Genomic DNA, 222981 nt, shown 5'->3' on the forward strand with positions numbered 1-222981 from the left:
GCCATCAGCGAAGCCCAACTGCAGTCATACTACATCACTAACTCTGTTAGGTGCCCTCACACGTCTTCACCTTCAATATGAGAGGAGTGCAAGGAAAGCAACTCCATGTGCATATCCTATAACCAAGCAAATTAATGGCATTGTATTTATTATAAAAAGGATCATGGTAATAAACTCCACAGTTGTAAAGATTTCATCCTCAATTATATATTACATAATTTCATAGAATTTCCATATAAAATACAGTAATTATAGAGCTACACTTAGAAACTAGTAAAGTCAAATATATTTTAAACATTTTTTATTAACATGTTTGACCCAGAGAAGTCTACTGTAATGTATCTGAAAAATTTATTAAGTACCCCAGATCTTTCTGCCAATAACATAAACATAACTGAAACATTACTAATCAAAGTAATATTTCTCTGAGATATAATCTTAGAGACAGATGTTTAAGGAGAATTTTCAATCTGTTGTCACATATGTCTTCATAAGAAAATGAATTAGCATTAGTTTTTGCAATAATATAAATAAGACTCCAGCAATTCTTGCAAGAAGTTCTTGCAGCAAACACATTGCCACTTAAATAGTACATTTCATTAGCACATTATATTCTTGAAAAAAAAGTATGTCAGTAATATATTTAAGTAACATATTTTAGAAGTTATCTGTTGCTTGACATTTCTCAGATTAAATGTACATTTTTTAAATATTTTTTTTTGGTTACACGAGTCTTCGTTGCTGTAGGCTTTCTCTAGTTGCAGCGAGCAGGGGCGACTCTTCTTTGTGGCGTGCGCGCTTCTCATTGGGGCGGCTCCTCTCATTTCAGAGCACAGGCTTCAGGCACGTGAGCTTCGGTAGTTGCGGTACACTGCCTCAGTAGTTGTGACATGTGTGTTGAGTTGCCCCGTGGCATGTAGAATCTTCCCAGACCAGCGATCAAACCCATGTCGCCTGCATTGGCAGGTGGATTCTTAACCACTGTACCATCAGGGAAGTAAAGATTAAATATATGTTCAACTTTTAATGTGAATAAATGTTCAGTTCAGTTCAGTTCAGTCGCTCAGTCATGTCCGACTCTTTGCAACCCCATGAATCGCAGCACGCCAGGCTTCCCTGTCCATCACCAACTCCCGGAGCTTACTCAAACTCATGTCCATCGAGTTAGTGATGCCATCCAGCCATCTCATCCTCTGTTGTCCCCTTCTCCTTCTGTCCCCAATCCCTCCCAGCATCAGAGTCTTTTCCAGTGAGTTAACTCTTCACATGAGGTGGCCAAGGTATTGGAGTTTCAGCTTCAGCATCAGTCCTTCCAGTGAACACCCAGGACTGATCTCCTTTAGGATGGACTGGTTGGATCTCCTTGCAGTCCAAGGGACTCTCAAGAGTCTTCTTCAACACCACAGTTCAAAAGCATCAATTCTTCAGCACTCAGCTTTATTCACAGTCCAACTCTCACATCCATACATGACCACTGAAAAAACCATAGCCTTGACTAGATGGACCTTTGTTGGCAAAGTAATGTCCCTGCTTTTTAATATGCTATCTAGGTTGGTCCTAACTTTCCTTCCAAGGAGTAAGCGTCTTTTAATTTCATGGCTGCAGTCACCATCTGCAGTGATTTTGGAGCCCCAGAAAATAAAGTCTGACACTGTTTCCACTGTCTCCCCACCTATTTCCCATGAGGTGTTGGGACCAGATGCCATGATCTTAGTTTTCTGAATGTTGAGCTTTAAGCCAACTTTTTCACTCTCCTCTTTCACTTTCATCAAGAGGCTTTTTAGTTCCTCTTCACTTTCTGCCATAAGGGTGGTGTCATCTGCATATCTGAGGTTATTGATATTTCTCCCTGCAATCTTAATTCCAGCTTGTGCTTCATCCAGCCCAGCGTTTCTCATGATGTACTCTGCATATAGGTTAAATAAGCAGGGTGACAATATGCAGCCTTGACATACTCCTTTTCCTATTTGGAACCAGTCTGTTGGTCCATGTCCAGTTCTAACTGTTGCTTCCTGACCTGCATACAGGTTTCTCAAGAGGTGGGTCAGGTGGTCTGGTATTCCCATCTCTTTCAGAATTTTCCACAGTTTATTGTGATCCACACAGTCAACAGCTTTGGCATAGTCAATAAAGCAGAAATAGATGTTCTTCTGGAACTCTTTTGCTTTTTCAATGATCCAGCATGGAATAAATGTTGGCAATAACCAAAACAAAACCATTTGCTTAACCAATGGATAATGACATTATCTATACAGCCAGTTTGCTTGGATTCAAATTCTGGTTCTCAAACTCAGTAGCTGTGTTACCTTAAATTTACCTAACCTGTCCCCCCGTTTTTATATTTATGGAGTTAATAACATTAGATGTTTATAGGATTATAATGCAGATTAAACAAGTCGATTATTGACAGTCCCTTAGAAAGGATGTGTGTGTGTATGTTAGTCACTCAGTTTTGTCCAGGTCTTTGCAACCCCATGGACTGTAGCCCACCAGGCTCCTCTGTCCGTGGAATTCTACAGGCAAGAATACTGGAGTGAGTAGCCATTCCTTTCTCCAGGGGATCTTCCTGACTCAAGGATTGACCCAGGTCTCCTCATTGCAGGCAGATTCTTCACTGTCTGAGCCACCAGGAAAACCCTCTTGGTAAGAATGCTATTAATATTTTTGTGAGGTAGCTTAGCAGAATGGCTAGAGCCAGACTAACAGTTGCTAATCCCAGCTCTACAATTTACTGCTGCCTGCATAACATTGGACAAGTTATTTAACCTTTTTGTACCTGAGTTTCCTCATCTATAAAATGGGAATTATGCTAATATTGCCTCATAGAATTACTGTGGGTTGATATATGTAAAGTTCTCTGGTGAAGACACAGTAGACTCAATATGAACATTTCCTTTTACCATCAGCCCTTGCCCTGAAAGCCAGAGAGGCTTGAAAGCCCTATCAACTTGGTGAATTTTTATGCAGTCCATCCTCCCTGGGCTCACTGAAGGCCCCTGTGTGGTAGCCAGGTCAAACACCAGGATTTCTTCTGTTCAGGGTTCCCTGCTCCCTTCCAGGCAACTAGAGGTTGATAGATAATAAAAATTATTCATCTTTTGGATTAAAACAAGGAGAGAAGTATATAATCAGCTGAGGGTTCTAAGGTATTTGACTTGGCTCTGGTTTTCCTACCCTGGAACTGCTTTTTATCTACTTGTTTTTTTGGTATCTAAATATAAGTCAAATTATTTATCATTAGGCTTCTCTGCCTCAGTTTAATTACTTGTAAAATAAGAGGATTGTACTCAAAAATCTCTCGTGTCCCTTCCAGGTATAAAATTCTAAAATTCTAGCATTCCATCCACACATGGAGTCTTAGTTGCTATTTGAATCAAGCCCATAGCTCAAATACCTCTCACTGTTGGTAGCAGCTGCCTAAACACTTGATCTCTACGAATCCTATAATTTCTTATTATTATGGAGAAAAATTACCAAAGTTAATTGGAATGTTTATCATGATATGTATTTCCATGACTAAATTGCTATAAAACTCATAAACTACTTTGAAATAACAGAATTTTATAGGTTTGAAAGTTTCTAAAGTCCTTCCAAGCATAAATTTTAAGTTTAACTGAGGATATGTATATATATATATATATATGTATATACATATCCTCAGTTATATTCTCATTTCAAACACACATATATGTTCTTCACACTGTTAATACATTTACAAGTGCTAGATGTCATCATTTTAAAAAAGCAATCTTGTCTTAACTTGTTTTAACAGAAGAACTTTATAACAGTTTATGAAGATAGAAACCTCTAATTATTTAAGAAGCATATAAAGTCCTTGATTCTAAACTGACATCAAAGCATTTCTGTGTGATAAGATGTCCAAGTAAGATTTCATGTATATGATGTCATGCCAGTTGCTAGGAGGATAAGCAGCTTTACTTTGATGGTTTTGAGTTTCCACATTTGCTTTTAGCTCCCCTGGTAGAGGCATCCCTCACCCCCAGATAAATGTCTCTGATGTTTTTAGATAGCAAGGCTTTTTTCCCACTGCCTTTTCAGCTTTATCAGATAGCAGAATGACTCATCTGTTGGCAAAATTTGTTCATCTGTTATTGTCTATTAGCATGTAATATAGGAGCTAATTCTATAGTATTCTTTAAAATATGGCTTGGGTTTATCTTTGCAGTAAAGTATAGTGATCCATTTACCAACGTATGTTTGAAAGATAATTTTTGGTGCAAAGTACTGCCAAATCACTTTGTCATTATCAGGCCTGGTAAAAGGTTTACATTAATTAGCACATCTCACAAATGGTACAGTATTTGTGTTGATATTTTTATGTTTCTTGATCATATATTCAGTGTTTCACTAGTCACCTCAATTGATCTGCAGGATTACCTTTTCCTCAAATTTTATTGAAACATAATTGACATACAGCACTATAAGTTTAAGGTGTACAGCCAAATGATTTGACTTACGTATATCATGAAATGATTATCTCAATAAATTAAGTGAACATTCATCATGTTATATAGATGCAAAATTAAACAAATAGAAAAGCTTTATTCCTTGTAATGAGAACTCTTAGGATTTACACTCTTAACAACTTTCATGTAAATACACAACAGGGTTAATTATGTTGTACATTACATTCCTAGTATTATTTATCTTGTAACTGAATGTCTGTACCTTTTGACAGCCTTCCAATTCTGCCTCCCCCTACCCCTCCAACCTCTGGTAAACACAAATAGGATCTTTTTTCCTATGAGTTTGTTTGCTTGTTTGTTTTAGAATTATAACTGACCTACAACACTATGTTAGATACTGGTATACAACTTAGTGATTTGATGTTTCTATACATCTCAAAATTAACAACATGATAAGTCTAGTTACCATCTATCACCAAGCAAAAATGTTATTTAATTATTCACTATATTCCCCACACCGTACATTGCATACCTCTGTGTGTTTAGTCACTCGGTTGTGTCCGACTCTTTGTGACCCCGTGGAATATAGCCCACCAGGCTCCTCTGTCCATGGGATTTTCTAGGCAAGGATACTGGAATGGGTTGCCATTTCCTTCTCCAGGGGATCTTCCTGACCCAGGGATTGAACCCAGATCTCCTGCGTTGCATGCAGACTCTTTACCATCTGAGTCACCAGGGAGGCCTGTACATTTTATTTATTTTATATATGAAAGTTTGTACCTCTCAATCTCTCTCACCTATTTTTCTTCCCTCCACTGCCCTCTTCTCTGGCAACTACCTGTTTGTTCTCTGTATCGAGGAGTTTGTTGCTATTTGGTTATGTTTGTTCATCCATTTTGTTTTTTAGATTCCACATATAAGTGAAATCATACAGTATTTTTCCTTCTCTGTCTGACTTATTTCACTTGGCATAATACCCACCCTACAGGTCCATCCATGTTGTTATAAATGGCTAGGCTTCTTTTTATAGTGTATTATGGTCAAACCTATGGTTTTTCCAGTAGTCAAGTATAAATGTGAGAGTTGGACCATACAGAAGACTGAGTGCTGAAGAACTGATGTTTGTGAACTATAGAGCTGGAGAAGACTCTTGAGAGTCCCTCGGACAGGAAGGAGATCAAACCTGTCAATCCTAAAGGAAATTAACCCTGAATATTCATTGGAGGGACTAATGCTGAAGCTGAAGCTCCAATACTTTGGCCCCCTGTTGTGAAAAGCCGACTCTGGAAAAAACCCTGATGCTGGGAAAGATTGAGGGCAGAAGGAAAAGGGGTTGACAGAGGATGAGATGGCTGGGTGGCATCACCGACTCAATGGACATAAGTCTGAGCAAACTCCAGGAGATAGAGAAGGACAGGGAAGCCTGGCATGCTGCAGTCCATGAGGTCACAAATAGTTTGAAATGATCGAGCGACTGACCAACAACAGTCCATTTTGTGTGTGTGTGTGTATATGTGTGTTTGTGTGTGTGTAGATAGATAGATAGATAGATATCTTACATATTATTTATCCATTCATTTGTTGTGGACACTTAGTTTTCTTCCACATCTTGACTAATGTAAATAATGCTGCTATAAATATTGGGATGATGTATCTTTTTGAATTAGTTTTTTTGTTTTGTTTTGTTTTTTCTGGGTAAATAGCCAGATATGGAATTGCTGGATCATATAGTAATTCTATTTTTAATCTTTTGAGGAATATCTTTACTATTTTTCATAATGGCTACACTAATTTATATTTCCACCAACTGTGCACAAGTATGTCCTTTTTTCTACATCCTTGCAAACACTTATTTGTTGTCTTTTTGATAATAGTCATTCTGATAGGTGTGCAGTGATATTTGTAGTTTTGATTTGCATTTCCCTGATGAATGATATTGAGTATCTTTTCATGTGTTTGTTGACTGTCTATATGTCTTCTTTGGAAAAAAGGTCTATTCGTGTCCTCTGTTTTTTAGTTGGGTTGGCTTTTTGATGTTGAGTTGTATTTTTTCTTTGTATATTTTGGACATTAACCCTTTATCAAATGTATCATTTGCAAATATCTTCTCCCATGCAGTAGGTGGCATTTCTGTTTTGTTAATAGTTTTCTTTGCTGTGCAAAAGGCTTTTTAGTTTGATGTAGTCCCATTTGTTTATTTTGCTTTTGTTCCCTTGTCTGAGAAGGTATATCCAAAAAATATTTTTGCTAAGACCAATATCAAAGATTTTACTCCCTATGTTTCCCTCTAGAAATCTTAAGACTTCAGGTCTTACCTTTAAGTCTCTAATTCATTTGGAGTGAACTCTTGTGTGTGGTGTGAAAAAGCAATCCAGACTGATTCTTTTGCATGTAGCTTTTCCCAGCACTATTTACTAAAGAGGGTGTCTTTTCTCCATTGTACATACTTGCTCCTTTGTTGTAGATTAATTGTCCATATGCTGCTGCTACTGCTAAGTCGCTTCAGTCGTGTCCAACTCTGTGAGACCCCATAGACAGCAGCCCACCAGGTTCTTCTGTTCCTGGGATTCTCCAGGCAAGAATACTGGAGTGGGTTGCCATTTCCTTCTCCAATGCATGAAAGTGAAGTGAAAGTTAAGTCGCTCAGTTGTGGCCGACTCTTCGAGACCCCATGGACTGTAGCCTAGCAGGCTCCTTCGTCCATGGGATTTTCCAGGCAAGAGTACTGGAGTGGGTTGCCATTTCCTTCTCCAAATTGTCCATATAAATGTGGGTTAATTTCTGAGCTCTAATGAGCTTGTTTTTTTGTTTGTTTGTTTTTGTGCCAATACCATACTGTTTTGATTACTTTGGCTTTGTAGTATATTTTGAAATCCAGGAGCATAATATCTCCAGCTTTTTCTTTCTCAAGATTGTTTTGCCTATTCAGGGTCTTTTGTGTTTCTGTACAAATTTTAGAATTATTTGTTCTAGTTCTACAAAATATGCCAAAAATATTTTGATAGAGATTGCACTGAATCTGTAGATTGCTCTGAGTAGTATAGTAATATTTTAGCAATATTAATTCTTCCAGTCCATGAACACAGTATATCTTCCTATCTGTTTGTGTCATCTTCAGTTTGACACAGTTGATGTGTCAACCTTCATCAGCTTCTTACAGTTTTCTGAGTGCAGGTCTTTTACCTCTTGAGATAGATTTAATCCTAAGTATTTTATTCTTTTCCATGTAGTTATAAATTAAATGATTTTCTTAATTTCTCTTTCTGATAGTTTATTGTTAGTGCATAGAAACACAACACATTTCTATATATTGACTTTGTACCCTGAAACTTTACCAGATTCCTTGGGCTTCCCTGGTGGCTCAGAGGTTAAAGTGTCTGCCTGCAATGCAGGAGACCCGGTTTTGATTCCTGGGTTGGGAAGATCCCCTGGAGAAGGAAATAGCAACCCACTCCAGTACTCTTGCCTGGAGAATCCCATGGACAGAGGAGCCTGGTAGGCTACAGTCCACGGGGTCGCAAAAAGTCGGACACAACTGAGCGACTTCACTTTCACTTTTGAGGAGCTCCAGCAGTTTTTGATGGCATCACTAGAATTTTCCATGTATAGTATCATTTCAAACAGTGACAGTCTTACTTCTTCCTTTCCAATTTAGATTCCTTTTATTTTTCTTATCTGACTGTCATGGCTAGAACTTCCAAAACTATGTTGCATAAAAGTAGTGAGAGTATACCAGCTATTTGCAGACATCATTTCAGTGTAATTACATCTAACAGGTAGAATTGGGGGGGGGGGGCAAGTAGTGAGAGTAGGCATCCTTGTTTTATTCCTGGTCTTAGAGGAAATGCTTTCAGCTTTCACCATTAAGTATGATGTCAGCTGGGGGTTTGTCTTAAATGATCTTTATTATGTTGAAGTATGTTCCCACTTTGTTGAGAGTTTTTATCATAAATGGACATTGAATTTTGTCAAATGCTTCCTCCACATGTATTGAGATGATCATATAATTTTTATTGCTCAATTTGTTAATATTCTATATCATGTGATTGATTGGCAGATATTGATCCATCCTTGCAACCCTTGGATAAATCTCACTTGATTTTAATATATGGTTCTTTTGCTGTATATTGAAAACAGTTTGTTAAGACTTTGCTGAGAATTTTTACATTTATGTTCATCAGTCTTATTGGCCTGTATTTTTTCTTTTTTGTGTGTTATCTTTGTCTGATTTTGGTATCAGGGTGATTTTGTCCACATAGAATGAGTTTGGAAGCATTTCTTCCACTGAAAATTTTGAAATACTTTGAGAAAGATAAGTGTTAACTGTTTTCAACTGCTTTTAACATTTTACATCTTTTTGGCTTGTGTATCTCTTAACTACTTATAGTAGATGATTTTTACTAATTTTGTCTTTTTACCTTCCTTCTAGTTTTATGTATGGTTGATTTACTGCCTATACTGTGTATTTGCCTTTACCAGTGAGGTTTTTTCCTTTCCTGATTTTCATATTTCTAGTGTGGACTTTTATTTTCCACTTAGAGAAGTTCCTTTGACATTTCTCATAAAGCCAGATTTGTGGTGCCAAACTGTTTTAGCTTTTGCTTGTTTGTAAAACTTCTCATCTCTGTTTCAAATCTGAATCATAACCTTGCTGGGTAGAGTGTTTTTGGTTGTAGATTTTTACCTTTCATCACTTTAAATATATTATGCCACTCCCTTCTGGCCTGCAGATTTTTTGCTGGAAAAAATCCCATACTTTATGGGGATTTCCTTGTACATAACTTGTTGCTTTTCCCTTGTTTGCATCCATGTGCAATCATGTCCGACACTTTGTGACCACATGGACTGTATCCCGCCAGACTCCACTCTGCATGGAATTTTCCAGGCATATACTGGAATAGGCAGACTATTCCTACTTCAGGAGATCTTCTTGACCTAAGGATGGAACCCAAGTCTCTTTCATTTATTGACAGGTGGATTCTTTACTGCTGCACCACCTAGGAAGTACCTGCTTTTCCCTTGCAAATTTTAATTCTCTCTTTATTTTCATTTTTGCCATTTTAATTGCAACATGTCTTGGTATGGTCCTCTTTAGCTGTATCCTCTTTGGGACTCTCTGTGTTTCCTGGACCTGAATGTCTAATACCTTTCCTAGGTTAGAGGAATTTTCAGCGGTTATGTTCTCAAATATGTTCTCTGTTTCTTTCTCCCTCTCTTCTCTTTCTGGGACCCCTATCATATGAATGTTATGCTTGATGTTGTCTGAAAGGTTTCTTAAACTGTCCTCATTTTTTAAATTCTTTTTCCTGTTCATCTTGAGTGGCTTCCACTGTTCTATCTTCCAGGTCACTGATCCATTCCTCTGTTTCATTTTAATCTACTGCTGACAACTCTTAGTGTATCTTTAGTTCAGTTATTATATTCTTCAGCTCTGTTTGGTCCTTTTTTGTCTTATCTGTTAGAAACTTTTAATTTCTCAGTGTCTTTATCCATTCTTCTCCTGAGTTCTTTGAGCATCTTTATGATCATTACCTTGAACTCTTTTGTGGGTAGACACCTTACTTCCACTTCCCTTAGTTATTCTGGAGTTTTATCTTGTTCCTTCATTTGAACGTCTTCCTTTGTCGCCTCGTTTTGCCTAATTTTATTCTTATATTTTTGGCAGGTTGGTTATATTTCCCAGTCTTGGAGAAGTGGTCATATGTAAGAGATGTCTTATGGTGCCCAGAAGTCTACTCCCCATTGGTAACCAGATCTGATGGCTGCCCTCTATGTGGACTGCATGTACCTTCTGTTGTGAGCTGACTACTGTGGGCATGCTTGTAGGCATAGCCAGTCCCCAGGGCAACTGGGGACTCAGGAAGTCCTAAGGCAGCTGGCCTGCTGGTGAGTATGGCTGTGTCCCTCCCCAACTAGCTGCTTGGCTTGCAGGTGTTCCAAAACTAGTCCTGACTAGCTGGGGCCAGGTTCCAGCACTAATAAGCTAGAGAGGAAATTCCAAAATGGCTCTTCCCACCACCAGTGTCCTGATGGTAGGATGTGTGTGTATGGTCAGTTGTGTCTGGCTCTTTGCAGTCCGCTGGACTATAATCTGCCAGAGTCCTCTGTCTGTGGAATTTTCCAGGCAGGAATACTGGAGTGGGTAACTATTCCTTCTCTAGGGCATCTTCCTGACCTAGGGATTGAACCCACATCTCCTGAGTGTCCTGCTCCGGCAGATGGTTTCTTTACCACTGCACCACCTGGGAAGCCCAGTGTTAGGATGAGTTTCTCTCCATGGCTGCTGCCAGCATCTGTGTCCCCAGGGTGAGTCCCAGTTATCTCCTTACTCTCTCTGGTACTCTCCGGTATCAATATCAATATCTACAGTATCAACAAGTTTATCTGACCAAGGTTCCTTTCAAACTACTGCCTCTGCTCTACATCTCAGATCATGTGAATTTGTGCGCACCCTTTAAGAGTGGAGTCTTTATTTCCCACAACCCTCTATCTCTCTTGAATGTAAGTCCTGCTGGCTTTCAAGGTTCTAGGGGCTTGTCTTCATGGTGCAGAGCCCCAGGCTAGGGAGATTGATGTAGGGCTCTGACCTCTTTCTCCTTGGGGAGAACCCCTGAAATTGTAATTATCCTCCAATTTGTGGGTTGTATACCTGGGGGTATGAATTTGATGGTACTGTATCTCTACTCCTCCCATTCATCTCGCTTTTGTTCCTTCTTTATATGTTTAGTTGTAGAAGACTTTTTCTGATAGTCTTCTGATTTTTATGAGCCATAGTTGCTCTGGAAATAGATGTAATTTGGGTGTGCTGTGGGAAGACCTGAGATCAGGACTCTGCCGTCTTGGCCGCTGTCTCCCCTCCAGGATTATTAACTACCCTTTTCATTATTAAATATGTGTTTTTTTCCTAAAAAAATTGTATTTCAGTTTTATACAATAAAATTCACTCTATTTTGAGTTTTGACTAATACATAGAGTCACATAACTCCCCTAGTAGGCAAAATGTGGAACAGTTTCATTGCCCAAAAACTTTCCTTCATTCAGTCCCTGTATAGTCAAACTTATCTTCATCCTCTAACTCCTGGCAATTACTGATCTGTTCTCCACCTTTTCTAGCCTTTTCTAGCATGTTATAGAGATGGAATCATACAGACAGATGTATGTAGCTTTTTCAGTCCAGCTTCTTTCACTTAGAATAATGAGTTTGAGATTCATCAGTGCTGTTCCTTGTGTCAATAGTTTTTGCTCTTTGTTTTTGCTGAGTAGAATTCCCGGGTTGTTTACCCATTCTCCAGTATAAGGACATTGAGTTATTTCCAAGTCTGGTGATTATGAATAAGCCTGCTATAAACATTTGCATACAAGGTTTAATGTGAGTATAAACTTTTATTTCTCTTGGGTAAATACTTAAGGCTAGGATTGCTGGGTCACATGGCATTTTATGTTCAAATTTATAAGAAACTGCCAAACATCTTCTCAAAGTTCTGTACCACTTTATATCCTCACCAGCTGTGTATGAGAGTTCTAGGTGCTCCAAATATACATCAGCGCATGGTATTATCAGTCTTTTTTTTTTTTTTAACTACAGCCATTCTTTTGAGTATACAGCAGCATCTCATTGTTTTCAATTTGTATTTCCTTTATGATGAACAATGTTGAACACTTTTTCCATGGACTTATTAGGCATTTGCACTTCTTTGGTGAAGTGTCTATTCAAAACTTTTGCTCATTTTTTAAATGTAGTTGTTTCTTATTATTAAGTTTTTCAAATTTTTAGTTAAATATATATAATATTTAACTTTTTAAGCCATTCATAATTACATAATTTACTGGTATAAAATATAATCACAATGTTGTATAACCATCACCATTATCTATATCCAGAAGTTTTTCATTGTCCCTGTTAGGTAGGAAGTTAGGCATGACCAAGGAATTGTGGTCTAGCTGAAAGGGATGCAAGCTGATCTCTAAAAGCCCAAGACATACCCAGGAGAGCTCACAGATATGCTAACAAACTAACTGCAAGTGAAGTCGCTCAGTCGTGTCCAACTCTTTGTGACCCCATGTAGCCTACCAGGCTCCTCCATCTGTGGGATTTTCCAGGCAAGAATACTAGAGTGGGTTGCCATTTCCTTCTGCAGGAGATCTTCCCAACCCAGGGACTGAACCTGGATCTCCCATATTGTAGGCAGATTCTTTACCCTCTGAGCCACCAGGGTAACCACAATGTCTTCTCTAACTATAGCACACACATTCTAAGCACACAGTGGATACAAACTAACCACAGGGGTTTCATCAAGTATCTTAGGCAGCTAGGAGCCAATTCAGTTCAATTCAGTCCCTCAGTCCTTTCCTGATTCTGTGACCCCATGGACTGCAGCACGCCAGGCCTCCCTGTCCATCACCAACTCCCAGAGTTTACCCAAACTCATGTCCATTGAGTCAGTGATGCCATCGAACCATCTCATCCTCTGTCGTCCCCTTCTCCTGCCCTCAATCTTTCCTGGCATCAGGGTCTTTTCCAGTGAGTCAGCTCTTCACATCAGGTGGCCAAAGTATTGAAGTTTCAGCTTCAACATCAGTCCTTCCAATGAACAACCAGAACTGATCTCCTTTAGGATGGACTGGTTGGATCTCCTTGCAGTCCAAGGGACTCTCAAGAGTCTTCTCCAACACCACAGTTCAAAAGCATTAATTCTTCTGTGCTCAGCTTTCTTCACAGTCCAACTCTCACATCCATACATGACTACTGGAAAAACCATAGGCTTGACTAGACAGACCTCTGTTGGCGAAGTAATGTCTCTGCTTTTTAATGTGCTGTCTAGGTTGGTCCTAACTTTCCTTCCAAGGAGTAAGCGTCTTTTAATTTCATGGCTGCAATCACCATCTGCAGTGATTTTGGAGCCCCCAAAAATAAAGTCAGCCACTGTTTCCGCATCTATTTGCCATGAAGTGATGGGACCTAACACCATGATCTTAGTTTTCTGAATGTTGAGCTTTAAGCCAATTTTTTCAGTCTCCTTTCTTCAGTCTCACTTTCATTAAGAGTTTCTTTAGTTCTTCTTCACTTTCTGCCATAAAGGTGGTGTCATCTGCATATCTGAGGTTATTGACATTTCTCCCAGCAATCTTGATTCCAGCTTGTGCTTCACCCAGCCCAGCGTTTCTCATGATGTACTCTGCATATAAGTTAAATAAGCAGGGTGACAATATACAGCCTGGACGTACTCCTTTTCCTATTTGGAACCAGTCTGTTGTTCCATGTCCAGTTCTAACTGTTGCTTCCTGACCTGCATACATTAAATGTTCATAAATATTCCACACATATGTAGATCTGATTATAACAGACTGAATCATGGGAAGACATACACACAGAGCCTGTTATATAACTTGCAATTGTCAGTTGGCCTTGAGCATATGCCCATGTGCATCCCCTTTCTTGACTGGTGGTGGGTACAAGCCCTATTGTGCACAGGGCACAACCAAAAAATGGAGATGGAAAGTGTAAAAGGGTGAAAGCCAAGAGGGATTGGGAGGAGGACAACTTCTTTGGGGTCAGCCTGCTCCCATGTCTTGGGAATGCCTGTCTAAGAAAAGATCTATCTGCTTGAACTGAACTGAACTGTAACTTTTATTGTTTTAAATAAAAGTTTAAATAAAACTTGTATTGTTTTAAACCTTGTCGTCTGTCATTCCAAATTTTTGTAGTGTTGAGACAAGAACCAAGGAAGAGAAACAAACCAACCTGACATCCCCAACAAAAGCTGTGTATCCATTAAACATTAACACCCCTGTTCTCCTTCCTCCCCCTAGTCCCTAGTAATTTTTATTCTTTTTGTCTCTGTTAATTTTCTTATTCTAAGGGCTTCATATAAATGAACGTTTGTCCTTCCATGTCTGGCTTATTTTTCTAAGCATAGTGTTTTAAAGTCCATCCATGTTGTACCATATATCAAAATTTCATTCCTTTTTATAACTGAATAATATTCTGTTGTATGTAATTATTGTCTTTAAGTGGAAGCTAATCTAAACTTAATGTATGACAAATTGCAATGGGATATAAAAAGTGCTTACCCAGTGTTGCAAGTTACTTGACAGAAAGGCAAGTGCTATTACTTTTGATAATTTTTTTACAGTGAAATAACACTTTAACTTTCAGTGTTTGTAATGTTTTAAACTACAATGTGCTAAGGTACAATTTTTTTCATTTCCTTTAACATTTATAACAGACACATTTTAATATTTTGACAAATTTTTTCCAGGGTCACAGAACAATAATAATTTTCTCCATTAATTATTAAGGTTATTTTATTGACACTATGACCCATGCAAGGCAAAGACTGCCTATAAGTGAGACTAGTACCTACTTCAGGAAAAATTAATTTTGATAGAGTGGAGTAGTTGAGCTATTTTGGAAATAATCTCCATAAAGAAGTGCTAAGTATATTATTTCTTCTCCCCACTTATTCTTTTTTTAAAAGTTTTAATACTGTAAACCTTTCATTGCATAGACTGTTGTTTTTGGGGGGTTTTTTTTGGTGAAAATTTGTCCTTGGTGGCAAAAATCTTATTCTATGTGTAAAGTATGGGTATACATACAATATATAAACAGATATGTATTTTTTAGATTTCCCAGGGGGCACAGTGGTAAAGAATCCACCTGCCAATGCAGGAGACACAAAAGTGCGGGTTTGATCCCTGGGTCGGGAAAATCCCCTGGAAAAGGACATGGCAACCCGCTCCAGTGTTCTTGCCTGAAAAATTCTATGGACAGAGGAGCCTGACTGACACAGTCCATGAGGTCACAGAGTCAGACACAACTGAGCACGCATGTACATTGCGTTTAAAGAGTTCTTCTTATGTTCTGTTTAGAAGTTCTTTGTCAGATAAGTAAATTGCAAAAATTTTCTTCCAGTCTGTTGCTTGTCTTTCATTTTCTTTGAGCTTTTTCAGAGGAAAAAAATTTTTAATTTTGTTGAAATCCAATATATAAATTTTTTAAGGACTATGATTTGAATGTTATACCTAAAAACTGTTTGTCTAACCCAGTGTCACAAAGATTTCCTCCTATGCATTCCTCTAACGGTTTAAATTTTTACTTTTGGACTATGATCCATTTTAAGCAAAATTTTATATAAAGTGTGAGGTATGAATCAAATTTATATTTTACATGTGGATTCAACTTTTCTAGCACAATTGGTAGAAAAAATTAACCTTTCTCCATTGAATTGCCTTTGTAGCACTTTCAAAAATTAATTGACCATATTTTTGAGGATTTAATTCTGTACTCTTTATATTCCATTGATCTATATGTCTATCCTTTGGCCAAAACCATGCTATCTTGATTACTATAGATTTTATAGTAAATCTTGAAATCAGGTAGTGTGAGTCCTCCAATGTCTTTTTCAAAATTGTTTTGGCTATCCTGGCTCCTTTGCCTTTATATAAAAATTCTGGAATCAATTTGCTCATATCTACAAGAAATCTGCTGAGATTTTTATTGGGATGAGAGTGAGTCTACAGATTAATTGGCAAGCCCTAACATCTTAACATGTGTGGTTACTTTGGGATGCAACTATCTGATTCTAAATTTCTGCAACAAATCTTTCATGTCTTTTAAATAAAATCTGACTTTGTCTTATCTTAGCTAATACAGATATTTAAAATGAAGCTTTTTCTGTAGCAATTGTTTCCAGGTGATTTTATGTTGTAATAGATTACTCTCAGCTATTAAGCTCTAGTGACAGAAAGCTACGGTCACTTTTTATTTATTGTTTTAGTTATCCTATTATTATTAAAATGGTGATTTTTTTTCTTTGATTTTTGTGACCATTAAAATTTTTACATCAGGTAAAGTCTTATAGATTTATTGTGGTAAAATATACATAACATAAAATTTACCATTTTAATCATTTTTAAGTTCAGTAACATTAGGTACATTCACAATCTTGTGCAACCATCACTACCATCCACCTCCAGAACTTTATCATTTTCCTAGACTGAAACTCTGTACCATTAAATAATAACTCCCCATTCCCCCCGCCTCCCACCCAGCCTCTGGCAACCACCGTTCCACTTTCTGTCTCTGCATTTGACTACTCTAGGTACCTCATGTAAGTGGAATCACACTCTCTAACTGCCCTTTTGTGACTGGCTTATTTTACCTAGTGTAATGTTTTCAAGGCTCATCCATGTTGTAACATATGTCAGAATGTCCTTCCTTTTTTCCCCCTTAAATTAATCAGTGTGTTTATTTTTGGCTGTGCTGGGGCTTCCTTTCTTCTCGCCGGCTTTTCTCTACTGGGGACTGGCAGAAGCCGCCCTTTGTTGTGGTGCGCAGGCTTCTCACCGTGCTGGCTTCTCTTCTTGCGGAGCATGGGCTCTAGAGCTGGGCTTCAGCAGTTGAGGCTCATGGGCTTAGTAGCCCCATGGAATCTTCCTGGACCGGGGATTGCCTCCATGACCCCTTCCTTAGCACGCAGATTCTTAATCACCAGACCACCAGGGAAGTCCTTCTTAAGACTGAAATATATATATTACTGGCTTCCCAGGTGGCTCAGTGGTAAAGAATCTGCTTGCCAATGCAGGAGACATGGGTTTGATCCCTGGGTTGGAAAGAGCCCCTGGAGGAGAGAATGGCAACCCACTCTAGCATTCTTGCCTGGAAAATCCCAAGGATAGAGGAATGTGGTGGGCTACAGTCCATAGGGTCGCAGAGTCAGACAACTGAGCACACACACACGCACACATATATATTACATTTTAAAGTTCCATTCATCTGTTGACAGACACTCAGATTACTTCCTCCTTTTGGCCATTGTGGATAACTCGGCTGTGAACCTGAATGTACAAATATCTGTTCAAATCGCTACTTTCAGTTATTTGGGAATATCCCCAGAAGTGAAATTGTTGAATCATGGTAATTCTATGTTTAATTTTTTGAGGAACCCCCACACCATTGAGCTAAAGTCTTAAAAGAATGATATACTTAATTAGAGGAGAGCATGGAAACCCATTCCAGGCAAGTCTTGCCTGGAGAATCCCCATGGACAGAGGAGCCTGGTGGGCTACGGGCCATGGGGTTGCAAAGAGTTGGACATGACTGACTAAGCATAGCACATACTTAATTAACATTGTTTTTCATATATTATTGCTGAATTTATGAGGAATATTTAGAAAATAAAATGGATTTCAGATGCAATGGACAATAGCATGGCTAGTATGGACAGTCAGGAAAGACCTTCTGAAAAGAAAGACACTTCAACAAAGAATTTCTAATGTCTCCCTGTACTTACATAACAACTGGATCAGCAGTACGTTCACAGAATTATTTGTTTTCTAAAATCCTAATATCAGAGGTATACACAAAATACAGATTTTTAAATTTTATTTGTTTGCAAAAAGAAAATCTGACAATCCAAGTTAGTTAGCTATGGAAACAGCTTTTGTACCAGGTGTTTTGAAAATTAATTTCTATAATAAGCTATTTTATGGCTTCATCCAGAATTTCCCATAATGATGTTTTTAAAATACTATGAGAAGCAAATAAAAGATACAAAAGTTACAAAGAACTAAATGTTTTATTTGTTAAGTTGTGTTTATTGTTTTTTTAACTAGGTATTGTCTTAGATGCTAGGAATTTGAAAAACAAGATCCTTATTCATTTAGAATATACTGCAGATGTTGAAAAAATACACACACATAAATGAACTAACCATAATCATGTCTTAGCATCAATCATTCCTCTGTTATTACCACATATGGAAGTGATGCTGAGGATCCACTTTGTAGAGAAGCAGCTTTAGGGATGTGAGTACTACTTGCACATTGAAGAGAGTTTCTAATTTCTTTAAATGCAAACAATAGCTTTCAAGTCAGACTGGGCCCAAACTATATGGTGAGATCGTTGGAAGTGACACAGCTTTCTACCTCCATCTGACTTACCAAGAGAACACTTTAGGAACCCCGTCACTCTCATCCAGCCGAATATTCCCTGAGGAGCTCACAACACAGACCATGCCCTGTTCTAATGAGAACGTGAGCAAAGACCGCTGACTTGAAAGGGTATAGACTTTGGCCTCATCAAGTCTGACACCATTAGAGGACTTAGCCTGGGGCAGTTCTGAACCTCAAAGCTTATTAATCCTAGAGTGTTTCTTATCTTGTCATTTTTTATCTGTCTCACAATTGCAAGCTACAGTCTCCCTCCTCCACCAATATTTACACCCTGTCTTTTAAAGTATTGCTCTCCTGCTACTGCTTATTACTTTCTTTGCAAATAAATCACTCTCCCTCTGGAGGTTGCCCACTCATCCAGGCCCTTTGACCATGTCTTTTGAAGTGCTCCCCCCACCAACCAACCAAACAAATCCTTTTCTAAAGATTTTTCTTTTTAAAATGCTTTCCTTTTTGAACTGACTGCTAGAACACTTGAAGTCAATTTTGTGAATGGACCCCACTTACATCTCCATCATATGATCTTATTTTTATTTCTCCTTTGCTTTTTAAAAACTTTGCTAAGGTTTTAACATCTTTGTAAAACCTCATTTAGTACCTTTTAGAACATGAGACGGAGAAGGTAGTGGCACCCCACTCCAGTACTCTTGCCTGGAGAATCCCATGGACGGAGGAGCCTGGTGGGCTGCAGTCCATGGGGTCACTAAGAGTTGGACACGACTGAGCGACTTCACTTTCATTTTTCACTTTCATGCATTGGAGAAGGAAATGGCAACCCACTCCAGTGTTCTTGCCTGGAGAATCCCAGGGACGGGGGAGCCTGGTGGGCTGCCGTCTATGGGGTCGCACAGAGTCAGACATGACTGAAGTGACTTAGCAGCAGTAGCAGCAGAACATGAGACAGTAATACATGAATACTCTGGCATTCACATATTCAAAATTCTGTTACCTCTCATTCCTTATTAACAGAATACCAATTTTACTTGGAATATCAATGTGCCTCCAGATCAAACAATTTTGATTTTTTCAGTCTTCTTATAAAGCTAGGAGTGGTCATTTTACATAATTTTAGCTAATAAGATGTTTATTTCAAGTAACAATTTTACTTCAGAATTTCCAGAAAAACTATTGTTTTGCTATTAAAAGAGAGTGACTTAGGCTGGCACAACTTTTGCCTTTCTTCTTTTCGTCCTTCTGTAACTAGAACATGATGTCTGGCATTACAGAAGACATCTTAGTACCATAAGTTCAAAAGCCACATTCGAAGAATGATATCTCAAGAAGGAAATATGATTCTTTCCTGATGACCTCATAAAACCACCTTACCAAGCCTGGAAAGCTTTTTCTTAGACTTGTTATTTCATAAGATCAAGAAATTCCTTATTTGACTAAAGTAGCTCAAGATTCTATTACATAACTACCAAATCCAAACCTAGCTCTATAGACCCTCTCTATTTCTGTTTCCTCCAGAGGATGTTGCTTCTCCCAACCTCTGCCTTCACTTTCGTTGTTGTTGTTCAGTTGCTAAGTCATGTCTGACTCTTTGTGATCCCGTGGGCTGTAGCCTGCCAGGCTCCACAGTCCTTCACTATCTCCTGGGAGTTTGTTCCAACTCACGTCCACTGAGTCGGTGATGCTATCTAACCATCTCATCCTCTGCTGCCCTCTTGCCTTCAATCTTTCCCAGCATCAGGGTCTTTTCCAATGAGTCAGCTCTTCACATCAGGTGGTCAAAGTATTGGAGCTTCAGCATCAGTCCTTCCAATGAATATTCAGGGTTGAATTCCTTTAGGATTGACTGACTCTCAAGAGTTTTTCCAGCACCACAGTTCAAATGCATCAATTCTTCAGCACTCAGCCTTATTTATGGTCTAGCTCTGACATCCATATGTGACTACTGGAAAAATCATAGCTTTGACTGTATGGACCTTTGTCAGCAAAGTAATGTCTCTGCTTTTTAATATGCTATCTAGTTTTGTCATAGCTTTCCTTCCAAGGAGCAAGTGCCTTTTAATTTCATGGCTGCAGTCACCATCCACGGTAATTTTGGAGCCCAAGAAAATAAAGTCTGTCACTGCTTCCACTTTTTCCCCTTCTATTTGCCATGAAGTGGTGGGACCAGATGCCATGATCTTAATTTTTTGACTGTTGAGTTTTAACCAAGCTTTTTCACTCTCTTCTTTCATCTTCATCAAGAGGCTCTTTAGTTCTATTTCATGTTCTGCCATTAGAGTGGTACCATCTACTTTCATGAGTTGCCTTCTTATCATACCATTTTCACTAGAACTCCATTGAGAAGAGGCTATCCATCCTTTCATACCCCACAAAGCAAAGGCCTTTTGAAAAAGGTCATCTTTTTCTGCCTCTCTCTTTCCCAATTTTAACCATTATTTTTCCACTCTAATGTAAAAACACTTCCTTCCTCCAGGGACACACCACTGATTTCACCCTTTAACACGCCACATTGCTATCATTATCCTACCTCCCAGAGACTCCCCCTCAGTCACACTCTCCAACCAGAATTACATAACCATTGTAGACAGTTTCAGTGCAAACATACCTCATTTTGTTGCACTTTGCTTTGTTTGCACTTTGCAGATACTGTATTTTTCACAACTTGAAAGTTTGTGGCAACCCAAGTCTATCAGCCCCATTTTTCCAATAGCGTTTCCTCACTTTGTGTCTCTGTGACACATTTTGGTAATTCTCACAATATTTCTGACTTTGTCATTATTGTTATATTTGTTATGATGATCTGTGATCAATGAGCTTTCATTTTACTATTGTAGTTGTTCTGAAGTACCACAAACTATGCCCACATAAAGACAGTAAACATAATTGATAAATATACTGATTAGCCATTCCCTCATTTCTCACCCTTTCCTTGGGCTTCCCTATTCCCTTAGAAACAGCAATATTTAAATAAGACCAATTAATAACCCTACAATGGCCTCTAAGTATTTGAGTGAAAGGAAGTTTTTTATTTCTCACTTTATATCAAAAAGTAGAAATAATTAAGCTTAGTGTAGTAAGCATGTGGATAGCCAAGATAGACTGAAGCCTAGGCTTCTTGCACCAAATATACACATTAGTGCTACTTCAGTGAATATAGAAATGATAAAAAAAAAAAGCAACACAGCCTTATTACTAACATGGAGAAAGTTTTGGTGGCCTTGGTAAAGGGTCAAACCAGATGACATTCACATAAGCCAAAGTCTAATCCAGACAAAGGCCCTGACTCTCTTCAATTCTTTGAAGTCTGAGACAGGTGAGGAAGCTGTGGAAGAAAAATCTTAAGCTAAAAGAGGTTGATTCATGAAGTTTAAGCAAAGGAGTTGTCCATAACATAAAAGTACAGATGAAGAGCAAGTGCTAATATAGAAACTGTTGCTTCTGCAGTTGTCAAGATCTAGCTAAGATAATTAAAGAAGGTGGCTACATGACACAACAGATTTTTCAATATAAATGAAACAACTTTTTATTGGAAGAAGATGCCATCTAGGACTTTCATGACTAGAGAGAAGAAATCAACACCTGGCTTCATAGCTTCAAAGGACAGGCTGACTCTCTCATTAGGGGCTAATGCAGCTGGTGACTTCAAGTTGAAACCAGTGCTCATCTACTATTCTGAAAATCCTAGGCTTTTAAGCATTCTAAATCTACTCTGCCTATGCTATATAAATGGAACAATAAATGTTGGATGCCTGCACTTCTGTTTAAAACATGTTTACTAAATGTTTTAAATCCATTGTTGAGACCTACCGCTCAGGAAAAAATGTTCCTTTCAAAACAGTACTGTTTGTTAACAATACACCTGGTCACCCAAGAGCTCTGATAGAAATGTGCAATAAGGTTAATGTTGTTTTCATGCCTGTTAACACAAAATCCATTCTGCAACCCACAGATTAAGGAGTAATTTAGACTTTCAAGAAATACATTTCATAAGACTATAGCTGCCATGGATAGCAATTTATCTGTTGAATCTAGACAAAGTTAATTGAAAACTTCTGGAAAGAATTCACCATTCTAGATGCCATTCAGAACATTCATGACTCATGGGAAGAGGTCCAAATATGAACATTAACAGGAGTTTGGAAGAAGATTCTTCCAACCCTAATGGATGGTTTGGAGGGGTTCAAGATGTCAGTGGAGGAAGTAACTGCAGTTATGTGAAAATAACAAGAGAACAGGAATTAGAAGTGAGGCCTGAAGATATGACTGAATTGCAGCAATCTCATGGTAAAAGTTTAGTGGATGAAGAGTTGCTTCTTATGGATAAGCAAAGAAAGTGGTTTTTTGAGATAAAATCTACTCCTGGTGAAGATGCTGTGAAAACTGTTGACGTGAAAACAAAATACTTAGAAGATTACATAAACTTGGTTGATAAAGCAGCAGCTGAGCTTGAGAGGACTGACTCTAATTTTAAAAGAAGCAGAGAAGGAAATGGCAACCTACTCCAGTATTCTTGCCTGGAAAACCCCATGGACGGAGGAACCCGGTAGGCTACAGTCCATGGGGTCGCAAAGAGTCGGACACGAATGAGCAACTTCACTTTCTTTCTATCTTTCTTTCTTTCTACTGTAGGTAAAATGCTATCAAACAGTGTTACATATACAGAGGAATTGTTCATGAAAGGAAGAGTCAATTGATGCAGCAAACTTCATTGTTGTTTTAAGAAGTTGCACAGTCCCTCCAAGCTTGAACAACGACCACCATCCTGATCAGTCAGCAGCCATCAAAATTAATGCAAGATCCTTTACCAGCAAAAAGATTAGGAATCACTGAAGGCTCAGATGATGGTTAGCATTTTTCAGTTGTGAAGTATTAATAGACTACATTATAGGGTAAGCATAACTTTTATATGCATTGGAAAACCAAAAGATTTGTGAGACTCACTTTATTGTGATATTTACTTTATTACAGTGATCTGGAACTAAACCTGTATTATCTCTGAAGTATGCCTGTATCACTACTCAACATCCTGATCTTGAAGTTTCTTGACTTCTTTCAACCATTCCAACAGTCCATTCCCAAGGCCACAGTCAGACTATGTTATCTCCTTGAGCTCCTCTATGTGTTGTTTTGTATAGAGTTATCTCTAAGAATTTTAATATATACTTAATTTTTTAAAAGATAGTCTGTTTTTTAATTAGCAAATTAATCCATTTTCCAAGTTCACAGTTACTACAAGTTTGGACAAATTTTACCATCTTTTTTTTTTTTTTTTAAATTTTACCATCTTATATTTATCATGTAAATGTTCTCTTGTTTCATTTTATCCTTATTTTGCTTTTTTTTTTTTGAGAAAGATCTTTATTTGCTTTACACAGCGGTAAAAAATTATGTACTATACATTGGGTATGTGCGGCGGCTGCACAGCGCCAGAGCGGCAATAAGGAGATTCCCCATGTCCAAGGTCAGAGAAGCCCCAGCAAGATGGTAGGTGCTGGAGCGACTGTGAGGAGATACCCCACATCCAAGGGCAAAGGAAAAAAAAAAAAGTCCCAGCAAGACGGGAGGAGGGGCGAATTTGCGTTTAGAATCAAACCCCATTCCCACCAGAGACGCTCAGAGGGCTCAAACAAACCTTGTGTGCACCAGGACTCAGAGCCCCCACGGAGACTGAGACAGAACTGTGTTTGAGTGTCTCCTGAGGAGGTCTGGGTCAGCAGTGGACTGCCGCAGGGGCAGGGGCCCTGGGTGCAGCAGACCTGGGTGTGGCATAAGCCCTCTTGGAGGCGGTCGCCATTAACCCCACCATAGAGCCGCCAGAATGTACACAGGACTAGGAAATAGAATCCTGGAGGGCACAAAAGAATCTTGTGTGCACCAGGACCCGGGAGAAAGGAGCAGTGACCCCACAAGAGACTGACCCAGACTTTCCTGTGAGTGTCCAGGAGGCTCTAGTGGAGGCGTGGGTCGGTGGTGGCCTGCTGCAGGGTCGGGGGCGCTGAGTGTAGCAGAACATGCTTGGGACCTTTTGAAGGAGGTTGCCATTATCTTCATTACCTCCACTGTAGTATGGCCCCAGGTAAATAACCAGGAGGGAACACAGCTCCACCCATCAACAAAAAATTGGATTAAAGATTTACTGAGCATGGCCCTGCCCATCAGAACAAGACTCAGTTTCTCCCTCAGTCAGTTTCTCCCATCAGGAAGCGTCCATAAGCCTCTTATCCTTCTCCATCAGTGGGCAGACAGACTGAAAACCACAATCACAGAAAACTAACCAATCTGATCAAATCACATGGACCACATGTCTTGTCTAACTCAATGAAACTATGAGCCATGCCATGTAGGGCCACCCAAGACAGATGGATCATGGTGGAGAGTTCTGACAAAATGTGGTCCACTGGAGAAGGGAATGGCAAACCACTTCAGTATTCTTGCCTTGAGAACCCCATGAACAGTATGAAAAGGCAAAAAGATATGACACTGAAAGATGAACTCCCCAGGTCGGTAGGTACCCAATATGCTACTGGAGATCAGTGGAGAAATAACTCCAGAAAGAATGAAGAGATGAAGCGAAAGCAAAAACACTACCAGGTTGTGGGTGTGACCAGTGATAGAAGCAAAGTCCGATGCTGTAAAGAGCATAGGAACCTGGAATGTTAGGTCTGTGAATCAAGACAAATTGGAAGTGGTCAAACAGGAGATGGCAAGAGTGAACATCGACATTTTAGGAATCAGTGAGCTAAAGTGGACTGGAATGGGTGAATTTAACTCAGATGACCAATATATCTTCTACTGTGGGCAAGAATCCCTTAGAAGAAATGGAGTAGCCATCATAGTCAACAAAAGAGTCCAAAATGCAGTACTTGGATGCAATCTCAAAAATGACAGAATGATCTCTGTTCATTTCCAAGGCAAACCATGCAATATCACAGTAATCCAAGTCTATGCCCCAACTAGTAATGCTGAAGAAGCTGAAGTTGAACAGTTCTATGAAGGCCTACAAGACCTTCTAGAACTAACACCCAAAAAAGATGTCCTTTTCAATATAGGGGACTGGAATGCATAAGTAGGAAGTCAAGAAACACCTGGAGTAACAGGCAAATTTGGCCTTGGAGTACAAAATGAACCAGGGCACAGGCTAATAGAGTTTTGCCAAGAGAATTCAATGGTCATAGCAAACACCCACTTCCAACAACACAAGAGAAGACTCTACACATGGACATCACCGGATGGTCAGTACTGAAATCAGATTGATTATATTCTTTGCAGATGAAGATGGAGAAGCTCTATACAGTCAGCAAAAACAAGACTGGGAACTGACTGTGGCTCAGATCATGAAATCCTTATTGCCAAATTCAGATTTAAATTGAAGAAAGTAGGGAAAGCCACTACACCATTCATGTATGACCTAAATCAAATCCCTCACAATTATACAGTGGAAGTGACAAATAGATTCAAGGGATTAGATCTGATAGATTGCCTGAAGAACTATGGACAGAGGTTCATGACATTGTATAGGAGACAGGGATCAAGACCATCCCCAAGAAAAAGAAATGCAAAAAAGCAAAATGGCTGTCTGAGGAGGCCTTACAAATAGTGAAAAGAAGAGAAGCGAAAGGCAAAATAGAAAAGCAAAGATATACCCATCTGAATGGAGAGTTCCAAAGAATAGCAAGGAGAGATAAGAAAGCCTTCCTCAGTGATCAGTGCAACGCAATAGAGGAAAACACATGCTAGTAAAGTAATGCTCAAAATTTTCGAAGACAGGTTTCAATAGTATGTGAACCGTGAATTTCCAGATGTTCAAGCTGGATTTAGAAAAGGCAGAGGAACCAGAGATCAAATTGCCAACATCCGCTGGATCATCGAAAAAGCAAGAGAGTTCCAGAAAAACATCTATTTCTGCTTTACTGACTATGCCAAAGCCTTCAACTGTGTGGATCACAACAAACTGTGGGAAATTCTTCACAAGATGGGAGTACAAGAGCACCTTACCTGCCTCCTGAGAAATCTGTATGCAGGTCAGGAAGCAACAGTTAGAACTGCACATGGAACAACAGATTGGTTCCAAATAGGGAAAGGAGTATGTCAAGGCTGTATATTGTCTCCCTGCTTATTTAACTTATATGCAGAGTACATCATGAGAAATGCTGAGCTGGGTAAAACACAAGCTAGAATCAAGATTGCTGGGAGAAGTATCAATAACCTCAGATATGCAGATGACACCACCTTTATGGCAGAAAGTGAAGAAGAACTAAAGAGCCTCTTGATGAAAGTGAAAGAGGAAAGTGAAAAAGTTGGCTTAAAACTCAACATTCAGAAAACTAAGATCATGGCGTCAGGTCCAATCACTTCATGGGAAATAGATGGGGAAACAGTGGAAACAGTGACAGACTTTATTTTGGGGGGCTCCAATATCCCTACAGATGGTGACTGCAGCCATGAAATTAAAAGACACTTGCTCCTTGGAAGGAAAGTTATGACCAACCTAGACAGCACATCAAAGAGCAGAGACATCACTTTGCCAACAAAGGTCCATCTGGACAAAGCTATGGTTTTCCCAGTAGTCATGAATGGATGTGAGAGTTGGACTATAAAGAAAGCTGAGTGCTGAAGAACTGATTCTTTTGAACTGTGGTGTTGGAGAAGACTCTTGAGAGTCCCTTGGACTGCAAGGAGATCCAACCAGTCCATCCTAAAGGAAATAAGTCTTGAGTATTCATTAGAACGACTGATGCTGAAGCTGAAACTCCAGTACTTTGGCCACCTGATGCAAAGAACTGACTCATTTGAAAAGACTCTGTTGCTAGGAAAGACTGAAGGTGGGAAGAGAAAGGGACGACAGAGGATGAGATGGTTGGATGGCATCACCCGATGGACATGAGTTTGAGTAAGCTCTGGGAGTTGGTGATGGACAGGGAGGCCTGGCGTGCTGCAGTTCATGGGGTCTCAAAGAGTTGGACACGACTGAGAGACTGAACTGACTGTGCAGACGTAGTCACTATGTCACGTCCAACTCTTTTGTGACCCCCCTGGACTGTGGTCCACCACGCTCCTCTGTTCATTGGATTTCCCAGGCAAGAATCCTAGAGTGGATTGCCTTTACCTTTTCCCCTATTTTGCTTCTTATTAGAGCAATTAGATTTCATTAATTTTATTTTTATTTTAACTGTTTAGGAGTTATACACTCTATTTTGGTAGTACCAAAAGGTATTGTTTCACAGTTGTATCGAGGTATATAATTTATATGCTATACAATAAAATGAAAGTGTTAGTTGTTCAGTTGTGTCCAACTCTTTGGAACCCAATGGACTATAGCCCGCCAGGCTTCTCTGTCCATGGAATTCTCCAGTCAAGAATACTAGTATGGGTAGCCATTTCATTCTCCAGGGGATCTTCCCAACCCAGAAATCGAACCCAGGTCTCCTCCAGTGCAGGCAGATACTTTACTGCCTGAGCCACCAGGGAAGCCCAATAAACTCTTTGTAAGCAGATGATTTTTCAATGATTTTTTACAAATTTATGCAACTGTGCAGCCATCAATATAATTCAGTTTTAGAACTTTTTCATCATCCTATAAAATTTCATTATGTCCTTTTGCAGTCAATCCCCTCTCTCAATCAGCTTCAGGCACACATTGGTTTTCTAGCTCCATAATGTCATATAAATGCAATCATACAGTATGTAATCTTTGTGTCTGACTTCCTTCACTTTGCATAATAATTTTAGGTTCATACGTGTTGTTGCATGTATCAGTTGCTAATTCCTGTCAATTGCTGAGTAACTGGAACTCTCAAAAGTTTTCTCCAACACCACAATTCAAAAGCATCAATTCTTCAGCGCTCAGCTTTCTTTATAGTCCAACTCTCACATCCATACATGACTACTGGAAAAACCATAGGCTTGACTAGATGGACTTTTATTGGCAAAGTAATGTCTCTCTGCTTTTTAATATGTTGTATAGGTTGGTTATAACTTTCTTTCGGACTGCAAGGAGATTCAACCAGTCCATCCTAAAGGAGATCAGTCCTGGGTGTTCATTGGAAGGACTGATGTTGAAGCTGAAATTCGAATACTTTAGCCACCTGATGCAAAGAACTGACTCATTTGAAAAGACCCTGATGCTGGGAAAGATTGAAGGCAGGGGGAGAAGGGGATGACAGAGGATGAGATGGTTGGATGGCATCACTGACTCAATGGACATGAGTCTGAGAAAACTCTGAGCATTGGTGATGGACAGGGAGGCTTGGTGTGCTGCAGCCTATGGGGCCACAAAGAGTCGGACACGACTGAGCAACTGAATTGAACTGAACAATATTCTTTGTATGGATATACCATTTTTTATTTATCTGTTCATCAATGAGTTGATGAATGTTTGTATTGTTTCCAGTTTTTGGCCTTTATCAATAATGTTGCTATTAATACTCACATACAAGTCGTCATATAGACATTTGTTTTCAGTTCTCTTGGGTAAATATCTAGGAGTAGAATGCTAGGCTATATGAGAACTCTGTGTTTCCGCTATTCGCTGCTTGGCATAAACGGAGAAGGGGAAGGGCCTAAGCCTCTGGCTACTTGTGCTCTAACCAGTGTTTCTGACACTTTCCCTGGGCTCTTCCTTGCTCCCTTTGTACAGTGCTTCTGAACCTTCAGCTTCCACAAAACCCTTCCCATATTTTTAACCATCCTCTTTTTCCCTTTGTTTTGAGTTTTAGTTCTTTGCTCAGACTGAGTCCAGCTGCTTTTTGCCTTGAGGGATGCCTCATAATTGTTGGCCCAACAGGAACACCTTTACTTGCTTTTCAACACTGTCATAAATTTATCTATAGTGTGATTGGTTGTGAAATTGGAAGTTCTGACCAAAACCAAAAGCTAGTAGATAATCAGGTCTCAAAGTGAAGTGATAGACAGGTTTTCAAAGCAGGAGATTGGAAAGCAGTTAGAAAACTGACCTACAGTGAAGATAAAACAGGTTAGGAAAGTGGAGGAGGAAGAAAATGTGTGGAGACCTGCTGCCATTACGGTAATTCACTCCTGTCCTAGAACCTCCATTTCCTCCTTACCCCTCCCCAGCCCAGAGTAGACATCAAGGAGCTTGATATCTGTTCCCTGGAGTTTGGGGAGCACATTGGTCTGATGTCTGCCATTGGGCTGAGAAGTCAGGGAAGAGACACACAGAGACGTTTCTGCCTTGAGAAGGAACTGCATTCCTTTCTGACTCAAGCCAAAGGTGCGTGACCATCAGGAATGACGTGTGGAGCTCTTGGGAGGAATATCCGCCAGGAGTCACTTTAAAACTGTTCCAGTGCTTCTGCCAAAGGAAAAGGAGACCGCAAGGGGGGTCTGTGCTAGTGGGCTGAGACTCTAGAGGAGAAGGAGCAGGGTCACTAAGGGACGTGAATTCATTACAGCGCTTGCAACTGGGTGAACACAGCAAAGAACCTACAGAACACTGTGAGACAGTCCACTTGAACACCTGCAAGGCCTAGAGAGAAGATCATTTACAACAGTATTAGTCAAATGGGAACTTTCTATGTTCCTTTCTTTTCCTCTCTCTTTGTGGCCCAACCCTCAAGGGACCTTAAGTTATGAGTAGCATGCTGAGGGAGGACACATAAGAGAGAAAAAAGTCATGACATCTCCTCTTCCAGGGGTCAGGAGGCCTGCCTGAACTTGGTCCTAACTGCAAGAGAAGATAATTTCATTCCAAATCAATTTTAGAATTGTGATTCCTGCAAAGAATTGACCATACTAATTTTCAAATTCAAATTATGTTTTGTGCTTAAAGTGAACATAAGAGTCTATTTCCAAAGAGAGATTAAGAAAGCCATGGGGGCCTTCTGGAGATTTCAACGTGGCAGCAGAGCTACTTCCCTCACTTATTAAGTTTTAAAGGGATGATATTCAACCACATAGTTAGCTCATCGATTATAACCTTTCATTGGGTTTACTCAACAATATGGTTACAATTTTTATGTCTGTGTAATGGACTTAGAGTGGTGGGGGAAGTTGAAGTGCTTTCATAGTCCAATGTTTTTTTTAACCTCTGAAGTTTTGTATTCTTTTACGATTGTTTTCCAAATATAACTATCTATTTTCCCAGTATTCTTATTGTTTCTTCATATTAGTTCTAGGCAATAGTCAATTAAACCTTGTGTTTCCCAGCTTGGACTCGACTTCCTTTCCAGCCAAGATGTTCTAGTGCATTATTTCAACTTGCCATCCCACTTCTACTACTTCATCTTTTTTTCTTTATATGGTCATGCTGTATGGTATGCAGGATCTTAGTTCCCCAACCAGGGGTCAAACCCATGCCTCCTGCAGTGAAAGCGTGGAGTCCTGACCTCTGGACCGCCAGGGAATTCCCATCGTCCACCTCATCTTTGCACTGATCCTGCTATCTGACTTTTCTGGTTCCATACACAGGCTGCTGAGCAATACTGCAGAAATCATTTAAACCCACATTCAGCCAATTCCTATTCTCCCAACTCAGCTGGGTTCCTAGTACTACTTTGCAAAATATTTATGTATTTCTCTGGGCCAGTTTCCTTTTCCACCCATTTTTGTAGTTTTTATAATTCTTTGTCATTCATTTCAAGCTCTGTGCTCTGAATAAATTCATATTTTATATAAAATACCAAAGCAGTGTTTATGGTCAAGTTCTCGTTTTCTCAACTCCACCTAAAAATTTAATTATATTTCCGTCTTTCTCTAGTCCCTCTAGTGTCAGGTGGAGATTACCTTCCTACTGACTTCATTTATTTTGTTTCCTTGTGTTCTGGGTCAGTGCACATGAACAGTCAGGGGATCTTGTTAAAATGATTCAGCAGGTCTGGGATGAGACCAGAAACTGTGGGATTCTAACTGGTGGCTCAGAGATAAAGAATCAGTCTACCAGTGCAGGAGATATGGGTTTGGTTCCCTGGGTCAGAAAGATCCCTTAGAGAAGGGAGTGGCAACCCACTCCATTATTCTTGCCTGGGAATTTCCATGGACAGAGGAGCTTGGCGGGCTACAGTCCATGGGGTTGCAAAGAGTCAGACATGACTGAGCAACCATACAACCACCACCACCTTCCAGGTGATGCTGATGCTGCTGGTCCACAGACCACACCTGGACCACCACACTTTAATTCACTTTTCAGACCTTTAGATTTTGGTTCCCCCTTTCACTGCTTACTAGAGAAAACTCCTAGTTGTCAAATCCAAAAATTATTTCTCAGCACCCACCTAACTTGATCTTTTACTCAGCTTCCATAACACTATTCTCTCCTAATTCTCTTACTATTCCTTGAACCAAATCCTTCTCAATATCTTTCCTAAATACTCTTCATTGATGCATATATTTTTATGTTTTAATTTTTTATCCTTTGGCTGCACTGCTTGGCATGTGGAATCTTAGTTTCCTGACCAGGGATTGAGCCCACACCGTCTGCATTGGAAGTGTGGAGTCTTAACCACTGGACCACGAGGAAAGCCCCTATGCATATTTTAAATGTAGATGTTTCAAGTTCCTGTGCTTTATTTTCTTTTCACTTTGTATACTGTGCTCTCATTTTCACCTCCAGCTTTCTTCATCACATATTCATGATAGTGTTAGGGTTCTCCAGCGAAACAGAACCAGTAGGAGCCATGTATGTGAGATTTACTATGGGAATTGGCTCATGTGACCATAGAGGCTGAGATAAGCCACAGCGTGCCATCTGCAAGCTAGCAACTAGCAAAGCCAATGGTATAACTCAGACTGAGTTGGAAGGACTGAGAACCAAGAGAGACAATGGTGTAACTCCCCGCCTGAGAACCTGGAGGTCACTGGTGCAAATGCCAGAGCCCAGCGGCCCGAGAAACAGGAGTTCTGACACCTGAGGGCAGAATGAGGTGGATATTACAGCTCCGGAAGAGAAAGAGAGAATTTGCTTTCTCTCTCTGCCTTTTTGTGGGATTCACAGGTGACGTTAGCAGTAAAGAACCTGTTTGCCAATGCATGGTTTCAATCCCTGGGTGGGGAAGGTCTCCTGGAAGAGCGCATGGCAACCCTCTCCAGTATTCTTGCTTGTAGAATCCCATGGACAGAGGAAACTGGTGGGCTACAGTCCATGGCGTTGCAAAGAGTCAGACACGACTGAAGCGACTTAGCACATACTGCCTGGCACTTGATGGATTGGAAGATGCCTGTCCACCCTGAGCTTTACTCCATCTACTGATTCAAATGCTAATCTCACCCAAAAACATCTTCATAGACACACCCAGAAATAATGTTTCACCAGCAATCTGAGCTCAGTCAAGTTGAACATGTAAAATTAACCATCAGTGATAATGCCAAAGAATTTTCTTTAGAACGCCAGAACAGTATTTCTGACTTCTGATCGTCCCACAAACATCACAGTCATGAACTCATCCTTTCCCCCAGATACGCTTATCCTCTTGTTTCTCATATCCTCCGCAGTGTCATGACCATCTACCTGATGGCCCATATTGGAAATCTGGGCTCATCTTGGAAACTTGGCTCTCTGTCACCTTTCACATCCACATCTAAGTCTTGTTGCTTTTATCATCTTCTGTGTTCTAGCCATTCATCTACTGGGTCTAGCATCTTTGACTCCTCTAACTTCTTCTCCACATTTTAAACCCCATGAGGATAGATAGGGAGTGTAGCTTGCTCACCTCCATGATGTTACCACAGTCCAGGGAGTATTGCTCTTGCTAAATATTCCTTGTCTGGTTGATTAAAACTAAAATTTAAATCTGACTGTGCTATTCTAATATTTATAAGTCTCTAATGACTTATAATTACTTATCTAAATTCCTTAATATCATATAAAAGATATTCCCCTATTCAGATGTATAGATTTGTTTACACATTTAATAGGTACATTCAGATGCCTGTTTTAAGGTTTTTTAATCTACTTTTGCATTTTTTTCCTGTCACTTCCCTCATTCAGCTGTCCACTTCTGTTACATCTTATGCTATTATTATGCTTGCTGTTAACTGTCTTATCTTCCTTTCCGATCGGTTGCTTCTATGCAGCCATAGGCAGGGAAAATAGAGACTGTCTGAAAATCCAAAGGGTTGTCTTTTTGTGAAGTTCATGAGCACTTGTGAACAAAAATTATAATTTCTCATTTGGCTTATCACAGCTTTCCCCCTATTTCCTACTTCTTGGTTGTATTACAGAGACAAGAGATTGTTGACTGAATGTCTTTTAGATAAGTAAGGCATAGTAATATATAGCAATTTAAAAAATTATATGTCAGTTCTGCATGTGTTTTCCATGTGGGGGAACCATTCTATTAGCAAATCAATAATCCAGTACTTAAATCTGAACTATAAGTGGCTCATTCACTCCATTTTCTTGCACTTTATGCTCAGTTCTTTTTTACCATCCTACTTTTCTCTCATAGCAATCTCAAGCATAAAATGGTAGGTGTAGGGCAATGTACATGACCATAAAAGAGAATTCTAGAAAAATCTTAATGCTTTTCATCTCCTATTTCATAATTTTTGGTGGAGAGATCATGAGAAATCACTCTATCCACTCTACCCTCCTGTCCCCATATAAGGTAGCTTAATTGAAAATTATTATTTAAATTAACATATTACTGATGCTTTTAAAAACTAAATCCACTGGACAACCCTATCCGCAGGTGAGCTGATTAGTTCTGCCAAAACAGGGTGAATATTTAGTCATCAGGAAATGCATGAAATGACAACACTCTCACAAGCTGTCCATTAGACCAGGTATATGTGAAGATGCAGATAAATGAGAGGAGCAAATAAACAAATATGGGTATTCCTTTGGCAGTTCTCAATTAGAATTAGCTATAAGAGCCTGGAGTGAAGGAATGCAAGAGAAGAAGCTTTCATTTGAGCTGAGGTTTGTTTATCCTACTTCTCTGAAGTCAGTGCCAATAATCCCAATGATCCCAAGAATGGCAATAAGTGTTTTTCCACATTTAGAACAAGCCAATTGGCAGACCCTTTGCAAATGTGCCACTTCTTTAGTAACATGATACAGACAGGGCTCTTCTGATTTCATTCTGGTGGATCAGGTGCCTTGCATTGTTTGTTATAAGCAGAGAGATTCACACTCACTCTCGTGTTTTCTGGCTCCGGCTGTTACAGTTCATCTTTGATGGATTCCACAAAGACAATTTTCTTTGTGTGTGTGGCTCCTTTGATTTGATTCTTTTAGCCCAGCAGTCTAAATCTTAAGTATCTTTTCGATCTTTGCTCTTTCTTTTAAAGAAATCTTATTTGTTTATTTTTGGCTGTGCTGAGTCTTTGTTGCTGCTCGGGCTTTTCTCTAGTTGTGGCGAGCGGGGGGCTACTCTCCAGTTGCGGTGCACATATTTCTCATTGCAATGGCTTCTCCTGTTATAGAGCACAGGCTCTGAAGCGTGTGGGCTCAGTAGTTGTGGCTCCTGAGTTCTAGAGACAGGCTCAATAGCTGTGGCACATGGACTTGGTTTCTCTGAGGCGTGTGGGATCTTCCCAGACCAGGGATCGAACCCGTGTCTCTTGCATTAGCAGGCAGATTTTTTTTTACCACTGAGCCAGGGATGCCCTGGATCTCTCCTCTTTCTGTCTCTACTAGTTTTCATTGTTTTGTTTGGGCAGCTTGCTTTCTGTCCTTGGCCAATATCCAATTCTGCTTTTCCTTTATTTCGCTATGAATCATTGACCTGCTTTTGCCCTCCTCTGTATCTGGTTTCAACCTCTGGCTACTTTGGTTTTTCTCTAACAGTCTGCAGAGACTTTGGTCTATCTTGCCACACAAGACATGAAGAGCTACCCTGTGCATGTGTGCTAAGTTACTTCAATCCTGTCTGACTCTTTATGACCCCATGGACTGTAGCCTGCCAGGCTCCTCTGTCCATGGGATTCTCCAGACAAGAATACTGGAGTGGGCTGCCCTGCTGTCCTCCTAGGGGTTCTTCCTGACCCTGGAATCGAACCCCCATCTCTTACATCTCCTCCATTGGCAGGCAGGTTCTTTACCTAGAGCCACTTGGGATGCCCTGGAGAGCTGCATTAGAACAGTGTAAAAGTTGTTATCAGCTGCTATGACCTCCCATCTTCTAAAATGATTTTATTTGTAGGCTTTTTAGTTAAAGCTGGTGTACAATCTTGTTTTATGACCTGTAAGTAAGAATCTTATGACGAGGATGGATAGAAAGTAATGTTTCTTCTCTCAATTCCCCTCCTTTTGTTTATAACAGGAATGCTGAGCCTCCTTAGGAGAAAGTGTTTCACTTGCCTTTAGAAATAACTTGGAGCTATTATGCCCACAAAGGAATGCAGATTAATAGCCCCATTAATTAATAGAAATCTAGGGAAGAAAGATCTCAGTGTTTTTCCCTTGAGTAATTAATGACACCATATGTGAATCTAAGTGATTTTTGTAATTTTTAGATCAGGTCTCAGTTATGAGCTGAAACTGCTCATACCGGCACTAAAGAGGGTTATACTCCCACAAGTTGCCATTTCTTATATTTTAACTCCTTACTACCAGCATGCAGAATAAAGGAGCTTCCAACTCCAAAGGGATGATTTTATTTCCGAAGTAATGTGTTTCTTTTGAGGATAAAATCAAAAGAGAACAAGCTGGTTCCTTTTTAAAGGTGTGGTACTAGTTCTTACCTCTTACTGCTATCCCAATCTTGGTAGGGCATTTGATAAATGGCCTCTAACCATAGCCAATGCAGCATTCCTTAAACCAAACCAATCAAACCACAGGAACTCCTCTTTGTAGACTGAGTCAGAGAACAAGACTAGAGCAATGAGCACCACCTTTGCCTATGAGCACTACCTATCTTCAGGATTGTAATGCTAGTTGGCAATAACATATGTAATGTACATGGTGCATAGTAGATCCACAAATTGTAGCTCTTTTGCTTCATTTTGCTATTATAATTATTTAAGACAATACACTATGATAGAGACAGAAACACACAAAACTGAATGAAAATGTAAAATTATGCAGTGCTTAATACAACTGTTGCATCTCCCAGAGCTATACTTAGGGCTTAAAATCTGTAGTGTAGCTTTATTTTCAGTCTTTGTAATTAGTGGCTACAGGTGGTCAAATGTAGTTTTGGGGTATAGAGTTAAGAAACTTAAAATGAGTACAGAATCTGACAGCTACGTTCCATCTAGATTTAAGTCACATTTGGAGTTTGGCTGGGATGTTAGCCAAAAGAGATTTGCTATAGTTTCATGAGATAAAATTATGGCGTGAATCATCATCTCTCCAGCTTATTCAAGTAAAGATATTTTTTTTCATAGGATATTTTAAAGACACAGTTCATAATCTAATGTATATGTGTTTCTACAATTTGATTCTTTAATTTCAAATGGTATGGTGAAAGGCATACATTTTCTAAAGGATTTATGTATGGATTTAACAGATGAGAACTAAATGAAGAAATGCGAGGACATTTTTTAAAAGGAGCTAGAGGTTCTGTTTAAAAAGAATCGACATTTTCCAGGCTAAATTATTGTTATAGAACTTAGAACTTTTATAAAAATACAGATATCTTTCTAAGCAAGAATTTTAAAGACCAATTATCATCGTTTTGATAGTATAAGAGAAATGCGGAATGTTGGAAGAACCCACACGGAGATCACCATTATCTAACACTGCCGCCATAAAACATTTAAGCCCAACCTTAGGATTCTCGACATTTGCTATGGAGATGAAAATGTGGGTTTTAAAAGACTAGCTCAGTAAGATGTATTTTCTCATTTATGCTGGAATTTTTGGTTGGCTAAGCTTTCACAAGTCAATTTAATCTTTATCCTTTAACTTCATCATAACCTTTAGGTATTAGCATCCAGCATTCTATTGAAGTTAACTGTAGTTGTCCTTAACAATCATTTTTTTAAAAAAGGTATTTGAAAATTATGTAATTTAAGTAAGATGTGTTATTCAGGCTGATTCTGCATAAACTTAAGTGTCACCTGGTGTTACAGCCATAAAATGTGCAAATTACTTAATTTCTCTGTGGCTTGGTTTCTTCCTCTGTAAAATGGGCATTTCTCCTTCCATTCTTAGGAGGATTAAATTAGAAAATCCATTTCAAGAGCTTAAAATAGTTCTTGGCACATAGTAAGCATTCAACATAGGATATATGTTATCAGTAGCAGCAGCTGCATAAGGAAAATGATGGCTTAATATATTGTAATATGAAAATAAATAAAGGATATATTGTTTTAGAATTTATCTGCCTAAAATTTGGACAAAATGTTTTATGTTTCCTAATCAATGAAAAACTTCTTAAAAATACCTAATGCACAATTAATATTTATGAACATTCAGTAATATATAATTACCACTCCTTAAGCAAAAGAAACAAAATAAAATGTTATACATAATACATAAAATAGGACTTGTTATCATCATACACTTTATGGTTTAAAAAAATTTTCCTGAATTTAGATGTTCCCTAGAAAAATCTTCCATTGTAGATTATCACTACGTTAAAATCCCTTTATAACCTAGCTTGTTAGTACCTAGATTTGTGTGCTGTGTCAAATCATTTCCACTAAAAGTATACCTTGTCCTAAAACAAAATCTCATTAATTTATTATTTAAAGTGGTGGGTCAAATAATGTTTTCCTGAAAAAGAAATATTATAATATTAGGCTAAAAAAGACATTAATTTTCCTCACCAACACTGTGATTTCTGTATATTTGTGTTTAGTAAGGCAAGTAATTCCCAACATACCATGACAGTGTAATTGGTGTAATTGTTTCCCCAAATTTGTACAAGTTCTGACTCATTAATTACTAAGCTTATAGAATAACTTCATAAAATTTCGTCTTAAAAAATAAAACCTTTTCAATATTCTGCATTCCAGTTGTATTGTTATAGCTCCATTTTCCATCACCTCTTTATAGTCTTTGTGGTTGAAAATGGATGTCCAGAGAAAGAAGAATGAGAGGGGCAGGAAAAGGAATAGAAAAACAGAGTTTCCAAAACTCTTAAGATTAATAAGAAAAAGGTGGAGAAGGAATGGCATGAAATGAGAGGTGAAAGAGAAGCACTGAGGCTAGTCTACTATCTATCCTGATCTGTGCCCAGGTCTAACTGTAAACTCAGAAATTGTATTTTGGAGCTACAGTTATTGGACAACTTTCCAAGACAACTCATTTGAGTGAATATCAGCAGACAAATTGATGCTGTCTGCTGGGGTTTCAGCTAGAACTTCTGACCAGTGCTGACACATTCTCCATGAGGCTTATTTTTCCAGCATGACAGCTGGGCTCCCAAAGGGGGCATCATGAATGCTAAGGGTCACGAGACTAAGCATTTCAGGTGGTGGCTGCAGAACTTCTTGTGATCTAATCTTGGAAGTCCCAGGACATCACTTCTAAAGCATCTATTGACCAAGCAAATCATTAAAGTCAGCTCAGATTCAGACAGAGGAATTTCACTTCACATCTCAATAGAAAGTATAACAAAGAATTTGTGGCTATCCTTAAACAACTGCCAATTTGAAAAATAATTCTAGAAATGAAAATCTTTATGAACAAAATTAAGAATGTAGTATATAGGTTTTACAGAAGTTTTTACAAAGTTTAAGAAATAATTAGTAATATGAATGATAAAACTGGAAGAGAATATTCAGGATAAAAAACTTCAGAGATAATAATTATTTAAATTGTAATTTTGACTGCACTGCATGACATATGGGATCTTTGTTCCCTGACCAAGAATGGAACCCATATCTCCTGCAGCGGAAGCTTGGAGGCTTAGCTACTGAAATACCAGGAAAGTCCCCTGAAAATATATTTTTGAAACACAATGTAAGCCAGAAGATCATGAAACACACTTTTCAATAAGCTGAAAGAAAATAACTGCCAACCTAAAATTCTGTACCGAGTGAAAATATACTTCAGGAATGTTTTATACTAATAAAAGCTAAGATAATCCATCACCAGCACAGTTGTATTAAAGGAAATACTAGTGAGAGTTTGTTGGCAAAAAAATGGGAATGGTCCTAGGTAGAAGTTCCCAGATACTAGAAGGAATGAAGAATACAAAAATAGTAAAGTTATGGGTAAATTTGAATAAGCAAAGACTATCAGATAATTGAACTAGGATTTGTGGGGTTCAAAAATATATATAGAAAACTGAAATATGATAATGCTAGCATATAAACCAATAGAGACATTAAGTAGAATAAATGTACACTGGGGAAAAAGTAAACTAATTATTACTAGAGTTTGACAAATCATGAACACATTTTTGAATCCAGACATAAATCCTTGTATTTATTATAAGTTAATTTGCAACGAAAATGCCAAGGCAATTCAGTGAGGGGAAGGATGATTTTTTTCTTCAACAAATAGCACAGGAATAATTAGATATCTATAAAATGATGAATTTAGACTCTTGCCTCATATCATACACAAAAATAAACTCAAAATGGATCACAGATATAAATGTAACAGCTAGAACTATGAAAATCCTGAAAGAACACACAGGAGTAAATCTTCATGGTTGTTGGTTAAGCAAAGGTTTCTTAGAAATAACATGAAAAACACAAGCACAATGAAAGAAAAACATTGATAGACTTCATTAAAATTAAAGACTTTTGTCTTTCAGAAAACATAATAAGAAAGTGAAAAGACAAGTGCTAGGGACTTGCCTGGTGGTCCAATGGCTAAGACTTGGAGCTCCCAGGACAGAGGGTCCAGATTCCATCCCTGATCAGGGATGTCACATGCCACAACTAAGATTCTGCATGCCTCAAATAAAGATCGTGTGTGCCACAACTAAGGATTCCACATACTGCAACAAAGATCAAAGACCCGAGGGCTTCGACTAAGACCTGGCACAGCCAAATAAATAAATAAATATTTTAAAAAGGCAAGTCACAGAATGTAAACCATTGTAAATCATTTATCTGATAAGGGATTTGTGTCATGATACATGTAGAGCTCTTACAACCAATGATAAGACAAATATTGGGGAAAATTTTTGAATAGAGACTTCAGCTAAAAGAATAAGTGAATGACCAATAAGACATGAAAATATGCCCAATATCATTAGTTATTAAGAAAATGCAAATTAAAATTATAATGAGATGACACTTTGCACCCACAAAAATGACTGTAATAAAAGCAACAATAACAATTGTTGGTAAGGATATAGAGAAACTGGAACCTTCATGTGTTGTTCACAGGAATGTAAGATGATAGTCACTCTGGAAAATATTTTGACTGTCTCTTAAAATGTTAAACATAAATTTACCACATAACCCAAGCAATTCTTCTGTTAATTATTTACCTCCTCAAAATGAAAATGTAAACCTACACAACTTGTATACAAATGATCATACAGGCATTATTCATAATTGCCAAAAATGTGGAAATAATTCAAATGTCCATCAACTGGTGAATGGGTGAACAAAATTTAGTGCAGACATAAAGTAGACTACTGTTTGTCAATAAAAAAGAAATGAAGTAATAATACATACCACAATATGAATGAACCTCCAGAAGTCAGACACAAAGACAATATTTTGTATGCTTTAATTTATAAGAAATTTCTAGAAAAGGCAAAATTATAGAGCTAGATCAGTGCTTGCCTAGAATTAAAATTGGCTAATTGCTAATTGGCCACAAGTTTCCTTTGCGGGGGAGAAGAAATGTCCTAAAATTAAACTGTGGTGATGATTTCACAATTCCATAAAATTACTAAAAAATAATTTGATTGTACACTTGAAACAAATGAATCTTATGTAATTTACCTCAATAAAACTGTTAACTGTTATGTAAAATGACATGTTAAAAAATAAATAAAATAACAGGTGGACAAATAACAAGCACATTGTGAGATGGTAGATTTAAACTCAGATGTATAAGTAATAACATTAAAATATCATTGGGCTGTGTGCCCTGCTTTGATTTATTGCCTCAGCTCCAAATTCACCCTTGTTTCCTAGTTTAGGAACATGGTTCTGGGCCTCTTAAATATTTTTCCTTTGCTAGATAGCACTGATGCTTTGTCAGTAGAAGGTGCTCCAAAGACATTACAGAAAGAAAGGGTTTTTACTTCCTGGTTCCACTGCACTCATTCTTCAGCCTCCTGCAGCATCCACAGCTTTCCGGCACCCAGCTTCTGCAGGGCACACGGCTTTCATGGCACTTGAGTCTTCAGCAGAACAGAGTTCCTGCATGCGTGGTGAGAAGCCCCCAGTAGCCAGCACATTTCCATTTCTCTGGTGGCGTTGTGAGATGCTTCTCCATGAACAGCTTTCCCCAGCCTCCTGGAGTTTGTATTTCTACTAAGTTCCAGTCGGCAAACTTCCAAAAAGTTTCACCCATGTGGCACCAAAGAGTTCTCTGCCATCCTGAGGCCTAGCTGTGATCTATCAGCCCTGACATGGGGATGGAAGTGGGGGAAGGAGTACTTTTACTTGGACACTAGGTCTCAGCCTTAGAGTAGCAGCTCTTTCTTATATCTGCTGTATTTATTAGAATGCTCTGTTTTTAATTAATACTAGTTAATCCATTATCCAACTCTCTGATATAGTTAATAACTCTTTATATTACATTTTCCCTTCAAATTATCATGTGGTTTCTCTCTTCTGAGTGGATCTAGACAGATATATGGACTAAATTCTCTAATTAAAAGACAAAATTTTGAAATTAAAAAACACCAAAATACATTTTATTAAAATTTAGGAATACACACAAAAGGTTGAAAGTAAATATTGAACAAATGTTTATACTTAATGCAGTTGCATAACATGGGTTTCCCTGGTGGCTCAGTGGTAAAAAGAAAATCTGCCTGCAATGAAGGAGAACTGGGTTTATCCCTGTGTTGGGAAGATCCCTTGGAGGAGGGCATGGCAACCCACTCCAGTACCCCTGCCTGGAGAATCCCACGGTCAGAGGAGCCTGGCGGGCTGCAGTCCACAGGTTCACACAGAGGCAGAGGCCCCTGCAGCAACTAAGCAGCAGCAGCTAATGCATAACATAGAAATAAAAATTTAGCATAGAGAAAAAAGATTGAAAATAAAAATATGGCAAAAAACATATACTGCAAAATAACTGGCCAAAGGGAAAGTGACATAGCTATTAAGGCAAAATATCCAAAATATAAATCTCCATCCTAAAGGAGATCAGTCCTGGGAGTTCATTGGAAGGACTGATGTTGAATCTGAGACTCCAATACTTTGGCCACCTGATGCGAAGAGCTGACTCATTTGAAAAGACCCTGATGCTGGGAAAGATTGAGGGCAGAAGGAGAAGGGGATGACAGAGGATGAGATGGTTGGATGGCATCATCGACTCAGTGGACATGGGTTTGGGTGAACTCTGAGAATTTGTGATGGACAGAGAGGCCTGGCGTGCTGCGGTTCATGGGGTTGCGAAGAGTCAGTCATGACTGAGCGACTGAACTGAACTGAACTGAACTGAATAAACATGTGAAAAGATGCTCAACATCACTCATTATTTGTTGTTATCCAGTCGCTTGGTCCAGTCCAACTCTTTGAGACCCCATGGACCACAGCATGCCAGGCTTCCCTGTCCATCACCGTCTCCCAGAGCTTGCTCAAATTCATGTCCACTGAGTCGGTGATCCCATCTAACTATCTCATCCTCTGTCATCCCCTTTTCCTCCTGCCTTCGATCTTTCCCAACATCAGGGTCTTTTCAAATGAGTCAGATTTTTGCATCAGGTGTACAAAGTATTGAAGTTTCAGCCTAAGCATCAGTCCTTTCAATGAATATTCAGGACTGATTTCCTTTAGGATGGACTGTATATGTGTGTGTGTGTGTGTATTGCTTAGTTGCTTCAGTCATGTCTGACTCTTTATGACTCTATGGACTGCAGCTTAGCAGGCTCCTCTGTCCATGGGATTCTCTAGGCAAGAGTACTGGAATGGGTTGCCATATCCTCCTCCAGGGGATCTTCCCAACCCAGGATCGAACCTGGGTCTCCTACATTGCAGGCAAACTCTTTATCACTGAGCCACCAGAGAAGCCCATATATATATGCCTAATTTATCCCTCCCCTGCTTCCCCTTTCATAATCATAAGTTTATCTTCTATATATATGTGTGTGTGTTCTTTTTCAGATTCTTTTCCCTTATAGATTATTACAAAATATTGAGTAAAGTTGCCTGTGAGATACAGTTCTGTTGGTTATCTATTTTATATAGTGTGCATATGTTCATCCCAACTTCCTAATTTATCCCTCTCTCTGCCTTCCCCTTTCATAATCAAAAGTTTATCTTCTATATCTGTCATTACTTCTTTTGAAATTACACAAAGACACATCAGCTGCAATCTCCTAAAACATATTTTGCTCTGTGGAATAATTTGCTCTTGTTGGGACTAATCTGTTCGGTCTGTTTCATCACTGAGAGAGCCATGGCTTGCACTACTGTGTGACCTCATTTCTCTGCTTTGTTCCCAGAGATGCTTCCTGCCTAGGTTTGAACTATTTCTTTGCAATGGGCTTGGATCCCAAACCTCAGCTTCTGTCTGTGAAGTTAATATTTTGCTTCTGATTTTATCTTTTCTCCATATATGAGCTTTGTTTCTTTTTGGCTGGGCTGAGTCTTCATTGATGCCCCAGGTTTTCTCTATTTGCAGCAAGTGGGGGCTTCTCTCTAGTTCTAGTGCATGGGCTTCTCACTGTGGTGGCTTCTCTTGTGGAGCACAGTCTCCGGCGGCACGGGATTCAGTGGTCGTAGCACACAGTCAGTAGTTGCAGCTCTTGGGCTCTAGAGTGCAGGCTCAGTTGATGTGGCATGTGAGTTCAGTTGTCCTTGGCACGTGGGATCTTCTCAGCCCAGGAATCAAGCCTGAGTCCCCTGCGTTGGCAGATGGATTCTTAACCACTGGACCACCAGAGAAGTCACTCTGCATGTATGAACTCTGAATGCAGACTTTTTCATAAAACTCTGGTCTGAATGCAGAATTGTGACCATGCTCTTTCAGGTATACCCTGACCACATTTCTGCCTATGTACCTTGAATTATTAGGTTGGTACAAAAGTAATTGCAGTTTTGGAAACTGTATTTTCAATCATTATAACAGCTCAAACACATCTTTATTAATCAAAACAGGAACCATTACAATCAACACATTTTTGTTTTGTTTTGTTTCGTTTTACAATCAACACATTTTTGGTGATCAGAAATGTTTATTTCTGTAGCATAAAAATCTGTGCTTTGGGATTCGACAAACTCTTGGAAAGCACAAACTCTTGGAGAGCACGAACTCTTGGAAAGCATTTTCTGCATCCTGCTGTTGCAGAAGCGTTTTCACTGCAAAAAGTTGTCGAGATACTTGAAGAAGTGGTAGTCAGTTGGCCAGAGGTCAGGTGGATATAGTGAATGAGGCAAAACTTCCTAGCCCTATTCATTCAACTTTTGAAGCGTTGGTTGTGTGAAGTGTGGTCGGGCATTGTCCTGAGAAAGAAACAGGCCCTTTCTTTGACCAATGCCTTCTGCGGGCATTGCAGTTTTCAGTGCATCTCATCAATTTCCTGATCATACTTCTCAGATGCAATGGTTTCTCTGGGATTCAGAAAGCTGGAGTGGATTAGACTGGCAGCAGACCACCAAACAGCGACCATGACCTTTTTTTGGTGCAAGTTTGGCTTTAGAAAGTGCTTTGGAGCTTCTTGGTCCAACCACTGAGCTGGTCCATCACTGAATTGTCATTTAAAGTCCACTTTCGTCAAATGTCACAATCTGATTGAGAAATTTTTTTTTTAATAATTTTTTTGGTGAATTTCTTGGGGTTTTCTACATGTAGGATTATATTGTCTACAAACAAGCTAATTTTATTTTTTTCTTTCCAATCTGGAGACTTTTCTTATTAAATCACACTGGCTTGAATATCTAGTACAACACTGGAGAGGTGAGAGCAGAGATCTCTGCCTTATTCCCAATATTGCAAGGAAAGCCTTCAGCATTACTCCATTAAGTATATGCTGGTTATAAGGTTTTTGTAGATGGCCTTTATCAGGTTGAGAAAGTTACTTTCCATTCCAAATTCTACGTTTGCAGAGAGATTTTATCATAGATGGATCTTGGATATTGTTAAATATTTTTTCTGAATGTGTTAAGATAACCTTATTTTTTTTGCCCTTTTAAAATGTTGTATTATATGAATTGATTTTTGCATGTTAAACTAACTTTACAGACTAGAATATTTGGTCATTGTGCATAATCTTTTTTATATTTTATTGGACTTGGTTTGCCATCCAATAAAAGGATTTATGAAGGATTGCTAGTATTTCTTCATTAAACTTTTGGAAGAATTTACCAGTGAAGCAATCTGAGCATTGAATTTTCTTTGTAGGAAGATTTTTAAGCACTACTTCAGTTTCTTTTTACAGGATCTCCCAAAGATATTCATCTCCTAATCCCATGTAAATATATTATTTTACATGGCCAAAGAAACTTTGCAAATGTGATTAAGTTAAGGACTTTGAGATGGAGAGAAATAGCTTCGATTGTTCAGTTGAACTCAATGTGATGATAAGGGTTTTTAAAAGTGAAAGAGAAATGGAGAAGACTCAGAATGATGTGATGTGCAAAGCACACCTGACGTTGCTTGCTTTGAAGGTTGCTTGCTTTGAAGATAGAGGAAGGTGTCCATGAGCCAGGGAATATAGGTGTCCTCTAGGAACTGGAAAATTCAAAGAAACAGACTGTCCCCTAGAACCTCCAGAAGGGAATGTAGTCCTGTTGCTACTTGGATTTTAGCTCAGTGAGGTTTATAACCTTTCCTCGGGGAGTTGAATGGCTACCCACTCCAATATTCTTGCCTGGACAATCCCAGGGACAGAGGAGCCTAGCGGGCTCCAGTCAATAGGGTCTCGAAGAGTTGGACACGGTTGAGCAACTAACACCAGGAGTTGAACTTCTAACCTGTAAAAATCTGTGGGTTTTTAAGTCACTGAATTTGAGGTGATTTATTACAGCAGCAATAGAAAATGAAAATATCTAGACTATTCATATTTTCTATTTCTTTTTGAGTTAGTTTTGTTAACTTGTGTCTTTCAAGGAGTTTGTCTATTTCAACTAATTTGTCTAATTAGTTGACACAAAGTTGTTCACGGTATTTCATAACAATCTATCTAGTCTCTTTAACGTAGGTAGAGAAATCCTTTCTTTTGTTCATGATTTTAGTAATTTGTACTTTCTCTCTCATATCCTCTTTCTCTCCTCTAGAAACTGGAAAAACTTTCTCTCTCTCTCTCTCCTTTCTTTCTCTCTCCCTCCCCATATCCTTCCCTCCCTCCTTCCTTCCCTCTCTCCATGTCTCTCTATTTTTACCTCTGTCTTTATCTTTATCTCTCTCTGCCTCTGCCTTGGTCTGTATGTCTAAAGGCTCCTCAGTGTTGTTGACCAATTCAAAGAACCAATGTATGTTCCACTGATTTTTTTCCTACTCATTTTCCATTTTCCTTTTCATTGACTGACTCTGATCTTTATTATTGCTTTTCTCTACTTGCTTTGGGTTTAGTTTGCTCTTATTTTTCTGGTTTCTTTCTTTCAGTTCAGTTCAGTTGCTCAGTCGTGTCTGACTCTTTGAGACCCCATGAACTGCAGCACGCCAGGCATCCCTGTCCATCACCAACTCCCAGAGTCCACTCAAACCCAGTTCCATTCAGTCGGTGATGCCATCCAACCATCTCATCCTCTGGCATCCCCTATTCCTCCTGCCCTCAATCTTTCCCAGCATCAGGGTCTTTTCCAATGAGTCAGCTCTTCACATCAGGGGGCCAAAGTATTGGAGTTTCAACTTCAACATCAGTCCTTCAAGTGAACACCTAGGACTGATCTCCTTTAGGATGGACTGGTTGGATCTCCTTGCAGTCCAACGGACTCTCAAGAGTCTTCTCCAACACCACAGTGCAAAGGCATCAATTCTTCCGCACTCAGCTTTCTTTTTTTTTTTTCTCAGCTTTCTTTATAGTCCAATTCTCACATCCATACATGACCCATGGCAAAACCCATAGCCTTGACTAGACGGACCTTTGTTGGCAAAGTAATGTCTTTGCCTTTTAATATGCTGTCTAGGTTGGTCATAACTTTCCTTCCAAGGAGTAAGCGTCTTTTAATTTCATGGCTACAATCACCATCTGCAGTGATTTGGGAGCCCCCCAAATAAAGTCTGACACTGTTTCCACTGTTTCCCCATCTATTTGCCATGGAGTGATGGGACCAGATGCCATGATCTTAGTTTTCTGAATGTTGAGCTTTAAGCCAACTTTTTCACTCTCCTCTTTCACTTTCATCAAGAGGCTTTTTAGTTCCTCTTCACTTTCTGCCATAAGGGTGGTGTCATCTGCATATCTGAGGTTACTGATATTTCTCCCAGCAATCTTGATTCCAGCTTGTGCTTCATCCAGCCCAGCGTTTCTCATGATGTACTCTGCATATAAGTTAAACAAGCAGGGTGATAATATACAGCCTTGACATACTCCTTTTCCTGTTTGGAACCAGTCTGTTGTTCCTTGTCCAGTTCTAACTGTTGCTTCCTGACCTGCATACAGATTTCTCAAGAGGCAGGTCAGGTGGTCTGGTATTCCCATCTCTTTCAGAATTTTCCACAGTTTATTGTGGTCCACACAGTCAAAGGCTTTGGCATAGACAATAAAGCAGAAATAGATGTTTCTCTCGAACTCTCTTGCTTTCTTGATGATCCAGTGGATGTTGGCAATTTGATCTCTGGTTCCTCTGCCTTTTCTAAAACCAGCTTGTACATCTGGAAGTTCATGGTTCATGTATTCCTGAAGCCTGGCTTGGAGAATTTTGAGCATTACTTTACTAGCATGTGAGATGAGTGCAATTGTGCAGTAGTTTGAGGATTCTTTGGCATTGCCTTTCTTTGGATTGGAATGAAAACTGACCTTTTCCAGTCCTGTGGCCACTGCTGCGTTTTCCAGATTTGCTGGCATATTGAGTGCAGCACTTTCACAGCATCATCTTCCAGGACTTGAAATAGCTCAACTGGAATTCCATCACCTCCACTATCTTTGTTTGTAGTGATGCTTCCTAAGGCCCACTTGACTTCACATTCCAGGATATCTGGCTCTACGTGAGTGATCACACCAACATGATTATCTGGGTCATGAAGATCTTTTTTGTACAGTACTTCTGTGTATTCTTGCCACCTCTTCTTAGTATCTTCTGCTTCTGTTAGGTCCCTACCATTTCTGTCCATTATTGAGCCCATCTTTGCATGAAATGTTCCTTTGGTATCTCTAATTATCTTGAAGAGATCTCTAGTCTTTCTCATTCTACTGTTTTCCTCTATTTCTTTGCACTGATCACTGAGGAAGGCTTTCTTATCTCTCCTTGCTATTCTTTGGAACTCTGCATTCAAATGGGTATATCTTTCCTTTTCTCCTTTGCTTTTCGCTTCCCTTCTTTTCAAAGCTATTTGTAAGGCCTCCTCAGACAGCCATTTTGCTTTTTTGCATTTCTTTTTCTTGGGGGTGATCTTGATTCCTGTCTCCTGTACAATGTCATGAACCTCCGTCCATAGTTCATCAGGCACTCTGTCTATCAGATCTAGTCCCTTAAATCTATTTCTCACTTCCAGTGTATAGTCATGAGAGATTTGATTTAGGTCATGCCTGAATGGTGTAGTGGTTTTCTCCACTTTCTTCAATTTCAGTCTGAATTTGGCAATAAGGAAGGAGTTCTTTAGATTCACATATTAGTGAACTCAGAAACAGTGATGGATTTTATTTTCTTGGGCTCCAAAATCACTGAATGGTTACTGCAGCTATGAAATTAAAAGATGCTTGCTCCTTGGAAGGAAAGCTATAACAAACCTAGACAGCATATTAAAAAGCAAAGACATCACTTTGCTGACAAAGTTTGTACAGTCAAAGCTAATGTTTTTCTCGTAGTCATGCTTACAGATGTGAGTTAGACCATAAAGAAGGTTGGTTGTCAAAGAACTGATATTTTCAAATTGTGTTGCTGGAGAAGAGTCCCTTGAACAGCAAGAAGATCAAACCTGTCAATCCTAAAGGAAATAAACCCTGAATATTCATTGGAAGGACTCATGTGGAAGCTGAAGTCCCAGTACTTTGGCCACCTGATACAAAGAGCCAACTCATTGGAAAAGACCCTGATGCTGGGAAAGATTGAGGGAAAGAGGAGAAGAATGTGGTGACAGAGGATGAGATGGTTGGATAGTATCACCATCCTCAGTGGGCTCAATGGACATGAGTTTGAGCAAACTCCAGGAGATAGTGAAGCACAGAGAAGTCTGGCATACTGCAGTCTATTGGGTCACAAAGAGTTGGACATGACTTAGTGACTGAACAACAAAAACAGTAAGTGAAATAATATAGTATTTGTTTTCTATGTGACTTATTTCACCTAGCATAACACCATAGATGGACCCTGTAAGTTCATCTATGTTATTGTAAATGACAAGATTGGCTGAGTAATCTTCCATTATTCCATTATGGGTATGTATATAAAACATCTTTAATATTCCATTGTGGGCATACATAATGTTATACACACACACAATACCTTCTTTGTCCATTTATCTATTATGGATATTCAGGTTGCTTTTGTACCCTGGTTATTGTAAATAATGCTGTAATGAATGTAGGGGTGCATATTTCTTTTTAAATAAATGTTTTCATTTTTTTTCAGATAAATACCCAGAAGTAGAATTGCTGGATCAGAAATCAACTCTGAATATTCACTGGAAGGACTGATGCTGAAACTGAAGCTCCAGCACTTTGGCCTCCTGATGCAAAGAGCCGACTCATTAGAAAAGACCCTGATGTTGGGAAACATTTAAGGCAGGAGGAGAAGGGGATGACAGAGGACAAGATGGCTGGATGGCATCACCGAATCAATGGACATGAGTTTGAGCAAGCTCCGAGAAATGATGAAGGACAGGGAAGCCTGGTATACTGCAGTCCGTGGGGTGGCAAAGAGTTGGACACGACTGAGTGACTCCACAACAACAACAACAATGGTAGTTCTACTTTAACTTTTGGAAGAATCTTCATACTGTTTTCAATGGTGGTGGCATCAGTTTGCACTCCCACCAACAGTGCACAAGAGTCCCCTTTTTTCTAGATTGTTGCCAGCACTTGGGTTTTGTTGTCTTTTTAATAATTGCCATTCTGACAGGTGTAAGGTGGTCTTATTGTGACTTTGACTTGCATTTCCCTAATGCTCAGTGATGCTGAACATCTTTTCATTTGTCTCTTGGCCATCTGTATGTCTCCTTTGGAAAACTGTTCAGATATTCTGACCATTTTTTAATTAGATTTTTAAAAATAATAAATTGTATGAGCTCTTTATATATTTTGGATATTAACCCCTTATTGGATGTATCATTGACAAATATCTTCTTCATTGAGTAGGTTGCCTTTACCTTTTATTGATTACTTCATTAATATCTGCTGTGCAGAAGTGTTTTAATGTAGTCCCATTTTTTATTTTTATTTATTTATTTATTTATTTTTGTAGTCCCATTTTTTAAAATTTTGTTTTTGTTTCCCTTGTCTGAGGAGACATATCTGAAGAAATATTGCTAAGTCTCATATCAAAGAGCATACTGCCTGTGTTTCCTTCTAGGAGTTTTATGGTTTCAGATCTGCATTTAAGTCTTTAATCCATTTTTATTTTTATATGTGATATAAGAAAGGGATTGTGTTTCTTTTGCATGTAGTTCTCCAGTGTTCCCAACACTATTTTTTGAAAAGACTGTCTTTTCTCCATTGTATATCCTTGGATGCTTGGTTGCAAATTAACTCACCACATAAGCATGGTTTTATTTCTGGTTTTATTCCATTTATCTATGTATATGTTTCTGTGCCAGTACCATACACTTTTTTTTTTCTTTTTTGCCACACAGCTTCTGGGACTTTAGTTCCCCAACCAGGGATTGAACCCAGCATACACTTTTGACTACTGTAGCTTTGTGGTATAGTTTGAAGTCAGGGAGCATGATGCTTCAGTTCTGTTCTTTCTTCAGATTGTTCTATTTGGGTCTTTTGGGTCCCACACAAATTTTAGTTATTTTTTCCAGTTCTGTGAAAAATGCCTTGGATATTTTGATTGGGAGAGATGCTCTAGGAAGTATGGAGATTTTAACAATATTAGTTCTTCCAATCTGTGAGCATGGCATACCTTTACATTTATTTGTGTTTTCTTCAATTTCTTTCTTCAGTGGTGTTTAGTTTTCAGAGTACAGGACTTTTACCTTCTTGGTTATTTTACTCCTATGGATTTTTTCTTTTTGATGCATTTGTAAATAGGATAGCTTTCTAAATTTCTCTTATAGTTCATTATTAGTATATAGAAATGCAACCAATTTCTATATATTAATTTTGTATCCTGAAACTTTACTGGTATACTATCATGTCATCTGTATATCATGTCATCTGTCATCATATCATGTTTTCTATATACACTATCAGTGAGTTTTACTTCTTCCTTTCCAATTTTCATTTCTTTCTTTCTCTTATTGCCGTGGATAGGAATTCTAATATTATATTGAATAAAAGTGGTGATAATGGGCACTTCTGTCTTGTTCTTTATCTTAGACGTAAGGCTTTCAGCTTTTTACCTTTGAGTTATATTAGTTGTGGATTTGTCTCATGTAGCCTTTATTATGTTGAAATATGTTCTCCTTAAACCACATTTTTTTGAGAGTTCTTATCATAACTAGATACCAGATATTGTCAAGTGCTTTTTCTACATCTATTGACATGATCATATGATTTTTATCCTTCTGTTTTGTTAGATGTGGTGTTCTGATTTGTGGCTATTGAGTTATCCTGGAATAATTCCCACCAAAGTATGCCATATCCTTATAAAAGATTATGTGTTTCACATAAAGCCATGCATTTGGTGCTGGAGAGGGTGTGGAGAATCCTCCTACACTGTTGGTGGGAATGTCAATTGGTGTAGCCTCTATGAGTAACAGTATGGTGGCTCCTTAAAAAACTAAATTAGAATTGCCATGTGATCCAAGAATCCTACATCTGGGAACATATATGGACAAAACTATAATTCAAAAAGACAAATGCAGCTGCTGTCTTCACAGCAGCACTATTTACAATAGTCAAGACATGAAAACAACCTGAATACCTATTGACAGAAGAATGGATAGAGAAGATGTGGAATATTACTCAGCTATAAAAAAGAATGAAATAATGCCATTTGCAGCTATGTAGTTGGACCTAGAAATTATCATGCTAAGTGAAGTCAGAAAGATATCACTTATGTATGGATATAAAATATGACACAAAATTATCTATGAAACAGAAACAAACTCACAGACATAGAGAACAGATCTGTGGTTGCCATGAGGGAGTAAGGGAGGGTTGGATTGGGAATTTGTAACTAGCACGTAATATGTAGGCTGGATAAACAACAAGATCCTATTGCATAGCATAGGGAACTGTATCCAATATCTAGTAAAAAACCATAATGGAAAAAAATACAATCTGAGAAAATGAGAAAAAAAGAAAAAAGCCATGCATTTGGAAAGATGTGGTGATAAAAGATGCAATACTCCCAGGAAGGAATCTGCTTAAGATGGCATTCTATGAAAGGTGTTGTATTTCTGATCTGCTTATTCTAAGTACCAGATCTTTTTGATTAATTTATTTTTGGCTGTGTTGGGTCTTTGTCACTGTGTGGGCTTTTCTCTAGTTTTGGCAAGTGGGGCCTCTTCTCTAGTTGTGGTGTGCAGGCTTCTCATTGTGGTGGGTGGCTTCTCTTGCCGTGGGTCTTGGGGTCTCGGCAAGCAGGCGTGGCAGTTGTGGCGTGGGCTCAGTAGTTGCGGCACACTGGCTCAGGAGTTGTGGTTCCTGAGCCCAGTAGTTGCTATTTCTGGGCTCAGGAGTTGCGGCATGTGCACTCAGGAGCTGTGGTTCCAGGGTTCATTAGTTGTGGCTCCTGGGGTCAGCAGTTGCAGTTCCCGGGCTCAGTAGTTGCGGCACGTGGGCTCAGGAGTTGTGGTTCCTGGGCTCTGGAGCACATGCTCAAGTGTCGTGGTCCAGGGCACAGAGGCTTGGTTGCTCAGCGGCATGCGGGAAATCCTGGATCAGGGATTGAACCTGTGTCTCCCACATTGGTGGGCAGATTCTTTACCACTGAGCCCTCTAGGTACCAGATCTTATAAAAATTATTAATCGGTTCTATCTGTAACAGTACCTGAGGATTCTTAAAATTTGGATTTTACAAAAGCAATTTTGTAATAATAATATATAATAATAAATAAATAATAAATAATAATAATAATGATGACTAAACCCATCTGGTGGACTTGGGTTTAGTCTGTGACTGCAATTGCTTATGGGCTTCCCAGGAGGCGCTAGTGATCTGCCTGCCAATGCAGGAGACCCAAGAGACGTGAGTCCAATCCCTGGATGGGGAAGATCCCCTGGTATAGGATATGGCACCACCCTCCCGTATTCTTGCCCAGAAAATTCCATGGGCAGAGGAGCCTGGAGGGCTACAGTCCATGGGGCTGCAAAGAGTCAGACACAACTGAACACGTGCGTGCTCACACAACACACACAGTTGCTTCCATTGTTACCATAAGTGACAGGCCTTGTCAAACTGCTTTCCAAAGAGCTTTACCCTCCTATATGTTTTGCAAATACTCTGAAAAATGCTTACTATGGGAAATGGCTTCTTTTGTTTGGGGCTGCATCTCTGTTTCCTTTGGGCATCCTGCTCAGCTGCCTCAGTATTCTGTTTTGATGAAAAGGAGAGCTTAAGAGTCTTGACGAGATAAGTAACTAACACATTGATTCCAAACTTAAACTACTACATTGCATATGAACACACACTTAGTGTATGTGAGTTGGGTGGGACTAATCTACTCATCTTCAGAAGTGGGGCCTGTGACACAGGCCTTCCCCCTCAGGGCTTTTCTTGGGACTTTTGCTGGAACCATCCGTGGAGAGGAGTTTTCATCATTAGGATTCCTAGCTTTAGAGATCCTGGTGGTCATTTCTGCTATCTCATAAAGAAAGGTTATTGGAAAACAAAGGTAGTATGGAGGAAAGCAGTAGTTGAGAGACAAGGAGAAGATTTCTAATTACATTTTAACCCCTTCACCTGTTTCTGAAGCTGAACTGTCCCAGTTATGTGATCCAGTGACTCTTCATCCCACCTTTTATAATCACGTTTTGCTCCTCTATAAATAATTGCATCTAAATTACTGATCTAGCTGTGTTATATTCTGTGTAAAACTTTCAAGTACTTCTCCAGCAAGGGTTTTACTATTACATGTTAATGCCTAAATACTTCATGATCATTGTTGTGTACCACATATTACACCTATGGAATATGAAACAAAGAAATGAATTAACATTTAATACTTATAAATATGGGCTTCCCACGTGACGCTAAAGAACCTGCCTACCAATGCAGGAGGTATAAGAGATACCAGTTCGATCCCTGGGTTGGAAAGTTCCCTTGGAGGAAGGCATGGCAACCCACTCCAGCATTCTTACCTGGAGAATCCCATGGACAGAGGAGCCTGATGGGTTATAGTCCATGGGGTTGCAGAGTTGGACACAACTGAAGCATGCATTCATGTATGCACTCATAAATCTGTCCTATTATATGTGGCCATCTTTATGATAGGGACTTCCCTGGTGGCTCAGAGGGTAAAGCGTCTGCCTTCAATGCAGGAGACCTCGGTTAGATCCCTGGGTGGGGAAGATCCCCTGGAGAAGGAAATGGCAACCCACTCCAGTATTCTTGCCTGGAAAACCCCATGGATGGAGAAGCCTGGTGGGTTACAGTTCATGGAGTCACAAAGAGTCGGACATGACTGAGTGACTTTATGATAATCTGAAAATTGTAAACAGCAGTTCCAAAACAGTCACCTAGTCAAAAAAAAAAAAAAAACCCAAAAAACAAAAAAAAACTTCAAATAACAAATGAGTAAATAAGTGATTGCAGATAGAAAGAAAACATATCTGGTAAGACAGGCATTCTCTGATTGAATGCTTTCTCATTAGAAATAACCAGTCTATTACAGGGCTCAGTCCTTTTCTCTGAAACCCAGGAGTCAGAAAGTTTTAAAGCCAGAATTCCTCAGCTCCTGTAAGCTCCATTTTTTTTGCTCATCATTTGGATTCTGCTGTGTTTGACGCTTTCCTCAAACATTTGTTGATGCTTATGTGTCTGTTCATATTTGCATGTGAAGCACTTAAAAGCTAATCAGAAGCACGTACCAGTAACACTACCACCACCTTGTATCAGCTTGAGGGACTTTGTTGAAGGTTTCTTTTTTTTTTAGAGCCCAAATTTCCAGTGTCTGTCTTTTTATCCCAGGAAGGAAGAACTCCCTTCCCTGCCCCGCAACCTCCAGCTTCAGCTCCCTGGGGAGTGTTCTGGACATTGACAGGTGAAGGAGACTACAGGTATCATGGTTCAGCATGACTGGGGAGTGGCAGGGAGGGTCTTGGTGGCCTAACTGTTCTTTACACAAAAACTTTAAGTTATGCTTGTCCATTTGTTTGTGGGATAAAATATACATAAAATTTACCATTTTAAATAGTTTTAAGTATACAATTCAGTGGCATTAAGTACATTCACAATGTTGTGAAACCATCACCTGTATCGATACCTAAAACTTTTTCATCATCCCCAACAAAAATTCTGTACCCATTACTCAGCAACACTCACTTCCCCCTTCCTCTCAGTCCCTGGTAACCTAGATTCTACTATCTCTATGAATCTACCTATTTCAGGTACTTCATATAGGCAGAATCATATAATATTTTTCCGTTGGTGTTGTTTGTATCTTTTTATTTTTCAAATTAACTCAGGTTAAGTAAGTGGTCCAAGGCCAAATGCTCCAAGCGGGAACAAGGCCACAGAAATCTAGGTCTGTCTGTCAAGAGATTATAGTCCTTACTGTGCCATTACTACCTTGTCTATACGTATCCATACACAGGAGGTATTTTGTACTTGCCATTAAATCCAGAATGTTTTTTCATCCCATTAGGAATTCTCTGAAACATTTTAATGCTTTCTGATAATCATTTTGTATATATGTTTTGAATTTTAAATAATACATACCTTTGTACATAAATATTTGTATTTCTGACTAGAACCCTAGGATAAAATGTGATGTTGTTTTTGGTTCAAACAGTAGAACTTTAATAGTTGATACTTGTTAAATTACCCTTTAGAAATTAGCCAGTATATAAATATTCTTATGACATCTTCATCACCACTAATTTTTTTTTAGTTAGGTAAAAACTAATGTTGTACTGTTGGTAATAGATGTTTTGATAAAATACTTTCATTTACTATTTAAATTTTCTATATATTGTTTCTGTCACTAGTCTAGCATTCAGTCGTTTTGTCTGGTTTCCTCACTAAGATCTAGAACATGTTTTGCTGGAGAGGCGTTAACACCTGCCTTTATAGTTTTCAAAGTGGAAATGTTTTTATTGCTTTTAGTAACTAAAAACTAATCAATAGATATTCTTTTTAAAAGCACTCAATAGTAGAGAAATATGGCTTCCCTGATGGCTCAGTTGGTGAAGAGTCTGCCTGCTATGTGGGAGACCTGGATTTGATCCCCGGGTTGAGAAGATGAAAATGGCAACCCACTCCAGGATTCTTACCTGGAGAACTCCATGGACGGAGTAGCCTGGTGGGCTACAGTCCATGGGGTCACAAAGAGTCGAACACGATTGAGTGACTAACTGCAATAGTAGAGAAATAGAGAAAATAGAAAATTAAAGGCTTCATTCATAATGCCATTCCCATATAACTACCTGCAAAGGGTATGGGAAGATTTAGTCATAAATACAAAGAAAGATAAAACATGAAAAAAATAAGACAGCTATTGACTCTAGGAAAAATGTAATCATAGTATATTCATTAGCTCTGAAGTGAACAGTATTTCAAGAAGATCGTAAGACAAAAGCAGTAAGATATGGATTTAACCAAAAATTTTAACAGTCATATTGTGAAAGTGGAGGAGGGCAGAGGGGAGTATAGATTGAAAAGTCCTCCTACATTCCTTTATGGATTAAGTGGCAGAAATATATATATTTTATTTAGCAAGATGTATGTACACGTGAAAAGAAATAAAGAAGCTGGCTGGCTGCTTCTGGGGAATGGAACTTGATGCCAAAGACAGGACAAATTACTGCTGTTTGGCTACAAGCTTCTGAGAGCTACTTTATATTTTATGGGTGACTGCAATGTATCCAGATAGGGATAAAGCTAAAAGAACTAAGATAACAGAATACCTACATTTAAAAATAAAGGTCTCTTGAGAAAACTTTATTAACATGAGTAACAATAAATCACTCCAAACTTTCCACAGTCTTTATGAAGTTTTTGTTTTAAAGATGAAATTTATTTCAAAAGTTCTTATATAAACCAATCATGAATAAACTTTTACAATGAACTTCTCAAATCTTTTTACTATCTACCTTTCTGGCTCAGCTGGTAAAGAATACGCCTGCAATGCGGGAGACCTGGGTTCGATCCCTGGGTTTGGAAGATCCCTTGGAGAAGGGAAAAGCTACCCACTCCAGTATTTCTGGCCTGGAGAATTCCATGAACTGTGTAGTCCACGGGGTCACAAAGAGTCGGACACGACTGAGCGACTTTCACTTTCTTCTTGGGATAGCATTGTTATGATAGTATTACATTTTCTTTTTTATTCAAATGAACTATTTTAAAGATTAATGATTATTAGCAAATCTTGATGCAAGATAAACATGATACTATAAAATTACCACTTCCTATCAACTATCTAAAGTAAAAAAGTATTTGGTACTAAGTGTTCTTATGTTCAAATTCTAAAAGTAATTTTTAATCCCAAGGGAACTTGGTACTCCAAGACTTAAAAAAAACTTTTTAATGATATTTACATAATATATATATTTTTAATCACTAAGTTCCTCCTCATCACTGAAGTATGTGCTTTTCTTTATCCTTGGGCGTCTTGAATCATCTGATGTTGAAGGACCTCCTGAACTGGGTTTCCATTTTTTCTGTTCTTCTTCAATTTTGGCTTGCTGTAAAGGTTATTTGGAAAACAAACAAAACAAAAATCAGGAATCTGCTTAATATTTAATAATATTAAAATAATATTATTTCTCCTACCCCCAAGTTTTCTCCCAGTCTTACCATGTTACTCAGAATTAATCTGGGCAATTTCTATTAACAGGCATATGAAATGAAGCTTACTTGCCATTGCTGTTGGATGTGGGTACATCACATAAAATACTGAACTAATTAACTAAAAGGAAAAATGAATTGATGTATGCATTTATAATTTATAAACTACATTAAAACAAAATAGTTATATAAAATCATGAAGTTATACATTTTCTTCAAAAAATATTTCATATACTTGTATTAGAACCTTTAATGATCAAAAATGATTTTGGTTTTGTTTTAAAATGAAGCTTCTTTTAAAACAATATCTTTGATTTAATAAAATCTTTTCTGTTGGGGGCTAAACTCATTTTAATCAAATAGTTCTATTCAGTTCTATACTGAAAACAGATTATGATATTAAAAGTGTTGTGGGGCCCTTAAAATCTATAAAGAACCAATAGGAACTTTTCCATCACACTATTCTAAAGATCTTAAAGAAAGAGCCTATCTCCTAAGGTTTAGGGGCAAAGGGGAAAGACAGAGGATGTCATGAGGAGATGATTAATAAAGCAAGCAAGGAATATAAAACTATTAACTCAAAGGAGCTATGGCAGGTGCCTTTGAAAAAGAACTACTGAATACCTGGAAAGCTATAGCCTGACTGAGGCTGTCAAGAGCAGGATCTTCCCCTTCATCTTCACTTTCTTCTACTTCTTCACTAAATTATTAAAAAAATCAAAATGCAGTCAATAGTAAAAAGACAGAAGTGAATACACTTAATGTATTTGGTGAGAGTGGATATACATACATTTCTTCTTCTGGCTCAGGAGTTTTCTTTTTTTTCTTTTTCTCTTTCTTCTTTGGAGGTTCACGTTCTCCAAGCATATTTTTAGGACAGGCATAACTTAAGTGTCCACTTTCCTTTTGTTTCCCGTTAAGAAGGAAAGGAAGAAATAGTGCATTTATGTTAGTAACACAAAATAAGAAAAGATATACATTATGTATTATTAACAGAAACTTGGTGGTTCCTTAGGATTAAAATATTTTAGAACTTAAGAAAGAAATTGTTGCACAGGGAATATACACAAAAAAATTAAAACCCATTACTTTAATGTTTAAATGGAAGAGATTATGATATTGTAACTCCCAATAAAGAAGTATTTAAATCTTTTTCCTAAGAGTAAAAGAAGTGTTCTTCCCTCAAACATTTTTAAATGTCAAGATTCAGGATATAAAAATTCAAAATTTAAATGGACCATCTACCTTAAATGTAAAAATTTTAAGTTAGTATGATAAAATGGGGACAAAACTACTCCTAACTTCAATGATGTTAACAATCTCTTTTAAAAACAAATGGAAAATTTAAAGTCTTCCTCACTTTTCCTCTCAACTAATTTCATTTTGTTTAGTTCATACCTAGACTACACTAGCATTGCCCACTTATGGTAGCCATTTGTTATAATTCTCTTGTGGTTATTGAGATTTATTTGAACTGATACACACTGGATTGTGAATCAGCTGTTTGAATTGATACACACTGGATTGTGAAGACAGCAGGAAAAAATAATATAAAATATTATACTTTTAAAAATATTAATTACATAATTCAAATGATAATATTTTGAATAAAATATATTTAACTTTTACCCTGTTTATTGTTTTTTTAATGTGGCTATTAGAACATTTAAAATTACATTTGTAGCTTGCATATATTTGTATTTGACAGTGCTGAACTAGCTATAACATTAAAATGAGACATAACATTGTCTGAGTTGTAAAAGAAGACAATGAATCTGTATATTAGCTTACCAAAATAACTTTAAGAAGATTTATGTGAGAATGAGGGTGTGGGGAGAGACTGAGCCAGGATTAAAACAGCAGAAGAGCAAATTAATCATGCTTTTCAAGTACATTTTATAAAGCATCAAACCAACTGTGTACTTTTTATACCTGGGGACATGGCTAAACCCAAAAGGTGTTATTATTAAGGCACTGCATTGTCAAACTACTATAGAAATGCAAAAACTTATGGGTCACTAAAATCTTTCAGACAATAATGTAAGTAATTAGCCTTAACACTTTTTAATCTAACAACTTCCAAAGATTTAGAAACTGGAGAAAATACCACTCTAGATTACCCAACTCAGATGGTCTTTACATCATACTATATTTCAACTGAATTTACTTATATGAGTCTACATTCCCAAAGTGAAACTTTTATAACTCGATTTTAGCCATCCAGAAGTTCTGGAGAACACAAATAAAACATCGATGTGAAAAACACCTTCAAGTAAATAATGGAAAATTATATTGCTTTAGGTATACTCACCCCACATTCATAACACTTAGATTTATCAAAGTAGTTTCGTCTTCGGATGAACTCAGCTGCTCTTCCATTGTCAATAGCAATGCTTGCTTTTATCACTCTACCAAATAACTGGACCAGAGAAAAATGTAAATGCAGAAGGATGTTATCTCATTGAAACCTAAAACTACAGTTACTGGATTTCATTTCCTGAAGTTTTCAATTCTATTTTATTTTTTTATATTATTTTAGCAAATGCCCAGGTGGGCATGGCAAATTCTTTCCTGTAGAATAGATTTTTATTCCTTATATTCTACCAGTGTTTTGGGAACCCAGTACAGGACCTACTGATATTCATCAGACTCTATCATCCACTGCATCCCCACATTTTTAGCCTGGTTTGAACACAGACTTTTGATTAAAAACCTTCCTGGGAATGAATGGCTTACCTGTTTGTTGTTTATTGCCCTGGTACAGTTTTGTGCAGAGTCTTTATCCAAAAATAAAATAAATGCAACCCCTTTACTCCTCCTGGTATCTTTATCTTTCATTATAGTAACCCTTAAAGCATAAACAAATAGCCAGTTAAAAATGAGGCAGCAATAGATAAAACATACGAATAAATTCTTGAAATGAGAAACTGTGATACTAACACAAGTGAACACAGCTATGATTAGGAGTATCTGATAAATCAAACATTAATCGGAAGTTGCGAATGAAGTAAAGAGATTACAGAGACAATGGAATCTTGAAGCTTAAGCATAATTCCTCTTCTCTACTGACTCCCTCACTCTGCAGGAAAAAAACAAAACTGAGGTATTCTTTTCTGCACAAAAAGTAAAGTGATTTACTCAAAAATTTTTTCTGGTTTTAGAATAAAACTATATTCTTAATATTATTTAAAAGAATCTCCAGTTCTGTGCTTCTCAGCCATTCTACCCAAAGTATCTAAATGGTATGGATAGTGACAAGAGCTCAGAGCCTGCTCTTTCTCCTCGTCCTTCATCCATCCCTAGTCCTGTTGGCCCCTGCTCATCATATATCATTAAATACAGTTTAAGCAACAATATTCAACAGGGCCCTTTGGAGAAATGGCTGATTTGAAGGCTGGGAGAGGCTATGTACAAGATGAACTTGGAACATCTTGTTACGCCAGAAAGGAAGCACTTGAAAATAAAAGTGATGATGGGTCAAGGCACAAGAACAGAGAAGCCAGCTGAAGGGAGAGTCCCCTGGCCAAATCTAGGACAATCTGAGTACCAAAATAATTAAATACAGTAAGGAATTACACACCACCTAAGGAAGGGATTTTTAAGTCCACGCTGATAATAAATAAATAAACGGGGAGAAAGGAGGGCTCCCGCGTATAGCACAGTGCCAGGGGATGACTGATGACTGCACGGAGGGCCAGCGCTAGAAGAGCACCACCTGAAACGATCACAGTGAAGACCGGGTCAGGCAAGAACCATCAACAAATGCTAGGTCTCAAATGAAATTTTTATATGAAACAAGATGTTTGCATTGTCTGAAGTGTCTCCCATTGATTGCTTATTAGTTGCAAAACGGAAAAATAATTATACAGCGGAGAAGTTCGTTAAACCTTGACTGAGTGATCAAAATTAGTATCACTGATGAGGTAGATGGATGCTGTTATGAATCCAGAGTGACACCTTCAGAGTACATCATCTATAGAGTATACCTGCCAAGACTACATAACCCCCATATAATCATGAGGCAACATCAAGAAAACACATGGGTTAGAGCTGTATTATTTATAAATGTTTCAGACTAAAGGAGGCTAAAAAGATATGACAGTAAAAATCAACACCTAACTCTAGACTGGATTCTGCACTATAGGTGAAAAATTCTATGTGGGATATTATTAGGTCAATTGACAAAACTGGAACATGGACAATTGATTCAACAAAAGTACTGCATCAGGATAAATTTATGAGTTTGGTTAACTGTACTGCGGCTATATAATATATAACCCTAATGTATTTTTAGGAAATACACAATGAAGTACTATATCTAGGAGTAAAGGGTGATGATGTTTATAACACCCTAAAATGACTCACAAAAACAAACTGTGTTTGTGTGTATGTATACACATATACACATAAACACACACGCATATAGGCATATATACATGTGTGTTTGGTTGTGTCTGACGCTTTGTGACCCCATGGACTGTAGCATGCCAGGCTCCTCTCTCCATGGAATTTTCCAGGCAAGAATACTGGAGTGGGTTGTCATTTCCTATTTCAGGGGATCTTTCTGACCCAGGGATCAAACCCGAGTTCCTTGCATCTCCTGCACGGGTAGGTGGGTTCTTTACCACTGCTCCAACCTGGGAAGCCATACATATACACACACACATATATACACATATACACACACACATATATATATACATATACACACACATATGTATACATACACACACACACATATATATACATACACACACACACATATATATATACATGTACACACACCCATATACATACCCATACATGAACACACATTGGGGAGAGAATACAAATGATAAAATAAATGGGGTAAAATGTTAACAATAAGTGAATCTGGGTAAGGGATATTTTGGTGTTTTTTGTACTATTTTTGTAACTTATAAATTTGAGATTATTTCCAAATAGCAAAAAAGAGACAATATTTAAGACAAAGCTTAATAATTTTCTAAAAACTAAATTAACAGGAAAACAGACAAGAGGATATGAATGAATAAACAAACAGAAATTTTATTTAATATTACATTTCACATATTAAATTTTATTTTATTTAGGTTTGGGTTTTTAGGTACCTATAGTCTCTGGAATGAAATTGGTAAAAAGATACCTCTATATTAAGAAAAGCGATGTCTTATTTCATTAAAAAAATAACTTACAATAACTTAGGGAAAAATGGGCAACTAAAATGGTTTACTTTCTCAAAGGCAGCATGTGTTTATTCATTGGGTTTAGAAGGAAAGAAGTCAAGTATTCGACGAAGCTCAAGTTTAGACTAATTTTCTGCAAAGACACACCAGTTATTGAACATAACAAACTTTTTAACCCATTTTTTAAAAAAGTGTGAAGTAAGACGTTGCTTTAACTTTTAAAAAATTCATAATGTTTCTGGAGGTCAGTTAAAGTCATAAACTAATTTTTTGAAAGTACTATTTTGGAAGCGTTAGCTTTCTAAATCATCCTCTATTAATAATCTCTCTCCTCCATCCTCTCTTCTATTCCTACTGCTCTTTTTCTTGTCCATAGTGGCATTACTGTTTCCATTGTCTATTCTTACTGGTTCCCTTGATGTTAATTCCTGCTCCTATGCTAGTGGAAGAGTATTCTACTTAAGGAATAAATAAAATCACTTATTCCCGCGCTTAAATGTTTTTGCTTCTTCAAACTGCCTATTCTTTGGTCCAGCAACCAATAACCTTTATGACTACAGCTCCCACCTCCCTCATCTTTCACCGCTCCTCACCTGCCCACTGTAAGGCTGAGCCACAGGAAGGCACTCAGTGTTTACGGAGCATAGCCTGAACTTCCCCCTAAACTGGTGCCTCTGTTCACGTGGCTTCTACCCTCTTTAAATTCTCAATCGTTGCCCCTAAAATTTTACTAATTTGTCAGGGTTCAGAATGTATCAGTTCTTAAAATTCTTTAATTGCCTGTCTCTGCTGAAATCTGTAAACACTGCCTCACCTTCCCTATTAAAAGAGTTTTTTCTTTTGCAGTAATGACAAGTCTTTATGTTTGGATACATGTGATGGAATTTTCACTTTATTAATTTGCCAGCTACCTCTTTAAGCTTTATCTATAAAATGCTCCTTTCAGCTCACCTATTTTGATTGAGAAACTAGCTTCTCAAAAGCATGTATCCATTTGTTTGTTCATAAGGCCACCCAGTCCTTCCATTAGCCTCAAGCACAAGTAGTAAGCACTGGCAGCAGGACAAGGTTTTTACCCTCAGGAAAAAACTGACAGTCTAGAGGTGGAGAGAGACCTATAAACCAACTAAAATACATTATTTTGACAGAATTACCTTCTATGATAACAGAAAAGTAATTATATCAAGGAATTGAAAGGACAAACCTAGGATTTATTCCCATGTCCCTGGCATGGGAGAAAAGGTAGATGGTGGCACCATTTCCTGATATAAGGTAGAGGATGTACTCATTTAAGCACATACAGTGAAGTAGACACTATTCTGGGAAACCTGGGTGCCATCTGTAACACCTCCTTCTCATTCACCCAACCATTATATACAAAATAAGTATATCACTAAGCATCACCCATTCTTCTGCCTAATGATCTCTCAAGTCTGACCAGTTTCTACCTCTGCACCTGTGTCCTTTTAGTCTAGATTTCTTCCCAGGGCTACTGTTATATCTTTTGACTGGTTTCCCTGCATCTGCTCATGTTCCCCTCCAATCCAGTCTCCACACTGAAGTTGGATGGAACAAGCTTCTAAAACTTCAAATCACGTCACTCCTCCAATTAAAATTATTTAAGAGACTCTTGGGGTTCTTCAAGGAACCTGCTTCTGGACCCAGCTTATGCTTTCTCCCTCTTGCTCGCTCATCTCAAGTCACACTGGCTGTTTCACGATCTCAGTTTATTTTTTCTTGCCAGAGGGTCTTTGAGGGCCTTTGCACAAGCATTCCCTCTACCTGAAATGTTCTTCTCATTCTTTTTACCTACTTATACTCAGCCTCTAGGTTTCAACTCAAAGGATACTGTTTGTAAAACTACTCTGATTCTCTAGACTAGATCATGTCTTCCCTGCTTATAGGTGCTTATAACTCTGTGTCTAGGACTTCCCTGGTGGCTCAGATGGTAAAGCATCTGTCTACAATGCAGGAGACCCGGGTTCGATCCCTGAGTTGGGAAGATCCCCTGGAGAAGGAAATGGCAACCCATTCCAGTATTCATGCCTGGAAAATCCCATGGACCGAGGAGCCTGGTGGGCTACAGTCCATGGGGTCGCAAAAAGTCGTACACGACTGCATGACTTCACTAACTCTGTGTCTAACTTCATAGCATTCTCATGGCTAACAATTATGTATTGACATGGAAATTTATTCAGTGATTCTGACAGGGAAAAATCAAGAAAAGGTAATGGGAAGGTAAAGGAACAGGCTGGAATCAAGCCTTGTCTTCACTGCTAACTGGCAATATGATTTTAGGTTTACAGGCTTCAGTTTTGTCAATTGTAATATCAGGATAATAGCAGTGTTTACCTTAAAAGATAGTTGTGAGACTTTAATGAGATAATTTATGTAAAGATATTAGAACAATAAGGCTTCCCAGGTGGCACAGTGGTAAAAAATTCACCTGCCAATGCAGGAGATGTAGGAGACGTAGGTTCAATCCCTGGGTTGGCAAGATCCCTTGGAATGGGAAATGGCAACCCACTCCATTATACTTGCCTGGAAAATTCCATGGACAGAAGAGTCTGGCGGGTTAGTCCATGGGGTCGCAATAAGAGTCAGACATGACTGAGTGCACGCGCATGCGTGCGCACACACACACACGCATGCACACACAGACACACACAATTAGAACAATGCCTAGCATGTGCTCATTGTTTCATATCATTATTATTAGTGTTCTGATTGATAATGATCACTGTTTGAAATTCTGAAGACCTCAAAACTGACCTAGTAATATTTCTGATGCTTTTTTTTTTTAACGGGGAAGTAATTTTAAAAGATGTTAACTTCAGGATGCAGATGAACTTCAACTGTTTAACATACATTTATCAAAAACTAAACAAAAACAAGCAGTCAAGATAAATATGCTCTAAATTCATGGCATTTTAAATATGACTTTAAATTTATGCTAAAACATATATTAGTTATAAGATAGATTAACACTATCTTGTTTTTACTTTATACTCTCATTAACCCTGCCTAGTTCAAGAGTCAGTGGTGTTTGTTTTTACATTGTTTGACAAATAATAATCCACTTATAGTATACTTGCTAACATACCTTCTACTACCTGATATTTATATTTAATCTGAGCTTTTATGTCTTATATTGGATAACAGAATCAGTTTTAGTTCTTAATAATATGGTATAAAATTACATTAATAATAATAACATAAATAATAATAACTAATAACTAAATAATAACATAAAGGACTACCATGAAATCATTAACTACAGGCATGTATCTATATAGTACATGGAAAGCTATTTACAATATGTCAAGTTAAAAAAAGGAAACAAAGTTGCATGCATAGAATTGAGTCTTTTAAAATTTGTCTATAGATATTTATATATATTAAAAAATTAAATACACATAAAATGTTAACAGTAGTATTTTTATTCTTTTTTATATCAAATATCTGTTTTATAAAAATATAGTAAATCTACTTTCATTAAGAAAATAATGGAGAAGAAAATTAAGATAGACTTAAATGAAGTTTTAGAATCTTATATACTTACTTTACAACTTTGCCATACTTGGAAAATATCTGAAACAAAAGACCACATAATGATTTGCAATTTGATTTAAAATCATAAAAAACACATTAAGTTTTCAGGCTGTATATACTGACCACATCCTTTATTGTAGTTTACGAAAACCTTTAGCCTCTAGTAAGTAAGGCAGGCCGTAGAAGATATATTTTTTAGTACTCGAATAATACTCTTTTTGTCTATTGGCATCACAGGTATTTAGTTACCTTAATTCTTAAATTTCTGACCAAACAGTATAAGGGAAAAAAAACCAACACTCTTCCTGTGTGGTAGGTTGAAGGCACACACCGCACAGCTACAGTTCCTACGGTGTATCCCTGACAACTGTCAGCCCCTCCACAGCTCCAGAGAAACCCTGGGCTTTCATGACCAATGTTGTAGAATAGCACTGTTCCCAACTTACCCCGCCACCCCATCAAGCAATCACTATGTCAGAAGACAGATCCTTCCTTAGACTGCTTATAAAATAAAAAGTTTCTATATTGAAAAAATTGATTCCCATCAGCCTACTTCTTCTGCCCACCCTAATATATTGGTGGCACTTTACCGTTGGCCCTTCCTTCCCTTTTACATCTATCTCTTCACTCTAGGCAATCTCATCTATTTCTACTGCTTCAGCCAGTACCCATATACTGATAGCTCCTGTTTATTATATAACACTTTGTAGAAGAGTCTTTTACGATACATTAATATCTGTAAGAAATAACAATAATAAATGTTTGAGTTCTATAATTAACTTGTGTAACCCTGGGCCTTCCCGAGCGGCTCAGGTGAAGAAGCTGCTTGCAATACAGGAGACCCAGGTTTGATCTCTGGGTCTGGAAGATCCCCTGAAGAAAGGAATGGCTGGCTACCTATTCTAGTATTCTTGCCTGCCTGGAGAATTCCATGGACAAAGGAACCCGGTGGGCTATAGTCCATGGGTTGCAAAGAGTTGGACAAGACTGAGTGACTAAAACTTTCACTTCAACCCTGGAACACAGTATAACTAGATTGCAGTGTTAGTAATACTGGAGATCAATAAAGAGTTTTCTTTTCTTTTTTTTGGTTTGCTTTTCATTTCTTTCTTTAAAAAACTACTTTATTAAAGGATAGCTGATTTACAATGTTGTGTTAAGTTTCTGGTGTGCATACACACACACACACATTCTTCTCCATTTAGGTCTATTACAGGATATTGAATATAGTTTCCTGTGCTGTACAGTTAAGACCTTGTTGTTTATCCATTCTATACATAGTGGTTTGTATCTGCTAGTCTCAAATTACCAATCAATCCCTTCTTCCCTTTGGCAACCATCAAGTTTGTTCTCTATGTCTGTGAGTCTGCTTTTGTTTTGTAGGTTAAGTTCATTTGTGTCATATTTAGATTCTAAATGTAAGTGAAATTTTATGGTATTTGTCTTTCTCTTCCTGATTTACTTCACTTAGTAGCATCTCTAGGGTCATCCATGTTGCTGCAAATGGCACTGTTTTATTCTTTTCATGGTTGAGTAGTATTCCACACACACACACACCTCACATCTTCATCTATTTATCTGTTGATAGACATGTAGATTGTTTCCATGTCTTGGCTATAGGTAATAGTACTGCTATGAACATAGAGGTGCATGTATTTTTTCAAACTATAGTCTTGTCTGGATATATACCCAGGACTGGGATTGTGGGATCCCTATGGTAACTCTTATTTTCAGTTTTTTGAAAGTGAAAGTGAAGTTGCTCAGTCACATCCAACTCTTTGAGACCCCGTGGACTGTAGCCCGCCAGGCTCCTCCGTCCATGGGATTCTCCAGGCAAGAATACTGGAGTCGGTTGCCATTTTCTTCTCCAAGAGTTCTTCTTGACCCAGGGATCGAACCCAGGTCTCCCGCATTGCAGGCAGACGCTTTAACCTCTGAGCCAGCAGGGAAGCCCAATAATATACTATAGTCAACTGCCCCAGGCACCGCTGGGATATGTCCATATTGTTTTCCATAGAAGCTACACCAATTTACATTCCCACCAATGATGTAGGAGGGTTCCTTTTGTTCTACACTCTCTCTAGCATTTACTGTTTGTAGACTTTTTCAGTTCAGTTCAGTCGCTCAGTTGTGTCCGACTATTTGTGACCCCATGAATTGCAGCACACCAGGCCTCCCTGTCCATCACCAACTCCCGGAGTTTACTCAAACTCATGTCCATCGAGTTGGTGATGTCATCCAGCCATCTCATCCTCTGTCGACCCCGTCTCCTCCTGCCCCCAATCCCTCCCAGCAGCAGGGTCTTTTCCAGTGAGTCAACTCTTTGCATGAGGTGGCCAAAGTATTGGAGTTTCAGCTTCAGCATCAGTCCTTCCAATGAACACCCAGGACTGATCTCCTTTGGGATGGACTGGTTGGATCTCCTTGCAGTCCAAGGGACTCTCAAGAGTCTTCTCCAACACCACAGTAGACTTTTTAATGATGGTCATTCTGACTGGTGTGAGGTGGTGTTTCATGTAGTTATTTTCATTTCTCTAATAATCATCAATGTTTAGATCTTTTCATTCATGTGCCTATTGGCCACCTGTATGAAGGACCGTTTTCTATATAATATTTTCTAATGGCATCTCACTTCACTCAGAGTCCTTATCATTATTCATTATCTTACCATTATGCAAGTCCTATAAGGTACTGTAAGTCCTATAAGTCCTGAATGTGCTTGCCTCTGACTGCCCTCTTCTCTCCACTTTATTTACTGTCTGACTGAAATTCTTGTCCTCCTGAGACATCTGCACAGCTGCCTCTTATTTCCTTCATGTCTTAATCAAAAGTCACCTTCCTAAAGTAAAATTTCACCCCTAAACTAACATTTAGTAACCCTTTCCTGCTTTATTTTTCCCCTTAGCACCTAACACCTTAGCATTAATTTAGTTATCTATTTTTGACAAATATCATTTGAATTTTTTATATTTCAAATTGTTTCTCTATCTTGCTGTACTTTGAGTGCCAGAAGAGATTTTCATCTTTTTGTTCACTCATGTGTTCCTAGTACCTGGAACAATGTTCTGTGGCACACAGTAAGTATTCAATAAAGAGAGAGATGTCTCTATTTGATACAAGGAAGGAAACTAAAGTTTGTTTTCTCTGTTCTTCCAGACTCAAGCTGTCTTAATTAACTAATCAAGTACTATGTATCAAATCTTTCACTTTCATCAAGAGGCTCTTTAGTTCTTCACTTTCTGCCATAAGGGTGGTGTCATCTGCATATCTGACGTTACTGATATTTCTCCCAGCAATCTTGATTCCAGCTTGTGCTTCATCTAGCCTAGTGTTTCTCATGATGTACTCTGCACATAAGTTAAACAAGCAGGGTGACAATATACAGCCTTGACGTATTCCTTTTCCTATTTGGAATCAGTCTGTTGTCCCATGTCCAGTTCTAACTGTTGCTTCCTGATCTGCATACGGATTTCTCAAGAGGCAGGTCAGGTGGTCTGGCATTCCCATCTCTTTCAGAATTTTCCACACTTTATTGTGATCCACACAGTCAAAACGCTTTGCCATAGTCAATAAAGCAGAAATAGGCGTGTTTCTGGAATTCTCTTGCTTTTTCGATGATCCAGCGGATGTTGGCAATTTGATCTCTGGCTCCTCTGCCTTTTCTAAAACCAGCTTGAACATCTGGAAGTTCACGGTTCACTTATTACTGAAGCCTGGCTTGGAGAATTTTGAGCATTACTTTACTAGTTTATGAGATGAGTGCAATTGTGCAGTAGTTTGAGCATTCTTTGGCATTGCCTTTCTTTGGGACTGGAATGAAAACTGACCTTTTCCAGTCCTGTGGCCACTGCTGAGTTTTCCAGATTTGTTGGCATATTGAGTGAAGCTCTTACACAGCATCATCTTTTAGGATTTTAAAGAGCTCAACTGGAATTCCATCACGTCCACTAGCTTAGTCCATAGTGATGCTTCTTAAGGTCCACTTGACTTCGGACTCCAGGATGTCTGGCTCTAGCTGAGTGATCACACCATCGTGATTATCTGGGTCATGAAGATCTTTTTTGTACAGCTCTTCTGTGTATTCTTGCCACCTCTTCTTAATATCTTCTGCTTCTGTTAGGTCCATACCATTTCTGTCCTTTACTGAGCCCAACTTTGCATTAAATGTTCCCTTGGTATCTCTAATTTTCTTGAAGAGATCTTTAGTCTTTCCCATTCTATTGTTTTCCTCTATTTCTTGATGAAAGTGAAGAGGAGAGTGAAAAAGTTGGCTTAAAGTTCAACATTCAGAAAACTAAGATCATGGCATCCAGTCCAGTCCCATCACTTCAAGGCAAATAGATGAGGAAACAGTGGAAACAGTGGCAGACTTAAGATAGCATATTAAAAAACAGAGACACTACTTTGTCAACAAAGGTCCGTCTAGTCAAGGTTATGGTTTTCCCAGTAGTCATGTATGGATGTAAGAGTTGGACTATAAAGAAAGCTGAGCACTGAAGAATTGATGCTTTTGAACTGTGGTGTTGGAGAAGACTCTTGAGAGTCCCTTGGACTGCAAGGAGATCCAACCAGTCCATCCTAAAGTAGATCAGTTCTGAATATTCATTGGAAGGACTAATGCTGAAGCTCCATTACTTTGGCCACCTGATTCAAAGAACTGACTCATTTGAAAAGACTCTGATGCTAGGAAAGACTGAAGGTGGGAGAAGGGGACGACAGAGAATGAGATGGTTGGATGGCTACACTGACTGAACGGACATGAGTTTGAGTAAACTCCAGGTGTTGGTGATGAATAGGGAGGCCTGGTGTGCTGCAGTCCATGGGGTCGCAAAGAGTCAGACACAACTGAGCAACTGAACTGAACTGATGTATCACCTATGCAGCATCTCTCTACTGTAGTTAACATCTACCCTAAGTAGCAGAGAAAAGAGGGCACACTTGGAAGATAGGACTCATGTCATCCCTGGAAATCCCTCTCAACCATCAATCTGCAGAATAGACAAAGCAGGAAATTTTGTTCTCTGTAAGGTAAGGAGGATAAAGAATATGTTGGAAAAGATTTCTTTTTCTCTTTTCATCACCCTATTGTGAATTGAAAACAAACTTTATTAAACTGTTAAGTTCTTGCCACATATTAAATTAAGATATACTTTCAGAATTGGAGGGTTAGGAAAAGGATCTGTTTTGCTTCCATCAGCTCTTTCTTCCAAAACCTCCACCCTACTACCAGCTTCAAAAGTCAAGTAAGCAAGCAGGAAAAATCAGCTTCATTATGCTAGTAGTGTCTTTTGTGCTTTTTAAAAACAAAACCAAAAAAAGAAAACAACAAACTTGTTATTCTCTATAAAGCACTGGAGATTTTCTTTGGAAATAACAAGTGTCTAATTTTTTTCACTTATGTTTGCAATAGAGGTCTTTGGTATTAATCATTAAAAGTGCATTTTAATGTATTTAGTAAGAATACTGTCTAAGAGAACTGCTTGCTTAAGCCATATTTGTATCTCTAATACAGAATTCAGTAGATAATAGTACTAATATAGCAACTTACCCGATATAAGTCATTGTTGGTCAGGGAAAAGGGCAGATTGGATACATACACTGTGCTTTTACTTGGGGCCAATCCGCCACTCATTTCTAAAAAACAAAGAAACAAATTAACCCAGAAGCAATCTAAAACAGGTATTCTCCCTTCCAAATAAAGCCAACAGTATAGGCAAACGACAAATTTACACAATTTTTCTTACTTCTTAGTAATAGTCAGTGAGCTTATGGTGAACGATGTCAGATTCATGATCTCCAAAGATTTAGCTTCGGGATCAGGGACAAGGGTTGATCACTTAGAGCCTTTGTGTCACAGAAGTTTTATTACAGTGGAAAAAGTACAGAGAAAGCTTCTGACATAGACATCAGATGGGGGAAGAAGAATGCTCCCCTTGCTAGTTTTATTAAAGCCTCATATACTTTTACCAGACCCACTTCCACAACCTATGTCTTAAGATGACAAGATTAGTCAGAAGGTTCTTGTTAAGGAGAAACATGTCCTCGAGCAAGATACATTGTTGTTACATAATCATTAGTACAGAGTTTAAGGAAAAGCATACAAATGAATTGTTTTGTTGTGTAAGCATTAGCTTTGGGCTTAAAACAAGTTAAAGACCGTTGTCATAAAAACTCAGAGTTTAAGGAAAAAAAGTTTTATATGACTAAGACAAAGCAATGTAGAAAAAAGACTTTGTCCTTTTCTCCTCTTCAAGAGCCCTGAGACTCCTTAACCTACCTAAGAATTGGCTCAGGAACAATGACTCTGGCTGGGTGAATTAAGGAATTGCTTTGCTCCAGACACCACTTAAAACATTCTTTACACTAACCCTTTCAGTGATGGCATATGGTGTGAATGAAGAGGTGAGTTTCAAACAAATGAGATAAAAACTCTGAGGCTCTTCTTAATCTCTCATCAGGCTAAGAGCAAGACAGTGCTTTCAGATACACCTAATACCTTGCCCACCCATGTGAGAAAAAGCCTGGGAGGGCAGGAAGAACCTTAGCCACTGATTTTCACTGATTTGGCTGGGTGCCTTTTTGATTGTCTTAATATTTTTCTCTGGAGCAGTGCTAAGAAGAAATTTTACCCTCACATTATGATGTAATTAAAGTTCTCTCAAATCACTAATTTCGCATTTTATCGCTAAATTATGAAATGATACATTTTATCATTTGAATAATTTTCAGTGTCCTGAAGGGTACTGGCCTGTACATGTATTTTTAAGTTTACAAGTAATACCTGTAACTCATTTTCATATCGTATATTGCAAAGTCAGCAAGTCACCTGTGAGAATTATACCAGATTCAACCAAGTTTATATTTTCGATTTAAAAAGCGTGTGTGGTGTGTACTAAAGATCACAAATTGCAAAATAATGATTCTAAGGCATCCTTATTCGCGATGTGATAGGAAAATCGCTTGATGATTGGAATGTTCTGGGGGACAACTTCAGGAACCTAGCACGATAGGTCGCTTTTTCAAAGCTTCCAACTGAAACCTTTCACACGTTAGCCGTTCTGCTGAGAACGGTGAGGGCAGGTAAAGGTCCTGAGATAAAAAGGGTGGCAGAAGAAAGGGGCAAACGTTTCCGGAACCTTGTTCTGGAAAGCAGCCCGCAAGGAGCAAGGCCGCAACGGGAGAGGCGTTTACCTTCAAGTGGGGCGGGCCCGGGGGATAGGGCCAGAAGAGCGCGAGCCCTCAGCTCACTTGGGGCTCAACCCCGACCGTTCGTCGCTCCTTGCAGCTGCCTCGGCATCACGGGTCCCGGGAAGGGTCAGGCGCAAGAGACGAGAAAGTAGATACCGTGCCTCCTCCCGGCTTTCCTTTGACCCAAACCCCGGAGGTGGGCTCAGGGGCGGGCGCTTTTGCTGACGTCTTAGTGTGCGCCGGAAGTGCCTTCCCAGGAGCGCGGCGACGAGCGGACGACTACATTTACGGGATCTCCAGGCGGCCCAGAGTCGGTGAGCGCTTTTTACCTTTACGAGAGGTGGATGGGGACGGGCACGCGGGCTCCTGCACCCGGGAACGGGGAGCGAGCGGGCGGGCGGGCGTTTCCGCGGTGGGACCTGGAGTCTCCCGCTGAATTTGAACTGTGCAGGGATTCTGCTCCTGCGGTTGAGGGGGAGAGACGCAGCGGAGTTTGGCATAAAGGAAAGTGTTGAGTCTGTGGTATAATAGGTTCGCTTCTTTTTAGCACCATAATAGGCAAAAAGAGGGCTGAACTAGGTGGCATCGGTGACCCGAGGTCAGTAAGTCGATAAATTTACAGAATGTGTTCGACGTGCCCAGTTCGGTCATAGGCACTTCGGGAGTTACAAAAAAGTGTAAAGCGGCCTTTTTCTGGAGGATCCCTCAGTCTCGTTGGGGAGGCAAGGTCAACTTGGGGACACTCGAATTCACACAGAGACTCATCCTGGGTATTGGTATGGACAACTGTAAAACTTCCTGGCACCTTTTTTCTCCCTATAAATCTGTAATGGGCAAACACTTTTTTTCTCTAAGTGGCAGTAAACCAGGCCCATCATTCCTACAGAAACACCAGAAAATAATGCAGGGTAGTTTATACTTAACTTCTACCCACCAGCACACGCTTCTACCCACAACCACTCCCTGGGAGCTTGCGTGCCAGCAGCCTGGAACTCAGAGCCTCTCGTGGAGCCTGGACGATCAATCCAGACCGAAGCTGATGTCTTCTAGAGAGACGGAAGTGCAATCCAGCCAGGGCGCAGCAGAATTTTGAGAGGCCGGAAGGCCTCCGCGTCCGCCAGCGGACCGCTGGGACTAATTCTTTTGGCAAACTTGTGACCAGCCAAAACTGCCATGCTTCACATTCCTGTTATCCTTGGTTACCGCCCTAGGTGTAAGCCCTTTGGTCTTCTATTCTACACCCTCATACCCCTGCTGCGCTATGCTCGCTCCCTCTCCCTTTATTTAGGCTATCACTGCTTCTCCCTCCTTTTCTTCCCACATTTCACCCCTCAACACAGGAACTGTGCTCTCTGAAAACTTTCTTGTCTGCTTCAAGCATATTCAACCTCTTTATGGAAATTTTCTTACATCTCCTGACACTAATACTTGTTTTTTCCCTCCAGTCCTGTCAGTTGAGCCCTTTCTCTGACCCCTGCATTTATGGGTGGATCATGGCTCCTGCTTCCCTGGCTTAGGCGGTAAAAAATCTTGCCTGCAATGTGGGAGAACCGGGTTTGATCCCTGGGTTGGGAAGATACACTGGAGAAGGAAATGGCAATTCACTCCAGTATTCTTGCCTGGAAAATCCCATGGACAGAGGAGCCTGGAGGGCTGCAGTCCATGGGGTCACAAACAGTCGGACACGACTGAGCAATTAACACTTTCTTTCATGGCTCTAGACATATTCAACTTACTTCAATTTCTAATGCTTTTTTCTTCTGTCAATGTCTTTGCAAAGTTCTTTTTTCTCTGGGACATTTGATTTTCCTTATCCCACGCCTACCCCTTTCTGGTTGATTCCTACATCTGCTAAAAATCTCAGTTTTAGTCAGTTTCTCTGCATGGTATTCCTCATCTCCTATAGACAGAGTTAAGTACCCTTGCCATGAGCGAAGTGCTCTCTACTTGGCTTTTAGTAGCATTTATCAGATGTATCCTGATTGCTTATCTCTTTGTCTTTGCTACTAAGGTAGGCTTTTGAGGAGGAACTGTGTTTGTCTTGTTTACTTCCATAACTCCAGTGCCTAATAGGCAGTCAAAAATTTCTTGAGTCATTGCAGTTGCTGCAGATACAGTCTCAGAATTCAGGTAGTTGATGTCATCTTCTGATTTTAAAATGTAAAAAATCTTTCAAAAGGCATCAGCTGCTACTCGGCTACAGCTGCTTTGGCTATGTGACTGTGTGCTCCCATGGTGCCAGAACATCCAGTTCTTTTCAAGGAAAGTTGGAGAGACGTTTTCTTAAGACGCTATCTCCTACTTTGTAAATGTGGTCAATGGGGTAATGTTTTATTAAGAAAAAAGAAACCTGGGCCAAACAAGTCACATGTGGCTTCTTAGTCATTGGTTTGGAATCTGTTTTAAGTGTTGTACGGTTCAGAAGTGGGCTTTCTGGAGAATAATAGATTTTGAACTGGGCCTTGATGGATATTTGGAAATTGAGTGGGAGAACGAAAAGAAGTATTCCAGTTGGAGAAGTAAGTGTTCTGACTCTAGGGTAGTGTTCATTACTTTGTGACACGGTGAGGAGGAAGGCGTGGAGAGAACAGGAGGCTAGGTGAAATAACAGAAGGGGGCATGAAGGGTAGAGACGTTTGGATTTGTTACAGTTAATTAATAGACTATTAGGCTTCTTGTTCAGGGACACTTCAGCTATGAATTTTAGCATGGTTAATTGAGTGTCTGTCATAAGTGTGGAATGGAGGGTAAAAGACAGGAAGGAGGCTGACCAGTTAAGACTGTAACATTTATCCATATGTGAAATGAGGTTTAGATTTGACAATATTATACTCAAGTCAAACATCTGATAATTTTGCCTATTAATTTCCGTTACTTGTTCACTTACAAGGAACAGTCAAGAAGCTACTACTTAGTATTTAATACTTAAAGAAGTTTTCTTAAAACAGTGAAAGTCAAGTGACATGTGGCACTAGTAGAGAATGCAGCACTTTAACAGTACTGAGTTATCGCGTTCATTATGACGCAAGCAGCGATCTTCTTTCCTCTAGCTTCTTCGCCTTCAATCCATCCTGCGTAGTTTCAGGTTAATCTTCTGGAATGACATTTTCCTCTCACTTTGTTTCTAGGTTTAAAAGCCTACAGGGAGCTCCTCGTCTAGTTTCTGGCTTTGTTGTGCCTTTTAATGCCTTTGGATTTGTTCTCTCTGCTCTTGCCTGTTTGCTCTGTGAAGCAGTGTGGTATGGTGGGAAAGGCTTTGCTTTTAAAGTCATACAGGCCTGAGTCTGATTCGAGGCTCCCTAAGCCTCTGAGATTTGAGCTTTTCAGAGCCTCTGTGTTTTTTTCTGGAATGGGAGGGATAATATCTACTTCAGGGGAGGAAATGAAAGCTTGTTAAGTACCTATGCAGGCTCATTTTTCTGCTCCTTTGCAAAGCGAATCTTCTGCCCTCATCATTTGTATCTTTCTTAGGCACATATCCATTCTGTTTTCTCGGATTCTGCCACTTACTGTTGTTCATCCACGTTTAAGTGATCTTATATTTGATTATATTTGAATTTTCTTGGCTCTTTATAATGGCCATTGCCTGTATTTATCTGTCTCTGAGCACTGAACAGTGATTAATTTCTGTGGATTCTTTATTTTGACCATTTTAGTTGACATCCAGTGTTTTTATTTTCCTCATACAGTTTATATTCTAAAATTTATTTTTGTTCTAGATGTCTGGAATTTTAAACATTTTCAAGTAGAAATAGTATTATGTAATTTTTAGGCTCAGGTTGACACTTAAAAACTTATTTTAATTTAGAATATCAGGAATATGTTTACCTTGCTTTAACGTCAATGGATCAGATCCTAAGGTGAAACAAGTTTAAGATTTAAAAAAAAGTCCCAGCCAATTATATACGGATTTTAGAGAATAAGATATAAGTATTTTTTGAAGCTCTCTAGATGATCCTCTTATGAAGACAGGGTTGAGAATCACTACTTTAGGTGCTGGAGCTAAAGGATTCTCATTGGTACCATTTGCTCAAAATGAGGTGGCATTAGTGTCATGAGATGTGTGATAAGACTCATAATCTAATAGTGCTCATTGGAAGTTTCCTGAATAACCAAAAGGTAAAAGCCAATAATTAGGTTCTCCAGAATAGCTCATGTAGTGGTTATATGAATAATATGTTTATTTGGCCTATATTTAATAAGTACCTCTTGCCTGGAAAATCCCATGGATAGAGGACCCTGGTAGGCTACAGTCAATGGGGTTGCAAAGAGTCGGACACGACTGAGCGACTTCACTTTCTCTTTATTCTGCTAAACAACAGAAGTAAGAGAGGTACACAGTCATTGCCTTTGCTGTGGTGTTTAGTTTGGGAGGGAGGAGAGGAAGGAAAGTAAATTGAATATTAGGTTATATAGTACTAATATAGCAGGGTGCTTTAGGAGGCCTGAAGAAGAAACTCTTCACTCTTTCTGGAGAATATAAGAAAATCTTACACTTTGGCTGAATCTTGAAGAAAGAGAGAAGAGAAAGAGAGTGAAGGCAGATAAGTTGAGGAAAGATATTCTAGGCAGGAGAAAGGCTTGCCATGATAGGGTGATGAGAAATAGTGCCATACTTGCAGAACAAAATGTAGTTTGATATGTCTGGAGGTTCAGGAGACTGCCTGGGAATTGGTAGGAGGTGAAGCTGGAGAGATAGGAGAAAAGTCAAAAATAAGCCATTTTCAAGTTTAGGTGGAGACTTCATTCTTAAGAAATGGGGAGTCACTGAGAGATTTTTAAACTAGTTGTCTTATGGGAACACTTTTGCTATAGTTGCTGGATGTAGGAGGTGACATCAGAAGCAAGGAGACCAGTGTTTTACTGTTGGGGGGTCCAATGACCAGACTAAAAGGAAATGAACAAAGATACCGATAGCTGGGATAGGGAAGGACACGTGCCTTATATATTGAGGTGATAGAAATAATTGGCTTTAGTTAACTGAGATATGATAAGTTTTGGTTCTTGTGTGACTCAGGTTTCTGATTTGGGCCTTTGTTTATCCGATATGGTGTCACTGACCAAAATGGGGAAGACAGGAGATGAAGCAGGTTTCTGAGTAGTGTGAAGGCATCCTGAATTGGAGGTGCTGTGAGATATCCTCTTGAAAGGAAGTGGAGATGTGGGAATCATTTATCTAAAGAGGGCATGTTACCAGCATTAACAGATATTTTCCATGGATACTGAACACGTACATTGTATGGATTGTTCTAGGTGCTTAATAAATTAACAATATAGTTCTTATAGCTCACATTCCTAGTAGTAAGGGACCAGTAATATGCATCAGAGTTATCTAGTATCTTAGATGATTAGTGCTATGAAAAAAAATAGCAAAAATAGGGGGATCTGGTAGAAAAGTGACATTAAGATGACTTTGGAAGTGACATTGAGGGTTAACCATGCAAATACCTGGAGAAAAGCATTCTGGGTGGGGAATCGCCAGTGCAAAGGCCTGAAATGTGACCTAATTGTTCACCGTGGTTTGCTATCAAATCAGTTATTGAATGAATATAAAGAGTGAATGCATTTGGGAAGGAGGGGAAAGCTATTTATCCTGAGTGTATTTAATACTGGAAGTTAACTAGAGCGGTCTTTCTCTAATGCCTTACCTGTGGAATCAAAGCATAAATAGTTTGACAGGAGGATATTAGCTCAGCATTCTTTATGGTCCAGCTCTCATATCCATACATGGCTACTGGAAAAACCATAGCTTTACCTGTACGGACCTTTGTCAATGAATTGATGTCTTTGCTTTTTAATACACTGTCTAGGTTTGTCATAGGTTTCCTTCCAAGGAGCAAACGTCTTCTAATTTCATGGCTGCAGTCACCATCTGCAGTGATCTTCAAATCCAGGAAAATAAATCTGCCACTGTTTCCATTGTTTGCCCATCTATTTGCCATGAAGTGATGGGAATGGATGCCATAATCTTCATTTTTTGAATGTTGAGTTTTAAGCCAACTTTTTCACTCTTCTCTTTCATTTTCATCAAGAGGCTCATTAGTTCCTCTTTGCTTTCTACCATCAGAGTGGTATCATCTACATATCTGAGGTTGTTAATTCTCCTGGCAATGTTGATTCCAGCTTGTGACTCATCCAGCCTGGCATTTTGCATGATGTACTTTGCATGAATTATGTTAAATAAGCTGGGTGACAGTACACAATCTTGGAATACTCTTTTCCCAGTTTTGAACCAATCAGTTATTCCATGTAAGGCTCTACTGTTGCTTCTGACCCACTTGTAGGTTTCTCAGGAGACAGGTAAGATGGTCAGGTATTCCCGTCTCTTTAAGAATTTTCCACAATTTGTGGAAAATTGTGGTCCACACAGTCAGAGGCTTTAGTATAGTCAGTGAAGCAAAGGTAGATGTTTTTCTGGAATTCTCTTGCTTTTCCTATGATTCAGTGGATATAGGCAATTTGATCTCTGGTCCCTCTGCCTTTTCTAAACCCACCTTGTACATCTGGAAGTTCTTGGTACACATACTGTTAAAGCCTAGCTTGAAGGACTTCGACCATCACCATACTGGCATGGAAAATGAGAGCAGTCGTGCAGTAGTTTGAACACTTCGGGCTTGCCCTACTTTGAGATTGGAACGAAAACTGACCTTTTCCAGTCCTGTGGTCACTGCTGAGTTTTCCAAATTTGCTGACATATTGAGTGCAGCACTTTAACAGCATTATCATTTAGGATTTTAAATTGCTCTGCTGGGATTCCATCATCTCCACTAGCTTTGTTCATGGTAGTACTTCCTAGGGGCCCCTTGACTTCACACTCCAGGATGTCTGGCTCTAGGTCAGTGAGCACACCATCATGGTTATATGTTTCATTAAGATCTTTTTTGCATAGTTCTTCTGTGTATTCTTGCCACCTCTTAAGCTCTTCTGCCTCTGTTTAGATCCTTACCATTTCTGTTGTGTATCGTGCCCATCCTTACATGAAACAGTCCCTTGATATCTCCAATTTTCTTGAAGAGATCTCTAGTCTTTGCCATTCTCCTGTTTTCCTCTGTTTTTTTGCATTGTTCATTGAAGAAGTCCTCATCTCTCCTTAGTATTCTCTGGAACTATCAATTCAGTTGGGTATATCTTTCCCTTTCTCCCTGCTTTCGCTTCTTTTCTTTCCTCAGCTATTTTGTAAAGCCTCCTCAGACAACCACGTTGCCTTCTTGCATTTCTTTTTCTTTGGGATGGTTTTGGTCACCGCCTCCTATACAGTGTTACGAACCTCTGTCCACGATTCTTCAGGCACTCTGTCTAGCTGATCTAATCCCTTGAATATATTCGTCACTTCCACTGTGTAATCATAAGGGATTTGATTTAGGTCATACCTGAATGGCCTTGTGGTTTTCCCTACTTTTTTCAATTTAAGCCTGAATTTTTGCAGTAAGGAGCTGATGATCAGAGCCACAGTCAGCTCCAGATCTTGTTTTTGCTGACTATATAGAGCTTCTCCATCTTCAGCTGCAAAGAATCTAATCAGTGTGATTTTGATATTGACCATTAGTGACACCCACGTGTAAAGTTGTCTCATGTTGTTGGAAAAGGGTGCTTGCTTGATCAGTGTGTCCTCTTGGAAAATTCTGGTAGCCTTTGCCCTGCTCTGTTTTGTATACAAGGTCAAATTTGCCTGTTACTCCAGGGATCTCTTGACTTCCTACTTTTGCATTCCATCCCCTATAATGAAAAGAACTAACATCTTTTTTTGGTGTTAGTTCTAGAAGGTCCTGTAGGTCTTCATAGAACTGTTCGACTTCAGCTTCTTCAGCATTACTATTTGGGGCATAAGCTTTGATTACTGTGATGTTGAATGGTTTGCCTTGGAAATGAACTGAACTCATTTGGTCATTTTTGAAATTGTACCGAAGTACTGCATTCCTGACTCTCTTGTGGACCATGAGGGCTACTCCATTTCTTCTAAAGGGATTCTTGCCCACAGTAGTAGATATAATGGTCATCTGAATTAAATTCACCCATTCCTGTCCATTTTAGTTCACTGATTCCACAGGATGTTGATGTTCACACTTGCCATTTCCTTGCTACCTCCTTCTTGACCACATCCAATTCACTTTGGCTCATGGACCCAACATTCCAAGTTCCCATGCAGTATTCTTCTTTACAGCATTGGACATTATTTTCACCACCAAACACATCCCAACTGAGCGTTGTTTCCACCTTGGCCCAGCAGCTTCGTTCTTTCTGGAGCTGTTGGTAATTGCCCTCTGCTCGTCTCTGTGTTGGACACCTTCCTTTCTGGGGGGACTCTTGTTCGGTGTCATATCTTTTTGCCTTTTTGTGCTGTTCATATGGTTCTTGCAACAAGATTACTGGAGTGATTTGCCATTCCCTCCTCCAGTGGGCCATGTTTTATCAGAACTCTTCACTTGACCCGTCCATCTTGGGTGGCCCTGCATGGCGTGGCTCATATCTTTGTTGAGTTACAGAAGCCCCTTCCCCATGACAAGGCTGTGATCCATGAAAGGGAGTATCGGTTATTAGCAAACTTCTGAAGCCTATATTCCCCACACTGAATTCTAATTCTTTTCTCTGCCTGATTGTGATGTAGAGGGTCCTTCCATTTTTCTGTTGTATTCTTCAGTTTTCATGGGGTGTTGGGTTAGAGGACTTTACTAGAGTACTTCTGATACTCCTCTGATGGGTGGAGGTTGGTGAAGTGACGACAGGTAAGTAAACATCATCACTTCAGTTTGCTGGGAGTCTGAGTGCCTTCCTTTAAATTTAGCTGATGAGCTTCAATTCCAGAATGGGTCAACAGGCTAAATCTGGGTAATGTCATAAACATGTGCCTCTGTTTTGAAGATTGCTGTGCTCATCACTTATTCTTAAATGCTTCAAAAATTACACGCAAACTCTTTGAATTCAAGGTGATAAGAGCATTCTTCCCTCATTGCCCTACACGACCTTCATCATATCCTCCTCCTCTGATACCTTTTCCCTTTCCTGTTTTTTTTTTCTTTCTTTTTTTTTTCCTTTCCTGTTTTTTAAAATCCAGCTTAAAGTCCATCTTCTTTACAGCCCATTGTTTTTTCCTTTCTTTTGCAGGTAATCATCAAACTATGGCTGCTGTTTTGTTTTACTAACAGTACATTGTTGCATACGGAGTTGTCTGTTTATATTTCTGTGTTTCCCGCTTACATAGGTTTCTTAAGAGTGAGAGGGGTGTTTGCTACTAGTGGAAGCTAATTATTTGGCTACACCAAAGCGCTGTTTAATTTCACCACTGTTTTGTGCTCTACTATTTTATATACTTATTCTGAAAATACGTAGTAATTTAGATAATAAAGATTATATTTTGTTATTGCTGTTTTATGAAAGCAATAGGTATGGGAAGAGAATGTTTAAAAGCTAAATACCTGCATATTCACTAAAAATATTAATATTTTCGTGTATTCACTAGTAAGAAATAAGTTAAAAAAGTGAAATAATTGATTATAAGAGAATGCTTTATAGGCTAATGTTTGTATTTATTCACAGTGATAGAGACAATTAAATATGTATTTTTATTTGTAAAGGAAACTAATTTCCTTTTATAAAATTATTCCTATAATTACAGTAATTGAAATTTTAAATTAAGATCTTTAAAAAATTGTCAACTTTTTAAAGTAAAGAGAATTTATTTACCAGTTTTACTTGAAACTGTTTTATAGCTCCTAATAAGGTGAATATTGAGGCGACATTAGGTATGAAGTCAAATATGCAGCACTGTCATAGATTTCACTGTAGGAGTTGAAGTTTGGTGATAGTAGTGTAACATCCAGCTGTTTGGGGATGCTGTTTGTTTCTAGTAGAAATTAAGTTCAGAATACAGTTTGATGCCTTACAGGAGATATAGTCAGCAAATTCAGTTGAGAGTTTGATGCTGGATAAATTCATGTTAAATTTTTTTACAAAATTGTAATAAAATGAACACAAAAATTTCCTTTTTAGTCATTAGAGCATAGGATTCAGTGGTATCAGGTACATCACATTGTTGCACAACCATCACCACCACCCAGTGCTTTTCATCTCCCCAAACTGAAATAGCATGCCTATTAAACAGTAACTATCTATCTAATAAATTTGCTTTTATTTAAGTTTGTTTCCTGTCTCTGGATTTTAACTCCGTGATTCATTTCTTTACACTCAGCTCTTCCACAAAGGAATTTAATTGGTCTCTTGTCTCTTGATGATGTATATTCTAGATAGTACTATTTTGACTTTCTGTATGATTGTGTTTCTTAATTTTTGCTTTGTTCTAGCTGCTTTATTTCCAGTTGCTGGGCTTCATCAAAGTTAATTACTTTCACTTTGTTTGCTGCTTTTTTTCTTTAGCTTCTGTAACTTGTGGATTGATTAATTAAAGTAGCAATACTGTGAGGTAATTGCAATAAAATTTTTGTTTTTCGTCTTCCAAACTGCCAGGCAATAAAAGGGAACTAGATCAAGAGATCAAGAGTGACCTATAAATTTAAGACTATAAATACAGTCTTATTTCTTCACTTAGCTAGTGAGGCACTTCTCAAAATTTCTGTACAGAAATTAGGTGAGCCTAATCTTTCTAGTAGACCCACTCCTCTGTCCTTTGAATTTCATGCAAAGTGGTAGCTAGAGCTAGAGCCTTGAGTAGAGTTAGTTACTGTTTTTAAAAGTTAAGAATATTTGAGATATTTGCAAATTTCATCATAAGTCATACATGCCTTTTTCCTTCTTTTTTCATTTTTATGTAAGGTTGCTCAATGTACTTTGTATATTTTGAGGGAAAGTCATTAAAAGTTTTCCTTCAAACTTACACCTAATAAACTGAGTGTTCTTTGATGAGCTGATGATTATTGGTTTGATACTGGGATTACTTTTGAACATGGGACCATTTATTACCAATATAAAAATGTAGGGTTTTCCAGACTAAAAGGATGTCAGATTTTCTTTCAATATGTGAGATGCTTTAAAGCTAGTGTTCTGGGGGAAAATGGCCTTCAGCATCTAGTGCAGTCCTTTCAGAGAAAGGATAAGAGAGATACCCTGTCCACCCCTCAGTTGGCGAAATTAGGACTAGAAATCTTCTTGACAACAAAATTTTGTTGTTCTTATGAAACTTGAGTGGCCTCTGGTTTTCAAAATAATATATTCTATTTTCAAAGGTGTGTTTGAAGGGAGTTTTGCTTATTAAGGCACATAATTTTTTATTTTGAGAGCTTGTACAAATGAATAAAAGTTTAATTATATTTCTCTATTGGTATGTACAGACGCAAATCCTTACCGTATTCCCCCTCACCTACAGGAGATTGTTGACAACTTTAAATTTGATTCCCGAAAGGACTCAAGTAAGTAGAATAGTAATTATTCATACATTTTTGTTGGTGTGGGAAGCCAGTAGATTTCGGTAATTTAGTATTGCATCTTGTTAAGAAACTATATAGTATTTCTTTAGAGCTCTTGTAGTTTTTCTTTCTCATTAATTACAAAATCTTACTTTTCCTTATGTTCTCCTTTAGTTCATTAATTTATAGTTAGAATTTTTGCCATCACTTGACATATTTTATTTACTGAGTGATTTTCAGGACCTTTAAAAACAATGATCTGTTTTTATAATATTAAAGTGTGTAAAACCTGCAGTGAAAACATTTGCCCTCCTATACTTCAGCCGTCTCGTTTCCCCAGAGGCAGGCACGGTTATGTTCTCTTGCTTAGACTCCCAGGAGCAGTCTGTGCACAAGCACGTGTGTATTCACATCCTGCTTTTTCACTTCCAAGGTGTCTGCATACTCTACATGTTAGTCTCCCCTTTGCTCTTTTTTACTTAACAGTGTATCTTGACAGTCTTTCTATGTTGTTATATATGATATTACTTTTCCTTGACATGGTTTGCATAGAATTACTTTATATGAATGTATAATATTTCATTTAATCTGTACCCTCCTGAGGGACATTTTAGGTGGCTTTCAGTCTTTGCCATGCACACGGACAAGTATATGTAGATGGGAATTGCCAAGTCAAAGCGTATGTGTATTTAACATTTTTAATAGATGCTGTCAAATTGTTTCCAGTCTGTTCCAAATTATATTTCATTAATGCATGAATGTTGCTTTCCTTACCCTGGGCTTCCCTGGTTGCTCAATTGGTAAGGAATCTGCCTGCAATGCAAGAGACCCTGGTTTGATTCCTGGGTCCAAAAGATCTGCTGGAGAAGGGGATGGCTACCCCCTCCAGTATTCTTGGGTTTTCCCGGTGGCTCAGCTGGTAAAGAATCCACCTGCAATGCAAGAGACCTGGGTTTGATGCCCGGGAGAAGGGAATGGCTACCCATTCCAGTATTCGGACCTGGAGAATTCCATGGACCGTATAGAACTTGGCGTCACAAAGAGTTGGACACCACTGAGTGACTTTCACTTTCACTTTTCTTACTTTCATCAAAACAGTTTGATTTTGCAGAGCTTTGGGTACACCATTATAGTTTTAGTTTTCATCTTTATTTTGAAGAAAGGTGAGCATCTTTTCAAAAGATTAAGCAATTGCATTCCTTTTTTTTTTGTGAACTGTCATATATCTGTTTTTCTTTAGGGTAGCTGGGTTTTTTTTTTTTTCCCCTGTGATTTGATTTCAGTTTGTTGCTGTTACTGTTTCTGTGTACTATTATCTTAAGTAGGATAAAACCTAGCTCATTGTTTAGATTGAAACTTTTTTACTGAAACCTGGATTCAGTAAAGGTAGGAGAGAAGAAGTAATGTTGACAGTTCCTTTTGAGCTTCCATCAATTCTTCCACCTGAAAGACTGTTTACTTTGAAATAACATTGTTAATAATTATATTGTTAATGATTATTGAGTTGGAATTCAGGTTAATTTATGCATAATAGTAAAAGCTAATTTATAACTTAAGATTTCCCCTGGCACTTTGGTTAGTTAATTTTATTTGGTCTATTTGTATTAGAACACATTATATATATATTTTTTTTTTTTTTTACAGAGAGAATTAAGGTTGATTGTACTATGGTAGTGTTAAAAAATATTGCCCTCATCTTCCAGACTTTATTTTTCCCTTAGCTTAAACTAACCTAAAATATTACAGTCCTGTGCTGCCAAAACGGGATGTCCATTCTTTTTTCTCCTCCTTAGTATTTCATCATAAAGAACCACCAAAAATCTCTTGATGTATGTCTTTGAAATATTTTTCTTCTTCACGGATCTGTGGACTGTGCATGTGGACTTGTTGCCTTGTTTTCTGTGTACTAAAAGACCCGAACTTGGTACCTGTCCCATTTTGCTTCTTGCTCAAGATCATCTGTCTACTCATCAGGATGGTTCACAGATCTATACTGATCCATGAGTACTTTACCCTCTTCCAGTTCTATCCTGTTAAATATTTGTCATCTACTCTGGGGCTACCTGCCTGTTTTTGTAGATAGAATGTTTTGGGAGCGTGGCCACACCCATACATTGATATATGTTGCCTGTGACTGCTTTCATGTTATAAAATAGCAGAATTGAGCAGCTGTAGCAGAGACCTGTGACCTGCAGTGCCAGAAGTATTTGTCTGGTCCTTTACAAAGACATTTGCCAGCTACTCAACCGTGGCGTCAGCGTTTTATGTAAATAACTTACATCTTGTTCACAGATGCTTTTTCATCAGGACTCTGTATCACGCTGCATTAGCTCTCTACCCAGAATGTGTCAGCTCTCTGTCAAAGTAGGAGTCTCTCTTTGCCTCCCACATGTGAAGAATGCTGGCAGAACTTTTAATTTCAAATTTTACAAAGGTGCCTTGGCATTAAAATGAGATTATAGAATTGAAAAAAAAAATCAAGAGCGGTTTCTTTCAGGGTTTGTTGAGTATGTTTTCACAGGATTGTTTACTTAGTGTTTTTTCCAGGTGAAACCACTTCTTTGGATGTACAGAGACAGTAAGCTTTTAAGGATGTATCAAAGATGAAGCTGCTGTTGTACACATCATTCAGCTTTGCTGATAAGTCTCTGATACTACTCATTAAAATGAATCTTTTCTAATTTTCACTCTATGAGAATGGAAAACTGGTGGTAGTATGAATCTTCCCATAGTTAATGGGAATATGGTCTTTGAAGCTTTTCATAGCCTTGGAAATTGAAGAAAGGTGGGACTTTTTATTACATTTTTTTTAAAGAAAATTTCAAAATTATTTTTGAAGAATTGTTTTAATTATTCTTTTTTCCTTTTGATCACTTAAATTTATTCCTCCTTAAATGTCTCTAGAAAATATTTGTATCAGAATGTAATAACTTACCGTTTCCTTTTCTTACTTACTTCCTAGTAACCTAAAACCCATTATTCTCTGGTTTCTTTTTTTATTCTTTAGTGGCTTACAGAGGAGATGAAATGTGGTCTGAGGGACGATATGACTATGAAAGACTTCCAAGAGAAAGAGTACCTCCTCGAAGTCACCCCAGTGTAAGTTGTTCTTACATTAGAATAATTCAAAACCTGGTGTCCAAGTGAATTTTCTGTCAAAACTAGTTTTAATAGGGATAGATCAAGCTTTTAAAAGTCAAAAGTTTGAAAATAAAAGATAACATTTTGTTTATGTAGAAAATCTATAGTTTATATTTCTTATTTAAATTTCTAAAAGGGAGGGTTTGTATTGAATGTAATTTGTGAAGAAAATTCAAGGTTTGATAAAACTCAGACCATCTGTTAACAAAGAAGTATTTAAGCAAGGGGCAGCTCGGGCAGGTAGGCAGTTTCTGGTATGCTGTTCTGCTGCTTTTCTCTTTGTTTCTCTGGGAGTTAGTAATTTGAGCCAGTCCTTTTCTTTGCTCAAGGAGCTTGCTGTTTTGCTTTTTATTCCCAGCACTGTGTTTATAACCTGGCACATAGTAGGCACTGATGTTTATTGAATGGGTGTATGTTCTCTCTCTCTGTCTCTCAAAATCCTCTGTAGAGATCCAAGGGAGGATCTGGAGAAGGTCAAGAAGCTGTCAAACTTTTACTTAGGGCGATTGGGCTCATGGTGATGGTATATGAGTATATTATGGATTCATTGTACAGCATCAGAAGGCACAAATATTTGTTTATATGTTAGTTGTTTTTTACTTCTGTAAGTAAATCCTCTAACCCTCTTAGATGGGTGATAATCACCTTCATGATTGTCATTTCTGCTAGGTTACAGCTTACGTTGGGGTTGGTCTCAAGTGATTTAAGGTGGAAAAAACGAAGAGGCCTACCATATTTCAGAAGGGGCAGATTTAATTATTACCAAATGTCATTTTTTCCAGGTTGATTTATAGACTTGATGTTTCTAATAAATATCTCAATTTAAAAATATTTTCAGCTTGATAGGATTATTTTTTAGTTTACCTAGAACAAACAAGTGATAAAGAAAATGTAGGACTAATGCAGCAATGAGAAAAGGTACGGATTATTTTTTTTAAAACAATTTTTTTTAGGTCCCTTACTCTTGTATGGCTATATCCTATTAGAAATTTGGGATACTTAAAAGGATTTTCTGTGTGGTTATGCCATTAACAGAATATATATCATTGGGTTTGTTTTACTTTGTTTTTTTTCTTTTCTAGTTAGGTTTTTTTTAATGTAACACATTTGTTGTTGTTGTTTAGCCACTGAGTCATGTGCGACTCTTTGTGACCCTATGGACTATAGCCCACCAGGCTTCTTAGTCTGTGGGATTTGCCAGGCAGAAATACTGGAGTCTCTACTGCTGAGCCACTATGAAAGTTTCTGTAACACATTTGCATGGCTTCAGATTATAAAATAAGGTATATTTAGAGAGAAGATGACTTCCTTTAAATGATAATTTATTGTGATTATCTATTTAGCTAGTGCCTGCTTACTGTAAGTGAGGTATAAACTTCCTAATCTTCAAAACAATTTTGAGTGTTGAATAGTATAACATTTATAGAGCTTAGTAGAGCCTTAAAATGTAGACAGAAATTTATATGTGGCAATACAGTTTCAGATAACAATGGGAAATACTCATGATAAAATCATGGAGAAAGTTACAACATAAAACCTTTATGACACTATTCTGCACTGTGTGTACATGCTACGAATATGATAATGTAGAACATACTGCAGTGGGAGTTGGCTTAAAGAGCTGTTAAAATTGAAAGCCAGGAGACCTGCCCAGAGACTATTGCTAAGCAAAGAAGCTGGTTTAAATAAGATGGGGAGGAGTGAATTTTAAGATAGGAATCAGTTTATCAGTGTCATAACTCAAATATGTCAGCAAATCTGGAAGACCCAGCAGTGGCCACAGGACTGGAAAAGGTCAATCTTCATTTCAGTTCCCAAGAAGGGCAGTACTAAAGAATGTTCAAACCATCAGACAGCTGCACTCATCTCCCATGCTAGTAAGTTCATCATTAATATCTTGCATGCTAGGCTTCAGTGTTACACAAACCACGAACTTCCAGACGTCCAAGTTGTGTTTAGAAAAGTCAGAGGTAAGTGAAAGTGAAAGTCGCTCAGTCGTGTCCTGCTCTTTGCGACCCCATGGACTATACAGTCCATGGAGTTCTCCAGGCCAAAATACTGGAGTGGGTAGCTTTTCCCTTCTCCAGAGGATCTTCCCAACCCAGGGATCTAAACCAGGTTTCTCGCATTGCAAGCGGATTCCTTCCCAGCTGAGCCACAAAGGAAAAGGCAGAGGAACCAGAGATCGAATTGCCAACTTATTTGCTGGATCATGGAGAAAGCAAGGGAATTCAAGAAAAACATCTGCCTCTGCTTCATTGACTACACTAAAGCCTTTGACTTGTGGATCATAACAAATTGTAGAAAGCTCTTAAGGAGATGGAAATACCGGATGATCTTAGCTGTCTGCTGAGAAACCTGCACCCGAGTTAAGAAGCGACATTTAGCTGCCTGGTATGGAACAACTGAGGTTTAGGGTTTAGAAAGGAGCACAGCAGGGCTGTCTGTTGTCACCATGTTTGTTTAACCTGTATGCCGAAAAACAAACAAACAAACAAAAAACCTGTATGCCCAGCGCATCAGGAGAAATGTCGGGCTGGATGAGTCACAAGCTGAAATCAAGATAGGCAGGAGAAATATCAACAACCTCAGATGTGCAGATGATACCCCTCTACCGGCAGAAAGCAAAGAGGAACTAAAGAACCTCCTGGTGAAGGTAAAGGAGGGGAGTGAGAAAGTTGGCTTAAAACTAAATTTAAAAAAAACTAAGATCATGGCATCCAGACCCATTGCTTCATGGCAAATAGAAGGGGAAAAGGTGGAAGCAGTGACAGATTTCCTCTTCCTGGGCTCTAAAATCACTGCGGATGGTGACTGCAGCCATGAAATCAGACGACAATTGCTTCTTGGCAGGAAAGCTATGACAAACCTAGACAGTATGTTGAAAAGCAGAGCCATCATTTTGCCGACAAAGGTTCATATAGTCAAGTCTATAGCCTTCCCAGTGGTCTTGTACGGTTGTGAGAGCTGGATCATAAAGAAGGCAGAACACCAAAAAATTGATGCCTTTGAACTGTGGTGCTGGAGAAGATTCCTAAAAGTCCTTTGGACATCATGGAGATCAAAGCAGTCAATTTTAAAGGAAATCAACCCTGAATACTCATTGGAAGGACTGATGCTGAAGCTCCAGTATTTTGGTCACCTGATGTGAACAGATGACTCTTTGGAAAAGTCCCTGTTGCTGGGAAAGATTGAGGGCAAAAGGAGAAGAGGACATCAGAGGATGAGATGGCTGGATGGACATGAACTTGGGCGAACTCTGGGAGATGGTGTGGGACAGGGAGGCCTGGCGTGCTGCGGCTTTGGGGTTGCAGGGAGTCAGACATGGTGACTGAACAACAACAAAAGACCAATGGGTAGAACCCTCTAATCTCATTGTCTGTGTGAGAATGAATTTGAGAAAGTTCATATCTCAAGGCCTTTATTTTTATCTGAAGTAAGAGGTGGCAAGATCATCTGTTGAAAGCAGAGGAGGTAGAGGGAGACTTGAGGCCAGGTTATAGGGATCTCCTGACCAGAGATGTTTAAAAACACTGTTGCTGAAGGTCTATAAGCTTAAATTTTGTAGGGGCACCAATTTGGGAGTAGCGAAAGCAAGTTGTATTGATTTAAGATTGCAAGATGAGTGATGGACCCAGGGAGGTAAGAATTATTGAGGTAATGTGTTATGTGGAATGGACTGATTAGGAAAGGGAATAAGGCTGTGAGACAGACAGTGAATTGAAAGCAGTGAGAGGTTGAAGGACAGGAAAGTCTCTGTGAGGTTGAAGACGAGGTATGGCGGAAAGATAAGTAGTCAATATCTTGGAATGTAGAGTTTCCAAAATGGAGCAGTTCTGGGTACTGAAATTCAGTGTATGTGGTAGGAATGAGGGTGGGTGAAGGTTATTGGAGTTGAGATTAACAGAACTTTGAGGTTGGATTTTGGATCAGTGATATAAATTAGGGCTCTCAGTCCTCACTGTACATTAGATTCACCTAGAGGACTCTTAAATACCAGTGAATGGGTCCTCCCTAGCTAATGAAGTCATGATCTTTGTGGCTAGAATCTGGATGTCAGTGTTGTTTAAAAGTTCATCAGGTAATTCCTATTTGCAGAGTTAAAGTCAGATTGTGACTGAGCACTGAAGTCACTGATGATGACAGTTGAGTTCAAGATGTCAGGTGAGGGAAAGGGAAAGTGAAAGTCGCTCAGGCGTGTCCAACTCTTTGTGACCCCATGGACTATACAGTCCATGGAATTCTCCAGGCCAGAATACTGGAGCGGGTAGCCTTTGCCTTCTCCAGGGGATCTTCCCAACCCAGGGATCGAACCCTGATCTCCCACATTGCAGGCAGATTCTTTACCAGCTGAGCCACAAGGGAAGCCCAAGAATACTGAAGTGGGTAGTCTATCCCTTCTCCAACGGATCTTCCCGACCCAGGAATCAAACTGGGGTTTCCTGCGTTGCAGGAGAGGGAAGTCCTCAGTGAATGAGGATGTTGTAGTAAAACCTAAACAATGTTTTCATTTTATGCCATTTTTGTGTGTGTCAAAGTGAAACAGAGGCATTTTTTCCTTTTAAAATAATTTCATCAGCTGTAAGCAGATAGGGAGATATGTTTTTACACAAGTGTCTGTGAAATCAGATTAGATGTATTCAACTGTAAGTCTGAAGGTAAATCTTACTTCGTTAAGTTCTCTGGCTTCTAGGCTCCTCCTAGATGGGGAAGAATCCAGACAGCTTTTCTCCTTTTGGAGCACGGCACATGCCCAGACCTTGTCCAAGTTCATTCCTCTCCTATTTTAATTCCGTTAGAAATATCTCTCCATTCCCCCAATCAGTTTGTCTTACTCTATAAAGTCTGTATTCTCATATCCTCTCTCCATAAGAATCAGACACTACAGATTTTCTGGTGAACACTTATTATGGTTATTAATTTAAAGCCTTCGTTTCCTTTCCCCTCAATATGTTATACTCCTTTGATGGCTCTTGGAAAATTATCCCTTTGCCTTTTATGTTACACCTGCATTTCAGTTTTTAAAAAAAATGGAGGTTTTTAACTTTGTCTGTGACGTGGAACTCTTTAGCAGTCTGGTGAAGCCTATTACTTACAGTTATTATTATAGCCTAAAACTATTAAAAATCATATTTGTGATATAGTGGTATATACTTCTTTAAGTAGATTGTTAGATGTCAAGCAAGAAGTAATGGTAGGGATTTCATTGCAATGGTTTCAAAGGAGTGATGAGTGTAAATGATACTCTTGAGGTATCTGCAACAGCTGTAACGTAATATAAAAATACCTGTGATTTCTGTTAGTGGCAAAGCCACAGATAGTCCTGCTGCTGTTGTGTTGTTTGTTGCTTGCTTTTAGGTGGAAAAGTAATTTTCTATTCACATCTCATTTCATGGACTGGCAGAATTCTTAGGTGAAAATGTTTAAATGATACAAACTGGAAATATACATAAAGTTGTAATTATTACTTGGACCTAATAAAATCATAATTAAAAATTTTAAAATATTTGCTTACAAAACGAAAAAAGTAAAATAAAATATTTGCTTACAAAACGAGATCATTTAGTAATATTTTAAAAACTGTATTGTTGTGTAATATTGGCATTATACAAGATCGTTCCTTAGCTGCATTGTGCATAAAAGCTCCAAACTGGCAACAATCCAGATATCCAACAGTGTGGATAAATTAATTGTGCAGTTATACAGCAATGAGAAAGAATGGACTGCTGTCAAATGCAGCAACATGTGTGAACCTCCCAAACAATACTGAAACAAAAGTGTATATCTTATATGTTTCCTTTTATATAAAGTTTCAAGATAGGCAGAACTAGCCAGGAAAGAGGTTGCTTTTGGAAGACAGAGGTAGTGACTGGGAGAGGGCACAGAAAGGCTTTTGCCATGCTAGGAATGTTGTTTCTTGATCTGGGTGGTAGTTACACAGTGTGATAACCTTGTGAAAATTTATCCAAAAATAACATTTACAGTTAGTATACTTTTTTAGATGAATGTCATACCTCAATAAAACTTCATGTAAAAATTTGAAAGATGAGCACCCCCAGATCGGTAGGCGTCCAATATACTACTGGGAAAGAGCAGAGTAATAGCTACAGAAAGAACGAAGAGGCTGAGCCACAGCAGAAATGACACCCAGTTGTGGTTGAAAGGATAGGATATATTTTTTCCCTAAATATAAAACTTTAGCAGATCCTTCAAAAATTGAGAACCCACTCTCACTAGTGTCTGAGATAGAGAAAGTTAATGTTCTATTTTATTTTTATGTTTGGGTTCTCTGCTCTAACAAAACAAAAACAGATGATTTTATTGCATTTCTCTGTCTCTCTTTTTTATTACTTTACTTTGTCCCATTGTCCCATTCATTCTCAAGTCTGATACGCCAGAAATATGTTTGAAAAACTATTGCTGTGACATAAAGTGTGACATCAAATAGGGACTTTAGATGGTACCTACTACACTAGTATGTCCTCAGTTGTAAAGTATCTATTTTGTGAACTTCTGAGTTTGATTAACCTTGAAAGCAACTGGACATATATTTTGGTGCTAATGTTAAATTACACTTTATTTGAGTATCGGAAAGCTTATCCTTAGTTGTAACTTGCCAAATATACCAGTTATTATTTAGTACTTTAGAGCACTTAAAAATTCCTCTGTTTTGATAATAAGTTACTTGTAAGGTACTTCACATAAATTTTTATTTGGTTTTAAACTTGAGTAGATAAATAGGAGACTTAAGCCCAAAGAAGTATATTACACAGAATCTGCGTGTAAACATGCACATTCTTTTATTGGAAGGACATTGATTATGATAGAACATCCACATTTAACTTTTAGATGTCCATAAGACCTTTATTTTTTAAAATATGCTTTCTGTTTAATCTGTAATTTCTATGAGCTTATCTGACTTTGTAGCCTTGATAAAAGTTTTGTGACAGTGGCTTTTAGACACCAGTAAGTTTTCAGTTGTGGAAGTCTACCTTGTTAGCCTGATAGGGAACAGATAGAAAATGTGGAACATTGTAATGAAGTTGCAGCATAAAGTGTCCATTTTCTGTTGGCTTATTTCAGATTTTTAGGGGTTATAAAGTTTGGAAACTAGGATCAAAACACTTAATGGTTTATATTCTGGGCACTGTAATATAACTGGAACTGAAGTAGTCCTGTCTATTTCTACATGTCTTCTTCGGTTAACAAATGTATGTCAAGTAAAAGATTTTCAATCTTGGTGGCAGTGAACATTATAAAGATTGAGGGTAGTGATGAGCAGCAACACTGAAAGAAATTTTTATTTTGGGGGAGTTCCCTGACAGTCCAGTGCTTTCACTGCCATGACTGGGGTCAAACCTTGGTCGGGAGGCTAAGATCCCACGTACTGAAGGGTACAGCCAAGGGGGAGAGGAAATTAAAAAGATTTTTTTCTATCACAGTTAGTTTTGAGTTATATAATTAGATTTTATAATTAAATATTTACATAACAATATTTCTTTCCTTGAGTTAGTTGAATGTTTGTACTGTTCATTTCATTGGTTATTTCTCTCCTGGAGACTATAGGGAGTTGGAAATAAATTTTTTAGTGAATTCTTACATGAGTTTGTTAATTTCTAACATCTTGTAGATAATATATGGTCCATATATTTGTTCCATATATTCTCAAATTTAAATGTACCCCAAATAACATTAAGAGATCTTTCTTTTATCCAACTTGAAATAAGTAATCAAGTCTACTAAACTTAGCAGTTCAGTTATTTACATATTCTAGATAATATTGCTCAAAGTATGTTAATGTAGAAATAGTCCTTTTTTTCCCACTCTTATCTTTTTTTTTTTTCATTTATTTTTATTAGTTGGAGGCTAATTACTTCACAACATTGCAGTGGGTTTTGTCATACACTGACATGAATCAGCCATGGAGTTACATGTATTCCCCATCCCGATCCCCCCTCCCACCTCCCTCTCCACCCACTCCCTCTGGGTCTTCCCAGTGCACCAGGCCCGAGCACTTGTCTCATGCATCCCACCTGGGCTGGTGATCTGTTTCACTACAGATAATATACATGCTGTTCTCTCGAAACATCCCACCCTCGCCTTCTCCCACAGAGTCCAAAAGTCTGTTCTGTACATCTGTGTCTCTTTTTCTGTTTTGCATATAGGGTTATCATTACCATCTTTCTAAATTCCATATATATGTGTTAGTATGCTGTAATGTTCTTTATCTTTCTGGCTTACTTCACTCTGTATAATGGGCTCCAGTTTCATCCATCTCATTAGAACTGATTCAAATGAATTCTTTTTAATGGCTGAGTAATATTCCATGGTGTATATGTACCACAGCTTCCTTATCCATTCATCTGCTGATGGGCATCTAGGTTGCTTCCATGTCCTGGCTATTATAAACAGTGCTGCGATGAACATTGGGGTGCATGTGTCTCTTTCAGATCTGGTTTCCTCAGTGTGTATGCCCAGAAGTGGTATTGCTGGGTCATATGGCAGTTCTATTTCCAGTTTTTTAAGAAATCTCCACACTGTTTTCCATAGTGGTTGTACTAGTTTGCATTCCCACCAACAGTGTAAGAGGGTTCCCTTTTCTCCACACCCTCTCCAGCATTTATTGCTTGTAGACTTTTGGATAGCAGCCATCCTGACTGGCGTGTAATGGTACCTCATTGTGGTTTTGATTTGCATTTCTCTAATAATGAGTGATGTTGAGCATCTTTTCATGTGTTTGTTAGCCATCTGTATGTCTTCTTTGGAGAAATGTCTGTTTAGTTCTTTGGCCCATTTTTTGATTGGGTCATTTATTTTTCTGGAATTGAGCTGTAGGAGTTGCTTGTATATTTTTAAGATTAATCCTTTGTCTGTTTCTTCATTTGCTATTATTTTCTCCCAATCTGAGGGCTGTCTTTTCACCTTACTTATAGTTTCCTTTGTAGTGCAAAAGCTTTTAAGTTTTCATTAGGTCCCATTTGTTTAGTTTTGCTTTTATTTCCAATATTCTGGGAGGTGGGTCATAGAGGATCCTGCTGTGATTCATGTCGGAGAGTGTTTTGCCTATGTTCTCCTCTAGGAGTTTTAAAAAATATGGAATGCTTCACAAATTTGCGTGTCATCCTTGCACAGGGGCCATGCTAATCTTCTCTGTATCATTCCAATTTTAGTGTATGTGCTGCTGAAGCGAGCACTTCCCACTCTTATCTTATGAAACACTTTTAAAGTGTGCACTTGCATACTTTTAATTCTTTGCATACCTCACATTTTATCATCTATTAATGTTCATGTAAATATAACTTTTTTCATTATCTTATGAAAATTTTCAGACCTACAGCAAAGTTGAATTTTATAGTGAACATCCATTTATTCATCATTTAGATTCAACTATTAACATTTTATTAAAATGTTTTCATCCATCTATCTGTCCTTTATAAGTACACCTAGTCCATCAGATTTTAGGGATGCATTTCAGAGGAAACTGGACAACACTACACTTTCCATTAGCTACTTAAACATGCATATCATTAGCTAAAGTGCAGTTTTTTTTAAGTATAACTGTGAGAATTACATACATTAGATGCGAAGTCTTAAGTGTTCATTTGCTGAGTTTTGATTTAGTAATGTTGCTGTGTAGAGCTGCCCTGCTGCTGCTGCTGCTGAGTCGCTTCAGTCGTGTCCGACTCTGTGCGACCCCACAGACGGCCGCCCACCAGGCTCCTCTGTCCCTGGGATTCTCCAGGCAAGAGCACTGGAGTGGGTTGTCATTTCCTTCTCCAATGCATGAAAGTGAAGTGAAAGTGAAGCCGCTCAGTTGTGTCCGACTCTAGGAGGTGTCTAATCTCTTGGCGGACAAAATTGCATGGACTTTCATTTTGTTGTTACTATTTCCAGAGAGACAGGATCAGTTCTCAGCTACATTCTGTAATATGTTCTGGTTTTCTGGGGACAGTTCCGGCTTCAGATATTTGACATATTATTCCCCAAAGCCATTGAAATGACCCGGAGATATCAATATTCCATTGAAAATTCAGTGAGTGAATTAAACCAGTAAGTGCTACAGTGCAGATATTGTGTTGCTTAGTCACTAAGTCATGTCTGACTCTTTGCTACTCCATGGACTGTATCTCACCAGGCTCTTCTGTTCATGGGATTTCACAGGCAGGAATTCTGGAGTGGGTTGCTGTTTCCTTCTCCAGGGGATTTTCCTGACAGAGGAATCAAACCTGTGTCTCCTGCTTTGACAGGCAGATTCTTTACCACTGAGCCACCAGGGAAGCCCTACAATACGGATATGTGTCTAAAGCATGAAGGATTGGAGTGAGGAAAGCTCAAGCTTTTGAAAGCAGAAGTCCTCCAGACTTGTGGGTAATCAAATTTTTTAGTTAGGTGTTGTACTTTTCTGGTAAAAAGCATGTAATGCCAACAGTAGTATAAAACTGAGATGCAGACTGAATTTATGTATGTGGTACTTGCCATGTGCCAAGTAATATTCCAAGTGCTGGGAATAGGGCAGTTAATAAGATCAAGGTTTCTGTGCCCATGAAACTTCCATTCATACTAAGTTGATTGTGTTAGGAAATCTGGCAGTTGAATAGTTACATATACCATTGTACTTAGTTACTTTGGTGGTGGGTTAATGTGTTTTAGTTGTTTTTGACTTTTTATTTATAATGGTGAAATTTATATATAAAAGTAGACAAAATGGCATAATGAACTCCCCACGAACAAATCATTCAAATGGTATTTATCGACTCATGGTCAATCTTGTTTTGTCTATGCTTTTACCACTTTGCTCTTTCTTAGATTAGTTTCAAGTAAATTCAAGATACTTTATTTCAAATGGAAATATTTCAGTATGTCTCAAAAAAGAAAGATGCTTAAGAAGGGGTGCTTATATATTAAAATCAAATGTTCTTTTGTTAAAATGACTGCAAAGTATATTTTAATGACAATGGAAAAGAAATGTTTTTAAAGAAGTGTAATCCTGATAATTTGTACCCAGTTAGTAATAAGACTGAACATTAATGTGGAAAATTTGATATACATTTATATATTGAATCAAACAAAACATCAAACTTGGTGCTTTTACTTAAACTAAAATGAAAGTGTTTTTCATAACAGGTATTTATAGTAAATTGGAATTTATAGAAAATGAAGGAATAATTGGTTTTCTAATAAAGCACAATCACCATTTCAGATTTCAAAATTGCAAAAATCATTTGATATGTATCTTGGTCAGATTTCTGTTAGCACATGCAAACTGTGAATAGTCCTTATTCCAGAAATGCAGAGAGCCATGTGGAAGAAATTTTCTTGTCTCTAAGATAATGACAAATGTGAAAGTGTAAAAAAGCATAACACTATACTTAAAAGAAGTAGTTAAGTTTATTTGGGAACCATGTTTTACTGCTTTCTCAGAAATGTCTCCTGGAATTTAATCTTACTCATTCTCCCTTCTTTGCTTGGTCTTTCCCTGCTGTTAAGTTAGATGGTCTGGCTGACATGTCAGCATTAGCAAGACGCTGTTCTCCTTGTGGAACAATCCCCCTTATCTTCAAAGACCTTTCTTTAGGACTCTCCTGTGATTTCCTGCAGGCCTCTGGGAGGTGGCTTCCTTAATCCCAGAGTTCTGGTCTTTGTCTTGCTTTACTGCTCTTAGTTAAAGATTATGAGATAAGTTACCAATAAATAAGCGCTCAGCTTTTTCTCTGTGTGGCTCTTTTGTGAACTGTCCCTGCGCTCTCATAATCCTGTGTGTTTGTGAGAATTAGCTCAGTGTGACTGCCACATTTGGTGGCCGAACAGGGACTGTGTGAAGGTTTGCTTGCTCAAACCCGAGTGAGGGAAAAGGACATCTGCTCTCCCAGGTAGGAACTATGGCCTTTAAGACTAGTAATGGAACGAAGCCTTCTAGGTGTGCGGTACTTAGCTTTCCGCTGTAGGTAACTCTGTCCTTGACAGCTTGCTCATAAGCGTCAGCTTTCTTTTCTGCTTGCCACTGCTGGTTGTAGGTTTCTGATTCAGACTTAACTAAACTTCTTATGGTGATTATACTTGTTGTCCTTGGTTTCCACAAGAAGGTTCTTTGAAAGTGTCTTGATTGGGAACCAGTAGGTCATTGGTTAAAAAATGGTGTAGGTGTTGTTAATATACAGCATCTAAATACTTGGAATTTATGTCATAGTGCAGTTTTTGCCATAGAAGAGTGAGGAATCCCTTCAGTTCAGTTCAGGCAGTTCAGTTGCTCAGTCGTGTCCCACTCTTTGTGACTGCATGCCTGCAGCACGCCAGGCTTCCCTGTCCATCACCAACTCCTGGAGCTCACTCAGACTCATGTCCATGGAGTTGGTGCTGCCATCCAACCATCTCATCTTCTGTCGTCCCCTTCTCCTCCTACCTTCAATCTTTCCTACCTTCAGGGTCTTTTCCAATGAGTCAGTTCTTCACATCAGGTGGCCAAAATATTGGAGCTTCCACTTCAGCATCAGTCCTTCCAATGAATATTCAGGACTGATTTCCTTTAGGATTGACTGGTTTGATCTCCTTGCAGTCCAAGGGACTCTCAAAAGTCTTCAGCCCCACAGATCAAAAACGTCAGTTCTTCGGTGCTCAGCTATCTTTATGGTCCAGCTCTTCCATCCATACATGACTACTGAAAAAACCATAGCTTTGACTAGATGGACCTTTGTTGGCAAAGTAATGTCTGCTTTTTAATATGCTGTCTAGGTTTGTCATAGCTTTTCTTCTGAGGAGCAAGCATCTTTTAATTTCATGGCTGTAGTCATCATCTGCAGTGATCATTTTCCCCCCCATCTATTTGCCATGAAGTAATGGGAACGGATGACATGATCTTAGTTTTTTGAATGTTGAATTTTAAGCCATTTTTTTCACTCTCCTCTTTCACTTTCATCAAGAGGCTCTTTAGTTCCTCTTCGCTTTCTTTTTTTTTTTTCTTCTTTTTTTTTTTTTTCCTCTTCGCTTTCTGCCATAAGGGTAGTGTCATCTGTATATCTGAGATAATTAATAATTTTCCCTGCATTCCAGCTTATGGTTCATCCTGCCCAGCATTTTGCATGATGTATTCTGCATGTAAGTTAAATAAGCAGGGTAACAATATACAGCCTTGACGTACTCCTTTCCCAATTTGTAACCAGTTCGTTGTTCCTTGTCTGGTTCTAGCTGTTGCTTCTGTACCTACGTACAGGAGGCAAGTGAGGTGGTCTCGTGTTCTTGTCTTTAAGAATTTCCCACAGTTTGTTGTGATTCACACAGTCAAAGGCTTTAGAGTAGTCAGTGAAGCAGATGTTTTTCTGGAACTCTCTTGCTTTTTCTATGATCCAGTGGATATTGGCAATTTGATCTCTGGTTCCTCTGCCTTTTCTAAATCCAGCTTAAACATATGGAAGTTTTCGGTTCACGTACTGTTGAAGCCTAACTTGGATAATTTTGAGCATGAGTTTGCTAGCGTGTGAGATGAGTGCAATTGTGCGGTAGTTTGAACATTCTTTGGCATCACCTTTCTTTGGGATTGGAATGAAAACTGACGTTTTCTGGCCCTGTGGCCACTGCTGAGTTTTCGAAATTTATTAGCATATTGAGTGCAGCACTTTAATAGCATCATTGTTTAGGATTTTAAATTGCTCTACTGGGATTCCATCATCTCCACTAGCTTTGTTCGTAATGATGATTCCTAAAGCCCACTTGACTTCGGACTCCAGGATATCTGGCTCTAGGTGAGTGATCACACCATCGTGGTTATATGTTTCATTATGATCTTTTTTGTATAGTTCTTTTGTGTATTTTTGCCACCTCTTCTTAATATTTTCTGTTTCTGTTAGGTCCATATTGTTTCTGTCTTTAATTGTGCCCATCTTTGCATGAAATGTTCCCTTGGTATCTCTAATTTTCTTGAAGAGATCTCTAGTCTTTTCCAGTCTATTGTTTTCCTCTATTTCTTTGCATTGGTCACTTAGGCAGACTTTCTTATCTCTCCTTGCTATTCTTTGGAACTCTGCCCTCAGATGTATATATCTTTCCTTTTCTCCTTTGTCTTTTACTTCTCTTCTTTCTCAGCTGTTTATAAGGCCTCCTCTGACAACCGTTTTGCCTTTTTGCATTTCTTTTTCTCGGGGATAGTTTTTATCACCACCTCCTATACAATATTGCGAACCTCTGTTCATAGTATTGATGAAGTTAAACACATTCCTACAGAAGTTTATGGTCCTTTATCTAAAGATACAGTTGGAATTATTTTAGGCTGATCCAGCGTAACTATGAAAGGTATTCATATTTACCAGGGGTGATTGATTCTGATTACTCAGGCAGTATTCAAATTGCGGCTGTCCCCTTCTCACCATGCAGTTGAGAAAAGGACAACTGTCACAGCTATCACCCTTGCCTTGTCTGTGCCCTCAGCAGAGAAAGAAATTAGGAAAGGAGGCTTTGGATATACGAATGGGGCTTACTCAGTTCAGTTCAGTTCAGTCGCTCAGTCGTGTCAGACTCTTTGCGACCCCATGAATCGCAGCACGCCAGGCCTCCCTGTCCATCACCAACTCCCGGAGTTCACTCAAACTCACGCCCATCGAGTTGGTGGTGCCGTCCAACCATCTCATCCTCTCTCGTCCCGTTCTCCTCCTGCCCCTAATCCCTCCCAGCATCAGGGTCTTTTCCAACGAGTCAACTCTTCGCATGTGGCTTACTAGACTATGCTAATTGACTAACCGCCCCACATAAACTCTAAAAATTTAAGACCTTTCTTTCAAGGGTTTAATAGATCAGGAACTTATATAGCTATTATCACAAAACAAGAATGGCCTTCCATCTGGCCTTTAAAAAGAAAGAGTCCATGGACAGATGTTAGTTGTTGGGGGATTCCAAGAATCATATCAGAGCACCTTTCCAAAAATCTGTACAGATTCAGAACGGCATGTAGCTATTATCTGTCCTTACATCATGAATATTCCTACAGCTTTATGGGGGTGAGGTATATTAAAACAATATCAATTAAAACCACACAAATTTACCCTCAGGGCCACTGCTATTATATACCATTACAAATCATCTGGATTGAACTGCACCCCCACCCCCCCCCCGCCCCAGTCTGGATAGAGCAGTGACCTATGACTAAAGAAGAAATTGGGCATATAGAACAATTGGTTAAAGAATAATTAGATGCAGGACATAGAGAATCTCCCTCAAGCCCGTGGAATACTCCCATCTTTATTATCCCCCCAAAATCAGGAAGATGGCATTTAATTCATGATTTAAGAGCAATTAATGCTCAAATGCAACCAGTGGGTTCATTACAACCAGCTATTCCAAATCCCTCTCTAATTCCAGACAATCACACTAATAATTATAGATCTTAAGATTTGCTTTTTTACCATAACTTTACATTGTGAAGATAAACAGAGATTTGCAGTTTTAGTTCCTAAAATAAATATTCATCGTCCTTTACAATGATATCAGTGTAAATACTTACCTAAGGGTGTGAAGACTAGCCCTACCACATGTCAAAGATTTGTAGATCTAAGTCTGCAACTGTTAGGACAACAATTTCCCAATGCCAATATTTATCATTATATGGATGATATTCTTTTAGCACACTCTTCACCACAAAAATTAGCAGAAATTCTCTCTTCCTTACATATTTGAATTCACAGGGTTTAATAATAGCTCCAGAGAAAATCCAACACATGTCCCCATGGAAATATCTTGGCTTTCACATTTTACAAAAAAACAATTACTCCTTTACAATTTTCCTTCAAGGTTCCTGAACCATTAACACTTCTTTCTTTACATCAATTCTTGGGTCACTTAAATTGGATACAACCTACCTTAGGCATCCCAACATATACAGAGCTTCCTTTCCCTTGTGGCTCAGCTGGTAAAAAGTCCTCCTGCAGTGCAGGAGACCTGGGTTCGATCCCTGAGTTGGGAAGATCCCCTGGAGAAGCGAAAGGCTACCCACTCCAGTATTCTGGCCTAGAGAACTCCATGGACTGTATGGTCCATGGGGTCACAAAGAGTCGGACACAACTGAACAACTTTCACTTTCACTTTCTTTCAATTATTACAGGGAAATGAAGATCCTACCTCACCCTGCTGTTTTTCTCCTCAACGTTATGCTTTATTATTGAGCACTGCTTATGTTAAACATTTTCTTGACAGGTATGTTCCTTCACATCCTTTGTCACTGATTCTTCTTCTATCAAACATACTCCTACAGCAATGTTTGCCCAAATCTTACCTAAAGAGATAAAAAGCATTGAATGGCTACGTTATCCTAATCAACCAAAATACCATTTCTTCCTGCTTACCGGAGAGACTACATCTATTACAGCAAGGACACTTAGGTCTCTGTTGCCTTACTGGCTCAGATCCACAAACAATTTATGTGGGAATATCTAAAGAAAATGTAGAATCATTATATCAAACTAATGAACAATTTCAAATCATCATATCAGATTTTACAGGGGAATTTATTTACAACTTGCTGATGGATAAAAGAATTTCTGTTTTACAATTAGTGCCCTTTTCTTTACATCCTATTATCTCTAGACATCCTGTAACTAACGTGCTTACCTACTGTACAGATGGCAATCAAAATTGAGGAATAGTGACCTGGAAGGAAATATCAGAATGGGTAAAGATCTTTACCAGCCCCCAAACTTCCCCACAACATTCTGAATTAGCTGCTGTCTTGCTTGCATTGCAAACCTTCCAAACTTTACTCTCTTAACAGATTCCTTTTATGTTGTTAATATCGTTCAACAGTTGCCCGATTCTATTTTAAATACTTCAGTCGATAAACCATTACTTTCCGTTTGTTTCTATTCAGACTCTTTTAACTAAACGACAACATCCTTTTTTTCATAGCTCATATTGGAGGACATACACAATTTCCTGGACCTCTTACTTTCGGAGATCAACAAGCTGACTCTTCTCTTCACCTTATAGGATCATTGGTTACCGCTGCCTTTCAGTCACATCAATTCTTCCACCAGGGTGCCAAGGCACTACATAAACAATTTGCTCTAACCTTACTGGAAGCCAAAAAGATTGTTAGTACCTGTCCCACATGTCAGTTTTTAACTCCTTCTCTCCCAGAAGCTGGCATTATAACCCTCGTGGTCTTTCTTCTAATGAGTTATGGCAGATGGATGTTACTCATTATCCTCCATTTAAACCATTTCACTTTGTGCATGTAACTGTGATATTTTTTCAGGCTTTTAATGGGCTACCGCACAACATGGAGAACAAGCACATCATGTGCAAGCTCACCTTGAATGTTTTGCTATTTTAGGACACCCTCAAACCATTAAAACTGATAATGCTGCAGCATATACATCACACAAACTTAGGGATTTCTTTCGTCTATGGGATATTAAACACATCACAGGTATTCCGCACAACCTTACTGGACAATCCATTATTGAATGCGCAAATGGGCTACTGCAATTATTTTTAAATAAACTGAAAGGGAAAGAATTAACCCCTCCTAGGGAATGATTATATATTGCCTTATTCACTCCTAATCACTTGTCAGTTTCCAAAAATTCTTCACAATCGGCTGCTGTTACTAGATATTTTGCTACTCCACATTCACAAGAATGCTCTCTGGTCCTTTTTAAACAACCACCCTCTCCTATTTGGCAAGGACCTGTTCAATTACTAACTTTGGGAAGGGGATTTGCTGCTATTTTGTCTCCATCAGGTCCACTTTGGATCCCTGCCCATTGTGTGAAACTTTATCATGTGTTGGCACCAAAGACTTCAGGATCCATTACTGGAGTTTCATATGTTGACCACCCAGCTGACTCTTCCTGGCTGGCATGCCTCTTCCGAAAAGACTGAGGAATAATCAATCATTCACCAGCCGGTGACATTATGTGGGGTGATATTAAAGTCTTACTTTAAGAGCTGAAATAGCTCTTGCTAATAGTGGCACACCTATTACTCCTGCAAATATGTTGCTTTCCCCTTTAGCCATTATAACTGTTAACTTAGCCCATAAGGTATGGCTGTTTCAGGTTAGTTTTTTATTTCTGTTTTTCACTAGGGTTCCTGCTCATATACTACTTAACAATAACTATACATACTGGGCTCACTTAATGAACCCTGCTCTGTTGTCTGTTGTCACATGGGAAGATCCAGAGCTTCCTATTTCTACCAATGATTCCACCATTGCTGGGGGAGAGTGGCTTTCTCCTTCATCTGTTTTACCTATGCACACCTTGGACCATTAATGGTTCACATCCACCCTTCTGCATAACTAATTGAACGAATGCACAGATATGTGCTTATACCAGCACTCGGTGGCATATGAATAATATGATAAAACCCCCCAAAACGATCTCAAATTGTTACCATTAAACGTTAGACCTTTGTGTTTACTTCTGGTTTCCAAGGAAACTTAGCATCTGCAATGTCTCACCCCAAACCATCAGTCCCATTATGTATTCATGCGTGGATTGATATGCGACTGTTTGATGGATTTAATTGGCCTGTTTGTAGATCTCACAATTTTTCCACACAGCTCCTCCTGATCGATAATTATACAATAGAAAATTGGGGTCCCCAAGGATTATTGGTTCAAGACAGTAACAAAACTTGACATGGTCAGATTTGGAATTGGTCTTTTCTCTTTCTCTATAATAAATCTGATCCTTTATGGAATCCCGGATTTACTGGAGTTGTACCCCGTTTAAAATTTGCACCATTACAATACTCTCCTACTAAGATCCTCATGTGGTGTCATCTTGCGCTTGCTTTTTCTCATGGGTTTTGCAACGGAGCCCTGGAATCTTTAACAGTTATCATTTTGTTTGGAACTTTACAGACATGAATGCCCATGTTAATATCTGCACTACCAGACCATACATCTTTGCCCTTGCTTATAATTTTACCCTTTCTATTAAATTGACCCTGGTGTGGTGGTTCTCATCTAGCTCAAATTGCTCAAACTATCCAGTCTAGTTTGGGATAAAAAGCGTTTTTTAGGTGCTCTAATAGTTTCCATCATAGCTGTTGCCATGGCAGTGCTATTGCAGCAGCTGCCGCCACTGCCCTTTCTGCTTCCTTAAAAACTGCTGACAAGTACTTACTCTTATGACTCATATAACTTCTGACTTTACTGAACAGTGGAAATTGATCACATGATTTTATCTTGACTTGTAGCTTTGGAAGCTGCAGTTTTATGGCTTGGTGAAAATCAGCATGTTCTTTGAACTTGATCACAGTTAGACTGTGATAGCATGTTTTCTCATGTTCAGAACATTGATTGCTTTATTTTCTTGACTCACCTGCACTGAGGCGATGCTAACGCTGTTCTTCTGACAAGATCAAAGAAACACTCATTAAAACAAGAAGAGGGGATTTGTGGGAACCATGTTTTACTGCTTTCTCAGAAATGTCTCTTGGAATTTAATATTACTCCTTCTCTCTTCCTTGCTTGGTCTTTCTCCTGCTCTTGTGTTAACCTGTCTAGCTGACATGTCAGCATTACCAAGACACTGTTCTGCGTGCAGAACAATCCCCCTTATCTTCAAAGGCCTTTCTTTGGGACTCTCATGTGACTTCCTCTAGACCTCCAGGAGGTAGCTTCCTTAATCTCAGAGTTCTGGTCCTTGTCTTGCTTTACTGCTCTTAAGGATTACCAATAAATAAGCGCTCAGCTTTTTCTCCCTATGGCTCTCATAATCCTGTGTGTTTGTGAGAATTACTCAGTGCGGCACCACCAGAGGGATGGTATAATGTATATATTTGTACACTTTCTCAAAACATAAAGGAAATGGCAGTTTCATCTTCATTGCTATATACAAGAACTATCATTAGCAGATTTTTTCTTTTGCTCATTAACAACTTTGGATTGATTATTTTCATTTATTATTTGGTAGGAACAAATGGGTATTGTGTAATTGAATTTTATGGTTTCCCGCAATTGGAGAAATCAGTGATTTTAATTTTATGTGCAACAAATTTTGAATTAGAAGATGCTGTAAATTTTGGCTTAGTGACAGTTTTTTTTAAGAAGCTCAGTATTTGCTTAGATTTAATTGAAATCTCTGTGAAAGATAGTGTTAAGAAGAAAAAAATCACTAGATTCATTTGTGTACTATATTTTATGTGATCATGCAGAATATATATTAGAATTTAATATGTTACATACTAAAGGAAACCACCCTATATCCCCATGGGAAAAAATTACATAGGTCAGTTTAACTCTCAGATGGATATGAACTGTTTTTTTGTGGCACATTAACAAATTTCCTACTCTTTGGGAAATTTGGCATGGATGTAGTTATTTAATAACTACTAAAATAGTTTTATATATTTAAATAGCTATCTTATAGCTATTTAATAGCTACTGAATAGTTGTAGTTATTAATGCTAAGAAGCAATTTAAGAAAATAGCCACTTTGAGGAATTTAGTGTTTCACTTAGACTTGCAAAAAGGGTAATCAAAATAGCAAACAATTTTTGAGTACTTGGTGTGTCTTGCTGCCCTAAGTGTTTTACAGTTTGGTTTTTCTTTAGTCCTCACAACCTCATGATGTAGTTACTAGTATTGGTATCATTGTTCAGATAATGAAACTGAGACTTAAATAGTAAAATTACCACTCCCGAATGTTAGGCATTATTAGTTTTTCATTTTGTCAAATTAGTGATCATATCTTATACTTGGGTAGCTTGCCAATTTCTTTCACACAGGCCTCACCTGATATTGATAGACAGCGTGAGTGCTCAAGACCAGATCATGTAGAGATGCGTGTTCTGCAGCTCTCTGGTTCTTCTTGGTGATAGTCATTTTCATTTTACAGCAGCTTCTAGTCTAAGACAGGTGTTATGCTCCCTCTATTCAGTTTTCCAACTCCCACTAAGAATCTGTTCAGCTAAACTTTAAAACATTAACATATTACTTTGAGAATTAGTTCAGCTTTTATATCAAGTTTTATATTGCTTCCAAACTTATGTCACAGGCTCTTCTCTTAAGTGCTGTTTTAGAAATAGCAAGATGTATCTTCTAGATCTTTCTAGCTCAGTATTATCTCCTTATTTGCTGTTGGTTATGTGTAAAAATTTTTTATTTTTTCTGGATAATAAACTTCAGACACAGTAAACAAAAAATGTGTGCTATCTTAAATGGTTTTACTTCTAAAATACCTGGACAATTAGGGATTAGAGCTACTATTACATTTTCCCTTTCATAGTTTATTTTTTATTAATAATATTATATTTTTTCTTTTACTTATGATTGGATTTTTGCATTGCTGCATGTTACTTTTAAACACCTGGCTTTCTCATTGAACAGTTTCATTTCCTTTAATTCATGTGAAGACCTTACTATTAGTTATTCATGTTATTTCATTAATGCGTTTTTGTTTGTTTATACATTTACTCTATTTGATTAAGGATAACTCCTATGCTTTTTAAAAAACCTTTCCAAAACCAAATAGAGAAGTTAGTGATTTTTATATATTTCTTTTTGTCTGTTTTAGGATGGCTACCGTAGAGTAGTTAATGTTGTGCCAAAGAAACCACCACTGCTAGACAGACCTGGTGAAGGAAGCTACAATAGATATTACAGTCATGTTGATTACCGAGACTATGACGAGGGCCGCAGTTTTTCTCATGATCGAAGAAGTGGTCCACCTCACAGAGGAGTATGTAAATTTCCCCCATGTACTAATTGTTGTTTTTTATAAACTTAAGAATCATGTGATTTTTGGAATTTATGTGACTGGCCTTGAAGGCAGTTGAATAAACACTTCCTGCTTGATGCTCTGTTGAATTGCCTGCTGGAGCAGTCAAATGGGAACTGGTAGTCAAAAATCTTGGGGTGCTGGACAAAGTGGGTAAGCGCTCTGGATTGCTCTGTCTTAGGTTTAATGATATTGATTCCAACTCGCCTGCTTTTTTATCCCCTCAGTTGGCGAGGGTTTGTAGAACCAGATAAAGGTAATCTTACCTATTGCTTTTGTATTCAGTAAGAATCCGCCTGCAGTGCGGGAGACCTGGGATCAATTCCTGGGTTGGGACGATCCCCTGGAGAAGGGAAAGGCTACCCACTCCAGTATTCTGGCCTGGAGAATTCCATGGAATGTATAGTCCATGGGGTCACAAAGAGTCTGCTTTCAACAACTGAGCGACTTTCACTTTCACTTTCAAATGATAAGCAGGTAGTTATCTTCTGTTACTGAATGTGCCCAGTTAAAATTATGTTATTTTCATCATGATGAAATGCTGTGGGTGAGGTTGGGTTAAGGTTGTTGAGACTCAGTCTCATTTTGTTATAGTTATTATTAAAGTCTGCTTCTTAACTCGGATTAGAAAGCTCTCCAAACATTGCCTTTCCTATAATAAGCATTTTTTAAATGTTAGCTACTATTGCTATTATTATGTTTTTTTCTTAATCATCTTTAATAATTTAGAAACATATTTAATGTTGCAGTAATCTGTTATTGGACTTGATTAAACTAATTCCTTGATGCACTTTCTTGACATAACTTGCATGTTTACATCATTCTTCTGCCAAACCATTTTCCTACATTTTCTCCTTTTTCCCCTTTCCTACCATTTAATATCATAATTAATGACATATTCAGTCATTGCTTACAATAAAATTTGACCTCACAGTAGCCTTTGGAATTAGTTTCCATACTTTATGCCTGAGGAAATGGAGGGAAGGTGATTTACCAGGATTAATACGTGGGAGTCCAGTTCTCTTACTGCTACATTACATGATCCTTGACAACTTTAAAGTGACAGTGAGACTATTCAGTGTTCTCTTGTGTTTCTTTTTAAGTTTTGACATTTTGTTCCTTACGTCTCAGTAGAATTGATTTTTATTTTGTTCACTTTTAAATATCATGCTTTTCCTTTAGGAGGAAGGGTTCAATATTGAAAAGTAAACATTATGCATTATCTCTATTTTAGAAATACTAAATTTTGCAACCAGAGTCATTCTTTCAGATAGTCTGAAGGAGAAACAGTTTAGCCTTTGGATAAACAGTTGTTACCTTATGAAAACCCTGTGGCTGTTTAGTGAAACATAATAGTGCCTTGATAATATTTTTTTACTGTTATTGTTACAAATTGAATTGTTCATTCTTTACACATTTTCTCATGTAATATTCTTCAAACAAATAAATCCACTTGAGATCCTTAGGATTCTCATGACACTAATTCTTACCTAGACTTCAGTTAATTTAAAGCAAACTACTTACTAGATCCAATGTGATATTATAGCTGTTGACTTTTTTCTTTAGTTTAATGTTAGGAAGAAAAATGATGAATACATTTTACTTCTGTAAGTATGGTATGTGATGCTAAAGAGGAAAATGAAGATAATCTTTATTTTAGCTGAATCATTGTTTCTGATTGTAGGTCATGCACAAGTTACAGTTGTCCATTGGTAACAGGGGATTGGTTCCAGGACCCCCAGTATACCAAAACCCAGGGATGCTCAAATCTCATATATAAAAAGGCATAGTATTTGCATATAACCTATGCACATCCTCCATATGTTTTAAATCATCTCTAGATTATTTGTGATACTTAATACAACATTGTGCTATGTAAGTAGTTGCTTGCATGTGGCAAATTCAAGCTTTGCTTTTTGAAACTTTCTGAATTCCACCCTTTCCCCATATTTTAAAATGTGATTGGTTGAATCCTCTAATGTGGAACCTGTGGATATGGAGGACTGATGTCCCTTGTCGTATGTATAATTTTAAAGTAATGGAGCGTGGATTACTATGTGGTTTCATTATATGTACCTCTTCCAACTTGTTTGTTTCAGAGGACAAAGTGTGCTACTTTTTAAAATTTTAAGCTTAGCTTAATTTTAAACAAGATTTTAAACATCTTGGCCTAATATAGTTTATCTAATATAGTGTTGATTTCTTATTACATTGTTTCCAATTGTAATTTTTAATGGGAGGTAGGATGAGAAAAGGAAACCAACAAGAGAAATGGGAAAGTGACGGTTTCTTCATTAGGCTTGAAGATGAAAATTGCTGAGCAAACTTGACAGTGGAAGAAAATAAAATGAAAGATTGAGAAATGTGTGTTTGAATTTAATTTAAATTGAACCTTTGTTGTTGAACAGACTTTCTGTATTGTGAATGATGGCATGTGTTTTTGGCAATAAAGTTGTTTGGGCCCACTGAAGAAATATTTTTAAGTATTTTAATAGAGATAAATAAGTACCATAGGTTCTCAGTCTACCAAATTAGTTGTTTGAAATAGATGACTTGTTGTATCTTGTTTTCTTTTTCATGCCTTTGAAGCTCAGATAAACTTAGAAAGGTATTTTTTCCCTCATATTATTTTGGTCTTGAGACTAGTTTCCAGTAATGCTGTTAGATACAAATAGATACTCTATTTGACCAAAATAATGTAAATGAATATTTAAGTAACATTTTTCTCTTACAGGATGAATCTGGCTATAGGTGGACAAGAGATGATCATTCTGCAAGCCGACAGCCTGAATACAGGTAAAGAGATAAAAATAATAATATAATTACTTTGATGTTTGCCTCATTGAAATGTCTCCTGTTGAAATCTCACCTTAAGGCACATAGGTGAAATATTAAATAGGATTTAAAATTTCAGAAGCAGATAGTATTATAATCTTTTTGTGACTGTGTAATATAATATTAATGGCACTAGTAAGCTAGCATTCTTATCTCTTGGCATTTCATAATAGGTAATAAAAATATTTAAACTATTATTTATTCTTTTCTGATTATTAAATTGTTCTTAATGAGTCATGTGGATTATGTTATCTATTTACTTAATTAGAAAGTAAGGCGTTTTTGTCCCAGAAGTATCCTTCTTGAAAATATTTGAGTCATTACAAATTATCTTCTATTATAAAGCATCTCTTAGTTGCTTTATTTTGATCAATTAAGTTCTGTTGGGAAAACACAGTTTGGAAGGACCTCGATCATTGTTAGCTTTGGTTACTTATAGAGACATTTGATAGAATAGTTAGAAAAAAAAGACAGATAGATTTAACTGGGTTGATAGTTGCTTTCTTGTATAACTTGACTCTGATAGTGTTGGAGGTTGTAAAGGATCCTTTTAAAGATTTTTTATAGCCTGTCGGAGAAGAATCACAAACCCATGGAGAATGGCAAGGAGTAACTGCCACAACTTCACAGGTGCCAGAAGTAGACAGCTGGATTCTGTGGGCGGTTATTACAGCCCAGTAGTCAGCAGAAGCCTCAGCATGGCGCTGTTGGATCCCTGCCCCCAAGTCCCACAGGTGACAGGATGGGCGGAGCTGGTGGCTCTGCACAGAGTGGGATGCTCTGTGACTGAGACCCCCAGAGTTAAGCTCGATACCTTTTGTTGCAGTCAGGAAGCAAGCCAGTCCTTTCCTGGGCAGTAAGCAGTCACATGGTAGATAAACTGTGGTCAGCTTGACCTGTTGACCAGTTGACCCGTTACAAAAACTCCTCTATCAGTGGATGGTTAGGCCTTTCAGTTTGATACCTATGGTAGGGTTGCACAAGGATATTCAGAGTTCATGGCAGACTGCTTCTCTCAAAAGAAGCAACAGAGATAATAGATGTTGAAAAATACTTTGATAAAATTTAACACTTAGTATATAACTTCAGCCAGGAAGAGAAGAAAATTTCCTGTGTCTAATAAACAGGCATTTGCTATACTGAATGGTAAAGTTAGAAGCGTTTGCCTTAAAACCAGAGCAAAGCAATAATGCCTGTTCTGACTGCATCTATTCATTATGGTAATAATGGTTTCAGCCCTTCTGCTGAGACAAGGAAAATAAAGGTTAAGGTTTACAATTGAAAGAAACATAATTTATTTACAGATTATATAATTATCCATGCAGAAGATCCAAGAGTCTATAAACAATTAGAATTATTGGCAAATTAGCAAAGTTCAATATAATAAAATCAAGTATGAGCAGAATAAATTAGACAACGTAATTTAAAAACACTATAGCATAAAAACTATTAAGGAGTAATAAAAATGAAATTTAATGAAAGTGTGAGACTTAGTTGGATGAAATTACAACTCATTTCTAAAGAACATTTTTAAGGTCCTGAATAAAAGGAGCAGTGCAACATCATTGGATGGGAAGAGACAAACATCAGAAATGTATCAGTTCTCTTCAAATTCAGGTGTGAATATGTAGTTCCAGTCTAAATTCCAGGTTTTTGTTTTTATTTGTTTGTTTGCATAGGAGTTGGTAAACTGATTCTAACATTAACAGGAAGAGGCCAAATAACGAAAATAGTATTGAAAAGATTTGAAGACTCAGATCATGTATCAGAACAAAGCTGTAGTAATGTGAACATGAAACAGAGTAGGGAGTCTGGAAGCAAACCTAGATATGTCTAGGAGTTTAGGGTATAGCAATAGTAGTATTACAAATCGAATGCAGGAAGAATGAACTTTTTAATAAATAGTACTGGGAAAATTGCTCTCCATTCAGGAGAGAAAAACATAAAATTGGAATCCTGGCATGTGAACATAAATAATCTGATGTAATAAAGACCTAAATGTAAAAAAAAAAATTAAAAAAAAATACAAGTTTTGATTAGATTAGCTAATGGTTTATAATCGTTTATTTCTCCCCAAAGAACCAGCTCTTGGATTATTTTACTGTGCACTATGGTGCTATGCTTAGTTGCTCAGTCATGTCCTACTCTTTGTGACCCCGTGGACTGTGGACCACCAGACTCCTCTGACCATGGGATTTCCCAGGCAAGAATACTGGAGTGGGTTGCCATTTCCATCTCTAGGAGATCTTCCCAGTCCAGGAATCTAACCTGGATCTCCTGCATGGCAGGCATATTCTTTACCACCTGAGCTATTTCTGTCTTCTTTCTTTTTTGCTTTTTTTTTTTTTAAGCATTTTCCCCCCTGTACCTGTGGATAATTTTACATAAATGAAATAAAATTGTATATGTGACTCCTCAGTCTTCATAGCAGTGTTAGTAGCTTGGTATATGTTCTGTTGCTGCTGCTGCTGGTAAGTCGCTTCAGTCGTGTCCGACTCTGTGCGACCCCATAGACAGCAGCCCACCAGGCTCCGCCGTCCCTGGGATTCTCCAGGCAAGAACACTGGAGTGGGTTGCCATTTCCTTCTCCCGTGCATGAAAGTGAAAAGTGAAAGTGAAGTCGCTCAGTCATGTCTAACTCTTAGTAACCCCATGGACTGCAGCCTACCAGGCTCCTCCATCCATGGGATTTTCCAGGCAAGAGTACTGGAGTGGGGTGCCATTGCCTTCTCCAATATGTTGTTAGGTTGGTGCAAATATAATTGCAGTTTTGTACTGTGAATTTTAAGTCATTATAACTAGGCTCAAATACATCTTTGTTAATGAAAATAGAAACCATTACAATCAACACATTATTGTCAATGAGAAATAAGTTTATTTATTCCTGTAGCATAAAAATCCATACTTTGGGATTCAGCAGACTCTTGGAAAGCATTTTCTGCCTCCTGATGGTTGTGGAAGTGTTTTCCCTGCAAAAAGTTGTGGAGATGCTTGAAGAAGTGGTACTTGGTTGGTGAGAGATCAGGAGAATGTGGCAGATGAGGCAAACAAAGTCTCATAGCCCAATTTGTTCAACTTTTGAAGCGTTGGTTGTGTGATGTGTGGTCAGGTGTTGTGGAGAAGAATTGGGCCCTTACTGTTGACCAGTGCTGGCTGCAGTTTTCAATGCATCTCATTGATTTGCTGAGCATACTTCTCAGATACAATGGTTTCACCAGGATTCAGAAAGCTGTGGCGGATCAGATGGGCAGCAGACCACCAAACAGTGATGATGACCTTTTTGGGTGCAAGTTTGGCTTTGGGAAGTGCTTTGGAGCTTCTTGTTGGTCCAGTCACTGAGCTGGTCATCACTGGTTGTCGTATACAATCGCTTTTTATCACATGTCCCGATCCCAAAATGGTTCGTTGTTGTTGTGTAGAATAAGAGAAGAGGATACTTCAAAACTCTTTTTTTTTTGGTCAGCTCACAAGGTACCCACTTACCTACCTTTTTCACTGTTCCAATTTGCTTTGATGACCATATGCTTCCAATGCCAAATGACCATAGAATGGCTGACACTGAATTCTTGGACAACATCTTGTGTAGTTTTAGAGGATCAGCTTTGATGATCCTCTTAGTTGGTCCTTGTCGACTTCTGATGGCCGGCCACTGCACTAGTTATCTTCAAGGCTCTCATCTCATTTGCAAAATTTCTTAAATCATCCTGGCCAGATGTGTTGTTAATGTTGTGAGTTGTCTCTGCTTTCTGACCAATTCTGAACTCAAGTAAGAAAATCTTTTGTGTCTTCTGCAGGCACCCGTGAGGTAGTAACAGTCTAACTCATTAGCTTGTAAACAGGGTAAAAATCTGATCTCAGACCTGAAACTAGCACCCTCGATATTTTGCTTACATTCCGGTACATAGTAGATCTTCTGACCCTGTCAGTCTTTCTTCTTATACAGCTCAGCACTTCCTTTTGCAGATTGACATCATTCCTGGGCTTCCTTGCTTTCACACCATCTTCCACAGGTCTGTTACTGGCAGTGGAACAATCTGTTTTATATGTTTCGTATTGTAACACATTATGTACTTTATAAATTCACTGCATGTGTGTATATATATGTGTGTGTGTGTATATATGGTAGTTCTTATTCAAGTATGTTTTATTAATGGGAGTGTGGAGTCACTGGAAACAGTCAACAGAGGAAAAGAAAATGTATCAAATTTTCTGTCATCCTCATACAATAAGACCCCAATCCCTGCCCATGCTCTGAAAGTTACCACTTTCTTATTTAATAGAGCCACATACCTGATAATTTGTCTACATTTCAAGTTTATCGTTACCTACCACTCTTGGTTCTGTTTTTACCCAGTGATTATCTATTTGTACAAAACACATTTGTTTGTGAAATTCAAAATATGTTAGGATTTATTTCACTTTATATTTAAGGAACATGTTATACTTTATCAAGAGTTATTGATTTAGACAGAATGAGGTTTTTTTAAAGTAATTTTTTCCCCTGTAGAATAAACCTTAGAATAAAGTATTAAATAATACTGAAAAATATGGAACAAGAGTGTCACCAAGTGGCCAGTATACTTTATTTTTAAACACTGTTTTTCCCCCCTGTATTCACATATGGAAAATCTTGATTTAGTACTTCAATATTTCATACTGCATACTGATGTTTTTAAAAAGAGTAAGTTTAATTTTTATTTTTATTATAGCTTTTTAATCTTAGGTGATAATCTCTTTGGCAGAGAAAAATACTGTATAATACCTTTTTTGGTTTTGTTCAGGGGCACAATTGTTTATTGAGTGTTTGCTATGTGTAGACCACTGTGCTTCTATCACTTGCTTACAGTCTGCTTAGTGAAATAGATGCACAAGTGTAGTATAATACACGCTCAAGTTTCATCAAATGTTAAACACAAAGAAGCACTTACCCTGTACTGAGATTTTATTAAAAGTTTCCTGTAGGAGCAGATCATTTGAATAGAACCTGAAGGAAAAATAAAGTTAACCAGAAAAAGAGTAATGGGTACCATATCTTACAAAGCTGTGTAAAAGCATGATGTGGAAAAAAAAAAAAAAAAGCATGATGTGTAGAGCTATTAACAGGTGATTATGTAAGAGCTGGGCAACTATGGATTAAACTATAACTAAGAAGTCTGGGTTTTATTATATTAACTGTGATAAACTTGAAAATTTTTAGCCTCGTAGAAAGAGAGGGGCTATGGTAACTCAGATTGTGGTTGGTCTTCAGTGTAGGGGATTACTTTTAAAAATGGCACTAGAGATAAAATAAGAAGCCATGAATATCTGAATTGGAAAAGGTGAATTGGGATGGAGGAAAAGGGTTAAATTTGATAAATGCTGAAAAATTAGCAAAATGTGGTTGTTGGATATGATAAGAAAGGAGAGGGAAATGCCTGGATTTTTCATTTTGTTTACTGTGTGTATAACAATGTCATTATCTGAGATTAGCAGTACAGAAGCAGTGGTTTCAAGGGAGGAGCTACATTCAGAATTGAGGTTGTCCAACAAGAAGGTATATTTAGACAAGAGCAATGGACTAAGGTCAGAACCCCTAAAACACTTTTATGGAAGTGATGGAAGATAAAGGTTTTTAAACAGCATTAAGGGTCACCAATGTCTCTTGCAGTTGAGTGTTTCAGTGATAAAAAGATAAAATATCTCCTGGTTTGGCAGTGTTAGGATGAATGACATGTGAAGGGGATAGATTCAACCTGGGTGGATAACTTTAAAAGAAAAATAATTGGGATAGAAAATAGGCAGTGTTGTTAACTGGAGACGGGCACTGGCTAAATGGAGATCACCTAAAACATTTTTAGCTTATCAGTAACGAGCATACTTACAGATTGAAGAGAAAAGAGAGGCTGAGGGTATAAGAAAGAAAAGGGCTAACTGATGAAGTAGTTAAATGAGGACAAGGATGAAGACTGTTGACAGAAGGGCTAACTTTTAATGGTTGGGAGGAGATGTAATCATATGCCAAGAAAGGAAGGACAGAATTAGGGACAGGCAGATGAAGACATATTATGGGAGAGGAATCTGGGCTGGCAGTTGAGGGAGGTAGTTCATGTCTGGTGATTGCTATATTTTTCAGTGTGGGAGGTAACTCATTGAGAGTAAAAGATTTGGTACTAGTTTAAAGGACTTGGGAAGAATTATCAAGATACAGAATACTTGCTGACATGAATGAGAGATTGAGCTCACTAATGATAAGTAAAAACTTTATTAGTGCGGTTGAAGGCACAGTAAAATCAGACTGTACCTGTAGGGGATCAATCTGTAGGCTCTTATAATTTCTCTCTAGGATATGGCAGCTGAGCTATATCAATGAGGAAATCACAAATACTGGAATTAATGCAGGCTTTGTCTTGGCTTATATGTTGTATCAGAATTGCCAGGAAGGAAAGTTAGTAGTTTTCATAGAGGATTTCAAATACTGTAATTTAGGCTGGAAGCACAATGAGAATGGGGTTCATGGGTTGCTAGATAATATAGGAGACTCACAGGTTTCTGTAAAGTGGAGGTGGAGTTATTGTAGGAGTGAGAAAACTGAAGGATAAGACATTGTTATAAGAAGGCAGTATTAGATTCTGATGAAGAGCACCTCTGGGTAATAAGTGGCAAGGTTTTGGATTTAGGGGAGTGGCTAAGTATTGTGGTGAGGTAAGAGGTACCTGGCCAGGAAATTGCTCCCAAGCTGCACAGATGATCCTCTGAATTCTGAAAGTCACTCACGATGTGGATAGGTTATGTTACAGTGCAGACTGTGTCATTGAGTGCAGGCTTTAGGAAACGTGGGAGCATTCCTAAAGGTTGAAAATACAGACAGTGTGGGGTTATGGTGGTATGCATGAATTTAAATAAGAAGTTTGTCCGTCTCTTTCTGTCTTTTCTTGGAGGATGGAGGATTTAGAACATAATCCTGTGCCCCATGTACCTCAGGACTCTGAGGTAAAGTCACCAGTGTGCACTTATTACTCAGCAGATTGAGGGGAGCTAGTATTTGTGTTCCACTTCCAGGTTTCAGGTTAAAGAAGTTGAAGGGATCGGTTTATGAAGAGGCTGATATGAAAACATTTACACGATTGACACAGATTTCTTTATTTTGTTACAAGAGTGTATACAAATACAGCTATTAGACATAAAAGATACTTGTAATACTTACAGGTGAGTAGTTAACATGTTTATCTGTAGTAATAATGTCCATGTCTACTAATGGCTATAACTCATGTGCTTACAGTGACCAGTTAGGGAATATAAACAAATGCTGAGGGTCAGATTGGATCAGCTGCTACCTGGTATCAGCTGATCCTTGCTGTGTAGGAATCTATTTACTTCTGACCTCGAAAGAACTCAGAAATCCAGATTTTTAAACAATGTTTAATTTCTTGATTTTTCAGTGTTCACAATTAATTAAAATGAAGATTTGCAATCTTTAAAGTAGGACATTAACCTGGGACTCTGAAATGAAGAACATGTGATAGCAGCTGTCCCATAATGGTGTTTCTCAATCCTGGCTGTACTCTGAATTAGGTGTCAAGCTTAAGAAAGAGTACTCTGTAATTCCTGGTCCTCACTCTCGGAGATATGATGTAATAATTGGTGGGTGGACCCTCAATATTAATATTTTTTAAAAGCTCTTCAGATGTTCTGATGTGAAGCTAGACTTGAGAACTATTGATCTAATAGGTAGTATAGTGTGACAGCAGCCTGGAAACCACAGGATCATGCTCACAGTGTTAACTTCTTGGTACCTTCTCTCATTTGTGGTAACTTCATCTTGAATCTTTATTCTTTTTTTAAAATTTTCATTTATATGTTTTTGGCTGCAGTGGGTCTTTATTGCTGTGTGCGGGATTTCTTTAGTTGTGACGAGCAGGGGCTACTTTTTGTTGCAGTGCATGGGTGTGGTTTTCTGATTGTGGTAGATTGTCTTGTTGTGGAAGCTTCCCTCATGGCTCAGATGGTAAAGAATCTGTTTGCAATGCAAGAAACCCAGGTTCGATCCCTGTGTCGGGAAGATCCCTTGGAGGAGGGCATGGCAACCCACTCCAGTACTCTTGCTTGGAGAATCCCATGGACAGAGGGGCCGGGTAGGATACAGCCCATAGGGCTGCACAGAGTCTGACATGACTTAAGCCACTTAGCCCAGCATAGCACTTTTGTTGCAGAGCGCTTGCACGGTAAGTGTGGTGCGCAGGCTTAGTTGCTCTATGGCATGTGGGGTCTTCCTGTACTAGGAATCGAACCCATGTCCCCTGCATTGGCAAGTGAATTCTGAGCTACAGGACCCCCAGGGAAGTCCCTTGAACCTTTGTTCTTGATGGCAGTTATTCCCTTTGCCCATGTTTCTAAAACTTGTGTTGGTAAGAATTGCTTAGAAGCTCATTAAAAATGAAGTTTGCCAGGCTTTATCTCAAGAGATTCTGATTGAGTAAGTGGAACCTTGGAATTTGATTGTAATGCAGAGTTTGAGAAACTCTGGCCTGTACTGTGTTCGCTGCTGATGGCAAACAGATCTGTGTCTCTGGCTTTGGCTTCTCTTCTGAGCTCTACACTTTTACATCCACCTGCCTATTAGACATGTTTTTCATGTGGAAAACTTTTCATTGAAAACTTTTCATTTCATCATTCTTCAAAGACTTCTACCTGTTCGTCACACACTTAGGCACATAGGTGGACTACTTTTCCTAGCCTTCCTACTAGCTAGGTGCGGCCTTGTGACTGTCTCCAGTATAATGTGAGTAGGAGTTCTGTTCCTACACATATTCTTTCACACACATTTACCTTTTCCCGTGTTGCAGGGTGGGCCCTGGAAGGCAGTGGTAGCAAGCACGTGACTCGGAAGCCACAAGTTGAAATAGCAGTGTGGTCAGCCGGGGTTCTTGGAGCAGAATTTCTCACCTTGGAATGCCTCCCCTAGACAGATTGATGGTGGTTAGACAGACTTTTTTGTGTGTAATGAATCAACATTACATTTTTGGGTATTTTTGTTACATCAAGTTAGACACATTTTTTCCATAGTAACATGAAGTTAAGTCGCTCAGTTGTGTCTGACTCTACGACCCCGTGGACTCTAGCCCACCAGGCACCTCCATCCATGGGCTTCTCCAGCCAAGAATACTGGAGTGGGTTGCCATTTCCTCCTCCATTAGTAACATTAGGTACTGTTTTAGATATTAGAGATCAAATTATGACTAAAACAGAAAAAAAAAATCTATATTCTAACTGGGAGATCTCTGTCCATATCTCATGCTTCAAATACTTTTTAGCTGTAAAAATATGGTTTTGTGGAGGGAACTCTAGACTGGGTCTTCAAACATCTAATCTCAACTCTGGTGCAAGACAGTTACTTGATTTTGTTGTTCAGTCGCTCAGTCGTGTCCAACTCTCCATGACCCCATGTACTGTAGCAGACCAGGCTTCCCTGTCCTTTACCGTCTCTTGGGGTTGCTCAAACTCATGTCCGTTGAGTCAGTGATGCTATCCAACCGTCTCATCCTCTCTTGCCCGCTTCTCCTCCTGCCTTCAGTCTTTCCCAGCATTAGGGTCTTTTCCAGTCAGTCAGCTCTTTGCATCAGGTGGCCAAAGTATTAGAGCTTCAGTATCAGTCCTTCCAGTGAATATTCAGGGTTTATTTCCTTTACAATTGACTGGTTTGCTCTCCTTGCTGTCAAGGGGACTCTCAAAAATCTTCTCTAGCACCACAGTTGGAACACATCAGTCCTTAAGTGCTCAGCCTTCTTCATGGTCCAACTCTCACACCTGTACGTAACCGCTGGAAAAGCCATGGCTTTGACTGGATGAACCTCTGTTGGCAAAGTGATGTCTCTGCTTTTTAACATGCCGTCTAGGTTGGTCATAGCTTTCCTTCCAAGGAGCAAGTGTCTTTTAATTTTGTGGCTGCAGTCACCATCTGCAGTGATTTTGGAGCCCAAGAAAATAAATTTTGTCATTGGTGCCATTTTCTTTCCCCTGTCTGTTTGCTGTGAAGTGATGGGACTGGATGCCATGATCTTAGCTTTTTGAATGTTGAGTTTTAAGCCAGCTTTTCACACTCCTCTTTCACCTTCATCAAGAGACTCTTTAGTTCCTCTTCGCTTTCTGAATAAAAAGTAATATGCTCAAGTCACAGTACCCCCTTGTTCTCTTGTTCCACATTTAAAAACAGATATTTGAGGTCTGCACTTAACTTTTCTTAACTTTGCTTAAGCAGTTACCCAGATGCTTTCTCAAAATGATTCCTGAATTTTTAGTTCCTTTTTGAAGATCCTGTTCACTAGAAATAGCCAGTATTTTGTGTGAAATATTTGATTGTTGAATGTGGGAAGGAAAGGTGAGGTCCTGAATGAGAGGTAACTTGCTTTCTTTCTCCCTCTTCTCCCCTCCCCTTGTATCTTTGCCTCTTGCTTTGCCTGATTTTTGCTCTTAATTAGTAAACGTACATCTGCTGAAACTGAGAGGTTGATCACAGTTTGTCTGTTTTGGTGTGAGGGGCTGGAATTATGTTAACAGACGAGAATCCTAAACTTTATAAACCTGCTTTTGAAACCAGCATTCAAAGTAATAAACAGGGCAGATGGTCCCAGGTTCCCACTTTGAGTAACAGTGTTACGGGGTCTTTGTTCTTCCCGTCTTACATTCTCTGGGTGACTTTCCCTCCTGAACTTTTCCAGCACTGCAGCTGAGATGTTTGTGATGCAGCCGAAGATCTTTCCTAACTCTCAAGTTATATACTTTTTTGATAATGAAAAGCATCAGTTCCTTTAAATATATGATTTGGGGCAGGGGGAGACTTCATAGTAAGCATTCTAGCTGTACTTACATTTCTTCAAGGGCTCTTTTTGATTGTGCTCATTATATTTGTTGATATCCTCATATCAGGGTAACTAGAAACTTTATAAGGGCTTCCTTGATGGCTCAGACAGTAAGGAATCCAACTGCAGTGCAGGAGACCCAGGTTTGATCCCTGGGTCAGAAAGATCCCCTGAAGAGGAGAATGGCTACCCACCCCAGTGTTTTTGCCTGGAGAATTCCACGGACAGAGGAGCCTGGTGGACTACTGTTCATGGGGTCACAAAGAGTCAGATGGGACTGAGCAACTAACATTTTCACTTTCACTGAAACTTTATAGTTTGAAAGCTTTTGATGTAAGTTTTCTTTCTGCAGTAAATGGAAGTTTGTCTTAAGTACAGAGTTTTACCCTGTGAATTATGGACTCTCAATTAAAATATGCTCAAGTTCCCAGTATCTTGTGTTCAGCATGCTTCAGGGTCATTGTTAAAGAATTGTTAAGAATTCTTTCTTAAAATCAGGATGATACTTGCATTAAAATGATTATACTGTACTGATATTGAGTAATTTAAAAAAGTTTGTTTGGCTATGCTTCTCAGCATGTGGGATCTTAGTTCCTTGACCAAAGGTCAAACCTGTGCCCCCTGCATTGGAAACATAGAGTCTTAACCACTGGACCACCAGGAAAGTCTCCCATATTGATGATTTTTTTTTTCTTCTTGGTTTGATCTCTTTTTTTTTGCTTTTTTTTTTTCCATTTATTTTTATTATTTGGAGGCTAATTACTTTACAATATTGTAGTGGTTTTTGCCATACATTGACATGAATCAGCCATGGATTTACATGTGTTCCCCATCCCGATTCCCCCTCCCACCTCCCTCTCCATCCCATCCCTCTGGGTCTTACCAGTGCACCAGCCCTGAGCACTTGTCTCATGCATCCAACCTGGGCTGGTGATCTGTTTCATCCTAGATAATATACATGTTTCAATGCTGTTGTCTCAGAATATCTCACCCTCGCCTTCTCCCACAGAGTCCCAAAGTCTGTTCTGTACATCTGTGTCTCTTTTTCTGTTTTGCATATAGAGTTAGCATTACCATCTTTTTAAATTCCATATATGTTAGTATACTGTAATGTTCTTTATCTTTCTGGCTTACTTCACTCTGTATAATGGGCTCCAGTTTCATCCATCTCATTAGAACTGATTCAGATGAATTATTTTCAATGGCTGAGTAATATTCCATAGTGTATATGTACCATAGCTTCCTTATCCATTCGTCTGCTGCATATTGATGAATTTTATGAATGAGTACTGGAACTAACACATTTTGATAGAAAAAGTATAAATAGAATGGTGATATTTCTATCAATCAGTCTGTTCTTTCTGTTTAATTTTTTGGGGGTAAACTAACGATAATCTATAGAGATTTTGTTTTGCATTCTGTGTCCTAAATGACAGTTGTATATGTGAGTTTAATTTATACAGTGCTTCAGGAAAAAGTTCTGTGTTTAAGAATGTCCATCTTAGATTTATTTTGCTCATGTGACTTTAAGTACTTAGATTTTCTTGTTAAAATGGGATTTTTATATCTGAAATAATTTAAAAAAATATTTATTATTTTTTGGCTACCTTGGGTCTTTGTTGCTGCACATTGGTGTTGTCCAGTTGGTTGAGCTGAGGCTAATCTCTGCCTGTGGTGCGAGGGCTTCTCATCGTAGTGGGTTCTCCTGCTGTGGAGCAGAGGCTCTAGGCACATGGGCCTCAGGAGCTGCGGCATGTAGACTCAGCAGTTGTGGCCTGCTGCCTCCAGTGCCCGAGCTCAGCAGTTGTGGTGCGTGGGCCTAGCTACTCCACCCTGTGTGGAATCCTCCCGGACCAGGGGTGGAACCTGCGTTCCTCGCGCTGGTGGGTGGACTCCCATCTACTGTCCCACCCTGAAAGTCCCATCTGAAATGATTTTAAGGAATTTTAAGTAATGTTCAAGAGAACAGAAATCTTATATTTCAGATGAAGGGTCATTAGTCATTAGCAATTCAGGGTTACCTTAGGGAGTTTAGGTTGTATGAAGCCAGGCTAGTCTGTTTCCAGTTCATCTGGGCTCATTGTGTAGTTTCAGCCCTCTTTGGTAAGATCTGGACTCTGTTTTTATGTGCTATCCTAATCCTATGAAGCAGTCAAAATTATTTCTTAGCTTTTCATCCTTTCAACTGATGCTTTTGAAATTGGCGGATACATAAAAGCAAAAGCAACCCCCAAGAGACAGACCCAGATCTCTGGGCTTCCTACTTCTCTTGTAGATGCATAATTCTACTTCATTCTTAGCTCTCTGATGACTGAGCAGGTTGCTAAAAATCAAGTTTTTTGTTCAGTTTTTCTAGATTTTTTTTCAAAAGTCAAGTTAGAATTTAGTTCCTCATTTTTGGACCTAAAAGTGTTTCTTTTTTTTTTTTTTTTCAAGAAGTGTTTCTTAAAGTAGTAGTGGTATTTTGTTGAAGTAGCAAAAACTGAGGTAAGCCTCGAAGTAATGTTATCTTTAGGTCAAACTCTATGAAATAGAAATATTTTAAAAAACACATCAAAGATTTTACTAGTAGAAAATATCTGTTAAATATATGGTACAGAATTAAAGCCAGGAGTGAGTTTACCTAAATACAAGCTGTTAACCCAAGGGCAATGGAACACTTAAAATTTTCCTAATGATAATTATTTTGTGTTTGCTTATTCACTAGTCGTTTGATAGCATTTGGTTGCATATATATAATAACAAGCACTAAAGATTTAAGAAAAACTGTGGGAGGGAAAAAACCTACATTTTATTACAAAGGATTTTTAAAAATGTTTTATTTATAAGAGATTTTGTTTCAATCTGTTCACTGACTTTCCTGAAGGTTAGGTAAAGAGAGTTGTATTTGGAAACAATGTTAAAAGTTGAGTTGCTTTGTTAAGGTACAGCATTTTTCTGAATGATGAAAAAGTAGATCACAGTGAAATATAAGTTGGATGATTTCTCGGTCACGATGTATGGAAAGGTTTGCCTTTGCAGAGTATCGTGAGGTGGAGGAAGCTAATCTTGTTGCACGGATTTCTTGGTGATGCTCTGAGATGATTAGCTGACACATTGGTTGTGGTAGTTGACAGGGCTTTCTTCTCTTGGGCGAGTAAGCTGTGCTGTCTGAGTGTTCAAAAGAAATCCTTAAGATGTAATAAGGATTTTTAGACAGTAGTTGCATCTTACAATTTGTTTTCCCTTAAAATAAATCTTCATAATGGAAATTCTTTTTTGAAAGATAAAAGTTCTGTTTGCTTTCTAAAAAAATCCTTTCATACCATTTTAAGTGACAAAGAGCTATATTTTTATATTTCATATTTTTAGAGGACAATAAACATCTTTTAAAAAAGAAAAAGACAATAGAGCATATAACATATACAAAGTACATAAATCAAGGTATATAACTCAGTGTGAACCGTAAGTGTTACCACAATCCATGTTAAGAGAGAGAATTTTACTTGCATCTCAGAGCTTTTTCATGCTTCTCTTGGGTTGCTTTCTTCTTCCTCTTCAAAGGTGATTGTTATTCTGACCTAAAGCAATTTTAATAGTCAGTGACAATAATTACAGTTGTTGTAACTTGTAAAAACTTTTTGTAAAAGTAAAACTAATACTGATTTAATACACTGTAATTTTTTAAAACATTAGAAACCTTTGTCAAAAACTTATCAGGAATAGTTTGAACAGTGTTTGTCTCCTGGAAGCAAGCATCTTTTTTATGCCTTGATGAATTGTTACACTGCGTTCTGAGTTTGAGTCAGTTTCCAACATTTTATCCTTTGCATTTTCATTGTTGGAAGTATCTCTTGAGAGTTCCTTTACCGTGGATTTTTTATTAGCCTCACTTCCTCTGGGACACCTTTATCCTTCTTGTCATAGTCTCTGCTTGTTTGCCTTCAGTAAGTTTGCCTTTACCATTTTTCCTCAGGCTGCATATCTTTTTTTTTTTTTTTTGAGTGATCACAGAATTTTATTTCTCTTGTGTAACCCCTAGTGAGATTCCTGGGTTGTATGGTATGTGTGTGTTGAACATTGTAGGAAGTTGTTATATCATGTGCTGAAGTGGCTATCTTGCATTACTTCGAGCAGTGTGTGAGAATTCCAGTTGCTCCACATCCTTGTCAATGCTTGGTGTTGTCAGTCATTTTACTTTTTTCTTCTTAATTTTATGGAGTATAGTTAATCTACAGCGTTGTGTTAGTTTATGGTGGATAGCAAAGTGGATTGGCCGTACATATACACATACCCACTCACTCCCAGACTGCCTCCCCATCCAGGTCATTACAGAGCACCCAGCAGGTTTCTCCGTGCTACACAGGATGTTCCCACCAATCACCTGTTATATATACAGTAGCTGTGAAGACACCAGTGCATGTCTTGAAAGCAACATTGTCAGCATTCCCGTGGTCACTTATTTCTTCGATAATTCCATTTATATTCAATTTGAATTCCACTCCTACCGTTACACTTTTTCTGTTTTTTGGCACAAGAAGGCAACCAAACTACATCTTTGTTGTTTGCCTGTGAACTGAATAACACACACATGGTGACTAACCCAAAAGCCTTTGAAAACTGCGGTGTGATCCGTCACTGATGAAGATGTGTGTTTGTCAGTCATGTGATTGTGCACTGAGGGCGCGCGGCTTTGCACCCACTTATGTTCCTGCATGTGAGGTCCAGTCCTTTCACACCGTTGTCAGTGCTCGCTGTGGCCAGTGTTCGTTTTTTCTTTAATTTGAGTTAGTGAGTTAATATACATGACACTTGTTATGTATGCTGGTAGGCATTATTCCTCTTAGTCACATCATTTCCATTTTATAGATGAGGAAACAGGCACAGAGAGGTTAAGTAACTGCAAACCTCTCCCATGGTAACCAAATAATGGAACCAGGATTGAATCCTGACAGGCTTGTTCCAGAGCCTGTGCTCTTAACTATGGGACTGTATATAAATTAAAAGGTTGAAAATAGAGTAGAACATATTTTACTTGAAAATGTAACATAATTTGAATGTTTAGGAGAATTGAAGAAACTTTAGTGCTTGATGTTATGTGTATCATAAAGCAACATTTTAGAATTGTTAATTGGTTCCAAGAAAGCTCTTGAATATTTTTTCTTGTTTCTTAGACTGATAAATTTGTGAGGGAGTGTATTTGTACATGTGTCTGTCTGCCTCAGGCTTGCTGAACTTTGACGCTATTGGCGTTTGATCCTGGGCAGTTTTTCATTGTAGGGGGTCTGTCCTGAGCTTTACCTAGTAGATGCTAGTACTGTCCCCACTCGTGAGTCAGAAATATCGTGTCTTCAGATGTCGCCACCTGTCCTAGTGGGAGCAAAAGCACCACCACTTGAGAACCATTAGTGTATACTAAGGAGCCTCACCAATAAAATTCTTTTTATTCTTGCATATATTTGAGTATTTTTCATATTCATAACCTATATAAATAGGTTTTTCTGCATTTACAGAATCGGATTCTCGGAGCGATAATGATAGCTGTTACTAGTCACGTGCGTACATTAAGCTAAGCGTTAGGAAGCTATTTCTATAGGTTGCTTTTCCTCGCTAAAGTATAGTTACAGCCACTTAATTACTCTGGAAAAGATTAGCTAAAAGTTTCTTTTTGGATTGGAAAGGTTGGTGTTGGAGGGAGATGGCATTAAGGAGTGGAAGGTCAGTTTTAGAAATCTAAACTAGGGAACTTAAGAGAATATTGCCATTGGAAAATAGTTATGTAAGTTGTTAATAGTAAAGTGATTTAATAAATAATTGGGAAATATTTTGCTCTCCCACATGGTGAATAGGAAGTATCAATGAAATGAAAGAAAAAAAAAGCTTAACTAATTTCTAATTAAAAATCAAAATTTAAAACTTTAATATGAAAATACTACGGTCACATTATAGAAATCATTTGTAAAGGAAAAATTCCTTGATTTTATTAGGAATAGGTTTATAGATGAAAGCATTGTTGATTTTCTGTTGACTTACATGCTTTAAAGACTCATTACATTCTCACATTAAAGAAATAGAAATAAATCTATGAAAGGGTTTTGTTTCAGTATAAGGTAAAAGATACAAGTTTGCTCAATTTGTCCTTGCCATATTATCATAATTAAAACAAACAAACTAAGCCTTTGTATATCCATTTTTAACTTCATAAATTTGTCATAAATTATAGTGGGTGACAAAAACTTAAGAAAATTAGGACTCAGTTGTTTCATGAAACTAATGTCACGTGCACTAGTGACACACGTGAAGACACCCATATTATAACTGGATTGTTCTGATAGTCATGGCTTTTTTCTCTCAGATAGAAACTCTTTGGGCTGACATTTGAAACCAAGTGCAAACTAAATTAACCAGGTGTTATGACAAGAAAAAGAAGAAATTGTGCAGCATTTGGTCACATTGGGTTGAGCCTAGACAAAGAGATTTTTATAGACATATAAATAGAGGAAAAGAAAGGAAATTTATTGTTAAAGATGAGAAAAGCATTCTGACAGAAAAGTTTGCTATTTCAGCTCTATCTAGTATTTGCTCTCTGTGTGGACCGTGAAGTCTAACCCTATTTTGTGGGCTGGATTAGTATTTTTCTTTTAGGACCATTAAGTCCCTAGTAATTTCCAGCCCAACCCAAATTGTATTTTATTCATGATGAGGTTTATATGTACTACCCTAATTTTCACAGCTGGTCAGGATCATTTGCATATTTGATAGAAAAAATTAAAATAACGAGTTACATTAAATATTTACTTAGATGACATATTTATTTGTCTTCCATTGATTTAGCTTCATATCCTTCATCTACTTCTTATTGGTGTCTTCAGAAAACTTCTTCAATGGTTTGTCAGCATTCATTAAATTGTTAAAGACTAATGTTTAAGATACTGCCATCTGATATTAATTGGAAAGTCACACTTAATTGGAAGGTCACTTTAAATCTAATTAAATTTCAACTTTAGGCACTTTTTTTGGGTGTAATATAAGCTTATTATTTTGATACACAGTAATTTCTTCTTATAGACTTATAATTATTTATTTTATATATATGTATATATAGAGAGACAGACAGACAGACAGGTACAGACAGAGAGGTCTTTTCTTCCTATCCCTTCCTTCCAAACATTTAGCTTTTTAATCAATCTGAATTTGTCATGGCATATGTTAAAAGAAAGGGAATCAGTCACTCCCTTCCCCATGTTGTCTCAAAGTTTGGTAAAATATTTTATAACTTGATAGTCCATGTGTTTGAGGAAAGGTTAAAAATGAGATAACTGATATATTTTCTACTGTTTTTTCCATCTGTTTTCTGCAGTAGGAACCTAACTTTCACAAGGTGAAACCACTTCCCTCCTAATTCATTGGTTCTTGAGATGAGTTCTGGGCATACTTCTTGCTTATTACCTCCTCCAAGCCACAGTTCCAATGTCATCCGTGAACTTCTCCATGTGTACCACCCTGTCCTCGTCTCTGTACTCTTTGATGAATTTTCAGGACCCCATGGCTTCCCTGGTGGCTCAGTGGTAAAGAATCTGCCTGCCAGTGCAGGAGACATGGGTTCAATCCTTAGGCTGGGACGATCCCCTGGAGAAGGAAATGGCAACCCACTCCAGTATTCTTGTCTGGGAAATCCCATGGACAGAGGGAGGGGCCTAGTGGGCTACAGTCCATGGGGTCGCAAAACAGTTGGACACAGCTTAGTGACTAAACACCAACAGATTCCTTGTTTCTGGATTATTATAGTTTCTGGCACACAGTCTTCTCCTCCATCCCTCTCTGTTTTGATTTGGTGATACTTTTAACTAACATCAGTCTTGTGTTTTTCAACTGTTATGTTTAGCTGTCCACTGGCGTGGTCAAAACCCTAGAATCGTCATCACTGAAACATGTTCTGCCTCTGTCATGAGCTCTGAGTTACTGTTTTTGACTTGTTGTTTAGTCACTAAGTTGTGTCCGACTCTTTGCGGCCCCATGGACTGCAGCACGCCCGGCTCCCCTGTCCTTTGCTGTCTCCCAGAGTTTGTTCAGATTCATGTTCATTAACTCGGTGATGCTGTCTAGCCATTTCATCTGCCGCCCCCTTCTGCCTTCAATCTTTCCGAGCATCAGGGTCTTTTCCAATGAGTCGGCTCTTCGCATCAGGTGGCCAAACAAAGTATTAGAACTTCATTTTCAGCAACACTCCTTCTAATGAATATTCAGGGTTGATTCCCTTTAGGATTGACTGGTTGGATCTCCTTATAGTCCAGGAGACTCTCAAGAGTCTTCTGCAGCACCACAATTTGAAAACATCAGTTCTTCGGTGCTCAGCCTTCTTTATGGTTCAACTCTCATATCCATATACATGACTACTGGAAATATCATAGATTTGACTATATGGACCTTGGTTGGCAAACTGATGTCTCTGCTTTTTAATATGCTGCCTAGGTTTGTCATAACTTTCCTTCCAAGGAGCTGATGTCCTTTAATTCATGGTTGCAGTCACCATCCCCCATGATTTTGGAACCCAGGAAAATAAATTCTGTCACTGCTTCCAGTTTTTCCTGCATCTATTTGCCATGAAGTAATGGGATCGGATGCCATGATCTTCTTTCTTTTAATTTTGAGTTTCAGGCCAGCTTTTTCACTCTCCTTTTCACCCTCATCAAGAGGCTCTTGAGTTCCTCTTCACTTTCTGCCATTAGAGTGGTATCATCTGCATATCTGAGGTTGTTGATATTTCTCCCAGCAGTCTTCATCCCAGCTAATGATTCATCCAGCCTGGCATTTCACATGATGTACTCTGCATAGAAGGTAAATAGTCAGGATGACAATATACAGCCTTGTTGTACTCCTTGCCTAATTTTGAACCTGTCCTCTTTTCCATGTCCCAGTCTAACTGTTACTTCTTGAGCTGCATACAGGTTTCTCAGGAGACCGGTAAGGTGGTCTGGTGCTCCCATCTCTTCCCAAGAATTTCCCACCATTTTGTGATCCAAACGGTCATAGGCATTAGAACAGTCAGTGAAGCAGAGGTAGATGTAGATGTTTCTGGAATTCCTTTGCGTTCTCCATGATCCAGCGGGTGGTGGCAGTTTGATCTCTGGTTACTCTGCCTTTTCTTAACCCAGTTTGTACATCTGGCAGTTCTCGGTTCACATACTGCTGAAGTCTAGCTTGAAGGATTTTGAGCGTGACCTTGCTAGCATGTGAAATGGATGCCATTGTACAGTAGATTGAGCATTCTTTGGCATTGCCCTTCCTTGGGATTGGAATGAAAACTGACCTTTTCCAGTCCTGTAGCCACTGCTGAGTTTTCCAGGTTTGCTGACATTGAGTGCAGCACTTTCACAGTGTCATCATTTAGGATTTGAAATAGCTCAGCTGGAATTCCGTCACACCACTAGCTTTGTTTGTAGTAGTGCTTCCTTGACTTAGAGATACCATAGTTGTATGTAAACAACTCGGATATGTCAGTGAGCTTGTCTAGTTCAGTCCTTCTCAAAGTTTTGTGTGCCTCATAATCATCTGCAGGGCCTTGTTAAAGCCCTAAATGCTTGGTCTCACTTCCAGAGATTCTGACTCAGTAGGTGGTTTGATGCCCTAAATTGGCACTTGTCACCTTCTCAAGATTGCAATGCAGGTCTGGGGACCTGCACTTTGAGGAACACTGCTCAATTAACTTTTCCCCAAAGGACAAATAATTTCCACTCTGCCATAAGCGTCTGTTCACGGCCTTACTTTCTTTACTTTGTATTGATGACTTCTAGAAATATGTTAGGGCTTCTCTGATAGCTCAGTTGGTAAAGACTCCACCTGCAGTGCAGGAAACCCCAGTTCGATTCTTGGGTCAGGAAGATCTGCTGGAGAAGGGATAGGCTACCCACTCTAGTATTCTCCGGCTGTCCATCCTGACTCAGCTGGTAAAGAGTCCACCTGCAATGTGGGAGACATGAGTTTGATCCCTGCGTTGGGAAGATCCCCTGGAGAAGGGGAAGGCTACCCACTCCAGTATTCTGGCCTGGAGAATTCCATGGATTGTGTAGTCCATGGGATCGCAGAGTCGAACACTACTGAGTGACTTTCACTTTTATGGCATAAACAACAGAGATATGTTCCTGAGGTAAAGAACTTCTGAAGAGAGATTTCTCATGCTTTCTCTTGAAATGAGAATTTTCCTCTGTGTCCTTTCATGTTCTCTCTTCTTTCCTTCTATGCTGTTCTCTTCTACTTAGTTCCCTTGTCCCATTTTCTCCTGGTGATTTTTGGCTCCTTTTTTGTCAGTTGCCTAAAGTGGTCTTGGATTATCAGTTTCTCCTTCTATAAGAAATTAGCGGTTTCCCCTCAGCTTCCAAATATATCCAGGATTCCCTCATAGCTCAGTGGGTAAAGAATCCACCTGCAATGCAGGAGACCCGGGTTCAATTCCTGGGTTGGGAAGATCCGCTGGAGAAGGGATAGGCTACCCTCTCCAGTATTCTCTGGCTTCCCTGTGGCTCAGCTGGTTAAGAATACGCCTGCAGTGCGGGAGACCCCTGTTTGATCCCTGGATTGGGAAGATCCCCTCGAGAAGGGAAAGGCTACCCACTCCAGTATTTCTGGCCTGGAGAATTCCGTGGACTGTATAGTATAGACTATAGTCTATACTGACTATATACTATAGTCTGTACTGGACTGTATAGTCCATGGGGTCACAAAGAGTCGGACATGACTGAACGACTTTCACTTTCAAAATACATCCAGATAAGCCTCTTTTCTCAGAGCATTGTCCCAGTTCTCTTCCTTCTTCCCTCTGCCAAACTTTTTTTTTTTTTGGAAGAAAAGTGATAGTTTAATCCCTTTAATAGATACGGTTTCTTACAGTCTGATTTGGTTTCCAGAGTTCACTGGTCAGCCCACAGTTCACTGGTTTCTAGAGTTCACTGTTCAGCCCACTCACTGGTCATGTGACTCTTAGGTTTTAAATACAAAGGTCTCTTCCAGTTTCTGCAGTATTTGATATTAACTGTCTTTTCTCTTTTTAAAAGTTTCTTCCTTTGTTTTTCAGTTATAGCCTTTTAAACTTTTCACTGTTCTTCTTTGCATATCCTTTAATCCTTCTCTGCTTTTTCTTGAAACTTGGACTGCTTTTCCCAAACATGTAAATTTGTGCTGTTTAGTATTGGAGCCACTAGCTAAATGTGCCTATTGAGCACTTGAAATGTGGCCAGTTCAGACTGAGATATTGTGTAATAGAAAATACACACTTGATTTTCAAGATGTAAGATGAAAAAGAATATAAAATATCTCACTAAATTTTAAAATATTGATTACATGTTGATAGTATTTTGAGTATATTGGGTTAAGTAAAATATTGCTAAAATTCACCTGTTTCTCTTTACTTTTGAACTCTGACTACATCATCTGTGGCTTGATTATGTTTCTCTTAGACAGTGTTGATCTAAATTCTAACTTTTCTTAAAGACTTCTTGGTCAGTTTTTCATCTATTAATATATCCTTCTCTTCTGAATGATGGTACAACCTTTTGGAACATTTCCTCCCCATCCCCGCAGTTAGATGATAAGCTTCTTCAGAGCCAGAATAATTCTCTATAGTGCCTTTTATATATTGGGACATAGATATATAGATACGAAAAAATATTTATAAATATGCATGTGAATAAATAACTTGAATAAAGTAGTACCATATACGTATGGTAGATGATGCCTACTGTGATGTTTTTGTTTAATCTGATGGTCAGTAGGAGAGGTTGGTGTGAGGGAGAGGAGAGATGTTATTCTGCTCTGTGATTTTAAAATCTGACATGTACTTCCGCCATGTGTATCTTTAGCCACCCCAAGCCACTGATGGCTCCGAATTGTGCTGTTGTGATTTTACTGCCATCTGGTGTCAGGATTAGGAAACTGGAATTCAGCATTTCATCTTTCCTTTCCCTTCAGAGAAAACAGGCTGTCTTTTCTCTGAATGTGGCCTTGTTCTTCTCCGTTTCCTGAGTAAGTTATCAGGAGGAGCTCGTTGACTTTCAGTGTAGGAAATCTTTATTCTCCTTCTTGGAGCACCCTTTCATTTCCTTCCCTGATCACTTACTTTCCTGTCCCTCATGTTCTTGTGGCCTCTCTCTCTCATTCTTCTCAGACAGCCCATTTCCTTCTCAGTGTGGTAGTTTTCTAGCCCTAGATTCTAGGCCTTCTGCTTTTTATCCTTTGATTTCATCTATACTGAAGGTTTTAAATACTGCCTGTTTATAGACAAATTTATAATTATAACCAGAAATGTGTTCTGGTCTTGTCACCAGTATCTGTAGTTGCTTACCAGATGGTTACATGAGCATCTGAAAGATAGCATGATTGAATCTAAATGTGGCTGTCCCACTCTTAGCTATTTCTCAGGTCTGCTTTCTCATTTCATTGATCCCCTGTGCCAGAATTTGACATCATCTTGGCATCCACCGTCTCACACACCACATATATGTGGTTCACCTTTGGGTCCCCAGCACCTGGTAGTTCCTAAAATCTGTGTAGTACATATATAGCTACTTACTTCAGCTTTCAGTGATTTTGCTATGACTCCTATAGTTTTAGTGGCTTATTTCAGTATTAGTATTTTGTCTGAGTTCATTTATCACAATGAGTTTTAATTGTTTTCTACTTCTACACAGAGGAGCTTCATTGTATCTGTAAAGACAATATAGTTTGAGTATTAATAGTTAATGACAACAATCTGGTTACATATTAAGGACTACCAGTCAGTATGCTGAAATTATTTTCTGAGCATTTGAAATTTCATGGTAGTTGGCTCATCTTTTTGTCATTCTTCTGTCTGGAGTGTAATGTTCTTTAATTTCAGTATGGAGGTATATTTGCTAAATCTTCAGTTAAAACCTGTTTGACTCCAAGTGTTCTTTTAAATAGAAACTTGTGTCTCAATAGTTTTATTAATTTTAGTTTGCTTTGATGTTTTAATGATAGTTTTGCTTTATAAGTCTTTATTACTTGGGCTTGCTTTCTGCTTTGAGTTGATGATATTGCTTAATAAGGCAATTTAATTTGTATAAGTAAAGGTGATATTAAAAAGTTGGTATTTAGAGATGGGCAACAATCTGTTATAAATTCAGAGAGCAAGGATTTAATAAGTATATACCATGGTTTCTCAGCCTTGACATTGTTAACACTTTGGATTGCATCGTTTTTTACTCTGTGTGTGTGGGAGCTGTTCTGGGCATAGTAGCATTTTGGTAGCATCCTGCTACCAGTTGTATTCCCTTCTTTGCGATTGTAACAACAAAAGTGTCTGTAAACGCTGCCAGATTACCATGGGGCAGGGTAGTGGGAAATCGCACCAGTTGAAAAGTGTTGAATGCTATGCTTAGATGAGGATAATAGGCCAAGAACTGTCTCACTGGGGAGATCTTTGGCATTTTTTAGGAGTCTTTGAGAGAGTAGTAGCTGTGTGGCGTGTTGTTAGTTTCAAACAGAAGTAGAAATTATATGACTATGTTTTTCACATGTATAAATTTTTGTGCTTGCTTAAAATAAGTAACTTTTGCACATAACCACCTGGTTAACCAAACTAAAAAAATGCTGCATTCTAAATCATATGTCACTGATAAAGCTTCATTTTATTGACTGATTTCAGAAGGTAGGTGGTTGTAGAAGGGAACAAAAATTACAACAGAAAGAGTGGCTTATAACCAGAGCTTTTGCTGTTTGTTCTTATGTATAGAGAGTACAAGATATAATTAACTTATTTATTTTTACTTCAAAGGGACATGAGAGACAGCTTTAGAAGAAAAGGTTTCTACTCCTCCCATTATGTGAGAGACCGGTCTCCTCATAAAAGAGACACTCCTTTTTTCAGAGAATCGCCTGTAGGCCGAAAGGATTCTCCACACAGCAGATCTGGCTCCAGTGTCAGCAGTAGGAGTTACTCTCCAGAAAGAAGCAAAACTTACTCCTTCCATCAGTCTCAACACAGAAGTATGTATTTTTAAGAGTTCTCCTTTTTGTTTTTTTCGCAGCCTCCAGTGGTCAGAATATACTGAGTCAGATAGCCTTATATGTGTTATTAGATATATATATATATATATTATTTTTAACTCTTTATTTGAAAGTTTTCAAACTTACAGAAAAGTAGACTAGTATAATGAATGTCATAACACGTCTTGGAACTATTTCAAGTTGCAGTCCGCATGATATTTCACTTCTAATTCTTCAGTGTAGAGGAGGTGTGTTTGTAATCATGTTGGCGTGTCACACACTCCTATATGTTCTGCTAATTCCTGGGTTGATCCAACCTCCTTTAACCTTCTGTCACTATGGGAAATCATTTATATTTTTCATGAAAAACATTAGTGGTTCCCCTAAATATAAGGTATAGCCTTACAGAATTTAGAGCTAAAACCTACCTTCGATTCATTCTTTGCCAACCTCCAGTTTGTTTGTTTTTTTTAAATTTGAAGTACCCAGACATGCATGGCATTCAGTGCATGCCGCCCTGGCCCAGTTGCTCAGTATTGGTTGGGATAAATAAATGAAGCCACTTTCCTAGGTAAAATTTTCCAGTGTTACCATTCTAGACCCTACCACCTGCAGTTGCGCTCATTCACAAAACAGTTCCTCATGCCTTCTATATTCAGGGTGTTATGTTAGAACAATGTCCCTGTCACCAAGGAATTAGAATGTATATGTATTTTCCCGCAACTAATAGCAGGTTTATCAATATATAAATGTGACATGTAAAGTATAACTTTGATGTAAGACTTGATACTTTGTAAATGAGTTAACATGACATAAGCAAGTCTAGGTAAGAGATTCTCACTCTGGGGATGGAAGAACATGCCATGGAGGAAATGACATTTAGGCTCATCTTTTATTTCAGACTTGTACAAGTAGAGAAGTATCTTCTAGGTGGAAGGAATTATAAGCCAACATACAGAAATCGGAAATTTATTCTTTCTTTTCCTTCCTTTTAACTTTTTTTTTCCCAAATAATAAGATTTTTAGTTTAACAATCTTTACTTAATATTAAGATCATTAGATTGTCTCCATTGTAGCTGTTGCTGGATTCCTGTATTTAACAAACATTTATCACTTGTCTGCTATTTCCAGAGCTAGGTAGAGTGGGGCTTCCAAAAAACATATTTTGGATATATGTGTATGAATGGCCTTGCAGAAGGTAAGAATCCCATTTGAAGGTTTTAAAACAACTATAGTCACTTAGCACATGCCTGATTGCTTAAAATATGCTTGGACTAGTTCCAGGTAATTGAAAGTTTTACTGTGGAGTTCACTGTTAAAAGTTTGGTAACTTCTCCTTTCCTTCACTTCCTTCCTCCTCCCCTCACCCTTCAAGACTTAGCCTCTAAGTCTAATGTGTGCTCACATGCACAGACATAAATATCCAAAATTAGCCAGATACCTTCTAGGGACATATGTTTTTAGACGTGTATGACTTAAATCCAGATCTATTAGTAATTTGGTTAAGAGGAAGACAGTGTCTTTAGAAACAGATTTGAAGCCTTTTAAACAAAACTAGTAAAGTGGAAGCTGGAGGTCCTTCCTTAGATCTTGTAGTGAAGCTGTTAAGTTATTTAAATTATTGGTGAATTAGCCTTGTTTTTTCCTTTTTTCCTTTAAAACAGATTTCTAGGGAGGTATCCTCAATGTGCATTTGGTCTGGTAGGTAGTGGCCAAAACTCTAAAATCTTGAGATGCAATATGGAGCCACAATGTGATGCTGCAGTCTGTGTGTCTCTGATGTGCTTTTCCCATCCTTTCAGGTCTCATAGGTTTAGTATCTTGCAATGATGGAAAGATAACAGAAAATTCGAAGACTAAAATCTGGTGTGAATTGAATGAAATAGAGTATACAACTTTGTTAATGCCTTCATGTTTATTTTCTTAAGTCATTTACTTTGAAAGTGAAGTTCTTCAGTCAAGAAAAAAAGTTGTTGTTTTTTTTTTTTTCCTGGGAATGTTCTTTTAACAGATTGCTTTGGTTGATTCCTCAGCTATTGGGGCTGAACTGTTACAGTGTTTTTCTTTACTCCTTTCATTAAATAGTTTTCAGGACAGTTACACGAGATAATCTTCCAAAAAGTTAACAAAGTCTTACTTTAAACAATAAATGGAAAAAGTAATTGTTATTTTACATATTTGTGGTACTGGTTTTTGCTTTCAATATAAATCTCCCAAATATTGATTGTACCTTGCGTTTATTCAAAAAGTAAAAAAGAGAGCTGAGAAATGTGGTCCTTAATTATCAGTCACTTAAACTGGGCTAATCTACCAGTAGTGGGTTAATTTAGTTTTCCAGTGGAAATTGAAATTTTGACAAAGATTTTAAATGTTTCTGTAAGTAACAGGTAAAAATAATTTTCTTATTCCATATGCTCTCATTTTGTTAATTTTTTTTAACATACAATGTTTTGCTTCTTTTCATACTTTTCAGACAAATTTTACTCATTTTAATGATCATTAATAGTTTGTCCATGGCAATCATTTTAGGACTAATTTTTCATAATTCTGTGCATCTACTATATCTCTTATGTGCTTAATTATAAGTCACAATGATTGCTACTTTTTCCTCTCAGTTGCTTATTTCCTGTTTTGTGCACACATGTCCATATATGTTATTTAATTAAATTTATTCTTACTGTTTGAGTTAAATCCTATAGAACTTTGTACTGCCATAGGCTGATTATCTTCGTAAATCAAACTGTCTGCGTCTTGTGTTCACATTTAAGAATTTTCTGCCGATAACTTAAGTGAACTAGCCTGATTATAGCTGTGACTATGATATATGACAATATTTTTTTCCTTATTATTGTTCATATTTACGTGCTAACAGTATAGGTTGTCCTGGTTAGCCTCATTTCCTTTTCCCTGTTTATTATATGATTATAGTTAAAATTGTTTTGTTGTATATACCATTTATATTTTTCCTTGAAGTTTGTTTTTATTCTGAGTAATATGACCAGACTTTCCCTGTTTGTCAGCTCTCTCTTAGATATTTATTTCCTTTTTCTTTCCCCCTCTCTCTGATGAATCCCATTGTTTTCCTATCTTATACTTTTGCTACTTACCTTCTGTTTAGGATAATAGTGTTAATAATAACACCAGAGTCTCCCATATCAGTATGGGAGACTTTTTGTTAAAGTACTTCCCTTGAAGCTTTCTACATTACAGGCCAGTCTTTCCTTTTTTTATATAACTCATTAAAAAAAAAAATTAAAACCTTTTCTTGTAACAGCTACTTAATACTAGTTATTTTTCTTAGAGCCATAAAGATATTTCTTTTTATGTTGGAATCTTTTGCAAATTTGAAAAGTACCATCATAATCTCTTTGATTTTTTTTTCCAGATTTAAATATATTTACTTCCTTCAGTGCTTCCTTTTATTAGACATGGTTTTCATACCTTTTACTTCCTAATTTTCTTTCTATTCCTTTTAAGTTGTGATGCCAGAAGTGAACTTTTGTCAACCATATTGTGTTACTGGCCCTTATTGAAACTGCAGGCAACTGCCAATCTAGGACGTTTTCACGTATAATAATATGAAGAAGAAAAAAAAAAACAAACCTGCAGCTTATACTTTTTGTATAATGCATTTTGTTAATGCATTAAAAAATAGTCTAGGAATGCTGTATTTCATTTAATTAACTTTGGCTTACAATTCTCTTCCATAAAGGTCTTAAAATCTCTTTAGTGACTCTATGTATAGCAGCAGATAAAAGCAGTTTTGTTTTATCCATAAATGAAGTATACTTTATGTTTTGTATTAATCATTAATAATTAATTTGAGTAGCATAAGTCCTAATACAGAAACCTCTAGGCACATCCCTCTGTGGAACATGTATCTAAATGATTTGCTATTACTTAACCAGTTGTGATTCCCCATATTTTTTTCTTTTCCACTTGAGAATCACAAAGCATTTCCTCTTTGGAAACAATGACATAAAGATTGCTTTGCTTTGTTGTGTAAATCTGTTGTGATTCCTAGGGATGATCCTCTATGTACTTAACAAACTCTTTGTTAATTCACTCTAAACATTTGCTGCAGGTTAATGTCAAATTTACCAGTGATGCTCATATATAAATCAGGCTTCCCTCCTAGGTCAGTTGGTAAATCATCTGCCTGCAATGCAGGAGACCCGGGTTCGATTCCTAGGTCAGGAAGATCCCTTGGAGAAGGAAATGGCACCCCACTCTAGTATTCTTGCCTGGAGAATCCCATGGACAGAGGAGCCTGGTGGGCTACAGACTATGGGGTTGCAAGAGTCGGACACGAGTTAGCTACTAAACCACTACCACCATGTGATATTTTGGTTGAATTTTTGATATCATTACTGTGGAAGATTTACAGGTTTATTGCTTTTATTGGTCTGTATCTGATTTTATAATAGCTCCGACTTTGGGTTCAGTCTTCCCGTATTTTCTTGAAATCAGCAGCCATTATTAAGAATGGAAGATATTTTAAAGAAAGACTTAATATTAATCAGTGTTTAATTTTGAAAACACACCTTCCACGATAACTGAAAATCTACAGGAATTAAAAATACTATTTCAAGAAGAGTATGTTTGGAAATTAGACTCTATTATTAAACTTCAGTTTAACAAGAAAGAAGACACATTTTAAGACCTTTTGCTGTGAATGAATTTGGAAGTCCATGTGAATTTTTGGATAATAGTTGAAATTCCAATAAAATTTAGAGATTTAATTCTGCCTTTAGAAAGAAGGCTTTTCTGTGCAGGTGTAGAGTAATAATGGGAACATGGAAGTAGGCTTTACCTTCAGATCATGTTTATTACACAGTAGGAACCTATTTTCTTATCCGTTGTTTCTTAGCTTGAAAGTTACTTTATTTGTGTTCAATACTCATAAATATTTTGGCCCCCTGATGTGAAGAGCTGACTCATTGGAAAATATCCTGATGCTGGAGAAGATTGAAGGCAAAAGAAGGGGGCAGCAGAGGACGAGCTGGTTGGATGGCGTCACTGACTCAGTGGACATGAGTCTGAGTAAAGTCAGAGATGGTGGGGGCAGAGCAGCCTGGCGTGCTGCTGTCAGTCCAAGGGTCACAGAGGGTCGGACCCGCTTGGCAACTGAACAACAAAATTCGTAAAGTCATTCAACAAAAATGTACTTTACAGAAAAGATTGCCAAGCAAGACAGATCCAGTCCTTGCCCTCTGAGTTTATAGCTAGAGAAGGAGACAGGTCATTTCATGGGAATAGACATTTTAGGTGATACCTGAAGAGTGGGCAGAAGTTGCTGGGAGGATGAAGGTAGAAAAGTATTGTTGGGATGAGCTGTTTCACGTGGAATTTAATCTTGGACTCTTTAACTGATCCAAGCTGTGAATGTGCTATTGAATTAGATTCTACAGTACATTCTTTTTGTCTGAGAACCTGTAGTTTAATTATAGAGAACTTTGGCTGTGAGTTTTCTGGGTGAATCCTAGGAGGTCAACTATAGCTTTCCTGGCACCTACCTGAATGATGGAGGTTCTGAAGCAGTAGTCAAATAATGGCATTTTCATGTGTATAGACATATATAGCATCCCTGTTTTAGGGCTTGTATGTTCTACCAGTAGCACACTTCGGTACTTTTCAGAAATTCACTTTCATGTGTTCATAGTTAATATGTCTTAATTTTAACTGGTTGGATCTCTTACTCCAAAAGTTGGTTATTTGGGGGAAGCAGTAGTGGTATAGAGCTTTTTCTACCTCTGTGGTTGTTTGGTTGTCTTTTCTGTAGTTTTTTGGTGTCTTTACCACAAGGATCATTTTTCTCGTGTTTCCTCCGTTTTTCTGTTTCATGGCTTTTTTTTGGCCATGCCACGTGGCATGCGGGATCCTAACCAAGGATCACTCCTTTGCCCCTTGCAGTGAAAGCACGGAGTCCTAACCACTGAACTGCCAAGGAATTCCTTGTTTCATAACTTCTTGAATAAACAAGTAGATCGCTGAGAAATCATGTTCTTCCTAACCGAGAGCCCCAAATTTGCACATCTTCATTTATGATTCAGAGAAATGATTTCCTTAGCATCTTTGTAATCATCACATCTTCATTTGTTCATATCTTAATTTCTCTTTTAAAGCTTCAGGTATCAAAGGAGAGATTAATGTACTATCAGTGCTCTTGTTTATTTTTTATTGATAAGACTTTAAGAAATATCTAATTTTACTCTTACATCAGGCACTGTACCAAGCATTTAATAGTTTGCAAGATATAGCCCTAACTTTATTATCTCTCCAGCGATACTTTAAAATTTTTTTCCCTAGCAAAGTATTTTGTTCCTATATGAGTTATCAGTAATTAATAATGCCTGATTGGATGAGTCTGGTTAAGTTTATCATTGCTTTCATCAGAACACATGAGCAAGAAAGTATGTTTCTGAAAGATTATCACATTTACAGCTACTATATTCAAAGAGACAGTGAATATTGTTAAATTCTTACAGACTTTTAGGTGTTTGTTGGAACACTGAGCTGCTTCTTAGACTTTTATTTCACCTGCATGGGAAGAACTTTATAGTCTGTGGAACCAGTATTTGAAACTCTTGTTCATTTTCTTCCTCACCATTTATTCTTTCACTCACCAATATATTAACTGGGATTTTGATTTCCATATTGCCAACTTGAGAATTTTCTTTCCTAGTTTCTTTCCTTCATCCTACTTTAAAACTTATTATTTTTTTTTTGCAAGTCACAGCAAAGACAGGAATGTATTGAGTCCTGTTGCCACATGGTCAGGTAGGGGTTAGTTTCTGCTTACTAAGATCACATGTAAGATGAATTTGAGGTAATGGCCAAGCACCTACAGAGTAGCATTCTGTCCGTCAGAAATACAGAAGTATGAGTGAAAAGAGTGAGAGACATTTGTCTTGTTTTCTTAGTATTGATTGGAGCCAAATAAGAATAACAGAACAAAAAAGATTGAGGATAGGAGGAACATTCATATTTAAGGAGTAATAACCAACAAAGAAGAGAGAGAAAGGTAAGAAGATACCAGATGACAGAGAAGTACAAAGGCATGAAAGCAAATGGCAAAATATTAAGAACTTGTAATAGGCTACCTGTTGAGAACAAGTCAGAACAACTCCTTGCAGATAGTCATCATATGACCAGGGAACTGGTATGATGTACCATGAAAACTTTCTCAGGTGTCTTTTTTGATTTCTAGGGGTGATTGATCTTTTGCTCTTGATTTTTTGGTGTCATTTTTTAATCCTTTATATATTTACTTTATGGAGGAGACTAGTTTAGGTGCTTATACTGATGAGTAAGATGTGTGATACCTGTCTTTAACTTTTGGTGTCTTATTATATGGTCCTTTTTTCGTTACTTTCTGGCCATGCTATCCTTGGTTAGCCTCGTTTTCATCCACCATTGTTGGACCGATTCTTAACAGAGTTTTTCTCCTATTTTGTTATTTATTTCTCTTTAGTGGTATTTGCTCAGGCAGCCCAACTTGAAGACAGGGTAGGAAAGATGTTAGGGTTACCAGCAAATGCTCAGAAGTTCCTGTTCTCGTTATTCCTACTTCTGGGTCCTTTTGTTCCTCCTGGGCACAGAGGTGCCCGTGTTAATTCCTCCCTGCCCACCTTTCCCTAGAGCCCGTGCGTGCTGGTGCCTGCTACAAACGGCAGAATGAAGGAAAGCCAGAAAGAGGTGAGTTTTGAGCTAGATTTTGATTTGGGATTGTGAAGGGTGGGGGTTATAATTGATAGTGGTTATAGAAATGGGTAAGTGTATAAATTCTTCCGTTAGTCTGCTATGGGAACCAGAGTTGAAAAACAGCAGGCTCCCGTAGTAGGATTTGGGTAGATAAGTGGGTTTGTTGTCTAAGCTTGCCTTTTCCTGGGTAGAAACAGCCGCCTCAGAGGAGGTTGAGATCTGTAGAAGAGACACTGGCAGGTAGAATCTAACAGCAGTAGGGTCAGGACATTTCTATTTATTGTTTTCGTGCTTTCTCTGCTGCCATCTGTATCATCCTTTTTCTTTTATCCTTTGCTTCTTGCCTGTCCTTCCCCTTCATGTACCTGGTATATGTGAATATATGTTGACATTTGATCAACCACTGCTCTGTCCTTCAGTGATCCTTTGCTTCCGCACAGTGAGATTGGTTGAAATCTGCTTAAATTAGCCTCATGCAGCTAAAATGATGAGAGCTCCTAAGACAACACTTTGACATCATACTTGGCATACCTGTAGTGTTGATGTTTTATTTGTGAGGGAAATGCTAAATAAGAGGTTAACAGCTGCTTGTGAAAGGTTTTTTTTTGTTTGTTTTTTGTGGCTATTTTTAGCTGCTGTGTGCCAGAATTGAGCCTGTAATTATGCTTTTAATTAACATAGTGTGCTGTACTGATTGGTCCAGTTCTTCATCTTTGAAGGAAATATTTATCTGAATACACTGAAGAGGTCATTGTGTCCTAAGGGTAGAAAAATAATTCATCTCTTCACCAATTTTTGAGCAACTACTCTTTTCTTAAAGGCAGGCCTTGGGTATTCAGAAAAAAAAAAAAAAAGCTTCTCTAGGAGCTTTAGATGTGATGGGATAGACTGACATTGTCACATTATGATGTGGGATTTGCCATGTACAGTGGAAATTCAGTAGGGAATGACTAAATAAACCATGTTCTTAGTCATTTGGGGATACAGTGATGATTGGTATCCTTTTACTTTTGACTTTTAAGGTCTGTAAGAACTTTTAAACTTGCTTAGTATGAAAGTCTCTTAATGGTACCACAAGTTAAAAGATTCTAGAATTCTGTCTTTATAAAGACTATTGGAGCCTCAGAGTTGGAGTACTGTACTTATAGTAGGGGAGTCTTCAACCTCAGCACTATTAACATTTGAGGCTGGATCATTCTTTATTGTGGAGGTCTGTTCTGTGCATTTGTAGGATGTTTAGCAGCATCCCTTACCTCTCTTTGTCATGTGCCAATGACACTCACCCATTTGAGATGATCAAAAATATCTTCACACACTGCCACGTGTTGTGGGTGGGGAGAGGTGTAGGGGTGTCTTGAGAAAGCTTTTTCAGGTCTTCAGGACATTGGAGAAGAGATGTTATTTACTACTTCTCCAGGTGGTTGGAAGCCCTTGAGCCTCCAGGTCCGTCCTTAGCTATCGTGACCATAGCAGGAAGAACTTAGGAGGCTTTTTGACTGAAGCTGGCTTTGCTTCAGTTTGAAGGTCATTTGTCTCTGCTTTTGCTCTTGACTGCTTTCCTGGCCTTAAACTACTATCCAGCCTTGACCAATTTCTGTGCCACTCCAAACTTGGTGTTGCTTTTTCTTCTCTCCATAGTTAAAGTTTCCTAGCCCTTGAAAGCAGAGGATATATATTACATTTGACACATAGTCAATTTAATGAAATGTTTTTTTATTAGTAACAGCTCACTGTTATTTTAAAAATTATGTTTAGCTAAACCTTTTTTGTTGTTTTTTTGCTGTTGTCGTTGAACTGGCTAAAGTAATGTTTAAATTTATTTTCTGGCTTAAATTTCCATAAAAACAATCATATATACATAGAGCAATTTGGGAGTGTCTAAAGATAAAGGCTAGTGACTTTATTTCATATGGATTTATTTTTAATCATGTAGTATATATTTGAGCACTTATATCAGGTAGTGGATTAGTGCTGTATTACAGTGTTCTAGTTTTTATTTTTATTTCTTTAAACATTTCATGAATACCTGCTAAATTCCTACGTGTCTTTATCTTGAGCTTCTGCATTATTAGCTAATAGTTAACTAATTCTCTTTTGTAGTATTTATATAATAACCTCCATTGGATTTTTATTGTGTGTGATGCATTAAAAGTTAGCTTTTCAGAATTTGCAAGAGGGAGCATTTATGATTTTAAAATGGTTTTGCCTTTCCTCAAGTCTTCTTTGTTGTTCCATGTTTGCTTACTGGCACTGATATGACCTAGACTGCCATAATGTGTACAGTCCTTTGGTTCTAGGTTATTTGAAATTTTCAATGGTGCCCAGCCTCTAAGAGAGATTTAGATATTAACAAATTTAATTTAATAATGTAATGAAGATTTCAGTACTAAAATAAATATATGACCTCTGTCCTTTATTTATTCTCTTACAGAATCAGTCTAGTTGAAAACAAATGAGCTAGAAAATTGCATTTTATATTTTCTTATATAGGTAAAGAACGACCTGTTCAGCCTTTGAAAACATCGAGAGACACTTCACCCTCAAGTTCTTCAGCAGTTGCTGCATCAAAGGTTTGTTGTATTTCTAAAATTAATTTAAAGAGGAATTACAAAGTAGATGAGATAGACTGTCTAGTACAGTGCTTTTATTCTTTACTGTCATACCTAATGGGGGTAATTTGCTGCATTAAAATCTTCAGTTTTAAGTAACCATAACTTGAAAGTAGCCAGCAGACTAAATGAGCAGTTTTCTCATAGAATTATTTCCACAGGTTATGCTAAAATTAGTATTTACTGTATGCCTTCTCATCTTGACAATAGCTGAGTGGGAATGAATATTCAGATGGTGTGTATTTGAGAGAATATGCTTTTATTTTGGAAGTGACCTAACAGAGACCTAACATTTGTTATATAATTACTTGATTCTTGATAATATATTATATATTTTCTTCTGTTATTAATTCATATAAAAATTCCATGATGTAGGTAAGTATATTTCCATTCTATATAAAAGGCTCAGAAGTTAAATAATTTTCTCAAATTATTTCACTAATGAGTTATCCCCAGCATTTAAGAATACCTGTACTTCTCAAACTCTTCCAAAAAATAAGAGGATCAAACACTTCCAATATTGTTTTATGAGACTAGCATTATCCTGATACCAAAACCAGGCAAGGACATTATAAGAAAAGAAAATTACAGGCCAGTATCTCTGATGAAGATAGATGAAAAATCTCTTAGTCAGAATTTATCAAATCAAATTCATCAGCACATGATCAAGTGGGATTTATTCTAGGCATGCTAGGATGGTGCAGTATCTGCAGATCAATCACGGTGATGCTGATTGGTAGTGTAGTGTGATACACTACAGTAATAAAATGAAGGATAAAAATCATAGTAGCCCCTTCATCTTACTAGATGCAGAAAAAGCATTGGACAAATTTTAATATAGTTTGATAAAAAGTCAACAAAGGGGGCATGAGGGAACATCCCTCAACAAAATAAAGGCTATATTTGTCAAGCCCACAACCAACATCATTGTCAAGGGCAGAGAGCTGAAAGCATTTACTCTAAGATCAGGAACAAGATAAGGATACCCAGTCTCACCAGTTTTATTCAACATAATATTGGAAGTCCTAGCCAGAGCAATTAGGCAAGGAAGAGAAATAAAAAGCATCCAAATTGGAAAGGAAGAAGTAAAACTCACTTTTTTGGATTACATGATACTACATGTAGAAGACACTAAAAAAGAAATAAAAGCAAACATAAACAAGTGGGACCTAATTAAACTTAAAAGCTTTTGCAAAACAAAGGAAACCATTAAGAAAATAAAAAGACAACCTACAAAATGGGAGAAAATATTTGCAAATGGTATGACCAACAAGGACTTAATATACAAAATATATAAATAGTTCATACACCTCAATATCAAAAAACAGGCAGAAGACCTGAATAGGAATTTTTCCAAAGAAGACATACAGATGGCTAATAGGTACATGAAAAGATGCTCAACATTGCTAATTATTAGAGAAATGCAAATCATAACCACAATGAGCTGTTGCCTCACACCAGTCAAAATAGCTGTCAACAAAAAATAACAAATGTTTGAGAGTATATGGAGAAGAAGAAATGCTTGTGTGCAGTTGGTGAGAATGTAAATTGGAAAACAGTATAGGGATTCCTCAAAACAAAAAACAAAACAAAACAATAGCTATCATATTATCTAGCAGTCCACTTCTACGTATATAAGCAAAGTAAATGAAAACAGGGTGAACACATGGCAACTTCAAGAGTGCAAGGAAGCTCTGCACCCCTTTAGCCTTGCTTAAGCATCTTTTTATCATAAACTGCTTCCCATTAGCCACAAAATTCATCCTATGTGTCAACACTGGAAAGAGTGCAGCATCTGTCTGTCAGGATGCTTTCATTTGCCCATATGGCCACTTGCTCATACCAAGGAAAGGCCAAGATGGCAGAGTAGAAAGACCCTAAACCCATCTCCTCATAAGCATAGCAAAATCACAGTTTTCTATAGAACAATTTTCTGTAATTTTCAGTCATTGATGAGAAAGAGTGGGATCTACCAGAAAAGATCTTATGCAACTAAAGACAAAAAGAAGGAACCACAGCGAGAGAAGTAGGAAGAATGGACTCACGATATAATAAAATCCCATACCCGCCAGGTCGGCAACCCATGGAGGATGATAATACTGCAGAAGTCCGGCCACAGGAGTAAGAGTCTGAGTCCTACATCAGGCTCCCAAGCCCGGGGTTCTGGCACCAGGAGGACAAGCTCCTAGAGCATTTGGCTTTGAAGACCAGTAGCACTTAATTGCAGAAAAGGCCCACAGAAGTGGGGGAAATAGACACTTCACTCTTAAAGGAGGCACACAAAACCGCATGCATACCAGGACACAGAGCAAAAGAAATAGTTTGATAGGTGCCTGTACAAGACCTACCTGCTGGTCCTGGAGAATCTCCTGGAGAGGCAGGGAGCCAGCGGCTCACCCTGGAGACCTGGACACTGGTGGCAGACATATTGGGGAGCATTCAAATACACGAACACTGTTGCTGGCTGCTACCATCTTGGCTCATTGGCACCAAGATCTGGCCCCATTCCGCAGCCTGCAGGGGTCAGTGCTGGGATTCCTCAGGCCAGACAACAAACTGGGCAGGAACACAACCCCACCCATCAACAGACAGGCTCTCTAAAGACTTCTTGACCCTATATCCACCTCTAGACATGCCCCTGGACATGTCCCTATCCAGCAAAGGGCCAAGAACCAGCTCCAACTACCAGTGGGCAGGCACCAGCTCTTCCCACCAGAAAACCTGTACTAGCCTCTAGACCAGCCTCACCCAATGGGGGAGAGACAGCAGAAGCAAGCCAGCCTACTCTGGGACCATTTGTGCCCTCGCCTTGACCACAGCAGGCCAACACAGCCTTTTGGATGCCCCAGACACCATACACAGCTGTTTTAGGAGCTGGCCTCCCCTCACCTCAGGACCAGAAATGAGCTCTGGGATCCTTGGATGCTGCAGCCAGACTCCAGAAATTAGTTCTGCCTGCCAGGAGTCTGGCATTAACCCCAGGATCTGACCTCATCTGCCAGTGGGTGGGCAATAGCTCCAGAGTCTTCAAAACCGTAACCCTGCTCAGTAGTGAGCCAGCACTAGCTCCAGGGCCCCCTAGGATTCTACAGCCAGCCGCCTTGTGACCGGGTACCACTAAATAGTAGCCAGCAGCATCTGAACAAGACAGGGCCTGGCAACCAACTGGATTAGGGGCCAACCAAGTCTACTAGACTTCCCACATAACCAGCCCACCATAACTGAAGGACGCATGCAGCCTTCTTAAGGGGAATGCTGAGAGCATATAGCTTAGGTGATGACACTGCTAGGACACATAGGATATCTCCTAGAGAACGCCACTTCTCCAAGGTGGAGAAACGTCACTGACCTCTCACATAGATAAAAATACAGATAGCAGATTAGACAGAATGAGGCAGCACAGGAATATGTTCTAGACAAATAAGATATAACCTCAGAAGAAGAATTTAAGTGAAGATTGGCAGTCTACCTGAAAAAGAGTTGTGATCGTAAAGATGATCGAAGAACTTGGGAGGGGAATAGATGCATGGAGTGAGAAGTTAGAAGTTTTTTTTTTTAACAAACAGAAAATATAAAGAACAACCAGAGATGATGAATACAATAACTGAAATGAAATACACTAGAATGAATTAATATTAGATTAAATGATACAGAAGAATAAATCAATGAGCTGGAAGAGAAAGTAGTGGAAATGACTGCCAGTGAATAGAACAAAGACAAAAAGAGACCTCTGGGACCACATGAAGCACATTAATAGTCACATTATAGGGGCCTCAGCAGGAAAAGAGAGAGAAAGGACCTGAGAAAATTAAAGTGAAAATATTAAAAGCAGCAAGGGAAATAACAGCAAGTAGCATACAATGTACCTCCCATAAGACTATGGGAGCTGATTTTTCAACAGAAATTCTGCAGGCCAGAAGGGAGTGGCACGATATTAAGGGAAGGGAAAAACCTGCAACCAAGAATACTTTGGGAATCCCTGGTGGCTCAGTGGTAAAAAAAAATCCACCTGCCAACTCAGGAGACGTGGTTTCGATCCCTAGGTTGGAAAGATTCCCTGGAGAAGGAAATTGCAACCCACTCGAGTATTCTTGCCTGGGGAATTCCATGGACAGAGGAGCCTGGTGGGCTACAGTCGATGAGGTCACAAAAGAGTTGGACGTGACTTCGTGACTAAACAACAAAAGGATACTTCACCCATTAAGGCTCTCATTCAGATCTGACGGTGAAATCAGAAGCTTTACAGGCAAGCCAGAACTAAAGGGATTCAGCACCACTAAACCAGCTTTAAAACAAATGTTAAAGGAATGTCCCTAGGTGGGAAAAAAAAGACCACCACAGGAACAAGAAAATTATGAAATGAAAAAGCTTACCAGTAAAGGCAAACATACTATAAAGGTAGGAAATCATCTGCACACAAAGCTAGTAGGGTGGTTAAAAGACAAAAGCAGTAAAATCTTCTGTATCCACAATAAGCAGTTAAGGGATACAAATTAAAGACAGTAATCATGAAGTGAGGAGAGTGCAAACATAGGGCCTTAAAAATGCATTTCAAATTAAGAGATCAGCAACTTGATATATTGCTATAAAGAAATCTCATTATAACCACAAACTAAAAAACTATCAAATATGTAGAGACAAAAAAGAAAAATCCAAACATAATACTAATGATAGTCATCAAATCACAAGAGAACAAAAGAAGAAAGGGGAAAAAAAGACCTAAAACAGCAAAATTGCAGTAAGAATATACATATTGATAACTATCTTAAATGTAAATAAACTAAATGTTCCACCCAAAGACATAGGTGGCTGCATAGCTACAAGAAGGCCCATACATATGCTGTGTACAAAAGACCAACTTCAGGTATAGAGTTATATACCGACTGAAACGTAAGGGATAGAGAAAGGTATTCCATGCAAATGGAAATTAAAAGAAAGCTGGAGTAGCAAATACTTATATCAGACAAAATAGACTTTAATGAAGACTAACAGGAGACAAAGAAGGACACTGTATAGGGGTCAAAGGGCCAATCCAAGAAGAAGATATAACAATTGTAAATATGTATGTACCCAACATTGGAGGAACTCAGTGTATAAGGCAAATATTAACAGACACAAAAGGAAAAATTGACAATTATGGTAGGGGAGTTTAACACCCTACTTATTAGGTTGGTGAAAAAGTAATTGTGATTTCGGACAATGAATTTTAAATCGTTATAACTAGGCTCAAACACATTTTTATTAATCAAAATAGAAACCATTACAGTCAACACATTTTTGCCAGCAAGAGATAAGTTTGTTAATTCCTGGAGCAAAAAATCCATGCTTCAGGATTCAACAAATTCTTGGAAAGCACTTTCTGCCTCCTGTTTGTTCTGGAAGCTTTGGAGCTTCTTCTTGGTCTAACCACTGAGCTGGTCATCACCGGTTGTATGAAATCCACTTTGTTTTTCACATCACAATCTGATCTAGAAATAGTTAATGGCTGTTTTGTAGAATAAGAGAAGATGACACTTCAAAACGACATTTATTTTTTGCTTTTCGGTCAGCTCATGAGACATCCACCTATTGAACCTTTTCACCTTTCCAATTTGCTTCAAATGCTGAATGACCGTACAGTAGTTGACGTTAAGTTCTTTGGCAACTTCTCATGTAGTTGTAAGAGGATCAACTTTGCTGATCCTCTCAGTTGGTCGTTGTCAACTTCCAGTGACTGGCCACTGCACTCCTCATCTTCAGAACTCTTGTCTCCTTTGCAGAACTTCTGGAACCACCACTGCACTGTATGTTCATTAGCAGTTCCTGGGCCAGATGTGTTGTTGATATTGCAGGTTGTCTCCAATGCTTTCCTTTGAACTCAAATAAGAAAATTGCTTGAATTTGCTTTGTGTCTAACATCATTTCCCTAGTCTAAAATAAATATAAAATAAGCAGCAAGTAATAAGTCAGTAGCAATAAAGCATAAAGCAAGAAATGCACATTAAAATGATGTATAACATAACCACATTTAAGAATGTATTCCAGTATCAAATTGCAGAGTTCAACAGTGCAAAACTAAAATTACTTTTGCACCAAGTTTAATGCATTAGTGGACAGATCATCTAGACAGAAAATCAGTAAGGGAACACAGACCTTAAATATAATACATAAGACAAAATGGACTTGATTGATATTTATAGAGCATTCTTTCTGAAAGCACCAGAATGCACATTTCAAGTGTAAATGGCACATTCTCCAGAATGGATTGCTAGCTAGGCGATAAAACAAGCCTTAGTAAATTTAGGAATATTGAAATCATATCACGCATCTTTTCTGACCGCAAGGATATGAGAGTAGAATCAACTACAAGAAAAAACCTACAAAAAACAGACACATTGGAGGCAAAACAGTAAGCCACTGAAGAGCCAGTGGATCATTGAAGAAATCAAAGGAAATGAAAACAATATCTCAGGTAGAGATCTGCTTTTTTTTTTTTTTGGACTGTGCTACATGGCTTGCAGGATCTCAGTTCCCCGACCAGGGATTGAATTCATGCCACAACAGTGAAGGCCTGAAATCTTAAACACTAGGCCACCAGGGAACTCCCTTGCATTTCTGTGTTCATTGTAGTGTTATTCACTATAGCCAAAATGTGGAAACAGCCTAACTGGTCCTCAGTGAATGAATGGATAAAGGAAGTATGGTGTGTGTGTGTGTATAATTTGTGTATATATATATATATATATATATGTGTGTGTATATATATATGTATATATATATATATGTATATATATATGAATATTGTTCAACCATGAGAAAGGAGGACATCCTACCATTTGTGACAACATGGATGGACTTTGAGGGCATTATGCTAAGTAAAATAAGCCAGACGGAGAAACATGAGTATTGTATGATCTCACTTCTATGTGGAATCTAAAGAAGGCAAATTCACAAGAAGGGTGCTTACCAGCTTCTGGAGGATGATAGGCAAGGGGAACTGTTGTCAGAGATTATAAACTTGAAGCTGCAAAGTGTATCAGTTCTGGGTATCTAATGTATAACATAGTTTTGTAGTTAACAATACTCTTGTTATAATTGAAATTTGCTAATAGATCTTTAATGTTCTAACTACAAAGAAGAGATACCAATCGTGTCATCATGCAAGTGTTAGCTAATACTATGGCTGTGATTATTTTGCAATGAAACAAGTAGGTATATATCTACATTTTATGGAAAGGCTTAGGTGTTAAATAATTTTCTCAAGGACATAACTAGTCTTCACTGCATCATTATTCACAGGCCTTCCTTCCCAGCATTCCTAAATGTGTTGAAAAGATGATTCATAGTTCTGATTCTCAAAATTTAAAACTTGTGGTGTTGCTGAGATTCTCTCCACCAGCCTCCCACATTCTTTCTCTTTCCATGACTGTTGTTACTTCGGTTCTCTTTTTTCTCCACTTCTTTTTGGTTTCTGTCTTTAGTATGTCTAGCTTTTCTGTAAGAATAGATATCATCTGGTGGGCCATGCTGGTGTTCACAGGGTATCTGCTTCTCTGCCTCAAATGAAAAAAGAAAAATGTGTTTTTTTTGGCGACTTGTGTCTTTGGAGCTTTCCCAGAAGTCTGAGGATGCTAGAATGCTGGATTTTGAATAGAAAAGATTGATTTTTTTTTTTTTTTTTTTTTTACCATATCAAGGGTTCTTTACCCATCTGAAACACTGGCTTGTTTTTTTGTGTGTTTGGTTATATAGGAAAGAATGAAGAGTAAAAATAGTACTTACCCATAATTTAAATATTATGATATTTGAGATACTTATTTTCCTTTAACTATAATATGGTGCTTCAAATCCTAAAAGATGATGCTATTAAAGTGCTACACTCAGTATGTCAGCAAGTTTGGAAAACTCAGCAGTGGCCACAGGACTAGAAAAGGTCAGTTTTCATTCCAATCCCAAAGAAAGGCAATGCCAAAGAATGTTCAAACTACCACACAATTGCACTCATCTCATGATCTAGCAAAGTCATGCTCAAAATTCTCCAAGCCAGGCTTCAACAGTACATGAACCGAGAACATCCAGATGTTCAAGCTGGATTTAGAAAAGGCAGAGGAACCAGAGATCAAATTGCCAACATCTTTTGGATCCTAGAAAAAGCAAGAAATCCTGGGAAAGCATCTGTTTCTGCTTCATTGACTATGTTAAAGCCTTTGACTGTGTGGATCACAACAAACTATATAAAATTCTTCAAGAGCTGGGAATACCAGACCACCTTACCTGCCTCCTAAGAAATCTAAATTCAGGTCAAGAAGCAGCAGTTAGAACCAGATGTGGAACAACGGACTGGTTCCAAATAGGAAAAGGAGTCAAGGTTGTATCTTGTCACCCTGCTTATTTAACTTATATGCAGAGTACATCATGCAAAATGCCAGGCTAGATGAAGCACAAGCTGGAATCAAGATTGCTGGGAGAAAGATTAACTGCATATCAATAACCTCAGATACGCAAATGATACCACCTTTATGGCAGAAAATGAAGAACTAAAGAGCCTCTTGATGAAAGTTAAAGAGGAGAATCAAAAAGCTGGCTTAAAACTCGGTGTTCAGAAAACAGAAGATAATGAAATCTGGTCTCATCACTTCATGGCAAATAGATGGGGAAACAATGGAAACATTGACAGACTTTATTTACTTGGGCTCCAAAATCACTGCAGATGATGACTGCAGACATGAAATTAAAAGACACTTGCTCCTTGGAAGAAAAGCTTCGACAAATCTAGATAGCATATTAAAAAGCAGAGACATTACCTTGACGACAAAGGTCTGTCTAGTCAAAGCTGTGGTTTTTCTAGTAGTCATGTATGGATGTGAGAATTGGATCGTAAAGAAAGCTGAGTGCCAAAGAATAGATGCTTTTGAACTGTGGGGTTGAAGAAGACTCTTGAGAGTCCCTTGGACAGCAAGGAGATCCAGCCAGTCCCTCCTAAAGCAAATCAGTCATGGGTGTTCATTGGAAGGACTGATTTTGAAGCTGAAACTCCAATACTTTGGCTGCCTGATGCGAAGAGTTGATTCATTGGAAAAGACCCTGATGCTGGGAGGGATTGGGGGCAGGAGGAGAAGGGGACGACAGAGGATGAGGTGGTTGGGTGGCATCACAGACTCGATGGACATGAGTTTGAGCAAGCTCTGGGAGTTGTTGGTGGACAGAGAAGCATGGCGTGCTGCAGGCCACAGGGCCACAAACAGGCAGACACGACTGAGCGACTGAACTGAGCTGAGTAATGTGATGTGAATATAAGTTACAGCATAGGACTTTGTATGTGACGAAATATTTTTTAACCATAAAATCCAGCCCTAGCATGGCAGCTTAGTCACACTGTGTCTGTTGTGCTGAACTGTAGCCATGGAGCAAGCAGCTCCTGACCCTGGGCAACTTTTACAACGTGCGCACCTCAAGCCTATGGGCCACCCCAGCCAACACTGGGCTAGAGTCTGTGGTGGATGAGGACGCGGAAGGAAGTAGGGCCCTGGGGATGGCAGGGTAACACAAATTTGATTTTGGTTCAGGAAGATAGGAATTAGTGTTTCTGAAGCAGAAAAGGGAGCTGGAAGAAATGCCATGAACATGCAAGAAACATCAACTGTTTACCTCATTGAAACAAGATTGGTTGAACATAGTGATCATTAGAGTGTTCTAACGGACTCACTGTGGAGGCAGCATAGTGAATCTGAGTTGTTGAGAAACTATCTTTTAGTTTACTATTCACATATTGTTGTCCCATCCCTACCAGAAAAAAAGGGCAGAATTTGTTTGGCGTATACTCTCTGCTGACAAAATGGACCTGAATTTGTGGACAGACATGGAATCAATTTAGAAAACTTCCTCTTCAGAATTGGTTCACATCCCATCCTTTGTAGAGACAGGCTCTTCTGTTTTTAACAGAGGGCTGTAACTGGAAGGAGACTGTAAATGTAACTGGATTTCAGCTGAAAGCAGACTCAGGTTGAAAATGCTTTAATGCAACATTCAGAGTGAAAAATCCAGACAAGAGATTTACTGAATTAAAGCACTGCAGTGATGAACTACAGTCTGTCATCTCATATCTTCTTTGAGTCAGAGCTAGAGTAGTAGACTGACTGCATAGTGTATATAAAGTGCATGGAAATTATGGGCAGGTTTTCAGTGAGTGACGTGCCACAGTGATGGACTGTGATGGGTGACGGACTGCAGAGTGCTGGTCATCACATGGATGTGCATGCATCTTCTGTTGATGCTATTTTGGAAAATAAGGAACATTATGCAGATCAGTTAAAGGAGTATCCTTTTCATACAGAAGCACTGCAGGTGTGTGCAGGAAACCTGACCTGGATAGTATGACTTGGAGATGGCTGCTAAGGACTTAGCATCCAAGAAGCAGCAACATGAGGAACTCGCTGCCGGGACCTTGAGAACATTTTCTTTGAAGGGAATGACTACCAAGCTCTTTGGTCAAGAAACTCCAGAGCAAAGAGAAGCCAGAATAAAGATGCTAGAAGAACGAATAAGTGAAGGAGAACAACAACTTAAGTCTAAAAATCTGGAAAGAGAGAATTTGTCTTGGGTTGATATTTAATGCTTGGACTGATATTGAATGCTTCAAAGAACAAAAGAACTGTGGTTTAAAGGAGGCCTTCCTAAGCTTTGCAGTCATGCAGATCAGTATGTGCAAAAAGGGAATTCATGTTTGGACCAATGCTAAAGAATGCTTTAGCAAGATGTAGTCCTGTGAAATGAATTTCTCTTCAGTTGAAGTACCCCAAAACAGAAGCCCAAGTAAATAAAAAAAAATTCAAGTTGTTACCCAGCATACACAAAAATACATAGTAAGTTGAGAAATTCAACTTTCTTTGATTTGGTTGTAGTTGTATTAACATAGCACAAAAGGATGTGTTTTAGTGAAGATTAAATATTCTTTTTTTTTTTTTTTTTAGATTAAATATTCTAATTTGAGGTTTGGGGGACTGTTGCTGATTCTAAAAGTTAATTAGATAAAATAGCCAACAGATTGTCGCTTCTGAACTAGTGACTGAATATCAAGGTATTAGGTCATTTCCAGATGTTCGTTTCAGTGCCTGCTGCTTCAGATCTGCTCATGTGGGGAGTTTTTTTCCCTAAGATTGAATTCTTATCTTGATTTGGTAAGACCCACTAATCTCTCATAAGGGGTTAGTTTTTCTTGCCTTATAGTTGAGCTGTTTGGTTTGATAAAGCTCAGCTGAAACTTAGTGTAAAATCTTGTTATTTCTCCCACATTCATTAATGCCTCCAAACATTACATGCACTAAGACAATGCTTTCAATGTATATTTTACCAGAATTTTGATACTGGTCAAACATTTTATACTCACAACAAAGAAGACTCAACTTTTTAGACATATAATGGAGTAATACATTGTTAGGATCTAGGGATTGCTATATAGAAAGTTTTGAGTATGTTAAATATAAGCATTAAATTCTCAAATAATTCTTAGCCTCATTGATGAGCCTAGATTTACTCTGCTTGGCCCTCTACACATGGTATTTCAGGGTACAAGATGTAGCATTTCAATGTATAAGATATATGTAGTGAACATATGTGTTAGGTCTTTATTATGAACATCCTTTTTTATTGCTTGTCAGTAATTTTTATAAAGATAAATTATATTGCTTTTGTGTGTGTGTTTTTGTGGTATATATTCAGAAGCCAAGCATCCTTGGTATGTTGTTAGCTTTGCAGAACCCTATGTGTGTACTCATTGTTACTAATTATGTAAAACAATTTTTTCAGTAGTTTAGCATTTGACTTTTTTACGTTTGAAATGTTGCTGAATTTTTTTGCTGTTTGCCAAACTTATGAAATAAATAAATGAACTATTGTGTTGATTTTAAAAAAAAATCCAACTCTAATGGATTTTAGGTGGTTTTTTTTTTTTTTTTTTTTTTTTTATGAATTGGAAAAGAACAGCTTCCTGTGTCCTTTTCCCAGGGTTTTTTTATTTTCTGTTCATTTTTTACATGCTAGCTTTATTACCTAGATTTTCTGATATTGGTGGAAGACTTTTCCTTTTAAACATTATGGTTGCTGTCATGTAGGAATAATTCTTCAGCGTTTATTTTCTGCTGTTTTAAGTTACTTTCAAATGAGAGTTTTTCAAGTGTATAGATTTAATAATGGTTGAATAGAAGGATTCATTTAAAAGATTTTGCTTCTTTCTTCACTAGAGATAGCTTATAATGTTTTATTTTGTTTTGTTTTTGCTCTTTAACTTTCTCTTCAAAACAGGTACCCAAAAGAGGTATACATTAAAAAAATAAATGTGTTTCTAATTGTTTAAAGAGCTTTTTAGTGTTATTAATAAGTAATATTATAATAAAGGCATAGCTTATATCTTTTAAATTTTAGGTATGGGTAGGGCTTTGGAGTGAGATGTTTAGTCTTACTCGTTGGCCGTGGAGACACTCAGTGTAGACACATTGTGACTATTTTCCAGTAAATATTACAGAGGGCAATCCAGTTTTTTGGTGAATTGAATAAAGTATTGAAGGAGGCCAGGGCCTTACACATCTAGGAGACCTGGTTTTAAGTTCCAGTTTAGCATTTATTGATAACTGTGTATAAATAAGTAACCTATTGACATTCAGTTCTTTGGTTTATAAGGTTGTGATGATAAAGTCTACCTAGCTACTTTCATGGAATTCCATTTAATTAAAATACCTTATTTTTGGTTTGCGTATATGTACTTTATAAACAGTAGTATACGATAACTTGGGTTTTTAAATTTTTTTTTTCTACTTATAGTTTTACTATAGCAAAAGAATACAGATTAGAACCCAAAAAAGGAAGATACACACGGGGAAAATCTTGGATGTCCCATAGATAGAGCTTCTAGTTGTCCTTTCTCTGTGGAGTCCAGGCCCATCACCTCCCCTGGCGACATACTCAAAACATATTGCCAACTCAGTAGCTTGCCTGAGCTTCAGTCTCTAGAATTTTTATTGAGGCTTCATTTCATGAACATTATTTGTTGTATTGTTGCCCATATGGTTGAACTCAGTTTCCAACTTCCTTTCCCAGAGCTTGAGCTGGTGTGTCTTTACCCAAAGCTCTGTTAAACCTTTCAGGCTGTGTCTTTTTGGCACTGCTAGCCAACGTGGGGATTTTTACTGCCACTGTCATCCAGGGGGGGTGTGTTTAGGAAGAGGGACACGACTGTACGGAAGTAAGACATAGAGATGAAATTGAGCTACGAAGCATTACACTGGATGCTTTCAGGTCTGTTACCTGTCTTGAGTCTCACAACCACTTTATTTAAGCATGAATATAATATTAGTAACCCCTATTTTGTAAATGAGGAAACCAAGGCTCACAGTATCATAAGATATGTATATAAAATCACCTACCCTCCCTAATGATGAAACTGCTATTCAAACCCAGCCATAGCATATCTGGACTTTTCTGTTGTATTAATTAGGAATTTACCTTTATGAAATTTTGTCATTATTTATTTCATTGAATATAATTAAAGATATAAAGTTGAACTCAGTGTAATGTCTATATATTCTCAATATAATGTCGACATTCTATATAATGTCTATATACACTATATACAATTTACAAATTTACAAATATATACAAATATACAATTGTATATTTACAAATATATACAATATACAATTTGTAAATTGTATATAGTGTATTAGTTAATTGTCAGTGTCTTTTGTTTCATTCATTAGATGAATTTCTAAAGCTTTATATAAATGAAATTATGAGTCATATCTAGTCTATATGTCCCAAACAAAAGGCAACTTAAAGAAATTCTGTTTATTTTTGAAAAAGAATGTACTTGTTCTTTATGTAAATTTGAAGGCTTATATGATTTTAAGCATTAAGTGGGATATACTTCCTAATGTATTTGAAATTTAAAAACCCTTGAGAATTGTAACAGAACCTTTCTTTTGTTTTTACTAGGTATTAGACAAACCCAGTAGGCTAACTGAAAAGGAACTTGCTGAAGCTGCAAGCAAGTGGGCCGCTGAAAAGCTAGAGAAGGCAGATGAGAGTAACTTACCCGAAATTTCTGAGTATGAGGTAAGGCATAATTTCTTCTTTATTTGTCTGGATTTTAAATTATAGATGAAATTTTGGTTTCTTCTAGTGTTTTAAAATGTATTTGGGGAAAATATCCTCATGAATTACTAAATTTTACCACACATAGTAATAAAATGAATATAAATTACTCTGAATTCAGTAATTTTACTATGTCTGAATGTCTCTTGTAGTTTAGAAGTGTAAGAATGGTATAAATGTGGAGTATTAGGAAGATGCAGTATTTATATATGCTGCTTTTATGAGCTTTTAAAAGTATTTCTAGAAATGCTAAGCCACCAGTCATAAATCAGTGAATTCAGAACAAAAATCTAATTAAACCTTGGATCTGGGTTATATTTATATTGCATGCTATACTCTATGCAAATTTTTTCATATATATCCCAAGAAATGCAATTATGCATTGTTTGGTCTACCTGTGACTTTTGATGAATCTTGAGTACCAAAAAATGGGAACATTTTTGGGTCCACAGAATATGCTTTATAAAATGTTTGCATTAAAATATTTGAAAATGCACTGAAAATTTTTTCTGTAACCTGTAAAAGAAATACAAATATTTCGTGGGCAAAGTTAATCTTCTAGATTCAGGATTTGTTACTAGAGAAGTTATTTTGACATGGCAGAGAATATAAAAATCTCTGTACCGTGATAGATTATATTTGGAAGAGATTTCTGACTTTATATTTTTGAATGCCTTTTAAGAAAGGTCCTCTGATGAAAGAGATGAAACGTTGGAGATCAGTGTGTAAATTATATACCTGCGTGCATCTTAATACACTGTGGAAAGACCTTTCCAAAGGAACTAATACACACTGCTCATGGAAAGTACAGATCAGTACAAACCCTGTCAGTGCTTACAGAAATAGAGCCTTTCTCTATTAAAATGCTGATGTGTCCCTGTCGTTTAGCTATCAGCTTTTCTTACATAGGCCAAAGTTTCCTTATTACTGTAGAGATAGTAATAGATATTTATGCATATTCTCAAGTAAAGGTATCAAAAACATCAAGCTGTTTCTCTTTGGTACCTCTCTAGTGCTATTTCTTTTTTTTTTTTTTTAATTGGAAGCTAATTACTTTACAATATTGTAGTGGTTTTTGCCATACATTGACATGTGTCCCCCATCCTGAACCTCCCTCCCACCTCCCTCCGCATCCCATCACTCAGGGTCATCCCAGTGCCCCAGCCTTGAGTGCCCTGTCTTATCCATCAAACCTGGACTGTCGATCTATTTCACATATGGTAATATACATGTTTCAATGCTATTCTCTCAAATCATCCCACCCTCGCCTTCTCCCACAGAGTCCAAAAGTCTGTTCTTTACATCTGTGTCTCTTTTGCTGTCTTGGATACAGAGTCATCGTTACCATCTTTCTAAATTCCGTATATATATGTGTTAATATACTGTATTGGTGTTTTTCTTTCTGACTTACTTCATTCTGTTTAATAGGCTCCAGCTTCATCCACCTCATTAGAATTGATTCAGATGCATTCTTTTTAATATCTGAGTGATAGTCCATTGTGTATATGTACCACAGCTTTCTTATCCATTTGTCTGCCGAAGGATGTCTTGGTTGCTTGCATGTCCTAGCTATTGTAAACAGTGCTGCGATGAACATTGGGGAACATGTGTTTCTTTGAATTCTGGTTTCCTCTATGTGTATGCCCAGTAGTGGGATTTCTGGGTCGTATTGCAGTTCTATTTCCAGTTTTATAAGGAATATCCACACTGTTCTCCATAGTGGTTGTACTAGTTTGCATTCTCACCAACAGTGTAAGATGGTTCCCTTTTCTCCGCACCCTCTCCAGTTTTTATTGTTTGTAGACTTTTTGATGGCAGCCATTCTGACCAGCGTGAGATGGTACCTCATTGTGGTTTTGATTTGCATTTCTCTGATAATGAGTGATGTTGAGCATTTTTTCGTGTGTTTGTTAGCCATCTGTATGTCTTCTTTGGAGAAATGTCTGTTTAGTTCTTTGGCCAATTTTTTGATTGGGTTGTTTATTTTTCCGGAATTGAGCTGCATGAGCAGTCTAGTGCTGTTTCAAAGCATGAAGAGTATTACATTTGATAGGGTCATTTAACTATTTTCCTTAAGAATTTAGAGTAATAGTTTTTATATTAATAATAGAAGTATGTACTTTAAAGTTGCTGATTTTGATGTCTGATAATTTTTCTCAGAGTAATTAAACCAAAAGCTTCCAAAAAATACTTAATTTTTTGTTTGCTAAATATTGTATCTTCAATTATTCTTGTTGTTTAGTCACTAAGTCATATATGACTCTTCTGTGATCCCATGAACTATAGCTTATGAGGCTCCTCACTGTGTGACATTTTCCAGGCAAAATACTAAGAGTGTATGGCCATTTTCTTCTCTGTGGGATCGTCTCAATGGGAACAAACCCACATCTCCTGCATTGGCAAACAGATTCTTTAGCACTGAGTCACCAGGAAAGCCCACGTATCTTCAGTTAGAAAAGCTTTTATTAAGACTATTCATTCTCCCTCCTTGTCATTTTGATATCTCTTAATTTAAAAAATCAAATCCCACTGGCCTTCAGAGTCAAATTCCCTGGGGGTTCTCAGTCCCTTTGCTGGATCCCCAGTTTGGGAAATCTGTTGTGGGCCCTAGAACTTTCACAACAGCGCGCAAACCTCTTTGGCATAATTGTTCTCCAGCTTGTGGGTTGTCTGCTTGGTGGCTCTGTGGTGGGGTTCATATGCCGCACCTCCCAGGTCTGCTGTAGCCGGAGCCCCTGGCCCCGCAGCAGGCCACAGCTGACCTCTGCCTCTGCAGGAGACATCCAAACACACAAACGCAGGTCTGGCTCAGTCTCTTGTGGAGTCCAGAATCACTGCAGATGGTGACTGCAGCCATGAAATTAAAAGACATTTGCTCCTTGGAAGAAAAACTTTGACAAAACTAGACAGCATATTAAAAAGCAGAGACATTACTTTACCGACAAAAGTCCATACAGGCAAAGCTATGGTTTTTCCAGTAGTCGTGTATGCTGTGAGAGTTGGACCATAAACAAGGCTGCACAACGAAGAATTGATGATTTTGAACTGTGGTGTTGGAGAAGACTTTTGAGAGTCCCTTGGACTGCAAGGAGATCAAGCCAGTCAATCCTAAAGGAAATCAGTCCTAAATATTCATTGGAAGGACTGATGCTGAAGCTGAAGCTCCAATACTTTGGCCACTTGACGGGAAGAACTGACTCATTGGAAAAGACCCTGATGCTGGGAAAGATTGAAGGCAGGAAGAAGGGGATGACCGAGGATGAGACGGTTGAATGGCATCACCGACTCAATGGACATGAGTTTGAGTAAGCTCCAGGAGAAGCCTGGCGTGCTGTAGTCCATGGGGTCGCAAAGAGTTGGACACGACCGAGCAACTGAATTGAACTGAACTGAAATTTTTAAAAAAATCTTACTCTCCATCTTTTCCAGTTTTTTATTATTCTATTTATAGTCTTTTTTCATTTCTTGACTGGATCTCGACTCACAGTCAGTGACATTGGGTCTTGAAAGATGTTTTTCCAGCACTCTTGTTTTTTTCTCTGTAATGTGCCCAGAATTTGCTAGATTTTGAATGAATGAGAAGTCAGGAATCCTAAAATCTGTGTGTGGAGTCGTAGGTCAGAGATGATTTTCTGTTGGAGCAAAGGCAAGGTAAGAGTACTGTTGAAATTACTATAGTATGTTTGTTAGTTGGTGTACGTCATTAGTGTTGAGCAGCAGCATCAGTCTTGTAGCATTGTCTGAAATGTCCTTCAAGTTTTGTTGATAGTCTTCCATACTGGAGAAAAGGCATTTGGGAAATTCTTAGGATACTCTGTCGTTTGGGCAAGGATAGTCACATTTGTTTTTAGGCAGTTGTTAAATAGTTGCTCATTTCAGTGATCGATGTGTGTTTTTTTTTTTTTGAGATATAGAGTTTTTAAGAATGTTGGCCTTGGTTCTATAAACTCCTATCTGATTTGAGGTGGAAAGACCTTGATGATAGGGAAGAGTTTTTCATAGTCCTCTCGTTCATGTGTTTAGTGACAGTCTTTATATAACTGTCAAGAGAGGGGATTAAATATTTAGGTTTCCAGTTGTCTTCTCTTGCTGTCATCAATATAGTTTTAAACAAGTTGGTTGGGAGACCATGTAATTTAGATAGTCAGTGAAGTTGAAGATAAATTCAGTGCTATGCTTAAATATCAGAAATATTAGAGTTCACTATTCTGTTCAGATTTTTACTTTTACCTTTTGGACTCTAATAGGGAATTTCTGAAAGTATTTGATAGAATGATAGTTCTGAACAGTCTCAGTGACCTGAGGAAGAACAAAAAAGATTCTTAGTGCCAGTGTTGTCATTGTTTAGTTGCTAAGTCATATCTGACTCTTTGCCACCCCATGGACTATGGCCCACCAGGCTCCTCTGTCCATGGTATCTTCCAGGCAAGGATACTAGAGTGGGTTGCTGTTTCCTTCTCCAGTGGATCTTCCGGACCCAGGGATCGAACCTGTGTCTCCTAAATTGGCAAGTGGATCCTTTACCACTGAGCTACCAAGGAAGCCCGTTAGCCCCACTACATTTAGGAAATGCTAGATTTAAAGATGTAGGTTGATTTTGGCATTTTAGCACTTTTCAGAGATTTTAGTATGTTAATGTGCTCATCGGTTATCTGTGACAAAAGAATAAATGATAATGTTTGCATAATTTATCAAAATTTTGACTTTAAATTTTTGCAGAGTGCACATTTTAGGATTATGTTTTAAGGCATGTATGTTCAGGGACACTATATATACAAAATATACAAAATAATACTATACTAGCTTTCTCATAGTTTATTTAAATTCACTAAGTAGTCTGTCTGCATCTGTTTGTATCAAACAGTGCATTAGAGGCACCATCCTGGCTTTCAAAGAGCTTTCAGTCAAATTTGGTAGAGATATAATTTACTATCCATAAGCATGTGGCCATGAGAGTTTCCTTTTGGCTATCAAGATGAAAATAAAATTATTCAAAGGTTATTAGAATGTCACAGTAGAACAAGTTGCTTCTTGCTGTAGAAGAAGATTTTAACATGTTTCTTACTTAAATATGAAAGTGTGAATTATGTTGTTTCCACATATCTGGTGTTATTCGCCACTTACCCTGTCCGTAAAGCATGCCCAACATCCATGGCTATCTTTTAAACTCAGATCTAGTCAGTGAAATCAGTAGGGCTTGAGATAATAAGATGCAATATCTTTCTTGATTCCGATTTTCTTCCCTGCTGTCTGTGCTTAGTTGTGTCTGACTCCCTGTGGACTGTAACGTTTCTTCTGTCTCAAGCTTTGGCAGGTGGGTTTTTTCAAACCACTGTGGCACCTGGGAAGCCCATTCTTCCCTTACTATTGTAAAAATTTTTGCCACTACTTCACTGATGACCTTATACTGCCTTTATTAAAATTTTTTTTTTAATTTTACCAGTCTGGTTATCTAAATAGAGAGGTAGAATATACCTCATGTCTTGTTTTCCCTCCAGTACCTTGCAAAATATATATCTAATGAACTAAACTAAATTTAATTACTAATAAGCACTTTGCTCAGAGAAGGCAATGGCAGCCCGCTCCAGTGTTCTTGCCTGGAAAATCCCATGGATGGAGGAGCCTGGTAGGCTGCAGTCCATGGGGCTGCTAAGAGTCCGACACGACTGAGCGACTTCACTTTCACGTTTCACTTTCATGCATTGGAGAAGGAAATGGCAACCCACTCCAGTGTTCTTGCCTGGAGAATCCCAGGGACGGGGGAACCTGGTGGGCTGCCATCTATGGGGTCGCACAGAGTCGGACACGACTGAAGCGACTTAGCAGCAGCAGCAGCACATTTTTGTTGTAATCATTGATCTCCTTAGCTCTGAAAAAAGTTTTTGTCCAGTATATCTTCCATCAGGTCTTTTTCTTGGGTAGTTTCTGTTGATTAATTCTTTGAATAAACCATACTTTGTTGTTTCTTTGTATAATTTTTTTGGTGCACTTTGGATGTTTGATTCTAACAGTGTGGTAACTCTGAGAGTCGTCTTCTTCCTCTTTTCTGGGGCTTGCTGGGGTTTTTTCAGTTGTTGTTGTTACTGGTTTTTATTATTGGCCACTATTTCTGTACTGAGGATCAGCCTGAGGTGAAAACTTTTAAAGTCTTCTTAGTTCTTTCTGAGCTTTTCCCTTGGTATACCCAGTTACTTTTTGTCTTTACCCATGTATACAGTTATTTTTAAATAAACATCCTTATTTTTAATGTCTTGCTCCCAAAAGAAGAAACATGAAAAATGAAGGTGGGGTGGTAGGGTGCTTGGCCTTTATATACCCTGGAAGTCACTTCAGCCAAAGTAAGTGGGGCTTGCAACAATGGGGGAGGTACAATAACAATGTCTGTTCACCTCTTTGTCTGCACCTCTTGATCAGAAGCAGGAATCGGTGATTGGAGCACAGTTAGTTTCCTGCTCTTTGGAGGATGGGGTGCTTTTTGCCCAACCTGACTCCCATAGGCTATGTGTAAGCTGCTCTAGGACATGTACACGGCTCCCTGCCAGGTGGCTCAGTGGGCCATGGCCAGCTGCTACTGTGCTGAGAGCTGAATGTAATCTCAGTTTATCTTCCTCTGTATGGGACAAGGCTTCAGCAGAGTAGAGTTGCATAGTACTTAAATCAGACAAATTCTGCCACTGTAGTTTTTGTGTAGGTTCGGAGGCAGATTGCTAGTGCTTTCTACTCTGCTGTCTTCCCAGAATCCTCGCCCCTTAAATGATTCATATACTTCAAATTCAAATCCCTTAAGATATGTAACTCAGACTTGTAAAAACCAGGTTTTTAAAAAAAGTAGATTACGCATACATGTGTCAGAAATTCAAATGGCTTTGGAATAGGTACAGTTTCTTCTAAGTTATTCCTATTGAGACAGTCTCTTGTATCATTTTTTCCTCAGAGATAATATCCTATGGAAATAGTTTGTTCATATAAATGCATAGACACCCATATTTCTTTCTTCCCTTTTGTTTTTGACACAATTGGCCATGTATTTATGGGGAATGACCTTTAGGCCTTGCCAGGAGAAAAGTTAGGATACATTATGTAATATATATAGACTGTTTTTTTTTTTTTTATAATGATTTCTTAGTATTCCTTGGTTCTAGACAGTGCATACTTTATTTGATGAACATTTAGATTGTTTTCAACCACTTGCTATTGATGGCAGCCATATCATAGCATTTATTGCACATGTTTTATCTATAAATTAAGTTCTTAAAGGTGAAGGTGCTGAGTGCAAAGGATATGTGGTACATTCTGATAAATACTGCCAAATTTCTGGAAGTAGAGCCCTTTTCCATGTTCCTGTTTATTTTATTTGTTTATTTGTTCACACTTCTGTCTTCCAGTTGAACTTTGTTCTTCTGTGTTTCTTAAATAAGTTGCTTAAGAAATAGTTATAGGACAAAACCTTCTAGCTCTGTTTTAATATAGTATGAAATATAATTTTGGAATGGAGTAAGCCTAGAGGCTTTGTCCTATGTAAAATTTAAAAAGTAGCCAGAATTTCCTCTTTAATCCTCCTCACATATCTTCATTATGTATATGTGTGCTCAGTCGGGCCCGACTCTTTGTGACCCCATGGCCTGTAGCCTGTCAGGCTGCTTGTCCATGGACTTTTCCCAGCAAGAGTACTGGTGTGGGTCACCATTTCCTACTCCAGGGAGTCTTCCTGAGCCAGGGATTGAACCCACATCTCTTGCATCTTTAGCATTGGCAGGCGGATTTTTATTACCTCTGTACCACCTGGATAGCTCTTTTATGTTCATTATGCATAACAAAATTAAAAGTGTTTCTTTTCTTGTAGCACATCAAATTTAGTGCTTTTTCTTGAGATAATCTGCCAGTTAGTGCTTATATGTAGGCATCTAAAATGCTATATGTCCTTTAAGAAAGTAACGAAGGATTTCTAATTTCTTCTAAAGGCGGGATCCACAGCACCATTGTTCATTGACCATCCAGTAGAACCTGAGTCAAATGCAACAGATGGCATAGAATTGTTCGAAGACGGTCAGCTAACCAGTCGCTCTAAAGCAATAGCAACAAAAACCAAAGAGATTGAACAGGTGAGAATCCAGTCTGCTAAAGTACAAAAACTTTTGTTCATTTTGTACATAATAGTTACAGTAAATATTTATTGAATAAATATGTTTCATTTTATCTTTTTTCATTTATGACCCTGAAATTACAATTTAAAACATTCTAAAAAGTGTTCAATATGATTTCACTGTAATTGTGATCAGTTTTGTCTCCCACCCCTGCTTACTTTTCTTCTTTTAATAAAAAGCAAGCTTCTATTTTAGAGAATATTCTAGTTAGTGTGGAACAATTAAAAACCTACTAAATAGAGGTTTTTAACCTACTAATAGAGGTGAGTTGAAAGAAATACTAAATATACCAAAATGTTAGCAAATGTTATTTTTGAATACTGGGAATACAGATGTTTCTTAATGGTTTTCATTATACCTTTAATCGTTTTTCAAATATTAAAGAAAAAATAAAGGGTAGGTATTTAAATCTCATTTTTAATGATATCATTCTGAAAACTCAGGATCTTATTTTTAATAGACTGAATAGATTGCTTAAGGAATCATTATAGGATAAAACCTTCTATCTATGTCTTAATACAGTGTGAAGTATAATTTTGGAATGGAATAAGCCTAGAGGCTTTGTCTTTCCTAAGGTTTAAAATGTAGTAGCCCTTTCCTCTTTAATCCTCCTCACATATGCTCATTATGCATAGAAAAGTTGAAAGTGTTTCAATATGGAGATATTACCTACCTTATAGGGTATTATCACTTTATGAGAATTAAATGTAGTAAATATAAAAGGACTTTATAAAATGTAACATGTACAGCTGTTTGTTTTTGATGTTGTTACTCTCTAATGCCTTGAGTAAATGTTATTATATTGTTATAGAATCTTCTAAAATCTATTGGAAATTAAGAACAAAATTAAACCTTTTTGCAAGGTGCTATTTCCACATCAATTAGAATCTATTTCTGTTGGTTAAATAGAAGATCTTATTTAAATCCTAGATATAATAGTGCAACTTATGTTGATGCCAATCTAATGCAAAAGATAAGAACCCAGATAGGAAATTTGTCAGTAAGCCAACAGAGTTTCAAAACAGGATTGGTAGCAATGTCAGATGCTTGGAGGAGTATAGGAAAATAGAGACAGAAAATCCTGTTTAACTTGGCTGTATGAAAGGTAGATTAGTACCTTTAAAGATATCAATTAAATGAGAGTAAAACAGTTTTCTCACTAGGTGTATCTTCCAGTGTGAATATGTATATCATTATTATTGTCTTTTTACTCTCACTTTCCTTTTTAGCTTTTCCCCCCTGTGCCATTTGACATATGTTTGCTTGTCTCCTTTACCATATGGAAACTTCATGAAAGCAAGGGCTTTGTTTTTAAGAACATAACTGGTAGAAAAACTTGACTGACCTCCCTGTTGGAAGGGAGTATTGGGTTGTTGTTTATTAATCTTAGTACTACCTTCTCTTGTTATTAATCATAGTTTGATCTTGACTAGTCAGAGGTAGAGCCTAGCTTAGCAGTACACAAAATTTAGTATGAAACCAGGTTTTTATATAGATACCTATATATGTTTGACATGTAAATATGACTATATTTCTGTTTTCATCTGCCCATTGTTCAAACACATGAAAAATCTGATACTGAAGCATATTGTGCAAGGAGAGATGACCTAAAGAAAGAAAAATAAATCTAAAAGGTCATTACTATATTCTGATGCATTAAAAAAGTAAAACCATTATAAATATAGAACTTAATGATATTAAATGTTGGAATGTAGCTACCATGTTTTGGCTAAGGTACTTTAGTTTTCATATATTGACAAGAAAATCAATCCAAAGTTCCTCAAAAATGTCACAAAACTAGGAAATAATAATACATAATTATTTTACAAATCATGTCTTAACATTATAGTGAAAATGAAAAAAAATTAGTTTTAAGGGGGTTTACTTCCCATTTTCTCCATTTCCAACTTTCGTGCATTTATTTTTAGAGGTTAAAGACCAGATGGATAGGAATATTATAAAGGTTTTATATTTTCCATATGCTTGAAATACTGCATGATTTAAAATATGAATAATAGCCTCCCCCAAAAGGGCCTGCATAGATGAGGCCAACAAATCAAGCTTAGAATAATGTAGGAATGTAAATGTTGGTGTTAATAGCAAAGTTGCTTTTTCTCCTTGTATGTCTAGTACAGTATGTTCACATATAAAGATAAATATCCACATATAATTTTTTAAAGGCTATAAATTAGGTCCTTCAGCCCTTGAATCCCAAGAAAGTCATTCACTTGAGGCAGTATTGCAATATATAATAAGCTAAATCTTCAGACCAAAATTTAATTCAAAGGGCCTACAAATGTGGCTTATTTACTGTTCAAAGTCATGTATATGGAAATAGATTGGATCTGAATCACTTCAATAAGAGTGGATTTATGTTTTTGCCATTTTATTGCCATCTCATTCTTGGGCATATAATAATTTGGTAGGATAGAGGTACAGGTGCCTTTTTAGAAAGCTTACAGCTTGTAATCATATGGCAGGGAATCACTGATCTAAACTCTCTGAGCCAGAAGACATCGGATTGCATCTCTGAATATTGTGTTGCTAGAGATCATTTGAATCATCTCACTTTCACGTGAATGTCTTTTAGTGAATATGATTCATTCTCTTGTTCCAGCACATTTATCCTCCTTATGCTTTGGATTCTCTGGTATATCTTTTCCCCCTTATTTTTATTTCCCCTGATATCTCCTCTTATCCAATTTGGGCCACAGTTTACATTCAATTATGGAAATACTTTCCTAGGCTTCCTGGCTTCTGAGCTTTGAGGGGCAAACTTCAGAACTTCTTCTGTCATTATGGTAATTCCTAGAGAGATCTAACTTACAAAATTATAGGTGCTTCATATTCTGGTTCAGGTGTTTACAATTTCACTGACTTCTTGATTGTCATATATTCCACAAGCCCTCACATACCTACTGTTACTGAACTATTTGGTTTGAAAGTCCATCCTACTCCTTGCTTTATTACTAGTGAGGAATCTTGTCTTTTAACAAATTGTTATTTTGAATGAAGCACACAAATTGAAATCCCGTGTTATTATATAACTTCTTTGCTCTATTGTACCTTTAGGAATAAAACAATATTTACTATTAACTCTTTGGAATTGTCTTATTTTAGATTTACAAAATCCCTCATATTTTGATAAAATTGTGCTTAGACATAGCCTCTCAGTGAGATCCTCTGTTTTGGGATCCTGGCATATAATATTTAAGTCTACCTGTAATCCCACTGGCAAGATCAGACTTAGTTTCTTCTATCTTCCTCTTTCTTCAGGTGGAATCCAGTGAGTATACACACGTGTGTATATACATGCATACAGACAAAAAATGTGCATGTACATGGTTGACCTAGCCGATCATATGACTAAGAGTGTCAGGGTGGCTAAAATCCTCCTAAGGACACAGAAGGTTGTAGAGAAATAGGTACTTAACGAAGCAGTATAAGGATAGTGGGTGTATGAAGTGAAAGTGAAAGTCACTCAGTGGTGTCTGACTCTTTGTCAGACTTTTTCTCCAGGTGACTTTTTCTCCAGGCCACAGTACTGGAGTGGGTAGCCTTGCCCTTCTCCAGGGGATCTTCCCAACCCAGGGATTGAACCCAGGTTTCCCGCATTGCAGGCAGATTCTTTACCAGCTGAAGATTATTGAGTTCTTTTGCCATGCCAACTAGTCTTAAAAAAAGAACCTTTCATCTCTTCATTCTCAAGGCACAGCACTTATATTGTGATTCTCTGCCTTTATTGTACATCTAGGGGGCTTTTACAAAGAAGAACTTCCTGGATTTCAGCCATAAATATTCTTGTTAATAAGTTGTCAGAGCTTCTCAAACTTCAGTGTATTGTAAATCACTGGGGGATCTTGTTAAGATACAGGTTTTCATTCAGTAGTTCTGGAATGGGGCTTGAGATGTGAATATCTGGCATTCTCTCAGGTGATGCTGATTTTACTAATAAGGAATTGAAAGGAAGTAACTGTATTTTCATAAGTTCTTCTATAGTTTCTGGGCTTCCCTGATGGCTCAGTGATAAAGAATCTCCCTGCAGTTCAGGAGATGCACGTTTGATCCCTGGATTGGGAAGATCTCCTGCAGGAGGTCATGACCACCCAATCTCATTTTCTTGCCTGGAAAGTCCCACGGACAGAGGAGCCTGGTGGGCTACGGTTCCTAGGGTTGGAAAGAGTCAGACATGACTGCAGCAACTTAGCACACATACATAGCTTCTAATGTGCTGAAAGTGATTGATTACCACCTTTTATGTAAGACGTTTTATACTGTTTTTTAATTGTGGTATAATTAACATGCAATATAATGTTTAGACCTTAAGTATTCAGTTGGATAAGTTGTAACACTTTGTAAATATCACCCAAAACAAATATTAATGAAAGTATTTTCTATTCAGATATGCAGTTGATTATATTGACAGCAATAAGGTTTAATTAGGAACTAAAGTTATGGTTATATATCAAAAGCATGTCCTTTGGCTTAAATATTGTCCAACCCAAAATGTATTTTAACTGATAAAATATACAAGGATAGAATTCAAAAGACACAAGAGATTATGCAGTGAAAAACAAGTTTCCTTCTCACCCATAATTTTTAGCTGCCTAGTTTCTTTTCCCAGTGTATAGATAAACTGATAAGTGATACATATGTATATGTGTATACACAGTTTACATACAGTATTTATGTATGTGTGTGTACATGTATACATACCCTGTGTGTATGCACATAGTATACACACACAAACACACCTCTGGAACATGTTTGATTCAGGTGAGTAGAGATAAAAATTGGTGTGTGTCCTGTTCAGTGTTTTAGTGACCATTATATTTCAGTATATATATATATATATAACTAGTCCCCTATTAATAGACATTTATAATCCCTTGGAAACCATGTTTCAAAGTATAAATCTTCTGGTTTCTCCACATTAAGAAGTATATATGTGTATGTTTAAAATAAACAGTATTTAAAATGAACAGTTTGGGATGTGGAACAGTTGCTTTAATACTGTGAGTGTCAGATGCTGTGTTTAGGTCTTGTGAAGTGCTGTCCAGGTTTTAATAATTGCATAGGAGATCAGCAGCATACCTGTTTAGTTCTCATGGTTCTGATGGCTTGCCAAGTTTGAGAATAACTGTAATATGTGAGTTTGCAGAGAATCTGAACTTCTTCCTTGTACTAATCTTTGTCAGCCTTTCTTAAAATATGTTAGTAAATGCAATTAATAATATCTAAGCCAGTCTAATTCTGGGAATGTATAAAGAATATTAATAATATTCTTTAAATGCATTATTCATGATATTCCTCAGCAGAAAATCACCATTTGTAAGGGGGGGGCAAGTCTATCTTGTCTTTCTTCTTGTTTGTTAGGTAATTTAAAAAAAGAACATGTACCATGAAGGCAAATTCATTTTTAAGACCTCTGGCTATTTCAGGATACTACTTAATAATATAAAGGTGTTTTATGAAAAAGCTGACTATTCCTACCTGTAAGTAAGTCTTTCTATTAACAGAATGGTTGATTATATATTTATTTGATAACTTACAGTTAAAATGTACACATGAATAATTTAAGATTCAGAGAGGGTACAATCTAATGTTCTAAAGCAGAGAGTACTCAGAGATAGAGGGGATTGCTTATTTTTCTTCTTTCCTTCTTTTAACTTTCAAAGACTTAAAACATTTGTTTTAGTAAAAACATTATTTTTTATAGTCAGACATAGCTATGCCAACCTTGTTATATGGAGGAAATGTTATTTCTTAGCCATGTAGGAGCCACTTTAATAAAAATCAAATTACTTCAGAAATCATTTTATTGCCTATGTAGGTCATTAGTGTTATAGGTTAATATAATTTTACTCTCAGTCTAGATCAGTCTACTTAATATATGGTTTTAATTTTAATTTTACATGTCAACCATTTTGTGAACGTATGGGCAGCTCACTAGCTTTTCTTCATTTTTTTCCTCAAAATAAGAAGTTAGACTGAATAATCTTAGATCTCTTCCTAATCTAAATTGTATTAAAATTAAAGGCTAAATAGTGCTTCTTTTATACATACTATTACATGAGTACATAAAAAAGCTAATTTCAGATTTAACTATAGAAAATTTAGGTGTTGATTCTTTTTTAAACCTCTTGATGACAGAGGACATAGGGTACTTAAATTAAAATGCATTTTAAAAACTCAAATATTTGTCATGGCTGTGCATCAGTCAGGAATTAATTAGTACTTGTTGAGCTAATGAATTGTGCAGTTAGTGTTTTCTTCAGTAAACACGATATTCCATTTAATCACTGTCTGCCTATGGCTGTCTTCTTTTTACTTAGAGTGTCTATTTTCGGTCACCATCTCTCTGTGTAGCTGATTCTTCACAATCCTCTCACCAGCTCTTGCTCTTGTGCTCTCAGGATAAAATAGGATATTTTTGTTTCACCTTTAAAGTGAAAAGGCTTGAAAATTAATCAAATGTACCATCTTTCTAAAAGGTTCACTAGATTGGGAGACATGGAAGAGAGTCACTTTTTAACAGATGATGGGTTAAAATTAAATTGTTTCAAACACAGAGGTAACTATATCTTGTGTATGCATGATCTAAGCATTTTATACTTATACCCTGCATAATAGAAACACTTCGTTTTTTTTTTCCAGAGCAAGTAACGAACTTTGTAAAAGTGCAGCTCTCATCACTATCTTGTCTAGACATCAAGTCTACCCTACTGTATTTAACAGCCTGTTATTACCAACCACTTATTCGGACTTTACATATATATAGATTTAGTAAAATACACTCATTTGAGATCTACCTCTGAAAAATTTCTTATTCCCAAAACACACTGAAAATAAATTGTTTATTTTGGCTAAATTTCAGAGCTTTTGAAAGTTAGTTTATCAGTCAGATTATGTTTATGTTCTTACTGTAGACACTTGTTGCTGAAACATTAAGTGTAAAGTTTTCACTTAAAGGGTGTAGGTGTGTTAGTTGCTCAGTCGTGTCTGACTCTGCGACCCCATGGACTGTAGCCTGCCAGACTCCTTTGTCCATGGCATTCTCCAGGCAATAATAGTGGAGTGGGTTGCCATTTCCGTCTCCACGGGATCTTCCCAACCCAGGGATCGAACCCAGGTCTCCTGCATTGCAGGCAAATGCTTTACCGTACCGTCTGAGCCATGAGGGAGTTTCATCTGCAAGCTGTCTCAGAAGGTAATTTGTATCATGTTTGAAATGTCAAAGCCAAGTGTCTCCACCTCTATGCTTAATGAAAAGTGAGGTATTTATATCTGATATAAATCCGTAAATATGGTGATGGGATCTATTAAGATACTATTTTTACATAAAATATAAAATTTGGACAACACAGATACCAAGTCTTATAAAACCCATACTTAAAATGTTGTAAGTACCAGAGGAGATGTGACCATCCTGGACCTTATCCCTTGGATTGTCATCATTTAAACAAAAGTACCCAATATAAGTATTCCCCATGGCATAAGCCCATGCATGAGCTTCCTTCTCTTACCTCCCTTGTTTCCTGTCACCCAGTGTTAGATAAGGATTTTTGCTAGTGGTTCCAAATTACTGTCACTTGCTCTTCAGTTCCTCTCTTGTAAGTTGACAATTTAACTTAGTCTCTGAGTGTTTCACATTAAGCACATTTCCAATGTGACAGAAAATGCTAGATGCTTCCATTTACTGCTTTAACCTCTTAGAGCCTTTTCCTCATTTGTTAAATGAGATTAGTTTCTTGTTTTCCTGCTGAATTAATGAGATTTTGTGGCTCAGCTGGTAAAGAATCTGCCTGCAATGTGAGAAACCTGGGTTCGATCCCTGGGTTGGGAAGATCCCCTGGAAAAGGGAAGGGCTGCCCATTCCAGTATTGTGGCCTGGTGAAATACTGACTACTTTCACATTACCTCTTAGGAATATTTTATAGCAAGTTTCCTGTGTAACTTTAACTCTGAAAGGCTGTTTTCTCATCCGTGTGAGGATTTTGGCTGTTTACCTTTTGTCCTTTTATTCTGTTTTTGTTTTGGGGAGCTTTCCCCTTTATTTGTTAAAAATGAAATGTGAAAATTTTAGTATGAAATATTTTGTTTATTTTGGAGGGCTTTTTAATTTTCCTTTCACATTTTCCATTTGACTTGCTTTTTTAAATCTCACTGAACCTTATCTATTTTTCTAGATGTAAGAAGTACCATAAAAGATTAATGTTTTCTTCTCCTTAGAATCCCCTGCTTTCCCTCCCCATTTCTAAAACATAAATTGTTTTTATATTTCCTCCTTCATTTGTCTTCCCTTATTTTTAAGATGTGATTCCTCCTATAACATCTGCTGTCTTCTCTTAACTGTTGTTTAATTCAGGTATTGTGCAAGGAGATAACAAACTTGTCTGTTTTACACATTCATTTGCTGAGTACAATATTAGTTAACTGATATTTTCAATTCATTTAGAGAAGGTGTTTTAAAAGTTGCACTAAGATAATCTTATGTTTCTTCTTAAAGGTAACTTGAAATTAAGCATTAGAAATGAGCTGATGTTGGGAGTCACTTACATTGTTGTCTTCGTTTTCCCCTTATTCTTCCTCTTTTTAAAATTTTGCTTTTAAAGAAAATAGTACAGGAAATTGGACAATACATTATATATCATTTCTATTTTATTTATATTTATTTATTTGAATTTGCCAGGAGAGTTTCTCCAAATATTTAGAGATTTGTTTTGTCTACCTCAGAACTGAATCAATCCCTCAGTTATCTGAACTGGGGAAGAAATGAGTAGTTTGGCATCATTCAATTTTCTGGTTAGCTGATATTCACTTATGTTAAACTCTTGCTATGATTCCTAATGTGCTCTACTTTAATGATGTAACACATGTACAGAAAGAGTGTTCAAAACATAATTGTTAGCCTAAATGACTTCTCACAAAGCAGGCACTAGTGAAAACTATCATTTAAGAAAAGAAATAGAGATTACCAGCACCCCAGGAGTTCCTTCGTACATCCACCCTAATCACTACCCCCCCTTCCCAAAGTAACTACTATATTGATTCCTAACACTGTAGTATAGTTTTACCTGTTTTTGAGCTTTACATAAATAGAATTATACAGTATATGTTATTTTGTGCTTAGCGTCTTGTTCAACATTGTGTTTATGAGTTTCATTGATATTGTTATATGTAATATAGCTCCTTTTGGTTTTAATTTGCATTTCCCTGATTACAGATGATGCTGAGGATTTTTTCATATAGTTATTGGCACATAGAGGTCCTCTTCTGGAAAGTACCTGTGGAGATTCTTGCTGTTTTCCTGTTGAATTCTTTTGTCTTTGTTTTTTTGACTACTCTGTGGAAGTTCTTTGACTACTAAATTCTGAATTCAAGCCCTTTGTTAGTTACATGTGTTGCAGATATCTTTTCCTATTTTGTGGCTTGCTTTTTCATCCTTTCGATGTCTTTGAAGGAATAAAAATTCTTACTTTCAATCGCAGACTTTTTAGTCTTTTTCTAAGACTAAATAAAAGCAATATCTTTTGTCTCCTATTTAAGATATCTTTCTCTTTTATTGTCTTCTAGAAGCTTTTCTGTTTTGTCTTTTACATTGAGTTACAATCCATATGAAAGTGATTTTATGTATAGTGTATGTTAAGTGTAGCTGGGATCGAGTTTCATTGCTTTCTACGTGGATATCCATTTGACCCTGAAGTGTCTCTTGGAAAGACCGTATGTTCCTCACTGTTCTGCACTGACCCCTGTGTAGTCAGTCAGGTGTCCATATATGTGTGAATCTGTCTATGGTCTCTTTTCTATTCCATTGGTCTGTTGGTGCTTGCAGCAGCACCACACTGTCATTACTGGAGCATTATAGTAAGTCTTGATATCCAGTAGAGCTAATTCCCCGTTTGTTTGTTTGCTTTTTTTTCCCCTCACGGGTATAGAATTTCTATAGAAACTTTAGAATTGGTTTAAGTTCTCAGGTATAACAGACAAAGCCTGATGGGATCCAGGCTCAGCATTTCTCAAGAGGTTGCAGTCAAGCTGATAACAAGCAGTGTAGTTTCTCAAGATGTGACTGGAGTTGGAAGATTCAGTTCTAAGCTCACTCATGTAGGTGTTGGCACGAGTTTCAGTTCCTCACGTGGAATCATGGCCTCCCCTAGAGCTAGTGACCCAAGAGTGAGAGAAAAAAAGTAATACCTTGCTGCCGCCTTTTTTGTTCTGTTCTCTTGAGTCACATATTGTCTGTCACTTCTGCCTTGTTCTGTTGATTGGAAGTGAGTCACTAGTCTTTTTCAAAGAAACAGCTTTTGGTTTTGTTCATTTTTTTTCGTTTTGATTTTATGTTTCATTATGTTCTGCCTTTATTGTTTTTCTTCTGTATTTTTTGGTTAAATTGTTGTTATTGAAAAATATTTTGAACTAGATACTTACTGATTTGTAGCTTTTCTTTTATCCTATGAATTCCCTCTCAACATAACATTAACTCACCTTCCAAAGTTTGATGTTTATTGTCATTCAGTTTGGAATGTTTTCCTAATGTTCTGTGGAGTTTTCTTATTTAGAGTTATTTAGACTATTTCTTAATTTCTGAACATATGGCAATTTTGTGGGTTTAAAAAAAAAATTTCGAATTCAAAACCACTGTAGTCAGAAAACATATTCTTTAGGATTTTAGTCCTGTGAAATTTGTTGTAACTTACTTGTGGCTATACACATGGTCAGTTTTTCTGAGTGTTCTATGTACTTGAAAAGAAGGTGTATTTTTTATTTGTTGAGTGCATTGTTTTATTAGTATGTCAGTTAGCTAAAGTTTATAATTATGTCAACTCATATGTCCTTATTGATTTTGCTTGTCTTTAACAGTTTCTCAAAGAGTTGTGTCAAAACTTCAAATATGTTTGTGGATTCTCATATCTCTTTTAAATGTTTCTATTACTTTTATATATTAAGGCTGTAATATAAATTGCATATGAGTTTAGAATTATTTTATATCTTTATGAAGTAGTGCCCTTAATCTCTAATGTCTCATGTACATTAATTTTGGTATGTAATCTTTTTTTGTCATGTTACTTTTATTCTTGTATTCAAGAGAAATAACTTTCTCTTATAAGCAACATATAGTTAAGTTTTAAAAACTCCTTTTTGATACATATTTTTTACTTGAATCGTTTCCATTTACTGTAGTTGCTGATATGTTTAATAGCTCTTATTTCATAGTCCTTTTTCCTTTCTTTGGAATGTTTAAATTTATTATTCATCTCCCATTTTCTTTGTAGTTATACATTCTTTTACACCATACATCCTTGATTTATTAAGTCTAATATAGTACTTTTTACTTCTTGATCAGCGAAGGCATCTTAGAGCACTTGAACTCCATTGAACTTCCTCTTGATTGATTTGATTTAGTTTGTATTTTACTCCCGCATGTATTTTAAATCCCACCAGATACTTAATAGTATTTTATGCAGTTAATGTTCATTTAGTATTTACTCTTTTGTTACTTTCATTGCTTCTTACATCTCCAGCTTCCATCAAGGATCATTTTCTTCTACCTGAAGAACAATGACTCAATAGTTTCTAGTGCACACACTGTGGACTTCTGTATACTTAGTAGAAGGATTTGTGGAGCGTTACTGCAGTGCAGCTGAAGTATTTTAGAAGTCAGAGCAGTGTAGGAACTGTGAATTAGGGAATTTGGCTTGAATCCCAGTCGATCCAATTGCTATGCTTCTTTGGAAAAGTCAGCTCTTTTTCCTCAATACTCTCTTGGGGATGGTGATATACCCACTTCATAGTAAAGGTAGAATTAAATGAACATATTTATTTAAGTTGCTTAGTGTGTTGTCAGTATCAGCATGACTGCTGCTGTTGCTTTGTACTAGTCTTTATGGTAAATGAAAAGTGTTAAATCTTGTGTGCTTACAAGAACAAAATACCCATAATTTCAAATAGAAAAAGATGAAAGGAAAAATTAAGAAAATGAAAGAGATGAAGAAAGTCTACCTATGTCCAATTGGAGTACATAAAAATAGAAATTGAGGATACATACCCAGACTCTGACCAGGTAACTTATAAATCAAACTGAAAAATAATCTGTTCCTTTGGTAGTCTTGTATATTAAATTATAATCTTTGTGGATGGGTTGAAATTATAATTAATGGCATTGAAATCAAGGAGGACAAAAATGACCCCTCCTTTGCTTTCATCTAGTGAGTCTCTCTCACTAGAATTTGTTCTCACATAAAAATATTTTCCATTCCATTTTTTTAATGATAGTAATTGTGAAAGAGGTTGGGGCCTCGTGTAAAGCAAAAGTGTAAAAAATATTAAATTAATTGGCTTTTTAGTTGAAACCAGGTGTTAAGGGAGGGCAGGTTGTTTGCAGCATGTTTATATTTGTCAATTTTGTTTTATTTATGCTAAAACTTTATTCAATGAATTCATCAGTTGCACAGCCAACTGTTGTTTGCCTCTGAAAGTTACACAGCCGAAAGTAACATCTTTTCCTCTTACTCACAGCATATGTTCAACCAGGGTGCTGTTTATCTTTTTAATAGGCTAAAAGGATAGTTAGCAATTAACCACCTTTGTAACATCCAGAGTTCCTTCCCTACAGTAGATTCACAGTAGTTTAACAGTTGAATGAATGAAACTAGAAGCAAAGCCATATAGTTTTTCTCTGCCATTTTAGCTTCAGGAATCTTTCCCTTCAAGAGATTGGGAGCTAAAGGAAGAAGGAAAAACATCCTCATTCATTTTGTTGAAAAAATACAGACAGATTTGATTGGTTTTCATATACTATAATCCTCTATGAGAAGATTTCTTATAAATTTATTACTCGTGACTAAAATATATATATTAGAAGATTGATATAAACAATATTATTGATGTGAAAAAAATAGACTTTTACAACAGTCTGTGAAGGGACAAGGAAGAGATTTTTATCCTAAAATTTATTTAAGTACAGTTTCACTATAATGTGTCTAGATATGGATGTTTTAAATTTGTCCTGTGTAAGATAGCTTATGCTTTCTGAGAATTTACATTTTTCATTAGAGCTAGAAAATTATAAATTGTTAACTCTTTGAATTTTGAGTATCCTCTATTTCTATTTTTATGTACCCCAGTTGGACATAAGTAGACTTTTTTTATCCCATCTTTCATTTCTCTTAAATTTTTCCTTCATCTTATCTGTCTTTTTCTAGTAGATATTATGGGTATTTTGTTCAGTTAATAATGTGGGTTATTACTTACAGCCTCTAAGTCTTCAGTTGTATCTAATTTGTCATTTAACCTATCCATTGAGTTACTAATTTCAGTTAATATTTTCTACTTTTAGAAGTTCAATTTCATTTTTTTTTTTTTGTATATTTGCCTAGAATTAGATTGTTTATTGCCTATGTTTTCATTCCCCCATTTCTTTAAACGTCTTGTTTCCTATAACTGGTAGTTTTAATATCTGAAGTCTCAAGTCTTTAATCCAGCTGTTGTTTCTGCTGACTCTTGCTTATGGTAGCATGTTCTCTCATGTAATATGTATTTTGGAGTTGTGAGATTATATTTAGAACTTCAAATGCATATGAAGGTAGACTGCACTTACGAATTTTCAGAGGAAACTGCATCCACCTCAAGAGACCAGCCCAGGGCAGGGAAGTTGCCCTGTCATTTTCTTTTACTGACGGGTGATTTTTGTTTTTTCTAGTTTGACCTTTTCACAAAAATCTTAGCTTTATACAGAGGGCTTAAATCCAGTTCTGTCTTGAATGAGCTAGAAGTTGTGTTTCTCATTCCCTGCCAGGCTTTTGAGTTCTTGACTCTTCGGGGCAACAATGACTCATGATAGTAGTACAGCACTCTGGTTTCTTGCTTCTTTTCTTTCTTCATTTATGACTTCTGGCAATTCCTCTTACTTATTTTAAGAGTTTAGCTATGCTTTTAAATGAATTTTTATTTTTTAGGTTTCTGCTTTTTAAAAAATTTCTGTTGACATATAGCTGATATATTTCTTAAAAGAATTTATTGACAGTGTTGTGTTAATTTCTGTTGTACAGCAGATTGACTCAGTTACACACACACACACACACACACACGCACACGTGTGTTCTTTTTCATAGAACAGTTTGCATCTGCTTATCCCAAACTCCCAGTCTTTCCCTCCTACCCCACCCCCATTGGCAGCCACAAGGCTGTTCTGTGTCTGTGAGTGTGTTTCTGTTTTGTAGATAAGTTTATTCGTGTCGTATCTTAGATTCCACTTATAAGTAATACCATATGGTGTTTGTCTCTTTCTGACTTACTTCACTTAGTATGATAACCTCTAAGTGCATCTGTGTTGCAAATGGTATTTCATTCTTTCTAATGGCTGAGTAATATTCCATTTACATCTGTACCACATCTTCCTTACCCATTCCTCTGTTGTTGGACATTTAGGTTGCTTCCATGTCTTGGTTGTGAACAGTGCTGCAGTGAACATTGGGATGCATGTATCCTTTCAGATCATGTTTTTTTCTAGATATGTGCCCAGGAGTGGGATTGCAGTGTCACATGGTAGCTCTGTTTTTAGTTTTTTAAGGAACCTCTGTGTAGTTCTCTGAAGTGACTGGACCAATTTACATTTGCACTAACAGTTTAAGAGGGTTCCCTTCTCTCCACACTATCTCCAGCATTTATTATTTGTAGACTTTTGAAGGATGGCCATTCTGACCAATGTGAGGTGGTACCTCATTATAGTTTTGATTTGCTTTTCTCTAATAGCAATGATGAGCATTTTTTTATGTGCCTGTTGGCCATCTCTACATGAATATTTTTTGATCTCTCCCCCATACCCTTCATTTTCCTATTCACTTCCAAGCCACAGCATTTATTGCAATGATTTTATAGAATAAGTGTTGACAAAATTTTATTTCCTGTGGTGTATTGGAAGTATCTTGAATAGTCTTGAGTAATGGGCTTAAGAACTTTGTCTTGATTTGATGGAAAGACTTTGGAAGGAAGTATTTTGTTTCAGTCCCACCTGGTGTACTGCAATTCAGTTCTGTCACTCACCACCCAGCGTTAGTGCAGACTCCAAGAGTTAAAGGCTCCAACAAGACTGTCCTTACTTTAGATATCAGCTGGCTGTACTTTGGGTGGCTGGTAACAAACTGACCCCCAGTCAATTCATTACAAATTGGCTGCAAATTTAGGTGTTTCCATGATCTCATTGAGATCAGTTATATGCTAAAACAACTGACGGAACTCAGGAAAGTGCTAAACTTCTGATTAGAGTTTTGTTATAAAGGATACAAATCATGAAAAAAGTATTTTTCAGTTGGTGTACTGATGAACTGCAATCCAATTCTGTACTGCAGTTAACCATTCAGAGTTGGGGTAGGTCCCACAACTTAAAGGGCACAGTCTCCAAGTAGAAGACAACAGACTAAGGTGGCATGAGAAAGGGTCTATATAGACCTTTCTATATAAGACCTATATAGACAGTCTTATAGACCATCTCTTATAGAAATTTCTTGGTAGGGAAAAGATAGTAGATAGCAAGCCCAAGATGGTTTTCTGAGGAGAGATGGTTGAAAAATTTAACCAGGAAAAATATTTTCAACCAGGTTGAAAAATTTAGCCAGATTGTTGAAAAATTTAAGGACCAGGAAAAAAAAGTTTGAATTCTATTGATAGGCAGTATGGTTTATTGGATGAATTTCAGATTCATGAGAATTAGGATCATGATTTTTTTTGAAGATGGGTTTGGTTGTGGACAGCTGTTAGGCTACTCTTTAGGTAGGGGGTGGTGAGAGCCTGAATTAGATTGGTGGAGTCGGCAGTGGAGAACTAGTGTGTCAAAGCAGGTGGCAGGAGAACAAACAGAGCTTAGTCCCCTATTTATTTACTTACTTTTGACCCCTTGTGAAAGGATAAAAGTAATAGGAGAGAAAGTGAGATAAAAAACAGATGAAATAATTGATACAGCAGGAGAGGCTATCAATAGCAGAGATAGAAGGACTTAACCTTTAAGATTTAGAGAAACATTTTTTCCCGGGACTAGGGCAAAGGAGAATAAAGTGGCAGCATTTTCGAGGTGGAAAGGAAATCAGTTTCAGTTCAGTTCAGTCACTCAGTCGTGTCCGACTCTTTGTGACCCCTTGGACTGCAGCACACGAGGCCTCCCTGTCCATCACCAACACCTGGAGTTTACTCAGATTCATGTCTGTTGAGTCAGTGATGTCATCCAACCATCTCATCCTCTGTTGTCCCCTTCTTCTCCCACCTTCAATCTTTCCTAGCATCATGATCTTTTCCAAGTCAGTGCTTCACATCAGGTGGCCAAAGTGTTGGAGTGTCAGCTTCAGCATCAGTCCTTCCAGTGAATATTCAGGACTGATTTCCTTTAGGATGAACTGGTTGGATCTCCTTGCTGTCCAAGAGACTCTCAAGAGTCTTCTCCAATACCACAGTTCAAAAGCATCAATTCTTCGGCAATCAACTTTCTTTATAGTCCAACTGTCACATCCATACATGACTACTGGGAAAACCATGGCTTTGGCTAGATGGACCTTTGTTGGCAAAGTAATGTCTCTGCTTTTTAATATGCTGTCTAGGTTGGTTATAGCTTTTCTTCCAAGGAGCAAGCGTTTTTTGATTTCATGGCTGCAATCACCATCTGCAATGATTTTGGAGCCCCCAAAAATAAAATCTCTCACTGTTTCCATTGTTTCCCCATCTATTTGCCATGAAGTGATGGGACCAGATGCCATGATCTTAGTTTTCTGAATGTTGAGTTTTAAGCCAACTTTTTCACTCTCCTCTTTCACTTTCATCAAGAGGCTCTTTAGTTCTTCTTTGCTTTCTGCCATGAGGGTGGTGTCATCTGCGTATCTGAGGTGATTGATATTTCTCCGGGCAATCTTGATTCCAGCTTGTGCTTCATCCAGCCTGGCATTTCTCATGATGTACTCTGCATAGAAGTTAAGTAAGCAGGGTGACAATATACAGCCTTGATGTACTCCTTTCCCTATTTGGAACCAGTCTGTTGGCCCATGTCCAGTTCTAAATGTTGCTTCCTGACCTGCATATAGGTTTCTCAAGAGGCAGGTCAGGTGGTCTGGTATTCCCATCTCTTTCTTTCCACAGTTTTTTGTGATCCACACAGTCAAAGGCTTTGGTGTAGTTAATAAAGCAGAAATAGATGTTTTTCTGGAACTGTCTTGCTTTTTCAACAGTACCTTAGTTTTTAGTGTTTTTGAGATGTCTTTTTTTTTTAACTTTTAATTTTATATTGGAATATAGTTGATTAACAGTGTTGTATGAGAGTTTCTGCAGTACAGCAAAGTGATTCAGTTATACATAAACATGTATTTATTCTTTTTCAGTTTATTTTCCCATTTAAGGTTTACATAATATTGAGCAGAGATTCCTACGCCATACAGTAGGTCCTCGGTTATCCATTTTAAATACATGTCATGTGTGTACATGTACATGTTGTACATGTACAAACTCCCTAAGTATCACTCCCCACCCCTAACCATCAGTTCATTCTCTTAAGTCTGTGAGTCTGTTAGTTTCCATATATAAGTGATATCATCAGATATTTCTCTTTCTCTGTCTGACTTACTTTTCTCAGTATGACAATCTCTAGGTCCACTGATGTTGCTGAAATGGCATCATTTCGTTCTTTTTACTGGCTTAATAGTATTCCATTGTCTATCTGTGCCACACCGTCCTTATCCATTCCTCTGCGGATGGACAGGTAGGCTGCTTCCATGTCTTGGCTGTTGTAAGTCGTGCTGTAGTGAACATTTGTGTGCATGTATTCTTTTGAACCATGTTTTTTCCTAGATATATGCCCAGGAGTAGGATTGCAGGATCATATGGTAGCTATATTTTTATAACAGTTTTTAAAGGAACCTCCATACTGTTCTCCATAGTGGTTTACCAGTTTACATCCCAGCCAACAGTGCAGGACGCCACACCCTCTCCATTTATTATTTATGGATTTTTTGTTGATAGCCATTTTGACTAGTGTAATTATGGTACTATCTTAGTGTCGTTTTGATTTTCATTTCTCTGGTAATTAGGAATGTTGAAAATCAAAGCATTCTGGATTAAGGACCTAAATATATATATATAAGCCTTAGGCAGGAAACAGCTAATATATTTTAGAATTTTCCACCTGAAAGGAACAAACAATAGTATTTCAAACAAAAACGAATTTCAGTGTCCCAGAATGCTTTGAATTCCAATCTTTTAGCCAAATAACACATTGCTGTGGTTATTTCCTGATGTATAAACCTGTTCATTATAATGATTTCCCATTTGAAACCCTCCAGAGGCTTCCCATTATAGTATTTCAAAATAAAAATCTGAAGTCTTTACTGTGGCTGTCGAGATCTGCTGGTTCTTTCTGCTACCTCTCTCTCCATGTTTCTTTCGTGTTGCCTTTGTGCACGTTACCTTTATGACTGTACCGCAGTCATGTCTGTGTGTGTGCGTGTTTGTGTGTGTGTTTTCAGCCATGTCTGACTCTTTGCAACCCCATGGACTGCGGCCCACTGGGCTTCTCTGTTCATGGAATTTTCCAGGCAGGAATACTGCAGCAGGTTGCCATTCCTACCCCAGGAGATCTTCCCAACCCAGGGACTGAACCTGAATCTCTTGTGTCTCCTGCATCGGCAGGTGGATTCTTTACCACTGCACCACCTGTGAAGCCCGGAACTACAGTCATACTAACCTCTTAATAGAACATGCTTTCCCCACCTTGGGTGGCCTTTGTTGATGCTGTTAGGTTTGCCTAGAAAGCTGTTGCTGGTTTTTCATCTTTCAGGACCCCACTTGAATACTACCCTTTAACTAAAGCATTTCTTTATTCCCCTGAATAATTAAAATAGTTCCTACATCACTGAACCTTTATAACACTTCCTGTAAGTATACATATGTTTATATGTTTTTACACATATTGCTGTATATCTTTCCCACTAAAAAGAAAGCTTTCTAAGGATAAGACTATGTGTTTCTTTTGTTTGCCACTTGTATGGGGCTTGTATATAGTAGGTCCTCAAAAATTTGTTGGCTAGTAGGCCTCAAATATTTGTTGCGTGAATGGTTTCTGAGTACTGAGTATCTTGTTTGTTCTTTAATACTTGTACAAAAGCCCTGTGACATAAGATCCTGTTATAATTCCCACATTACAGATAAGGCAAGTGGGGCTTACAGAATTATGTAATGTACCCAGAGACACACAGCAACCCAAACCTAGGGACTCCGTGACCTTAAAATCCATCATCTTCATCACTCTGCCATATTGCCCTTCCATCCTATTAACAATTTAAGTTCTTTCACACACATTTTTATAAGACAAAGCAAAAATGGACATTTAAACCCTCTTACACTGTTGGTGGGAATGCAAACTAGTACAACCACTATGGAAAACAGTGTGGAGATTTCTTAAAAAACTGGAAATAGAACTGCCATATGACCCAGCAATCCCACTGCTGGGCATACACACCGAGGAAACCAGATCTGAAAGAGACACATGCACCCCAGTGTTCATCGCAGCACTGTTTATAATAGCCAGGACATGGAAGCAACCTAGATGCCCATCAGCAGATGAATGAATAAGGAAGCTGTGGTACATATACACCGTGGAATATTACTCAGCCATTAAAAAGAATTCATTTGAATCAGTTCTGATGAGATGGATGAAACTGGAGCCCATTATACAGAGTGAAGTAAGCCAGAAAGATAAAGACCATTACATTATACTAACACATATATATGGAATTTAGAAAGATGGTAATGATAACCCTATATGCAAAACAGAAAAAGAGACACAGATGTACAGAACAGACTTTTGGACTCTGTGGGAGAAGGCGAGGGTGGGATGTTTCGAGAGAACAGCATCGAAACATGTATATTATCTAGGGTGAAACAGATCACCAGCCCAGGTGGGATGCATGAGACAATTGCTCGGGCCTGGTGCACTGGGAAGACCCAGAGGGAGCGGGTGGAGAGGGAGGTGGGAGGGGGGATCTGGATGGGAAATACATGTAAATCCATGGCTAATTCATGTCAATGTATGACAAAAACCACTGCAATATTGTAAAGTAATTAGCCTCCAACTAATAAATGAAAAAAAAATAAAATAAAATGCTAATGGCCTAGCTTTGTATAATAGTGGCATCTGTGGGAACTTTTTAAAGAGTTGGAGACTTAGATTTCTTTTTAGTTTTGAATACTGAACTGTGTTTAAATTATATTTATGTTCAGTGTGAATGAAAACTTTTTTTTATGGAAAGAAAATGATAAGAAATGATACCTATAGTAATTTTGTACATTTTTTTCCTTTCTCTTTTGGAATATCTGTGACTCATTCTTTAAGGTTGTAACAAGTTAATTTTTATTGTATAGAGGATTTCAATTTAAAGCTTTTCCTGTGCAGTTATATCCACATATGATGACTTGAAGGCTAAGAAAACATAGTTAATCTAATTTTCATATGGATAATTCAGAATGTTTTCAGTATGTGAGGAGAATGGTATGTTCTTTTCTTTTTTTTGGACAGAAATACAGGATGTTATCTTCAAAATTTGACTTTTAAAGTTGTATTTGGTTTTTCCAATTTATTGTGATTTCTTTTGTCTCTATAACTGAAATAAGTGGCATTTAAAGAAAAATACAGAATGCAGCTGTTACACAAGAGTTATATGAGATAAATGCTGGCTTGAATCACTGGAGATGATTCAGCGTTTGAGGAAAAAATTTGGTGCTTTCCTGTCACACCTACACACTAGAGATAGAGGCAGAACTGGAAGTTTTTCCTTTGTTTTACATACAGTATGTTTACATTTTAATTATTGCTTCATCTTACTAATATGCAATCCTCTTGACATCTTAAATATTGTCATCCTGAATGGAAACATTTCTGGATGAGTTTTGCTTTAAATTTTGAGGTTCTTTTTGTTTTATGTGTGTGTGTTTTGTAAAAGACAATATAAATGCATTTTTAGATATTTCACAATTTGTCTCTTTGTATACTTGTCTTTTTTTTTTTTTTTGTATTCTTGTCTTTTTTAAAAACTTTTCCTCCTTTGGTGTTCAGTTTTAGTAATGAAAAGTATATGAATGAACAGTGAAGCACATTATTTCTAGTTGAATTTTATTATCTTTCTACAGTGATTGTCTTATAGGGAAAAACTTTAGGCTGAATTTTTTTAAATAGAGGTGTAATTGATATACAGTATTATTGCTAAGTTTCAGGTGTACAAATAAGGAGTCACAATTTTTAAAGGTTATATTCCATTTATAGTTATAAAATATTATCTGTATTCCCTCTGTTGTACAGTATATACTGTAGCTTATTTATTTTATACATAGTAGTATACCTCTTAATCCCCTACTTTTATCATGCCCCTCCCCACTTCAGTTTTCCTCATGATAATCACTAGTTTGTTTTCTGTATCTGGGTCTATTTTTTTATATATATATACTCACCAGTTTGTATAGCTTTCAGATTCCACATATAAGTAATACCATATAGTGTTTGTCTTTCTCTGTCAGACTACTTTCACTCAGCACAATACACTCCAACTCCATCCACATTGTTGCAGATGGCAGGATTTCCTTATTTATGGCTGAGTAGTAGTCTCTTGCCGGAGAAGGCAATGGCACCCCACTCCAGTACTCTTGCCTGGAAAATCCCGTGAACAGAGGAGCCTGGTAGGCTGCAGTCCATGGGGTTGCTAAGAGTCAGACACAACTAAGCGACTTCCCTTTCGCTTTTCACTTTCATGCATTGGAGAAGGAAATGGCAACCCACTCCAGTGTTCTTGCCTGGAGAATCCCAGGGACGGGGGAGCCTGGTGGGCTGCTGTCTATGGGGTTGCACAGAGTTGGACACGACTGAAGCGACTTAGCAGCAGCAGCAGTATTCTCTTGCATATGTATGCACTACATCTTCTTTATCTTTTCATCTATTGATGAACACTTAAGTTACTTCCAAATCTTGGCTGTTATAATTAATGGCTGCTATGAACATTGGGGTGCATGTACCTTTTTGAATTAGTGTTTTTATTTCCTTCAGATATATACCCAGGAGTGGAAAAGGGATCATTTGGTAGTTCTATTTTCCTTTTATTTTTTAGCAACCACCACTGTTTTCCATAGTGGCTGTACCAATTTACATTCCTATCCACAGTGTACAAGAGCTCCCTTTTCTCCACATCCTTGCCAACATTTATTATTTATAGTTTTTGTGATGATAGCCAAAGATGTGACAGGGGTGAGATATGAGGTATCTCATTCTGGTTTTGATATGCATTTCTCTGATGATTGGGCTTCCCTTGTGGCTCAGCTGGTAAAGAATCTGCCTACAGTGTGGGAGACCTGGGTTCGACCCCTGGGTTGGGAAGGTCCCTTGGAGAAGGGAAAGGCTACCCACTCCAGTATTCTGGCTTGGAGAATTCCATGGACTGTATTGTCCATGGGGTCGCAAAGAGTTGGACATGACTGACTGACTTTCACTCACTCACTCACTCTCTGATGATTAGTGATGTAGAGCAACTTTTCATGTGCCTCTTAACGTTTGCATGTCTTCTTTGGAAAAATGTCTATTTATATATTTTGCCCAACTTTTTAAAAATTGGTTTGTTTATTTTTTGATATTGACTTGTAGGAGCTGTTTCTATATTTTGCATATTAACCCCTTTTGGGTCATATCATTTGCAAGTATTTTTTCCTTTCTCTAGGTTGTCGTTTTGTTTTGTCTGTGGTTTTCTTTGCTGTGCAAAACTGCTCAATTTAATTAGGTGCCATGTGTTTGTTTTTTGCTTTTGTTGCCTTTGCCTAAAGAGACAAAGTCTTCTACCCATGTTTTTCTCTAGGAGTTTTATAGTTTACAATTTTACTTTTAGGTCTTTATTTTTAAGTGTTTTTGTATATGGTGGGAGAAAATGGTCTAACTTCATTCTTTTTTATGTAGTTGTCTAGTATTCCTAGCACCACATTAAAGTGATTGTCTTTCCCCACTGTATATCTTTGCCTCTGTCATATGTGAACTGACTGTAAATGTGTTGATTTATTGTTTTTGTGGCAGTACTGAACTTTTTTGACTACCGTAGCTTTGCAATATAGTCTGAAGTCAGGGAGCATGATACCTACTAGCTCTGTTCTTCTTTCTCAAGATTGTTTTGGCTCTTCATGGTCTTTTGTGTTTCCATACAAAGTTTTAAGTTATTTTAGTTCTGTGAAAGATGCATTGGTATTTTGATAGGGACTGCATTGAGTCTAGATTGCCTTGAATAGTTTGGTCATTTTTATATTATTAATTCTTATCATTGATGAACACATAGGGCTTCCCTGGTGGCTCAGATGGTAAAGAATCTGCCTACATTGCAGAAGACCCAGGTTTGATCCCTGGGTCTGGAAGATTGCCCTGGAGAAAGTGAATGGCTACCCACTCCAATATTCTTGCCTGAAGAATTCCAGGGACAGAGGAGCTTGGCAAGCTATAGTCCATGGGGTTGTAAAGGGTTGGACATGACCAAGTAACTAACAATTTCACTATCACATGAACATAATATATCTTTCCCTCTTCTTGTGTCATCTTCAATTTCTTTCATCACTGTCTTTTAGTTTTTTAAATACATGTTTTTTATCTCCTTAGGTTTATTCCTAGGTATTTTATTCTTTTTGATGTGATTGTAAATGTAGGTTGATTTCCTTTCTTTCTTTCTTACAGTTCATTGTTAGTAGGTAGAAATGCAACAGATTTCTGTATATTAATTTTGTATCCTTCAGATTTACTGACTGTATTCATAATCTCTCGTAGTTTTTTGGTGGTGTCTTTAGGAATTTCTGTGAATAGTATCATGTTCTTCGCCAATAGTGTTAGTTTTGCATCTTTCTTTCCAATTTGGAATTCTCTTATTTCTGGTTGTTGTCTAATTGCTTTAACCAGGACTGCCAGTACCATGAATAAAAGTGGCGAAGGAAACATTCTTGTCTTGTTCTTAATCTTAGAGGAAATACATTTCACTTTTCACCATTGAGTATGACTTCTCATATATGACTTTTATTATGTTGAGAAATTTTTCTTCTATAAACCCACTTTCTGGAGAGATTTTAAAATCATAAATGGATGTTAACTTTTGTCAAAAGCTTTTTCTTTATCTACTGAGGTGATCATATGGTTTTTATTTTTCAGTTTGTTAATGTGGTAGGTGTATCACATTATTTTGTGGATATTGATCCATCCCTTGCATCCCTGGGATAAACCTCACTTGATCATGATGTGTGATCCTTTTAATGTACGGTTGGACTCATTTTGCTGATATTTGGTTGAATATTTTTGCATCTATGTGATAGCTTATGGTGTACAGTGCCATGAGTTTCCTGATCTCCAAAGGAGAATATTTAACTCTGGGACCAGATACAGTCTCAGTCACTAAGAACTTTGTGTAGATTTTTATTTAAAATGAATGTGACATCAGAAGGGGGTAGAAAGAGTACCCGCCCCCACTAGTTTAAGCAGGGCCTTATATACTTCTCAACTGGCTGCTGAGAATAGATTGAAAGAATACCTCAAGGTTTTAAGAGCTCCACCAGACCCTTTCCCAAGGCATACATCCTGAGATAACTTGGGCACAAGATCAGGGAGAACAGGTTCCGGGCAACCCCTCTTGTCAAGATACACTGTTGCTGTGTGATCAGGGGTACAAGGTTTGAGAAGCAGGTTCCCAGTCTAGATTTGTTACAATTATAATCATTAGCATAGAGCCTAAGAAAAGCATAAGGATGTCTTAGAAAAGCATTTTCCATGAGTAAGATGTGTTACTGCTGTGGAGCCAGTTGTCTCAGGCAAGATATATTGTTGCAATACCAGTACAGGGCTTAAAAGAAACACATGCTAAGTGACTAAGGCAAAAGAATGTATAAAAGAATGTCTGCCATCTCCTCCTTTAACGCCTTGGACTGCCTGCTTAAGCTTTAACTCGCTCATGTTCATCAGGAATATCTGTAGTTTTCTTTTGTTTGTGATATTTTTGGTTTTGGTATCTAGGTAATGCTGACCTCATAGAATGAATTTAGAAGCATTCCTTCCTCTTTGGTCTTTTGATGTAGGTTGAGAAGGACAGGTGTTAACTCACCCTCTGAATGTTTAGTAGAATTCTCTGAAGCCATTTGATCCTGGACTTTATAGTTTGCTGGAATTTTTTTAAACTACTGATTCAAATTTTGTAATAGTTGGTCTGTTCATATCTTCTGTTTCCTCTTGGTTCAGTCTTAGGGAATTGCACATTTCCAGGAGTTTGTCCCTTCTAGATTGTCCATTTGAGGCATATAATTGTTCATTGTAGTTACTTATGTTTCATTGCCTTGTTGGTGGTGTCACTTGTAACTTCTTTTTCGTTTCTGATTTTACTGATTTGGGCCCGCTTCCTTTTTTTTTTCTTGTGGAGTCTGGATAAAGGCTTATCAAATTTGTTTATCCTTTGAAAGAACTAAGTTTTGGTTTGATTGATTCTTTGCCTCTTTTTTTTAAGTGTCTTTTTGTTTATTTCTGCTCTGATTTTTATGATTACGTTCCTTCTACTAACTTTTGGGTTTGTTTGTTCTTTCTCTAGTTTGTTTAGCTTTAAGGTTAGGTTGTTTATTTGATATTTTTCTTGTTTCTTGAGGTAGGCTTGTATCACTATAGACTTCCCTCTTAGAACTGTTTTTGCTGCATCCCAAAGGTTTTAGATCATTGTGTTTTTGTTTTCATTTGCCTTTAGGTATTTTCTTATCTCCTCTTTGATTTCTTCAGTGATCTGTTGGGTTTTCAGTAGCATATTTTTTAGCCTCCACATATTTGTATTTTTGCAGTTTTTTTCTTGTAGTTGATTTCTAGTCTCATTGTTGGGGGTCAGAAAAGAATGCCTGATATGATTTCAGGTTTTTAAAATTTACTGAGGTTTCTTTTGTGGTCTTGCATTTAATCTGTCCTGGAGAATGTTCCTTGTGCACATGCATATGTATTCTGTTTCCTTTGGATGAAATGCTCTATATATATCCAGTAAGTTCATCTAGTGCAAAGTGCCATTTATGGTCAGTGTTTCCCTTACTGATTTTCTCTGTATGATCTTTCCCTTGATGTAAATAGAGTGCTAAAGTACCCTATTGCTCTTGTGTCACTGTCCATTTCTCCGTTCATGTTTGTAAATATTTGCCTTATGTATTGAGGTATTCCTTTGTTGGCTGCATATACATACACAATTGATATATCCTCTTGGATTGTTTCCTTGATTGTTATTATTTTCCTTCTTTATCTCTTCTTTCGGTCTTTGTTTTAAAGTCTGTTTTGTCTGATACAGGTGTTGCTACCCCAGCTTTGTTTTGCTTTCCGTTTGTGTGGGTACCTTTCTCCATCTCCTCACTTTCAGGCTGCATATGTTTAGGTCTGAAACAAATCTCTTACACACAGCATATATACAGGTATTGTTTTTGTATCCATTCAGCCTCTCTGTCTTTTGATTGGAGCATTTAATCCACTTACATTTAAAGTAATTATTGATATCTATGTACTTTCTGCTATTTTGTTCACTATTTTGGGGTTGTTTTGTAGTTTTTCTGTTCCTTTTATTCTTTTCTCTTGTGATTTGATGACTGTCTTTAGTGTTCTGTTTGACTTCTTTTCTTTGTGTGTGTGTCTCTATTAGATCTTTGGTTTATGGGTAGCAGAAGTTTCTCTGTAGCAGACTATATATATGTGATTATTTTAATTTGTTGATATCTTAATTTCAAGCACATTTTAACAACCCTTCATTTTTACTTTCCTTCCCTCATGATTATTGTTTTTGACACCATATTTTTCACATTTGATTTGTGAATCCCTTAAATGTTTATTGTGGACATAGGTGATATTGTTACTTTTGTCTTTAAACCTTCCTCCTTCCTCTGTCCACAACTGATTTACTACCTTTATTGTATATATTTGCCCTTATTGATGAGCTTTTTCCTTCTGTAATTTTCATTTCAAATGTGTTTTTTTCCCCCTAGTTGTGCTATATTCTTTTTTGATTACAGAAATCCCATTAACATTTCTTGTAAAGCTTGTTTGATGGTGCTGAACTCTTTCTTCCCTTTTGCTTGTCTGTGAAACATTTGATTTCTCCCTCAAATCTGAATGAAACTCTCCTCAGGTTGAATATTCTTTGTTATATGTTTTTCCCTTTCTTACTTTAGATACATGATGCCACTCCCTTCTGGCCTGCAGAATTTCAGCTGAAAAGTTAGTTTTTCAGCTAACTTTTATGGGACTCCCTTTATAACTCCTGATGGGAGTTCCCTTGTGTGTTTTTTGTTTCTTTCACTTGCTGCTTTTATTTTATTGTTTTTTTTTTTTTAATTGTTTTTTAAAAATTAATTTACTAAAAATATTTTTAATCTTCTATAAGACATTTTAAAGGTTACTTTCCATTTACAGTTATTACAAAATATTTGCTATATTCCCTGTGTTGTACGGGGCTTCCCTGGTGGCTCAGATGGTAAAGTGTCTGCCCACAATGCAGGAGACCTGGGTTTGATCCCTGGGTCAGGAAGATCCCCTGGAGAAGGAAATGGCAGCCCACTCCAGTACCCTTGCCTGGAAAATCCCATGGATGGAGGAGCCTGGTAGGCTACAGTCCCTGGGGTCGCAAAGAGTCGGACATGACTGAGCGACTTCACTTCAGTTTTCTTTCTGTGTTGTACAATACATTCTTAAAGCTGTATTGTACCTAGAAGTTTGTGTCTCCCACTCCTCCACAGCTGTATTGACCCTTCCCTTTGTTGCTTTTAGTATTCTCTTTTCTGTTTTTCTATTTTAATTGTAGTCTGTCTTGGTGTGGTCCTTTTGTGGTTTATCCTGTTTAGAATTCTGTGTGCTTCCTGGACTTGGATGTTTGTTTCTTTTCCTAGGCTATGTCTACAAATATGTTCCCTGCTTCTTGCTGTCTGTCTCTTCTCTTTCTGGGACCCCTATAATGTTAATATCAGTACATTTGATGTTGTTTCAGTGGAGTCTTAAACTGTCCTAATTTCTTTTTATTATTTTGTTTGTTTCTGGTCAGCTTTAGTGATTTCCACTGCTCTGTCTTCCAGCTCACTAATCTGTTTTCTGTATCATTTAGTCTTCTGTTCCTTCTAGTGTATTTTTCCTTTCAGGTGTGGTATTCATCTGTGTCTAGTTCTTCTTTATATTTTCTCTTTGTTAGAAACTTCTAGTTTCTCACTTGGTTCATTCATTCTTCTCCCTGGTTTTTTGATCATTTTTACAACTGTTACCTTGTACTCTTTCTCAGGTAGATTGCCTGTCTCCACTTCACTTGGTCCTTCTTCTGGGATTTTATCTTGTTCCTTCATTTGTAACATGTTCCTCTGTTGCCTCATTTTGTATAATTGGTGTTTTTGTTTCTGTGTATCTGGTAGGTTGATTATATTTTCTGACCTTAAAGAAATGACCTTTTGTAGGAGACATCCTGTGAGTCCCGGCAGTGCACTCTTCTTTATATGCTCTAGGTAACCAGAGTTATATGCTCTAGGGATACCTTCTATGTGGGCTGTGGCGGGCTGACTATTCTTGGCAGTCTGGTAAGCAGTTTGTTTGCCAGGTTCTGTTGTCCAGAGATTGCCCTCTGCTGGTTGGCGGGGCTATATCGTGAGGTGACCAGTTGTAGGACCCTTGTGGGCCCTGGGGTTAGTGCTGGTTCACTGGTGGGTGGAGTTGGGATCTAGAGGATCATATGACTGGTGCCTGCCCATCAGTGGCTGGGTGAAGCAGGGTCCTTAGACCAGTGCCAGCCCACTGATAGGCAGTGCTGGGTGTTGGGGTCTGGATGCAAGGCCAGGGGGTCCCAGATCTGGTATTTTTGGATTGCTGGTGTGTATCACCAGTTCAGGCACAGCCGACTTTGTGGTGTGGGGTGTTCTGAAGCTTGTTTTGGCTTGCTGGTTGGCAGGGCTATGGCCCATGCCATCCTAGGGCTGGTACTAGCCTGAAGGTAGGCTGTGGGGCTGCAGTGGTCCTGGATCTGGTATCTTACTTCATGGTGAATGAGACTTTTCCCAAGACTAGACCTGGCTTGCTAGTGAGTGGAGCCAGATCCCAGTGATTTCTGGGCCTAGTCCCTGCCTCTCAGCACATCCGGGTACTCTGGCTGCAGGTCCTGGGCATCTTGGGTCTTGTGCCTGCACACTGGTGCACGGGACCAGTTCTGGGGCCCTCTGCTGGGCAGAGCCGTGTCCACGGGCGACTGTGGGCTTGGGGTCAGTCCATCTGCTGTTAGTGGGGCTGTGTCCCTGACCAGTTAGTGGCTTGGCCTGACAGTACTGATTCCTGCAGACTGGAGGGTGTGAGAGGGTTTGCTTACACCTTCCTTGTAATGTTCAGTCAACTACAAATTTAATTATTATATTTACTTGATCAAGGAACAGTATTCATTGACAATAATTATGAACAAATTCATTTACTAATCTCAAAATGTGCATGCAGGCTCAGTTGGAAGGATGGACAGAATGTTTCATTAAAGATTTGAGCCAAGGCCAGAATATATGATGTTAAGTCTTTAAATCAATCAGAAAGAATTTAAAGATCCATTTTGTTCCCAGCCTTATACCTAATGGGAGATGGTTATAGAAGAAGCAAAATAAATTGTATTTGCCCTCAATATAATGTAGGTAGGATGGCCAGAAATAAATGTATGCTTCTTACATATTTCAAGTAGCTGGAAAAGTTTTGTGAAATATACCTTGAACAAAATTTTGAATCAATTGAAGTAGAAAAGCAGCTAAGGAAATGCAAGTGGCACATGAGAGCAGATAAAATCCTGAAAAATGTATGGTGGATGGTATTTTTGGTAGATGATAAGAATATTTTAGTAGCTAAGATTTTATTAATGAATTTATTTAAGTCAGATACTGGAAGCCAATAGGATGATGACTTCTGTGAGCAAGAAAGTTTACAATAAATAGAAACAGCAAAACCTAGAAATAAGGAGGTGTATTAACATAGTTAGATTTTGGGATTATGGTACCTCTGAAAGCATATAAGCGGTCCTTTCTAACAGTAGACTATTTTAGCAATTACTTTTCACAGATGATTTTGTGTTTTCTCAGGAAATCAAGTCTTAACCATCAAAAATAATTTCTGGCCTATTAATTACTATAACATGAAGTATGCACACTGAACCCTCAGAGAGTGAAGCCACATTTTGATATTTATGCTTTTTATTGACCTATGACACTGAAAATACGTGTGAGGAAAGAAATGGTTTAATGAATTTTTCCTGGATGTGTTTATATGAAATGTTCTGTCTATGTTGTATCTACATGAGCACATGATAATCTTGAATGAAGTAAGGATAAAGGGGAAACTGCAGCCTGCTGTTTCTTTTGGCTCTTGTGGTAAGGTGGCCAGCCTTTTGACCATTATTTTGTCTGAAGCAATTAAGTATTCAATGCTGCTAATCCAAACAAAGATTTAATGTCTGGTTTTTCCTGTTATTCTTACCTAAAATATACTAATCACTCCTGTCTTACTGATTTTTCCAGCTAAAAAAATTATTAATTTAAAAGTACAGTTACAGCGCTTTCATTTTTATCCTCATCAGTTCAGTTCAGTTGCTGACGTATCCAACTCTGTGCAACCCCACAGACTGCAGCACGCCAGCCTTACCTGTCCATCGCCACATCCCAGAGCTTGCTCAAACTACTGTCCACTGAGTCAGTGATGCCATTCAACCATCTCATCCTCTGTTGTCCACTTCTCCTCCTGCCTTCGATCTTTTCCAGCATCAGGGGCATTTCTAATAGGTCAGTTCTTCACATCAGATGGCCAAAGTATTGGAGACTCAGCTTCAGCATCAATCCTCCCAATGAATATTCAGGACTGATTTCCTTTACGATTAACTGGTTTGATCTCCTTGCAGTTTAAGAGACTTTCAAACCACAGTTCTTTTTCAAACCACAGTTCTAAAGCTTGAGTTCTTTGGTAGTCAGCTTTTTTTATGGTCTTAACTCTCACATCCGTACATGACTACTGGAAAAACAGTAGCTTTGACTAAATGGACCTTTGTTGGCAAAGTAATATCTCTGCTTTTTAATATGCTGTCTAGGTTGGTCATAGCTTTTCTTTCAAGGAGCAAGTGTCTTTTAATTTTATGTCTGCAGTCATCATCTGCAGTGATTTTGGAGCCCAAGAAAATTAAGTCTGTCACTGTTTCTATTGTTTTCCCATCTGTTTGCCATGAAGTGATGGGACCAGATGCCATTATCTTTCTCTTTGAATGTTGAGTTTTAAGCCAGCTTATTCACTCTCCTCTTTTACTTTCATCAAGAGGTTCTTTAGTTCCTCTTTGCTCTCTGCTATAAAGGTGGTGTCATCTGCATATCTGAGGTTATTGACATTTCTCCCAGCAATCTTGATTCCAGCTTGTGCTTCATCCAGCCCAGCATTTCTCATGATGTACTCTGCATATAGATTAAATAAGCAGGGTGACAGTATACAAATTTGATGCACTCCTTTCCCAATTTGGAACCTGTCTGTTGTTCCATGTCCGGTTCTAACTATTGCTTCTTGACCTGCATACAGATTTCTCAGGAGGCAGGTAAGGTAGTCTGGTATTTCCATCTCTTGAAAAATTTTCCAGTTTGTTGTGATCTGCACAGTCAAAGGCTTTGGCATAGTCAATGAAGTAGAAGTAGATGTTTTTCTGGAATTCTCTTGCTTTTTGTAGGATCCAGCCAATGTTGGCCATTTGATTTCTGGTTCCTCTGCCTTTTCTAAGGCAGCTTGAACATCTGGAAGTTCTCGGTTCACGTACTATTGAAGCCTCACTTGGGGAATTTTGAGCATTACTTTGCTAGTATGTGAGATGAGTACAATTTTGCCTTTCTTTGGGATTGGAGTGAAAACTGACCTTTTCCAGTCCTGAGGCCACTGCTGAGGATTTGTTGGCATATTGAATTCAGCACTTTCACAGCATCTTCTTTTAGGATTTGGAATAACTCAGCTGGATATCTATCACCTCCACTAGCTTTGTTCGTAGTGATGCTTCCTAAGGCCCACTTGATTTTTCATTCCAGGATATCTGGCTCTAGTTGAGTGATCACATCATTGTGGTTATCTGGGTCATGAAGATCTTTTTTGTATCGTTCTTCTGTGTATTCTTGCTACCTCTTTCTCTTCTGGTTCTTTTAGGTCCATACTGTTTCTGTCCTTAATTGTGCCCATCTTGGCATGAAATATTACCTTGGTATCTCTGATTTTTTTGGCGAGATCTGGAGTCTTTCCATTCTGTTGTTTTCCTCTATTTCTTTGCGTTGATCATGTAGGAAGGCTTTCTTACCTCTCCTTGATGTTCTTTGGAACTCTGCATTCAGATGGCTATAACTTTCCTTTTCTCCTTTGCCTTTCACTTCTCTTCTTTTCCTAGCTATTTGTAAGGCCTCCTCAGACAACCATTTTGCCTTTTTGCATTTCTTCTTAGGGATGGTTTTGATCACCACCTCCTGTACAGTATTATGAACCTCCGTCCATATTTCTTCAGGCACTTTGTCTATCAGATGTAATCCCTTGAATCTATTTGTCACTTCTACTGTACAATCATAAGGGATTTTATTTGTGTCATACCTGAATGGTCTAGTGGTTTTCCTACTTTCTTCAATTTAGTTTGAATTTTGTAATAAGGAGTTCATGCTGTGAGTCACAGTCAGCTCCTGGTCTTATTTTTGCTGACTATATAGAGCTTCTCCATCTTTGGCTGCAAAGAATATAATCAATCTGAGTTTGGTATTGACCATCTGGTGATATCCATCCATAGAGTCTTCTCTTGTGTTGTTGGAAGAGGGTGTTTGTTATGACCTCCTCATGGTTTCAGATAAATAGAAATATGTGCAACCCCGTGGACTATACAGTCCATGGACTTCTCCAGGCCAAAATACTGTAGTGGGTAGCTGTTCCCTTCTCCAGGGGATCTTCCCAACCCAGGGATCGAACCCAGGTCTCCTGCATTACGGCAGATTCTTCACTGTCTAAGCTACCAGGGAAGCCTCTTTAATAGCAACTTACCTCAAAGTATCTGTGAAAATTAGAAGATTCATTTGAATGGATTCCTAGCTCAAATCCTTGGTTGTTCCTTCTTGAAGAAGATAAGTTCCTTCTTCAAAAAGGCTTTTTGAGGATCAGATTTACATCTTATTTTAAAAAATTTAATAACATCATACTTAGTGATTAACACATGGTCCTTATCAGCATAAAATGGAAGTAGCAGCCTAATTGGTTGATATAATGATGACCACCTCATTATTCTAATGTGTATGTGTTCATTTTTGTGCACAGTATTGTTGTAAGTATGTCTCTGATTCTTGGAAACTATTTCAGTATCATTTAAGAAGACATTAGTAGTTTTATTTATAATATCAAGTAGACACATCAAGACTAATTTTGAATTATATACCAATTATTATGTAAACTATGCTATTACATGTATGGAGTATAAAATATTTTTAGAAAGACCATTAAATATGTATTTCCATCCATATGTAATGAGATTTATGGACTTTTCCCACTGTACATAATATAGATACCTTCAGAGATAATAGTAAAATAATGAATTATTTTAAACACTCAATAATTTTAACTTAGTTTTTACTATACCTGATATTATAATTCCTATTTTTAAAATGAATCTGTGCTGTTTGTGTTAGTTATGAAAAATTCCTTTCTAGTAGAAAGGGAAAAAAGCCCCACACCACAGAAGTATTCAGAGTGGTACTGTATGTTATCTAATTGAAAAACTTTCTGGTAGAAGTACAATTAAGTAGACTGATGATATTCTGTTTCTTACATTTGCATATGATGAGTTGAAAGCAGATACTGAAAAGTAGGAGTAACAAAAGCTTCATTTTCAGTGGAAACTCCAATGATTGGTGAAAGTTGTTTTAACTTTCACCATGAAACAGTATAGCCTATTTTCAACTATGTTGGTTAAAGCCTTGTGAAGCACCTTAGAGAGGTTTGCGATTGCATTAAAGAAAAAATAGATTTCTGCCGTCGCCTTGGCATTCTTGCCAGTGTGAAAGCACTGCAGGTCTTTGCTGCTCCCAGCTTGTCACCCCAGCCCTGAGGCCAGCTGGCATCCGCTACATGTAATGGCTATCATGCTAGATACTTGGAGAAAGTTCCTTTTGGTTACAATATGAAACCCACTCAGACTACCTTTAGCAAGTAAAGGGGACGTATTGGCTTATGAGGATTTCTCATGAAAGAGAGCAAACACCAGGTTTTAGAGCCTGGAACTGGAAGGCCACAGGCAGTTTCTGAACTTCTTCCTTAATTTCCCTTCTTTCTCCTCATGCCTTTCTCCCCACTGGCTATCCACTTTTCCTGTATTCCTTGGCAGTGCAGCCTCCTAAACATGATTCATGATCTAGTAAACCCTGGCATTTGTCTTTATCACCAAAGTCTCTTAAATTCTATTTTATAAATATGTACTTTTCCATTGGAATATAATATAAATGTAGCTGTCAGAGGCCTCTCTCAGAGTGGGGGTGGGGAAGGTACAGCTAAGCAGAAACTGCTGAAGCTGCCTGTTTACTGGAGTTACAGTTAATCCTGACCGCCTTTGTTGTTTCCTGCCCTTTCACTGGCACTTTCTGGCACGGTGACCTCTAAATAACTCCACTCCCATCATCTTCACTAAAAAGCGACTGGCACTTTTAAGTCTCCCAAAATTAGTAGCAAGGACTTCTTGTCTTGAGTTGATAATTCACAAAACCTTGATATTGTAGCAAAAATGAAAGCTTTTCTAAACTGCATTACATACAAAATATTTAAACTAATATCACAGAAAGCAGAGGAAAAGGGAAGTAGCACAGTAGCACATGTATACTGAAGCATAACTTAATTTTTCAGTGTGAGACATGGGGAAGTTTCATAGTAGGAAAAATTAATTTCCCTTAATTTCACAATATAGAATTTTAATGTTGAAAGAAATGGAATGATAGAGTGAATCATCTAGCAAAAAAGATCCACTGAATCACCTGGCAAAGAAGCTAGAGAAGAACTAGCCTCCTGTGTAGACTTCATTGAAAATGTCCCATTTCAGCCATAAAGTGCTCTTTAAACCAATAGCATAAGTAGTTAACAGAACAGTAGTGCTTTTTCTCAGCATGGGGAAGGTGGCTGATCTGACTTGTTTATTTTTACTAAGTTTATCTTAGGGACATCTCTGAAGCTGTATGGAGAAATCACCCAAGTTTCCGATTGCACTAGGGGAATGACTTCTAGAGCATTAGACATAAAGCACACACATAGGAGTAACATCTCACTTCCTTAAGGTATCATAGTTAGGATCATGACCTGGAAGGCTGATCATCTTTCTTTACACCACTCTTCAAAATCAAGTGAATTAATTTGTCTTTGCCAAAGATTTAGTCTCAGTCATGACTTTATTTTTATTTTTGGATTTAAATAATTCTCGGCGGTTATAGCAGCTGTATTGTAAGGGTTAAGTTAGAAAACTAGGCTGTGAATGTTAGTAACACATCTTGCAGCTGAACTTCAGTTTCTCTGCTTCAATATTTTTGTAAAATGAGGATATGAGGATAGTCCTGGTACATAAAATAATGTAAAAGCCTATATGAAGATGTTAGTGACTTAATGTTTCTAATATGCCAGTAATTTCTAAATGCTATTACATTTAAATAAACAAAAATACCCTTTAGAATTGTAACCCATAACTATTTCTAGCCTTGGAGGCCTTCACTTACATTTCCTCCTCATTTTCTTAAAATTCTTCCTGCAGTGTAGCGAGAGCCCTTCCTGATGACTCAGTGATTGGACTCAGTAACTTAATACTTTTAGGTTCTGAGCCATTCTTCCATATTTTTACAAGGTTAAAACAACCTTACTTTTGGATTCTCTCCAACCTCCCTTATAAGACAGGAATCGGGAGGAATGGAGTGAGGAAGACGGGTCATGACGTAGCTAAGCTGCTTCCTGCTTAGTCACTCCTGACAGTTTCTCCTGTCAGAGGGTTATTGGGTGGTTGGAGGTGCTCCTCTTATATCTCAAACCAATGTAAGATTTTTTATTTATGGAACAGGCTGCTGCTGTTTACTTTCTTTTCAGTTCAGTTCATTAGCTCAGTTGTGTCTGACTCTTTGTGACGCCATGGACTGCAGCATGTCAGGCTTCCCAGTCCATCATCAACTCCTGGAGCCTACTCAAAATTATGTCCATTGAGTCAGTGATGCCATCCAACCATCTCATCCTCTGTCATCCCCTTTTCTCCTGCCTTCAATCTTTCCCAGCATCAGGGTCTTTTCCAGTTGAGTCAGTTCTTTGCATCAGGTAGCCAAAGTTTTGGAGTTTCAGCCTCAGCATCAGTCCTTCCAGTGAACACCCAGGACTGATCTTTAGATGGACTGGTTGGATCTCCTTGTAGTCCAAGGGACTCTCAAGAGTCTTCACCAACACCACAGTTCAAAAGCATCAATTCTTTGGCACTCAGCTTGCTTTATAGCCTTATTCAAATCTAAACGTGACCTTTTGTCGGGCAGGACTTCATACTTTCCTGATTGATAATGTTAAATCATTTTAGGTTAGACTAATCTCATGAAAAATTTAAAATCTATTGATTTCTAAAAAGATTTATTTGGAAGTAATCTTAATGAAAATAAATCTTTGGATAACACTAACTTAAACTATATGTTAGATTTTTCTTTTGGTTGTATACTCATTAGCTTCATTTAATTTTCAGTAGTATAATAATTTTTCATGACAAATAGCTATGTGTTAAAAATAATTAGCTCAGTATGTACATGAGAAATTTTACACTTTAACTAGATTTTTCTTTTTTCATTCAAGGGAAATAATAAGTGACAAGTATCTTTTAAGGAGCTGACTTGTCATTTTAACCTGTGATCTGTTTCATTGTGATGAATGTTTTAAACATCAACTTGGGAAAATGTCTACATTGAACCTATCTCTCCCTGCCTTTAATAAAGTATTTTTATTGTTTTTAGACATGAAAATATTAAAAGCTACCAGTTAAGTTTTGTCATTTTGCAAAATGCTTATTGTTAACCATTTTCTCAGCAACTGGAATTTTTAAACCTATTTTATTTAATTGCCTTTTATCTTCATTATGACTAATTTTCTTTAGATTTAACCTTTTTATAAAATGTTTTGAATCTTAGAATTTTTCTCAAACCAGTCACTGACATTGAGCACCAAATGACTTCTCCTGGTCTACTGAATCAGATTTGAAGTGAACACTGGTAATGAATACATCGTTTTTTTCTAATCAACAGTCTTCAGGTGTTGGTTTGTTGTCTGTTGATTAAGAAAAAATATCACCAGTATAAGTTATTTTAAGTCCAGGGGGAGCTAAACCATTGGCCAGTAGTACAATCTGTTTATATCTAACTTCATTTGATTCCAGCCTATCCATTAGCCATCTTTTCCAAATCTTTCCCATCTTCCAAGATTCAGTCCTCTTTAACCACACTATGCTTTTTTGTTTGCAGTCTTCCAAAATTCCTGAAATAGCCAGCATTCTAAGTGCCAGTAATCCACTGCTTCTCCACTCATTATGATTTTTTTCTTTAGAATTGTTATAAATAACATTTTGTATTTGTCTTCTGGCATTTACTATAAAGACGTACCTTTTTATTGTGCTTTGCTTTATTGGATTTTGCAGATACTGCATTTTTTTATGAATTAAAGGTTTGTGGCAACCCTGCGTCTAGCAAGGCCACTGGCACCATTTTCCCAGCATTTGCTCGCATTATATCTCTGTGCCACATTTTAGTAATTCTCACAGTATTTCAAACTTTTTATTATTATTGCATTTGTTATGGTGATTTGTGATTTTTGCTGTCAACTGTGGCAAAAAGATGACTCACTGAAAGCTCAGGTGAGGGTTAGCATTTTTTAGAAATAACATTTTAAAGTTAATATATACATTTTTTAAGACATAATGCTATTGCACACTTAATAGACTATAGTACAGTGTAACCAGCTCTTTTTCTGAAGTATAATTGATTTAAAATATAGTATTTTAAATCCATTTCAGATATACAGCAAAGTGATTCAGGTATATACATGCATTTTTTTCAGATTCTTTTTCATTATAGATTATTACAAGATTGAATGTAGTTTCCTATGCCATAGAGGAAATCCTTATTGTTTATCTATTTTATATATAGTGGTATGTACCTGCTAACCTCAAACTAATAATTTATCCCTCACCAGCTTCCCCTTCATGTTTAGAAACCATAAATGTTTCTATGTCTGTGAGTCTGTTTCTGTTTTGTAACTTCATTTGTATTATTTTTTAGATTCCACATATAAGTAATATAACGTCTGTCTTTGTCTGATTTACTTCTCTCAGTATGATTGATAATCTCTAGGTCCATCCATGTTGCTGCAAATGGCAATATTTCATGATTTTTTATGGCTGAGTAGTATTCCATTGTGGATATCTAGCACATCTTCTTTATCCGTTCATCTGTTGAATGAACATTGCTTCTGTGTCTTGGCTGTTGTAAACAGTGCTGCTGTGAACACTGGGATGCATGTATCTGTTTGAATTAGCGTTTTCATCTTTTCCAGGTATTTGCCCAAGAGCGGGATTGCTGGATCATATGGTGGCTCTGTTTTTAGTTTTTTAAGGAACTGCCACACTGTTTTCCATCACTGGCTATACCAGTTTACATTCCTAGCAACAGTGTAAGAGGATTCCCTTTTCTCTGCACTGTCTTCAGCATTTATTATTTGCACTTTTTGATGATGGCATTCTGACTGCTGTGAGCTGATTCTTTGTTGTAGTTTCAATTTGCATTTCGCTAATAATTAGCGATGTTGAGCATCTTTTTGTGTGCCTCTTGGCCATCTGTATGTTTTCTTTGGAGAAATGTCTTTGTAGGTCTTCTGTCCATTTCTTAATTGGGTTTATTTTTGGTTTTGATATTGAGTTGATAGCTCAGTTGATAAAGAATCTGCCTGCAATGCAGGATACCTGGGTTCGATCACTGGGTTGGGAAATCCCCTGGAGAAGGGAAAGGCTATGCACTCCAGTATTCTGGCCTGGAGAATTCCATGGACTGTATAGTCCATGGGGTTACAAAATGTAGAACACGACTGAGTGACTTTCACTTTCATTGAGTTGTGTGAACTGTTTGTATATTTTGGAAATTAACCGCTTGTTGGTTTGCAGATATTTTCTCCTAGTCCATAGGTTATCTGACATAACTTTTATATGCACAAGCAAGCCAGAAAATTCATGTGGTATTTGTTTTATTATGATGGTCTGAAACTGAACTCTCAGTATCTCTGAGGTGTGCCTGTATTTTGCCTTGCCTTATGGTTGTCTTAAACATATTTTTAATTGGAGTCTAATTTCCTTTAGCAGCGTCTGCTATATTACCAAATCCAGTGCCTTGCACACAGTCGGTGAGTTCTAGTTGTTTGACAGGCACAGCTGTCTGTCATTCAAATTTGTATCTGAATTTACAGACTTACTAATATCTGTAATTCTCAACCTACATTGATAAGATGCAAAGTTCATTACCCAGGGTCCAAGCAAAACAGAGACCCGTCCTCATTTGTAAGCTGAGATGATCAGCCCCTACTATCATTAGGCCGTATTTTGCTTTAGATCTCTCTTTCCCTTCAGTATTTTATTATAAAAATTTTCAAATATTAGTAATTATACAGTGCAAACCCATATACCAATCACCTAGATTCTCTAATTAGTATTTTGTTTTGTTTGCTTTGACATTTCTATCCATGCTTCTGTTCATCCATTAATCCATCTTACTTTTTGATGCATGGCAAGTTACATTGCAAATCTCAAGTCACTTCACTCATAAAGGGTCCTCAGTACACTTTACTGTCAGTACTCTTTACTTCATCATGTATGATGTTAACTTGAGTTTAATGTTTCTGACCCACCTCCAGTTTTTTTTTTAAACTAAAATATTAAAGATATAGATAAAGCCCCTTTCAAATCCCTGCTGTCTCCCTCCCTTCTCAGAGTTCATTGTTACGTATTTTTAGTATATTTGTTTATATTCCTAAACTAAATAAACTTTTAAAACATACATGAATGGTATCTCTAATTTCCTTTGCAACTTTATTTTTACTCGATATTGATTTGAGATTTATCCAGTTCCTGTATTTACTTTCAGTGGTGCCTGGTTTTGGCATTTGGCATCAGTGAAAGATGTAGACTCTGGAATTGTTTTGCTTACTTTTGTCTGTTGAGTTTATTATGATTGGAAGAACCAATAAGTTGGAAAGGGTAAAACAAGAATCACTTGAGTATTAATCTTTGATTGAACCCTGTAAATTTATAAATTGATCTGTATGTATGGATGAGAATTAACAAACATTAATTGCTGAGGTTTTTCAGCATTTAACCACTTTATCATTAATTTTGGACTGACTTTTTTATGTGGCTATAATAATTGTACCCACATATTGAATGTAGGTGGTTGAGATCTAATCCATGTGTTCATAATGCATTTCTTAGCAACCATCAGTGTTCTTTTTGGAGCTGTGTTTTTAAGAGCCAGTGCAGCATTGAGGAGGATGTTTAAAGATATCTTTTTCTATTAATATAGCACAGGAAGTAACATAGATTACAATAGTTTTGACACTTTCTACATTACTACAGACCCAAATTAAAGGGTTTACATTTGCTCCAGTATTTAACATCATTATGTTGTCAACATTTTTTCCCAATCTCACCAACATGTTAGACATTATGAATGTTTCCTTGTATATTAAGCCTCAATTGGAGTTATTTTTTAATTTACATTTTTATATGAATTTCATAAAAAATTATGCAACATTTCACAGGTACTAATTATATTTCACAGTTCTTCTTTAAAAGTGGTAAACTTTTATTTCCACCTTAATGGTAAAATAGTTGCAAATATATACTAATTAATTTACCAGGTCAACACTTGTCACCTTACCCTTTTTTCACTTCCCAATCCTCTGTAATAACACTCCTTAATAGAATTTTCTGTGATGATGGGAATGTTTTATATTTGCACTATCTGATATGAACGCCATTAAAGTGCAACTGAGGAACTGAATTTTTAACTTAACTAATTAAAATTTAAATAGTCACATATGGCTAGAGGCTACTGTACTGGACAGCACAGATCTATAATCTCTACCATCCCAGTAAACTGCTCTTGCAGTTATCCAGTTCCACACATGATTCCAAATCCCATCAATACATTTTGTCTGCTAGCCTCTGTCATCTTTCTCTGACATTTGATTGATTGTCCTTATTTTACAAATCTTTTCCTTCATTCTCTCCTGATTCATAGTCTTCCTTATTGTCACTTTATGACTGATACTGATGTTTTTAGATGTCTACTTTGGACCGCCTTTTCATTGTTGCATTATACATTCTCTCAGAACTGATTTTAGCTATTCATTCAACATTTACTAATATCTACTCTATCAGATACTGGAGCGGGAAAGAACTTACCCTTTCTTCTAGGGACTCCCCTGGCCTCAGCTCACTTTAGTGCTGAAGATAAGATCTCTCTTCCTCCTCTGTTTCCTTCTCCTAAGGACTAGACTCGGTACGCCACTTCCTTTTGACAGGTGCTTCAAATTACATATTGGGCTTCCCTGATAGCTCAGGTGGTAAAGAATCCACCTGTAATGCAGGAGATCCCTGTTCAATTCCTGGGTCAGGAAGATCCCCTGGAAAAGGGAAGGGCTACCCACTCTAGTATTCTGGCCTGGAGGAGTCCATGGACTCTGTAGTCCACGGGTCGAAAAGAGTTGTTGTAGGCAAATGAGGAGTTTCACTTCACTTGAATTACATATTAGGTACTGACCTTATCTCCCATTCCCAGTTCCCTCCCCGTTGAAATAAAACCTTCTACCCATGATTTTTTATATTATTATATCCATATTGCTGCTTTTTTTTTTCCATATTGCTTCTTAATTACTCTGAATTAAGCCCCTAATCTCATCTTTCTTTAACACATCATGTGACATTCATAGTTCCAGTTCTCAGGAACCCCATAGCATTGATTCCTAACCATTCTTTCCCTGATGTATCAAAAAGATCCACTTCCAGCTTCCCTCATAGCTCAGTTGACAAAGAATCCACCTGAAATGCAGGAGACCCCAGTTTGATTCCTGGGTTGGGAAGATCCACTGGAGAAGAGATAGGCTACCCACTTCAGTATTCTTGGGCTTCCCTTGTGGCTCAGCTGGTAAAAAATCCGCCTGCAATCTGGGAGACTAGGGTTCCATCCCTGGGTTGGGAAGATTCGCTGGAGAAGGAAAAGGCTACCCACTCCAGTATTCTGGCCTGGAGAATTCCATGGACTTTATATTTATAGTCCATGGGGTCGCAAAGAGTCAGATGTGACTGAGCGACTTTCACTTTCTTCTCACTTTTTCCTGCTTGTAGATTTTTATCTGTTTGCTAATTGTTTATAAGTTGAGATCTAAGCTCCTTAAAAGAAAGCTTTTCATAGCCCACTTTGAGAGTGAGCATGCTTTAAACTATGCCAAGACAACTGAATTTCTCCAAAATGCTGTTTCATTTTCCTCCTCTGTATTTTCCTAACACCAACTCCTCATGTTTAAAGAATTGGTTCTTGAGATGGTTAATGTGGTCTTCATATTGATTTTTTTTCAATGTGTACATGGTTAATGTCAGTAGAAAGTGAAGGATGACTCGAGATAAAACTAAAACCCAAATAAAAGCATTAATGATATAATTTTAAATATAGTCATTGATGTTAAAAATAAATTGGATGTTAAACATTAAAGAAATTATAATACCATTTTCTAATACTCCCTTCTCTAGACAAAGCTAGAATGTTTTTCTTTTTCCATCATCAGCATTTTTAACATACGTTAAACGCTTCCTGTAGAGCAGGCACTATACTGAGTGCTCTTTATTAGCTCAGTCCTTACAACAGCATAGTTGGGTCTGTATGTACTGAAACTGGCACAGAAGGTGCGTGACTTCCCATTGCTTGTTTTTCAGTTGTGTGATTCTTCTCACTAGTCTGTCAAAGTGGCTTGTATCATTTTCATTCCCACCAGCAATGAATGAGTTCCTACTACCAGAAATTGGAGTTGTCATTGTTTGGGATTTTAACAATTCTAATAGGTGTGTAGTGGTGTCTCATTTCATCATTATTTTAATTTTCAGTACCCTTAATGACATACGATGTTTGAACATCTTCTCATTTGCTATTTACTATCTAAGTGTCTTCTTTGGTGAGGTTCGGCTCTTTTGCCCATTTTTTAAATTGAGCTTGTTTCTATTACTGAGTTTTAAGAATTTTTTTGTATATTTTGGATACCAGTATTTTGTCGGATATATGCCTTGCAGTGATTTTTCTCCCAGTGTGTAACTTGTCTGTTTGTTCTTTTAACATTGTCTGTCCCAGAGATATTTTTAATGAAATCCATTTTTTCTTTCTTGGAATATACTTTTGGTGTTATCACCCAGATTTTTTCTTCTGTTTATCTTCTAGAAGAATTATAGTTCTGTATTTTACATTTAGGTCTATAGTCCATTGTGAGTTAGTCTCTGTCTGGATTTTGCACATAAATGGTCAGTTCCTCCAGCACCCTAGTTGTCTGCTCTTTCTTTTTGAATTGCCTTTGCTCCCTTCTCAAAGAACAGTTGCAATTTGTATGAATCTGTTTCTGGGCTCTTCATTCTGTACAGCTGATCTCTTTGTTCTTTTGATAATACTGTACAGTCTTGATTACTGTGGCTTTATAGGAAGTTGAGTGTCAGTTCTATGACTGTTGTTTTTCTTTAATACTGTGTTGACCATTCTGGGTCTTTTGCCTTTCCATATAAACTTTAGAAGCAGTTGGTCAGTAATCCATAAGATTACTTGTTGCGATTTTGGTGTAGTGACTGTTGAATTTATAGATTAAGTTGGGAAGAACCAATATCTTAACAATAGTGAGTTTTCTTATCCATGAATGTAGACTATATCTCCATTTACAAACATTTACATAGGAGATATCGCAGGTTCAGTTCCAAACCAGTGTAATAAAGCAGATATTATAATAAAGCAAGTCACATGAATTTGCTGCATATCACAAATTTTGATGTTATATTTTTGACATATTTTAAAATTTCTGTTGAGACTTCTTCTTTGATTTGGGTGTTATTTATCAATAGCAGTATGTTGTTTAATGGAGCTTCCCAGGTAGCGCTAGTGGTAAAGAACCTGTTTGCCAATGCAGGAGATGTAAGAGATGCGAGTTCAATCCCTGGGTTGGGAAGATCCCCTGGAGGAGGACATGGCAACCCACTCCAGTGTTCTTGCCTTGGAGAATCCCATGGACAGATGAGCCTGACAGGCTGCAGTCCATAGGCTTGCAAAGAGCTAGACACAACTGAAGTGACTTAACATGCACGCATGTATGTTGTTTAATCTCCAAATATTTGGGGATTTTTCTAGCTATCTTTCTTTGGAATTTTAACTTAATTTTCCACTGTGGTCTGAGAGCATACTTCTTTTAAATTTGCTAAGGCATGTTTTATGGCCTGAAATGTGGTCTATTTTATGCATGTTCCATGTGAGCTTAAGAAGAATGTGTAAAGTCCAAAACAAGTTTCACCAGGTCCAAATTAAGATTTCTGCAAGGGCTGAACTTACTGTGGACACTTCAAGGGAGATTCTCTTTCCTGGCCTTTTCCAGTTTCTAGAGGCTACCTGTACTCTTTGGCTGGTAGGGTAGCTCCCTCCTCCTACCCTACAACTATCTTTAAAAGTCATCACTCAACTTCCGTTTCTGTGATCACATTTCCTCTCTTTTTCTGCATTTTGTTCTTAAGAACGTATGTGATTACATTTTATTTACCTGGATAATACAGGATAATCTCTCCTTCTCAAAATCCTTAATACAAATACGCCTGCAAGGTCTCTTGTACTACGTGAGGTAACATGTCCATAGGTCCCAGGAATTAGGATGCGGACATCTCAGCTGTGGGGTTGGAGGGTGTTCTTCAGTTCACCGTGGTAGTAGAGTCAGGATTTGAACTTGGTACACCTGCTCCTGGAGCCACTTCTGTGCTCTTTCTGGCTTCCCTGTCACTTCCACATCTAAATAGCTCCTTTATGGTGTGTTTTCCTTGTCTGCGTTTACCATTAGGATGTGTCTCTCCTGAAACAGGACACATCCTTTTAAGCCAAAGGAATTCAGATCAAGGAACTTATGTGGAAATCTTGAGGTATCAACAACAGAGAAAAGAATTGTTTTTGATTCCTCAGTCTTTTAAGGCTGTGTGTATGTCTGACTTCTACAGTTTATTCATTTACTTCCTAATATTAATATAAATTATAAATTAAGTATTGATAAGTATATGCATATTTACCTAAATTCAAGTAGTTTCTGTGGCTAATGGCTGTGTAATTGCTATGATTCCACTAAACTACTATTATGGAACTGTAATATATATCCTAAAGATGTTTGTCTGAAATGAAAATTCTAACAACTCATTTTGCCTTAAGTTTTGGTTTCTCTTTTTGTGGGAACAGAGGTAAGGACTAGAATGATGTACATTTTAGAGGAGTTTTATATCATAGTTTGTTATGCCAGATAGTCTTGCTTCAGTCACTGGACAGCATAATAATGATAAAAAAATTTTGGTAGTTTATCATGTCCTTTTATTCCTAGAAGCACTTTATGAGCCTTTAGCCATTAACACAACTATAGTCAGATACTGTGTGAAACCACATTTAGATAGTGTTTTCATTATGCTGGCAAATTTAACTATATTTCTGTGCAGTGTATGTGAGTCCCACCCAAACTTTAACCTGTTTTCATTTTGATGAGGTCCAATCAAGAGAAAAAGCAACAACAAAAAATCTTCCTGTGTGGCCTGTAGATATCAAGTCTGAAGATTATTAATACATTTCCAGCTTGGGACCATAAGCAAACAAACTCTTCCACAGATAACTACACCCTTCCTGTTTGGGATTGAGTTTACTGTGGAACAGATTTCGGAAATATGTTTCTGACCGTTGTGAATTTTATTTATAAAACTTTGGAGGGTGAGGTCCTTCCTTTAACAAAAAACTAATGATTTCCTGTCTAATGCCCAACCAGTGCATTTTAAGCAGTCTTTGTAGAAAATTTACCCTGTGATACAGAATTACATTGCTGTGGGAAGTTCTGATTGTTCTTGTCAGCTAATGTACAAAAATTTGTCTTTTCAATGAATAATTCAAAAAGGACTTACAATTAAAAAATAAAACAGAGCCTTTAAATGCTTTTATTATCTTGTCTCCAGAGAATAGTTTGCAGTTTAAATAAATGCATGAACACATTTTAAATTCGGTTTTACTTTTGATATGCAAATCTGTACTACATTTATGTTCTGTAAATATGCTAAACGAAAAGTTACAGTTTAGGTAAAACAGATTTACATTAAAGAATTTGCAGGTTAATTCACAGTGTAACCTTATCCTCATCTAGTACATCTGCTATAAAGAAGTCTATAAAATTTAGGCCACCCACAAAGTGGTCTGCTGAGGCCAATGGTTGGTGTTAGAATGCTGTTATTATGTGGGTTGACTGGTTTGGTAAGGAATTTACCTCCACTAAGACTGTAAAAAACATCATGGTTCTGACTTCCCCCATGGGGACTGCACTGGCTTGACTTACGTTAGATACTCGGTTTGTTAGACCAGTTACTGTGCCCCATTGCATTGACATCCTGTGTAGTATCATGTGGATGGTATACTGTTTCCTAAGTTGGTTTATTAGTCAGTAATATTAATTCTGGGTCATGTAAACCTTGAGATAAACTGGAATAAATATTTGGTTTAAATAGTCGGATTAAATTTAATGGCTATTAGGGGTAAATTTCGTTCACTATTTAGAAAAACTGTGTGTGTGTTTTAGTGTTGAGATGGAGAAGGCAAACAGGATTTTATATTTTAATTTCTGGGTCATTTGAAGAACTTATTCTTTGGGGCTTATGAATTGTTTTCAAGAGCACGGAAGTGAATTTACTATAATTTGGCAACCTAGTACTGAGAGTCAAAAACAAATACTCTTCTTTAAATAGCTATTTTAAGGGATAAAAAAATATAGCAGACATTTAAAAATACAGCAGCAATCACCATGACTAGCAGTGATCATTTGAGGAATGAGAACTATCATGAATGAAGCAATGTCTCAAATCACTTCTAAGGTTTTAAAAAGTGAATAAAATCCTTTTTCAGAGAATGAACATGTTGATTGTTTTTGTTAAATTTGGAAAAATTAAAATTAAAACAGTACTTTTAAATCAGATAATTGGTATTTAATTTTCATGGTGACTTAACTAATTTTCTTTAAATACATGAATTACAGAGTATGAAAAATAGCATAGAAATCTAAAATGCATTTTGTGACTGAAACTAAGCAAATGACCTTTAGTGTGGAGAAAATTTAGCAGTTTCTAAACAGGAAATAATATTTGATTGCCATTGGTAAAAATTATATATACACATTGAAATATTAAAATATATACATTAAAGTGGAAAATATATATACATGTATACATGCATATACTATATATACATCTGTGTGTACACATGCATGAACATGTGTGTGTATAACATACTGTTTTGATCTGAACTCTGCCTTGGTGATTTTAACTATGGTCAAACATTTATAACTTCAAAAGCTTTTTTCAAATAAATACTTTCAGCCTTCTTATAGTTGTTTGTTGTATACTAAACAGAATTTTGAATCTATCATCTGGTCATGATTCAAACAAATAACCATGAAGTTAGGGAGGGGCTTGTAATCTTATTTCTTCCAAACAAGTAAATGAATAAAGCTATCAGCATGTCTTACCTAGCTGGCATTTGTTCTTAGTTCTTCTCATTTCTAGTCTTATGTCCTATTAGTAGACTGCATCATGCTTGACAAATGCTATGCCTAACTTCTATAGTCAGTGATGTGGTATATCAGTGCTTTTCTACTCATTCAACTTGCCAGCAAACCTCAGAGATCGTAGTTTAAATGGCCTTTGGCAGTAGTGTTCACTCAGAGCAAGAGAGGTTTTGTGTCTCCCTTTTAGATTTCAGTATCATAATTCTGTCGACTGAATCAGCTCAATGTTTGGCTAATTATTCTTAGTAACCACAGTGTATTTATCTTTCTAGGTTTACCGACAAGACTGTGAAACTTTTGGGATGGTTGTGAAAATGCTGATTGAAAAAGATCCTTCATTAGAAAAGTCTATACAGTTTGCCTTGAGACAGAATTTACATGAAATAGGTGAGCGGTGTGTTGAAGAACTCAAGCATTTTATTGCAGAGTATGACACTTCTAGTCAAGATTTTGGAGAGCCGTTTTAGATTGCTTTCTCAGGCAAAAAAAAATTTCTAGATTTTTTCCCCCCTGGATTGTGTAAATCCTTAATATATAGAATTTTTGTGAAGAGAAATACTTTATGATAGTTGACCATATTTCCAATATCAAATAAACATCTAAAATAGTCTGTTTAAGATATTTTAATTAGAATCTTTTTTATCTACATGTAGAGCCTTCTAATCCATACTTATCTTTTTTCCCCCTCTCCTAAAACGATGGGTCGATTAATTTTTCAAGCTTTCTTGAAAATGCAGTCCAAGATTTCTGTACTTACAGGACATGTCCTGTAGTCTTCCACTGTTACGTGATCATTTGTTTGGTCACACTAGTGTAATTTATAGGTTAGAATACATTCCACTTAAACATTTGTAATCTTTTTGCATTTCATAGTCAGTGATACCATGTGAAAATGTTAGAATTCTGAGTTGTGTTTTACTGACTTGTTGCTTGCTTACCTTAGACTTTGTAACTTTCAGTATGTTTAAGTATATTCAAATAAACTGAATACTTTGGTATCTTGGGGAATATTTGCTTTGAGGATAATTCTCATTGTGATAAAATAGAGCATTTAAATCTCTGAAAGACACCTCATAATAAAATCCTCTTTTCCAAGTAAATGAACTCAATGTCTTCTGTTAAAATAATCCTGAAACGTCTGACTAGTCTCACTGATGTGTGAGTCTAAATATTATCCACATAGAAGACTAACAGAAGGGGAAGTTGGAGATGAAAGATGAGGCCTATTTTAAAATTGCAATTTCTTTAAAAATTTCTAACCAAAAGAGAAAAATTTAGAATATGGGGAAGTAGTGGAGTTCATTTTAATTATAGGCCCATATTCCCCATCTCAAGAAAGAACGTGATTGATAACATATCTATAATTAAACACATTATGCCTTTGTTAATCTCTGTTTGTAATCCAACAAACTCTTGTTCTGCTGTCCTTTTTAGGGGTTCATAGCCCTCTCAAAGTGTTTTTGAATGAAACAAAGAGTAGGCAGTAAGCCTAGCACATCTACCCTTCACCAAGCCGCCTGTGTAAACAGTCCTTCATGAGCGAGCCATCCAGATCACGGGTTAGTTAAGAATCTAACTGGGACAATTAGGGTATTCCGCTCATTTCCTGATCACTTCCAGCTGCCCGGTGGCATTTAGCCAAAATATGTAATTTCGTGGCATGTGTTTGGAAACTTTTAAAAATATTTGTTACTCCTACCCAATTTCATTATCCTTCCATTCTTTTTCCATTCCACTCTCTTCTCAGTTGAATTTTGGCATTATTTTTAGTGGCCTCTATGACTATATCTAAAGAGCTATACCAGAGTAGATAAAAATTCTCTTAAAAGTAGAAATAGCAGTATAAATAATTCTAGTGGATCCTGTAATGTGTGCCTCAAAATATGCATTATGCAATTTCACAGATTAAAAAACGAATTGAAGGCAACAATTTATTAAGTTTCCTATATGAGATCACCTTGAATTTAGATACTGTACATGAGCCAAAACTAAACCCTGTGTATTATCTTTGGTATTCTTCCCTAATGTGAAAAGTGATTTTATCTGTTACCCACATTAGAAAGACTAAGAAAGTACTGATTTGTTTCTAACGCCCATTTTTTCTTCTTAAATATTCTAATTCCAGGATTCATTTCCTCAAGTCAAGATGTCACAAGTTTAAAAATAAAACTTAAGACTCAACTACCTTGAGACAGAGGAGTTGTTCACTTTGTTGAGAAATTCATTAAACTAGAGAAATTTTACTCACAGATGTATTTAAATATAGGTTCAGTAGATAGTTTCTTTTCTCCTTTCCCCAAATTACATTCAACATTTCAAGCTGTTTATAACTTGCCATCAGCATTATCCTGGTGGGCTTGTCAGTGTTAAATCTGTTTGTTTTATTTTTAAAGCTTTTTAAAGTTTTATTTTAGGACAGATGAATTCAGATACCTGCCAGGGTTTGTATGTTGCAAAATGTTCTTGATTAAGGAAATCTGTTTGTAAATTATCCATTGTTTTTGAGTATGCCCAATTGATGTGATAAAGTTTTGTCTTACCATAAAGCCTTGATGATCAATAGGGAGAAAGCAGATATTGTGAAGCTTTTGTGAACTTTAAAAGTGCAAAATAAAGCAACCGGTTTTAAATAATTAGATTGTTTCTTTTTTAAAAAAGAAAAAAAGCTGGCTTAAAATGTTTTTCTTAAATGTAGATTTTTATTGCTCTCTATGGCAAGATTGCTTCTGAGTGTCCAGTTCACCTACTCAGCAGCAGGATGGAGGATGTTTGAGGGTTGAGGAACTACAATATTAACTTTGGTGACTTGGGGAATCTCCGTGTCTGAGAAAGCGGTTAATGAGGTAAGACTGAGCATGGAGTCACGTGCCTGTGTGCGAAGTCGCTTCAGTCATGGTCAACTCTGTGCGACCCTAAGGACTGTAGCCCGCCAGGCTCCTCTGTCCATAGGATTCTCCAGGCAAGAATACTGGAATGGGTTGTCACGCCCTCCTTCAGGGGATCTTCCCAACCCAGGGGTCAAATCTGCGTCTCTTCCATCTCCTGCATTGGCAAGTGGGTTCTTTACCACTGGGCCACCTGGGAACCCCATTGAGCATACATAATGCAATCATTGTGTAATTATGAATCTGAGTTTCAGAGAATTACAGGATAAAATCCTACATCTTTATAGTAACCTCTGAGGTACAGGAAACGTGTTGTCTCTGTGACCCTGGTTCCTAGCATAGCTTGGAAAGTTGTAGGTCCTCCTGTTTTCTGTGCTTCACAAAGGAAGTGACATTTGATCTCTGGGTCTTATTCAGGGAGGGAAGGGAAAGTATTGGAAGTTCAGGTTGGGGAGGACGATAGAGGATGAATGTAAGAAATGGTAGATTGAGAGCAGGAACATGAAGGGCTTTGAATCCTTTCTCTGCTACTTAAGATTTTTAAATAATTACCTTTGTATCAATATTTATTCTTGCCATAAACATTGATTCCTAGTAGCCCCTCTGCTGCTTGCCAGCCCTGAGGCAGTTCATAGACCCAGAACCTCATGAAGGAAGGGCAGGCCAGATCCCCTGAAGAAAGGACTCATGCTATACTGCCTAAATATTCTGTAGTAGTTTCAGCGTTTGGCGGGGGGTTAAATTATTTTTTTAGAGGTAGCTGATGAATAACATACGTTTCATGTGTACAAGCTTCTATCCCTACTTCCGTGTACTCCAGAGTGTGCTCACCAGCAGACTGTAGTTTCCATCTATTACCGTACAGTACTACAGTTGCCTTCCCTGGTAGCTCAGCTGGTAAAGAATCTGCCTGCAATGCGGGAGACCTGGGTTCCATCCCTGGGTCAGGAAGATCCCCTGGAGAAGAGCATGGCCACGCCAGTATTCTTATCTGGAGAATTCCATGGACAGAGGAGCCTGGCGGGCTACAGTCCCTGGGGTCGCGAAGAGCTAGACATGACTAAGTGACTTAGCACAAGATAGAAATACCCACACTTATGGAGACACTTGCTGAAGAGGACGCCTGAGGTCTTTCTCCACTGCCTAGGCTGCTCCTGTTCGGTCATGTTTTTCCGGTTAGAACAGGTGTGAGATGGGGAGGAGGAAAGGACAGAGTGATCCTGGCCGGCTGGCACGTGACCGTCAGGACTCCACTCTCCGGGAAGGCTGCTGCTAGCCTGGGGCTCTGCTCCTGGGGCTCCTGCTGGTGCCCCCTCTCAGGCTTTCTGGCTGA

At 37.7% G+C, this 222981-nt stretch overlaps 2 protein-coding genes, 1 non-coding gene and 1 pseudogene across 11 annotated transcripts; 2 read left to right on the plus strand and 2 right to left on the minus strand.

Moving 5' to 3' along the window:
- Positions 1–57609: 57609 nt before the first annotated feature.
- Positions 57610–74549, minus strand: ZCRB1 (zinc finger CCHC-type and RNA binding motif containing 1). 2 transcript variants are annotated; one of them, XM_043446364.1, is made up of 9 exons: positions 74411–74549; positions 72768–72853; positions 67230–67258; positions 62065–62199; positions 61221–61332; positions 60796–60903; positions 59275–59387; positions 59109–59184; positions 57610–58381 (listed from the first exon to the last, which is right to left on the minus strand). In XM_043446364.1, exons 2-9 carry the CDS (start codon positions 72849–72851, stop codon positions 58250–58252), a joined length of 789 nt encoding a protein of 262 aa, XP_043302299.1. In that variant the 5' UTR covers positions 72852–72853; positions 74411–74549; the 3' UTR covers positions 57610–58249. The 2 variants fall into 2 exon arrangements, with proteins under 2 accessions (XP_043302299.1, XP_043302300.1); XM_043446365.1 differs by lacking the exon at positions 62065–62199.
- Positions 74550–74604: 55 nt separating this feature from the next.
- PPHLN1 (periphilin 1) lies at positions 74605–219863 on the plus strand. Of its 8 annotated transcripts, none has more exons than XM_043446355.1 (11): positions 74634–74721; positions 85725–85767; positions 88772–88863; positions 110412–110576; positions 113350–113411; positions 138054–138265; positions 145907–145963; positions 148460–148539; positions 162544–162663; positions 170664–170804; positions 219036–219863. In XM_043446355.1, coding segments are annotated over exons 2-11 (1125 nt in total). In that variant the 5' UTR covers positions 74634–74721; positions 85725–85766; the 3' UTR covers positions 219231–219863. The 8 variants fall into 8 exon arrangements, with proteins under 8 accessions (XP_043302292.1, XP_043302294.1, XP_043302296.1 ...); XM_043446356.1 differs by having other exon boundaries at positions 74675–74721; positions 85690–85767; XM_043446357.1 differs by lacking the exon at positions 85725–85767 and having other exon boundaries at positions 74605–74721.
- Positions 97993–98099, minus strand: LOC122427906. Its single transcript, XR_006265597.1, has one exon. It is a non-coding gene; the product is annotated as a U6 spliceosomal RNA (small nuclear RNA).
- LOC122427110 lies at positions 157736–159492 on the plus strand (annotated as a pseudogene).
- Positions 219864–222981: the final 3118 nt, after the last annotated feature.

Source organism: Cervus canadensis, chromosome 25, assembly GCF_019320065.1.
Source record: "Cervus canadensis isolate Bull #8, Minnesota chromosome 25, ASM1932006v1, whole genome shotgun sequence".
Lineage (NCBI taxonomy): Eukaryota > Metazoa > Chordata > Mammalia > Artiodactyla > Cervidae > Cervus > Cervus canadensis.

Bases quoted from the DNA above. Each gene is read 5' to 3' on its own strand.
- PPHLN1 (XM_043446355.1), top strand. The intron at 110,577-113,349 runs GTATGTAAATTT...TTTCTCTTACAG, and splicing joins GTGGTCCACCTCACAGAGGA to GATGAATCTGGCTATAGGTG. The intron at 113,412-138,053 runs GTAAAGAGATAA...TTTACTTCAAAG, and splicing joins AGCCGACAGCCTGAATACAG to GGACATGAGAGACAGCTTTA.
- ZCRB1 (XM_043446364.1), bottom strand. From the start codon at position 72,851: ATGAGTGGCGGATTGGCCCCAAGTAAAAGCACAGTGTATGTATCCAAT. The intron at 62,200-67,229 runs GTAAGTATATAA...TGATCGTTTCAG, and splicing joins AAGTATGGCAAAGTTGTAAA to GTGGTGCTCTTCTAGCGCTG. The intron at 59,185-59,274 runs GTATGTATATCC...TTAATAATTTAG, and splicing joins CCTGAGCCAGAAGAAGAAAT to TGAAGAAGTAGAAGAAAGTG.